Source organism: Vipera berus (assembly GCF_964194415.1).
Source record: "Vipera berus genome assembly, chromosome: 1".
NCBI lineage: Eukaryota > Metazoa > Chordata > Lepidosauria > Squamata > Viperidae > Vipera > Vipera berus.
Window position 1 is genome coordinate 218909866 of NC_138202.1, and position 213308 is coordinate 219123173.

The 213308-nt window shown below is 39.6% G+C and overlaps 3 protein-coding genes across 10 annotated transcripts; 1 reads left to right on the top strand and 2 right to left on the bottom strand.

Annotated features, from left to right (window-relative positions):
• Positions 1-13813: 13813 nt before the first annotated feature.
• On the bottom strand, positions 13814-35058 carry CPSF3 (cleavage and polyadenylation specific factor 3). The gene is made up of 18 exons (XM_081345214.1): positions 34877-35058; positions 32892-32955; positions 28432-28529; positions 27077-27205; positions 26734-26911; positions 26258-26347; positions 25669-25819; positions 23289-23464; positions 22499-22657; positions 21391-21537; positions 20552-20704; positions 19772-19880; positions 19058-19156; positions 17284-17378; positions 16587-16674; positions 15467-15536; positions 15144-15240; positions 13814-14109 (listed from the first exon to the last, which is right to left on the bottom strand). Exons 1-18 carry the CDS (start codon positions 34945-34947, stop codon positions 14005-14007), a joined length of 2079 nt encoding a protein of 692 aa, XP_081201340.1. The 5' UTR covers positions 34948-35058; the 3' UTR covers positions 13814-14004.
• A 49-nt stretch (positions 35059-35107) lies between these two features.
• Positions 35108-44008, top strand: ITGB1BP1 (integrin subunit beta 1 binding protein 1). 6 transcript variants are annotated; one of them, XM_081314831.1, is made up of 8 exons: positions 35109-35291; positions 36124-36195; positions 36371-36472; positions 38043-38121; positions 40906-41042; positions 41422-41514; positions 42725-42874; positions 43761-44008. In XM_081314831.1, exons 3-8 carry the CDS (start codon positions 36401-36403, stop codon positions 43830-43832), a joined length of 603 nt encoding a protein of 200 aa, XP_081170957.1. In that variant the 5' UTR covers positions 35109-35291; positions 36124-36195; positions 36371-36400; the 3' UTR covers positions 43833-44008. The 6 variants fall into 6 exon arrangements, with proteins under 6 accessions (XP_081170955.1, XP_081170957.1, XP_081170954.1 ...); XM_081314828.1 differs by lacking the exon at positions 35109-35291 and adding an exon at positions 35654-35691 and having other exon boundaries at positions 36134-36195; XM_081314832.1 differs by lacking the exon at positions 35109-35291 and adding an exon at positions 35656-35682.
• Positions 44009-46737: 2729 nt separating this feature from the next.
• Positions 46738-140452, bottom strand: ASAP2 (ArfGAP with SH3 domain, ankyrin repeat and PH domain 2). Of its 3 annotated transcripts, none has more exons than XM_081329638.1 (28): positions 140229-140452; positions 111470-111542; positions 109364-109509; positions 104694-104768; positions 102560-102609; positions 96720-96849; positions 94157-94242; positions 90024-90099; positions 87327-87413; positions 83912-84015; positions 83728-83797; positions 78445-78532; positions 70501-70549; positions 69993-70159; positions 68969-69102; positions 68144-68238; positions 66533-66722; positions 63371-63456; positions 63062-63177; positions 62145-62212; positions 61689-61802; positions 59257-59509; positions 54462-54623; positions 53357-53516; positions 52451-52512; positions 51816-51922; positions 49267-49389; positions 46738-47571 (listed from the first exon to the last, which is right to left on the bottom strand). In XM_081329638.1, the coding sequence occupies exons 1-28, from the start codon at positions 140352-140354 to the stop codon at positions 47497-47499; spliced, it is 3072 nt and encodes a 1023-aa protein (XP_081185764.1). In that variant the 5' UTR covers positions 140355-140452; the 3' UTR covers positions 46738-47496. The 3 variants fall into 3 exon arrangements, with proteins under 3 accessions (XP_081185764.1, XP_081185765.1, XP_081185766.1); XM_081329639.1 differs by lacking the exon at positions 140229-140452 and adding an exon at positions 111719-111853; XM_081329640.1 differs by lacking the exon at positions 54462-54623.
• Between the last annotated feature and the right edge of the window lie 72856 nt (positions 140453-213308).

Below are 213308 nucleotides of genomic sequence, written 5' to 3' on the forward strand. Positions count from 1 at the left end.
GGATAGTGGCGGGGGGGATGGAAGGGAAATACTGACAGTTGAGACTGGATAGGGGGGGATGGAAGGGAAATACTGACAGTTGAGACTGGATAGTGGCGGGGGGGATGGAAGGGAAATACTGACAGTTGAGACTGGATGGGGGGGGATGGAAGGGAAATACTGACAGTTGAGACTGGATAGTGGAGGGGATGGAAGGGAAATATTTATTTATTTATTTATTTGATTTATATACCGCCCTTCTCCCTAAGGACTCAGGGCGGTGAACAGTGACATAAATAATAGAATGCACAAATACAGATATTGAAAAAACAAATTAAACCCTAATTTTGCCCAAATGTAAAATACTGACAGTTGAGACTGGATGGTGGGGGGGATGGAAGGGAAATACTGACAGTTGAGACTGGATGGTGGTGGTGGGGATGGAAAGATAAATACTTAATTTTGGGAAGAACATTATGTAGGAAGGGTGCCAGAACTGAGTAGGCACATGTTGTGCGACCCATCAAATATAGATCAGTGGCCATCTTGAAGTTCTTTCAAGAGAAATGGGCAAGCATAATATGGTGGAGCAAGAGCCATACTGTAATTTACTCTGCCAAGCACAGAAATCTCTCCAATTCTACTCACTCCCCTCTTCACCATTTTTTTCAGTATAAATTGTGCCTATTTCTCCAGAGAACTCTTTTTGGTGGGCTGAATGAAAGCTCTTCATTCAGATTTTTTTCACTGTGTGTACGCTGAGTGTACTGCTCCTTACTCATTTAGGACTGGTAGCCTAGATTTGGTTTTGTTTTTATTTAATGGCATTTATATAGCTTAGGTTTAGTTTACAATATTTGTTCGTTTGTTAATTTATCTTATTTAATATCACACTTGTTTACTTAGTTTGATTTATATATACTATTTGTTTCTTTATTGTATTTAATATATTTGTTTAGTTAGGATTAGTTTGGTTTAGGACATTGAATTAATCATGGAAACATTCCTATATTATGCTGGGAATGCCCTCTTTGAGGTAAGAGATCCTCTGTTTTATTTATTTATTTGTCAACTTGCATGTCTGACTCTAGGATTTAGGATTAAAGAGGTAACTTGACCGGTAACATGGCATAAATAATAATAATGAAATAAAGAATCAAAAGAATCTACTGTAGGAACAAGCAAAAATTGTTTTAGAATAATTTTTAGAATAATTTTTGAACCTGAGTATTTTAAAAATATTTCCACATCGTCTTTCAGGCCCTTCCTTGATGAATTGTGTTAATATCTTCAGTTAAAACACATTCGCAGGACAGCCTTCCAGAAAGGCTAGGAAACATGGCTCTGTGGCCTTGCTTGGGGTGCACAGAAAAGCACACATTTGTGGGGCTGGTTAGAGCCCTCAAATCCCTCTTCCTAATTATTTTTTAACATTGCTTGCCTCTTTCAAATGATATATATGGTGCTTATGTTTTTAATGTTTCATTTGTACAACTCCTATAGCCCCTCTGAAAGGGAGATAGGCAGTTCCTAAATATGATAAGTAAACAAATAAATAGGGTGTGTTCTGTTCTCATGATAACGCTAAACTGCATTGGGTATCAGTCATGGTTAAGGGCTATAGGGATGAAGCACCCAGCAGAGAAGAGTTAGTGAACATTGTTGCTTCACTATCCCAGGTTCCTTTATAGCAGGGGTCTTCAAACCTGGCCCTTTTATGACTTGTGGACTTCAGCTCCCAGAATTCCTCAGCCAGGGACACTAGCTGAGGAATTCTGGGAGTTGAAGTCCACAAGTCATAAAAGGACCAAGTTTGAAGACCCCTGCTTTATAGCATTGGAGAAGGTTCAGTGTGTCCTTGACCCCATTTTCAATTCACCAGGATGATAGCCTAAAGTAGTGGGGCAGGGGAGAGAGCCCCCCTCTTCTTACTGTTTTTGGCTGTGACAGGTGGAGACAATATACCTGATCCCATGACAAACAACCCATTTGTTTGCATCATCGTTTGTGCACAAAAAGAAACAATCCCCTCTGTACAAAGAAAAGTGATTATTTCCAAGCAACAATATTTTCAGGAATTTATATGTATTAAGAATTCAAATCAAATTTAATATAGTTCCTTCCATTTTTTAAAAATTTTTTGTTATTTTATTCAAATACAAATAATACAAACGTAATACCGGTACATATAAGTCTAAATAAAAAGCAGTATAAAAATACAAATACTACAGTGCACCCACCCTAATGGAGACCATTTTTATTACCTACATTTCTTCTCATGTAACAACTAACAATATATTTCAATTGTGCCCTTATCCCCTCCAAAACAGCATATATTCTTGAGCAGGTCTATTCTTTTTGCCTTCCACCAAGTCTGTTTTTATAAAATCATCCCATATTTCATTATAATTATTTACTTTAATCATTCCTTTTTTAAATTTAATTTCTGTTGTTAATTTATCATTTATTGCCATATTCCATATTTCATTATACCACTCATTTCTTTGAATAACCCAATTCTGTCTTCAATATTTAACCATCACTAATCTAGCTGCCATTATCAAATTTACAATCAATTCCTTTTTTGCTTCATTTATATCTTGCTTTTCCACCAGTAATAGTAATGCAATCCTCAGTGACATATCTAAATTTACCTTCAAAAGTTCTCTAATTTCCCTAAACACCATGTCCCATACCTTTTGTGCGCTATCACAATCCCACCACATATGTTTATTTGTTCCAACCTCTTTCTTGCACCCCCAGCAAATATTTATATATTTAACATCTATTTGATTTAATTTACATGGTGTTAGGTACCACGTCCATATCACTTTATATACATTTTCCTTAACTCTAACTGACATATTCTTATATACTCTTCTCTTCCAAATATTTTTCCAATCTTTATCGTTTATTTCTCCTAAATCTGTTTCCCAGATTAATTTTAAACCTTTTGCCTGATCTTCTAGTTCAGTTAATATTCTCTATATTTTCCCAATTCTTTTACCTATATATTCATTTTCCTCACTTTCTTTTATAATCATTTCAAATTTTGTTAAATGTATATCTTTCACCTCGATTTTTTCTTCCATTTTTATCCATTTCTGTCTGTATTAAATTCAACCAATTTAATTTAGTATCTGATAAAACATTCTTTAATTGTATCATATTCTTTTATCTTTTTCTTCCAGTCTTTTATATATCTGATTTTTTTTTAATTCTTAATTTTTTAAATTCCATTCTTTCAATTCAATCTTAGGGAATTTCTCCATTTCTAACCACTAGTGTTAAAGGAGAAATTCCTGGCATTAACCAATATCTCCATTTATTCCATAAATCTATCAGTTTTTTTAAAAAGGGATTTTGAATTCTCTTAACAATTTTTTAATATCCTTTTTAAACCAATATTTTTCTATAGGATCTCCTATTTCCCTTAATTCCTTCAACTCTATATCGCTCCATAATAAATCTCTATTTACTGCTATAATATCTGGGACTACCCTTAATTGATTAGCTACCCAATAATTTCTAATATTTGGAAGACCCAGCCCACCCTTTTTTAATGGTTCATACTGTAATGTATTGGGCCTTTTACTTGAGCTGTTTCCACTTGTCTTTGAATGCTGTTTGAGATTGCTTATTCAGGGAGTCTGTGTAACGGTCGCAGGCTGCCCAGACATGCAGTCTTCAGGACCACCATTGGTTGGCTTTGGGGCGAGAATAGGTTCATTCAAACCTATTGGCCGCTGTCTAGTGGCCAGCTGTATAAATAGCTGCGTAGAAGCCTTGGTTAGTAGTTCAGTTCCTGTTATCCAATAAAGTAATGTTCCTGTTTGAACTCTCTCGTCTCGCCTCCTGCTTGCAAGAAACCCAGTACACAACACATACCATAATGCTTTACTTACTCTTGCTCTCTTACCTCCATTATAGACACCTCCAGCAATCTCTGTATTTCCTTTAATTCTTGATCCAAAAACTTAATTGGGATCATCCAAAACAAAAAATTAATTTTTGGTAAAACTTTCATTTTTATTGTTGCAATTCTTCCAAACTATGATAATTTTACTTTTCCATATTTATCCATTTTATCTTTTATATCTTTCCTTTCCCTTATATAACTTTAAAAAAAAACTTCTGAAATATCAACAATTTTTCTCTCATCATGTTACACCTTTCTCCCTTATTGTTCTTTATTACTCCAATCAGGCTTTTTGCCTTTTTAACTTGTGTGGCTCTAGGCAACATTCTAGAATTTTTATTACTATTTTCGTAAAATTCCCTATTTAAATAAATTAGATTTCTTTGAACCTGTTCTAACTCAATATTTTGCATCTCTTTTCTTTTAGCTGATAATTCTAACACAATCCTTTTCTCTCTAGTTCTTTAATTTCCTCCTCCAACCTTTTTATATGTTTCTCTTTTTGTTTTTTTATATTATAAGAATATTTTATCCCTAAACCTCTTACCACTGCTTTCATTGCATCCCATATTACACCTATATTACTATCTCCTTCATCTATAGTCCATATGTCTTTTAATTCTCTTTGTTTTCTCTAAAATCTCTTTATTTTTAAAAACCCTCAAATCCATTCTCCATCTGCTTGCCTGTTTGTAATCACAATCTATTTCCATTGCCATAGTTACCATTGCATGATCTGATATTTTAATTATTTTTATCTCTGCTTTCATTATTTTAGATAATATTTCCTATGTTACAAATATGTAATCTATTCTTGTAAAATTTTTATGTCTACTAGAAAAATATGTATAACTCTTTTGATTGCAAAGGGCTGTGAACAAAAACATCAAAGAGATGTGTTCCAAGTTGGACTCTATACACATCATCAACAACAACAACAAACGGATGATGATGATGATGGTAAGATTTGGCCGTTTCTGGAAGAGAAATAGACATGTTTCAATGGATGACTTTGGAAAGTCATCTGAAGGAAATAAGAGAAAAACAGCTGAAGGAAATAAGAGAAAAACACCAGGAAAAGATGGCTGAGAGAAATGCCACGATAAGAGATGTAAGTAATTCATTTCCCTTACAATCCTGTTTAAAGCTTCTCTTTTTGTCTGCTTATTTGTATTCTATGACTGATAAATGCTTCTTGTAATTTCTGCATCTTAGCTAGAGGAGGAAAACCAATTCTTAGCAAGCAAAGTCGCCAGCCTTGCGAACCAAAACAAGTAGTTGAAGGAGAAACTCCTTCAAAGTCAAGGAGGTGAGTATAATTTTAACTTAACATTTTAATTATTTTCATTTTAAAAATGAATATGATTTATTTCTTCTTAAGTTTAGCTTTACAAGCACTAGTTATTTTGGGGTCTTTTGCCAGGGCCTGCCCAAGTTGAAGAAGACATTCCAGGTGAGAGACAGCCGGCTGGAAAAGTATCTTACATGATAGTAAGAAATTAGAACAGTCTCAGTAAGCAAAATTATATAATGCATTAAAAATTAAATTTTGATGGTGCTTCATCCATTTCGTTTTACAGGAGGTAGCAAAGGTGAGCCAAAAGCAGAAAGAACTGCAAAGGGCTGTGAACAAAAACATCAAAGAGATGTGTTCCAAGTTGGACTCTATACACATCATCAAACAACAACAACAACAACAAACGGATGATGATGATGGTAAGATTTGGCCGTTTCAGGAAGAGAAATAGACATGTTTCAATGGATGACTTTGGAAAGTCACAATTTATTTATTTTTTATTTTAATCCCATTTATATCCCGCCCTTCTCCAAAGACTCAGGGCAGCTTACAATCTAAGCACAAATCAAATGTGCTTAGCAATAGCCTTCATTCTATGTATATGCCTGCTTATTAGGGCTTTCGCCCCCCCCCCCCCATGGCATTTTACAAAGTCAGCTTATTGCCCCCAACAATCTGGGTCCTCATTTTACTTACCTCGGAAGGATGGAAGGCTGAGTCAACCTTGAGCCTGGTGGGATGCGAACCTGCAATAATTGCAGGCAGCTGGTGTTACTTAAGGAGGCATTAGCCCACTGCTCCACCAAGGCTCCATTCCCAAAAATTGGGAATGTTGTCTCTTCATCCTCCCTTGCTAGAATTTTAACCTTTTAGCAGCACACTTTCTTTGAATACATCAAAAATAGTTCTTACACAAATCCAGTTCTTTAGTATGAGTCGATACAATAATGTTTTGCACTGCAAAATAAGCAGTTGTAAGATTATAAGTAAAAACAATGTTAATAAAATGCCATTTTTTTCTTAATGTGACATACATAAATACATATCTGCATTTTTGCTTCCATAGCAAAATCATCATCAAAATGCGACAGAGCGAGAAGATGAGTTTTGAACAAATTCTGGGTTTATTCCCAGAAGTTCCCAGATATACCTGTTGAAAAATGTTTAACCAAATATAACACAGTCAAAGATGAGATGCCATGTTTATATAAAAAGTGAAATTATCACACTTGGAGGCCATTGAAAAAAAATGAAGAAATTTTTTTTCTCTGAATTTTTCAAGGTGTTTTTCTGTGATTTTCAAATTCTGTAGAATTCTATACCAGGGATGCAGAAGAGTCAAGGACATCCCATAATTATGTATGTAAACATCCACTTTTAATAAATTTGTCTATCTTTTCAACGTGTAATTTCCCAGAAATGCCTTTTTCTTTTTCTTTTCAAAATAAGTACAAATAAGACATTGGTCAACCATTGACATGTGCTGCATAATCTTATTGGGCAGAAAAGAGATTGCCTTTTTGTATCTATGTTACTGATTGTCTTAGATCAAGCCAAGTCCAAAAACATTAGAAGCAGGCTGCACCCTGCACTCTGCACTCTGACAAATTGGCCATAAATGGACACATAAACAACATCTACGTACTGTGCTAAAGAGACTTTCTAGGGCAAGTAATGGGAGTTCACCCCGTTGCACAATGCTCACATTTTGAACCCAGGCTGCCGGCTTTCCAGATGACAAGCTCAGTGTCTTAACTCCTGGGCCATCACGCCCCCTCCTAAGCTGTTATGGTTTAATCAATACATCCTGTTTAAGCAAACTGTGGCTTCATAAAGCACAGGAACAAAAAGACCCAAACACCACCTCACCTAGCAATCAAAACTCAGGTGAGCATAGATTAACACTAAGATGAACTTCAGACCAACAATCAAGAAGTAAACAATATTCCAACCAAGGAACTGCCAAACAGGCTAACAGTAAACAGCTCAACCAAAGATCCGCCAAGACCACTCCCTCCAACACTGACAGGGCAAGCCACTAGAATATAAATTGAGAGCAAACCCCACTCCTTACTAGCACTGAGGATGTTAGCTAGTTTGGGCAATGAAACGTCTGCAAGAAAGCAACTAAGCTCAGAGAGCACCAAGGACCCCTTGTTTCAACTCTGAGCTACAAATTTTCTCCTTTATTATTACTGTTCTTTCTGCTCAAGCATGTTTCTAATGTAACTTTCAGCAGCAGTGTAGATATTCATAAACAATGAATATTGGGATTGGGAGAGTACTTAGAATAACTGCAAAGCCAAATTTCTCATGGCCCCTCTTTTGAAAACTGGGCTGCCTGTGCACGTTTTGTATATCCTCAGAGTGTACAGGCCAGAGGCAGAAGGTCTGTGGAGAATCTCAGTCACCTAGGTCATAGTTGTCTCAAAAGTGCTTTTCCAAAAGGCAACCAGACTGTTTTTCCTTGAGGAGGAAGAAGAAAATGTTTCGTTTCTAATAATAATAATAATAATAATAATAATAATAATAATAATAATAATAATAATAATAGTAATAGTAATAGTAATAATAATAATAATTTAATTTCTATACCGCCCTTCTCCCGAAGGACTCAGGGCGGTGTACAGGGCAATAGATACAATAAAAATACAGTGTACAAAAGTTAAGATAGAATTAAATATTAAGCCCAATTACAGTAAAATTAATTAAAATTAATATTAAAATTCCCAAACCCATCAGACCAGGCCAGCTAGTTCAAATAAATAAGTTTTTAGGTCACGGCGGAAGGAGCGAAGGTCAGGAGCCATCCGCAGCTCAACCGGTAAACGGTTCCAAAGGTCTAGTGCGCCCACAGAGAACGCCCTCCCCCTGGGGGTCGCCAGTCGACACTCTCTGACCGACGGCACCCTGAGGAGGCCCTCTCTGTGGGAGTGCACTGGACGAAGGGAAGTTGATGCCAGCAGCAGGTGCTCCCGTAAGTAAACCGGACCCATGCCATTTAGGGCTTTATAGGTCATCACCAGCACCTTGAATCTCACCCGGAGGGCAACCGGAAGCCAATGCAGCTCGCGGAGTAGAGGTGTTACATGGGAGTATCGGGAGACCCCCAACACCACTCACGCGGCTGCATTCTGCACCAGCTGAAGCCTCCGCATGGTCCTCAAGGGCAGCCCCATGTAGAGAGCATTGCAGTAGTCTAAACAAGAGGTCACGAGCGCATGAGTGACCATACGCAAGGCATCCCGGTCCAGATAGGGCCGCAACTGGCGCACCAGGCGAACCTGGGCAAAGGCCCCTCTAGTCACAGCTCCTATATGATCTTCCAAAGAGAGCTGTGAATCTAGGAGGACACCCAAGTTGCGAGCCCTATCTACGGGGGGGGGGGTAATAGTTCACCCCCCCCATAGTTAGAGGTGGAATAATCTGAATTTCCTGAGATGCCGACACGCACAACCACTCAGTCTTGTCGGGATTGAGCCGAAGCCTGTTCCTCCCCATCCAGACCCGAACCGCCTCCAGGCAACAGGACATCACATCGAGGGCATCACCTGGGTGGTTTGGGGTGGAGATGAAAAGCTGGGTATCATCAGCATACTGATGATACCCGACCCCAAAACCACGAATGATCTCACCCAGTGGCTTCATATAGATGTTGAACAGGAGAGGCGAGAGGACCGACCCCTGAGGAACTCCACAAATGAGAGGTTTTGAGGCCGACCTCTGCCCTCCTGCCAACACCGATTGCGAACGTCCCAGGAGGTAGGAGGAGAACCACTGCAAGACATTGCCTCCCACTCCCAATCCCCTGAGACGCCGCAGTAAGATACCATGGTCAATGGTATCGAAAGCCGCTGAGAGGTCTAACAAGACTAGGACAGAGGAGCAACCCCTGTCCCGAGCCCACCAGAGATCATTCACCAGCGCGACTGATGCCGTCTCCGTGCTGTACCCGGGCCTGAAGCCTGATTGGTACAGGTCCAGATAATCAGCTTCCTCCATGAACAAAGGGAGCTGATGCGCCACCATGCTCTCAACAACCTTCGCAAGAAAGCGAAGGTTGGAGACCGGACGATAGTTGTTTAAAACAGCTGGGTCCAGGGCAGGCTTCTTGAGGAGGGGTCTCACCACCGCCTCCTTCAAGGCGGTGGGAAAACTACCCTCACTCAAAGAAGCAGTTATCACTGCCTGGAGCCAGCCTCGTGTCCCCTCCCGGGCCGCATAGACCAGCCAGGAGGGGCACGGGTCCAATAAACACGTGGTGGAACTCAGCTTCCCCATGATCCTGTCCACATCTTCCAGAGTCACAGGATCGAACTCCTCCCAGATAACATTCCTAAGACCGCCCATGTCCTCACCGTCAGACTCTGCCCAGTTGGAGTCCAAACTGGTCCGGATCCAAGAAGTTTCATCAGTTGTGATGTTGGGGGGGGGGGGGAAATGGAAGGATAGGTTCTGACAAGATGGTGGGTGGGGGACGTGCTGTCTTGTAGCGGACGTTTCTTCACTACCATGACAGGTTCAGTTGTTGGAATGCAGATGAAGAGTGAAGTCTCATAAGAAACCATAGTTTCATCCAGATCCAATTTTAGTTTCCAAACCTTGCTGACCAAGTCCTGTGAATTGTTGAGGTGATGGGTGGTGCTGCCAACCAGAAATGCTAATAAGATAGTTAAATATTTCACAATGTTGTAGGTGACAGAGTTGATGCTGCTGACAGTTGGTCTGAGTGGAGTTCCCACTTTATGGATTTTGGGGATTATGCATGGAGCCTCTTCCCTAGGGTAAAATTGTCCTTCAGTAATTGTTGCATAAAATTGATGACCTTTTCCTTCTAATTGCTGGTAGGATCTCTCTTTAGAGTCTCATAGGTAGCAGTGTCCTTCAGTAAAGGGTCCATCTTGGCATTGTAGTCATCTGTGTTCAGGATAACCATGTATCTTCCTTTATCTTCCTTCATCAGCTGCTAAGATGGTGATGTTGGGTCTCTTGCTAAGGATGCCACGGCTCTCCTTTCTTGAATTGTGAGGTAGGAGAGGGGTGTTTTGGCACTGGCAAGCATTGCAGATACCTTGTTCGGTCTCTGGTTCTGCCACTTTATTGTTCCTGAAAACTGACTCTGTGGCTGTGAGGAGATGCACATTTGGTAGCTGTTCTGATGTTACTGCAAAATTTAGTCCTTTGGATAAAACATTCTTTTCTGTTTCAGTAAGTTCTCTGTCGGACAGATTTCTCACCCATCAGTCAGTTCTCTGTTCTCTCTCATCTGGATTGATTCTTCTCTTTTGTGTGCTTTTTTCTTGTCTAAACTGTAAAGTAGAACATTTGCCTTTCTGACTTTTTTTTTTGCCCTTGTTATTTTGTGCTAGTTGTGCCTTCTTCATAATTTTTTTTGTGACCTCTGCCAATATTTCTGTTGGAAGAAGTGATTTCAACTTTTCAAGTTTGTGTTCCACTCTCTTTCAAAACCTCAATTGTAAAGTTAATGTCTTATTTTTTCGTTGAGAAGTTGGAGCTGTGCTTCCTGTAGGTTTCCTGTCCTGTGTCCTTTCACTGTTGAAACACCAGTGCAGGCTGATGAGATTGAGTCTGTGTTGTCTGCATCTCAAACTGAAGCGCAAATGGTCCCTGTAATCTGAACGTTTTCTGGAAATCTGTTCATATCCCAACCCTGTTCCCCCCCCACACCCCATTCAAAGGGCATTCATCGCAAAGTGTATGGCTAAATGTCTGGATTTTCTCAACCATCCTGGTCATAGTTGTCTCAAAGCTGTTTTTTTCTTTTTTCCTTGAGGAAGAAGAGGAAAATGTTTCGCTTCTCGTCCAAGAAGCTTAATCAGTTGTGATGGGTGGTGATGGTGGAAGGACAGGTACTGACAGTTGAGACTGGTTAGTGGGGGGATGGAAGGGTAAATACTGACAGTTGAGACTGGATGGTGAGAATGGAAAGCTAGGTTCTGACAGGATGGTGGGAGATGGGATGGAAGGATTGTTACTTCTTTGCAGTCATTGGCTGTTAACGCTCTATGAGTGCTGTTGAGGCCACTTGGGGGTATACCTGTGCCCTCAGGGTCCCTTGAATCAGGGTGCAATTCTTCCTGGAACTGCTGCAAGGGCTGGTTGTAGACTCAAGATAGGTGTCTTATTCTTCCCCCTCTGTTGAGGGAGAACAACTTGCAGAAGAAAATCAGTATAGGCAGTCCTCGACTTACGACAGCTCCTTCAGTGACTGAAGTTACAACAGCGCTGAAAAGGGTGATTTGTGTGACCCTTTTTCACACTCATGACTGTTGCAGCATCCCCATGATCAGAATTCAGACACTTGGCAACTGATTGATATTTATGACGGTTGCAGCATTCTGGAGTCATGTCATCATCACCTTTTGTGGCTTGACAAGCAAAATCAGTGAAGCCAGATTCACTTATCAATCATGTTACTAACTTAACATCTGCAGTGATTCACTTAACCACTATGGCAAGAAAGGCTGTAAAATGAGGCAAAACTCACTTAAAACTGTCTCACTTAGTAACAAAAATTTGGGCCCAATTGTGATGGTAAGTTGAGGACTATCTGTACGACGGGTCCTGTGGAGGGCCCTTGCTTGTGACTAGCACTGATGTTACCTATTTTGGGTAATGAAATGCCTGCAACAAAACAACCAAGCTCAGAGAGCACCAAGGGGCCCCCTTGCTTCTTGCCTATACTATTCACACAACATCTGGAGTTCACAAGGGCGATGCTGTGTTTTAGAAACCCTTTTCTTGGGGAGCAGGGCTCAGGTGCCAGTGTATGGTTTAATGAAGTTTAATGTATGGTTTAGTTAGTGAATTTTAATGGATGATTTAGTTTTAAGTTTAATAAAAAATATATTACAATGAAATAAAACTACTTTCAAAATTTGTGCCATTCTATGAACCTTACAACCCTCGTCACCAGAAGCAAATTACGGTATATTTCCAGCATTTCCTGGAAAAAGAATTACTCAGTAATCAAGATTGACGTTCTGATCAAAGATAAAACACTTTGTACCAACTCTAATTGTGTTCGAAGTAAATTTAATATTTCTCCATTGAGGTTCCCATTGTCCCACCTCTATAATTTTCCCCCATTGATTTAATTCATACTCTCAATTACATTTCACTAATAAATTATGAATTGTGTCCAACAAATGTTCAGTATTATGACATTTTCAATTCAGCCAGAGTCTCTTTTGCCTTGTTTCCATAATTCTCTCGTTGCAGTATTTTTCACTGGAAAATACTGAAACCAATTAAATCTAGAAAAGCATTGTAGAGACCCGGAGCTTTGCCATTAATAATAAAATTTTGCAACCTGAACAAGTTGTCTCGACTGAGAAGTGTCTCCTTATTCCTCTAAGCACATTGTGCTTTAGATTGTAAGCCGCCCTGAGTCTTCGGAGAAGGGCGGGATATAAATGGGATTTTTTTTTAAAAGGCATTCAATAAGGAATCGGGGGGGAGGGGGGGAAGAGCAGTCTGGACTTACACTTTTCCTATACAATATTTGTCTCAAATATTCAATAAATTACTTAGTAACAGTACAATTTGAAATCTGGTGCCACTTAACCACATTGTTCTTTTGAAGTCCTGGAATGTTAAGTTTTGGCCTTTTATTACATTATATATAATTTATTGCTTGTCTGTGCCAGCTGTTTAATGCCTCATTCTCATTAGAAACTGGAATCGCTTGAAGTAGAAAGTTCAGACCTGATGCAATGTAGCAATTTAATTTCAAAAGTTTACCACGAAGCTTCTTTCCACTGGAGGAGGAGACATAATCAAGGGGCATTTAGAGGCCTGGCACAAGGCATCTATAAGGGCTGGGGGATCCAAGCTCTCCCCCTTGCAGCCATTAAATGATTCTATGTGAGTGCCTCAGGATGGGGGAGGCACTGGGAGGCCCACCAGCACACAAAAAAATGAGCGAATGCATCGGCCAGTTAGGCCCGGTCCACTTTCCTTTCAGTCACCATCCTGTACAGGTAGTCCTTGACTTACAACCATAACGAAGCCCAAAACGTCGGTGGCTAAGTGAGACAGTTAAGTGAATGTTGCCCCGTTTTACGACCTTTCTTGCCACAGTTGTCAAGTGGCCAAGCATCTGAATTTGGAGGATGCTGCTGCAACGGTCGTGTGAAAAATGCGTCACAAGTCACTTTTTTCAATGCTGTTGGTAACTTCAAACGGTCACTAAATGAACCGTTGTAAGTCAAGGACTACCTGTACACAGGCCCAATTCCATAATAGTTCAGAAGGTTCCTTCTCAAAAGCATGCGATTTGGAGAAAGGCCCTTCCAAGCTATCTTGATAACAATGGTGTTTGCTAGTTTTTTCTCCCCGAGAGGAAAATGCTACTGAAGCCAGCATTCTGAAAGACTTGGAGCTTCAGCATTTCAAAATGTGGCTGGTGTGACTGCAAACAGTCATTAAACAGCCACTTGTAAGTCCTGAACTATCTATCTGTACTGCAACTTCTGTGGATTCTAGTATATGCCAAGTCAGGTTAAGATGATGAGTTCAAAACATTCTGATTCTTCTGGTAACATGAATCTAATAACAATACAGTGAAGCATTTTTTTTAAAAAAAAGACACTTAAAATCTCAGTTTATGTACTTTAGGCATTCATAGCCCATTTCAGCCAACAAACCAGGAGAAATGAGCTTTTTCTACAATATATTTTTTAATTGTCAACACAAAGAGCAGTTATTTTGGTCTGCCCATCTGGGGGCAAAATTATTTGAACGAAGAACATTTTTAAAAAGTGTAAACTCCTTAGAGTTTATTAGTTTATTGTATAGGAGTGATAGCATCATAAAGTCGCTGTGCAGCCAGCTCGACCATTTCCCGAAGAGTTTCATCATCATCCTCACATCCTGGTTCATGATCAACAGTCTAAAAGAGAACACAACAGAAGCAACGTTAAGTGGGCCTTCATATGTAAATTCCACAGGCCTGATTAGTACCTCAGGCCCGTAACTGCTTGGGAATGCAGGGCCCACTGGCACCATGGCAGCCCAGGATGCATTCCCTGATCTCTTGCATTGGAAAAATATTCTTTATGATAAGTGGCTGCACAAAAGATGTAATCCGAAAAAGAGAAACTACATGCTGAGGAGGGAAATTTGAGTGTTCTCAACATGGGCGTATAAGTTAGCTGCAGATATGTAGTTTGCCAACGCATCATTCTGGGAAAAATAAGCGCCCATGAACTAGAAGGGGTAGGGTGGTTTAGAATATTATGGCAAATAAAGAATTTAAGACAGTGCTGTCAAGGGTAGCATAAGCATTTGAATCAAGCATATCGGGAACATATTCACTGGTCACAAAGCATATTTTTGCTTAGAGAATTTTTTTTTAATTTCCCCTAGCAAATGCATAAAATTTCTGCAGCAAAAACCTTGTCTGGTGTATGCAGACAAGCTGTGAAAACCCAGGAAGCAGATACTCCACATGCTTACAAATGCTTTCAGAGTCCTTTACTGTAAGCTATCTGAAAAATGTTGCTTATGAGATGGAATAACACTGCATATGCTGAACTGAATAACTGATATCTTGTAATCTGTCAGCTCTTAAGAACTCATATTTTGGCATGGTCATTATGCTGTAATGTTCAGTGACAAAAATATTTCTATTAGACTGAAACACATTCCAAGTGCTGGTGGTGAAGCATCAATTATTATAAACCTTCAATGTATTCAATTTACCAAAGTTTTTTCCTATTTTTGTCCTAACTTTTAGGTTTTCCTTTTTTTTAAAGCTATAGGTGTTTCCTAAAGCTTTAAGTGGAGATTACGGTAGTTGACACTTTTACAATTTACAATATTTTCTACTATTGTAGTTGATATCTTAGTAACTTTGAGCAAGTTCTAAAATGACTACTAAATGTTGAAATGCTCTTTCTAATTAAATTATTTAACTGTATTTACCCGTGTATCCAACGAAAGGTTTGCTGTTTTTCCATCCACAGTAATGCTGAGCACATTATCCTTCTTTGTACTTACACAGTCTTCTCCAAATATGTCCCTACAAACAAAAGGCTAAATGTTAGAAATATATACATTCGCTGGCTGCTGTTTTACATTTAGAATAGAGTCTGTTTAAGGAAACTAACACTCTAGTCTTGTAAATTGTTCTTTAAAAGAAAATCCATTCAGTTCAATAGAACATTTATTGAGGATAATTCTGGATATTACCGTAAACCAAGGAGCGCAGTCTATAATCCTTCCTTAAGTGCATAATCATAACTTACTGAAGCATAATTTCCATTTTTTTGTGATAATCTTCTATTTCTTCTTTTTTTGGAATTTTACGCATCATTGCTGAAAAACATAAATTGAGAGTACTGTAATTTAATTACTAATTATGCATTGTCCCCAAGTGCAATGGTTTGTGTCCAAAGGTAGCCAGAATAACTTCCAACCAAACTCCTGAAAGTTGTGCACAGTTGTCTTTCACATAAGAAGAAGAAAGATGTGGGCATACGGACCCAAATTCCTTGAAGTAGGAATGATTTCCCTTATAAAATTTGGTAAATTAAATTGTGCTTGAATCAGATAATTCTGGGAAAAATTAAGACTGTCAGTTATAGACAAGCATAATGATTTCTCATGCACGATAAGCTGTAGAGATACAATGAACCCTTGATTTAATTGAGTAGTAAGGAGGAAGAGATGATTTTTAAATCCAAGTGCCAGTTAAAGACCGAATCAGATGTTTTTGAACCCCAAAACATACTTGCAAAGAAGCAAACAAATTTTTATTGATAATAGGGGTAATATTTTCAAATGCAAACACTGTCTAGACACCTCCACAGATACTGGATTTTGTGGAATAAAACCTTGGAGAGCAGCCCATTATTGACTGAAATTTGGACCCAGAAGATTTTGTCCATTAAATCCAAAGTCTGCCAAATCAAGAGTCTATTGTTTGTTGAATGAGAGACTTGCAAAGAATCAGGAATGTAGACTAGAGGGGGAGGCAAAAAAACTCCATAAAATCTGAGAAGAAAAGTACTTTCGTAACTGCTGCCAAGAAAATTACATGGACATATGAAAGAAGCAACTGGGAACGGACTTTAACATGAAGGAAACTTTTACCTGTATTAAAGAGATCTATTCTTAAATAATATTAATTGCAGCTGAGGTAATCAAGTCAACTAATATTGAAATAAGCTGTTAACACCATCTCCTTCACTGATTTGGGGAATAATCTACTTTAGCCTCAATTACATTAATTTTAAATTGTGCATAGTAGACCATGCTATTGGAATAACAGAAGCACCTGTCAGATTACAAAATTGCCTTGCATCCTTTCAGAACAATGCATACATTTTTGTTTATACCTCTCAATCAAATTAAAAAAGTGAATACCTTTGTGAACCTTGGGATTTGATTGAATTTCTAGAATCACTGTTGTTACGGTATCCGCATACATATCATTGGCAGGATTTGCTACCCACTGAAAAAAAAAGTAAACAAAGTTTGTTTGAATCAAGCCAGACAGCTCCATCGTCTGGCCTCAGAAAAACAAGGAAGATTTGTCCCTTGGGGTTATTTTAATGATTAAATTATTACAATATTACAATATTATTAATATTTAATAATATCAATTATTTAATTAGCAAGATGGCCTGTCATTGTTGCTCCAGTTAACTAGTTCTAGTATTCATTAATTGTGTATCTTGTATTGTATATGAAAAGTATTGTAATTTGTTTGTGGGATTTGTTTTTAAAAGATGGCAATTGAAAAAAATAGTAAGTCTGCCTGCAGCTGAGCATAGCCAGAACAAAACTAGGAATGAAATGGGAAGTTTAAATCATAGACTGTAAGATAAGATGAACTGCACCAGATTCATTTTGTCAATTCTATGCTAATAATATACTGGCACTGGACTGTTTTGATTTACTGCTTTATAAACTACAAGCATCACAAAATGACTGATGACCAGAAAAAGAAGAGCCAGATACTGAAAATCACTGCCATTCTACTTTATATATGATAAGATTGTTTAATTCTCTGTCAAAGCAACTTGCGAGATACTTAAGAAAACCGCCAAATTGTCCTTACCTCAAGCACCACCATGCCTGGTTCTTGGACCACAGTAATGTTTTTAAACACTTTCAAGGCTGGCTTATCCTGGACTTCTATTTCTTTTATGTCCCCTTAAAAAAATACAATAGCAGCAAAATTACAACATGGTTTGTCATGGAACATATATACATATGCACATGCAAACACACTTTCCACTAAATTATTATTCAATAGATGTTTGGACTGCTGGCTCCTGTTTCCTTCTACTGTACACATCCAACAGTCCTGGGAGCAATCCAGCATGGGCAAATAATGACCAGTTTCATGAAGTCCTGGCTGCTTAACCATAGTTTACTGAATAAATGCTGTTAGGCTTGCACATGTTAAATTGCAATGATAGTGTACAAACCATAATACTTGGATTCTAGCAGGACACTAAAATCAGGCAAACTGTTCTACTTTAGCAGATGTGTACACAGTGAATGTGTCAATCGGATATATCCAAAGACAAATTATAAATCATTTTAATTTATAATTTACCTTCTTAATCTTTTTAAAGTAGATCCAAACAGTCAGAAGCTGATGGAATCATCAGTTTTGCAAAACCATCCTTGCTGCGGTGGCTTTGGAATCACAAATATATGGCACAGAATACTGTGATACATTGCATCATCAATTCCAAGGTAGTAAGATGTTCCAGGTCTGCTCTGGAGAGTAGGACCATTGGGCAAATAGCTCTTTCAATCTCTTGCACCCCCTTCCTGATTAACAAATCTCCAATGAGCTTCTGAAGCACCCCAGTCAGTATCTCTTTCAATGCTTGTGAAAGAGCAGCTTACAAGGTAGTCCTCGACTTACAACCAAAAGTGGCACTGGGAGCTCGGTCGTTGAGCAAAATGGTTGTTCATGGCCATTAAGCGAGAAGCCCGCATGACTACTTCGCTCAATGACTGCAATCTCATCACTCCAGGTTGGGATTGCTAAGTGATCTCCCGGGCGGTTAAGCAGACAAGTCCCAGGGAAGAAGAAAGAAGACCTGGGAGAGTCCACTGGGGGCAACTCCTTTACTGGGCTACAGGAACAGAAGTAAGATCTTCAGTGGATGAAGGGGAAGTTCCAGAGGAAATCTGTCCAGTGGGGGGGGGAATCCTTCATTGGGCTGTAGGAACGGAGCTAAAATCCCAAAGGAATTTAACTTTATTCCTGTAGCCTAATGAAGGATTTCCTCCCAGTGGACAGAAGAGAGGGGACATCATCAGGGGGCCAGACATCTCAGCTCAGGGCCAGAGGGGAATCTCATTTCCATGGGATTCCCTCCTGGAAGGCAGCTCCTTCAGCCAGACCCGAGATGAGAGGGAGTCTTCTTGGCCGGCAGCGGTAGCTTACAACCTTCCCTACTTTCTGGAGACGTCAATGGAGAAGATTGCAAATGGCAATCACATGTTCATGGGGGAGTGGGGGGGCTTGGAAACCAGTCATAAATGTGAACAGGTTGCCAAGCTCCACATTGGGATTATGTGGGGGGGGGGCAGAGAAGGGGCGCTTTACAACAGCTAGAAATGCTTTACAGTCTGCCAAGCACCCTTTCCGAGGCCATCGTAAGTTTGAACGGTCCTTAAAATGACTAGTTGCAAGTCTGCTGCTTGGAAGCCCACTTCGATTTTGCTCTGACCTGTTATCCTACGGAATATTAATCATCCCTCTCCCATTACATCTATCCATTCAAATTTTAACTGCAAACTAAATCGTATAAAATGTTAGCAAGCAGAAGAAAATCAGAGGGAAAAGTTGAAGTATTTCATCTACATACCTGTTAATTTTTGCAGGTGATAATGAAGCAGACTGAATGTGCCTGTGTATGGAATAGCTTGTGTCTGTGTCACAGTGCTCATGGCAAGATCTGTGTAATCTTGAACAATTTTAAAAGAAAAAAAAAGACAATATTAATACCTGCCACAGCCTGGGGTCTACATTATTCTTCAATTGATCTAACTAAGACAGCGATGTGAATGTTACTATCTCCTTTCCAGATGTATTTCATTAGAGAGGGTCCATCCATCACATCACTAAAGCAGCAGCTTTAAGAAAACGTAGATATGGCAGAGCTCAGGTGGGTTTCAGGTAGCAATTTGCAGAGCGGTCTTGAAGGGCACACCTTTACTGAAGTGACGCATCCCTTCTTCAAGGCTTTGCGCGGGTGTAATTTTTGGACTTTCATTCCACAGAACTGTTTTAGTCTTAACTGATTTTAGAGCCCTGCAGAATATTTTAGTTTGGAATTTTTCTTTTTTTAAAACTAATAGCCTAATTGCATAAACTACAGTGATTTACTGTATTACATAAATAATTAAATCTATAAACAGTATAGTTTTTAAATTTATGAATATGAAATCACTGTCATGACTGAATATTCACAGTCCAAACTGAGGAATAGGAATTTAGAATAAGGAACACACATTTGGCTTATTAAAAATATATGAAGTATTGGATATTGGGGTGGCGGGGAAGGATAATCTTTACTTACTGGACAGATCACAAGGAGACAGAATATGATAGTTAAAGTTTCTTTTAACTAGTATTCCTGAAACTCGCTGTCCCTGTTCCGGTTTCTTATCAGCTAGAGAACCCATTACCTGAGGAAAAAGTACAAAATTGTGGCTATTAGGAGAGATTACAGAAAGGTGAATCAAATATATAACCTCTATTTAAACAATTGAAGATAACATTTTAACCTGCATGTTTCCCTATTAGGCTCATGAATAAGCATCTGTAGGTAAATGTATAGAATGACTTTAACACCATTTAAATATTTAACAGTGATACTAATGAAGTATACAACATCCTTTAAGGTCTTCCATTTTTTTGACTGACAAATGGATGCTTTGCTAAGAATCCCAGATGCTAGTTCCCAGTTTTATACTTTTATCACGGATTTGTCCCTGTTTTAGAAAACAGTGTATCTCAAATTGCTCCCCCCTCAATATTATCAGTCCAAATATGCCTGTTTGGCCGTTCGATGTCAATTTCAAACAACAAAAAAAGTTTCTACCAATTGCACCCTATAAGAGTCAACCGAACATTCTGAACACTCTGAATTTTACTACTTTCATCCTCCATCCATTCAATCCGTGTTTCTACCACTGGAGAAAAAGCCCTATTCATTCCACAGTAGTTTATATAGTTTGTTATTCCTATATCGGACAAGAGTGGGCTAAATATGTTTTAAATAAAAAATAATAATGACCTTTAACAAAGATCCAGGAAAAGATTCTTTTAACAGAGCAAAGAAAAGATTAGCAATCACCTTGGCAAGTTTTTCTCCTCTGAAATTTAGAGTCACAGCTTCGGTATTTCTAGGATTGTGGACCTCTATGTGAACTTCATCGTTATCTTCATATTCACGTATTAAGGCAGCTTTCAGCCTGGCCATTTCATTCTGCTCACCGTGCACCAATATCTGCGTGACAAATTTACACTAGGAACATGCTAGTGAAATACGAGCGCGCGCAATTAAGAAGGTCATTCTTCAGGTAAGAGGAGGAAGAAAGAGAAGAGAAAGCAGTACTACTACGTGCAGAGTATGATTTTAACAGCTTAATGTACCATTTTTCTTGTACTGAATTATATCTTCCTGGTCCTCAAATGTTACTATTCTTTTCCACCTTTCTCATTCTGTTCTCAGCACCCTAACCCCAGATAAGAATGGAAAATGAAAAAAAAGGGGGGGAAGGGATATCCCTCAGTTCTGTTTTTCCAAAAAATAGTCCCCAAAAGCCCTTCCATTTTTAGACAGTGAAATGGGCTGTAAGAAAGTGGTGGTGGACAAGTGCTGAAATGAAAACCCTCATTTTTTAAAAACATTCTGATACCTCATTCTATCGTATTCTATTGTATCATTCAGGTGTTCACGTTTTTTCTTCCTTGGAACTTGTTTCCAAAGTATTATCTCAATATGCACCATAACATTTCTTGAAGAATCAGTTTTAAAATAATATTTTTGACAAAACAGTTGAATAGGAATGATAGATGTGGTATTAAATATGGCTGATGGTAAATTAGTACAGGAAAGGAGGAGGTTAATATTAGATTGAGCTAAGCTGATCAATACTTGTTCTATGTCTTGAAAAGAATTTAGAGACCAACCACGTGGGGGGGCTTGAGTGCCCGAATAAACTCGCTGGTTTGCTGGTAATCTGTGTGAGCAGAGAAAGAAATGTAATCCACAGACATCTTCAGTGGTAGCTTCTGTCCTGACATTGTTGTAATTTCTTCAGGCTCAGACATGATATGCTGCAACAGCAGAAAATACACAATTTCCAACTATATTTTATTATTTCATTTACAACACAAAAATATAATAAATTGAACATGCATTTTAAACACCTAGCATAACAGTTTTTGGGCACCAGTCTGGTCAGGTTACCGAGTTTAACATCTCAAGGATTCTGCCTTTCACTACAAAATACACAGGTGCGATAGAAATACACACAAAGAACTTACTATAATAACCGGAGAGGATCCAAACAATTGTTTACCGAACTACAGTGAGTTACTAGACACGATCAAGACAAAGAGACTTGATGTATGTTAATTTAACTAGTGCATGCACAGGAATACCACCAGGGAATGACATAGGCCACTGACTGGCAACAAAGGTGAGATAATCTTTCTTGGATGAGCTCCTAAATTCTCTGTGTGATGCTACAAATAGTGCTTTGGTGTGCATTGTTTATACCTCTTTACAGAGCATATGAGATTATGCAGACCATTTAATCATTTTTCAGACATCTAGTCTCCTAAGAGATATGCCTGTCTCACAGATTAAGGAATTAATGTCTGGAACCCCTTAATCATATCTAATTGTTGGGTCCTTGGTGCTCTCTGAGTGCACTGATGATGTCACCTAGTTTGGTAATAAAATGTCTGTAAGAAAACAACTAAGCTCAGAGAGCAGCAAGGACCCCACAGTTCAACCTTGAGCTACAAATATCCCCGGCTTTCGTGCCTAATTATTATACAGTTAAGTTTTACCATTTGTCACATAAACTGTAAAGCAAAAATGAACATTTAATATAAAATAAATACATAAATAAATAAGTCTGTATCTGTATCAATGTAAGTATACTGTGCATATTGTGCACTGCCATGCTACCAAATTTATTCGATTAAACTAAGTATGGGCTGTCTTTGAAGCACCAGCAGAATACTCAAGCACTAATGTCTTCCGCATAGTACAGAGACAAGACCTCACCTTGGCAAGTGTTCCTTCCACACAATAACCTGCTATGATGACTCCATTTCTCTTATCAGTGCACCAGCTCTCAAATAATTCTCTGGATAAGCCACTCTGCATCATACCAGGGGAAGCCATTACCACACTGGGGCCAATGTCATCAAAATGATCCATGCTCTATGCAAGAAAGAAGGAAAACGTCTGGTGTGGTACCTCCATTTGTAAGAAACGGATTCTATATAAGGACTGGGGGTTCCATATATTTGGGCTGAGTCTGCACGCCATGAGTCCCAGAAAGATGCCTATCATTCAAATGTTCACAGCTAAGAGTAGGTTCCCCGACCTCTGGTCCGCAGCCCGGAGACATGCTGCGCAAGTGGTGGGCAAAGGCAGTTGCACACAAAGCTGCATTTGCAGAAACCATTACCTCTCACCCCTCCCGCCACTGGTCCAGAAAGGTTGGGGACTGCTGCAGTACACTACAAGAATTACAGGAAGAGCTCTTAATATCTGTAACCTCAAGAGGGTACTCTAATCCCGCCTTCAGCAAAGGGCAGCCAAAGTTTTTGGCAATCGGAAGGACTCTCTCATAACCTAAATATATTAGTTACGGTTAATGAGCTGTTTTTCTGATTGCTCAAGATCTCAAAATGTAAATTTATGCTGGAGCAGAGAAGGGGAGAAGGCAACTGTGCACTTGAGATATTTATGAGTGACTAGATTAGGGCAATTAAGGAGCCCAACCATAAGCCAGATTTATTCGGAACCGATTTGCATGTTCTGCAGCAATACACTTGTTCACACCAACCTTCAGATTGCTAATATGCTTGAATACAAATGGGTTGTTGATATTGATTTGCTTGCGGATTTTATCATTCATGGCATTGACGTAGGTCTGATACACCGCCATGCACTTCTTTGCCAGGGAAGAAGCATAGTATATAGGAATCTCATGTAGTTCGGGGTGATTTTGCCAGTATTCATCTAAATAGATATATATAAGAAACGAATATTAGAAACTGTAAAATATCTGAGTTTTGGGGAAAAAAATACCTGCAAAACCAGTATCGTTTCGCAATGTAACATTTAAACTATGGGTAGTCCTCAGTGTATGACCCACACTGAGTCCAAAATTTCTGTTATTGAGTCATTTGTTAAGTAAGCTTTGCCCTATTTTACGATTTTTCTTGCCAGACTTCTTAAGTGAATCACTGCAGTTGATAAGTTAGTAAACTGGTTGCTAAGTGAATGTGGCTTCCCCATTGACTTTGCATGTAAAGTCACAAAAGGGATCACATGACCTTGGGGCACAGCAACGGTGATAAATGTGAACCAGTTGCTAAGTATCTGAATTTTGATCACATAACCATGGGGATGCTGGAAAGGTCATAACTGTGAAAGACGATCATAAGTCACATTTTTCAGTCCGGTTGTAACTTTGAACAGTCATTAAATGAACTGTTATAAGTTGAGGACTACTTGTATACAGATTATACTGTGACCCTAAACTTACTTTCTTAAAAGGCCATCAATTTCGTTCAAAGTAATTCCATTGGATATAATGGCATATACTTCAATCTTAAATCAAATTTCAATTATCACAACAACAAAGCTCTTTAAATTAAGAATGTAACAAAAAAGAACAGTAAAAGCATAACATCAGCAAAGATAGATATTTAGAGAAAGTTTTTATCTAATTTTCTGTGTAGATACATAGGTCACAGAATTTTACAACTAAAAGGAAAAACAAAAACAAAGCCTAAACAGGAGCCAGTTGCTTTATCAGGTACAAATTTTGCTGAAATGTAGTATAAGTGTCAAATCCTAGGGTGACCAAATTACTTTTAATATTACCAAATCATTGTAATGGTGACTTTATTTATTTTGAATATTTCGTCACCAATCATCTAATACTAAGCAGCTTATAGCCATAACATCCAATACATAGCATTATAATTACCCCAATTGTTAAATAATACAGGCAATCTTTAAGTTATTATCAGTCATTTAACAACCAATCAAAGTTATGATGGCCTCAGAAAGAGGGCTTTGTGGTCTATAAAGCACTCCCAGCTGTTATAAAGCCTAGTGCCACTCCTCACTTCTTGGGATTATGGTCATTAAACAGACTGGTCACATAGGTATCTCACTTAATGACTGCTTTGCTCAATGACCAAGATTCCGATTCCAATTGTGGTCATAGGTCCCTGGTATCTGTACAAGCATGCCTTAACATCCACAGCTGTGATTAAGAAGTCCATTGCTAAGTGCTGCGGTTGTTAAATGGGACATCACATAACAATTTGTGATTTTACTACTGGCTTCTCCATTGACTCTGCTTGTCAGAAGCCAACAGTGAAGGTCACAAATGGCAACCACGTGACTATGGGATGCTGCAAGAGTTATAAATGCTTGCTGGCTGGGAAGCCCCTGAATCATGGTTACATGACCCAGAGCATTCTGCGATAATTGTAAGGGCAAGGATGACTTTTGTCAGCGTCATCATCATAAATTTGAATGATCACTAAACAGGGCAGACATTGAGGACTGTCTGTATTCATCAGCATAAACCATCATAAAACCATAAAAAGTATAATGCTTTATAGTTCAACATCAAAATAGCCGGATTTATTCCAAGCTCAGGTGCATCTCCCATTCTTGCCTGAGTTTTTTTCCAAATGTATCCCGGAGGAGGCACGTTTTTAAAAGCTCCTTAAAATGAGGTTGTGGATTGTCTTCTAGGAAGGCGTTCTACAGGAAGGGAGCTCCTGTAAGTCTCTTGTCACAAATCTTGAGAAGCAGGGACTCTCAGCCAGCGTTATCCAGAGATACCTTGGGTAGACAGACTCTATTTGGAGTAGGCAGTCTCTAAAATAGCGACTGTCACAATGGACTTTAAAGGTTATCATCAGCATCTTGAATCGACACTGGAAACAATGTATTGCCAGCCAACATAGCTCCTTCAGTATTAGTGTTGTATGACAACTCTGGACTGTCCAGTGTTAATATGAAAACTGGGTGATCTTCAAAGGCAGCTCCATGTAGAATCGCCTAATATTTTAAAAAAAGGCTATTTGCCCTTCAAGAGTTAAGAATTCCAATTTTCTCTATCGTTACATCCAGAGATACAGATATGCTAAGGAAACAATTTGTAAGTGTTAAGTTACAAGTATTCAGTAAAGGCATACCCAAAATCAAAAGCAATTCTTGAGCTCTTCCCAAAGCAAACACAGGAATGAGGCCCCTTCCTCCTCTGTTTACAATATCATGTACAGTGTTACAGAATCGAGCCTCTCGCTCCTCCCGTTTCTCATGGATATGGGTGCCATATGTCGATTCCTAGATAAATAGTTGCACAATTACAACACCAAATACACACACATAATAGCCATCTTCGATTCTTATGAGTTCACTGTGCAAAAAAAAATCTCTAACCCGGGTTGATCGTGGTAAAATAAAACTGATGCTCCCAAGTGTTAGCCATTGACGAAGTGCTTTACAGTCCAAGCAAACAATGGATGGCCTTCGGAGCAAATGGCTCCTTTGAATGATGATTGTTACTGAATCATAAATAAGGGATAGCTAAGTCCCAGTGTCTGAAAGTGACTTCATCTTTAGCTAACCCAAAAGATAAGACACAAGTCACTGAAGAAGGAGCACTAGACCGAGGCTGTCCACCCCACAGTATGGCAGGGGAATTATCCAGAAAAACAAGAGTATATGTACATCTAAATGAATAGATGTACCTACCAGGATACATTAAAGGAAGAAACTTACAATGATGAGAATATCAGGCTTAATATTGGGAATCTCAGCTGCCATCAAATGCCTGTCTTCTTGTCTTGAGAAGTCACCTGTGTATAAAAGCTTTAAGAAAAAAGTAAAATGACATTGTAATTATATGATCAAATAACAAAAAGATCAACTGTCTGATCCGTGTCTTTTGGTTTATTACCATAGCATCTCCAAAAGTGTACTGCTGTTAACACTATGGATTAAAGTGTATTGTGAATTAACAGTAAATGCTTCACAAGGGACCAATTTGGCAGAGCAAGATATAATTTCAAGCACAGAGTTCTGGTATTGTTTAGATTTCTTTCCTTTCAGTGCTAAAGGGGACAGCTTGTATCATGGGCCTTTCCTCTTCCAAATTGCTGGCGTAAGAGAAAGATGACCTGGAATACCAAATCTAGTTCCTCTGAAATGGCAAACTAGCAGAGGTGCAGAGATTTCTCCACGTTCTAGGGAAATACCTTCACTCCGGCTATCTCAATCATAAACATGGCTGCTCCCAGGACATGTCCAGCGTGGTAACACCAAAATTTGATGCCAGCCACTTCTTTTACTTCATGAAAGTTTATTGTTTCAATTTTCTCCATGCTTTCTTCCAGGTCGGTCTCTGTGTATAGCATATCATCTGCAGAGATATTGCTAAATAAAATAATAAGGCAGATCATCATCTTAGTCAACCGTTTTTCAGATTTATTTTTAAAACAGGGCAGGGCCTGAAAATACTCACATAATCCAAAGTTAAAGTCCAAAATTCATATTATTTTAGGGTCATTTTTTTCTTACACTTTAAAAAGATTAACTTACCTGACTTTGACATAATCTGAGAGCAGCCATCTATAAATTGCTTTTGTAGCGTGGGTCATGAAAGTTCTTCCTTTAAAGCTTGTTTTTTGTAGAAACCATGGCAATGCCCCACAGTGATCCAAATGGAAACTGAAATAGTTAAAATAAAAAAAATTGGGGGGTAGTGGGTGGGAACTGAAGTACATGCTAGGACAACCTACAGATAAGACAAATTTTAAAAAATTATTATGTTATTAAAATACTTAAACACAATGAGAACCCATCTGTTATACTTCTTCAGCATTAAAAATTCATTCTGGCAAATCCAATAAACATTCTACACATCAGCTCTGCAACATTTACAGGACTGGGATTGGCGAGGAAGGGTACAACCCATTACATTTCTAAGAACAAAACAAGGTTTCAAGCCTATGGATAAATTCTGAGGCTCCACTTCTGTCTGATTTTGGTCTGTTTCTAGATTGAAAGAGGAGCGGTCCAGGCAGAAATGTTTCAGAGCGAAAGCCAATGACACGCAGCAGTGATCTAGGGAATGTATTGAAGGGAAGGAACTGGGAAAATTGGGAAGACTGGGAAAATGGGTGGGCTGATTTGGACAGTTGCCATCAATGTCCTTGGTCTGAATGCATTCTGTTCAACTGGTCTGCCCAACCTTGGCCCGCTCCTTTCAAGTCTTTCCATTCCCTACTCTCCTCTTAGCTGTGACTCCAGACAAACTCTTTGGTTTCAACTACATTGTACGAATTAAGAAAAGGCAGGCTCTAGGAAGTTCAAGGCAGTGGATAGGTTGGTTAAATATGCCGTCTTTAAGGCCAAGGACAGTGATGACAGCAGGAGATGGAGCAAATCAAGGGAGGCAGGAAACCAAGTTGCTTGGACAATCAGTGGCAAGTCACACAGAGCAGGATGGGAAAGAACCAAGAGAGAGGCAGCCTTTCCTTATTCTCCCTTTAAGATAGGAGTGTCAAAATGCCGGCCCGCAGGTCGGATGCGTCATCGGTAAACCATGCCCACCCCATTGCCGGCAATGGCGAAAAAGCTTGATACGTTGTGTGACATCACATGACACTGCGAGTTTGACACGTCTGCTTTAAGACCACTCTAGATTTGGTTTTGGCCCAAACCCAGAACATTCCAGGTTTTGATTCTGCCAAATTGCAGCCCTCCCAGAACAGTTTGGCAGAACTTCAAAAACACAATGTATTTGTTTTGGCTTTAAAACACACACACACACACTTCCATGCCTAGCCATACCCAGCAGCTGTGGTTTCTATGCTGGATCCAGAAACAGTTTCTTGAGGCCTACAGCTGCCGAGGTAGCGCTAAAAGGGCAAGGTGAATCATACATCACTTACTGACTTATCAAAAGGAGGTCAGTCTCAGCTGGATCTATAAGATCAATGTAAGGAAGAGCATCCATTCCTTCTAAGCCAGGATGAATTCCACAGTCAAGCTGAAAACGTATAGTGAAATCAAGAAGAATATTACTAATAAATTAGATGTATATACACATGTACATCCTATGCTATCAAAGTCAAACTAATGAAGCTTATACTGCATATTTAATGTTTTATAACATTATTCTGATTTTAGGATTTGGATGTGATTTTCACATGTTAGTAATAAGCAATTGTGCATATCTGGGCCAGGGTGCTACAGAAAAAAAAAAAGAAATGGAATAGAAATTGTCTGTGAAATTAACAGTAATGAAGGTGTGATGAATTTTAATACTATTTGCCCTGAATATAGTATGCAAGTAATACTGAAATAAACTCTAAGCTATACAATGAATAGCTTTAAACTGAAATTTCATTAAAATGAAACATTATTAAAACATTCTTATCTTTGTATGACTAACAAAAAATGGATTAGCCAAGATAAATACTTCAAAATTTATTTCCTTGCTGACAGGCCAACAAGAATGTAGCAGTGCAAGTGTGTTTTTTTTCCAGCACAGTCCCCTCATGCCCAACCCTGCTAGGCATATGATGATTTATTTATTTTTAATTTTTTTTATTTTAATTCCATTTATATCCCGCCCTTCTCCAAAGACTCAGGGCGGCTTACAAGCTTAGCAGTAGCCTTCATTCTATGTATATGCCTGCTTATTAGGGCTTTCACACACACCCCCAAGTGGCACACACCCAAGGATGGAAGGCTGAGTCAACCTTGAGCCTGGTGGGATGCGAACCTGCACTAATTGCAGGCAGCTGGTGTTACTTAAGGAGGCATTAGCCCACTGCTCCACCAAGGCTCTTGGTGATAGCCTACATATTGGGTTTGGCACCCCAGCATGGGTCCACATTCCTGCACAACTCAGGAGTAAAGGCCAACATAGGGCTAGGCAATTATACTTCGCAGGTTACGAAGCTAATCATAGATCCTATCATTTCTGGGAACAAGGCACAACCAATGTATATAATAGTGCAAGTGCCAAATTCCTTGAGCACGTTGGTTGGGATAGGTTAGAGCAAGAAACTGTTAACACTGATCCTCTAGTGTTTGAGGACTCCCATGATAAAATACCTAGAGATGATAAGACATCTTCTGCATCTGCAAAAGATGAAGATGCGATAGGGGAGATAAAAGAGGAAACAGAGGAAATATCAGTACAAAGCCCTGTACTTCCTAGGCCAGGGGTGTCAAACTCAATTTCATTGAGGGCCGCATCAGCATTGCGATTGCCCTCAGGGGGCTGGGTGGGTGTGGCCTGGGTGGGCGTGGCCTACTGGGTGGGTGTGGCTAGAGTGCATACTGGGGTTTTTATTTTTAGGGATAATTTAATCTTTTTTAATTGTTTTTTAACGTTTGTATTTTGTATTGGTTTGATTTTAAAATACCCTGTAAACCGCCCTGAGTCCTTCGGGAAAGGGCGGTATATAAATCTAATAAAATAAATATGGCTTACTGGGTGGGCATGGCCAGCTCTACATCGTTCGCATCAAGGGTGCCTATGGGGGCCTGGGCAGGAGTGGGACAGATCTGAGGATCTCTGGCAGAAGGAGGGTCTCTGGGCCAGGGCCAAGGCAGTGGGGGCTGTTCCCTCACTGTTGCCAGGATGGCTTTGCGGGCCGCATGAAACCACTTCGCGGGCCGGATCTGGCCCCCGGGCCTTGTGTTTGACATGTCTGTCCTAGGCGTTCAATGCGCATCAGATGTCCACCTGATCGCTATGAAGCAAGTGTAATATACCAAGTTGATTTAGAGCCTTCTAACTATGATGAGATCAGGATGTATCCTGAAAAAGAACAAAAAGCATGGAAAGCTGCAATGAATAGGGAGTTGAAGTCTTTGCAGGATCTTAAGGTCTATGAGAAAGCAAAGCTGCCACCTGGTGAGCAAGCTATAGGATGTAAATGGATTTATAAAATAAAGAAGGGAGTAGATGGAACTGTAACCCATAAGGCACGTTTGGTTGCACAAGGTTTTGCCCAAACTACTGAGGATTATGATGAGGTGTTTGCACCCAGTCTGAGGGCAACTACTTTGAGAGCAGTTTTGGTGTGGGCAGCTAAAAACCAATATGTAGTAAACCATGTGGATGTGGAAACTGCATACCTGCATGCTCCATTGCAACATACTATTTATTTAAGAATACCACTAGGATTGACTAATAATAGAGAGCACGATTGTTGGAAATTAAAGAAAAGCCTCTATGGATTAAAACAATCTGGTTATGAGTGGAATAAATGTATAGTCAATGAGTTGAGTGCAATAGGTTTTATAGCCAGTAATGCTGATCCATGTTTGTTTAGGAGAAAGCACAATGGAGTATTATCTTTTCTTCTATTGTTTACTGATGATATTGCAATCATAACAAAAACTGAGCTAGAAGCTAAGGACATCATTTCAAGATTGCAAAACAAATTTACAATTAGGAACCTTGGAGAAATAAGCCACTATTTGGGGTTAGATATTGTGAAAACGAATAGGGGTTTTAAGGTTTCGCAAGCCAGTAAAATATCTCAGTTGTTAAAGAGATACAACATGGAGCTATGTAAATCAGCAAAAACTCCAATGGCTATGGATTTTAAGGACACTAATGTTGAGAGTCCTGTATTTGATAAGACTATGTACCAATCCTTAATAGGTAGTCTTATGTATCTGAGTAATTGGACTAGACCAGATCTCTTATAGTGTGAACCAATTAGCCAGATACAATAATGAACCAACTGTGAGACACTGGCAAGCAGCTAAAAGGGTATTGAGATATCTGAAGCAGTCTATTCACTACTCGTTATACTTAGAGCCAAATCATGAGTTAATCCTTATAGCATATGCAGATGAGAGTTTTGCCTCTGAGACAAGCACTCGTAAATCAACTTCAGGATTGGCTATAATGTTGGGTGATTCTTTGATTGGATGGAAGTCCATCAGGCAAAAGCACATAAGCCTGTCTACAATGGAGGCTGAATTCTCATGTCTATCAGTGTTATGTACAGAACTGCTAGTGTACAAACAATTATTGTTGGATATGGGTTTAACTGTAAATGATCCATTTATTGTGTATGAGGACAATCAGGCTGTGATAAAGATGGCAAACAATGCTGCAGTAAGAACAAGATCCAAACATACAGATCTTTGTTATTTGAATGTAAGACAAATTTGAATGTAAGATAAATTAATACAGCTAGAGTATGGCCCATATGATGTAAATATTGCAGACCATTTTACGAAGGTACAAAGTGCTGTGAAACACAATGCTAATTGTGAAAGAATGTGCATAAGATTGCAAATGTTATATATTATCCTACCCAAAGGGGAGAATGTTAGGCATATGATGATAGCCTACATATTGGGTTGGAAATATATAAGCCATGATGATGTTGTAACTTTAAGAAGGTAATTGATCCATGGGCGTGTGAGGTTGCTCATGGCCATAAGAGGGAACTAGATTCTCTCTCTCACTGGATCTCTCTGAATATCTGAATTTGCTGATCGCTCTATTATTGCTTTTTTGCTCTGTATCTGCATAACTGTGTTTTTGACCTCTGGACTGGTAAGAAGACTTTGTATTAGGATTTGTACTTGGACTGTTATTTTTGTATATGACCTGGACTGTTTATTTTCGACCGTGCATTTTTGTTCTTACACCACCTCAAAGTAAAATACTTTTTGCTTTTACAACTCAGTGTACTCTTGTGGTTACTGTGATCTTTTACTGCTCTCAATACCCTTCCTTGTCTGTGCAACTCCTTGGTAGCACAAGGAGACCTCTGCACAACAATACCTAACAAACCCAACAATGTTAAAGATGATGTAAGTCCAAATGGAGGCTGCCCAGATTAGATTGGGATTCATGGGATAATTTAAGGACTTTCTTTTAAAAAAATATTTTTATTGAAGAAATTTTAACAAAGTAAAAACCATAAAAGAAGCTAAGGATCTACCTTGATAATTCTAAACTTCTTTCTCAAAATACATATATTTGGGGGGTAAGAATTCAGAACATACACTTAAGTGAGAACACTGAATAATATATTCTCAGTAAATTTTATATTGTGAACAGAAAAGCATAAACAGCGAAATATGGTGCCTGAAGTTGTATAAGAAAACCCTTGGGTAGTTGCTCTCTTGAAATCTAGCCACAACTGAATAAGCTGTTACTTTTATTACAGGACATGTGAGTATATTTTACTACAAATTATAATCATATGCAACATATCACTTTATAAAAACCTTTATTCTTAAAAGCTATTTTAATATAAAACTGTTATTAATATTGTCCAGAGGTAATGGATAACAACAGACACACATCTGAGTAACAAGAAAATTAAAATTAAGAATTTTACAAATAATGTGACAGAAAAATTACCATTATCTTCCTTCCTTTAAATTCCAAAACAATACATGATCTTCCTACTTCCTGCCCAGCACCTCTGTAAAAGTTGTTAAAGGAAGTTAAAAAAAGTCATTAGTTTATTAAAAATTAATAAACAAACCATGTATTCAAGCAAACTGAGATCTTTACATTAACTCAATAATCTTATTTGGGCAGAACAGTATAACTTATTTAAAGAACCCTTGGCTCTGTGAATCATAAGGTCTCTAAACTCTGAACTCTTAAGTCAGGTTTATTTAAATGACCTAAATTACATCATGACATTGCCTTTTTCATTCAACTACAATTAGAATCAATCAAAGTTTATCTAATTTTGGCTATGTAGTACCAAAACCAGAAACAGAGGTAACCTAAATTTGCTATGCATTCTATGCTAGACAGGCTTTGGGAAATCAATGCTAAGTTATTGATCAGGTTTGGTTTTTTTGTAGATATTTTGCACCACATCCCAGCAATTGCACAACTTTTGAAACTTCTGAAGCCTCACTTGGGTGCGGAACAAAATTTCTGCAAACCCTCCTCCCCCCCCATCGATACCTGAGGCCCACAGAACCCAAAGATTAACAGTACATAACAAAACCTTCTTGCATAGGTTTCCAGGTTGCAAAAATCCAAACATTACTAGATGGCAGCAAAGAGAAATTTGTGTCTTACTCTGCAGTCATCTAGTAGTCATTCAGGTTTTTGCAGAGCAATTCAAAACCTGCATCAATTTTCAAAGAAAAACAAGGTACTAATAGTTTCACCATCTAGAAACAAAGTGCTTATTTCAGAAGATATGCAGGAGCGTCTGTGAGCATTTAAATGATTGTAAGACAGACTAATATTCCATTTGGAAAACATGTAGAGAATTTGAATTATCTCAACAATAATCTCTCCTACAATCAGGCAGCACACAGCCTTTCAAAGGTATATAATCTGCTTTTCTGACTTTTAGTGATCTGAGGCAATGCAAAAATATGACACAAAACAGAGCTGAAAGTTAATCTGCATTGAGAGCCAAACTAGTTCCTAATAATTATTAATCATATACCCGGACAAACTCAAAAGCAAAACTTTATTCCAGTTTACTATACAGGTAGTCCTTGACTTACGACTGCAATTGAGCTCAAAATTTCTGTTGCTAAGCAAGACAGTTGTTAAGTGCGTCTTGCTCCATTTTATGATTTTTCTTGCCACAGCTGTTAAGTGAATCATGGCAGGTGTTAAATTAGTAACATAGTTGTTAAGTGAATCTAGCTTCCCCAGTGACTTTGCTTGTCAGAAAGTTACAAAAGGGGATTGCTTGACTGAGTGCTAAGGGGTAAGGCTAAGTGCTTGTTGTTGTTGTTAGCTGCGAAGTCGTGTCCGACCCATCGCGACCCTATGGACAACATTCCTCCAGGCCTTCCTGTCCTCTACCATCTTCTGGAGTCCATCTAGGCTCATGCCTACTGCTTCAGTGACTCCATCCAGCCACCTCATTCTCTGTCGTCCCCTTCTTCTATTGCCCTCGATCTTCCCCAGCATTAGGCTCTTCTCCAGGGAGTCCTTCCTTCTCATTAGGTGGCCAAAGTACTAAAAAATCCTTCACTCCCAGTTCAATTTTGTACAGATATCTTGACAATAGGATACCATTAGGCCATTGTTGTTGTTTTTTTCTCAATTTCCCAGCTATGGCCTAAACAGCTATTGGATTTCTTTACTATTTGGATTTCTTCATCCCGGCTTAACTCTCTGCGATCAGCCAAGATGGGCTAGGTGGCGCCCCTTGCTGAACACTAGGCAGCATATCTAGAGATGTCCTTCATTTTCCCTCAAAATGACAGGAAAAATCCCCATAATTATACAGTCCCCATCTCCAAAGGTTATCCAACCCCGAGAAAGCCTCGATCAATCATCCTATTTCTGATAACACCCTCAACGCAGGAGGGGGGCGCGGACGGAACTCCGAGGACCAAAGCTTTGCCGTCACTCACAAGGGCCGAATCAGCAACTGGTCGCTCTCCTCAGCCGGCACGAAGGCTTCGGTTCTCCTCCTCGTCGACATCTTTAGCAGGGACTTTCATCGGCAGTCGTACATCGCTGAACTACCCGTTCCTAACCTTTAATGCTCTCTCACTCGCTCGCTCATACACACGCGTGCGCACGCGCACTGCCCTAAAACAACCGGAAACATGACATTTACCTCGCTTTACCTTTGAGGGCGCATGCGTACTATAACATTGCCGTTCCTACAGAGGGAGAGAGCGATGAGAAGAGCCGGAAGTAGAATGGGTGGTGCCCGGAAGGAGAAGGAGAAGCGGAGCTGCTCTGGCCCTAGATGTTATTGGTGTGCCTCTCTTCGCCCGGGCATGGAGGAATCGGTCCGGGTAATCGTGGAACACTTTGAAGGTGAAGCCTAGCGGGAAATTATCTGACCTCAGACAGAGGCGATTTTTGTTGTGGTGGTGGTTATTTATCTGTGTAGGTCTATGCAGGGGTAGGCAACCTTGGCTCGTTTATGACTCGTGGACTTCAACTCCCAGAATTCCTGAGACAGCTCTGCTGGCTCAGGAATTCTGGGAGTTGAAGTCCACGAAGTCATAAACGAGCCAAGGTTGCCTACCCCTGTGTAGGGTAGCCTTTCCCTCCTTTTCTTTTCCCAGAAAGATTTGAACCAATCGGTTTCTTCCATTGGGATTGTTTCATCCACCCGGTGATGCGGTCAGGCTTCACCGGGTGGATTTCTACCTGGGGTGTGGATTTTCGGAGTTCAGAAGCAAAAGGAGGGGGAAAAAAGAAGGTAATATTGGTAAGGTAATATTATGAATAAAATCATTTGGAAATGAAGTGGGAATGTTTCCTGTCTTTGCAGCCACTAATGGTGCTTCTCAAACATTGCCAGATTAGCTCTAGTAAGGGAGATATTCTTCAAAGCCTAAACTTCGGTGTTAAGCTTTAGCAGCATTCGCACAACCCGCTGAATAACAAACTAGTATTGTAGACGTTTTAGTCCCGTGCCCTCAATAAACTCCTGTGTGATTGGCAGCGTTTAGTCATCACGCCAGTCCTGAAAATTGGATTACTGAATTAACTGGGGTCAAATTAACCGTTGGGGACTACATGGATCCAGCCTCTATGTCAATAGTGTTATGATAGTTCGGTATACAGTCTCTTAGGGGAAATGTAATTTGTTAATAACACTTAAGTAAAAGTTAATATTTGCTCATGTTTTGCTTCCCAGGCTCTCAAAGGCTTCTGGTTAGTCAAAAGAATCTTGATGTAGATTGGTTTTGATATCTCTACTCTGTTGAAGGTAAATATTTAGGCATATTTCCCCCCAGAGAAATATGCTGCTCTCTGTATTCTTTTAGCAATTTGAGTTCTATCCGAAGTGCAGTTGTATATCTGTGCAAAGTCCGGGTACATATGTCTTTAAGATTGCATTTTCAGTTGTATAAGAAACAGGATTTTCTTTTCTTGCTTTACAGCTTTGGTTTTGATTGTGCATCAGTAAAAATATGTTCAGGAAAGGAAAAAAGCGGCATAGCAGCAGCAGCTCACAAAGCAGTGAAATCAGTACTAAAAGCAAAGTAAGATATACTTGATATACATTTTTATTTTAAAAAAGTTATCTTAAAACATCTTCTGTTCCATCCACGGGTTATCCAGATGTGATCTTGCTCACTTTTGCTCTAGGGATGTTGTTTTTCAGCTTCCATCAATTCCAATCAGTCAGTAATAGAAAGAAAATGAGGACCTGATCCTGTTTTCAGAAGATAACTAGAGTTGAACATACTTTTTGTGAAGTTAGGGTAGAATATACTGACAGTTTGTGTAGATGTCTATGCCTCTAGATGAGATGGGCAGCACATAAATCGAATAAAACAAACCTCTGAAGTTTCTGGACAGTCAAATATACAGTATTGTTTCAACAAAGGGCATGATTTGTAAAGAGATTGATTTTGCTTAAGTAAATTGTCTAGACAAAATATTTCTTCTATACAATGCTATTGAATTTTAAGATGAGCTGCCTACTTTTATATGCTAATAGCATGGAGGAATTGCTGAGAATAGATTATTAATGATGAATGAGATATTGCTTAGATTTTGTGTGTATGTGTGAGGATTTTTTCCAGAACAATTTTACCTCAGTACTAAAAAAAGGGAGATTGGGGAATGCTGTGGTGACGGTCATTGTAATGAAATGGGCAAAGTGAATCTCTGGCACCAGCTTCTGCAGGGTGGAATAGGGCAGGGGTGAATAAGAACACAGCTAATGTATTTGCACCAGGCATCAAGATCAAGGATCTAAGGGTAGGATTTGCATCATAATGTCAATCCATATATCATTTAGCATTATCCTGACTTTTTACAGATGCCACAGGCTTGTTGTGGGGGATTATGCATCCCCACCCTTGTCTTCTTCCAACATATTTTGTTTCAGGTTTTAAATTTATACCACTTCATGTGATCTGTAAACCTGGACAAAACTTTCTCAATTTTGCGAGGTTCACTAAATTTAAATAAAATCAACTTTATAAAACTGGGTGTTTTTTTTCCCCAGTAGACCAAAATAAATTCTGGTTTAGGACTCAACCAAAACTCTGTTAACTAAAACTGGGAGGCCATGAGTTCTAGCTCTGCCTTCGATATGTTGTAGTGAACACAGGAGGAGGAAAAGAGCATTAAGTATGTTATTTGAGTTATTTATAGAAATAAAGGTGGGATTAAAAAAAAATAGAAGTGAAAGCTTTTAATTTCCTACTGGTGGTTTTACTGTGGGTTTAAGAGGAGGAAGGTTCTCATTAAGCTCATTTTTCATAACAAATGAAAGTTGACTATGCAAGTGTTAATCATTCTTTCAAAAACTCAGTGCATCTAATATCGATTAGGTGTTTTTTTGTAACAAGTAGTGATTGGACCCCTTGATTAGATACAACTTTCTGATATCAAGATCTGATTGTTTTCTTCTTGGTTTTGGTGAATATAAGAAAAGGATCTCATCTTGCCAGCTGTTTTTTTTAAAGCCCATATTAAAAAGGTATAATCTCTTAAATAATTAAAACATCTATGGTTGCAATGCATTTCATATTTAATACAGCAGTTTTCTTTAAAAAAAATAGGTTTGACCTGAACAACTTCATATTTTTCCTTCTCTAGTCAGTGGACTCTAGCCTTGGTGGTCTTTCAAGATCTAGTACCGTTGCTAGTCTGGATACAGACTCCACGAAGAGTTCAGGTATGAAACGTGTTGAGGTGTTATATCTACACGACTCTGTAGCTGAGTACAATATTTTAAACCGTATGCTATTTTATGTAGGGATGTCTACATCTGGCATTATTTTTTAAGTAGAGAAGATTTTTATCCTTATCATCTCAGCTGGGTTTTGGAGGATTTCAGATATATTGTCCTGAGTAGATGCAGAATTATGCATACAAGGACTGTGAAATTTCTTCTGAGTGACATTAATCATTTTAAGAAGGCAGAATATAATGGCTAAGAGAAATACTGTATATACTTGAGTATAAGCCGACTCGAGTATAAGCCGAGACCCCCAATTTTACCCCAAAAAACTGGAAAAAGCTATTGACTCAAGTATAAGCTGAGGCTGGGAAATGCAGCAGCTCACGGTAAATTTCAAAAATAAAAATACAGGTAGATAACAATAAAATTGCTTTAATTGAGGCATGTGGAAAAGAGGGTCAACAAAAACAATATATTATCAGTATATTCTCCGCTCTGCCATGATGTCCCCGTTTTGGTCTCCTGGTGACGTGGGGCTGAGCCGGAAAAGGGGGAGGGGGAGACCAAGGGAGGGAGGGAGGGAGGAAGGAAGAGAGAGAGAGAGACGGAGCCAGCGTCAGCCAGCGGGCTCACGAGGGGCAGCAACCTCGCGATTAGGACGCGCGCGAGCCCTTGGGGAGGCAGGGCGGGAGCGCAGTCTGGCCGCTGGGCTTCCTTTCCCTCTTGTCCGCATCGCTGCAAGGAATTGCGTTGTTTGGGGACGGCGACGCTCGCCCATTCACACGCTGTCCAAACGCTGGTCATTTGCTGCGGGGCTCCCGCTTGGAAGGGAAGATTTGTGAGGGGAAGATGCCCTATCGGGGTGGACATAAGGATCCTCCTCCTGAAAAATGTTACCCCAAGTATTCAAGCCAGTCTGTCCCAATAACCTGGGAAGCCTTTCCAAATCCCAGGCTGGTTGTAGTCAGGGTGACCTTCGCGCATCTGGAAGGCACCGAGAGAGCGTTTTTTGTTGAATTGGAGCCATGGGCTAGTCGTGGTTAAGGCACTTGTAGGCGAAGCAAATCACAAAAGCCCCCAAATCCTTCTAAATGCAGCCCACGGGCGAGCTTCCCAAGTTGTTTTAATTTAGTTTGCACGTGGCAATAGAAATAAGGTTTTTTCCTCCTCAGCGGATCGGTGCGGTGAAGAGGCTGGGCTTCCTTCGGGGGGCCTTTCATTCCTGTACAAGGGGGAAGGGGAACTCTCTGGTTTTGTGTGTGTGTGTGTGTGGCCCATCTGCAAAGCTGCCGAGGAAGGAGAAGCGGGATACTGGTTGGGTGGAGGAGGCAGTGGCGGCGGCGGAGGCTCCCGCCCTGCCTCCCCAAGGGCTCGCGCGCGTCCTAATCGCGAGGTTGCTGCCCCTCGTGAGCCCGCTGGCTGACGCTGGCTCCGTCTCTCTCTCTCTCTTCCTTCCTCCCTCCCTCCCTCGGTCTCCCCCTCCCCCTTTTCCGGCTCAGCCCCACGTCACCAGGAGACCAAAACGGGGACATCATGGCAGAGCGGAGGAGACACAGGAAGCGGATCCAGGTACCGGGCTGGCTTATCTCCTCCCTCTTTTCGCAACCGCTCTGCGGGATGAGTTTCCCTTTTCCTTCTGGCTCAACCCCCCCTCCCCCGCCCGGTCACCCTTCCCTCCCTCCTCCCCCTCTGCCTCCTCCGAGGCCGCCGCCAGTCAGCATCTCTCCTACCGTTTTTGCGGCTTTTCCGTCGCCCCCGCCGCCGCTCCCCCTTCCCCGCGGAGCCGGCCGCATCCAGCACCTTCTTCCTCTGGAGGGAAGCACCAAAGTTCTTTTTTTTTGTTCGCTGGAGTATAAGCCGAAGTGGATTTTTTCACCCCAAAAAGTGGGCTGAAAAATTCGGCTTATACTCAAGTATATACGGTACATCAAGGATATGCTGGCCTTACTTAAAGGCACTAAAAAACTGGTTTTTCCCTTCGGCATTGGATCAGAATGAGGATAATCTCATAGAAATTAAAGTTACCGAATGGAATATGCAGAGGTTGACCTCAGTTACTTTGTTACTCTTTTTATGTGCTGGGTATATTATTTTTTTAGTTCTGTTTCTGTTTCTAACTGTATCTTAAATCTGTGGAGTTACTTTTATGAATTTGGTGACCATAAAAATCAAATTAATATGGAAGACTAGTCTTACGGGGAGAACTCAAAAAACCTGGGTTTATTCAGCCTTAATCCTTGAAGACACAATGCTTCCAGAATAGGGGTGCATCACTGAAATGGATAAAGAGTCTCCACTGTAGTGGGTAACTGCATTTTTCAGTTGACTATTATGCTAAACCTCTTAAGAAAAATATACGTTGACAATGAAACTAATTTGAGAATGTGGTAAGTGTATTTTTTTCATTGGACATCTTGAAGCAGAGGCTGGAGTGTTAAGGGATGCTTTGGATCTTTTAAGTTCTAGATTTAATAAGATATTGACCTAAGGAGGCCACAAAGTTCTTCTGTTGTGCTTCTAAACTGAGAATGTGAAAATGATGCTTAAAGGTTACTTTCTTGGTGTAGAGATGAAGGGTTAAGTACTCCCCTCTCCTATGGATTTTTCCAATGTTAAAACCAGCAGTTTTGAGAACATTGTGGTACCAATATTATTAGATCTTAGTTCAGGTGTGAGGGACAGGTCACGAATGTGAGTCCAGTTTGATTTTAACGTCCTAAGCAGCTTGTTAACCACTAAAGCTGACTCAGATGTGTGTTTAAATGTGTTTCTTTATAGGCCAAAGTAACAGCAATTCAGAGACTTGTGCTGAATTTCGAGTGAAATATGTTGGTGCCATTGAAAAACTGAATCTTGAGGAAAGCAAGCCTTTAGAGGGACCCGTGGATTTGATTAACTATATAGATGTGGCACAGGTAAAGGTTGTCTATTTTAGCTATGTTAATTGTGGTTTTTTTAAAATGAATCAAATGGATTTGCACAAGATATGCCATAAACTAAAATTTGCACAGGATTCTCATAGTACTTCAAAGCAGTTAAGCTACATTGGGCTTACATGAAGCCCTTGGCTTGCCTGCTATCTCAACAATTTAGATACAGCATTTTTTTTAAAAAAAAAACCCAAACTTTTCAATTACTAACAAAAACAGAAATAGGACAAAGAAAAAAACGTAGTATGAGAAATCATTTTAACAGTAAACAGTTACAATTCTATGTGTATTTTTTCTAATCCAAATAGAACAACTTGCCGTTTATATTTTCATGTCAGAATACCATTTTTCTTTCTTTCCAAAGCAAGATGGAAAACTGCCCTTTGTTCCTGGAGAAGAAGAATTTATTATGGGAGTTTCCAAATACGGTATTAAAGTCACATCATTGGACCAGTATGTAAGTAATGAACGGCTTTAAAAATGCTGTTGCCATGATTATAGGAGCAATATAAATTCTTTTATCCTTCCTCTAGGAGATTCTGCAATACTAACTTTACATACAACTTGATGAAGCAGGGATGGCGTTCTGTGGCCTAACTATTAAGCCACGCACTTCATTTTAGCTTGTGTTGCTGACTTTTTGAATATCCTTTTCAAGAAGTAACTAAAATTTACTCAAGAATTGAAATGAATGCATGAAGCCTCCGAGGGGCAAAAAGCCCCCATTTCTACTTTTAAATTACATCTAGAAATGACCCAATTTTTTTAGACCTGCTGACTTGTAGCTTACCTTTACCTCATGAAGTTCAATGTATTTTCAGTAAAACCTTTCGGCTGAAAAGGATCCATCTACATCTGATGTAATACAGAAAAGGTATTATTGGAATCTTATTCCAAGCTTGATTGCATGTCTGAGTCCCCTGAAGTTCATTAAAACGGGGAGTCTGCCTTGTTGCAAAATGTTGCAGTGACAGTTTCAAAGGAACGAGAATCCGTTCCTCTTTCAGAATACCCTGTTCACGCTACCTGCCAACGTCCAGTTTTCTATTGCTCTGTCCCTGGGTTGAGTTTTGCTTTTGACTTTCTCTTTAGGAGTTCCCCACCACCAAGGGTAATTTGAACATGTTGGAAGTTATTGCTGGTTCTTTGAATAGAGAACCAGCAATAGTAGCTGGTTCAAGCAGAACAGTTACCAGCTGAATTTGTTGCTTAGATATACATGGCTGGAATTTCCTAAGGAAATTTAGTGAATGACTTATCCCTTAAAAAATATATATATATATATATTTCCTTCCAAAAGTAATTATTGCGTTGTCCTTTCATCTGTCTTTGGTTAAAGGGAATTTCTTTTCTCAAGAGATGTGGATGTTAGCTAGTGTTTATTTTCTCTTATTATTTATTGTTAAATAGATGCACCGTACCTTTCAGTGTTGGCTGTCTTCACTACAACACTAATCTAGGCTCCTAAAATTTTGGGCATAACTACCTTACTGATACAGGAAATTAAGATTTTGCTAGCCTATAACTCTTCATAATAATTTCAGTAAATAAGGTGTAGAACAATAGTCTCTTTCCAAAGATTAGCTTCGAGGATTTGGAAGTATTGGTGATACGGTGTCTTTTTTTTCTCTTTCATGATAATTTAAATTAATTAGTAGAACTTTCAGGATGTTTTGCATAGACATGCACTCTACCTAATTGTCCGGATGGTCTGCTATGATGATGGCTTAGGAGCAGGGAAGAGTTTACTGGCTTTGAAGACAACAGATTCAAACTCTGAAGAATATAGCCTTTGGATTTACCAGTGCAATAGTTTGGTAAGATTCGTGTGTATTTTAAAAAGCCACCCACCACACATTCTTGGCAAAATTCTATTTAATCCGCATTGGGTTAATTCCTATGCATTATGTCCCAATATATATGAACTATATATGGGATAGAATTGGCTTAAGATGTTGGGAGGCCATATAAATTTATACAGGAGCAGGGTTGTGACAGGGGTAAGTAGCCTGGTGTACTCTGATGCTTTTAATGCCAACTGTCCTCTGTCCCAGCCAGCAGAGCTAATGGAAAGTATATACACAGGGGTTGTAACACTTGGAGGATATACTATCCCACTCCTAGACTAATAGTAAAAAAACAGTAGCGTCATTATAACCTGTGCTGGTCCTCTACAGATATTCCTCAACCTAACAACAATTGGGACTGGAAGCTATCACTAAGCAATGCAGTTGCACCAGATTTTACCACCTTTTTTGCTATGGTTGTAAATAAAATTGGCTTTCCCATTGGCTTTGCATGTCGGAAGCTTCCGGGGGGGGGCACAAATGGCGATCATACAACCCCCCACAATGCTGTAACTGGTAAATACATGCCGATTGCAAATTTTGATCTCACAACCATAGGGAACATTATGATGGTTTAAGTGCAAGTAGTGGTTTTAACTCACTTTTTTTCCAGTACTATCGTGATTTCAGTCACTAAACATGATCACAAGTGAAGGATTATCTATTAACAAAGAGCAGTTGATCATTAAACCAATTCTGCTCTTTTATATTCACAAGTTACATTATTTCAGTCACTTTAATACGTAGTAAGCATTTGTCAACTGAAAGCTGAAGCAGAAAACCCCGTAATTGGTACAGTAAAATGTTTTGTATGCTGGTGAAAACAAATAGTTTCTTCTTATTTTCTAAAATGCAGGAACAAGCACAAGCTATTTGTAAAGTGCTGTCCGCAGCCTTTGACTCAATTTTAACATCTGAAAAGTCCTGAATACTGTATCATACATCATCCTGAAAAAGAAATTCTTCTTCCTATGACTTCAGCACCTGGAGAAAAAAGTTCATATCTGTTCCAAAATACTTTTTAAATTATTTTGGGTATTAATGTTTAAAATATATATAATTTTGTCATTACTGTTATTAAACAATGGGATCAAAAATCCACCAAATGTTCTCTTATTGGACGTCTGTGCTAAATTAACACTATTTTAAAATCTCATAAACTTGAAAAATAATAATAGAATATTCACTGCACTTTTTAAATTGCCTTAGTTCTGTATATATTTGACTTGAGAAAACAAGCATATCATGTAAGATCAAGAGTTAGGAAGGCTAGATTTGTCATTACTTACAAACTGTCAAGATTTGGAGTATCACTCTTCCAGAACTCTCAATTGTTAAGGATATTTTTCACACAAACACGATGAGTCAATATGAGGCTTAAAGTAGTTTATTTTTTCAGTCTAATGACTGAACAGAAGTAAAATTAATCATGCTCCAATTATAAATCACTGCCTCTAGACACTAAAAATAAATGGTCTCAGGTTATACAATGTATACAGTTGCTCTGCAACTAAACAATCAAAACCATCACATTAAAAATTATACATCTCAAGTAGCATTCTGAACTGCATTTTAAGTGTCTTATGCTCCTTTAAAAATGGTTAACACAGTAATTGTATGTGCTTGGTAACAGTGTTGAATATGGCCAGCTCTATTGTCAGTCATGAAGTCAGAATGACCTCACAGAGTTCAGTGTCTTTTTAAAAAAAAATACAGATTACCTGACCAGTTATGAATTAATGTTACATGTCACAGAAACTATTTTGAAATGTTTCTTACAAGCCTACGCTGTCATACTGATGTAGTATGAGAAAATACTCTTACTTAAGATTGTCTAGTAGCCGTAATCAAGATTTTTCAGGATATCTGAAACTTCCAAATAGAGCTCCAGTCATCTTCTTCAGATTAATCATCTTTAGGCAAATTCATGACTTTTTATTTTTTGTTTGTCTGACAGCTATATGTATTATAGATTCTACAATATTTGATGGTATCCTTAGTTTCAAAAGAAGTTTTAGCATAGGAAAACCATTTTATTCCAAGCATCTTGGAGTACGTATGTAGTACAGTTCATTGGATCCTACCCAGTGTGAAATCTGAGGCTAAAGAAGCTTCAAAAGGTTACTTTGCACATATTTGCTGAAAGATTCTGTGTTAAACACTGTGAGTAATGTGCAAAATAATGTGTGAAATTATTTCCTTGCATTTGCCAGGCATATAAACATAGTCAAAACCCAACTGAATTAATCAGCATCTGAATAAATGTGTAGTGGCCAACTATTCTCCTAATATACATATATATTCAATGGGAACTTTGAATATGCAGACTTAGCTTTAAAACATACAACAAAACTAGCTTGAAAATATTCCAGTTTGCTCCTCCATCGCACTGCAACCACTCATATTGTTCTTAACATCAGCCAACTGATTTGCATCAATACATCTGACAAATTGCCTCAAATGTACCACTTCAGCAAGGCAACAAAGATATTGAGATCCAGCATTTCCCCCATCCAATATAAATATACCAAAGGGTCCTTCCCCCATCTGTTTCCACTTCCACTAGCCAATATATACATAATTTCTGTGTCAGAAATTCAAAGTTCTCTTGATAAATCTAGAGATACAATAGTCACAAAACTTGTGATCAAAGCCAATGTGACCTGGACATTGATATTCTAATTCTATGCTACCAGTGCACATTTTGGGTAGCATATGCAAAATAAAAACTGTTACAATATCACAATATACAAACATTAAAAGGACATAGCTATGTTCTGTAAGAGTCTATTCATTTTGAATTATGAAATCTATTCACAATTATTAACAGTGTTATCTACCATGTTCTAGGATATATTTCAGTACACAATGCCAGTCCACAAACAGATTGAACTGCTTGCCAGACAGCAGTGTGTACCTTAGCACAGGACTGTTTGGATCAGTGACTATGACACTGTTAACCATAGCAATCTCAGTATGAACATACCACTATGTGCTTTACAACTTGTTTTCAAAGAAAAGGACTGTAAGTAATATTTCATAAACTTTCCCATTTAAATTTATCAGCAGTATCTTCCTGGTTTCCCCCCCCTCCCACTTACCTCGAGGGTAATTAGTGTATGGCATAAAATATTAACTGCATATTTAGTATAGAAAACTATGACCTCATACTTATAAAACGAGGTAATCAGATTTCAGGTTTTAAAATATCTACACATCAGATTACTAAAATATTTCTTTAATGCAACTGAGGACATTCCTAAGCAAGCATCTTCATGAATATCTATGCATATTACTTATGTTTGCTGCTCCAAGGAAGCAGTTTTCCACTGAGATACAAGGGCCACGTGCAATTTTACCTCAGACTGCTTTATCTTAAAGCTTTTCTCCTGACTTCATGCACAAGGGGAGATTGACAGGGAGAACAATACCTTCTTTCTTTTCCTCATAAACTGATTAACTGTTCCTAATTTCTTCCTTTGTATTACAAAGGTATAAAATCGTAAAACGCTATTTACCAAATAAAGGTACCCAGACCTCCATTTGTGCCACTACAAGCCATCATAAGGAAACATAAGCTATTCAAACAGTGGGAAAACTGGACTAGGTTATTAGATCCCAAATTTTTAAAGTGTTGCTATAAAACAGGTTTTGACTTTTCATTGGACTCAAATGTTTTAAGCCGGCCAATGCTGCTGCCTAATGCAGTCATTTTCAAGCACATATTCATCACCGATTGGGTGTAGGGATGTTTTGTTCCTATGCATCCATAATCTTTTTTTTCAACAGAAGGGTTCAACTGTTAAAAGAGACATGGATTTTCTTGCAACACCTAAGCCTTAGGTATCTTATTTGGGGTTTCTGGGTTTGTTTTTCTGTAACAAAATGCATGCTTTGTGAATGTACTTATAGAGGTTTCCTCAAATGTGACTAGATTATTACTAGGACATTAAATAGGGTTGGATTTCTATCACTTTCAGTCCTTTCCATCCATGCATTTAAAAAAAATAATGATTTGAGATTGCTATTTAGAAGCCTTTGGCAAAAGACCTCTCCACCCCATCCTACTTCTCCGATCAATGAACGTTGTGGACATGGATAAGAAGAAACTCCGCCATGTCACAACTGAGGGGATGTTCTTATTTTTCTTAAAAAGTGTTTTAATGTACTAAATAAAACCAAAAGAAACTTTCATTCTTTAAAATGAAATTTCAATTTTCAATTTACTTACAGTCCTGAGACTGATCTCAAAAGCCATACTCACCACAAAAGTTAAAATACTTATTGTAGGCCTGACACTGGCACTAAAATGTAACACATTAGTGCAGTCAAGAGATTAATCTTCTAGCTCTCTTAATACGCCTTTCACATTGTCATGGATTTGGGTTCTTGGTTTTTTTGCAGTTTTCAGCAATCATCACAAACATTTTTGAGTGGCTCTGTTATCAAAGTCTCATGGAAAATAATTTTAAGAACTGCAATAACGAAGATTCAACGATGTTGTTTTGAAGTATTCCAGTGAGGCATCTGATGATGAACAGGGAGTCCCAGTGAAATACAGAAAGGGAAACTCTCCACTTGCAAGGAGCTGTTTAATCAACAATAAAGTGCACAAATGATACAGGAAAAGCACCTTTTCGATTAGGATCTCCATCAATATGCCCAATCTGAAAAAGAGAAAAATGTTTATAATTATGAATTCAATATAAGGACAACTAATATAACAAATTTAAAATTTTCTCAGTTCTTTTTAGCCCTATAAAATTATTGAAAGTGCATTGATTTTGTAAAATAAATTTTCACCTAAACATTGGGTTGTTTTTTGGGGTTTTTTTGGCTGTTTTTGGACTCTTGTCTCCAAAACTGTAATTACGTATGATCAGAAGCACTGATGGGGGAATTTTACTACATGGTAGAGTGGGTTAATTATATTGGGTGAATACAGCCAATGAAATTTCCCTTCAATGCTACAAGATATATCTTATTGACCTAAAAGGAAACTTATCATGAATTTAAATTATTTCCCCAAAAGGAGTTTCAGAATAATCTCCGATCTTTACTATATTCTCAGTAAAATCATATAGGTAAATTTGGGGGGGGGGAGGGAGGGGAGGGGAGAGAACTAGCCTTTCTACAATATTTTGGTCATAAATTAGGTGAAAACAAGCTACGCACAGCTTCAACTCTCTTCCCTGCTTTGAGCATGCCGTTATCATTGGCAGATTAACAAAAGATTACCATGTACACATAACCTATGCCCAAATCAACATGTGATGGCTGGTTCACATGACGTGCTACGACAATGGCTGGGTTCACTTCCACATGCTGAACTACAAGTGACGCAACTCCATTTTAGCCTAGCCTTGCATACTGTGTCAACCTCACCATTCAGCTGCTCATTCAGCTGATTCCCCTGGCAAGGATCCAAGGCTGTCCCCTGACACCACTGGATGACCTCGCCAGGGCTCGCTGCCTTGGAAGAGAGAGGAAAATTCTCAGGGACGACTCACACCCTGGTCGGTACCTCTTTACTCTCCTACCATAGAGCAGGAGATACAGAAGCATAGCCAGCCGTACCAACAGGCTTAAGAACAGCTTCTATCCATGGGCTGTCAGGCTCCTGAACGGGAAATAACTCTTTATGTACGATTGACTTGCGAGGCCGGTGTATTGTGCAATTAGCTCACATGGTGTAACAAGATGGTGGGTTTCTCGTCACTGTGAGTTGCGGGGGGCAGGAAGGGAGGCTCAGCCAATCTCACTGTACACATGTTGTACTTCGATAATAAAGGTTCATTCATTCATTCATTCATTCATTCATTTTCTTGCCTGAGCAGGAAGGAGAACGTAAATGGCAGTGTATGGGGGGAGGGGCTCCCTACTCTGCCACCCTCTCCCAACTCTTTAGGAAACTTTAGACCTGCAGCAGCAAAGTGAACCTAATGTAGAACTGGCTAACCAGGAATGTCCTTTCCATGTTCCACCAAGAGAGCAAGAAGAGCCTTTAGGAGCTGCCCCTGGAAGTGTTCTTGGCACCTAGAAATAAATGTTCCCAATTTCACTCAATTCTGGGGACAGCAGGATTGGGCTGGCTGGGGAGGACCAGAGGGCACTCCTCCCTCCTCATTTATCCAGATATGAATTCTGTACAAAAGGAGGGAGGGAATTAAAAAAAAAGTCTCCAGTTCAAATGAGACGGCATTAAAAGTACACATATTTCATTTAGTAGATACTTCTGAAACAGACTGCTTCATCCAGGTAGCCAATTCTGTTGACTGGTTCTTTTACTTTTAATAACCGCAGACAGCAAACGGTGGAGTTTAAGTCACTTATCAACTTCAGCTGAAAACAAAAATACTTACCCACCACTCCTGATCTTCTTCCCCATCAACTATGATGATGTCACCTTCTGAAAATGTTAGCTCATCGGGATTATCTGCTACACAGTTATAGATCGCTTTCACCCTTTTGGGCTTTGTTTTGGACTGTAATAAAAGAGAGAGAGAAAGAGAGATAAAAGGGGACCGGGTGTTGAAAACATAGGGAAGACACCACAGAAATAGGCTACAAACAGTGTCTCTTCTCAAATAGACAGAACTAGCAGACCGCAGGAAAAAGCCTTAAACCAAAACAGGATACTTGTCTGTGTAAAGAGAGGGCCTCCTTAGGGTGCCACCAGTCAGAGAATGTCGTCTGGTGGCCCCCAGGGGGAGGTCCTTCTCTGTGGGCGCCCCGGATTTATGGAATCGGTTGCCGGTCGAGCTCCGGACAGTGCCCGACCTTCGCTCCTTCCGACGCGATCTGAAGACTCACTTGTTCGAACAAGCCGGCCTGGCCTGATGGGGGATGGGTTGGGATTTTATTGTTGTTTTTAATATATCTATTGTTTTACCTTGGGCATTGTGTTTAATTCTTTTTTAACTTTTGTATTTTATATGTTTGCCCTGTTCACCGCCCTGAGTCCTTCGGGAGAAGGGCGGTATACAAATATTATTATTATTATTATTATTATTATTATTATTATTATTATTATTATTATTAAATTGAATGTCATCTATATTGGCTAGCCACAGTTCTCCAGAGTTTCAGGTCGTTTATCTGGGTAGCTGAGTAAACCTGGGACTATCACCGAGGCATGACATTTCATGTATTATTCTTCCCTAATTGTATTCTTAGGTACGTTTGCCTTCTAGTACAATTTTTCCTGCTAGCAAAGGTCACACTTTGGATCACTGCAGTTCTCAGGGAGCATATTCCACCATCACCACGATCATTTCAAAATCAACAGTGGTCAAAAGTCAACAGTCACCACTTCTATTTCTGAGAAGCAAGACATCACTCTTTGTAGGTGAAGCTTATATAGTTCCTTCTGAAACATATAAAAGGATTTTCTTCTGGTAAGCTATTCAAATTCTGGACATTTCACTGAATGTTATTTTTGTTTGCTTTTCCGAACATGCATCAATCGAGAGGACACCCTGTGCTTGACTTACAATCACAATTGAGTCCAAAATTTCTGTTGCTAAGCAAGACAGTGAATCACTGCAGTTGTTAAGTTAGTAACACAGTTGTTAAGTGAAGCTGGCTTCCCTATTGACTTTGTCAGAAGGTTGCAGAAGGGACACTGCAACCGTCATAAATACATGCCAGTGGCTAAGCATCCAAATTTTGATCATGTGACCCCAGTGGGATGCTGCAACAGTCGTAAGTGTGAACAATGGACATAAGCCACTTTTTCAGTGCGGCTGTAATTTCAAATGGTCACTAAATGAATGACTGCAAGTTGAGGACCACGTGTTTTGGCAACTCTAAAATACCTCAAAAATATAAACCAACAAGATAAAAAAACACAAAAGAGAGCGTGACATAACCAAGGGCAGCCCACAATTATTCAATGTTCTAACCCAGACATGTCAAACACAAGGCCTGGGGGCCGGATCCGGCCCGCGAAGTGGTTTCATGTGGCCCGTGAAGCCATCCTGGAGACAGTGAGAAAACACCCCCACTGCCTTGGCCCTGGCCCAGAGACCCTCATTCTGCCAGGGACCCTCAGATCTGTCCCACTCCTGCCCAGGCCCCCATAGGCACCCTTGATGCAAACGATGTAGAGCTGGCCACGCCCACCCAGTAGGCCACACACTCTAGCCACGCCCACCCAGTAGACCGCGCCCACCCTGGCCATACCCACCCGTCCCCCTGAGGGCAACCGCAATGCTGATGCGGCCCTCAGTGAAATTGAGTTTGACACCCCTGTTCTAACCCTTACAAACGGACCTATTTAGCAGGCGGGCCCAGCTGCCCAAGGAGAAAAGCTACATCTTCAAATCCTTAATTGGAGATGAATGGGATTGAATTAGGGATACGCAGGTTGAAAGAGCGGGGGTTATAATAGAGAAGACTCATCTTTTTGGTCCTGGCAACTGATGCAATTTTATAAAAAGGACCCCGAGCAAGCCCATCTTGATGGATCTCATTGGATAGGCAGGGAGATTATTATCCCACACAGTATTTTGTCTGTTGCAGATACAATTGAATAGGTATAAAATACAGCTATGTTATTAAAAGTTATAGCTCTAATTTATTATTTATAGTTAACTCTCAGCTCAAAGATGCTACTTGGAACAGATGTACACAGCTTGTTCAAGGTACAGCTACACAATTGCAACATACAAACATTTTTCTAGCCATGGTCTCAGTCCTCCATGTGATTTTAAGCAAAAGTTCTTCCAAAGTGAGAGATACATAAAAAAGCCGAACATACCTTCTTGTTTGTTCCTTGGTCAAACTGAATATATCTGAATTCAACAAAGAGGGCCAATGGATTCTGAAGAAATTGAGATTCTGTACAATGTCCTTATGTTTCAACTGCCAACTGCAACCTTTTAAAGGAATGACATGCTTTGCTACTTACTATTTGGGACTTTCTTGGCATTGGTGCCGGAGGCTGGATTGGCACTGATACGTTGGTAGAAGGGGAAATTTGCGATCCGGCAGTCTCAGATGCAGAGGAAGTCTCAACTGTTATTAAACAAACAAAAAAATTAACGTCAACTTTAAAATAACAGACATCGCTCTATTCTTAGATAATTTCTCATGTCATTACACTTGTTAACCAAGCCAGATTTGTAGCCCTACAAAAATAGTCATCGTGTCTCACATCAAAAGCTTCTAAACGATATCACTGGGATCAAGGATGCAATTCAGCATGTACCAATGATAATTAAAAAAATATAGATAGGGAATGACACCTATGTCTTGCTCAAATCCCTTGTTAGCAAAATCTTTATATTCATCTTCTCTGCAATTCATTTTTCATAACTACCCAGAAAATGCTGGGGCGATTTAGTCACTGCCTCGAAAAATGTAGTTGGATTGATGGAAAAAAATGTTGTTTGGTTGTTATAGTAAACCCTTCTGTGCATAAAGCACAGCACAAAACCCACATTGTGAAGTCAGTTCATGTACCTTTGGTTACGTATGAAATAAACATGTTGGTTAGTTCTAAAGAAGTGGAAATTAACAAGATAAATTTTTAAAAATAATTACCACAAGACTGCAGAGATCCAGGGCCCTTACTCTTGTTAGTTAAGTTGGATGACTTGTCAGTCCTATTTAGAAGGGAAGCAAAGGTTATTCTCCATCATTGCTTCCCATTTAGCCTGTCACTGTGATCCCATTTATCTTCTGAAACAATATTCAGCATACTATTCTGTCCTGAACTTTTAAACATATTGACCAATGTTCGACCACATCTTAAATAAAATCTCCTCAAAATAAATACCTGACTAATTGTAACGACAATAACAGCCAGACTGTTCATAAATGGTCATTTTACCTATAGAATTCTAGAAATTCAAGTTCCCACGCCTGGAGAAGCCTTAGGCTAAATAAGTCTTCTGTACTAGTTTTCACTGCTTTTTGACTCCTTCCTTCAACTTAATTTCCCCCCTTATGCACAGCAAACTATGGACTGGAAGTTTTGGAAAAAGCATGGCACACGGAGAGAGGCAATTTTGTTTTCCAAACTACACTTCTCTGTTTAACTGAACAAATAATAGAAATCATAGGGAGAAAATTCTGGTCGGCCTGATCCCTTTTTTACAGTATTTCCAACAATGCTTCTGATTGTCTCCAGTGAACCTCACAAGACCTAGATAACAGATATTTACATAAAAATCAATGGTATACCACGAATATTCTCTACCATGGCATCAGTTTAAGCCTGATATTTTGTCTCATCGCAGTAAGAGGTGATATCTAGACTGTTTTTCCACAATTTTCTTATTAAAGCTTACCCACCCCCACACTCCAGTGTCTCTTTTCTGCTTTCTCTTGTTCATCACTTAAGAACGAATTAAATCAACAGAACAAAACCTTCAAGAGCGCCATTCAGCAGAAACTACAAATAATTAGCACAGCTTAACATTCAGCCGTGTGTATCTCACAAATTACCCAGAAAGAGGCTTTTTCTGAGATATTCGACTTGGAGGCTGTGGAGGAAGTGGTGGTGGCGCAGGTTTGGCCTGTGGTATAGTTGGTTGTTTTGACTGCTGGTTCAAAGCTTCAAGCCCACAGGCTGCCTTTGCAACTGGAGGTGCTGAAGAGAGGAGGTCTATAAAAATGCATGGACAATTATTATTCTGACGTTGAAGGCTGGAATGCTTGAAACGAGTCCCCCAAGTCACATAATGCTTTAAAAGCTTTGCTTTGTTTAAAAAACCGAGAGATAATTCATCTTCTTTTTATACCAAAAATTAAGGCTCAAGACTCAGGCTACAATTCTAAATACACTTTTTTGGAATTAAGTCCAGTTAAATAAGAATATTTTTGCATATAAATGGAAGGAACTGACTTGTGAGAAGCGAATTGTACACGGTCTTAAGTTGTTGGACACATTAGAAATGTTAAATTGTCTCATTTGAATAGATTTACTTATGCGTATAGCCACCTGCAATTTGCTATATTAAGGTAGTATGGACAGAGCATCAAATATCATGAGTGCATTCACTCACTCAAAAGTTCTTCAAAATTCTTTGTTTCACTGCAAGGAACTATGATGGCTGTCCCTTTGGAAAATCATACACTGAAAGCTAAACTAGCAAGAAACCTGATTACTTTAAGACACTTAATTTCATGGCCGGTTAATATATTAACCTTCCTGAGAGGTGTTTAACATCTTTTTTAAAAAAAAATATTTCAATTTCTTGCCCACCTTGGCCAAGATCATCGCATTTGCAATAATATTTTGCGTGAAATATACACAGCCCCAGTACAGTTTCAGAAGCAATCAATAGCAGACCATCCCAACGCACAATCAAGATATCGAATAATATTGTATAGAAGTCTTTTAAGGTGTGAGGACAGTCTCAACCCTTTGCAAAGCTACCTGGAAATACCATATCCTCAGCCCTGTTTGAAAGAAATTACAAATATTCAGAAACTAAGATAGCCAACCAGAGAGAAAGAAGAGGAAGAATGGGTTGTGGAATGGACAGTCAAGGCCAACCATGATTAGATGCAGCAAAACCCAAGAAAGCAGCGGAAAGAGCAAACATACTTGTAGATGTTACACGCAATGGTGGAACAGGGGGATGGACAGTTGGTGGATCTGATGAAGACCTTTGCCTGCTTATGCTTTCCATTCCTAAAGAATTTGTCTTCCACAGTGTGTTCGATGAAGGAGTTGTCTGAACAGCACTGCCAAGAAATGAAGACTGAACTAAAAAGAAAGGAGAACACTGTATTATTATTATAATTACAGCTGGCTGTGAAATGAGCAGCTCAACTTCAGTGGACTGGCTGCAATCCAGAAGTACACGTATTTCGGATTTAAAGGACGGGGCCATTCTAAGATCCTGTTTGGACAGGTGGAGGTGTCACGAATCACGTGATATCTAGGTCTGGTTCAGGTATTACAAAGGCAGAATACCTCACATTTGAGGGTTCCACATGCCAGGCCAACATTGTTCCAGTAAGGTGCTTTTTCTAGAGATACTCGTATTTTCAATACGAGCGTCTTCAACACAAATGTCTTCACTGGTACAACTGTACTCATGTTGAACTGTATTCTGAAATCGTGTTCATTTGCAAGAACAAACAGGAAAGTTACTGACGGCATCACAGAGAGGGATGCAGGTCTGCATTATTATTATTTTTTTTAATGTTGGTACAGAGCTTCTGGATAACTGTGTGCCAGTTAGTCAATGCAGCTACTGCTCTATGGCGTCAAAACTTTCATAACACTTTCAAACAGTAATTTTCAGCAGGGCACATCATCAAGATGTAATTATGTTCCTTCATCCAATTTGTTTAACTCATTTTTAAAACACTGAATTATTGATGCGTTCGTGCAGTTTTAGCTGATTCAGCTGGTAATATAAATCACGCTGTTTAAGGAAACGGATAAACCAGGCAATTGAATTAGGATGTGCAGGGAATACAACTTTTTCTCTTATCCCAGTTGACGAGCTGGAACTTTTAAACCTTCCGATATGATATGATGGCAGACAAAGCAATGATAGTTGCTCCCACTTCCCATAATTTTTTTCCCCACCTAGATGACAGATGAGGAAATGAACTGGCGAATCAAACAACTATTATGTTTCTGATTAGTTATCTTAGGGATTTCTGATCATGTCACAGTTGGTGAGGTGGGGCAAGGAGTGTTATATATGTTAATTGATGAATCACTTCTTTCCTGATGATGTAACTATAGCCAAGAAGTATTTCGCTGATAACCCCTGAATTGCAATAATTGGATTTCAAAAAGCAGGAGAAATAGCGAGGAGAGCTGCAGTTTGTTAGCTAATGAGGAGCAAAAGCAGCAGCCACCTTTGCTGATAGGACCTATTTAGCTTGAGAGCATATCCTGGGTAAATCACACAAAAAGGAATGGAACACCCAAGCTGATCTTAGCTGGGCCTCTACATCCTTAAATGCTGCGACTTCACTTTAGTTATCTGTCCTCTCAAAAGATTAATTAATGTAAAGTTTGCTCCTAGAGGTACAGCACTATATTCTCTGACAGGGAGGTGGACTCAGTGCTGTTATATCACAAACTCTAGGATCCCTCTCCTTTGGCTGAATTGGATGGCACTACAGGAAATAGCTTCCTGTGCGTAAATGGGCACAACTTCCTCACCCTGTTGTATCAGCATCCTCCATTCAACAAGTTGGATGTTCTGCCATGCCAACTTTTTTTTGTTGTTGTTTCTGAAGAAGAAACAAGAGCTAAGAAAAAAAAAACCCACTTACATCAATCATCCATTTGTTTCAAAATGCCCACACCTCTGAAAGGTAATTCAATTTTCAAAGTGCTTTACCGTCCCCTGCTTTTAAGTCTTCAATAAGCAGAACAATTGCAAAATCCTCATTTTAGCAGAATAGTTGTCATATGATTTGGCGACAATATTCTCTTGAAGGAAGGGCAGGGAAAAAATGTTAAAAACTGCAAAACAGAGAGGCACGTCGCCAGCAGCCTTGGAAACACTTTCCACGTCAGTCAGCTAAGGGATGTTGCTACTGCTCACAAGCAACCTACATGTAGAACAGGGGCACCCAACCCCCGGGCTGTAGCCCTTTGAAAACTGGGATGCACAAGCAGCGGGCGAAGCTTAATTTGCGCAAGAGGCATGCTCGCACACCCACTGCTTGGGCGTAACCATTCCCTCTCCCCACCACCGCCGCCACTACCAGTCCGCAGAGCCAGAAAGGCTGGGGATTGTTGATATAGAGCAGGGGTCTCAAACTGCCGGCTTGCGGGCCGGTTGCCTCGTGCCGAGGCCCCGCCCACCCCAGCTCTGGCAATGTGAAAAAAGTTGCGATACGTCGTGACGCGTCACGGCGAGTTTGACGCCCGTGATATAGAGGATGGAATATGTTTCCCAAGCTCATCCCTTGCAGTGACACACACAAACACAGAGCACACATAACTTCTACTCCATCAGTGGAAAGAGACAGCCGTGATCTTGATACCCTTAAGACCTCTGACATTCCTCAAGTTAAGGATTAGACACACTTTTTATACACCGAACACTTGATTTACATGTAGGCCTCAACTTACAACCATTTGTTTAGTGATCATTTGAAGTTACGACAGCACTGAAAAAAATGACTTATAATCATTGTTAACACTTACGACTATTACACCATATCCATGGTCATGTAATCAAAATTTGGATGCTTGGCATGTATTTATCACTGCTGCAGTTTCCTGGAGTCATGTGATCACCTTTTGCGATCTTCTGACGATGGGGAAGCCAGATTCAGTTAACAGCTCCGTTGCTAATTTAACAACTGCAGTGATTCCCCTAACTGTGACAAGAAAGATCATAAAACGGGGCAAAACTCACTTAAAAACTGTCTTGCTTAGCAATGGAAATTTTAGGCTCAACTGAGGTTGTAAGTGGAGGACTACCTGTATATGCTCAGCTGTTGTGAAGAAGAGGAAGAAGATATTTTTTTAGTTTTATTTTTTTTAAAATTTTAATTCCATTTATATCCCGCCCTTCTCCGAAGACTCAGGGCGGCTTACAAGCTTAGCAGTAGCCTTCATTCTATATATATGCCTGCTTATTAGGGCTTTCACAACACACCCCAAGCGGCATTATTACAAAGTCAGCTTAATTGCCCCCAACAATCTGGGTCCTCATCTGAGTGCATATCCTTGGCAGAAAAACAGAAAGCACACAAAGCCCTCCAAGGGAAAAATTGAAAGTGACCTTTAGATTTTTTTCAGCTATTAAATTTTTCTTGTACTATTAGATTTTAAACTGAATTCATTTCATCTCATTTCTAGAATAAAACACTGAACCAAAAGGAAGATCTTGACAAAAGGTTGAAATCTGATTGCTCTTATTCATAAATTAGGCAATACTGTAAATCCATGTTGAAAATCAGATGTAATCCATTATGTGGAATAGTTCCAGCTTGTAGGGAGTGAAAATTCTTTTTTTCCTTCTTGCTTCTTTTCTTCTCTGTTCAGTTTCTACTTCTTCCATTGAGCTTTTGACCAAATCTAGAATATTATTTCCAAAGCGGACAAACATTTTTCCGTGATTCTTTGTACAACTGATGCACTTAAACTATCAAAGATAACCACTAAATTAGGGAGGCTCTCTTAAGCACAAGCCACATATTGCAGAAAATAATATCTCCTGTTAATTACTACAAGGTCAGAACTGCAGAATTTGTCACAAGGCCCAATTAGAGAAATTGAAATTTGAGGATAATTAGAACAGTATAGTTTTGCAAGCTGCAAAGCGGACATTTATTTCCAAAAAGAAGTCATTTACACAGCAGATAGCAATTTGGACATTTAAATCAATATGAAATAAATGGTAGATCAAATGTCCTACTTTAGCACAGAGTTGTTGTTCACAGCCAGTGAACCCAAATTCCTACATTGAGAAATGATGTCAATATTTGAATTGTTGATGGAATTTAGTTCTGGCTTTTTACATTCATTTGCATCTTCAAACAGCACAATTAATGGAACCGCTTGTTGAAGATATAAATTAGAAATCCCATGTAATAGATCCTAATAAAAACTTTACTACAGCGTTTCTCCAAAAGTAAGACCTACCTTGAAAATAAGCCCTAGCTTGGTTTTGGGGGGTGGGTGGGTGGGCCTAATATAAACCCTACCCCCAAAATAGTTTTGGGGGGAGGCGCATGCTTAAAAATCAAGCTGCGGTGGTGGTAGTGGTGGGGGAGCTGCCCCAGGCGCCCTGCACCTGCTTACCATTGCAGCCAGGCCTTTCTCGCCGGCCCATTACTTCTGCGGCACCCACCCAGAAGGGCTCTGCAGCCGAGAACTGAGCTATGGATCCAATCCACAGCTTGGTTCTCGGCTGCAGAGGCCTCTCCGGAAGGCCTCTGATGGCGAAATGCAGGCCCGAGCTCCATTCTCAGCTACAGAGGCATTTCCTTTGGCCGCAGAAGAAGTGGGCCAGCTGGGTGGAGCTGTCGGTGCCACTGCTGTGAGGCAAGACCATGGAAAAAAAATACCCTCCAAAAATAAGACCTGGTGCTTCTTTTGGAGGTAAAAAGAAAAAAGACCAGGTCTTATTTTCAGAGAAACATGGTACTGTATGTTTGCTTTTACTGTCTGAAGCTTTTTTCAAAAATTAGGCCCCAATTCTAATATAGCATTTAATTTCGGCATACTTTTCCCCCCTCCTATCTATTCTGATTATTCAGAGTAGTTTAATGCCAAGTTAAAAGGAAGCAATGTATATCTGAACGTTTATTTGGACAAATTAACAAAACCCCACATCTTCAAAGGGGGGGAAAAAAAGAACCGAACGGTTTCCTGCAGTTCCTCATCTTGTAAAATACGAGAGCGTTAGTACCTTTCCCAATATTCCTGGGCGGCAAGGGAGGGGCATTGGTAACAGGTGCTGCCGGCTGAAGGGGAGGTGGGCTGCTACTGAGGACGGCTCCGTAGGTCTCGTTTTGCAATAGGCTTGGCATAAAACCTCTCTGCTTGTCCTTGGCTACGTTGGCAGCATCTCTTGCCAGAGAGGCGACATTAGGCTGAAGCTGGCTTGATCCTAGCTGATAGAAACTTACGGGTCTGTCCTCTCTTCGACTGGGGCTGGCTTGCTGTAAAAAAGAAGAATCCAAAAGAGAGCCCTATTGTCAAATATTTGGACAGGAAGTATTGGAGATTTGGCATCCTTTCACAGTACGGTAACTAAGACGTTAGTTTTAAATACTAGTAGTCCCCAACTTACAACAGTTCGTTTAGTGACCGTTCAAAGTTACGACCGCAATGGGAAAAAAATGTGATTTATGACCGTTTTTCAAGTTACCACCTTTTCAGCATTCCCACGGTCATGTGACCAAAATTCAGCAGCTTGGTAACTGGTTCATATTTACGAGTGTTGCTGTGTCCCAAGGTCACGTGATCCCTTTTTGTGACCTTCTGACAAGCAAAGTCAATGGGCAAACCAAGTTTACTTAAGAACCGGGCTACTAACTTATGAGCTGCAGCGAATCACTTACCAACGGTGGCAAGAAAGGTCATAAAATGGGGCAATGTCTCACTTAACGACAGAAATGTTGGGTTCAATTGTGGTCTTAAGTTGAGGACTACCTGTACAGTTATCCAAGGATTATTTCAAGCTAGACCTGGGCATTTTATGGCCTTAAATCACATTCAGCCCTTGGGCTATCCCTGTCTCTTCTGCATGAGATCAGTCGGAAATTAGAAATCACGTGTAAATATGGGCATTAAGGTTTAATTTATTTTCAATTTCTGTATTTGTGCATTTTGATATTTATGTCACTGTTCACCGCCCTGAGTCCTTGGGGAGAAGGGCGGTATACAAATCAAATAAATAAATAAATGCAATGCAACTGCATTGCTTTTATTTTGAAGCTGACTGCTTTTTAAAATATTCACGTATGTGCACGTGTGTACACCTTCACAGCCAAATTGGTTCAGCCCTCCACCACAGTCCCAGTTTCTCATATGGTCCCTTGAGAAAACTGTCCACCCTCGTTCCAAGTGGATATAATTCAAAATATAATTCACCTCTCTTATTTTTTTCCCCAACTTATCCCAATTACAAATAAAGCAGAAACCTTTATAACGTGTGTGAGTGAAAGAAAACCAGTACACAAGGATGGAAAAAAGGAGCGCATGTCTAAGGCAGTGATGACAAACCTGCAGCCAAACAACTGGAGGGTGACAGGTGACTTATCTCTGCCTTGAAGACTATTGTTTGTTTGTTTTTTTGAATAGACATTTCAGGCAGGCATAGATTTAAATTGTGATAGTTTGAATTACGGTTGGAGTTGAACTGGGGAGTTTGAATGAAAAGGACCCACAATCAAGTCCTCTCTCAACAAGAAATTCATTGGGTGGTTTTAGGACAGTTGCTGTCTCGGCCCAACCTACAAAGGGAAATCTCTTTGCAAGTTATTTTTTTAGTTCAGAAGAATAAGTATGATACAAATGCAACAATAATACAAAGACTAAACAAAAGGTGATACATTTATTAATGTTAATAAATCGAACATCTTATATATTAGAGTAGCTAATTTCAATTTTGTGTCTATGCTATAAGTACAGAACTGTTGTGGCATAAGGCAAATGAAGCTGGTAACATTCAATCATGCATTCAAAGTTGTGTATTAACAGCCCTTAATGTGATAAATGGGAGCCTGGTGAATGATATACCAACCACAGCTGCAATTGGTGATTCTGTGACTGTATCATAATTTTGGACAGCGGCCACTCATGTGTAATGGACAGGAAAAATTGCTTGCGTCTTATTTATTCCTTTTTCGCCTGTCTCATTCATAATACAGGTAATCCTCAATTTACAGCCGTTAATTTAGTGACTGTTTGAAGTTACAACAGCACTAAAAAAAGTGATTTATGACTGTTTCTCACACTTACAACCATTACAGCATCCCCAGGGTTACATGATTAAAATTTAGATGCTTGGTGACTGGCATGTTTTCATCATGGTTGCAGTGTCCCAGGATTATGTGATCATCTTTTGCAACCTTCTGACAAGCAAAGTCCATGGGGAAGACAGATTCACTTAGTAACTGTGTTATTAACTTAACAACTGTAGTGATTCACTTAACAAGTGTGGCAAGAAAGGTCGTAAAATGGGGCAATGTCTCACTTAACAACTCTCTTGCTTAACAATGAATATGTAGGGCTCAATTGTGGCCATAAGTTGAGAACTACCTGTGGCCTATTACCTGGGAAATTAGAGGTATTTACGCATGCTTCAATCAAATCACACGGTATTCGAATGCATACCTGCAGTTTTTCATCCACGTCATCGTCACTTTCATCCAAGTCTTCATGAAGTAACCGCCATTCATATTCTACATGGACATGAGAATTAAGCCTTCCAGCCAGAGCCTGAGTAAGCTAAAGAACCAAAATCAGGATTTAGGCAACTTTCTATCCCTTTCTTTTTTTAAGTGGAAAATTATGTAGAAGATATTTGAAGAATTTTATAAAAGTTTTGAATGTGAAGTTTTATTTATAGAGCAAATAAAAAACATCCCATTGAGGGACCCACAATAATGTTATTTAAATACCATTATGTGACACTAATTACTGTATTGTAATTCAAATGCACTACCTTCAGATATGGTTGTGTATATAGGGAAGGTATTGTCCAAAGATATAATAGTTTACACATCATGTGCCACTTCAGCTAATGTAAGGAAGAACAGGCTATACATTATATATAAATCAAATTCTTACCAGCTCTTCACAGTGTGCATGCTTTAACCGTTTAGCAATATCAAGTGGTGTTTCTCCAGCTTCATTTGCTATAAATCAATGAAAGGAAAAGTTGGTTTATGCAACTTTATGTTACTAAAAATACAGTATAAGTAGCTTACAAAGTGAAAATATCATTAGGAACAATCCAGCCAAAGACAAACATATTAGTTGCTACATATTTTAACTTGCTTTCTTTAATATGGTGGCTCCATATATTTTGGGATGCCCCTCTTACAGTATATCAGAGGTCATATTGGATGAAGATTAAGGGAATCAAACTACAAGACATATGCTGGGACATTGGGGGGTGGGGAGTTAACTTACCCATGGGACTCATTCAGGTTTAGTACAGAGCATCCACATTACAAAATAAGATAGTGAATTGAACATTTTTCTCACTTTATAGTCATATATTGCCATCTGATTCCTGTGACATTGGGTATGAGGCCACGTAAAACCGTTATTTTTATAACCATTGACTTACGAGTTCAAATTTTCTATAAATTTAGAATATGGCTCAAAAATACATATTTATGTGTGTTCCTGTGTGTTTATGTGTGTATGATTTAGAGCAGGGCTTTTCAACCTTTTCACCCACTGTGCCACTTTTAGGATATGGCAGCATCCGAGTACCACCAGTCGCCTAGCTCCAGCCATCTCTCGCTTAGGCTTGTACGGTGCTGCTACCGGTTCAGCTCATTCCCCTCCCCCGCTACCACTTTTCTAGGATGGTCGTGTACCACCTGCCAGGTGCCAATGTACCACAGGCGGTACCTGTACCACTGGTTGAAAAGCCCTGATTTAGAGAATGTATTAGAAAGAGAACATAAACAGCAACAAATTTACCTCAGACCTTTATGTTCCTAACACCAAAGAGTACTCCTTTTTCTCTTTACCTATTTCAATTGAAGCCTTCCCTCTCAGAAGCAGTTTGAGGCACTCCACATTATCTGTTAAGCAGCAGTAATGCAGAGCTGTGCTGCCTTTACACGTCTGCTTGTCAAGATTGCCACTGCACAAGAGAAGAAAGAACAAACTTATTTGGCACAAATAGTATAGAAGGTTCTCCAAAGCTTGCTTGGTTTGAGTTATTTAGACAGTTGTTTCCATCAAACTTAACAACAGTGTTTACTGAAAGGGTCCTTTCTTCATTTTTGAGTAATGAAACCGATATGCAAACAAGTGTTTAGTCATGAATGGCCCACCTGTTCTGTACCAAGAAGTCAACTATGTGAAGTGAAGTCCGATCTACCGATCGCACTGCAAGATGAAGGGCAGTTTCATCTTGTTCCTGAAATAAATAAATAAATAAGTCTTCTAACCAATACCAAGCAAAACATTTTTAAAAATAAGTTTTGAGTCTATGGTTTATTGTTGAACCATACAGTTTTGGCCACTGTACTCAAATTTAGCTTTCAGAATTATTTGAAAGCCAGATTTGAGTACAGGGGCCAAAATCAAGGAGATAATGCAAAATTAGGAGGCATCCTCTACTTAGTTTCCTTTGTGTTACCCTGGGTCTATTTTAGAGGATAAGCCGCTTGATCTCAGGAATTCTTATTTTGCTCTAAAGCAGGGCTGTCAAACTGCCGGCCTGCGGGCCAGATGCATTATACCGAAACCACACCCACCCCATTGCCGGCAATGGAGAAAAAGTCGCGATATGTCATGTGATGTTGCGAGTTTGACACCCCTGCTCTAAAGGATTTTATTAACAGAAGTTGACGGTCAGGTTTTCCACAATCACATTTTTTAAAAATGCCATCTCTGCTACCTAAATGTGATCTAGGCCGAGAACTAGCAAGGCTCAATTTATAAATTAAATGGTGGTGCTAGAAAGTAGTGTTTGATTTGTAAGCTAAACAAAAAAGAGATTTCACCCAATTATCACAACAGTGTATATGAGAACCAGTTTGGTATAGTGGTGACAGTGTCTACCTAGAAACCAGGAGATGGTGAGTTCTAGTCCTCCTTTAGACATGGAAGCCAGCTGCGGGACTTTGGACCAGTTACTCTCTCTCAGCCCCACCCACCTCATAGGGATAAAAATATAATAAGTGGACATAAGTTAACTGGATAGTTTGGATTGAAAAACAAGAAAACTGATTAATCACTATGCATGACATAGTGATATGCAAGATAGTATGCAAGATGCAAGGAAGGACCTTTAAACTGACTGAAAAGGATAGTGGTGCTAGGAAGAGTTGGGATCCTCTGGTTGAGGATAATTAATTAACAAATTTAATGAATCATAATCCTATACTATTAATATTCCAGATCATCTCAACATTTCAAGATCAGGGCAAACATTAGGGTGGCCAAGATTAGTCATGTTCCATCTAGAATACATTCTGCCCTTCAACATCAACTTCCCTCCGCCCTGTGCGCTCCCACAGAGAGGGCCTCCTCAGGGTGCCACCGATCAGAAAATGTCGATTGGTGGCCCCCAGGGGGAGGTCCTTCTCTGTGGGCGCCCCGGAGCTATGGAATCGGTTGCCGGTTGAGCTCCGGATGGCGTCCGACCTTCGCTCCTTCCGTCGCGATCTGAAGACATTCTTATTCGAACAAGCCGGCCTGGCCTGATGGGGGATAGGTTGGGTTTTTATTGTCATTTTTAATATATGTATTTACTGTTTTTAGTTGGGCATATGTTTAATTTTCTTTTAACTTTTGTATTTTTGTATTTTTTATATATCTGCCCTGTTCACCGCCCTGAGTCCTTCGGGAGAAGGGCAGTATATAAATAAAGTTGTTGTTGTTGTTGTTGTTGTTGTTGTTGTTGTTGTTGTTGTTGTTATTATTATTATTATTATTATTATTATTATTATTATTATTATTATTATTATTATTTCTATCCCATTCTATAAACGGTCAGAATATTACTTCAAAGCCCAGGCAAAAATTAGTATGCACTTTCATTCTCATTTCTCCCAAGACAGGATATACACATTTGTGTATTCATTTTTCCTGATATATAAAACAATGTTTGGAAATGTTTTCTATACAGGCTTGTTCACAAAATTGCACTAATGGTTCTTAAAACTTTGGATTAGCTGAAGTTTAAATTCAAATAACAAAATTCATGCCTAACCCAATGGAGTGTACACGATAATTACCCACGTGGAGAAGGATATAATATAATCTGTAACATTATTTACACTGTTTTATATTGTAATATTAAAAGCTGCCCAATTAATTTAGATGAGCTGAATTGTTTAAACTAAAGCATGGGTATAATGGACACATAAGAATAGTGAGGGTTAGTTGGATATTACCATCTGAATAACTTATCTTTATAGGAAAGGACAAAGAAGGTTTTGTGATGGTGTTGCTCAGCTGTAGCCACAGAAAACACAGAATCCAGAATATTATTTAGCCAATTAATCTTCTTTCAGTGCAAGAATAAACAAACAGAAATAAGTATCACTGTGCTATTATTCTCCTATATTAATCTGAGACTTGGTGTAGGGTTAATGGTATTCTTTCACATATATTCAATCAACACAATATACATTTTACACACACACACACCCAAACTGAGTTCCTTAACTGCTTAGCAGTATCTACAGTTTTCCTGTAGGCAGCATTGTATGAGGAATCCCTATCTTTACTTATCAGAGACACGGTTACTGCAGATGGGAAGGGAAGGGAAGCTCAAAACAGTAACTCGGGAAGGTGTCAACGTTGAGAAGGTGCCATAGAATCTACATCCATTCCATAAAGTCGGATCTTAAAAGTTATACTTGTCATGCTCTTGGGGAGGGGGGAGGAATATTTATGATTAGGTTTCAGTATGTGTTCAGTCCTCTCCTAGAGAAAATATTTCTATTATGAGGATCCAAATTGTTGGGGGCAATATGCTGACTTTGTAAACTGGTTAGAGAGGGCTGTAAAGCACTGTGAAGTGGTATGTAAGGCAATGTGCTAATGTTAGTGCTAATTTTCATATTTCTGTTTAAAATCCTTAGTAACAAATGGAAGGACTGTTCTTTTATTCTTTTAAAAATTACCATATAAAGAGTGATAGTGAGTGAAATATATTTGCAAAATTAGAAACCTAACAGAATAAGAGTTGGAAGGGACCTTGGAGGTCATCTAGTCCAACCCCTCACTCAAGCAGGAAACCCTATATCATTTCAGACAAATGGCTGTCCAGTCTCTTCTTAAAACTGTTGGAGCACCCACAACCTCTGGAGGCAAGTCATTCCACTGATTAATTGTTCTAATTGTCAGAATTCTCCTTACTTCTAGGTTGGTCTTCTCCTTGATTAGTTTCCATCCATTATTTCTTTGCTTCTTCTGATCTAATTTCTACAAATAGAGCATTGGTGTTCAAAATGTGTTTAACAAAAGGTTTCTTTACATACATGACCATTTGCTAATGGAATTTTCTCGGTGAGGTCCACCCCGTCAGCATACACTTGAACGAGTCCAAAAATATCTCTTGCTCTGACGGCTTCACAAAGGTTTTGTAGCTTAGTCACATTGTCAGTGTATTTTTTCCTTGCATATTTTCTTTCAATATATTTGGCGTTAATATAATCTTTTCTAGCATTCCTGAAATGAGATATGGCACACACTGTAAAATGGTGCACAATGAACAGCTGAAATACTGGTTCTGCAAAATATATAATGATATTCATAACTCTAATAAAAAATGGCTCATGTAAACATCACTGATTTTATTTGCAGCATTGTAATGACTTTTCCTCCTCTGACACATCTGTGAATGTGTTGTAGTTGTGAGCATTGATTTATCTGCTGTAAAACAATGATACAAATATGTGGCTAAAAATGCCCACAAATGATTTTCATTTCCCCAGCTATTTAAAACAACTGATAATCAATTCAACAGAAATATTCCCTAATTATTCAAGGGAGATTTCTAGACTGAATTTAGAAAAAAAAAACAAACATTGCTCCAATGCTCTTTTTTAGTTGAAGTCTGTTAAGTCTTGAAAGTTTAACAATTTACTGTTAACATGGGATTAACTGAAAATCTGCTACAAATCCAGAATCCCCATGGTTGCACGCTAGCAAGGGAATTCTGGGAGTTGAAATCCACACATCTTGAAACTGCAAAGTTCGAACAACACTGCCCTAAAGCTTCCCATGTGTCCTAAATCTGCTATAGAAAGCTCCTTAACTCTCCTGAACTGATTTTGAATGTGGAAGGGATGCTGAAGTCACTACAAGAATAAGGGAAATTCTCTCAGCATATCATCCAATCCCAGTTGGCATGGGCAAAATCCAAGAAAATTCTGCTTCTAAAATAGACTTTCTGTTCCCCACCTACACATGCAATCTCCTGTGCATGCTCAGACTTTGAAGACACTATACCTGCAAAGTGGAAAAGAAAATTCTGTCGGGGAAAAAATGGACCAAAGTGATTTTAAGATTGCCAGGTGACCATTTATAGATTCCTAGGGGGGGGAATCCCCCTCTCCTTGACACATCAGAATTTTTCAACAATTAACAGAATCTTATTACCAAATTAGTTTTCATAGTAGAGCTTAATTGCTATTTTAATATCTTACATACTGCCTTGGGGAAGAGGTTATTATTGGCTTTGGTTTATACCATTAACCAATAGTTATTACTAGCTGTGACAAGTATCATGTGACAATTAGTAGTAAATAATTATAGAAATTGCACAGGAACTTCACATTTCTTTTAAAAATAGTTTTTTGTGTTCAGACTGCAAATGGGGTTAGGCTTGAAGGCAGCTGGAGTAAGATCAGATGGTCCAATTCTTGGTTCATCTCTGCATGACTTAAAGACATTAACACAACCTCTTAAATCTCTGAAAATGACCAATTTTCTCTTTTGGCTTTTCAGATCCAGAAGAGCCAAAAGAAACATTACTTTTAAGAGATTGCCCTTGAATCACTAAGTCAGAATTCATATTAACTTTCATTCACCCATTAAGCCACAACCAACACATGTATCACTCTGAACTTTCCATCTTTCATACTTACATATCGCTGCTTGGATTGGGTTTGACTAGTTCATCTGCTGGCAGACAAAATTCCATAATCTCATTAAATCCTGCATTCCCGATATTCTTAGCAAGCTATTAAGATAAATGTCAACAAATTGTGTGAATGAACCCAGTGGCTACTTAAACCCAATACCTTCAATTTGAGGCATCAAAAAACCTCAACATTTAAATTCTGCAGCTATAAATTTTACTTTACAAGCAGTATTTTTTTAACATTTCAATCAAACAAGCTAGATTAAACAAAAGCCCAATATTACTTCTCCAAGTTTATTTGAAAATAGCACTGCTATACAGTGGAATTTCAGTTTTCTAAATCTCAATAAAATGACCTTTATACACAAGGGACCAAGTTCATTTGCAATTTACATCATTTGCGTAATAATATCATTACAAAACTGAGTGATATCCACAGATATAACCTGTATTACTGCAAAGAGGGAAGTCGACTTTCCTGCACTATAGACATTCTCTTTCTCCAATTATCTGTTAAAATGACATTTTATGAAAATATGTTTATTTTAATGTAATGCAGATGTTTTAAGGTGACATTTAATTATATGGATTAAATCCAAAAGCTGAGGGGGTTTGCAACATATGCGTAAATAGATTTTCTCTTCTTCCCAGTTCTTCTAGCCTTCTGTAGCTATATAGTAGAAATTCAGTGGATTTATAGTAGGGAAAACCACTTTATTATGTTTTCCTCTCTGATAGAAGGTTGCTATGGGATGAAGCCTACAAAAATAGAAGACACTTATGCTGACCTTCACAGAGGGTTTTTTTAATAGAAATATTTTTAATTTACCAGCAATTCAGATGTACCCAGCACATCTAATGTAAGTGACTGCATTCTGGAATAGTGAACACCAAGTTCTCGGTGTATTCCTGAACATTCAATGCAAGTCAAAATGCCCAAATTTGTTGAGAGCCATGTTGGATCTAGAAGAGAAAAAGGTATTAACAGCAATCACTCCACCGTCGGACTGGGTACTAAAACCATCTGTTCAAGAGACTTCTAACTCAGTTCTCCTGACAGCAATTAGACTGTTTTATTCATTGAAATGAAAATTCTGTAAGGGCTATTTCATCATGAAGTACTTGAATTTATATATACCAACAAAGGGCCTACTTGTAATTAGTTTTCCTGGGTGATGCTACTTTTTTTGACAATATTATAATTAATAAGGTAAAGGTAAAGGTTCCCCCGCACATGCGTGCTAGTCGTTTCCAACTCTAGGGGCCGGTGCTCATCTCCGTTTCAAAGCCGAAGAGCCAGCGCTTGTCCGAGGACGTCTCCGTGGTCATGTGGCCGGCATGACTAGACGCCAAAGGCGCACGGAACGCTGTTACCTTTCCACCGTAGTGGTCCCTATCTTTCTACTTGCATTTTTACGTGCTTTCGAACTGCTAGGTTGGCAGAAGCTGGGACGAGTAACAGGCGCTCACTCTGTTATGCGGCACTTGGGATTCGACCCGCCAAACTGTCGACCATCTGATCGACAAGCTCAGCATCCTAACCCACTGAGCCACCGCGTCCCTTTATAACAGGGATTATCAAACCTGTTCCCCCCACTGCCTGATTCTTAAACTTAATATTAATTAAACTGCCCCAAAGATTATATAGTTTTTCCTAAGTATCCCGTTTCCCTAAAATACCCTTGTTTGCCCTTGTCTCGTGAGTTCTCAGAAAACTATTTCATCCTACAGTATTTGTTTGTTTACTAAGTCCTTGAGCTGCATGCTGGGGATTCAGGCATTGTTTTCACCACTGTTTCCTGCTTAGACAGAAGAAGGGAAAAGACAGTAATTTTATGAGATTTTAAAGTCACCTTGTGCTCCACAGTCACAACACATGTCATTTCCAGGCATTCTCTGCACATCAGATATTATTTCTTTTGTCAGTTCTTGGACAATGTTGTTTTCTCCTGTGTTATCATCACCTTTGAAGGCATTATTTAAAGCTTCTTCTTTACTATTCTGCAGTACAGATATCCAACTTGAAAAATAAAAACATATATTATGGTGTGAAATGGAACTGACAGTTTGCTACTATCCTCACAGAATGAAATTTAAATAAATACAGAAGTTTTCAAAGGTTGAGGGTAGGCTACCAATAAAATAACAGAATAGATAAATTGCTTTCAAGTCACTTTTGTAGGGACGGATTAGAAATCACATAAAAAGAAACTGAGAAATAGGAAATATGTTATAAAACCTGGAAATATCTCTGAAATGAGATCATAAGCACAGTTGCAGTTTCAGTTAGTGACAGCTTCATTTAATGAATGAGATACAGGTCACAAAATGAGGACTATCTATAATATTAATGCAACTTACATTTGACAGTCCTGTTCATCCTCTCCTTGGAAATGATAGGTTCTGTCATCTATAAAACAATAAAATTTATCATTGTTCTATGTATTTATTTTTACAAATAAATATGTATGTTATTTATTCAAATTACATATTTTAATGAACACTTAATCGACCCATTTATTAAAAACTGATCTCATAATTGGTATTTAAATCACTACCCTGTATGTTAAACAGGATTAAAATTAATCAGAACCTTCAAGTATAGGATTAAGCAATCTGGAGGCAATTTGTTCTGCTACCATTTCATATATAAGAGCAAGTATTTTTTCTTTTTAATCTTGCTCAGTCAGCATTAGCTAGAATAAACACAGATTAGTACACATTTTACAAGTCATTCTCAATAACATGTTGATTATTTTTCCATCCTGTTTCCCATATATCTGGAACAGGAGTATTTTGGGTCCAAGAAGAAGCACTCCCATAATATAGGCAATCCTCGACTTACAACAGTTCAAAGTTACAACCACACTGAAAAAGGCGACTTATGACCATTTTTCAGTTTTGCAGCATCCCCATGATCATGTGATCGAAATTCAGATGCTTGGGAACTGGTTCATACTTATGACCATTGCAGTGTCCCAGGGTCACCAGATCCCCTTTTGCGACTTTCTGACAAGCAAAGTCAATGGGGAAGCCAGAATCACTTAACAACCGGGATACTAACTTATAAATTACAGTGATCCACTTAACAACTGTGGCAAAAAGGTCATAAAATGGGGCAGAACTCACTTAACAAATGTCTCACTTAACAACAGAAATCTTGGCCTCAATTGTGGTCATAAGTCGAGGACTAGTTGTAGTTATTTGCAATAACTGTCTTGCCAGGCATTACTGTGGTTTTCTTAACTAAGTGGATATTTGTTTAAATCAGATATACTGTCCTTTCTTTTCATAAAAGTTCCTTCTAACTCACTTAAAACATTTTTTAAAATCCATTTTTACTATCAAGCTTGACTGCCAGTGGATGGTAGTCCCCAGTCTTGCAACTAAAGTAATACCAAACATCCAGCAAACTAAACATCCCATTCCTCTTCAGAAATTCCAACATATGAATTTCTCAGTTCCATATCAAGCATCTGGGTTAAATAAGTGGAGAACACAATAAAAACAACATTGTTTGCAGGATCCAGGGCTTTTTTCGTTATAGAACGCCCAGAACGGAGTTCCAGCACCTTTTTTGGATGGAACCTTGTAGGGTAGGCAAGGTGGGTTGTATGACATGTGTGAGTTCCGGCACTTTTTTTTTTAACAAAAAAAGCACTGGCAGTATCTATCCTCCACTCAAACATCTATCATATGGATAATCCAAAAGGAAACTGCATCTTTTAATCCCTTATTTTTTAAATAAACAATGCAAAGGGGGGGGGGGCGGAAACATACTACTACTACTCCTATTTTCCCCCCAACACATCAGTCACTCAGCTGGCTTTCATGCCTAAGGTAGGATTAGAACTCCTGGCTTCTAGCTTGGTGCCTTAACCACTTAGACCAAGCTGGCTCTCCTAGGCCCCGAAAGAGGATCCTCAAGAAGCTGCCATTGGACCCAATGATCTTGGACAATTTTTGTCTAATCTCCAACCTTCCCATTTTAAGAAGGTTGTTGAGAAAGTGGTTGGGCTTTAGCAAAAGAGGATCCTGGGTGAATAATAATGTCCTACAGTAAGGCTAGAATGTAGATAAGGTGTCTGTCTTTGCGCTCCTTGATTTCCACTTATTATGGTACCAGCTTTGATACTTGGGAGAAAGGAGACATTGTGCTGCAGCGGTCCTCTTTTCTTTGTGACTGATTTCAGTCAATGCTATCAGAGGGGGAGAGAGAGCGAGTCCATGGACTCTCAACATGCAGGATGCTACAAGGTTTTATATTCTCACCCCTTTTGCTCAACACCTCCATGCAACTTCTGAATGAGGTCAGTATGCTGATGATATGCTAATTCCACAGTAGATATAAAAAAAATCTACCTGCCCCTGTTAAAATGCCAGGTTTCTGAGATGCCAAAAAAAATAAATCAGACCAAGCTAAATCCCTTCAGGATTTTTTTTCCACCTTTAGTATAACGTATAAGGTGTACAATTCAATTGAAAAACAAACTGAAATATTTTAGGGAGCAATCGTACATCTTAGACCCACCTAATGCTGTCAAGGTTCTGTGCCAGGAGCTGGAAACTCGATCTGGCTGGGGAAGAAGTGACGCCAGCTCAACCCTACAAAGACTGAGTGGCTGTGGATATTTGACTGCATTGGGCCTAGGGATCTTCTACCTTTGGAACTTGGATGGGGTCACTCTTCCCAATTTGAGACTGGTGTGCACAATGAGGGTAGTGTTGCAGAGTGCATTATAGGAATCTGTGAGATGACTAAGGCATGAATGATGAGAAGACCTTGTGGTCCAGGAAGGGAAATACAGTAGATGCACCTCTGCTTGAAGAGCAGGTGGTAGCTGTGGGCAAAAGGGACTTTGCAGAGGTGCATCTACTGTATTTCCTTTCCTGGACCAGGAGGTCCTCCCATCATTCATGCCTTAAGTCATCTCACAAACAGATTCCTATAATGCACTCTGCTCTTGATAACCACTTGGTAGGGATGAAAAAAAGATTTCTTGCAAAAGCAAAATAAGGTGACTGAACACCAAGGGAGTTTCGCAAGCACTAAATAACAGAAAGATAAGCTCATATAAATCTTCCATCCATCCCCACCCCGAAAAAAGCAAGTGATAGGAGAAGAAGGGATATCAGCAAGTAACAAAGGACCAGAATGTTTGCAGCCAGTGAGGGAAATTTCAGGAATCAACAGAAATAGGTTGGGATGGAAGGGAACAAGGAATAAGATAAATATTTTAGCTCATTGAGGAAACAAAGGGGTAAATTGATACAGGTAGTCAATGACTTATAACCAGTTGCTGGTTATAACTAGTTGCTGGTTAAAAGTACTTATTGAAGTTCTGACATTGCATTTTGGGTGCTTGACAACTGGTCCACATTTACGGTCATTTGCAGTGCCCCATGGTCATGTGACTGTGATTTTCAGGGGTTTTCTGGTAAAAAATGCACAGAGCGAACAATGGGTTCAATTAACAACTGCGGCATTCCTCAACAATCCCATGAAAAAGGTTGAAAAATCAGATCCAGTAATATGGTGAATCATTTTACGACCATCACAATTTACAACTGTAATTGCCAGGCTCAATTACCATCATAACTCGAGGACTACCTTTATTTTATTTTTATTTTTAAAAAAATAAGTTTCAGAACATGTAATGGTAAGTACATAGTACTATAGTGGGCCTTATTTCATGATGACGATGTGGAAGTTTATCGCAAGGAGGTTGAGGGGTTGGTGAACTGGTGTAAAGAAAACAGCCTAGTTTTAAATACCGGTAAAAACAAAGAAATCATTATCGATTTCAGAAAAGGCAGGCACAGCTACACTTTTCTGTGCATCACCTGTGGAGATGGTTACCAGCATCAAATTCCTGGGTGTGCAGCTAACGAGTAGGCTGGCTTGGTCGCTCAACAGTGAGAAACTGGTAAAGCGGGTACAGCAGCGCCTGCATTTTCTGCATTGCATGAGAAAAGCACATCTTCCTTCCCCTGCCCTGACCACTTTCTACAGGGGGATGATTGAGAGCATCCTGTCATACAGCATCACAGTCTGGTTTGGAAGCATCACTGCTTCAGACAGGAAGGCGGTGCAGAGAGTGGTGAGAATGGCCAAAAGGATCACTGGCAGTTCCCTCCCTCCCATCCAGGACATAGCACAGAAGCGTTGTTTGAACAGGGTCCGTAAGATTATCTGGGACACTACACATCGTCTTCACGACCTTGTTACCTTGTTACCTTCTGGGAGGAGGCTTCGTGGTATCCGTAGCAGAACATCCAGATTCAACCATATTTTCATTCCATACAGCATTAACCTTGTGAACTTTCAGGCTTCCATTATATATTCAAGTTGGACAGTATTTAATATTTTATTGTCATGTATATGTAGGGGTGTGGGTCTATACATATGTTATATGCAGTATGTTTTGGGGGGGTGTCATGTATGTGTCTCACTTTGAGAGCAGGCAACTAAATTTCATTTTTGATGTGCGCCATTGTGCCCACAGTAAAAAGTGACAATAAAGATTATGTTATTTATCTTAGCACTCCTAAACAAATTATGTCTTTTTTGAGGAGCGGGCAGTTTCTGGGGAAAAATACAGTTCCTTTGGCTTCCAGATAGGTGCTAGGTTTATACCCCCACATGCCCAGAAGCACTGTATAACTCTCATAATGAACATCTGTAATGAAGTTATAATGAATTTGGAAAAAGATGTTAGGCATAATCAAATAAGGGGGAGGGACATAGTTCCAATTCCAAGAGTAAACTCTTGATTTTCAGTTAATAAGATTCAGATGGGTAAGAAAATAAATTATGGCTAAATCCTTTTTTATGCACATTTATTGGAAGCAGACAGACTGCAAGGACTTTATGTTTAATAATGCAATAAACAAGAACACCCAAGCAATAATCCTAAACAGTTGTAGGACCCACCCTGTTGACTAAATATTTCAGTCCAGAAAAACAATATTAAAGAAAAGACAGTTACAGTCATTCTCTTTACATATCATGAAGCAGAATATAGCGAAAGAATAAAGCAATATATGAAGATCATAGGATTGGAAGGATTATAGTAGTTATCTAATCCAACTCCCAGCAATGCAAAATTCACTATACAATTTTCAGTGGCCATCTACCCTTTTTCTGAAGACCTTTAGCAAAGGCAAAACCATCACATCATGTGGCAACATATTCTACTGGATAACAGATCAAACAATTGGGATGTTACTTCGGATGTCTAACCTGGAACTGCTTCCTTGGAGCTTTAGCCTATTGATTACATCCAATTCTGGACACCAACGTCCTACCGCTAACCAACTAGACATGGATAAATAATGTCAAATCTGGCTTCATCTGGGGAGCAACAGCAACCAGAGTAAAAACATAAAAATACAGAAGCTGATGGAGCTGGTAGAGATGGCTAAATTAACCGTTTTGATTAAAGAAACGAACATAAATACTTTTGTTTCTATATGGAGACCGCTTCTGGATTTTGTGCTTGAGGTGGAAAAAAAAATGAAACTTTGATTTTGGGTTGTACTGATTAGATTGATTTGTTGTTATAGAAATGGCCAGTTCATACTATTATGGAAAAGTAAAAAGTTACAGGATCTATCCTTTTTGTACGGGGGGTCTGGATGTCAACGCTGCAAACATTGGACGTTTTTGCCTTGACAAGATAAGAGGCAGCCTTTCCCTTTAAACTGTTTTGCTTTTGAAAAATGAAGCTGGGGGGTGGAGGCAGGAGAATGCTACCCCGGTTGTTTTTTTTAATAAGATAAGGAATGGCACAAAAAAAGGAAGAGAAGCTTTGCATGTTAAAACTAATTGGAGAATGTGATTTATGACGTTAAATTAAGGGAGGGAATTGTGTTTGATACGATGTGTTCAGGGGAGGAGAATTCAGATTTTGGCATCCTTCCATGAGTGCCGATGCTTCGTTCCTGTTATTATAGACTTTTTAGAATAAACAATGTGGGAATGTTCTTTGAACTGTCTCATTAGTTGGAACCATGACATCAGGTTCGATGTTAATGCTTCATTCTACTGCAATAGAGGAAGGCGAAGTCAATGCCTTTTCTTTTCTTTTTCCCTTATCGCCCTCACTTTTCTTTCCCTTTTTCCTCCCCACTGTGTCCTACTATTTGCTTTTGTATTTTTATATTTTATTCTATAATCTAATAAAATGTACAAACAGCAGACTAAAAACATAAAAAGAAACTAAGGCAAAACCTTTTGTTAAACTTGGCTGTTCTTGTTCTTTTTATTGGGGAGCTATGGAACATTTAAACAGCAGTTATAAAAAAAGAATCTAGAGATAAAGAAAATCAATTCTAACTCATTGAAAGAATCTATATCATAGTTTAAGTAGACAAAAATATGTTCTTCAAAAATGAATAAAATAGGTCTTTCTCAACTATACGTAAACAGATGATTCCATAATGTTTCTGATGTCCAAATTATATCCACAGACTATTTACTGAATACCCACTTTGAGTGACCAAATAACTCTTTCTTTTCTGACAAAAAAATATACAATCTAAAAGCACAGCATCAGCAGAGATAAAGCAGCACTAAATCAATCAAAATACAGATGAAAACTACAAATAAGCACTGTTATGGATACGTGCCAGGATTTCATTGCCCATTTTTCTGTCTCCCTGTTCATCTCTCACAAGCAAATTTTATCTTTTCCTCCAAAGAAAATGTCAATAATAATTTAATTTCATATCTCAGTGTATCCTGGTAACAACCATTGTTTCCAAACTTATAATGGGGTCTTGAATTGGTCTTAGATTTGAACTATCCTTAATTATGGCTGTATTATATTGAGACCATTCCAATTATGAATAAGCAAATAGTGAAGCAAAGATTCATGCACATAAAAGGAGGAATGAAAGGAAATAATTGGCAAATCTGTAACATGTATTCAGTCTTTAAAGTAATCTACATAGGTTCATGAACAAACCAACATCAAACAAAGTATTCAGTAATTCAGAATTTCTTATAAGGGTTTTTAAAGTGTGCAGTCATTATTTTCATTTTTTTTTGAAAAATTTATTTATTTATTTTATTTAATTTAATTTGTATACCGCCCTTCTCCCGAAGGACTCAGGGCAGTGAACAGGGCAAATAAATACTAAAATACAAAAATGTATTTTACATTATTTTACATTTCAATAACTAATAAAATTTTAACCGAAAAAAGCGTGTGGTCTATCAAGCAGCTTTAGAATATAATGAAGGTGATACCTAAAAAGTTTCAACAGAACCAAAAATTCATTAATGCTAACCCCAAACCGTATTTTAATTCTAAAAAACCGAGGATTGTTATAAATACAATTGTGTGTGTGTGTGTGTGTGAATGTATATAGACAAAAAAATGCTGTTTAAATGTCATTAAGTTATAGCAGCTTATTACCACAAATCAGTAAAATCCAATGAACCATCAAAAAGATACCCTGTATGATCTCATCTCATTAATACCTTGCATAATGCATAACAGAGTGTTTGGGATACTGTTATTGTAATATGTGGAACTATACAGTTACTAATAAAATATATTGGCTATTTACTGTGAAATTCAAAATAGACTCTCTTCTTCTTATGACTTCTTACTTTTGACCACATTTTGTCTCTATATTTCTGTGGTTTGCCCGTTTTGGGTCCCTGCTGCTGCTCTTTGCTGCTAGGTAAAACATCTCCTTAAGCTGTAGTGACCTTTCCATTTCCTTTACAAAAATTGCACAGCACGGACAGATTAGTCTTCTTCCACAGTAACCATGCTTACAACTGTTTTGTGATAAACAAGTGGCAAGAAAATAGGCCGCTGCTGATGAGGGCAAATGTTTACCCTCTGAAATCTGTTAATATGCTCTGTCATTTCCTGGTACAAAAGGAGAAATCCTATTCTCCAGGAAAAACTACCATGGCAGTTATATATAATTTTATCATTTGCCTTTCAAATGTTAAAAAACTGCATTATACTGCATGATGATTGAGATTTAATTCTGTAGCAACATCAGGAAAGCACAGTTGAAACCAATTTGAAAAAAAGGGTTAAAGCTGCATCTCACAGTTAGGGTAGCAATGGTAACAGATAAAAGCAACAGACAGCTTCATTGACACACGTATACAATTATGTATGAAAAGACAAATGTTTATACACAGCAAGCTGCAGGAAATATGTTCTAACTATATTTGTACCGAACATCGGAATCTCCCATTAATTCCTTTTCTGAGACAATTATGGAAGTAGAACTAACTAAAATAAGAGTACCTACAAAACTGAACAACAAACCTACGTGATATGAGGTCAAAACATTTTTTCTCTTCTGGATTTGTTTTCACTTGGCAAGTTAACAGATTGAGCTTTGCAGGAGGTCGGTTTGCCTAATTAAAGAAAAACAAAACAAAAAGGAAATCCCTTAGTAAAAGCATATAAAGAATAAAGACATTTTCTGTTACCATTGATTCTGAAAGGAAAAACCCTCCTGCAATTAAGCCCATCAAAGTTGTGCTTGCAGAAATTAATGAAATATACAGATAGCCAGTGTTTCTGAGTAATCTATCGTACGTTGTAATTACTGTTTTTAGGATGAGTTTGGGTCAACTTAAAATTTTACATTTTTGCTGTGATAAAAAAATAATCATCTTTCTACTCGGGTATTTTTCAAATGTGGCAAATTATTCTTCTAAGCAACTCATACTTACGTGATTTATATTTTTATGATTAAAAAATGGGCAACTAACTACTTATGGGAAGTTTTCCTGCTGTAAAACCTGACTAATGGAATTTAACTTACTGTACAGAGGAAACATCTGGTTTGCATCTGGTAATAAAATTAATGGTAGTCTGATAATAAAATTAATAGTGACCAATTAAAATAGAACATACTTCTATAAGAGACCTAATAGGTCTGAAAAGAAATGCAAGACTCCCTTATGTTTAAATACCACACATTACAATTAACATTTAGTTCTTATATTAATAATAGCAGATCAACAGAATTCAAGACGAATTATTTTGGTAACTGACAGAACAAAATTACATATAAAGCTTAACCATTAAAACAAGACAGAGCAATTACATAATATGCACAGCAAGAAAAAAACCCTTTTTTATGGCAACCATAGACCTCAAGCAGACATTAGTGGCATTCACGATCAAAGATAATTCTATTATTTAGAATATAGTTGTTATTGATGGGAAAAATGGAACAAAAATTATCTGGATGTATTATTTTCTCCTCCTGCTATATAAAGATCTTTTTGCATGCTACTGCAAGTAGGTGAATGAATTTAGTTCCAATCTCTGCTCTAAAAAAATGAATAAAAACCAGAAATCAAGTTAAAATGTGGCAACAGGAGACAAAACTCAACCAAGAAATACGATTTATTTATTTTAAAAGCCAATGAAGCAATTTTAGCAATGGTCAGTTTCCAGGGTTTTAAATTATGAGTATGATCTGAAGGGTCGTATTAAAACTGCAATCAATGGACTTAGTGCTTTACAAGCCTATTTCTAAATCAATGCAATGTTATGTCGGCACAGCAAATGGAAAAGTAAGTGGACATAAAAAAAACCCCACTTTTTTTTTTTGCATAGCTTTTGTTCCCTTTTTTTTTTCCTGAGAACACAATAATCCCTTTTGGTCCCTTACTGCATAAACCTATGTTTCCTGGAAATGATATTCTAATCAGAAAACATTCTTGACCTTAATCTTTAAAAAGATGGAATTTTTTTAATTGATAGAAGGAAGAAAAATAACCAGACCTATTTGTTTCCAAATTAAAAATGTTAGGAATTCATGTCACAGCTAGTAAAAACTTTATCCATTCCTTTTTCATTCTGAAAGGGAACGTACCTTACTAGGAAATATATCAAAATACTCCCACTCGTATTTAGCCAGATATCTATCTCTACAAGCAAACACAGCTGTTACTAGCTAACTTGGCATTTATTGAACAAACCAAAAATAGCTTGGGTTTGCACAATATCTGCCATAAAACACACCTACACCTCACTGGTTGCATTTTGTAGTATGCCAAGCCAGGTGAGCAAAGCATGGACTGCATGCAGCCTCAAGGGTCATCACTGATGACACAAACTGCCCCTCACACCTCTCGCAACGTACACTTGCCCTGCATCCACACAGTGCTTTCCCCTGGGATTACAGCTCTCTCTGCTGCCTCTAATCTTTTTTTTCCCCTACATTCCTACCCATCTTTTCTACCTGCTCCTTGCCTCCCCATCAGAGAGGCCCCTTGCCTCTCTGAATTTATCCTTTCCTCTGCTTTCCCACTTGACATTTCTGATGTTTCATTCTTCCAAATACTGTCTTTCTGCTTTTCCTCTCTAATCTCAATTTCCTTATTGTCTTCAGCCTGTTCTATCAGCATCTCTGATAGAAGCCTTGGTGGAGCAGTGGGCTAATGCCTCCTTAAGTAACACCAGCTGCCTGCAATTAGTGCAGGTTCGAGTCCCACCAGGCTCAAGGTTGACTCAGCCTTCCATCCTTCCGAGGTAGGTAAAATGAGGACCCAGATTGTTGGGGGCAATGAAGATGACTTTGTAATAATGCCGCTTGGGGGGGGGGGGCGAAAGCCCTAATAAGCAGGCATATACATAGAATGAAGGCTATTGCTAAGCACATTGGTTTGTGCTTTAAATTGTAAGCCGCCCTGAGTCTTCGGAGAAGGGCGGGATATAAATGGGATTAAAATAAAAAAAAAAAAATCTCTCTCCCCCCCCTCCAGTTTTTCTGCTTTTTCATTATCCTCATCACTCTTTTCTTTCCCTCTGTCTCTCCCTAACCCTAACCCTTCCCTATCCAGTCTCTACTTTCTCCTTCTTCTTTCCTTTCCTTTCCTTTAGTATCTACTGGAATGCTTTTGCTGAGATAAATACAGAGGATCTTTTGGGGCCTAAGAAAAGTCACATTCATCATAAAATAAAGATTTTATATCAGCTCGCTCTGGATTCTGGATCCTTTCGAGTATGGCAGCCCTTAAAACGATAGAAGCTGCCGTCTCTCTTCGAGCTGAAATCTAATAAAATCATATCATGGCTTTGCATGATGTAGGAACTCACGGATAATGAGCATCTATCCTTTCCCCTTTGTAAAAAAAAAAAAAAAGCAATTTGCCTGAATGTCGAAGTGAGTTTTATTCCAAATGTGTCAGGTTAATTAATTCAAAATAGAAGCTGTTCCAGATGAGGAAAGGCCTATCCCCTCTTTACAATCCAGCTCTTCCAAAAAAACAACACCACAAAATCAGAGGAAGCAAAAAAAGAAGCCCTTTCTCGGGAAGAGAACATAACAATGGGAGGTACCAGGATCACTGAAAACCAAATATGAAAAATCAGAAAGAAATAATATTGCACCAGATTGGTCCTTGTGATCTAAACTTGAAGAACCCAAGGTCTAATTTGATCGAAGCCTCAATCTCAGAACATCCGCAGAAATAATAAACAGAGGAGCTCCCCACACAGAATATACTCATTGGAGTAAGATTAGAGTACCTACAGCTGCCCTGATATTAAAGCAAAACATACAAGTTATAACACAGCAGAGTATCTTTGGCACTACTCTATGTTAAATAATTTCTGCAAGTGCTTGGAAAGAGTGTTCGGTTGTAACTTGGTTCCTTAAAAGCACAAACCAGCTTTTAAAACTGCTTCTTTGCTACATCTCACTAAGGCATGGTGTATTGTGAATATAATTTGTTGCATAACACACAATAGCTTTTTACATATTATGTAAGAGTTCAAGTGTTCTACCCAACATTGTTTAAAAGAGATAAAAAGGGTGTTTCAAATCTGTTAGGTTTAGTTTAAGGCATCCATTTTTGCTCTCCTAACCACCTTAATATACCAAAGAAAGCCCATATTCTTGGCCACACCCACTCTGATAGTATGCATTCCTCAGATAACAATTTTGCACATTTGCATACAAATTAAACCCTTGTTTAGAAGCCACAGGGACTAGTTTAGGGCATGGGTAGAATCAGCCAGTATGAAAGAAAAGAATTGTCAACTGTAATTTCTTCTTTCTGTAAATTACCATTGCAAGATACTAGTAAAAAATAAGGCATTTTAAAACTTCTAATACCCAGAGTAAAAGAAGGTGGGGAATTAAATTATGAAGTCAAGTATCAATTGATCACGTTGATTTGACTGATACCTATCCCAAAAGGAAAAGGAGTTATGACTAGTTACTGGAGAAAGAAAGCGGCAGCAGTATTGAAAACTGGAAATTGGATAGATATTTTTAATATTTCAATCGATTTTAAAATGAATTGCAAATATAAAATTGATTGAATCATTCCCCACAAAATACATTATTATTATGAAATTCTCATTTGGACAATAACTATTTAATTATTTTACCGGTAATTACTGTAATTAAAAGGGTACCTAAATGAGATCAGATACTCTCATGCTGACAAAATTAAGAAATATGACTGACATGCTTTTAATAACTAGTCTCCAAAGGATTCAGCCATAATTTTAACTTTCTTGGAGACTCAGTGATATAATCCATGGATAGAAAATAAAGTACAGTAAGGTACTTTTCTTTACAAATTGAATGTTAAATATAATTACATCTAAGAAAGCAATAACATACCCTACATGTTATTATAGAAGAATATTCCAATTGAAACACAAATACTTTGAAACACAGATCTACTACACAGAAGCTGTGTCGGGCTATAATCCATATCATTTTATCTGGAAGCAAGACCCACTGGATTTAAAAGAATTTGCGTTCCAAAGAGATGCATATAAGAATGCTATGAATGATTAAAAACTAGTTTAGTAGCAGCTTGGAAGAAAACAGTGGTTCACTTCAGATAAATTTCCAAATAAGGGCTTACAGGTGTAGAAAGGAAGTACAGTGTTGTGTGCTTTTGCCTGGGACTGTCTTTCTAATTTTCTATTTAGCGCTAATCTGCTGTCCATTTGAGCAATTTATGGCATTTTCCTCCAAAGCAGATTTTTTAACAATTGTTAAATAAGTAAATACAAACTCCCAAATGAAAAAGTCCATCAGCTATAAAATCAGATATTGGGGAATCATATTTTTTTCTAACAATGCTATTCAGTCGATTGCCTTTCTGGAAATAAAGGAACCAGGACCTAAATAAATAGCTCTTGTTCTCATTTCCTCACCCTGACTTTCTGATACCATAATAATAATATTCTATCTTTCCCATGATCATGTTTGAAAGATTGTTCAGCAGATTTCTCTTTAAGCCTTGGTCCTGGATATGTACAATGCACATGAACTAATGATTTAAAAAATGCAAGTCAAAAAAGATCAAAGATATTTTTATTTATCTGTACAGAATTAAGACTTCATTCTGTTGTACCCTCATAAGGCATGAAATATTTTTAGACTTCCTCATCAAGCATCGTAGGAAAACATGACCAAATTCTGTATCAATGGTATTGAATGCTTTAATCATATGTTCTGGAAAGAATCCAGGAAATATTAGGCATATAAAAATAATTGCAGATTAATGTGTATTTTTTTACATAAGCCATCATCTTTATACATATAATACTGTAAACAAATACTTACTGTACCATGGGAAATAGTTAGGAAACCATTTTTAACAATGCACTTTCTCTTCTGCCACACCTTCCTGATTCTGTTTTATTAAAAAATGAGACATAGTGATTGTCATTGTAAATTAATTTGAGTTGCTGAAGAAATCCCAAATTTTATTTTTAAATTCAAAATGCTGCAGCATTATTGTACATACCCATCACTCTTCTTATACAGGCTGCCATCTCTTTCAGTTCCATGCTCCTTATTTCCCTGAGGTTGGTGCAAACTGTACGTTGTACTTTGACGGAGTTGAGAATCCTATAAAAGGAATAGTGGCTAGAGTTTATTGTGGCTTGGGTAATTATTTTTATTTATTAAATATGCTTACCACCCATCTTTTTTCCTAATCTCATTATTCATATTTGAAGAAATATGAATGGCTAAGCTTGCTAAGTATGTATCGTGAACTATTCAAGTACCAGACAATATCAACATCACTTAAATACACCTAGGCCAGGGGTACGCAACCTTGGCTCTTTTATGACTCATGGACTTCAACTCCCAGAATTCCTGAGTCAGCATAGCTGAATCAGGAATTCTGGGAGTTGAAGTCCATGAGTCATAAAAGAGCCAAGGTTGCCTACCACTGACCTAGGCTGTTAATGTGGTAGGGAGACAATCCCACAGATTTGAAAATCCATCATATTTGCAATGCTAAAGCCTCTTTTACCCCAACCAGGCCCTCTCAGCCTCCAAACACTGGGACAGGGCATCCATAGCATCATTCAGGCGACTTGGAGTGGCGACATAAAGCTGAGTATCACCAACATATTTGTGATGCCATACCCCAAACCTTTAGGATGACCTTACCCAGTGGCCTCATAAACAGCAAGGGAGAAAGGACCGAGCTATGCAGCCAAACACAACGTAAGGGGTTCTGACTGGACCTCTCCTGTCCTACCAACACTAACTAGAACCAGCTCCAGAGGAAGGAAGAGAGCCAGCTCCAGAGGAAGGAAGAGAGCCAATACAAGACTGTACTGCCCACCCCCCCCAACTCTCAGACCCTGTACAAAAATGTACAATGGTATTCAACGGTGTCGAAATCTGCTATGATGTCAGAAGAGCAAGGATGCAGATACGACCCCATCCTCTTCCCACCCAAAGGTCATCTAAGAGTGCCACCAATGCCATCTCCATCCCTGTTCCTGCTCTGAACCCCAACTGAAAAGAGTCTAGATAATTCCCAAGCTACCCCAGAAAAAGTAAACTGAAGTCCCCCAAGACTGGGGGACTCCACCAAGACTGGGGAACTCCACCAACAACCGGGCCATGGATTCAGAGAGCTCCATCAGGAAGGTTCCTAGGCATCAGAGGGGCTGGTAGAGTTGCCACATTCCCTGCTGATTCCTACAGCCAAACGTAATAAATAAGGTCTTGCACCCAGTAATCTGTGGGGCAGTATCCCAACAAGAGGCCTCCCAAGAAATTAAAATGACCATCAATACTCCATGCTATTATGCAGGCTCAGTCCTCAGTGTTTGTTTGTCTTTTTGTCTTTGGGTGATATTTCTGAAATTCTGCTAATATAATATGAATATGATTTATGTTATTTTTGGCTACAGAAGTGCTAGTATAAAAAGAACTGAGACCACTAGTAGTAGCACGTCTAAACTTTCGACCTGTGTCCAACTGACCTGTGTTAAACAATTAAATATATAATCTCAAAAAATGCCAAACAGAAGAAATTATTGACATGCTGGTCTCTTTAAGGAAAAAAAAACAGTTTCTTGACAGTACGTTACAATCATGCAGAGTATTTTTTATAAAAAAAAAAATTTTAAAGGACTTACTCTCCTAGACTTCGGTCACAAAAGGCAAATGCATTTTAGGAAGAAAAGTAGATCAGTTGCAATGCAAAAAAACACTTGTAGTAGACAGCATAGCAGAAGACTACAGTAACAGGCTATTGTATACATACAGCTTTAAAAGCATACTTTCCTTTATTTGCTCAAGTTTCAAAGTTGTGTATCCCAAACTACCACTAAACAGATACTGCCGACCAGGTAGTCCTCAACTTACAAACATTTGTTTAGTAATGGTTCAAAGTTACAACTGCACTGAAAAAAGTGACTTACTCGCACTTGCAATTGTTGAAGCATCCCCATAGTCACCTGATCAGAATTTGGACACTTAGCAACCAGCATGTATATTTACAGTGGTTGTAGTGTCCTGGGGACATGTGATCACCATCGGCCTCCTTCCGAACTGTCTTTCAGCAAGCAAAGTCAAGGAGGGAAGCCAGATTCACTAAACAACTGCAGTGATTTGCTTAAGAAGCGTGGTTAAAATAAAAGTTGTAAAATCGGGCACAACTTACTTAATAGCAATTTGGTCCCAAACTGGTTGTAAGTCAAGGACTACCTGTACTAAAATCTTTACATTAAGTTTTAGCATACATGGGTGAGCATATGGTGAACAGCACTCAGAAGGAGCAGATAATAATGTACTAACAGCTAATTATTTTGTTTCCTACTCATAAAGTCTAGGTGATTCATCCCAATCTGAAAAGGCTAGAAGCCTTCGGGGGAGTCTTCCAACTAAAACTATAATCCAAAGAAGTAACCCAAACTTAGAGGGGTATTACTGTAAAATCAGCTAGAGCAGACATGTCAAACTCGCGACGTCACGTGACGTCGCGCAACGTATTAGGATAGTTTTGCCATTGCCAGCAATGGAGTGGGCGTGGCTTCCAGATGACGCATCCGGCCCGTGGGCCGGCAGCTTGACACCCCTGAGCTAGAGTGTCTATGAAGTTTTTGTGCATTTATAATTCTAATAGTCCCACTATTTTCCCCCTCTGATTCAGTAATATTGCCTCAAGCTAGACACAGTAATTATTTTCAACTGAGCAACATGTTGAAAAGTTTGACAGAGAGAGGTGAACTTGTCCAGAGATGGTTGTGGTGAAGGTTGCAAAGGGACTATCCATGGAGACTAATGTAGGGCCTGTATCTAATAGATGAGGTAGAATGTGCAGTCTTTTTCAGGCTGAGGTGACTTAGCTTCTGAGTAGAATGCCAGGATCTAAACTTCACCAAATGACTGGGATGAGTATTAAGTGGGTAAGGCCAGGACAAAAATTACATGTATTAGAATTTCTAATTTAATTAGCCAGTTAATGTGATTACTCACCATATATTTAATAATTTCCCATTGCTTTCACATATATAAAAATTATAGTTCTAAGATAAAATTCTGGGAGGAGTCTGGGAGCTAAAGATTATACACAAAACATGTCTAAGAATCCAGTGGCATCTTTGCAGAAAAAGGCAGAGTGATTTGACACTTTCATTGGAACCCTTTTGTCTTTGTTTGTTTACATGAACTTCGGGAGCAACGAAAGAAACAGTTTTAAAATCTTGCAATTCTGTATGACAGTGTCCCAGTTAAAAACAAGTCAGAAAGCCTTTGGGCACAAAAGGAATAAGCCATACAGAAATTTTCTAAGAAATCTGAGCAAAATCATGCTGAATCTAATGTAAAATATATTAATGTCGTACAATCAATAAATCAGTAAATGCTTCCATTAAACCTGAAAAGCACATTGTATCAATTTAAATGCTCACCTCCTTCTGATCAACCTGAAGTGCAGATTTTAAAATATCCCTAAGTTGAATTAATTGCTTTCTTTCTTCATCCTGCACTTGCTTTATCTGGAGTGGAGGAGACATAACAGTTCAAAATAAAATTGCCAATGCACATTTTGTACGGGTGTAGGGAAAACGCTTCTTGCCTTTAGAGAACAGAACAACTCAGAGACCAGGAACATACTCGCATCAGTAGTTGCTGTGAAGGCTTCACTACAAAATCAGCATAGTTCTCAGCATCAGTTGCTAAGAAACACAATGGGGCCAGGATTCTAATATTCTCATGTCTCGACTGTAGGCTGCCTCAAAGAATCTTATTAGACATCATGAAAAATAATATTGGACTGGGCACTTTTTCAGTCTGAGGAGGCAATTCCATCTCCCTTTTCCTGTCAGCAGTAATTCAGATTAACATTAATTTTACCTATTATATTGTCCTAAAAATGTATTTACCTGACCACTAAGAGTTGATACAACTTGATGGCATGTAATCAGCCAGTTATCACAATTAGGTTCTTCCTTATCAATGTTTGATTAAAAAGCAACAACAACCCAAGGCTAATAAGTACATGCTGAAGGGTTACAACAAGAGGACAAAATTCTGACTCTGTGGTCTGTGCTTTATCCTTATTATTGTTTTCATTATTAGTATTTAATCAATAATCAATATTTTAGTTGGATTAGAAAGATACTGGTATAAAAGACCTAGGTCCTTTCAGCATGATTAGATTTGAACAACTTCTAGAAGTTCAGCTAACACAATACAGACTACTCTTTTGCAGATCAACACCACTAACCTCTGGTAGATCATTACTAATCTCATCTCCAGACATTTATGACTCAGAAATGTATTTGCAAAATCATTTAAAGGTTTGGAGTTTTCTTAACACTTTTGTCTTCCCAGGGCAGTCTTCTTTATCTTTACATCCATATGGAAGAACACTAAACATATTCCTTGGTAATTAATAAAACAACTGAAATAACCAAACCCAAAAGACAATAAAAAAACTAAAGTGTGTACAACAAGGTTAATTTTTTAAAATATCTATAAGGGAATATATTCCTGAGGCAGCTTTTACCTTATAAATGACTGAATAAATAAGCGTATCTTCAGTTTTTTGGATTAGAATAATTCAGTACAGTGTTTCTCCATCTTATCAACTGAAAGATGCGTGGACTTCAACTCCCAGAATTCCCCTGCCAGCATGCATCTAAAAGTTGCTGAGGGTGACAAAACACTGGCTTAGAGGACCAGATGCACCTCTCTCAGGAAAGAGCTCTGCCATCTTCTATGCCAGGGATTTCTAACCAGTGGTACACATACCACCGGTGGTACATTGGAACCTGGCAGGTGGTACGTGACCGTCCTAGAGAAGTTTTTTTAATTTTTTATTTTATTTTAATCCCATTTATATCCCGCCCTTCTCTGAAGACTCAGGGCGGCTTACAATTTAAGCACAAACCAATGTGCTTAGCAATAGCCTTCATTCTATGTATATGCCTGCTTATTAGGCCCCCCCCAAGCGGCATTATTACAAAGTCAGCTTATTGCCCCCAACAATCTGGGTCCTCATTTTACCTACCTCAGAAGGATGGAAGGCTGAGTCAACCTTGAGCCTGGTGGGATGCAAACCTGCACTAATTGCAGGCAGCTGGTGTTACTTAAGGAGGCATTAGCCCACTGCTCCACCAAGTGGTAGCAGGGGAGGGGAATGAGCTGAAGTGGCGGCAGCACCACACAAGCCTGAGTGAGAGACGGCTGGAACTGCAGGGCTGTCAGGGTTCAGCATAAGAGCCAGGATCACCGCCGGGCTCCAGCTGATCCTGAAGCTTCTGCTGAGCCCCGCAGAATCGCTAATCAGCTGGAGCCTGGCACTGATCCTGGCGCTTAGAACAGTCACTAAGCTAACTGTTGTAAGTTGCACCACTTTTGCTGGTACTCTGATATCCTAAAATATCAGAGTACCAGCATTAGCCTAGCAAGGTGTCAAAAACTTGATGACTTCATACTTTATCGCTTTTTTCCTTTTTTGGGGGGTCATCAAGTTTTTGACACCTTGCTAGGCGACTGGTGGTACTCGGATATTGCCATATCCTAAAAATGGTACAATGGGTGAAAAGGTTGAAAAGCCTTGTTCTATGCTGCCACTGAGGTCCTATTCCTGGCCACCACACTGCAAGAGAATCCCATCAACAAGGACTCCCCATGCGATCTCAGTTCACATGTGGGGTACTATTGGGAAAGGTGATCTTTTAAGCACTTGGGTTCAATTCATCTGTCCTTTCCTATATTACCATGGCCATCCAATCACACCAAACTGCATGACTTACAGGAAAGCTAGGCAGGCAGAAAATCACATATCTGTTGATGTTTCACTTAATATGAAGACCAAGAGAAGAGGCAAATTTAAGAAAATTTAGACCTTCTGCTTCTCCCTTTTTTAACCTTTTCAATTCAGAAAATTTAAAAGTTGGTTTTTCTCTCCCCCCCAATATATAGCCCTTGTAAATGATTTACTTTCTTGTTTCCAAACTTTAAATAAACACAGCTATTGTTTTTGTTGGTTTGTTTTCAAATTTACAATGTTGTGTTTTATGAATTGATTGAGTTCATTCAGAAAGTCCAATTCAGAAGTTGAGAAAAGTCCAAAATACGATTAACTTTCAACTACTTACAGTGTGAAGATCTGTGGAGAGCTTTTCTATTGAGGGTTTGAGGCTTTCAACTGCTTTCAGGCCATCCTGAAAGAAGCTGTGGAAGAAAAATAAGTTTTTCAAAAGGAACTATAAAAGTTAATGTAAGGTTTCCAGAGCTCCGTAAAAGACATAAAAGATTGGCTAATTCAGAGCATTAGCTTTGTTTAACACACATTTATGCATTTTATGATGCTTAAGGGGTCCACTGCTGAAATTAGAAAATCTGTGAAAAGCCTTTAGCATATATACATACAATACTTTCTGAAATAAGAAATCTTTTAAAGGCATAAGATAGGCAAGAGTCAGAAAGCCCAGGATAAAAGCAATGGCTGAGTTCACACAAAACAATGAGTTTTAATCCTGGTTTGCTGAAAAGGAAAGTACTTTGGGATTTTTAATGGTATGTAATATACAAATGTTTTAAATAAACATATATATTAGAAATAGTCCACAACGGATCAGTTTATGCATCACACCTAGTCACAGACTAGGAGTTATATCACAGGAAGGCAGCTTTCTTTTCTCCCCATTTCTTTCTTTGGGGTTTGAGTCGGATTTAATCAACCTTATTTATTTCCAGGATACACTCGCTGGAGACAGAGCTATACTCAGTCTTTGTTGAGGTGCAGTTTGCAGTGCTAAGGTACTATCCAAAATTAGAATGCCTTCAAGGTAAATTGTGTTACTTGCATTATCGGCAGGGAAAAAAGGTATCAAACTTTTATCTCACATTCTCTAACTATACAGGTAGTCCTCGACTTACAACAACAGTTCATTTAGTGACCGTTCAAAGTTACAATGGCACTGAAGAAAGTGGCTTATAACCGTTTTTCGCACTTGCAACCACTGCAGCGTCCCTCACGGTCACGTGACCAAAATTCGGACGTTTGGCAACATATTTTTGACGGATGCAGTGTCTCCAGGGTCATGTCATCAACCTTTTGCAAACTGCTGACAAGCAAAGTCAACGGGGAAGCCAGATTCACTTAACATGCCTGTTACTAACTTAACAGCTGCAGTGGTTCACTTAACAGCTGTGGCAAGAAAAGTTGTAAAATGGGGCAAAATTCACTTAACAGTTGTCTCACTTAGCAACAGAAATTTTGGGCTCAGTTCTGGTCCTAAGTCGAGGGCTACCTGTGCTCCCTGCTTCCCGTGGAAGAAATTTCGGATCAGAAAAAACTGTGGAGATCGACTCTTCAAAAGGGATACCAGTAGACACACTGTTGTAGTAGTCATCAAAGTATTCATTCAAATACCCCTAAGACAGGTGTAGGCAACCTTGGCTCTTTTATGACTCGTGGACTTCAACTCCCAGAATTCCTGAGCCAGCATGGCTCAGCATGGAAACCTCTCTCTTTCCCCTCAGCATGGCTGGCTCAGGAATTCTGGGATTTGAAGTCCACGGATCATAAAAGAGCCAAGGTTGCCTACCTCTGCCCTAAGATATAAGAAACAAAGAAGCCTCTTCCAGTATCCGATTAGCACTATCTGTGCGCCACTCAGGAAAGCTTTATATCCATTCACTCACAGATTATGCCTTCAGCATATCTTGAAAGACAAGGACATTCTGCAAACACTTCATGGAGTGACGCTATTGTCCCTGTGTCACCTGCCAAGTGGAGGACATCATTCCCCATATCCTCTACTGCCCTATCTATCGGATCAGAGGAAAAAATATTGATGATAGAGAAACTTAAAAGGATCAAATGCAAAAGGACTGGATTATCTCTTGCAGACACAATTCTATTTATTAGCAGTCGGGTCTTTATTGTTGCTACACTCTTTCAAGCTCAGAAAAGAAATGTGTACGATCAAAATGACAGCACTGGGTAGCTAGTGTTCATTTCCTTCTATGTTGTACATCACTTTATGCAGGCGGTGTCTGTTTTTATTACTATTTGTTTTTTTTATGCCATGCTACATTTTTACGACCTGCAATCACAACAGTAAACTGATGCTTGCTCATTCCAACCCTCAAGGCTTGCTTAATTTTAATGATGTTACCTAAAGTTGGCAGTCAGCAGAATATTCTGGAAAGCAATATTGGTAGCATTTCTGCTGTAACTATGATTTACAAAGCTCAAGTGGCTGGATTCACACACTACATTAAAATAAAATAAACAAAATACAAATGGGTTTATTCAATAAACTATGGTTGGACAAACCATACTTCCACATTTCCCATCCATAATTTTCTATGAGGTGTTACAGGTAGTGCTCACTTAATGATCATTCATTCAGCAACTGTTCAAAGTTATGACCGCACTGATCATGTGATACTTACACCTGGTCCTCAAAAAAACAGCCATTGCAGTGCCCATGCAGCCACATAATCAAAACTGCCCTGCACCCCAGCACTTTGCACTCGGCACCCATCTCCCGTCCTCTATTCCACCATCCTGCCACCTCATGCCCTGTGCTTCCCTATCCCTACGACCCTCGTGTTCTTTCTCCAACTGCTGATCAGGGGCGCCTGGACTGGCCCGGCCCTGCACAAGGCAGCTGCTGGCCGCACAAGGCTGGGCTTCCAGAAGGGACAGCGGAGCACAGGGTAGGAGAAGTGCAGGTGGGGACAAAGGATGGGAAGGGCAGTGGAGCAAAGAACAGGAGGACGGGTGGCAGAGCGCAGGGCAGGCAAACAGGCAGAGATGGGGGGGGTAGAGCTGAAGCAGTGGCAAACATAGCAGGGCAGCAGAAGGATGAGATTCTTGCCTAATAACAGCACAATTCTGGCCTAAGGATCGCAAACAGAACTGCCAAAGCTGATATCGCAAAAGGAGCAGTCATGTGATGTTTCAGTTAACAACACTGCTTAGCAACAGAAACTCCAGTTCAAATTGTGGTCATTAAGTGAGGACTTCCTACTTGAGAAGAGAGTTTCAAAGGAGAAAGAGTACTAGACTCCTGATTGTTTAAGCATCTGATATTTTGAGATTAAAATTATTAAAATCTCCCAGCATGAGTAAGAAACATGATGTCCACACACACACACACACACACACACACACACACACACACCTCCTTTGGTTTTGACCAGTTTCTCTGCCCTTCTTAAAAGTTCACTGTCTTAAAAGTATAAAAGCCTTTAGCACCAATCTCTAGCATCAGAATTATCTACAGCAATATTTATGGATCCCACAATTTCCATGGATTGGCAGAGATAATCTCTGACGGCAAGTTTGCCCTTCTGATAGATGAGCATTTTCTGACTGGCTCTGACAAATATTTTGTAAGAGCATCTAGTACAGGTTGTCAAAATCCCAAATTTTTCCTGCTCTGAAAAAGTATTTCACAATATTATGGAATGCAAATTCCAAAGTATTAATCTGTATAGAAATTGCCAATGCTAAATTCTCAATCATGCAAGCAGATTAAACTATGTGTTTTGAATCACTATGACCCCAGTGAACTAATTTCCTTCTTTGAAACAACACTGGCTTAGCCCTATTTTTAACAAGAAAATTGTTTTTCTGCTATAGTGCCCAAAGATGGGATGATGAACATCAGAATTCTGCAGTTTCTCCTTGCTTATTTTAGCCAAGTGAATGAGGTTCCAATCCCTCTCCCAGTTAGTAATCCGACAAATTCTATAACTTATGGTATAGAAATGCTCTATAAAACATGAAATATTTTGAGCTTAAAATGCACCGTGGACTCTTTGGAGCTTAGAACATTTCCAGAGTGCTCGGAACACTTCTGGCAAAGTTGGAACAACTTATCTTTAAATGCGAAGGATCTGTTTTGAATTAAGGGACATTTCCTGCTTGAACTATTTCAAACTTTGAAAGTTTTGGCACTCTCCTAATAGCAGCCTGCTTCACTTTTTTTAATGTCAAGATTTATGTCTAAGTAGCCAGATGGAAATTAAGGATGAAATATTAGTATATGCCATAATATTATCTCAGTCTATGCCTCATTTAATTGGAAATAATAAATCCTTAAAACAACAGTCAACCCTTTAAATCTCTGTGATTGAGAGAATACCTGTGAAAGGTGGAATAGTTGAGGTGTGCAGATTCTTTTTTAAATATCAGTGATGCAATCTGCCATGCAAACTAATAAGAACAGTGTTTTCAGACAGCACATTGTTATCATGATGAAAAACCTACTTGCACTGCGCGTGGAAATACTTGATTAGATTTTGAAGCAAGTCAACTCCTTTCTTAATCTTGATTTCATTGACTTTCAGCAGATACTGTTGATAAAGCAGAGGAAAAAATATTTACTGTTTTGGAATTAGAGTAGTGAACAAGTGATATTCAAGTCTTTTAAATCGGCTGAAACAGCATAGGCACTGTAGAATATATGCTGCCTGAGAAGGTTCCCTTAGTTATTATAAATAAACTTAAGGGTAAATAGTAATTTAATAATGATTTAATTAATGATGTATTAATTAAATAAAGGAACCCATGGGCGCTCAATTTGTATAAGACTCAAGTAAACTATTTTAATCCATTATTTTCATCCCACAGCCCCACATACATAAACCTATTGCATGTAACTATTTAATAGAAGACGCTGTCTTCTATTAGTCGCTTTCCTTAAATAATAAAAAAATGACTGTGTCCAAATTTCAAATATAGTTTCTATATGTGTCAGGCCTCTGTCGGAGCCTGAATCTGCTGAGGAAAATGAGCTGGAACTGGAGCCTCTGGAGGTCGAGGGTGAGGTGTCTGTGGCTTCAGAGGGATATGGGGAAGAGCAGGCCGAGGCAGGCCAGAGCCTTTCAGGATTGGGACAGGGTGAACAGGAAAGACAGAGTTCAGGCGATGAGCAAGGGCCACCCCCTCCTGATCCTAGAGGACAGAGAGTGTGGAGAGAAAGAAGGAACAACACAGGCAGGCTCAACTACTGAGAGAAGAGTGCCCCGCCCCTCTCCACAAGGCACACCTGGAGACTGAGACTTAAGGAGACTCTGTGGGGAGGGGCATTTGTCAGGAACAAACGCTGATTTCTTGGAGTTTTCTGTGCTATTGCTGATCTTGGAAACAACTCTCCGATCTCTTGTACTGCGCTGTGATTTCTGCTTGGAAACCCTGAAATTCTGACCATTGGACTGGGTGACAAACTTGATTTGGTGTTCAAAGACCTATATTTTGGCTTCTCTTCTGAAACTGCTCAGGCAAGCTTGTATTTCCACAGACTCGTTAGATTTTGAATGTAGGTTTCATTCCTTGTTATTTACCTGGCCTTGAATAAATTACTCTTCTAATCTAACTGTATGTAAAACTACTTGCAGCCAGAGGCTGCTGAAGGTGTGTGTGTCTTACTTTGTTCTGAGGCTTGCCAGAAATGTGGGAGCATTTGGGGAAAATTTGGAGCAATTAAAGGGCAGTTTGAATTGCCAGCTGTCTGCATTGCCTCTGTGCAGTGCCCTGGGTCATCAAGCCACTCTAGAAAGCAGTTCTCACCTAAAAAATATTACTATATTAAACAAATGCATCTTTTACACAAACTACACATAAATTAAAACAAGCAATTTATCCAAAAAACACCTAGAATTGTTCGTGTCTGCTCAGATGAACAACCACCAATTTCTTTTTGCTTAATTGATCTCAGAATCCAACTAAAACAAAAAGCCAAAAGACAAGACACACAGAGATGCAATAAACGTTTTATGATCACAACCCCTTGTGTCCTTTTTGAAAAGATTCTTCCAATGGGTATTTTAAGTATGAAGTTATTTGTTCTTTTATTGTTGTGAAGAATGAGACACAACAGGGGGAAAAACAACAGAAGAATCCCAAAGCACATGCTGGAACAGAGAACTGAACCTTCCCTACACAATTACAGAGACACTTTCAGCTTTACTTATCTAATTCTCAGTTCTAACTTTTTACCATAATTCCTCAGTTTGCTACTCTACAGGCAGTCCTCGACTTACGACCTCTATTTTTCTGTCCTTTTATAAGGCACCAATTTCCTACATCATTTCTGAACTCTTTTACTGCTTCTTTTGGGATCACATTCAGATTGGTAGACTTGCTTAGTGTTTATTTCCAAACCAAGATTTGAAAGGCAGTTTCAAAACAGAGTTTTTAATCACTATGCTAACCAGAGTTGATGTGATTTAGACATGATGCTGCACTGTTAATTTAAGTAGTCGACATGTGTGTGAAGACAACAGGAATGGAAGAAAAGAGGAAGAGAAAGTTACCCACTGGACTCCCAATCTTTTCCCCAAAGATAATTCCAAGCAGCTGGAGAGGAACCATTATACTGTTTAAGGCTAAAGAACAACCAAGTTGAAAACCAAAATTAGCCCACCAGATTATTGCAGAACAATGCAAACGCTGAAGAGCCATTGCTTCTCTTCAAGGCATCCGCAGCATTTTCTCAGCAGCTGTTAAACATCCCTGCTTAACTAAATCAACTGAAATTTTCATTTTCTAACACTACTATGCAGCAGATGGTAACTTAAATGCATAAAACAGACAATCCTCTAAGCCTAGGATGAAATGATTATATAAATATTTTGAGCAAGGGGGCTGGTTTATAATCTGCAAATCTGTTGATTTATCATGGATAAAACGGAAAGTAATTGTGCCAACAGAAGAAATACCCTGAAATAAAAACCAGAAGAATCAAAGTTCTCTTCAGAGTTTTCCCACAGAACGCCTATAACACAATTCATTTGTGTTAGGGAAGAATAAAATTTGTTCCATGTTTTACCTCACACATCTGCAATTGGAAGAATCTTCGCTCTTTTTCCATCTCTTCTGCTATTTCGGCCCCACTAATTTCTGTACGAATCATTCCATGCAACTTAGCATGTTCTTTTTTCTCTTTTTCTATTTTTGTCCTATATGGAAGAAAAACAGTAAAATTATGCTTTGCCCTAAGCTTTAATTGTTAATTGTTTCAGAACGGCACCACCCATTTTAAATGGAAGTTCAAAGCATCATCAAGATTAGTGAGGTAATGCTAATTTATTTGAGAACTACGAAAGGGAACCCAAAATGCTATGATTCAGTTCATGCAATTCCAGTTCAGTGCTTCTGCATTAACAATACGAAGAACCAGGACTTGCACTAGATCTTTCTGAATGAGCTCTTAGACGCTCCATATGGTGTCTAGACCACTCCTTAATAACTGAAAAGTCCAAGAGGAAATTGTATTATGGAGAGCCTTTCCATAATCTACAGGCAAAGTGACATATGTTACTGAAATGTCCCCATAACTTGGCCTACTTTTACTATTTTTCACTGTTATCTGCCATCTTTCCATAATCAGAATTCTATCCAGCTATGTGCTTTATACAGCTTTTCTTTGTCGGAGAGCACTTTGCCTTCACCCCAATCTGCCCAGACCACAGCTGTCACCTCTTCCTGTTCCTGAGCCAAGTGGTGCTGTAAATGCAACCCAGAAGAGAGGACGAAAGGCTTCCAGGTCTTAGCAAACCAGCTGCCCACACTACCCCAAGGTCTCTGCCAGTATTTTAGGTTGAATACAGGCAGCAGTCATATACTGAACAAAATCTGAACATGAAACCTACAAAGCAAAAGTAAATTAAGGGAATGAGAGGAGTTGCTCAGTTTGTGCATTATGCATTCCAAATTATTGTTCCTGAAATGAGCGAGTCTGCTATCAAAAACAAAATGCTGTATCATATATTTATAGCACATTTATCTGATTTGTTAGCCAAAACCACTCTAATACGCTCAACTTTAAAAATAGACTTGCTTAAAATTTGTAATCCATACACTATGATCAAGGGATGGGGAGGGAGGTACAAAACCAATTCTTAAATGAAGAACAAGTTGCAGAATCCAATCTGGATCAGTCACCGGGACCAGAGTTTTAGTCTTCTGAGATTTGTGCAGGAGCCCATCCTCAGAGAAGTTCCCTGAGGATGGCCTGAAAATCATGGAAGATTAAACCTTGTTCCCGGTGACTGACCCTGACTGGATCCTGCAACATTATCCTGAGACACATATATTTCCCTTCATTCGTGAAAGAACAATTTGATATAATTCATTGCTTCCCTTGACATTTTCCTCACCTGTAACCTGATGAACGTCTACCACTTTTTAAAAAATAGTTATGTGCAGAAATATAGCATCCTTTGAAAACATTTGGAAGTAGATTTCCAGGGGGCAGGAAAGACTGTGTAGAAAAGGAGGAACAAATTGTGCTTCTGAGAAGTATGAAGTGACTTACTGATTGGGCTGCCTTGCAAGCGAGACACTACAGACTAGCCATATCCCAACTTGGCATGCCCCCTCCTCCAAGAATTTTCAGCCAGCATAACGTGTGAAGATTTTAGGAGTTGTTCTCATAGCATATCAGGAGGGATTGCTAAGTCTTGTTTTACCAGAGAAACCAACTTCCAATATATGTAAATTCATACAGCACATACTATTAAGAGAATGCTGAGACGTCTTTATTCACAGGATGTAGATTGCAGGCATTGTTTTGTTTGGATTTATGAAGAGCTTCCAGAATAACCAACATTACGATAAATAACACATCCTTTCTATTATCCTGTTCCCAGCATGATCGTATCGTAGCAGTGCCTGGATGTTTCTGTATTTTAATAACACAAGGCACCAAGAAAATTATTCTGTTGTTTTATCATATATTCTCGATTCTGGCAATACAACTTTATGTCTCAATTCTGGCAATAAAACTTTTAATAAAATATAGTAATTATTTCTCTTGTTTTCTCTGTAATGCCCTGTCACTATAATTTTAAGCCTGGAGGTACTTAGACTGGCTACAACCAACACTAAAATCAGTGCCAATAGAAGAGAATATATGTACTCTAGTTCAAGACTGAACTATGGAGTCCTTGGTGCTCTCTGACTTCGTTTTTTGTTTGAACATGTTTCATTATCCCACTAGGTAACACCACTGATGGTGTTACCTAGTGGGGTAATGAAACGTCTGTAAGCAAACAACTAAGCCCAGACAGCATCAGAGGCTTCAGTAACATCAGTGTTGATGCCATACTAATCATAGTTTCAGCTGTGAAACTTAGATGGAAAGGGCAATATTCATCTCTCTGGGATGTGATGGTTGTACAACCTTGGTACAAAAGGTAAAGGTTCCCCCGCACATGCGTGCTAGTCGTTTCCAACTCTAGGGGCCAGTGCTCATCTCCATTTCAAAGCCGAAGAGCCAGCACTTGTCCAAGGACGTCTCCGTGGTCATGTGGCCAGCATGACTAGACGCCAAAGGCGCACGGAACACTGTTACCTTCCCACCGTAGTGGTCCCTATTTTTCTACTTGCATTTTTACGTGCTTTCGAACTGCTAGGTTGGCAGAAGCTGGGACGAGTAACAGGAGCTCAGTCTGTTACGCGGCACTCGGGATTCGACCCGCCAAACTGCCAATCTACCTTGATAGATACTTCCAAATATTAGTATCAAGGGACTTACTTCTGGACCAGCTCTTATAAACAGTATGTTCTTTGAAAGATGCCAAAAGAGACAATGGCACTGAAGATTCAGAGTTGTTCTATCTGATCATAGGGGAAAGAATGATCATCAAATTAATATCTGCTGTTACCTAGAGATGCTAAGCTAAATTAGTAAAGGCAATTAATTGGTTCACTGCTTACTTGGATTAAAGAATTCAGAATATATACAGCTGTAATACAAGCCCACAGGCAAGAAAACAAACACTAAAGGGATGTTGGGAAACAATTTAATTTGTATCACAGAACTAATGCCTTTCTTTGTCTCTGGAAATAACTTGAGGGGAAAAAAGGGATGCACATGAAAGTATGAAAGACTATGAAAGTAGCTTATACCAATTGAAATATTTTGGAATTCAGATCCTGTTAATTACAAACTTTGCAAATACTGTACATATTCTCTACAACTGTGTTTTGATACTGTATATCGCTAGCACGATCTTGAGTCCAGTGGCACTGTAACCTAAACGGCATATTGTATCTTGAAATCTGCACTATCTTTGAGAATGCAATCAAGTTGAAAAAAACAAAATCATAATACCTCGGTAACCTATTACTGGCACTGAAAACTAAAAATTGATCTGATTGGGGTATTAGGCTTAATTTGAAAATATGGGAATCTGCCTTATAACATAATCTTTATTGTCATTTTTTTTACTGTGGGCACAACGGCACACATCAAAAATGAAATTTAGTTGCCCGCTCTCAAAGTGAAACACATACATGACACACAGCTAAAACATACTACATACAACATATGTATAGACGCACACCCCTACATATACATAACAATAAAATATTAAATACTGTCCATCTTGAATATATAACGGAAGGAGGAAGCCTGAGAGTTCACAAGGTTAATGCTGTATGGAATGAAACTATGGTTGAATCTGGATGTGAAACCCAGACCATTGGCCCACATAGCTCAGTGTTCCCCTCACTGATGGTCAGTAACTTCAAAATGAAGCATTCCCAAGCCCCACCTAAAGATGCCAGAGATTGAATCTGGGTACCTCATGGGCAAACCTCACACTCTGTCCCTGAATTTACCGTTTGTACCTAAGTAACTTCACTACTAGACTTGGAAGACTAAAACTGGAAAGGGACATTCAAATATACTCACAAACACCACCTAAGTTATTCCTTCTTTTCATGACTCCACATCACGTGGAGATTATATCTGCAGTAATCAGGTTTAGGCCAAGACAAGTAAAAGTCTCCTTCAAACTGCCTCATTCAACGGGCTATAATGCACTCAGTGTCTGACTCTTCTCTACCATGAGAATCTTTCTCTGTATTTCTTCCAAAAACAGGTAGTCCTCAATTTACGGCAATTGAGCACAAATTTTCTGTTACTAAGTGAGACATGTTAAGTGAGGTTTGCCCCGTTTTATGACATTTCTTGCCACATATGTTAAGTGAATCACTGCAGTTATTAAGTTAGTAACACGGTTGTTAAGTGAATCTGGCTTCCCCATTGACTTTGCTTGTCAGAAGGCTGCAAAAAGTGATCATATGACCCTTGGGACAATGTAACTGTCATAAATATGTGTCAGTTGCCAAGCGTCTTGAATTTTGATCACGTGATGGTCGTAAGTGTGAAAAATTGTCATAAGTCACTTTTTCAGTGCTGTCATAACTTTGAACAGTCACTAAACAAACTGTGATTAGTCAAGGACTGTTTATGCTATTATTATTTATTAATGTTTAACTGTATAAGTAAAGGCCATATTATATCATCATAAACTGCCAATATACATTCAACAAGTGGAGTTTTTACTACAGCTAATGAGTACTTGGTTATCACAATCAGGCCTTACCAGAAATAGTATAAAGCGGTACAGAAAAAGTTATGACGTGCTCAATAGTGCTCATGTAATATAAGTCTACCATAAGCTGCTTAATTACTTTAGAGAACAGCTTCTTGCTAAAAAAAACTGAGTGAAAAGTTTTTTATATATATTTTTTGGCTTGCTCATTTCTTTACTTCATTCATTCAAAACATTTATATAGCCACTTTTAATCAACTCTGTGTGGCTCCCCTTCCAACACAAGTGCCATCCTTATACTGAAAAAGTAGCAGTTTTATTATCTGATATAGATATACAGGGATCCAGTGTATTCATGCATGTTAGATAGATAGATATTCTTATTATTCTAACTGAATAAATGGATGCTGGAAAAGTTTTTAGCTCACGGGTCTAGTTGTTGTAAGTATGACCGATCTTCAAAATATTCAACAGATTAACTGGGTGTTAAACTGTACTAGTCTCAATGGGATAAATATCTGTCTGATTAAAGAACAGCTTGTTTGTATCAAGTTAGTATCAAGTTGTCCCAGCTCCTTCAAAACATACATTTTCAATTTTTAAGTATTTTTCAATTAAGGTATGCATATTGCTTTTTGTAAGCATAATGCTATTGCACATTTAATAGGCTACAGTATAGTGCAGGCAGGTCCAACCAGTGGCCCATGGCCTCAGGCAGCCCCAGTCAGCTAGTCATGTGGCCCCACAAGATCGCGAACTCTTAACCTTATGTGATTTTTATTTGCATTAACTATATTACGCTGCCACATTATTAAAACATGTGTGGCCCACAACAATTCCTCTTCACTCAGTGAGACCCAGGCAAGCCACAAGGTTGGACACCCATGATAATAGTGTAAACATAAATTTTATATGCATTGAAAATGAAAACATTTTTGTGACTCGTTTTTACTGCAGTATTCACTTGATGGACTCAAACACTACATACCATTGAGGTCTACTGTACAGCTAACGATAGCAAATCAACCTCAGGCAGCTAGACTGGAACTAAATTTTAAACTGAGTATGAATCTTGGTGATTATAGAGATACAAACGGTTTGCTGGGCTACTGTACAGAAGTGGTTTGTCACTGTCTTCTTCCAATTTTCCCAGAAATCTTCCATCCAAGTGCTTACTAGATTTTAACCAAATCTAGATTAAATAGGCAACAAATCTGGTAATCCAATGTATCCAACCAACTCAATGACCCTTATTTTTGGATGAACAAGCACAGAAAGAGACAATGTATACAAATTTGCTACGTATCAGAAAGGAAGTACCTACACTTTGGTTTCATAGTCTTTCCACGCTTTATCAAACGGCTTCTTCAAATCCTGTAGAAATGAGAAGAAAGCCACATTAAATAGGCAAGTGATCATTTGTGCTAAATCACTTAAGATTAAATCCTGGTGAAGTAACCTTTGGAATAAATAGCCCACTTTTAATTGGCTTTAGTTTTTCTCAAATTAAATTTTATACATCTGAAAGTCCAAGTACTGTATACTAGAAGGAGACTCAGTCCTGGGCTGTGCAAAGCCTTCAAAGGAAAAACTTTGCAAAGCATTTTTTGTGAGAGTAAAACACCTCTCCTTGAAGTGCGAATTGCAACAGCTACTTCCTTTAAAGATGCTTATTTGGTCCACATTAAAAGATTTTGTAACCCACCAAAACAAATGCAGTGCCTCCATGCAGACAGCAACCGCCTGGAATTAATAAATGAAGCAGTGTTCCTTTTTCTTGTTGTAGCCTTCCAAAGAGTTTTTTTTTAATCCCATTTATATCCCGCCCTTCTCTGAAGACTCAGGGCGGCTTACAATCTAAGAAGCACAAATCAATGTGCTTAGCAATAGCCTTCATTCTATGTATATGCCTGCTTATTAGGGCTTTTGCGCCCCCCCCCAAGCGGCATTTTACAAAGTCAGCTTATTGCCCCCAACCATCTGGGTCCTCATTTTACCTACCTCGGAAGGATGGGAAGCTGAGTCAACCTTGAGCCTGGTGGAACTCGAACCTGCACTAATTGCAGGCAGCTGGTGTTACATAAGGAGGCATTAGCCCACTGCTCCACCAAGGCTCTTACTGTTAACCTTAGCAATCAAAATGTAAGGATGGAGGAATGGTTTTGGTTGGGTTTATATGTCATGTCAAACCAAAAGGTCTACACAATGGTTCAGTGTGAACCGAACCTTTTTGTCATAAAATTTAGTGTGAACCAAATAAAATGATGTGACAAGCTAGTAAGATTATTTTTCTTATTTTTTATCTACATTTCTTATTTAAGTAGCAATACAGAATGCTCTATGTCAGACATGTCAAACACAAGGCCCGGGGGCCAGATCCAGCCCGCGAAGTGGTTTCATGCGGCCTGCGAAAACATCCTGGAAACAGTGAGGGAATGCCCCAACTGCCTTGGCCCTGGCCCAGAGACCCTCCTTCTGCCAGAGACCCTCAGATCTGTCCCACTCCTGCCCAGGCCCCCATAGGTACCCTTGATGCGAACGATGTAGAGCTGGCCATGCCTACCCAGTAGGCCATACGCACTCTAGCCACGCCCACCCAGGCCACACCCACCCGGCCCCCTGAGGGCAACTGCAAAGCTGATGCGGCCCTCAATGAAATTGAGTTTGACACCCCTGCTCTATGTCCTGCCTATCGGTCTGACGTCTCTCTCAGTCACAGCCCTTCTTGCTCTCTAATGCAAAATTAAATTAATCCTAACTTGACAGCGGATGTAACTGCATTATACAATAACTCTCCTAGCACCAGTTAGGCATATGGTATTTATTTATGGGTGCTGCACCATATGATATTGGAAACCAAAGCCAGCCATGGTTTGCTGGTCAACCTCTGCATCAGCCCAGCCAGCTCTGCAGTTCACATTTAGGTAAAAAAAATTTTTTTGCCTTTTAAAATGTTTCTTTAAAGCATAATCCAATTGGAGTCATAAGACACTGCATACAAATTGAGGAAAAACTGAACTCCGGCACTTTCATGGCATTGTTATTTCAATATTTTTGGATTGGAACTAAAGTAAAGAACTATCTCCAATTTCCCATTTCTATGACTAGAGGGCAAATCACTTTCACCATCCTTCAGTGAATAAATGAACAAGTATAACGTTTATGACCCATTTATTTAATTGGGTTCTCTTTGTTTTTAAAAACTTGTGTGGAGAACAGATGTATTAGGTCATATTTATGCAGAAATCTTTAAAATTCGAAAGGGTTCATAAACTTTTAAATACCACTGCACATTAGTCCAAAATAAATCACTGCATCCAAGATGAAAAATTATCCATCTAGAAGGACAGGGCAGCCGGATATGACAGCAGAGAAATATCTTTTTCTCCAGTACAAATTGTAACGTCCACTTATGCTAATAATTACATAATTTTTTAAAATAGAAACATGCAACATACCCCTTTTACGCCTTTTAGGTCGCCCTTTAGCAAACTGTCCAGTGGAAACGTGATTATATTGTTCATATTCTGGATCTATAACAAAAAAAAAATGTTTTCATCTAAAAGCATTTAAATATTTATAAATAAATACTTAGTAGGCATTCCAAGAAAGAGATGCAAGATACTCATTTGTGCAGAAAGGGCAAAGGATAATAAAGAGTGCATTTCCCACATTTTTGTTGGGTTTAGGAATGTTTGATTTTCCCAATTCATTGTAATAGTTGTGTTGACACTACTACTTTCATTCATTAAAACGCAGCCTTTGTTGCATGGAGCCTTACCTACTTCCTCAGGAATTCCAAGGTCATTCTCATCCTAATAACCTAGTCCAGGGGTGTCAAACTGCCAGCCCACGGGCCGGATGCATCATAGCGAAACCACGCTTACCCCATTGCCGGCAATGGCAAAAAAGTCGCGATACATCACATGTCACATGATGTTGCGAGTTTGACACCCCTGACCTAGCCAGACATAATTGTCCTGCGGGCATCTAGCTCCATATGCCTAGAAAATGCCTGCTCTGACTCAGTGTAGACTCAAATGTGAGCTCATACCGAAGTTCAATCTGATTTGCTCTTTCACCAGCTATACTTTAGGCCTCTCCTGATTTGCTTCATCATCCAAAACTCCTCAATAAAGCTAGGAACATTCTTGGAAGAAAAGGCTTACTGGGGTACAATCTTATCCAAGGCTCTTATTGCTTCTATTTACTATCAGGCAACTAAAGTCTTAGCACAACTGTTCACCACAGCCTAAGGAAACTCCTCATATACTTTCTATAAGCAAAGAGCTTCCAAATAAACCTCTTTTTGAGGGGTGACTAAACGAATAGTTTCACCTACCCTGCAAAATTTTGCAGCACTAGTCATATCCATAGCAATGTGAGAGTGACTTGACCATGGCACAGAACAAAAACTATTGTCTCCCACCCTGAGATTCTGTTGCAAACACACACACACACACACACACACACACACACACACACACACACACCAGATATATGGTCCTCTAGGCAAGTTAGGCCTTGAATGATCTGGGACGGTTTCACCATCCTGATGGTGTCTATGAATCCTGAGCTATCTCTAATCCATGAGAGATCTTGGATGAGGAGAGATTTATTACAGGCAAATCTGTTATTTAGCAATAACAATCAGAGATTAAGAGCATCTAGGTAGCCTGGCTCTCAGGTTAAGTAGGAATTGGTGTCAGGAGTCCAGTCTCTGTTTGCCCATCCCTACATCCCATCCTCTATTAGAAAATACCTGTAAAACTTTGGACAGAGATTATGGGAAAGCACTGCACTGCACAAAGCATTTTTCTGGGAAGAGTCAATGCAGTTCAGATGTGAGAGACGTGGGCAGAAGGGCATTTCAAAGAAACTCTACCTTAATTGACTCTTGGCAGTTCTCAAGGATCTGTATTTAAAGCCAGCTTGGTTTTTTAAAGAGACTTTTCTTAAAATCGGTGTCATTCTTGCTTCTTTGGTTTTGCTAACAACAGGTAATAACTTACAACAGTTCATTTAGCGACTGTTCGAAGTTACAGCAGCACTGGGAAAAGGGATTTACGACCGTTTTTCATACTTATGACCACTGCGGCATCCCCGTGGTCATGTGATCAAAATTCAGGCATTTGGCAACCGGCTCATATTTATGATGGTTGCAGTGCCCATGGGGTCATGTGATCCCCATTTGCAACCTTCTGACAGGCCAAGTCAATAGAGAACCCAGATTCACTTAACAACCGTGTTACTAACTTAACAACTGCAGTGAATTCACTTAACAAATGTTTCACTCAGCAACAGAAATGTTGGGCTCAATTATGGTCGTAAGTCAAAGACTACCTGTATGTGGGCTTGACACCCTAATATCTGCATACAAGCTTTCCACTCAGTGTTGGAGGCTCTTCCAGAATAATTCGAAGAAACCGTAGTAAGTATGAACGAAGGAAAACTGACAAATAAATATCGTTAAGTTAATGTGTCTTATACCTTGAAATAATCTGAAGCCATCTTCATACACATCTTAAATATCTGGAGCTGTTAATACTACCGTTACCAAGTGTCAGATAAACTATCAGAGAATTTGGCAAGAAAAAAAACAGCACAAATTACCATGGACCATGCTAACTTGCTATTTTTGAAAGGTACTCCAGGAATCAGTTCCAAATAAAGCAATGTAAAGGTCTTTTTTGTTACAGAGGAAATGGGAAATGAGAGCCCAAGGTATGAAAAGAAAAATCAAATATCACCTAGAAAGTATGAAAAAATAGTGTATCTGTTTGACCTTATACATAAACCCTCCTCTATTTAAAATATATTTTTGTGCACAGACTCTAAAACAGAACAAGAGTTAAGAAACATGGCAAAAAGCATTTAAATAATAAAGACTGTATTACAATTTTTAAAACAATAAAAATAAGTCACATTTGTTTTTCAAGTTGTGTAATTTCAGAATCTGTTTAACAGTTTTGTGACGTTACTAATAATACTATACTCCTCATTGACCAGACTTATTTTAAGGTTACATTCATTTACTGTCAATCCTAATTATTATATAAAATAAAAAGCAACCAAACAGAGAGATAGAAAAGATACCTGCAGGTAGAGGATACTGAAATACACCTTTACGACAATCCATGTAATAATTTAACTTAGGAAGTATAATATGCCTTTAAAAAGTATCATGTATACTCAAACATAAGACCATATGTAGATAAGCAGATCCTCATATTTTTAATCAAAATATCATGAAAAATACATCACTAGCATATAACCCGACCCTTGAAATACACTGTTTATATGCTGTTTAATTTTGGTACCTAAAATTCCTGGTTTATCTGTGAGTATATATGGTAAATATTTAAAGGCAGGCTAAGCTTCCACAGAGAGCAAAGTACAAATTTGTAAATTGTGTCCTTTCTCCTGCGTTTTCTAAATACAGTTTTAATACAGCAAGTGGAATGGTCTAACTGAAAGAAACCATGTTCAGGATGACACTATCTAGGTCAAGTGGTGTTTAATCCATAGTGGTTCTTATATTAATGCATTTTTTTACTTGATACTCCAATCATCTGATTATAAGCAGACCTCTTATATCTATGTTTAGATTCTAGATATTTATGAGTTTTAAGTACGTGAACAGGAGAGGATATATTTGCTAATGCATTAACCCAATGCTTCAATGAGGCAGAGATGTTAGGCTACCACTATAAGCAGTTCACTATAATTTAACCACAATCAGGTATTACAGGGAAAGGTGTTTTTCAGCTGCAATAAACTTTAGAAAGTTACATAGCAATACTGGAAAAATGTTCCTATTCACCAGACAGTAAGTATTATTTGATAAAATATGAAATAGTTATTATTTAACTGCTATAGTAATAGGAAGAGATGACAGCTTCCCAAGAGCACACCCAAGGCCTTTTTGAGGCACCCGCTTCCACCTTCAGTTCAAACACAACCAACATTTTCCCATGATGCTCTGCTGGATGAGATGGATTGTGTTTCTGAAGGGGAAGGTGGTATGATGCACAACAATAAAGCTACAGAAATCCAGGAACACATTCCAAGATGTGGGTGTGGGGGAGACAAGAGGCAACACAGCTGGATCAGAGTCAGGTATTTAGCATGGCTACTCTCCCAGTGTGTATCCATTAGGGCAGGGGTCTTCAAACTTGGCCCTTTTATGATTTGTAGACTTCGACTCCCAGAACTCCTCAGCCAGGCACGCTGGCTGAGGAATTCTGGGAGTCGAAGTCCACAAATCATAAAAGGGCCAAGTTTGAAGTCCCTGCATTAGGGTTAGAGTGGTATAGGTTCAATCTGTCAAGATTCTGTCTATATGGTGTAAGCAAATAAAGAGCTGAACTTTAGTTTGTTCTATGTCATTCTTTGGCTGAGCCTGTCAGATCAAAGTAGGCCATCTCCTCTTCACTGGATTTCCAACTCACATGCCAAAGCTTTTTTTCCCTCCTCTTTTTTTTTTAAAAAAGCAATTACATAATGTTATAACGCTTTAGAAAGAACCAGTCACAAAATGTTTCAAATCCTTCCTTGAGAGAGCTAGTTGTCTTAGGCCAGAGGTAGGCAACCTTGGCTCTTTTATGACTCATGGACTTCAACTCCCAGAATTCCTGAGCCAGCATGGCTCAGCTTGGAACCTCTCCCTTTCCCCTCAGCATGGCTGGCTCAGGAATTCTGGGAGTTGAAGTCCACGAGTCATAAAAGAGCCAAGGTTGCCTACCTCTGCCCTAAGATATAAGAAACAAAGAAGCCTCTTCCAGTATCCGATTAGCACTATCTGTGCGCCACTCAGGAAGGCTGGCCTAGGCAATAATTTACGATATACACAGGGTGCATACACAAAAGATTCCCCCGTGCTACTGATTGCATCTCTAAAGAGTCACAATTTAAATCTGTTAGGTAAGCTTCAGAAGCAGGCATTCAGTCCTTTTTCCTCACCAGGGAACAGCTTAGTGTCTATCAAAGCTGTGGCTTTATAAGCAATCACGTTTTTATATTTAGTAGTTAGTAGTTTTTATATTTAGCAGTTATATATTTTAAATTAAACTTAAAACTACATTGTACGGTTTCAATTCTGCAGTACATACTTTCATTTGTTTCTTACCAGGTTTTTGAAGAGCGCTGTCAATTCTTTTGTAAATACTGCAAATTTTAAAAAGGCTGTTCCTAAATCTGGATCATCCCTACAGACGCAGTTGCCTCCGAATTTCTCCAAAGCTTGCGTATACTGCTCTTCATTTTCCACATGAGCTTCAAAGAGAACAAACAGAATGCTAATTCCAGGAACCATCAACAAGTCGTCCACTGATGTAAAAAGTGCAAGTATTTTACAAGTACATTTGAATACATTCATTTAATCCAAATACCTTTATAATTTTAAATTTCAAAACAATATGATAGTCTACAGGTGTTTGTTTTTAAAAAAAAATAAACTTCTGAATAAAAAAAGCAAGAGTATTAAATTGCTATAACTAATACAAAAACCTGAAATAGATTCCAGTTGAATAACTCAAAATACAGGAGAAAAGATCCACTCCAAAGAACAAGTAACAGTGATGGTAAATCATCATCATCATCAACATTACCACTGTCTCCAAATTTATCCAATCTTTAATAAATGAAGCCTGGTATATCATGATTATAATATCCCATATTTCTGACAGTCTCCTTTGTGGGGACTCTGGCAGTCCCATGGCCTGCCAACCAACTCTTGCCCATTCATTTCAATAGGAACTACATCTGTGCTACAAAAATGAACAAGAAGAGCTACAAGATATTTCAGTATTCCATTCAGTTCCATAAAACAGGGTCACAATATTACACCTTACATGAAAAAGAAAATATTATTAATATAAATAAGAGAAGCAAACTCAAAACCTGCCAGGATATAAGAAAATGGTGTGCAAACAGTTAGGGTCCTTGGCAATATCTTATATTAGCATATAGTAATATAAGAAACAATATAATATGCAACAATGCGTATTAAAGTATACAAACTATAATGCTTTACTATCCCCAGACAGTACTATTACATTGAATAGGGATAGTGGGATTGCTATATAGTATTTGAGAAGCACTGAATGAGTGAGCAGGACCAAATGCCGATATATGCATCATAATACCACTAAACAAATGATGTAACTTATATATTCCTATAGGTATCATGATGTGAATGACATGAATTAATATAAAATTATATAATAGTGGTATCTATATAGTATTATGAGGTACATATCATTTTGATATTATACCTGTTGTTACAGTTGTCTATAAAAATACCTAGTAAGGTTAATCCGTATAAAAACACTTCCAGAGAAGTTGGAATAGCCTGATACTTTAAACAGGACATATTTTGACAGAAGACAGAAGCCAAATTTCAAAAATGTTTAAATTAAATTATTTCTCAGTAACAGTTGCTATTTGCAGTAGCATATCATAATGGTGTTACAGACCAATTGACAAGTATATTGTTGAGAATCATATAAAAAGGCTATTTTCAGATCAGAGCAAAGAAAGATTGGGATCACATGTTATGTCCTGGTTTGCTTGACCATAGTTTGTTACCTAAGCCACAATAGCTGGCATTTCATAAACTCTAATACAAAGTTGGTGGCAAAGAAATTGGAATCTGTTCTTGTGAACACAAGCTAAGAGCTAGAGCAGACATGTCAAACTCGTGACGTCACGTGACGTCACACAACATATCAAGTTTTTTCTCCATTGCCGGCAATGGGGTGGGCGTGGTTTCCTGATGATGCGTCCGGCCCGTGTGCCGGCAGTTTGACATCCCTGGTCTAGAGTACATTAATTAATTTCAAATTCATACATGGGCCCCTCCATTCATTTACCAATGCAACTTAAAAGAGATAAGAAATTTCATTTTCTGTCAACCGTAGTTTATTGATATACTGAAACCATAATACTGTGAAATACCTTAATTATGTTTCACAGAGGGAAAGGGAATTGATGACCCTCCAAATAATGCTAGTAAACTGTACTTCCAATCAAATGTAACTTACATCAATTAACATTTAACAAAAAAAAATCATTAGCACCAGGAAGGTAAAAGCATCACAAAAGAAGGAACAAGCATTCTTTTGTGAACTATCATTGACTTGAATCTGAATCATTCAGTGAGTATTTGACAAGCGTTGAATATTGCAATGTGTATTTTAGAAATACAGAACATCAATAAACAAAGTGTACATACCCAAACCAGAAACATTTATAGCTTTCACAGATTTCTTCATCTTATAAAGAACAGTTCGGTCAACATCCAAGGCCTAAAAATGAAAGCATTTTTATTATTATTAATGATATGAGCTCAACGGCATACCAGGCAATATACTAGTCCATGCTACTTGACAACTGAAAATGCTACATATTGTTTTTAATATAAAATTTTCTACTGTTTTTATCTTCAGGAAAAAAAATGAAATAGCAATCTCCATATCTTTACCCCCAAAGAATTTTCCTTCTTCCAATTGTGTCCAATACGAAGAGACTGCCTGAAGGTTTTCCAGAAGTGGTCTGCCATTGACTTCTTCCTAAGGCTGAGAGTCACTGACCCATGGTCACCCGATTGGCTCTGTACCTTAGGTCAGCGTTTCCCAACCTTAGGAACTTGAAGATGCGTGGACTTCAACTCCCAGAATTCCCCAGCCAGCTATGCTGGCTGGGGAATTCTGGGAGTTGAAGTCCACGCATCTTCAAGTTCCTAAGGTTGGGAAACGCTGCCTTAGGTAAAGGTAAAGGTTCCCCCGCACATGTGTGCTAGTCGTTTCTGACTCTAGGGGCCGGTGCTCATCTCCGTTTCAAAGCCGAAGAGCCAGCGCTTGTCCGAGGACGTCTCCGTGGTCATGTGGCCGGCATGACTAGATGCCAAAGGCGCAGGAAACGCTGTTACCTTCCCACCATAGTGGTCCCTATTTTTCTACTTGCATTTTTACGTGCTTTCGAACTGCTAGGTTGGCAGAAGCTGGGACGAGTAACAGGCGCTCACTCTGTTACGCGGCACTCGGGATTCGACCCGCCAAACTGCCGACCTTCTGATCGACAAGCTCAGCATCCTAACCCACTGAGCCACCACGTCCCTTCTCTGTACCTTAGGTGAGACTAAACTCACAGTCTCCTGATTTTCAGCCTGATACCTTAAATCATTACATCAAACTCTCACAAAGAAAATACCTGATTGTTAACATTAGCTTATTCTCAATTCTTTAATTAGTATTCATATATTAATGACTTAGAATTGAAATTTCTGGGCTCCCATGCTGATGACAAAGTATATTAGCAACACTAATGACTGTGTTTCATTTGGTATATGTATTATGGGGATTTTTTTAAAAAAAATTAGCACGCCTGACCATATTAACTTGTTCTCTGCTGTGATCCAAGTAGCTCGAGGTAGCTTTCAGCAATGCAGGTTTTTTCACTAATAACATGAAAATGATTCTTAGAAGCTTCCAAGAACATCTTAAATGTCCTCTTGAAGAAATGGTATGGGGCTATAATGATCATGCCACCATCTTTATCTTTATCTTTATTAGACTTATATACCACACTTCAATAGGGACGCGGTGGCTCAGTGGGTTAGGACGCTGAGCTTGTCGATCGGAAGGTCGGCAGTTTGGCGGGTCGAATCCCGAGTGCCGCGTAGCAGAGTGAGCGCCTGTTACTCGTCCCAGCTTCTGCCAACCTAGCAGTTCGAAAGCACGTAAAAATGCAAGTAGAAAAATAGGGACCACTACGGTGGGAAGGTAACAGCGTTCCATGCGCCTTTGGCGTCTAGTCATGCCGGCCACATGACCACGGAGATGTCCTCGGACAAGCGCTGGCTCTTCGGCTATGAAACGGAGATGAGCACCGGCCCCTAGAGTCGGAAACGACTAGCACACATGTGCGGGGGAACCTTTACCTTTACCTTTACCACACTTCTCCCGTACGACTCAGGGCGGTTCACAAGGTTTTTAAAATAACAATACAACAATTACAAAAATTAAGAACAGTTAAAATGATTACATTTAAACCTTGAATAAATATAAAACCCCAATTAAAATCCAATTAAAACCCCAATTAATACTCTCAGTCCAGGCCAGAAAGCTCAAAGAGCCAGGTCTTCAGGTCCCGGCGAAATGTGCGGAGGTCGGGGGCAGTCCAAAGCTCCACGGGCAGCTGGTTCCAGAGGGCAGGCGTGCCCACAGAGAAGGCCCTCCCCCTGGGTGTTATCCGCCGGCAATCTTTTACCGGCGGTACCCTGAGAAGACCCTCCCTGTGGGAGCGCACAGGACGAAGGGAGCTTGATGCCGGCAGCAGGTGTTCCCTCAGATATCCCGGACCCAAGCCATTTAGGGCTTTATAGGTTATCACCACCATGTATGAACAGTAAAATAGAACAAGCCCACATTAGGTACAGAGAAGAAAATCTACTGCAAGAAGCTACCATGCACCATTTAAAATAGGTACACAAAACTGACATGTCAAATGCATAATGTGCTACATATTCAAAATGCTACATATACAACAGACTACAAACAATGTCAGTACGGAGTTCACAAAATGTATTGGGAAGGAAGATATAAGAACGTTATCAGTAGTCTAGGTAGCTTAGAATGCCCAGATGGCATTCTTTTTCATCTCATATTTAAAGTAATTTATGTTGCTTGTTAAACTGCAAAAAAGTTGCTTGTTAAACTGCAGAAAATCCAAAATAATATTTTGCAAGACTTCCATTCTTTAGTTATCAGAATCTTATCTCAGAAACTACAATCCTAGCAAAAATAAGTATCACTTACAAACTGAAAAAAAATAATAGTGATACGCTCTAACATTACAAAACTCAAAATATTACAGGAAACAATTCATATCACTGAGCATGGGCACAATAATTTAATATTCAACATAAAGCAATATATCAATGTTATTCTCAACGTTTATTCAAGGGTTTAACAAGATTTGTGTCACAGAGTCACAAATGGCAATAACTGTACATGCTTTTTTTTCTTTTACCCAGAATGTCGTAAGCATTCAAATGATGACCAAACCCTGCTGGCTATGTTATGTTATTTCAGTAACTTGAGTTCATTACAAAACAGGATGAAACAAACAAAAGCAATAAAATAACAAAACCCTGGAGTTTTCAACAAAGCCATCATGGCTGCTTTGTAAAAACATGCCTTATGTTTTTGGGTATCGGTTTTTACTAATTTCTCTTAATATATTTTAAACAATAATAGTTGCAGTGGAATTCTTTGTTTGTGATACTATTAAGATAATTGAGTGGCTAATAAAACCAGCTTTTACATGTTTTAATAGAATTTGCTCTTTGTCTTTTTTCTGCTCTTGTGTGAAAAGCACTCCTTTTTAATGCTTTTTAGGGCCCTTTTCTATTAGTTTCAAAGAAGCACAGACATTTGTCTCAAGCTTAATTCTGCAACCAAATGGATATTTCACCATAGTCATATACAGTCATGGCCGAAATTGTTGGCACCCCAGAAATTTTTCCAGAAAATCAAGTATTTCTCACAGAAAAGTATTGCAGGAACATATGTTTTGCTATACACAGGTTTATTCCCTTTGTGTGTATTGGAACACAACAAAAAAAGGGAGGAAAAAAAGCAGATTGGACATAATGTCAAACAAAACTCCAAAAATGGGCTGGACAAAATTATCGGCACCCTTTCAAAATTGTGGGTAAACAAGATTGTTTCAAGCATGTGATGCTCCTTTAAACTCACCTGGGGTAAGTAAAAGGTGTGGGCAATATAAAAATCACACCTGAAAGCAGATAAAAAGGAGAGAAGTTCACTTAGTCTTTGCATTGTGTGTCTGCATGTGCCACACTAAGCATGGACAACAGAAAGAGGAGAAGAGAACTGTCTGAGGACTTGAGAACCAAAATTGTGGACAAATATCACCAATCTCAAGGTTACAAGTCCATCTCCAGAGATCTAGATTTGCCTTTGTCCACAGTGCGCAACATTATCAAGAGGTTTGCAACCCATGGCACTGTAGCGAATCTCCCTGGTCGTGGACAGAAGAGAAAAATTGATGAAAGGTTGCAACGCAGGATAGTCCGGATGGTGGATAAGCAGCCCCAAACAAGTTCCAAAGGAATGCAAGCTGTCCTGCAGGCTCAGGGAGCATCAGTGTCAGTGCAAACTATCCGTCGACATTTAAATGAAATGAAACGCTATGGCAGGAGACCCAGGACCCCACTGCTGACACAGAGACATAAAAAAACAAGATTACAGTTTGCCAAAATGTACTTAAGTAAGCCAAAATCCTTCTGGGAAAACGTCTTGTGGACAGATGAGACCAAGATAGAGCTTTTTGGGAAAGCACATCATTCTACTGTTTACCGAAAATGAAATGAGGCCTACAAAGAAAAGAACACAGTACCTACAGTGAAATATGGTGGAGGTTCAATGATGTTTTGGGGTTGTTTTGCTGCCTCTGGCACTGGGTGCCTTGAATGTGTGCAAGGCATCATGAAATTTGAGGATTACCAAAGGATTTTGGGTCGCACTGTAGAGCCCAGTGTCAGAAAGATGGGTTTGCGTCCGAGATCTTGGGTCTTCCAGCAGGACAATGACCCCAAACATACGTCAAAAAGCACCCAGAATGTTGTGATTCAGGGTCAGCCTGTGGGTTCGGCAGTTGGGTCGGATGACTCAGATGAGGGGGAGGAGGGGGGTGTTGAAGAACTTGCTGATGATGGCTTTGAGGCTCCGCAGAGCCCCCAGCCAGGCCCCTCCTACCTGGTGGAGACCCAGCTGTGTGAGCCTGACAGTGTGGATGAAGATGACCCACAGCTGGCCCTGTTCAAGGACGCCCGACGCAGGAGGCAGTCAAGTAGGAGCAAGCAGAGGAAGGCTGTGGGACTTCTCGGAAGGAGGCAAAGAGAGGCCACGCCCTGAACTCTTTATAAAGGGAATGTTTGGGGGAGGGCTGGTTTGCTGAAAGCAACCGCTCCGATAGTGTTTCAAAGCTCCGGTATCTTGTTTCATGTTTTGTTTGTTTTTGTAATAAATTTGGCAGACGTATTCCAGCCTTTTGCCGTCTGTAAAGGGGTTGCCTTTTCTGCAAGGCCGGTAGCAGGCTGGTACAGAACACAGAAATGGATGGCAAGAAAGCGCTGGAGAGTTCTGAAGTGGCCAGCAATGAGTCCAGATCTGAATCCCATTGAACACCTGTGGAGAGATCTTAAAATTGCTGTTGGGAAAAGGCGCCCTTCCAATAAGAGAGACCTGGAGCAGTTTGTAAAGGAAGAGTAGTCCAAAATTCTGGGTGAGAGGTGTAAGAAGCTTATTGATGGTTATAGGAAGCGACTGATTTCAGTTATTTTTTCCAAAGGGTGTGCAACCAAATATTAAGTTAAGGGTGCCAATAATTTTGTCCGGCCCATTTTTGGAGTTTTGTTTGACATTATGTCCAATTTGCTTTTTTTCCTCTCTTTTTTGTTGTGTTCAAATACACACAAAGGGAATAAACCTGTGTATAGCAAAACATGTGTTCCTGCAATACTTTTCTGTGAGAAATACTTGATTTTCTTGAAAAAATTTCTGGGGTGCCAAAAATTTCGGCCATGACTGTACATATTCTAGAGTACTTTCAAATCAATGTTCTTCATAATTCACTGTCTTTTGTTTTCCACCAAGTGTCAATGAGACGTAGAATGTCAGAAGTCATTTTGTATTCTGGCACTAATCTCTGCTCACCAATGTGGTTCTGTAAGGTTCATCACAAAATCTTGATCAGAAGAAGACAAAATAGCATTGTTTTGCACATGTTTGTATTTTTTTTAATTCCCAAATGTCATATCAAGCTTTACTACATGATACATCATCTGATCCTCTGTTTTAAACAGATCTATCTGTATTTTGTTTATATAATTATTATTATTATTATTATATGCAGGTATATCACTACATTTTTAAACTAAAAAAGGCAGCATTTCAATTTTGTATCAATAGTACTTTAATATCCTTCCCTTTCTATCACAAAAAGTACTTTTAACTCATTTTTAAGTTTAATTTATTTTTTAAAACTGAGCAGAATTGCTATAGATCTACAGAAACTATAAACTTCAGGTATTGTACAACCTACTGAATTTAGAAAGATTTACTTTCACTGAGACTCAGAGGAGAACATTGTAATTCTCCTCAGCCAAGGCTTCTGGTGTCCAATTGTCTATGATTTTACTTTCTCTATGTTTTTCTTTTGTTGTACTTGTATTTTGGTCTGTGACCACAAACAAATAAATTATTATTATTATTATTATTCACTGAGACTGTTATTAACATGTTTATTATTACCATTCTATACTACAAGTAAAAGGCACACTAATCTTATTTACACAACAAAGTCAAGTCCAGTATAGATCACTATTGCCCTGACATACATACTGGGTTCTAATAGAAAATTTGATTCTACGTAGATTGACAGGTTGTTTTTTTAAAAAAATCCCATTTATATCCCGCCCTTCTCCGAAGACTCAGGGCGGCTTACAATCTAAGCACAAATCAATGTGCTTAGCAAAGGTTAATTGAACCACAGCAGGTCATATAAATGGTGCAATGGACGGCAAACAAATTTAATAATAAATGATAAAAAAATAAATATTTAAAGCTTTTCACTTATCTAACTTTAGAAAAGCTCAAGAGCTTTAGATTGACCATTACTTATCATTGCAAGCAATGCAACCTGGTGCTAATCAATAATCAATATTAGGAAAATCAAGGTTTTTTTTAAACAAAAAAATCTCAAACTGCAGTTTTAATCCATCCCAGTACTCCAATTCAAATCTAGTTATATGCTTACAGTATAATGCAATCCTATTCACTATGAACTCATAGATAAAGAAGAACAATCACCTTACCTTATCACCCAGTTATCATCCCATTTTCCCAGAAATGTGGGAATGAAGAAATCTCATTAGAAGAGCATTAAGAAACATCCATTTACAGTTACATTGGTATCTTGAAAATGCACTGTAACCATAAAAAGTGCATGAACCTTAGAAAATGTAATTTTTCAGAGTATTAAAGTCTTCACTATAAATATGGTAGTCCAGAAACAATAATAGGGTAAGATTGAACATGTTCAAAAATGCACCACAGACATTGGGGCCATAAATAGGATGTAAAATAAAAGCCAGACATCCTAAAAACATGAATATCTCAAAGATGTCTGTCAATCAGAAAGCTCTTCTCCCAGCATTAAGAAACTAGAAGGAAAATTTTTTTTTAATCAAGGAGCAATGGGATGGTGGAATATATTCAACTTACAGGTAGTTCTTGATGAAAGACCATTCATTTAATTACTACTTTGAAATTTCAGTGGTACTGAAAAAATGACTTAGGACTGAGCTTTAATACATCCACATTTTTACATTTCTTAAATGAATACAAATTGATTACACTAGTGAATCACAGGATGGTTCGACTGAAGAAATAGTTTATTTCTTTGTTGCATCTCTCCTGTCACACAAACCATTACAGGAATATCTCGACTTACAACCATTCAAAGTTACAATGGCACTGAAAATAGTGACGTGTGTTTTTCACACTTGCGACCCTTGCAAAATCCCCATGGTCATGTGATCAAAATTCAGGCACTTGGCAACTGGCATGTAATTTACGACAACTGCCCTGTCGTGGGATCATGTGATCTCCATTTGTAATCTCCGTAGCTGGCTTCCGACAGACAAAAGTCAATGGGGGAAGGCAGATTCAGTTAACGACCGCATAATTCACTTAAGTGCAGTGATTCGTATAACTGTGGCAAAAAAGGTCACAGAATGGGGAAAAACTCACTTAACGATGGCCTTGCTTAGGAACAGAAAGTTTGGGCTCAATTGTGGTCATAAGTCGAGGATTACCTGTACAACAGTCCTGTTTGCATGATACAAATGAAACTAATACTGTAATTCTTTCCCAGTCAATTTACCCAACTGAACACCAACTGGGCCGGTCAACAATCATATTTCAACATCTTGTTTTTAGCCTGCTGTCTTAACATTAAAGTGACTCTCTTTGGTTCAAACCACAGTGTTGATTATTCAGTCACTTTCCTCAACATTTCTTGCCTTTTTACTGCTTTGCCCTTAGGAGGATGGGAAAAAAACTGAATTGTGGTCATAAGTCGAGGATTACCTGTACAACAGTCCTGTTTGCATGATACAAATGAAACTAATACTGTAATTCTTTCCTCAGTCAATTTACCCATCTGAACACCAACTGGGCCGGTCAACAATCATATTTCAACATCTCCTCGTTTTTAGCCTGCTGTCTTAACATCAAAGTGACTCTCTTTGGTTCTCTGAACAACCACAGTGTTGATTATTCACTGTCACTTTCCTCAACATTTCTTGCCTTTTTACTGCTTTGCCCTTAGGAGGATGGGAAAAAAAACTAAAAATCAATGGTATGACACAGTCAGAATCAATCTGGACAAACTCAAAGGAGATTCAGCTGTCTGCACCAGTTCTGCCCCTTTCATTGTTTGCATGACATGGGGAGAGACAACCTAAAGAAGCCACAGAGATGGAGTATCTAGATAAGCTTTATTTTTACAGGGACTCTCTTTGACTTCATCTTATGGGTCACTGAAAGACATAGCTGGATATCAGATAATTTACATGCCAGTGGAAGACCAGGTCTGTAGATCCATTTTCTACTAACTGCTATGATGTCAGTTTCTGTGAAATGTTTCAAACAAATCTAGAAAATAATCATTAAAGTATAATAAATCACACAGACTGACATGTGCAGGTGTAGTAGGTTATTTCTTGCTGCCAAATTTAAGTACAACAATACTCCTGTAAGCTGTTCTGGTTAATTAGCCATAATTAGAAGTTACAGTTTCCACAGTAACCTTACCTCTGACAAAGATGTTTCAGTTATAGTCTGAACAGATATTCCAATGTAAAAGCTTTGAATTTCAAACTCAATAGTAATAAGCATAACATATAATCCATACAATGTTCACTCCAGACATGAAATTTAGAGTACAGTGTTATTTGCCGTTAAATTAAATTAAATTAAATTAAATTTGATGTCTGGCTATTCAAGAAACCTTATTGTTATTTTGAGTATGACAAATGCAATCCTAATTTGTATGCTTTCTGCGCTACAGCTTTTTTCAACTCCACATTCACAACTCTTATCTATAAAAAATATAGCAGTTCATGGGGAAAAATACCTTCAGTTTATAGTCAAGTAATAACTTTATGAAGATTAACAAAAATAACAAAAAAACATGCTTTCCCCCCATACAGTCAGTCATCCACACTTTCTATGTGGTTTCCCTCCCTCATATACAGGAAGTATCTTCTCACCTTATATGCATGGGTGAGAAGTAGCAAGTTTTTTTCAAAACAACAACAACAATAAAAGCATTACTTTTTGCAGATTCTCCTGACCCTCTAAGGCTAGTTTATTTGCAATTGCTAGGACAGAGGAAGTATTATAAATACAGTCTGAATTCAAAGGCAGTATAGTCCTTGATTTATGACTGTTCATTTAACAACAGTTCAAAGTTACAGCTGTTTTGTAGTGACTTATGATCTGTCCTCAAAATTACCATGTCATGATCCCTCAGTCACGATTGCAATTTAGGCGCTGGGCAACTGGCTCACATTTGCAATGACTGCGGAAAATGGGGGTCACACGATACAATTGGCATCTTCCCAGCTGTTGTCCAATCAGCAAAGTCAATTGGGGAAGCCGCATTCGCTCATCAACCATGTGATTCACTTAATGACTGTGGTAAAAATGAGTTAAATCAGGTCTGATTATGTGATGAGTCACTTAACAACCACATTGCTTAGGGACCAAAGTTCTTGTAGTGAAAGCTCACCCGTAAAGCAGGGTACGTCTTCCAGTTTCTAAGAAAGGCTTGTGTCAGGGGTTAGATAACATAAAAGGTTGCTGCAACACGGCATACCAGGCTGAGCTACCGTGGAGAATTGTTCCGATTCCAGGCTGTTCTCAGACAGGACCTTAAATACAAACAGCTCTCAGCTTCTTGATGAGGCTGAACACAGCTAGAATTGATGTATTCTGACTGGCAGCACCAGCCTGCTCCCAAATAGCTTTGCCTCTGCACCAGATGATTCTTTGAGCAAGTCCACTTCCTTTCTCCCTGCTGACTTTTCACATGGCAAGAACAGTAAGTATTCTTGTGAACTAAATGAATGAATGTTCTCACTCACAAGGAAGAACAAGTGGGTCATAATGCTGTTTCTTCTTACTAGGAGGAGATAGTTATCTCCTAGGGCAGGGGTCCGTGGACTGACACTGGTCCACAGCATGTCAGCAAGCAGGCCACACATACAAGCACATCCCCTCTAGTTTGTAGAAAAACCTTTCTCCATGGCACCGGTCCCTGACGCCCAAAAGATTGGGGACCTCTGTCCTAGGGCAATGATGGTGAACCTTTTGGGCTTGGCATGACAAATATTTGGAATACCCCTAAACTGAATCTGCTGATGTGCCACTTACCCTACCCACAAAACAAGAGAGAAAAAATTCTTTCCATATTAATTTATCTTTTAAAAAATACAACCCAATCATATGTGGCACTGTGTATTATATTAAAAAAATCAAATAATTACAAAAATGAAATAGAAGCAAAACAAACTCATTTGAAGAGGGTCTGGAGGCCATGTGACAGTGTAAATGTTTGGAGGTTGTGCAAGACCATGCCACATTCTCATGCACCCTCCACAGTCCCCCCAAATTACTCAAAAGCAGGCATGCTTTTGAAAATAGTTTTTGTCATGTATTGAATACTAACATGTTCCCCTATATGTCAGGCATGTCGTCTTTGGCACATGTGTTATAGGTTTCCCAGCACTGTCTTAATTCTATGTCTGATTCCTTTGGTCCTTCTCCTATGAAGAATATTCTTCAGTCACCAACCTGATTCTGCTTCTCAGCAATTAGTGTTGAAATTCCACATACAGACAAGTATAAATCAACTATATAGCCTGCTAGTCAAGACACACTGCTCCCTATGTAAGCAAGGTTTCAGTGGTAACAGCTCTAAGCATCTAGGACACATCTGTCAACAACTGTCCACATATATTCTTTCTGGTCATCAATCTACACCCTTCATTTCTCACCAATTGCCTGCTTTCTTCCACCAAGTAGCAATGACATCTGAAATCTTGTACAGTGTAAGATTAAGGTATCAAAATCCAACCCTTCACTGTTATTCTGAGTTTAAGGGAAAGCAAGATGACTATATTGCTCAACTTGACTATTAAGAGTCTTTTTTGCTTCAAAATGTGCAGATGTTCTCACTCTAAATGAGCAGAAAATGGGAAGTTGTTAGGTAGGGAATGCTGTGTATGTAAATAGTAGGTTTGCACTTCATTTCTAGATACTTTTCAATTCAAGAATATCTTCACCGGTGGCTTTGTAAGTTTTAATAAAAGTTATTTGTACATTATAAAAAAAGCAAGTCAACTGAAATTTACAAAAAAAACATTGTTTACAATCACTTTAATGGAGGAACCTGACAGAAATTTATTTTATTTCCATGGTTTAGCCAAATGGATTTGTAGGGGAAAATATTTTAAGTAGTCAGAGACACCTCTTTAAAAAAGTATAAAAGTTAATTTTACTTGCAGCATGTCTTAAAATGAGAGCAAAGTCTAACAGAAGAAAAGGGGACAAGTTGTATACCTATTTTGTCACATAATAGATTAAGACTGTCTTCTGATTCAGAACCTGTGGTCAGCTGAAAAACAACAGAGATAATCCACTAAGTTAGTTATCGGATGACTTAATTTGTTGCTCCAAAATCTACATCTGACCCAGTAACAGGAAAATATGCTTCATATTTTCTCATTCTATTTTTTCCCCTTGAACAATAAGTGACCAATTAACAAAGCTTTCTCTTACAAGAGTCTGGGGTTTGTTTTAGGTTCCATACATAAAAAGATTTCTGAAGGAAATCTTCTAAAACATTTCTTTTATCATGATTGACAAAACCAGCAAGGGTTGAATGATCTTATCCTAACATTGCCAGTTGAGGTGCTGGTGCTAGATAATTGGGAGACTGTGAGATATAAATCTTCCCTTTGGACTGAAAAATGGCTGGGTGACTTTGGGTCAGTCACTGTCTTAGCCCAGCCTACTCACAACATTGTTGTTTTAGGGAAAATGAGAAGGAGCATTACATATGCCGCCTGGAACTGTGCAAAAAAAAGTAAGATATGAATCTAATAATGACTTAAATAAATACATGTTCCTAAAGAAGGCTGCCATCTCTTGCTTCCACTAAACATAATTTAGAATTATGGTCCAAATTACCATAACATAAGTCATCTTGCAATAATGTGTTTTAACATGATTTACTGATTTATTGTAACTATGACTTATTGAGCAAACCAGACTAGCTTGATTCACATATAAACTGAAATCAGAGGTACACATTGAAGGACTCAATCTCTTCTACAGGACAAGAATTTATGAGTGAAGTGAGTCCAAAATAATTCAGTCATTTGTGTTTGTTTGTGTTGAATGTCATATTTAAGGGAAAAACTGATGCTTTAAGCCTGCAACTGATTAACAACTAACATAGCAAAACTGGGTCTACTTGGGAACCTAGACCTTATCTCTGGAATGTGCGAAGCTGAGTGCAACTCTTAAGACAATAGCAGTTGTGCATTCCATAAACAATAGTTTATAAACTATAGTCAACAGCTTCATATGTCATGCAAAACCCAAATAAATCACATTACAGTAGTGTTAGCCCAATATGTGAACCCCAGATTTGAGTATCTCAGAAAGGACAATACTCAAATTCAGGTTTTGATTTTGAGAATTTAACAAAGCAAGCAAGCCCTTTATTCTTTCTAGAACAGCCATAGTCTGATTTTACAATCTTTATTTTCCTGAAGGAGTCAATCTTTACCTATCTCAAGTTATCTCACTCAAACCATACAATTCTTCTATCTTCCTGGTGCAACTAGCAATTATATTAAGAGAAAAAGAGAACGTTATACAGATGTGCAAACTTTTCTATGCCCAAGCCATTCTATATGGTGCAACAGCTGCATTTGGAAGATCCATGGCTGAACTGAAGCATATGTATTTTGGATTTTGGGGTACGTGCATGGAATGAAATATGGCGCAGGCCAAAATACATTTGTTCTAAGCACAATTAATGGGGGAAGAAAAGGAAATCAGCTCATTGACAGCTGAGAGGAGGGAGAGAAAGGAAGGGATTGGAAAGATTCCAGTAGTAGAATCCCAGTCTGGTCTAATAGCTGATGTCAGACTGGAAGAGCACTGTCACCACCACAGAGAAGAAAAGTTGCAAAGGCTAGTATGATGTGAGGACAGAGAGAAAAGGGAAAGTGCTAGGAAGAACAGGCTGGGAGCAAGAGATAAGCCACACTGGGACATTGGTAGTTAAGAGAAGGAAGGCTTGGGGACAAACATGGGGGAGGTGGGCTGGTGGGAATATTGCATTGAGAGATAATAGGCAATGACTACTAATCTTCCCTATTCACTCTGTAAATCAGGGGTCTTCAAACTTGGCCCTTTTATGACTTGTGGACTTCAACTCCCAGAATTCCTCAGCCAGGCAGGGCCAAGTTTGAAGACCCCTGCTGTAAATCATTCTGTCATCTCCCTTAATTTTGTTTCTGCCAAACTCCAGCTGATCTGAAATGATTTGGCAGAACTTCCAGAGCAAATGTATTAGTTCAAAGTTCAAAACAAAAGTTATTTTCTGTTTCAGGTCCACTCTTGCTATTACAGAATAGCAAGTCAAGCCACCGGCTTATCTACAGTCAGCCCTGAGCAGCAACAGCTTTACAAGGATTCAGGTGAGGAACTTCCCAACCTGACATATCACCTGAACACTGATGCAAGTAAAGCTTGCTTGTTTCTTGGTTGGTTTATTAAACAAATCTATATAGCCATTCAACTCACACATTGGTGACCAACATTTAAAAAAATCTACCACCTAATAAAAACTCATTTTAAAAAACACCTCCACCTCTCATGCAATGTGATCAAATGAGCCATTCGATTAGCTCCTTCTCCATTCGAGGTCCCAAGGCCTGCTGATAAAACCATGGGGTTTTTTGGGTTTCACCACACGTGCTTTACCACTGAGCTAAGATGGTTTCTGGCAGCTGAAAATGATGGCAGCAGATAATGTTAGGTAAGGTAACTTGAAAAAGGACTGAAATTTTAACAGGTGTGATTGAAAATTATTTGACAGACTATCTGACAGGTCTCTTTGATAAATATGAGCATTATCCTCTTTTCTGGCTACACTACCAATAGCTATCAAAATTTCTTGAATTTTGAGAAAATCAGTACTTTTGGAGAATATTTGGAATGGTTACCGTATTACTGCAGGAAGTTTATTGTACTCATTATTATTTTCTAATACTAGAAATACTAATACTAATTATCATCATACATACATATTTACCTAGAAACCCATAATACCATTCTCTTTCAGGTAAGCAACATTATGCAAAATACAGACAGGGATGTAGAACAAATAAATAATAATAATTAATATATAAAGGCAAATAAATTAAAGGCATGAGTTTAAAAAACTGAAGGAAATATTTCATATATCTAGTTTACACTAACATCATTTATCATTTTTTCAGACCATCCTTACTTCTACCACATCCATACATGGATTCATATAGTACCTTTTCTTTTAAACTTTTCACCTTTTTCTCAGGTTCTTATCAATTTGATTTAGTCATGACCTTCCCGTGCTTGCCATTCCTCTCAACTAATTCAATTTGCCTTCATATTTTTGATTTGCAATTCAATTATTTATTCCCTTATATGAAGTACAAGTAAAGATAGTCCACAACTTTTAACTGTTGTTTGTAGTTGTTTGTAGTTTCCATAGGGTTAGAAAGGAGGTTTTCTGGCCCGTACAGCATTTCTGGCCATTGTACAATGTTGTAAACCACCCCCCACCCCCACCCCCGTCAGATTGCCCTTTGGCAATCTGTTTGCACTAACAACCAGTTGCTAGCTACTGGTGATCACCATTTGCAAGCTTCTCTGCTAGCTTCCCCAGTCAGTCAACGGGGCACTTTTACAGTCTTCCAAACAAGAATAGCACTCTTGAATCTGCATTTTTTTTCACCTATAACCTTCTCACTGTTCCAAGCAGTTTTCACTTCCTCATTCCTTATGTCTACTTTCCCTTCACTCTGTTGGAAAATTAATCTACATTTTTTTCATATAGAACTTGTACTTTCTCTTCCTATAGTTGCTACACTGTCACTCTAGTTTCTTCCACTCTGTTTCTTTCTTTATAATTTTTTTCTCAATATTTTCACCAATGACTTCAAACAAACCCAAGTAAGACTGAAATAAGGTGCTTCCACATCAACAACAAGATGGCCCACCATGAACTAAATATACAGTTTGAGAATACTTTTCTTGCTCATAACAAACACCAAAATACCTTGGGGTAACTCTCAAAAAAACATTGTTCTTCAGAGAACATCTCAAGAAGATGGCAGCCTAACTGCAATCAAGAAATAACATCCATCAAAAACTGTGTGGTCTGCCTGAAGTTCCTCTGCTTCCACCTTGCGATCTTCAGCTCTTGGCCTTGTCTTTTCAGCAGCAGAATACTGTTCCTCAATCTAGATAAACAGAAGCCATAACAGACCAATCCACACACAGCTGAATCACACTATGTGCATCATATTGGGCACAAGAAGATCTACCCCAACTTTCTGATTACCAGATTTTACTCATATTCCTCCAGCCCATGTACAAAATGCTCTACTCCGAGCGTGTAAGAAAATAATTAATAATATTCACCTGCCAATATCCCTGATGCTATAAATAGGCTTTGCTCCAGACATCCACCTATTGGGACAGCCAGAAACTTGCTGAACAACAACTGCAATCTGCTTGAGGTGTGGATGCAATAAGAGCCCTCTACTGCTTCTCCAGAGTGTTACATGGCGAGTGCGCTAGACTCCTCCATAAATGGGGAAAGCTATCCTCTTTGGGATGTAGCTGTGGTGCTCCAAAGCAGACAGTGCAACATATTGTGGAACTCTCAAGTGCATATCAAGGATACCTCAGAGTTTTGTTTTTTTAATCCCATTTATATCCCGCCCTTCTCCGAAGACTCAGGGCGGCTTACAATCTAAAGCACAAATCAATGTGCTTAGCAATAGCCTTCATTCTATGTATATGCCTGCTTATTATTAGGGCTTTCGCCCCCCCCCCAAGCGGCATTATTACAAAGTCAGCTTATTGCCCCCAGCAATCTGGGTCCTCATTTTACCTACCTCGGAAGGATGGAAGGCTGAGTCAACCTTGAGCCTGGTGGGACGCGTTTCTGAATGCAACTCCATTATATATTGACTATATAAATGGTCTATGAATTTGTAAATAAAGAGTTTCCTATTTGCTCATTGAGAATGTAATTGTGATGTGCTTTTTTTACATTTTTGCCAGATGTTAAATAAATAAATTTCTCAAACCTACTCAGAACACTATCAAAAAACGTCTACCATATTCAGCATCTTGGATAATCTGTTCTATTTATTTAGATTTACATACTCCCCCCCAAGTCAAATAACTGTGATTCAAGGTAGCATATATCAACTAAAAACCAATAAAAAACAATAATTATAGGTAAGCATAAGACAAAAATAAATAAATAAAAAATATTTCTGAGGCCAGCCAGACATGGAATCCCAGAAATGAGCTCATCTACTGTCCTGGACAAATACCTGGGGGGAAAGCAGAATTTCAACCCTTTCTAGAAGGCCAACAGGTCTTCCTTTTATTCTCTGAATCTTTCATCAGAAACAATCCAATAAATCACGATTTTAGATTTATATCATTCCTTTGTTGGAAATAAACCAAGTATTTGAAACAGACCCCCTTTTTAAGTAGGTGTTCCCCAGTTACTATTCTAATTCATTCTTGGAATGGTTCAATCACTTTTTCTGAATTTTCCCATCATTTCACCTTACAGAGTATTTTCCATGAGATTGCATTCCCCTAACATTCATCACCGATTCTTCCATTATCACTATTCACTGGAGCGTGATATGCTATTATTACTAACCTGTGGATTTGCTTTTAATATAATTTTATTAAAGAAGTTTTCAACAGAATAAAATCGTACAGATTTTGAATTTCAGAGAATAAGGAAAAGAAAAAAACTAATAAAGAAGTTATTTCCGATTATCTTAACAGCAGTTATAAGAGCATTTATATTTTACCCTTTCTTCTTTCCATAATCTACCCTTTCTAATCATGAAATCCATAATTCACCAGTTCACTTCTTTTTTCAGCAAAAAAACTCCATAAGGGTTTTCCAGTCACTAATGAAAGTAATTGTTGATTTTTCTTTAAGCCAACAAGTTAATTTTTGCCATCTCTGCTAGTTCCATCATCTTCACCAATCATTCCTACATTGTGGATATTTCATAATCTTTTCATTTCTGTATATGTGGTAGTCTTGCAGCAATAAACTAATACGTGGGTTTATATTTTCATACAAGTAATTATCTATAGATGGTCCTTGACTTACAACCTCAACTGAGCCCCAAATTTCCATTGCTAAGACAGACAGCTGTTAAGTGAGTTTTGCTCCATTTTATGATCTCTCTAATCATAGCTGGTAAGTGAATCACTGCAGTTAAGTTAATAACATGGTTGCTCAGAGAATCTGGCTTCTCAATTGACTTTGTCTGTCAGAAGGTTGCAAAAGGTAATCACATGACCCTGGGACACTGTAGCCGTCATAAATACATGCCAGTTGCCAAGCATCTGAACTCTGACCATGTGACCATGGAGATGCTGAAATGGTCATAAGTGTAAAAACCAGTCATGAGTCACTTTTTTCAGTCTCGTAACTTTAATGGTTACTAAGTGAATGATTGTAAGTCGAGGACTACGTGTATATGATACTAAAATATTTCTGATATTTAGCCGTTTCATTCTTAATTCAACAATAGCTAAATTTCCGGAAATGCTCCAATCTTGTTCTACTCATTATAAAACCCCAATGAAGTCATCAATTCACCTCAATAAGATCAGACCTCCATCATTCCAATCTATTGTTTCCTTTCCCTTAGTTTGACAGACATTCAACATACTATTATTATTCCATTCATTAAGTTATATTATTTTCCATTCACTCTTCTTACATTCCAAATAGAAATCTCCTATTTGACGCACACAAGTCCTCCACTGGCCATCATAGCACTGATTGACTGAGGTTTTTAATAAGGATACAATTTTATCTTGAGCAAAGGAGAGATGAATGAAACATTTTTCCTGCTGAACAGTTATATTCCATTTATTAAAAAAGTCAATCTCATACAAATTAAAAGAGGTTTGAAAACTCTAATTGGAGTGGTCTTTTGCGTATTGTGAATCTTCTTTTCCACAGAAAAAAAACTGTATCAAATAACAGTTTGGCAATATTCGATATTGTAATTCAGGAAGGAGAACCAAAAGACTGATCTACACATTGTAATGAAATTTTCAGTCTTCTTCTTTTGTTCAAATAATAAGCTTATCTGATTGATAGGAATGAAAATGATTAGTGAATGTATGTTGTTTGTTAAAAGAGTTTTTTCAAAATAGATTTCACTAGTACTATTCAAAGAAAATTAAACAAAAATAATAATAAAAAACCGTCCAACAGTTTTAATGGAAAACGAGTAACAGCAAATATCACATAATAAAGTTACTCTGCTTTCTCACATCCATAGTCTATGTTCTAATTTTGGGGGGAGGAGAGGTGGCTATAATTCAGATATAAATACTAAAGATTCAGCTGTAAGAATTGGGATTAAAGAAATATGACTGCTTAGAAGAATTATAACATTTGCACTAATGCCCTTGGTATTGGTATTTAGGAAATCTTGTTATTTATTAATTATGAATTGTATCCTGACCTTCATAAATTACCAAAAAATACAGTGTCAACTACAAGTACTCCTCAACTTACAACCAGTTGCTTAGCTACCTTTCCAACTTACAACTGACCACCCGCCAAGAGACTTACAACCTGGTTTTGAAGTTCTAACATTGCCCAACCCCCAAGACCACCACTGTCGCTTAATGACAATCACACAAAAAGATCATAAAATTGGGTCTGGTCTGATTACATGGTGATGACCAACACTGTTGTTTAATAATGACTTCGTATCAAATAAGTAGAAGCAAATCCTATCTACCTTGTTTTGCTGTTATTGACAGCATCCTAGTAAATCTCTCCCCTTCATGGATTACTGCCTTGTCGTGGCGAAGGGGCTTGCGTAATTCAATGAAGCTATGAGCTATGCCGTGCAGGGCCACCCAAGACGGACAGGTCATAGCAGAGAGTTCTGACAAAACGTGATCCACTGGAGAAGCAAATGGCAAACCACTCCAGTATCTTTGCCATGAAAATCCTATGGACAGTACCAAAAGGCAATACGATATGACGCTGGAAGATGAGCCCCTCAGGTTGGAAGGCGTCCAATATGCTACTGGGGAAGAGCAGAGGGCTAGTACTAGTAGCGCCAGAAAGAATGAAGCGACTGGGCCAAAGCCGAAAGGACGCTCAGCTGTGGACGTGTCTGGTGGTGAAAGGAAAGTCCGATGGTGTAAAGATTTTTTCTCCATAGGAACCTGGAATGTAAGATCCATGAATCAAGGCAAGCTGGACGTGGTCAAACAAGAGATGATAAGACTGAACATCGACATCTTAGGTATCAGCGAACTAAAATGGGACAGGAATGGGTGAATTTAATTCAATGACCATCAGGTAGACTACTGCGGGCAAGAATCCCTCAGAAGAAATGGAGTAGCCTTCATAGTCAATAAAAGTGTAGGAAAAGCAATACTGGGATACAATCCTCAAAATGACAGAATGATCTCAGTTCGAATCCAAGGCAAACCATTCAATATCACAGTAGTCCAAGTCTATGCCCCAACCACCAGTGCTGAAGAGGATAAAATTGACCGGTTCTATGAAGCCCTACAGCACCTTATAGAACTAACACCAAAAAATGATGTCCTTATCATCATGGGGGATTGGAATGCTAAAGTAGGAAGCCAAAAGATAACCAGAATAACAGGCAAGTTTGGCCTTGGGGTACAAAATGAAGCAGGGCACAGGCTGATAGAATTTTGTCAAGAGAATACGATGGTCATAGCAAACACTCTTTTCCAACAACCCAAGAGACGGCTCTATACATGGACATCACCAGACGGTCAACACAGAAATCAGATTGACTATATGCTCTGCAGCCAAAGATGGAGAAGCTCTATATAGTCAGTAAAAACAAGACCAGGAGCTGACTGCGGCTCAGACCATGAGCTTCTCATTACAAAGTTTAGGTTTAAACTGAAGAAAGTAGGGAAAAGCACTAGGCCACTCAGGTATGAATTAAATCATATCCTGGTTGAATATACAGTAGAGGTGACAAATAGATTTAAGGAATTAGATCTGATAGATAGAGTGCCTGAAGAACTATGGACGGAGGTTCGCAACATTGTACAACAGGTAGCAACCAAAACCATCCCAAAGAAAAAGAAATGCAAGAAAGCAAAATGGCTGTCTGAGGAAGCTTTGCAAATAGCTGAGGAAAGGAGGGAAGCGAAAGGCAAGGGAGAAAAAGAAATATACACCCAATTGAATGCAGAATTCCAGAGAATAGCTAGAACAGATAAGAATGCCTTCTTAAATGAACAGTGCAAAGAAATAGAAGAAAACACTAGACTAGGGAGGACCAGAGATCTTTTCAAGAAAATTGGAGAGATGAAGGGAACATTTAATGCAAAAATGGGCATGATAAAGGACCAAAATGGCAGGGACCTAACAGAGGCAGAAGAGATTAAGAAGAGGTGGCAAAATGACACAGAAGAACTATACAAGAATGAGCTTAACATCCCTGATAATCACAACGAGGTGGTCACTGACCTTGAACCAGACATCCTAGAATGTGAAGTGAAGTGGGCCTTAGAAAAGCTGAGCAACAACAAAGCTAGTGGAGGTGACAGTATTCCAGCTGAGCTATTCAAAATCTTAAAAGATGATGCAGTAAAAGTGCTACACTCAATTTGCCAGCAAATTTGGAAAACTCAACAGTGGCCACAGGATTGGAAAAGATCAGTTTACATTCCCATTCCAAAGAAAGGCAGTGCCAAAGAATGTTCAAACTATCGCACCATTGCACTCATTTCTCATGCTAGTAAAGTTATGCTTAAAATCCTACAAGCTAGACTTCAGCAGTATGTGGATCGAGAACTACCAGAAGTACAGGCAGGATTTCGAAGAGGCAGAGGAACTAGAGATCAAATTGCCAACATACGCTGGATCATGGAGAAAGCTAGGGAGTTCCAGAAAAACATCTATTTCTGCTTCATTGACTATGATAAAGCCTTTGATTGTGTGGATCACAACAAACTGTGGCAAGTTCTTAAAGAGATGGGCGTACCAGACCATCTTATTTGTCTCTTGAGAAACCTATATGCGGGTCAAGAAGCAACAGTGAGAACTGAACATGGAACCACTGATTGGTTCAAAGTTGGGAAAGGAGTCCGGCAAGGCTGTATACTGTCACCCTGCCTATTTAACTTATATGCAGAGCACATTATGAGAAAGGCAGGGCTAGATGAATCAAAAGTTGGAATTAAGATTGCCGGGAGAAATATCAACAACCTAAGATATGCAGATGACACCACACTAATGGCAGAAAGTGAAGAACTAAAGAGCCTCTTGTTGTGGGTGAAGAAGGAGAGTGCAAAACTTGGGTTGAAACTTAACATTAAGAAAACCAAAATCATGGCATCTGGCCCTCTGAATTCCTGGCAAATAGATGGGGAAGAAATGGAGGTAGTGACAGATTTTATTTTCCTGGGCTCCAAGATCACTGCAGATGGGGACTGTAGCCAAGAAATTAAAAGATGCTTGCTCCTCGGGAGGAAAGCCATGGCAAATCTAGACAGCACACTAAAAAGCAGAGACATCACCCTGTCAACAAAAGTGTGTATAGTCAAGGCTATGGTCTTCCCAGTTGCAATGTATGGCAGTGAAAGGTGGACCATCAAAAAGGCTGAGCGCCAAAGAATTGAGGCCTTTGAACTATGGTGCTGGAGAAGACTCCTGCGACTCCCTTGGACTGCAAGGCCATCAAACCGGTCAGACCTAGAAGAGATCAACCCTGACTGCTCTTTAGAAGGCCAGATCCTGAAGCTAAAACTCACTTTGGCCACCTAATGAGAAAGAAGGGCTCACTGGAGAAGAGCCTAATGCTGGGAAAGATTGAGGGCAATAGAAGAATGGGACAACAGAGAATGAGGTGGCTGGATGGAGTCACTGAAGCAGTAGGCGTGAGCTTAAATGGACTCCAAAAGATGGTAGAGGACAGGAAGGCCTGGAGGAACGTTGTCCATAGGGTCGCGATGGGTCAGACATGACTTTGCAGCTAACAACAAAGTAAATCTCTTTACATTAGCCAATGGGTCAGTGATAGAGCACAAGGCTCTGCTCTCAATGAGTTTGTTATGACATTCATTCTGGACAGTTTGCAATGAGGCCTAGCTCACAATCAACTGAAGTGACTTTATTTGTCTGTTTATTTTCAAATTTAGTGCTAGCTAGGATTTTTAAACCAGAATTTGTTGAACAAGATATCAGTCTAGTTTGCCCATGCCACAATGGTTGACTGGTTGGTTTGGAATGTGTGAGCCATTCACAGTAACAGAAGTGGGATGCAAACCTACAGAAATAACTTCATTTTCAAAGTGAATTGGGCTGCGAAGGAGAACCTTTTTTAATGTAAAAACAGCATCTTGATCACCCATCTGTTTTGGAAAACTATCAATATACTAAAAATATTTATGAATATGTCAGTTGTGTTTAAAGTCAGCATGAAATTGACTTTTGAATATAATTTACTGTAGTTTATTGTGAACAGACAACTACGCAAAGCCACAGATGAAACTGCAAGCCTGCCATGCACATATACACACACATACATACACTGCTATTAAAAACTGTAGTCTAAATTGTTCATGTTATACCACTGCTACATACAATTCCTAGCAATTAAATAATTAACATTAAACTTGTCCCAAAATTAAGTAAGTTAATATAACTGATTCAGAAGAACTTGTATCAAAAGAAAATAATCCTGAATTGTAAGCCTTAAAAAAAAGAAAAGCATTAGAAGCAAATTCCTATATACAAATTCTGTCCTATAATACTAGCCTGGTTTCTGTGTCATTCCAAAATAATTCAAGCTAAAGTTTTGCAAGGAATCTAGAAACTATCTAAAGAAATCTGGAGCAGTGAGGAAAGAAAATTGGAATATTTTGTTATATGAGTAAAAAAAAATCTAATCATGATACTAGCAACTATGTCATCCATCAAAAATCAAGAGGCTTCAAGATTTTTTGGGTGAAAAATGATCAGGTTTTGCTATTTTACAAATTGCCTCAAAGCAAGAGAGATTATTGCTTTCCTTTTATACAACTAACACTACTTGGAAACAACACCAGTTTCCCAAATTTTAATAGAACACTGCACTGTTGCACTCTTGCCCTTTTAATATGCTAAATATAAATACTAAAATATATCCCTTCAGTCATCAGCATTAACAGAAAGTCCAATCAACACTAGCTTAAGAATTTTCACATTATGTTCTACCCATTGTTGCCCAGAGAAAACATAACCATATTTAAAATCATTTCTATTTTCTCTATCCTGGTACCCTCTAAATGTGATCACACAGTACAGCCAGCATTGGCATTACGAATTATGGTACACGGTGGATTATGGAAGTGACAGTCCCAGAGAGATTACATAATTGTTTTCACAAATGTTATGAGCAGGATGTATTTCTCCTGAAAGGAAGTAAGAATAAAATACTAACATATTCAATTTTAAAAGTACATTTAAGCAAAAAAACAATGTTGAAATATTTATAGCTTTCAAAGACAGTATGTAATTAATTAATATTTATACTTATTTTATTACACTATTCTGTAACTATTTCTATTTGGTGTAACATCAAATAATTTTCCTCTGAACTGTGTAACTTGTAATGATTCATAAAAATATAGCTTAAATGTTTCACAAACAACAAAAATATCATTACTTTTATGGAACTGATCACTATAAGAGGTTACTTTCTAGTCTTATTTTGAGATGATCCTTCAAAAATAATACTTGTGTTTACCTATTTCTTTATTGTGCTGATGCTAATGTGCTATTCTAATCCAGCAAGACTCAGATTAGATTATTTAAGTTTTCTATTTGTACTTCCAGATATCAAACAATTAGCCATTCACTTAAAAAAAAATAATTCAGATTACCCACTACCTACCACTAGTAAAATTGAGAGAAAATGTTCTGATTAACCAAGTCTACTGCTATACAGTATTACATTTGCAAAATCCCAACACACAAAATTCAAAAATCATATTTGTAAAACAGTGTTGCAAAATTAAACAGAATGGATTAGTTTTATAACAACTTCTCTCTGTCTGGGTAACTTGATCAACAGGTTTTTCGTTTGCATGCAACATAATCTTAACTGAACACCACCTCATCTAGGATCAGAAAGGAATCCCCTCCAGGACAAATGAATTCTTACTACTGCAAATATGCTCTAATGGTTTAGGTTTGATGTACTAACTTTATTATCTGAAAGAGAGAAAACTCCTGTTTCATTTTTTTTCATTATACTTTTTATAATGAAGTGAGACAATGAAAAATGTTTCATAAAGACATTTTACTTTTCAATTCAACAAATTAGGTACCGTAGGATTTCTGCTAAATGTAGTTATTGCATAAATATATTTAAGAAGTTGTTCTTAAATTAGAAATTATTTCTTAGAGCAAGTAAAAAAAATCATTTTCAAGCAATTTTAGAGCCATTCCAAATTTGAAACAGACTAAGCTGAAAATGAGACAATTCTGAACATAAAACACTCCTAGAATCATTGAGCGCTCTAATCTACACACATTAAATAGTTGTTTTTCACTTGAACTGGAATGCTTAATACTCAAATAATTTATAAAACAAAGGATTTTCCATACCTCCTGTGCAACAAGTTCAAAATTTAATAAATTCAATGAAATCTTATGATCATCAATTTATATGAAAGATAATACTATTAAAGCAACAGGTTTTTACTATTTTTATTTACTTTTATTCATCAAATGTATAAGGCCGCTGTTTGCATGTTTTATAATGCTAACATGTAAATACTAATAATATTAAAATGTTAGTCAAATTATTTCTTTGTGCAAGCAGATCATAAGAGTCACTTAATCGTAGAATGGTGGCTGAAGCAATTTTAGAAAGGAAACAAAAACATGTCTCAAATTATTAACACTAAAGCAGTTAAAATAGGAGATAGAGTTCATCAGTGTTCAACAGAGGCAAGAAATCTTTTGGACCATCACAATGAACTCTCCTTTGAATTATCCCACTTGAAAAAATAGATCTTCAGTCATCAGACATATTACCTAAAGTTTCTATTATTTCAGTGACTCATAGTGCAGTTTAATTACTATTTTAAATAAAGTCTGTGGAGATAGTCTGGCAGGCAAGTCCTTGTTCACAACACAATACACAAACAAGCATCATGAAGAATCAGGTTCAGATAATAGACTACCACTTCCTTTTCACAATTGGGAGAATGATAGCCATGTCTGATGACATCTCCACAGACATTATTAAAAGATTAACACTATAAATGCTGCAAATGGTAATATGTATCATATAATGATGGGGGGGGAAGAATCAACTACTTTTAAAATAATAATGTACATACTTGATTTTGAACGTAAACAGTTTTAAAATGAAGCCATTTCAGAACTTATCTACAAGCAATTCAAAACACTGGCCTTCATTTTAAAGAAAGCAATACTAGCAGATACTGCCATACCAATTTATGAAATTTAGCATACTCTGAATAACTCTTAGAGAGCAATTCTTAGCAGTTTACTGGAATATTGATAGTATTATCACCTTCCATTACTGTGTCAAAGATAATCAATGTATAACAATTATTTTTCTCTATCAAGTATCCAAAATCAAAAGATTTTAGGTAAGAAACACTGCCCTGCTTGAAATCTAGTTTGACTGCAAAAAACAGCTGATAAAGTATCAAGTATATTTCAATATTTTTGCTTGTTTTCTTGCTCGTTTAAATGATCTGCTTTCACATTTATAAATACAAAGAGTTATTTGCATTCTTAAGCTATCACAACCACACTAAGCATTCACATTTACCTCACTAGAACTGAGAATGACGCTCATTCACAAATCAGGTTGCCCCAGTGTTTGACTCACAAGATTAAAAAAAGAAATCCCATGATTGAAGTGGTAATTCAAAAGCATTTCTTCTCTACTTCTTAATGTTTTCATCCTTTATTGTTTAAGCCATGAAGAAGCCATTCTTGGTAAGGGTGTGAAATTTAATCCAATCATAAGATTCCCTGTAAGCATCACTCCTGTATTGCCAATTTTAGACAGTATTTTAGAAAATGTGCCGTAAACTTTCATTGCACACATAGGAGCATTTTGCAGAAATATAACTTTGTCATGTGTTAGAATGACAGGCAGATACAGCACTTCTAAAAATTAACCATAAATTCTATAAACTTTTAAAATTAAAGCACTATTGTTCTGTGAAAAATTCAAAATACAGGAAATGCTACTGAATCACATAAGAGTTATTTATGGAAATGATACACGAAAAGATTCTGTCATAAGTATAAAAGTCCATTTCAAAATTATCTTTGGATGTCCTCCAACACTGTGCTTCAATGTTCACCAGAAACTTCCATGGATTCAGAAGAAATAGCATGCTTGTTTACAAAGGCTTAAGCAGGAAATGAACTACACAGTATGTTGGCCACTCCAAATATTTCTTCCATCATATATCTATTCACTTTCAGTCAGCCAACCTGAGAGAGAGAGAGGTAATGGTATCTGCAGGGAAAGGTGGGACTTTCAAATACCATGTTGCTAACTCTCATTTCACAGCACATCTACTTAAATGCCTATATAAACCTATGCATGTCTTCTTAAAAATAACTTTCACTGTATTCCAAGCTGATTTTATGTAAGAGAAATTTCCACTGTGTTTAACTGCAGCCTCAGAAATTGAAAACTCATGCTAATTTTTAAATGGCAGAGGCAAACTTTTCTTAAAGACTGCTTTGTATTTCTTAAGATCTTAACAACATGGGCAAAGAAAAAAGTTGAACTAATTAGGGTAAATGGTAATTCTACAAATATAATATGCAAACTAGTTTGTTTTAAAATGCCAGGCACAAGTATATAAGCACACCATAACAAATTATACATCCATTTACAATATAATGAATACAGATGAAGCAAGTCTGAAGAGACCAGCATTCTGTTTAAAAATGTAAAACAATTTCATACTTTATTTATATCGAAGAGGTACAACTACTGTCAAAAATATTTAGGTAAGTTTCAAAATTCACAGAGGGGTAAGACAGTATTGTGTTAATCCAAGCAGTAAAGGAAAAACTTGCAACCTACATAAAATGTTGAAAACAATAACAAACTTTTTTTTTTAATCCTGACAGAGGCTCATAAAGAATTCCCAACTAAGGTTTAACATTTTCTATCCTGTATCAGAGCAGATGCATTTTTGGTGAGGGCTGCTGTGAACAAAAGCAGAGTCCTAAATCAAAATCCCTTTTGCCTTTAAAAACACCACACATGCAACATCCACTTTTCTTTTGTCTGAAGATAAGACTTAAAACCAAGACCCACCGTCTCCCAATTGCTAAGATGGGAATGGTGTAGATTTTGTGATGTCAGCAAAAGAGACGCCTGAAAGAACAGTTGCTGTTTTGGTTTTTTAAAAAATAAAAAAGCCCCAAAGCTGATGTTAGTGGTCAGGGATTCAGGCCCTTTGTTTAGAAACAGATGCCTTTCCAATTCTTGAAGGATGCCACTCAAAGATAATAAGAGAGGAATAAACACAAGAGTGGAACACAGAGAGAGCCCCTACAATGTGGAAACATTTAACTTTACATTTGCTTTACATGCCTGCTCGAAAATAAGCCCCCTTCGGTTCAGTGAGGTTCCCCCCTAAAAGATTGAGACACAGCATGGTGGCTCCTACAGCGCCCCGTTAAAAAAAAGTATATCCTGCCGCACAACTCCTCAATCTCACAATGGTGGTCCCTCTATCCAGAACACAAGAACTGTATACCGAAGAAAGGAAAGTAACTATGGACTAGTAGTTGTTTCGTCAGCGGCTTTTCCCGCCCTCTCCCGCAGAGAAGCTGCAATCTATCAGGAACAGTTAAGGTGCCTCCGATAGCTTTGCCTCTTCTTTCCCCCCCCCCACCCACCCCATGTATCCCCCGCTGGTTACAGAAGACAGGTTGAAATGGCGGGGGGGGAAAGATGTGCAAATACAGGTGTTTCCACACCGCCCCCTCCCTGAAAGGCCGAGGGAAGCCCAGCCATTGTGGCAAAGAGTCTTATTAGCCAGGATTGGAGCGGCGGGATTAGCAACACCGAGACGAATTTTGCTGAGAGGAAAGAAGCGCCAGAGAGAGAGAGAGGGATTCCGCACCACCAAAAAAAAAAAGGCGGGCAAAAGCGGGAGCATAAGAAAGCCGCGCGAAGCTTCTTCCCAACCGGGCACAATTCCTCCAATGCTGCAAGGGGATTGAGCTGGGCACGGAGCCCCCTTTGTGCCAGAAAGACGCGAGTCTGGAGAGAGGGAAGCGAAGCCGGGCACGGCTCGAGGCTCCGCTCCTCCATCTTCCAGCCAGCTTCCCACCCCCACCGAGACCGAGCCACACAGACGAGCCCGAAGCTGCCACTGGCGGGCAAGCTAAGCCGCCTTTTGCAGGCCAGGCGGAGGGGCAGGGCTGAGCAGGGCTGGGCTCGGCTGCCGCCGCCGCCGCTCGCGACTCCCGCTCACCTCCTCGATGGCCGTCACGGTGTTCCGGCACTGAACCATCCGGGTGGTGAAGTTGGAGGCGGTGGGCGACTTGTAATCCTCATTGGTCTCGGACACGAATTCCGACACGGAGATCTGGTCTGGCATGGCGGGGAGGGAGGGAAGGAAGGAAGGAAGGAAGGAAAGGGAAGAGTAAGGAGAGCGGCGGGGCGGCTCCAGGAGAGGAGGGGACGGGGAAAAGGGATTGGAAAGGCAGCGAGCGAGAGGCAGGCAGGAAGGCAGGCAAGGGGGGGGGGGAGCCTCCCCGCCTTACATCGTTCAACAACCCGCCGCTGCCGCAGGGCTTTCTCCTTGCAAGCTAAGCAGCTCGGAAGCTTTAAGGGGCTATTATTGTGACCTACGCGCAGATACAGACAGGCAGGCACCCGCACGGACACAGACACACACACACACACACACACACACACAAACAAGCACACACGGAAATGCCCTAGTTTTGGGGAGGCAAGGGAGACCGAGCGAGCCACGCCGCCCTGCCTTCTAATCACGCACACGCGGGGTGTGTGTGTGTGTGTGGGGGGGTGTAAGCCAAACCAGCACTCCTCCCACAATCACGCACTGGGGGAGAACTCAACGTAACGCCCGCCCCCTCCGAAGGCCAGAGCGGGTTGTTGTGCCTTGATAGGAACCAGGCGGGGAGGTGGAAAGACCCGGGGGGGGGGGTGTGGTTTGATTGGGGAAGGGTATCTGCACTCCCGGGCCCTGGTACTCTGGCAATGCCAAGGCATGGCTCTGCCCCCTTTCATTTTCAATCCCATCTTGCAAGCTAGGGGAAAGTTGGAAAGGAATGCCCCTAGAGCAGGGGTCAGCAACCTGAAACAGTGAAAGAGCCAATCGGAACCGGTTCCCTCACAAAAGGAAAAACTGGGAGCCGCAAAAAATGTGTGCACATGCGTGCATGCGCAGAACAGGGTTTGAAGAGTGGAGCCAAAGCGAGATATGCACCTACCCTGCATATTTGAATTGATTGGTTGAACTTTTTTAGTCCCACTTTTTTTTTTTTGGACTGCACACGGCAGAGGACTGGGAGGCGCAGGAGACAGCTGAAAGAGCCGCATGTGGCTCCGGAGCCGCGGGTTGCAGACCTTTGCCCTAGAGATAGCTAAACTGGAGAGTATGTGCGCGTGGGGGGTCTCACCTGTTCTTCAAGCAGGTGCTCCTCAATGTTTTGTGCTCCTAAATGTTTTGTACTAACTAGAGGGATGTGATAGTGGTATTGTGGTATTTTGAGAGGTTGCCACAAAGGAAGGGGTCAACTTATTTTCCAAAGCACCAGAGGGCAGGACCAAGAAACCATTGTGTCTAATCAAGGAGAGAAGCAACCTGGAATTAAGGAGAAACTTCCTAACAGTGAGGACAATTAACCAGTGGAACGACTTGCCCTCCAGAAGTTGTGAGTGCTTCAACACTGGAGGTTTTTAAGAATAGGCTGGACAGCCACTTGTCTGAAATAATATAGGGTCGTGGTGGCGAACCTATGGCACGCGTGCCACAGGTGGCACGCAGAGCCCTCTCTGTGGGCACGTGCGGTGTCACCCCAGTCCTAGGCCTTCAGCTGGGTTTTATAAAAACTTTCCGCTTTAGGCCTCCACCGCCGTGTGCAAAAAAAAAGGTTCAATCAATCAATTTCAACTTCTTGCGGGGGGGGAAAAAATCTCGCAAAGTTGGAATTGATTGAACTTTTTAGTCCCACCCAGTCTGCCGTTACCACCGCAGCCATGCCCACTCAATTGGCCAGACCCACCCGGCACCCGACGATACATAAGTGGGTTCTGGGTTGCAGTTTGGGCACTCGGTCTCTAAAAGGTTCACCATCACTGATATAGGGTCATCTGCTTGAGCAGGGGGTTGGACTAGATTCACAGGGCTTTTCGACCTTTTCACCCATTGTACCACTTTTAGGATATGGCAACATCCGAGTACCACCAGTCACCTAGCAAGGTGTCAAAAACTTGATGACCAAAAAAAAAGGAAAAAAGTGATGAAGTACAGGTAGTCCTCGACTTACAACAGTTTGCTTAGTGACTGTTCGAAGTTACAATGGCACTGAAAAAAGTGCCCCCAAACCACAGCCGAGCAAGACATCTGCCTTCTGGGCTCAGAAGTGCCAAGATCAGTGCCAAGCTCCAGCTGAAGTCTGGCGCTGATCCTGGCACTTCCGCTCAGCCCTGACAGCCCTGCAGCTCCAGCCATCTCTCGCTCAGGCTTGTGCGGTACTGCCACCGGTTCAGCTCATTCCCTTCCCCTGCTACCACCTGCCAGGTGCCAATGAACCACAGGTGGTACCCGTACCACTGGTTGAAAAGCCCTGGACTAGAAGACCTCAAAGGCCCTTCCAGCTCTATTCTGATTGTATAGCTAGTAGGATCTACTCCTTTGTAAGTAAGACTGGCTCATGCCTGAAGGTGGGCTTGACTGTGTACTTTCAGTTTCTTGCAAGTGTGAGTTTTCACCTTTACTGAAACCACACTCTGTTTGGATTTTTCTGAGGAGTCTGTTCACACAGCCCTGAATCATCAACTACACTAGTCAGTCACAAGCTTTGGTGTGAATCCAATCTGTATGTGTAATAGCATAGTGTGTCATCAGGTTAATTTCCAAATTGTGGGTGTGTTGTGTGAACATAGCCGGTTACTAGTCAAGTACGAATGAATTATGTACATAAGTGTGTGAATAACTCTGTAAATGTCATCTTATATTTTGCCATGCTTTTGAAAACAGGAGTAAATAATGCCATGAAAATAATTAATGTCTGCACAAGATCTTGATGGAAGAATGAAATTATTAGAAAAAAAGACTTATATGATGTGCTAAATATATTGAAATTATATTTGTAGTAATTTATTCACCCATGCCATTTAATAATCATTTTACAGTGCCATCAATAAGTGATGAATACAGTAAGACATCTAACAGGAAAAATATTTTGTACAGTAATACTGTGTTGGTAGACAGCCAGTTTGGCAGAAGCCATCTAGTAAAGCATTCTCGATCCATGGGAAAAGGTGTATAATCCTTTGGAAGTGAAACCAGTGATGTGATGGGGATACACTCTAAAAAATATGTGGAGCTAAACAAATCCTGTATTGACTTAATTCTAATGAATGCTAACATAGAGGAAAGCAGTTATGGTAATATATGTAAATATATGGCAGCAGAATCTAACACCTTGAGACCATTGATTTAGTAAAAGAAAGTAAGAGAAAGTTGGCAGCATTTTCCAAAGAATTAGCAAGGCAGGAATTATTTTCCTTTGAAAGCAGGAAAGGATCTTATATTGTTTCACTGTGTCATATAAATCCAGAATGTTGACAAAAAAATGGTTACTAGTGGCTTCTTTTTTGTCATAGAACGCCCAGAACGGAGTTCCTGCACCTTTTTTGGATAGGTAGAGTAGGCAAGGCGAGTTGTATGATGTGTGTGAGTTCCGGCACTTTTTTTTCCCCAAAAAAAGTAGTGCATAAATACCTCATGCAAACAGCCAATGGTGAATGGACCTGTACAGATAGTCTGTTTCCAAAGTTATGACAACTGCAACCTCATTCTCCAATCAAGTGATTGCATTTTGGGCAATTGGCAACCAGCTCACCCTTATGACTGTTTGTAGCATCCCTCAGCCACATGATTGTGATTTGTGGTTATTTTGGGTTTCCAACATATTCTATTTCTAACAAATACCATCCATTGGGGGAAATGGGTTCACTTAATTACCACTACAAAAAATGTGGAAAAATCAGTTCCGGTCACATGATGCCTCAACTTACAGCTGCAACAACTTATGAACTTAATTCTGGGCCCAATTACAGTCATACGTCAAGAATTACCTGTATTACAGGCTAAAAACCTGTAAAAACCAATAGTCTCTCTTAAGTATGTAGACAAAATGAATTAAGCCAGGCGTGTCCAACCCATAGCCCAGAGACCGCATGCAGTCCTGGATAGCTAGTTATGCAGCCCCACAAGATAATATTTAAAAAATAAAGGAAGTTTGTTATTTATGTACGTTAATTATATTATACATTTTACATGTGGCCCAAGACAGTTCCTTTTCACTTAATGCCGCCCAGTCAAGCCAAAAAGTTGGACACCAATGAACTAAGCAGTGCCTTTAAAGCTTGTAAGGCACAAAACAACATTTCTCAGTCTAAATAGAACGGTTACGTAAATGGTGAGCAAGTATCTGCCACTCTTAGGATCGGGAACAAAATGGCTATATTTCCATTGACTCAAAAAGACCTGGAATTTAAACTCCAGAGCAGAGAAAGAAAGTATCAGAGAGAAAGACCAAGATTGCTGTGTTCTTCAATAGACAGATTTGTACATAAATGGCCTCTGTCTTGTCTACATACAGTAAATTCTCTAGCCATTTCATGTATGTGAGCTTCTCTGGTAAGCCATTTCTAAATATGCTCATCTGCAGTATCTAGTGTATCGAGTTTTATTGCTACGCTTGGCATGAAGTCTTGAAAGCTTGATTACAAAAAGAAGGTAGCCCAAACATGCAGAATTTCTGAAATTCTTTCCGTCCCCTTAATAGGAGCACCTGTCTGGGTCACATGAGAAGGAGGAAGGGAATTTAAGAATGGAACAATCAGAAACTGTCTAAGGTATTCCCCAATGGACTGTTCCACAGGATACCTTGGGAGGATTTCTTCTAGATTTCTTTCCGGTGCAGCACTCAAGACATCTTTAGCCCACTTTTTAGATTCAGTCTTTATTTTTTGTGGGTTTTCCTCAATAGCAACAAATTCAATCCCATTCTATTTAATTTGATGTTAAGACATTAAATTTAGTAGCTGGAACAGTAAAGTATACAATGGGCCAGAACACACCACTATAGTTGATTGGTTGGAGAGTGTTGGCTCATGCATGAGGCAATGGGTTGGGGGATGGGTTGGGTTTTTATTGTCATTTTTAATATATGTATTTACTGTTTTTAGCTTGGACATATGTTTAATTCTTTTTAACTTTTGTATTTTTGTATTTTTATATGTCTGCCCTTTTCACCGCCCTGAGTCCTTCGGGAGAAGGGCGGTATATAAATAAAATAAAAACAAACAAAAACAAAACAAAACAATCTACACTATGATTGGTTGCTGTGAGTGTAGAGAGGGAGTTTTCTCCTCCCCCCGCCGCCGCCTTTTTTCCTTCTGTGTGTTCTGTATATTGACTGATTTACCTCATGATATTCCTGTGTTCCTGATTATCTTGCGTGCTGTAAATATTAATATTAAATGTATTTATTTACATAGGACTACACGTTGGTGTCATGTCTCTGACTTCGTCGGGACAGTTGCTGCGCAATTCCTCGATATTCTATCAGTTGATTATCTGAGTGAATCAGAACAAAATCTGCAAATTCAGCAATATTCCTTGCATTAAGCTGTGCATAGGGTCGTGACATAAGGCTGCACTCAGTACATATTTCCAGTGAAATCCACAAAATATATGTATTTAAAAGAACAGCATAAGATAGTGTGTGGTTATCAGAAGTGTCATTTTCAGCTGCTTTTCTTGCACGCACCAATAAAGGCCTCATACTGAATGAAACTGAGTTGAATTGAAGAGGACAAATAGGGGTTCAGCTGCTGCCTGCTGAAGTAACTCCCTGCTTAGGGGTGTCATCCTTTCATAGGGAGAGCTCTGCATTCTCATCCAACCTTTCAATGCATCAGTCTGGGAATTTGACTAAAACAGTGTACAATATGGAGGTTGTATTAGTGACTCGTTTTGTTTCAATAACACAACAGTCAATCTGTGAATGAAACAGGCAGTCTCTAAATTTGATAAATAAAATAAAAAACAAATGAAACATGTGCTAATCTCATATTTTCCAAAAATAATTATCCGAATTTCCTTAATATTTGACCCAAAATTTGAAAGGTTTCCATTCTACATAGCAAATACAGGGATATGACAGTGCCAGCAAATCCTGCATGAACATGATGTATTCAGTAGATTTCTATCCTACTTTCCAAGTCAGGAACCAGGATAGAGTTCAAAAGTGCAGGTAGTCCTCAACTTACAACAGTTCATTTAGCGACCATTCAAACTTACAATGACCCTAAAAAAAGTGACTTATGACCATTTTTCACAGTTATGTCCGTTGCAGCATCCCCGTAGTCACATGATCAAAATTCAAGCGCTTGGCAACTGATTCATACTTAATGACAGTTGCAGTGTCCTGGGATCATGTGATCCCATTTTGCAACCTTCTGACCACCAAAGCCAGTGGGGAAACCAGATTCACTTAACAACCATGTTACTAACTTAACAACTGCAATGATTCACTTAACAACCGTGGCATGAAACATCGTAAAACTCACTTAACAAATGTCTTGCTTAGCAACAGAAATTTTGGGCTCAATTGTCATAAGTTGTGGACTACCTGTATTGCAAGTTTATTCCATGCTACTTATACACAAGATTCTGAACTATTAATGGTCGAGGCAAATTGGCACCAGATAAGAGTCAATGGATTTCAAGAGGGGTTGGACTTAAGTCTCTTATAGAGTGTTAGAGACTCCAAACTGATGGTGCATTTGACCCTACCCTCCGGCTCAGGCCTGTCACCACCTACACTACTTTTCATTCAGGAACTCAAGGTAATAAATCTAGTGCTGTCTTCTCCAACTGATCTTCTGTGAAGCAGACTGAGCTGAGAGAGAAAGTGTGAGAGAAAGATGGCCCACAGTCAACAATGAACTGCTATCATTGACGGCAAACTAGAAGCTGTGCCTGGCTCCTAGTCCAGCGTCTTAACCACTACACCAACTGGGTCTTTTATTTGTTGCACTTCCTGAGTCAATTTGCATATAGACACAAGTGGAAAGTCATAATGGGATTGTCTGGTTTTGGCTGTATGTTATAGAAACTGCAATTTGTTTAGTAAAACATGATTTTAATAAACATGATGTAATCATTCAAATGTTACCAATACTCTGTTGTTTGATTTAAACACATTCACATTTTTTGTCATTTTGGTTTTCGTTATACCTCAGTAAAACTTATTATAGTTCAAATCATAATAAAGGTGTCACATATAATACTGTATGTATATTTTGTGAATTGCAAGATCACTAAAGCATTGTAACTAAGTACCCCTAGATATTAAGAAGGGTTAAGAAGTTAAATAGGCAACTAATAGATTAACATGGGGTAAACCTTAAGGGTTGTAGGCTCATACATAGAATTTCATAAAAATTATAAAACATTAAATGCACATTTGAAATTAAGCTGAGCATCATAAGATACTAGGATTAACCACAATCAATCACTGACTACATTTTGTTAATATGGGACAGAAAAGCTAACATAAGCAAGTTACAAAATATGTGAATTTTTGGCTATAAAGAATTAAATGCCTTTTTAAATATCCGAATTATATTACCCACTGTTGAAGTTGTAAAAGTTGTCAGAAATGAAGATATATATTGCATATACTTCCTGCAGGACAGGAAATCCTTAATTTTATTTTTCCCATTAGTTAAATATAGTATATGGCTGATACCATTCTCTTGTTTTGTAAAATTCTGTACAGTAATGGTTACTGTTGTTGACAATTATATCAAATAATAAATTGAAGAGTAATATAACACATACACACACAAATACATTCTGTTCCTTGGTATCACATGTACTAAATGCCTACAACATATTGCCCATTTGCATATAAACAACTGGCAATCTTATGTCCTCCAGATGTTTTTGGATCTCAGTTCTCTAGTCAGTTTGTTCAATGACAAGGGATTTGGAGAACTGCAGCCCCAAACGTTCTTGGATATTTACCTTGTGTATTGTATTTTCTTCTGTTCAATCATTTTCAATTCTTGGAGACTATCTGGACAAGTCTCTGCAGTTTGTTAGCAAGGTTTTTCAGAAGTAATTTTCCATTGCCTCCTTCCTAGGGTTGAGAGAGAGTGACTGGCCCAAGGTCACCTAGTTGGCTTTGTGCCTAAAATGGGACTAGTAATCACCGTCTCCTGTTTTCTAACCTGATCTCTTAATTACTACACCACACTGGATCTCTGCATGCGTGTGCACGTGCACGCGCGCACACACACACTCCATTAGCATGTATTATGCTAATTCTTTCCAATGGCAATAAGACGTAAATTTTGAACATGAAATGACTTTCCTTTTACTATGTTGATGAGTACTGTGACTTTTAAATCCCTCTTTTGGAGCACACAGGCTGCATAGGATAAGATGCCCACGATGGCGGAGGTGCTGGGCTGAGCTCCGTGGAGCGTTTCCAGTTTTGGCGTCCTTACCGGTCCTTTGGGGTTCCTCCGAGCCCGCGGAGATGTTTTTCCTCTTTGTCGTGGCTCGGAGAGTTGATTGAACCGAGAGAGAAGGAGAGTCGGCATGCAGTTGGAGTTGCAGCCCTCCATTTTCCAACTAAGCTTCGGTGACTTCATCTCGGAGGCCCTGGTGGAGCTGGGAGGGGCCGTGGCTTGGAGGGCTCCGAATGGTGGATCCTCGGGGCCGATAGAGCCACGGCCTAGAGTGGCCTCCGATTTTCCTGTTTGCTTAGTAATGGAGGTTGACTTGGCCTCAGAATAGAACGGTGGAGTGATCGACTGCGAGCGGAATGGGGAGCGTTTTGCTGGCTCGTGGCCCCTGCGCGGTCTGTGGAGGTCTGTTTGAAGTCACTCTTGTTTGCTCTCGACCGGGGAGGCCTGCGGCTGGCGTGGGACTGCCTGACTTCTGGTGCTGTGTGTGGCTGGCTGGGCGACGGGCTTTTTGCCTCCGGCTTTCAGCCCCCTGCATCGGGGTCCATCGATCTGCTATCCTGCGTCTCCTGCTCTCCCCGCTTTGCGTTTCCCGCCTTGAGATGAACTCTGCTCTCCAACTTAACTATGGTTAACCTCAGGTTAATCCTGATAACTGCTGCTCTTCTTTTTCTCTCTCTATGGTCCCCACTGAAGCAAGAAGGTCTTGGACGAGCCTCTGTGAGAGGGCGGCTCGTATATGTTATCATCGATACCAACCAATTACCATCTGCTGCCTCCCTAGAGGTGAGAGATCTAGGGAGGTATGCCTTCTTGAGTTGGCAATTGTCCATCCCATCGTAGATCTGGGCCCTTCGTGAGAGGGAGGTGCCTGTTCTATCCTGGAGTCATCTGACTGGTACCCAGCTCAGTGGCAGGGAGCTGGTGAATTGGACACTTTTGACTTTCAGCTTTCCAACTTTTGACTGATGGACTGCCTGACTGGACTCCCCCGGACTAATGGTTTTATCTTACTCCAGCACAGCCTTATTGGCGCTCAGGGGTGCCCCCCTCTCCTGGGTGCGACCCGCCTGCTTTTCCATCGTGCCTCTTGATGACGGACCCAATTATTGGGACCCCGAGAGATGGCTGGGCAGGGACAGGAGCCTCTCTCCCAAATTTAATAAGAGGCCCCTGGTGTGTTTTTTAGCTAAATGTTTTGAGGGGTTAGGGAGGGGGGTGGGCTTATCGGCTCGGTTGGAAACTAGGGGGGTTCTACCAACCGTTTCTCAGACCAGGTCAGGGACTGATCGCGCCGTGGTAGGGGCTGGGCTGGGGGTTTACGGGGCCCCGGGGCGGGGTGTGGGATTATCTATTCCCACGGCGGTTGGGAATGGCCGCAGGTGTAGGAACAGAGGGCCACATCAGTACCCGGGGGTGCGTCCCCGCTGTCTTCAAGCGGTGATGCGCTCCGACCCTCTGATTTCAGCACGTGGTACCGGGAGCGAGGATGAGCAGCCACCTGAGCTCAGGCTCGTGTATTTCAATGCCAGGTCTGTAATGAATAAAGCACCTCTCATTCGCGATCTGATTGAGGAGGAGCATGCGGACCTGGCTTGCATTACGGAGACCTGGTTGGGCCCAGAGGGCGGGGTCCCCCTGGTTGATCTTAGCCCATCAGGTTTCCGGGTGCTGCACCAGCCTAGGGCTCAAGGTAGGGGCGGTGGAGTGGCAGTTGTTGTGAGGGAGACCTTATGTCCGCGGGAGGCCACCATAGTCCAGATAGCCGGGTGTGAGTCCCTCCTCCTGAGATGTGGTCCCAGAGCTCAGTTGGGCTTGCTGTTGGTGTATATTTCACCTAGACACGTGGCAGCAGCCCTGCCTGAGCTTCTCGATATCCTCTCAGGGTTGGTGGTTGAGTTCCCCAAACTTATAGTTTTGGGTGACTTCAACCTACCATCCCTGGGGGGATCATCTGAGTTAGCTCGGGAGTTCATGGCTTCCATGACGGCCATGGACCTGAAGCAGGTTATTCTGGGCCCAACTCACGGAGGGGGTCACACGCTCGATCTGGTTTTTCTATCTGGACGGTGGTTAGATGATCTTGGGGGGGGGTTCCCCAATTAATTCACCCCTGTCATGGACCGATCATCATCTCCTGCGGATGGTCTTCCGTTTTGCCACTCCCTGTCGTGGGGTTGCTGAGCCAACAAGATGGTTCCGCCCTAGGCGCCTTATGGACCCTGAGCGGTTCCAAACGGCGCTTGGGCCCCCACCTGCCTCCTTTGCTCACAGCTTGGTCGATGCCCTGGTGGAAGCCTGGGAAAGGGCAGCCACAGAGGCACTCGACCAAGTTGTACCCATGCGGCCCTTGACCCGACGCAGATCCCAACGGGCCCCATGGTTCTCCATGGAGCTCCGCGAGATGAAGCGTCGGAGACGGGGCCTAGAGAGCTGTTGGAGGTCCAGCCGATCCGAATCCGACCGGTTACGACTAAGGTCGTTTACGAGAACTTATCTCGCAGCATTGAGGGTGGCTAGGTCTAACCACTTTGCCACCCTCATTGCGTCCGCAGAGAATCGCCCGGCCACCCTGTTTAGGGTGACTCGCTCTCTCCTTAATCAGGAGGTGAGGGAGGAACCCTTGCAGGGTCGAGCCGAGGAGTTTAGTCGATTTCTGTCGGACAAAATCGCTCGGATCCGGACCGGTTTGGACTCCGACTGGGCAGAGTCTGACGAAGAGGATACGGGCGGTCTTGTCGATTTAATCTGGGAAGAGTTCGATCCTGTGACCCCTGAAGAAGTGGACAAGATCATGGGGAAGCTGAGCTCCACCACGTGTTTGTTGGACCCATGCCCCTCCTGGCTGACTTATGCAGCCCGGGATGGGACACGAGGCTGGCTCCAGGCAGTGATTACTGCTTCTTTGAGTCAGGGTAGTTTTCCCGCCGCCTTGAAGGAGGCGGTGGTGAGACCCCTCCTCAAGAAGCCTGCCTTGGACCCAGCAATTTTAAACAACTATCGTCCGGTCTCCAACCTTTGCTTTTTGGCGAAGGTTGTTGAGAGCGTGGTGGCGCATCAGCTCCCTTTGTTCTTGGAGGAAGCTGACTACCTAGACCCGTACCAATCGGGTTTCAGGCCCGGGTACAGCACGGAGACGGCATTGGTCGCGCTGGTGAATGATCTCTGGCGGGCTCGGGACAGGGGTTGTTCCTCTGTCCTAGTCCTTTTAGACCTCTCAGCGGCTTTTGATACCATCGACCATGGTATCCTGCTGCGACGTCTCAGGGGGTTAGGAGTGGGAGGCACGGCTCTCCAGTGGTTCTCCTCTTACCTCCTGGGACGTTTGCAGTCGGTGTTAGCAGGGGGGCAGAGATCGACCCTGAGACCTCTCATTTGTGGAGTTCCTCAGGGATCGGTTCTCTCGCCTCTCCTGTTCAACATCTATATGAAGCCGCTGGGTGAGATCATTCGTGGTTTTGGAGTTGGGTATCACCAATATGCTGATGATACCCAACTTTTTATTTCTACCCCAAACCACCCCAGCGATGCCCTCGACGTGATGTCCCGTTGCCTGGAGGCGGTCCGGGTCTGGATGGGGAGGAACAGGCTTCAACTCAACCCTAACAAGACTGAGTGGCTGTTCATGCCGGCATCCCGGGAAATTCCGATTATCCCATCATTGGCCATGGGGGGTGAGCTATTACCCCCCGTAGATAGGGCCCGCAACTTGGGGGTCCTTCTAGATTTACAGCTCTCTTTGGAAGAGCATATTGGAGCTGTGACTAGGGGGGCCTTTGCCCAGGTTCGCCTGGTGCGCCAGTTGCGGCCCTATCTAGACCGGGATGCCTTGCGCACAGTCACTCATGCGCTCGTGACCTCTCGTCTAGACTACTGTAATGCTCTCTACATGGGGCTGCCCTTGAGGTCCACCCAGAGACTCCAGCTGGTGCAGAATGCAGCCGCGCGAGTCGTCTTGGGAGTTTCCCGATACTCCCATGTTACACCTCTGCTCCGCGAGCTGCATTGGCTACCGGTTGCTCTCCGGGTGAGGTTCAAGGTGTTAGTTATGACGTACAAAGCCCTTCATGGCATGGGTCCGGATTACCTACGGCAACACCTGCGACCGGCGTCAACTTCCCTCCGTCCAGTGCGCTCCCACAGAGAGGGCCTCCTCAGGGTGCCGCCGATCAAAGAATGCCGATTGGTGACCCCCAGGGGGAGAGCGTTCTCTGTGGGCGCGCCAGACCTTTGGAACAGCTTACCGGTTGAGCTCCGGACGGCCCCCGACCTTCGCTCCTTCCGGCGCGATCTTAAAACATTCTTTTTCGAACAAGCTGGCCTGGTCTGACGGGATGGGGTTGGGTTTTTAAAATTAGTTTTTAACTTAATATGTATTGATTTTATGGGCATGATGTTTAATGGTTTTTAATGGTTTTTTAATTTTTGTATCTGATTTTTATTGTGTATTGCCCTGTTCACCGCCCTGAGTCCTTCGGGAGAAGGGCGGTATAGAAATCAAATTATTAAATTAAATTAAATTAAATTAAAGATGGGTCCCCAATTCCTGGGCTGTGGACCGACACTGATCCGCAATATTTATTTATTTATTTATTTAATTGGATTTATATACCGCCCTTTCCCGCAGGACTCAGGGCGGTTTACAGGGTATTTAAAACAGGAAATACAAAAGTTAAAAACAATTAAAAATAATTACAACAGTCCCTGAAAAAGTAAAAAAAAACCCCAATTAAAATTAAAATTCTCAGCCTGGGCCAGAGAGCTCGAAGAGCCAGGTCTTCAGGTCCCGGCGGAATGAACGGAGGTCGGGGGCAGTCCTAAGCTCCATATGCAGCTGGTTCCAGAGGGCAGGCGCACCCACTGAGAAGGCCCTCCCCCTGGGTGTTACCCGCCGGCAATCTTTTACCGGCGGCACCCTGAGAAGTCCCTCCCTGTGGGAGCGCACTGGACGAAAGGAGCTTGATGCTGGCAGCAGGTGTTCCCTCAGATATCCCGGACCCAAGCCATTTAGGGCTTTATAGGTCATTACCAGCACCTTGAATCTCACCCGGAGGGCAACCGGAAGCCAATGCAGCTCGCGGAGTAGAGGTATTACATGGGAGTATCGGGAAACCCCCATCACAACTCGCGCGGCCGCATTCTGCACCAGCTGAAGCCTCCAAGTGGTCCTCAAGGGCAGCCCCATGTAGAGAGCGTTGCAGTAGTCTAAACGGGAGGTCACGAGCGCATGAGTGACTGTGCGTACGGCATCTCGGTCCAGGTAGGGTCGCAACTGGCGCACCAGGCGAACCTGAGTAAAAGCCCCCCTGGTCATGGCTCCTATGTGGTCTTCAAAATTGAGCCGGGAGTCAAGGAGGACGCCTAATATGCCAGGAGCCCAGGCCATGCAAGTGAATGAAGCCCCATCCGCACACGCACAGTATCCAGCCAGCATGCAAAATCATGCCCCCCACTCCATGGAACAACCACCCTCCCTGGAACTGGTCCGCGGTGCCCAAAATGTTGAGGGCTGCTAGGATTAACTAAGAAGGAGGGACTGGTAATTCCAAGTAGGACAGCAGAGAATATGACAAACAAAGCATCCTTGTCAACTCCCAGAATATAAGTCATTCATTAAAGCTTGTATGAGATGGAAAATTGCAGTATTATAACTAATGTTTCATTGTGAGGCTCTTATCACCAAATAAGAGTTAGGTGTGCAGGGCCATAGTGATTATTTTTGTCATTGAAAATATCAATCAAAATTTTTATTCATTGTTCATTATAATTGGTGGCACATGCTACTGTAGCTCTACATTCCAAGTAACAAAAAACAATTCGAGTGGAAGGCATAATTGCTAGTTCTTAGGATTTATTTCTTCTCCCTTTTTAAACCATTTTAAGACTTCCAGTGGATTATTCCAATCAAAATCATCATTATTGCAGTTTGAGGATTTAGTTTTTTGTTCTTGGATTCTTAATGAAAAATTGTAGCCATGACATCTGTTACAACAAAAACAAGATTAACATAGTAATTCTGGGGCATCTTTGGATTTAGTCCCACAACAACCTTTATATTCCTTTGCATTCCTTTTTTGCTTTTAGACCAAAAAATATAGTTTTTACAATATACATTATACTATATTTGAAATGCACAAATATTTATTAAGAATTGACTTGTACAACATATACCTACAATCTGTTTATCATAAAAAGAAAAGAAAAACTGGAAAGAAAAAACGGCCCAGTGAAAGAAGACGTACCATATGACACATCCTCCTGCCAAAAATAATAACCATTCGACCATTTTTTAAATAGACCATTAGCCTTGACTATACAAAACAGTACTCAGTAGTGTTTCCATTACATCAATGAAACGCCAATACATACATGAAAATTGAACACATGTTTGTAATCCAAGACCTTATGTCAGAAGTAATCCTGACTTTCCAATACTGAATAATTCTTTTATTTGAAATTTATCCTGAGCAGATATAGTTCTGAATATATGATTCCAAAATGTTGATACCTGTCAAAAACACATTCAAACACTTCAGACATATGATGCTTGATACTTTGTATTACAGTCATGACTTTGTGAGTCTAAAATCAAACTGGCATAGTATTTGAAGAACCCCATAGAGGAGGCGGCGATCTTCTTTAAAGTAAGTAATAGTTGGAGTGTAATAGAATTTGACACATCAGTACAATACGTGTTGGATTTTTCTCCCTCCCAGGCAGTCTTCAACCCCAATAAAGTATTGTTGATGTTCTCTGTGGACTTTCTTGTAGACACGTGGTTGCTGTTGTTGGGGATTTGCTTAGTGAGCCATTCCAAAATGAGAGCAAGGTAAGAAGAGATGGGAGATTCTGCCTATGTACGGCTGTTTGAGGGCTGATCATAGTGGAGTGGTTGTCACTCTGCTGCTTGCAGACCTATCATGATGCAGAGGGAGATGATTTATTCCAAGCTGAAGTTTTTTAGTATCATGAAAGCACAGCAAATTATTAGTCATTTAACAGTTATGAGCGGGAAAGTAACTGTGAGGTTGTCTGCCCGATCTGTGAAAATTAGCTGGGTGATTTGAGATAGGATACATTTTATTTGGAAAGCAGGGAGAAGCCATGCATCGCTTTGCTCTTAACATAAGGCAGAGGTGGGCAATATTTATGGGTGCAAAGGGTCACAGTTGTCCTTTTCATGCAAGGTTAAGAGCCATATAGTGTATATGTATATATCTATGTGTACACACACACACACACACACACACACACACACACACACACACACATATTCTTCCCAACCGGGCACAATCCTCCAATGCTGCAAGGGGATTGAGCTGGGCACGGAGCCCCCTTTGTGCCAGAAAGACGCGAGTCTGAAGAGAGGGAAGCGAAGCCGGGCACGGCTCGAGGCTCTGCTCCTCCATCTTCCAGCCAGCTTCCCACCCCCACCAAGACCGACCCACACAGACGAGCCCGGAGCTGCCACTGGCGGGCAAGCCAGCCCCCTTTTGCAGGCCAGGCGGAGGGGCAGGGCTGAGCAGGGCTGGGCTCGGCTGCCGCCGCCGCCGCTCGCGACTCCCGCTCACCTCCTCGATGCCGAACAAAAGCAGCACAACTCACCAGCTCAGTTCTAATATATATGGATGGGACTAGATTTTGAAGGGAGGCTCTCTTTATTTGTTATTTGTGCCTAGTTTGATGGGCCTTTTCCAAAGCTAACTTTGATACCTTCCCAATGGTTTTCCTGGTGGGAAAACTTCATGAGACTCCTTATTTGCAAAGACTTTGCCCTTCCAGAACAAGGGAGGTAGAACCTCCTGCTCATATTCTCATATGGTGTCCTTTCTATGATGCCCCAAGACATCTTCTGATTGCCCCAAACATCCCCAAATGTGAGAGCCACCTAATAAATGTTATGTTTATTAATTTTTAAAGGATGCTAACCCCAGGCTCACATATCAGGTAGCCAAATATCTTCACCAAGTTGTAGAACTGCACAGAACTGCTAATTAGACATGTTATTTATTGCCTTACTATTTATTTCCCTTTCCCAGTAGCAAATTGTTGTCTTAAATTATTTCTCTTTTCTCTTTTCTGTACTTTTGCTTTTAATTTTAAAGGCTGGTCAAAGACCGTAATAAAGATGCCTGGTTTGATTTGAATATACTTATTTTAGTGTTTACACTATCATTTCCAACACCATAGCCACTGTCAGAGATGGTTCCAAAAACTGCAAAAAGGAGACTTCATATTTGTTTGTGTCTAGAACAATGGCTGAGCTGGAGCACTGTGCTATACTATCAAAGGCTGTGGAGTAGAAAGACTTTGGTGTTACTCTATGTGTAGTGATAACTGCTCCTCCCTCCGCCAAACTGCATTGTGGTTAACTGTTATATCATTAAGGCATAACTTTTCTGTGCTCATTGACACTAACCACGTGTGAGCAGCATATGAATGGCATTGCTATTACAGTCCCTAATTAATGGTGGCAATTGCTCCATGGATATGCAAGGCATTATGCCATTTTTTGCCAAAATTTGAGCTTATCCAAAAGGTAAGATGTTTTTTAACATATTAGATTTGGTGGCCATACCTTTTACATAGCAGTGGTTTTATAGAATTACTCTGCCCATTAAGAAACCTCTATCTGATTATATATTCAAGTATGCTCCTGGGAAGCAATCAAATATCTTTAGGGATAGGTTGCAAATAAACTAATTACAATAATGTCCAAATGGAATTGCTGAGAGTGGTGTTTCACTGTGATGCAAAGCATTTATTTCTATAAGACTGTCTAGCAGCTACTGAAATTTATTGACCTTGAATTCTAGCAGTGTTTTCTTCAAAGAATCATTTTTTTAAATTTTCTGTATCCCAGAGGCAGATTTTTATGCGACACCAAATTAAATGAGCACCCAGACTCAAACCAATCATTTTTTTTGTTTTTCATAAAGAGATAATGGATTTGGGTGCAAGTATTCTTAGGAATTTTCCAAACTCCAGTAGCCTGAGAGATTTAGCAGGAAGGGAAGCAATACTCATAATAGGAATATCTTATCAGACAGAACAACATTATATTTTAACTAGACCCAGAAAAACTGATTCTCATTAAGGCAGACATGAGCAGTCTGGGATTAAATGTCATGGGCTTGACTATTCCGATATTTTGCAAAGGCAGCCAAGCTGTAAGTAAGTAAGTAAGTAAGTAAGTAAGTAAATAAATAAATAAATAAATATCCAGAAGGAGCTTAGTTCAGTGGTAGATCATATGCTTTGCAAGTTAAAAAAAACAACCCTAGTTTTTATTGTCAGTATCTTCAAGTAGAGTTTGAAGAGAATTAACCTAAACGCTGGAGCAGTAATGCAATCATGATGTCTGTAGATCGCCCACTAGCTATGTTCCTTCAACTTTCTTATCCATGATTAACTTCAGCATAGTCTACCAAATCCAGTTGTGTTCACATGGCACACTACTCTGTAAATGAACAATATGGGCTACATTCAAATGACATGCTTGGTTAAAATGTGGATCACTAGTATATAGCTCACTTTGTACAGAACTGCAAACCCAAGCAGTGACTGAGTTCATGGATAGCAGGAAAGCACAATTAGCTTAGCCTTGGTTTATTTTATAACCTCATAATTGACATGGCCCACTCATGCTAAGATAAACCATGCTGTGCAAACCATATGCATCACTTCACACACCTTAAAACAAACCCAAGAAAACCACCTTATAGTCTATTGTGTGTATATGCCCAACTGATGAACAACAGCTTCCTAAACAGGCACCCAGTGATGATTTTGGTGAAAGCATTTCTGCTCTTGCAAAGTGGGACACTTGCTCGGCACCAATCCACCTGCCCCTGGACTCCCTTACTCCCCAAACTTCAGGACCAGTTTTATTGGCAGCAGGAAGAAATAGATAATACACGCCCATGAAAAAGGATGCTCTACCTTGCATGGGCAGATATTCAAACACGGTGCTTGTTCCACACAATTGTTACGCACTTAATTCTGTTGGTGTGTGGTCATACAAGGCCAGCCTACTCTGAGGATGCCTTGAACAAAATATCCTCTCAGAGTCTACTTGATGAAACTGGATTTAACTGACTCAGTAGCAGAAAATGGCAAGAGAAGCCACTTACCTGTGGCCAAGTTTAAGGGCATGGTAGGAAGCTGAAACACTGATTACAAAATGTCCAAGATAAAAAGCTTCAGAGTTCTGTGTTTGCAGGGCAGACAACAGCGCAGCAATGCACCTTGCCAGAGTGCTAGGGATCAATGGCAGCATTCAGCATTATAAGTTAGAAATGATATAAACTACTATAAAGTAGTTTCAGGTGGGAGTTGCCAATAAATCCTAGATATTGCATATTGGTTTAATAGAGTGATCAGAAGAGAAGCAAATTCTATTCCTAGAAGGTCGACACCAATGTTGCATTGAAACAAGATGAGAGCCATTTTCTGTAATATCACCTTCCCGCCTGCTTATATTGAGTGCCAGTTTGAAAGCTTAGGTCGTTTAGCTCCACCATGTCCAACAAGCCAATGAAAACTGAAATGAAAAAATGTCAAGAGAAAATGGAGTTATTTATCGAGTGAGGCAGGAAGCTGAAAACGCATGACAAGCCAAAGCAATGGATCTCGAACTGAAGCACTTCAGAATGGATTCCCATAATTCCTTATGCCACCCTTGCAGCTACTATAAGATTTGATTAACAAAAGAAGCCTATCAGTAAGGCAAGGTCTGCATACATAATGGGATGACAAAATACCTCAAAATAAATTCCCATGTGTGAGAGAAATATTCACAGAATTTCTAGTTGAAAACGAAAAGGAGAAATCTATATTTTTAAATAAGGACAGCAATTACCAGAAAGGCATCCAGTTTCCCAAGGGACGTGAGTTTGTTTATTATTCAGTTCCATCTCTGAATTAAGTCACTTCATGTTTCATGACATTTGGCAATACAAAAAGAATGTTATGAACATTTTCGGTCTTTTTTGCCTCTAGGGACTGAGATTCGCTTGACTCATGCTCTGTTGCAGCTGCATAAACTTTGGCAGAAGGGTCTGAGAACAAGGTTTTGGCTCTTGAAATTGAAAATGACCATTACAGTTTAAACACAGACAAGGTTACAAACAGGATATCTCAGTAGAGCATAAAATGGGCAGCGGGGAAATGCACTTAAAAGAGTTTTCTAAAGTAAGTCATTGCTAAGTGTTCTAGCTGTGTCCCTTCAGATGTAAGCCAAAATGCTTGGAAGAGCCTAAAAAAGGTAAAGGTAAAGGTTCCCCCGCACATGCGTGCTAGTTGTTTCCAACTCCAGGGGCCGGTGCTCATCTCTGCTTCAAAGCCGAAGAGCCAGCGTTTGTCCGACGATGTCTCCGTGGTCATGTGGCCGGCATGACTAGACACCAAAGGCGCACGGAACGCTGTTACCTTCCCACCGTAGTGGTCCCTATTTTTCTACTTGCATTTTTACGTGCTTTTGAACTGCTAGGTTGGCAGAAGCTGGGACGAGTAACAGGCGCTCACTCTGTTACGCAGCACTCGGGATTCGACCCGCCAAACTGCCGACCTTCTGATTAACAAGCTCAGCGTCCTAACCCACTGAGCCACCGCTGGATGATAGAAGAAAGAGGGCTTTTTCCTTAAATATTTGAAAGAATGTGTGTGTGTGTATGTATGTGAAAGATAAAGAAGCAGAAGGGGAGGAGAAGGAGGATAGCAATAGCAAGAGCACTTAGACTTCTATACCGCTCCAGCGGTATAGCCCTCTCTATGAGGTTTATAGAGTCAGCCTATTGCCCCCAACAATCTGGGTCCTCATTTTACCGACCTCAGGAGGATGGAAGGCTGAGTCAACCTTGAGCTGGTCAGGATTGAACTCCTGGCATTGCAAATGCAGAGTTAGCCTGCAATACTGCATTCTAACCACTGTGCCACCACAACTAATAGGTAATCCTTTCTTGCATAATAGTACAGTTATCAACTATTTAAAGTATGATGATGTAAAAACAAAACAAAAAACCCCCAACCATCACAGTTTTCCATGGTCACAAGACCATCATCCGTGTCCTTTGCAACTGACTTGTGACAAGCAAAGATTCTAGAGAATGGCAGAAGTAAAATTGAAAGTTACGATCACGTGGTGTTCTGGTTAGCAACCACACTGCTTTGTGTAATGACCAAATAAGAAGTAAAGTCATAAGCCTGTCGCAATCACCTGATTTTCAATTCAGCGACTACAGCACTTAGTGACTGAATTGCTGGTCTCAATTTGGTTGCTAAATGAGGACTACCTATAATGACTAAAAAAGAAATGTGCAAACATTTTGAAACTGAACCAAGTGAAGATTAGATAAGAACTTTCGGTGTAGCACTACTTTGGTTTTGAATAGCTGTATCTCATATTGTTTTTAAAATTGCAGGTCATTATTAAGCTCAAATTAGTAGCAAGAATCAATAATAGTCATAATGTAAAAGATGAAGCAAAATATTAAGTTACAGTACACTATAATGACCCTCACCCGATAAAAGTTCTATTAGTCATTGAAAACTAAAATATCAAGGCCTTATGTTAAAGGAAGTTCAAATTTCAAATGTGGCACAAGCTCTTGTATGAAATTATAGTCTAAAAATGGTTTCTGTGCTGAATTAAATTCTGAGTCAATTTTGGTTCTCAAACACAAAGTTATATAAAATATTGAGGTATACTCACACAATGAGATTGTCATTCTTCTACGTGGGGAATTGTACTAAGGGAGCAGGATTTCCAGACAGTTTACATAAATGTCTTTGAATTGATTCAAACCAATAGACAATTTACATGAGAGCATTCAGTATATTAAAAGTCTAGGGCAAACGCAGGGAAAGAGCTGGTTCGGATTTATCACCTCTTGCTTCATTTTAAAAACATTCGTTTTCAAAAAGAGGAAGGTGCAAAGAAATTTGTTCGGAAGAGACAGAACAAAATGCGTGGACTGCAGGATCCAATTATTAAGATACAAATAAAATGTATCTTAATTTATCTTAATGTATCTTTTGATAGGAAAAAAGTTGAAGCTCTGGCTTTATTAGGATAATTATGTAGGCATTAGCTGACTACAGCGAGAAAACACAAGCTCACGTGGCACCTGCCATGGCCTCCAGTTTAGGTACATAGAGTTTTATAAATAAGTCGAGAGCCAATTTGCTGTTAAGGCTCCAGGCTAGAAACTGGGAGACTGTGAATTCTAGTCCTGCCTTGGCCACAAAGCCAGCTGGCTGACCTTGGGCTAGTCACACTCTCTCTCATCCCCAGGAAGGATGCAATGGCAAACCACTTCTGAAAAAGCTTTTAAATTTGGGCAGTTGCCAGGAATCAACACTGACTCAAAGGCACCAAAATAATAAAAATATAGCTGCTCTTGGATCCAAATGCACTGCTAAAAGATCTTTAATAAGGTGGACTTTGCTTTTTTTTAAAAAAAGGCCCCTCCATCTTCAGGATCTCCAATATAGATCTGAGACAAAATGCTGGAAGAAGAAAATCTTTTTTTTCCCACTAGATGCCATTTTCCCTCTCTAAGTGGTTCATTCCCGTCCCATGAACCAAAACATACAAGTAATACAAGAAAGTATGTTTGTATTTATACTCACATACCTATTTATTGTGTCTTCCTCTCAAGACATAATAGTTTGTCCTTAAAGCTGTATCATAACTCAATAAACAGATACGCCTTCATCATTTTACAATGGGGGACCCATGAAAAATTAATTCCAATAAATTCAAAGGACTTGCTATCCGCTTAGTGTGTTTAGGACTGTAGCCTTAATTAGTTAAATATTTTATTAACTCCTTCAACCCAAAAAGGGCTCCCTGGCAGAAAACTATAGTATGACAAATAGGAAAACTATTACTAAATGCTGAACCAATAGTCATTTAATTCAGGGAAATCCAAAAATAAGATATAAAACATTAAGGCTCAATGAAGGTTGACATGGAGGTTTAAACATTTGTGAGTAAATGCCCAGAGTAAATAAAAGTTTTTGCATGTTGCCAAAAAGATGATGGTTGACAAACCTTCCTAAGGAGTGAGCAAACATCATTTTTTGTAATGATTGCACTTACTTAATTTGTATGGATGGCAGAACTTAGAAAAAGATCTCTAATTATAAATATGACACGATCAGACTGGAAAAGGTGGCACTTACAGGCTCCATGTCCCAATTTGTTGGCAAGATTTAAAGGTTACATTCAATATCTACTTATGCTGCTAAGCCAGTTAACAGAACTCTTCACATGAAAAAAAAGATAATGATGTTTATTTCATAGTATATTTTTAGATATATTTATACTAATGTATTTAAATACATAACCCAGCATGTGTCTAAGTCTTGGCGAACATAAGAACATACTGGATCAAGCCAAGCTCTATCTTAATCCTGTTTTTTCCCTTGCAATATCTACCTGGGTATTTCTGGAGACTTATCAACTAATCTACGGAATAGATGGAGATAATATCTCACTTCCCGTGTTTGTTCTGATGCAACTGGTATTTGGAGGCATGGCTTCCCCAACCCAGGCGAACCCAGGGTGGGCATTCAGTCTTCAGGAATTGCCGAGCTGGATAGGGAAACAGGGAAGAGATTCAGGGTAGTCACATGCTTGTTGGAAGGTGATAGCTTTAGTTTGGCAAGATGCTGTCCATTACGTGGAAGCCAATAAAGGACCAGACGTGATTGGATCTTACTGTCTCATCTCTGGCCTTGGGCCTGATGTCAAGCCTCTCATTCTTCCTATCGAGAGGGGAGTTGTCATCCACCAGGCTTCCTAACAAAGTCACTAACCTCACCAGCATTTGTCTTTGGAAAAAGAAGGGTCAGTGTGATTCCACCCACTGCCTCTCTGACAAACGTTTTTTGTTTCTGTTTGCCTTCCTGTTCACTCTGGTCACAATCTCCCAACAGTCTCCTCTCTTAATGGATGGTGCTAGCTGGAACTGAGCAGTTGTCTGAGAAATGTGATGGCACCCACTACCTAATCATTTGTTCATGAGTCAATTGCTGCCTCAGACCATGTGCTTAGCAAACAAGCACACATCCTAACATAGCTAGGAAAGAAATCCAACCATCTCATAAACTCTGTGATTGCCTACTCAGTAGTCTGCCCACCAGCCAGCTGCAAAGCCCCATTTGTTGTGCTGAATGCTATGTAACTTTTCCACTGTAGGCAAAAGGGGGGGAAATACCAGCAGAGTTTTACCTTTACCTTTACAGGCCCTAAGATCCCTCCTCTGTGAGGAACTGTGGGTGATGAGGTCCTGAAATTTCCAGAAGCATTGTAAAATATAGAGTACTAGTAGTACTAGCAACTAGTAGAAGCAGGTAGCGCCACTCCTACAACATAAAGCAGGTATCAATCCGCACAAAAAAGCATGTCATACAAAGCATATTCATCCCCACCCTGTGTTACCTGAGTCAAACGTGGATACTAAAACATGAACAAAAGTTAGTCACCATGGAAATGAAATGTTTCAGAAAAGCTGCTGATCAGAAGAGATAAGATGAGAAACGAGACCATAAGAGAAAGAATTGGCATAGAACCAATCCTAAACTACATACAAAAATAGCAAGTACCAAAACATTGGTGAGGCAGGAGCACAAGTGTGCTGTAACAGGTTGGAGGAGATCCCATAAGTGCTAACAGATTATCCAAGCCCTCCCCCACCTTTTTTAAAAAAAACATAAAATTTAAAAGAAATTACCTCGATATTGGTTTTGTAACACATTTTGTTAGCCCCTGTGAACAAAAATATACAAAGCATGTTTTTGTTTCTTGAAGTGAAACCCAATGAAACCGATCAATCTATCATTGCGGAACAGATGGCTGGTCCATCAGTGGTGATAAAGCAGAAGACTTGTGCCTTCCAACAATCAGTTCATGTGAAATTTCAGATTGCTGTCTCCAATCCAGATAAAATATTTCAGGAGAGAATATAAATTATTAGTTGTTAAAAATAAACGCTTAGACTGAAATGTATGTTCAAACATTCATGGTTTCGGTCCAGAAACATGTGCCCAGTGTTTGGGAATTCAAATGGAAAATCTAAAAATATCAGCAGACAACTTTAAGGAAAAAGTGAAAAAAAATTACACTGAAGAATTATGAATATTTTAGAAAAATAAAAAAGATTTGTTCAATCATTGATGGCATTAATAGAAGAAAAGGATATTTCAAATCACCCTCAAACTGCAAAATAAAAATAGTTGCATTCATGAACCTCAGCAGCCCATTGCTGAATGTCTTTTCTTTAAGATAACAAATTAATTCAAAAAAGTGATTAACAAAAATGCAAAACTGTGCATCAAAACTGATGAAGCATCAACCATTAACAAATAGTCCATTAGTATTATATTTATGGTATGAAATTGATTCAACAACTGAACCAATCATTATTTTATCATACTAATAGAACTTTCTTCTGCAAGAGATGAGAGTATAAACACGAGTTTTTATTGCATATCTAAAGCTGCATGGCTCTGATGAGCAGCATTTGTAAAAAAAAAAATCTCAAAGCATTTTGTCATGGTGATAGCATCATTCAGCAATGTGTCAGATATTGTTAACATAAAGCAGTACGGTAGGAGCAAAAAAAGATCACAAAATCAAGATGCGATGAAGAGATGTTACTTAAGGAAACATCAATCATTTATGATAAAACTACTCTATGCAGAAAGTCTAATATAATCCAGCTCTGTAGCTTCCAAAGGTTGGAATAAAATTAATTAGAATGAAATATATATTTGGGTTTATTCTGCTAATTGGTAAAAAGATAAGTATTCAATGTAAAAGTAAGTCACAGAGTTCCAGCTGCTGGTGAAAAAAATGGAACAAGCCCAATAGAACAGTTTCAAGAGGGATTAAATATGAGATGAGCTACTGCATCTGGGCACCACTGCATAATCAGATTAATCTAAATGTGCCCTGGCCATTGAGTAAGGCTTCAAAAGCTGCACAGGCAGAAAGGGAGGGTACTTCTACTCAGTTTTATTACTTTCTCCCTACAGAGGTTGAACCCAGACAAATCGGATTCTGCACTGAAAGTCGGACGCTTTGCATGGGGTTGGCCAGCAAACCTATCTCTGAAATGAGGTGCTAAAATTATGCAGGAAGAGACCATTTTGTCTGTAAGTGCCCTACTTGGTCCTGATTGGGAGCCTTGCCAAAAGACTACCCAGGATTTCCACCAAGGGCTTCAACAATCCAAAGACGTACAGAGCAACTCACTGCTATTTAGATTGAAAACATTGGACAACAATTTTCCCCCCAAAAGTTTTGCTTCCTGGAAAGTTTTTGTCCATTATGATAGACCTCTTCAAACTGATATAACTAATATATTTTAGAATGACTGTATCACATAGGAATCTTGAGAAATTAATGAAGTTAACTTTTCATGAATAGAATAGAATAGAATAGAATAGAATAGAATAGAATAGAATAGAATAGAATAGAATAGAATAGAATAGAATAGAATAGAATAGAATAGAATAGAATAGAATAGAATTCTTTATTGGCCAAGTGTGATTGGACATACAAGGAATTTGTCTCCAGTACATAAGCTCTCAGTGTACTCGCAAACAAGTGATAATCATAATCATAATTATAAAAAACAATCTTCATAAATCATACGCTTAATGAAATTAACTTTTAATGATTGGTTATAGTGTGTTTAATTGCATAAAGTTTCCAACATGCTGGTTACGTTCGAATGAGCTGATTGTTGCTGATTTTTGTTTGTTCTCAGTATCCAATGCATCTCTCTGCAGTGTTCAACAATAGTCAGCCAGCATTGATGGATTCTGGTTGCCCTGATACTATTTTTCCATTGTGGCAACGTCCTGGTGAAAACTTTCATCATGTTCATTACTGACTGGGAGCCTAGATTTTTGGGAAAGCAGTCCAAGTGTGAAAGCAGAAAATTAATCTTTAATGACATGTTGCACTTCATGGTCTTGTATGCTGAAAGAAATTTGTCAACCGGATGAATGTGGTTTAACGCTCTGTAATTGCCAAGAGAATTCTCAACAACATTTTTGAGTACTTTCCAGGTGATTTTCTCTGGCCCCACTAACAGATCTTTGTGTTACAGTATATTGATGATGTATTTGATCTATGGACCAACAAAACTGCCTTCCTTAATCTTGGCATCTGTTATTCTTGGAAACATCTGTCTCAAGTAATAAGATCCTTCATTTCCCTTGTTCATCACTTTCACAAAATTTTTCATCAGCCTGAGTTTTATGTGAAACAGAGGCATACATATCTTTAAGTCAATAAGTGGCTCCTGTGCTACATTTTTCTGTTTTGGAACCAAATTTTTTTGGAGTAGCCATTTCTTTTTAATCTAATGCTACTCTCTTGTATGGTTGTCCTGTCACATATGTAACAACAATACTTGGCATATCTGAGCTGCATTCTAAGCAGCAGAGCCATTACTTTTGGATTTGCACAGATATTATGGTTATACTTGGTGTACTGGATGTGCTTCAACATTTCCATGTTTTTGTATGTTTCTTTCATGTCTGCAGCATAGCCAACAGGTACTAAAGGGTGTACAGTACAGTGCCATTGTGCAAAGCAGAACATTTCTATCAAACACTACATGATAGATTAAATTACAGGTTATTTTTGTGATTATCAGCCCAAAACCTGTAAGATAGGGAAGCGAAATCTTTGTATATACCAGAATCTACTTGCAGGCTTTAATAAGTATACTCTGGTGCAATATGCAATTTCACTGAGTCACTTTTGCATGCAAATACTCCCTACCTATTAATTTTACTCACCTTTCAAATTTGGTCAAAACCATTAAAGGCCAATTCCTAACCAAGTATTATAGCTTACCACCATTTGATTGCCACAAATTCTTCCAATTCTATTTGGCTTTCCCCTTATATTTCAAGTTCCAGGAGTTACACACAATTCCCACATTGTTTAGAACTATTCTTTGGGACAACATAATTCAATTCTCCTTATTATAAGATAGATACTCTGGTTGGCAAGGTCTCAAAACTTGATAACTGCAGTGAGATTATTTTATGCATAAAGATGGAAATTGCATAATGTTGGGATTATCCACAAGGGAGAAATGGTTGATGAAAATGATGGAAGTTACTGAGATGGCCAAACTGACCTCTTTAATGAGAGAAAAATGATATCTACATTTACTGTTGACTGGAAAACCTTTATGGATTTTTGCTTAAAACAGAAAAAAAGTTGAACTTATAATTTATGGTTTTGATGATTATGAAGAATAGGTTATAAAAAGAAGAGAATTGTGTTCTAATCTTAGAATAAAGGAGATAAATTTATAACTGTACTTACAGCTGCTGTAAAGAAGATCAGAAGCCACTTTGTATTTCTTTTTCTATTTCTTTTACTTTTTTGCTCAGTAGGGACGCGTTGGCTCAGTGGTTTAGGATGCTGAGCTTGTCGATCAGAAGGTCGGCAGTTTGGCGGGTCGAATCCTGAGTGCCGCGTAACAGAGTGAGCGCCTGTTACTCATCCCAGCTTCTGCCAACCTAGCAGTTCGAAAGCACATAAAAATGCAAGTAGAAAAATAGGGACCACTACGGTGGGAAGGTAACAGCGTTCCGTGCGCCTTTGGCGTCTAGTCATGCCGGCCACATGACCACGGAGACATCCTCCGACAAGCGCTGGCTCTTCGGCTTTGAAGCAGAGATGAGCACCGGCCCCTAGAGTCGGAAACGACTAGCACGCATGTGCGGGGGAACCTTTACCTTTACCTTGTAATATTTTTTTCTTTTTTCTTCTTCCTTTATGTTTGTATTAGTGTTTATCTCTCTCTTAAAAATCTTGTAAGGAATTTTTTTTAAAAAAAAGATTTTAAAAATTTAATTAATTCATACCTTCCGTTCTAATGTAGCACAGTGATCTGCTAACAGGAGATGGCCAGAGACTGAATCACACAAATTTCCTGCTACAATTCAGTGTTTCAATGCCAGAGAATTCCCTAAACCTGTCCTATTGTCACATCTATGGCCTGAATAAAGAGAAAAAAGCAAGTGTGACAGTAATGCAGATCCAGGGACCTGTTTCCAACAGATGGCCTGAAGACTAACCTTATGCAACCCCTGGTTAAGATGTGGCTTGATTAAGGATGTTGCTGCTCTTTCTCTCAACGAGATGAGCTAACTGCCTTTGCTCAGTCCTTACTAGCCCCCAGCTTCTACCCAGCTGGGACCTGGACCATCATCGTCTGAATTTGGATTTGCTCATTCGGATCTCCTGAAGTTGTAGCTGCATCTGACTGCCTGTTGCCTCATCAGGTTGACAATCTACCTCAATGTTTTCAAGCTTTAGCAACTTTAAGATAGGTGGATTCAACTCCCAGAAGTCCCCAGCCACTGATTCAGATGAAACCATAACATTTTCCCACTGAAGTCGTAACAGGCTGAGAATTCTCCACTTTTAGGTAGGAGGGACAATATTTTTGATAGATGTATATTCTACTAATGAGAATTGGATTGGGTCTCTTTGGTTCCAACGTTGACCAAATCAACCTTCACAAACTTTGGAAAGGCACATTAATTGTTATTGGCCTTAATTTTTATTTTAATTCAAAAAATGATCATTTGAAACTGATCATTGGCATTTGATGAAATCTTATGAGATGGAGGGGCTTTTATTCACGTCCCTGTGTAATATCTTTGTCATTTTGTGCATAGAATAATTTGATTATTTAAGTAGGAAGAATAATAGATTATTTGGCATGCAATGTTCTCTATGTAAGCAATTCATATAAGTAAGAATCAGCAAAAATGTCATATAACTTACAAAGGGAGCTTTATTCTGTGACTCAGATGGCTTTTAGAGAGCAGAGAAATTTAAAACACTTTTGTAGAGCACAAGGTTGGAAAAAGCTTCAATATTGTTTCAGAAAACTGATAATCTGGTTAGTAAACAGAGAAAGAAATATTTGAGAATTTTCTTTCAAAATGAATTCTACCATATTATTATTTACCAACTGTTAAAATAAAGGGAAATAACATCAAGTAGAAGATGGATACAATTAATTTTACAACACAACAATGTGGTTTTAGCTGACTCTCCTGGGATGTTCAAGAGGCTTACTAATGCAGTCTTCAAATCATCAGTTAATTAATATTGAAAACTCTTTAGACCAAACTCTTTTTATTGACAAAGGCATAAATCTTTAAGATACCAAAGTTGAAAATGTGCAGTTTATAATTCTGCCTTTCAGAGAATTTTACTTTGTAAAGGTCATTTTAATAATGGTATGGCTTGAAAAATGTATCCTTGTGTACATTTACTTTATTTGTGTATTGTAACATGTCTGTATAAAATATTGGTTTCTATAGATTTTACATGTTAATCAAGTTAAATTCTATTCTATCTCTTGTGTTGGTATTTGCTTCAGATTAATAGGGTTCTCTAGATTAGCAGACTAGAAGAGATCAACCCTGACTGCTCTTTAGAAGGCCAGATCCTGAAGCTAAAACCCAAATACTTTGGCCACCTAATGAGAAGGAAGGACTTACTGGAGAAGAGCCTAATGCTGGGAAAGATTGAGGGCAATAGAAGAAGGGGACGACAGAGAATGAGGTGGCTGGATGGAGTCACTGAAGCAGTAGGCGTGAGCTTAAATGGACTCCAGAAGATGGTAGAGGACAGGAAGGCCTGGAGGAATGTTGTCCATAGGGTCGCGATGGGTCGGACACGACTTTGCAGCTAACAACAACAGATTAGCAGATTTTTTTTATATAACATTAAACAAATGCACACAGTCATCCCTCAGGAATTATTTATTCTTGAGTGATGACTATGCACATTTGTTTAATATTTTATTTAAAATCTCCTCATATGTTTTAATGTAGAGCTGAGATATATTAAGCTAATGGAATTAACTTGGAATACGGTAACTTTTTTTCTGCTAAATTTCAGCATCTGTTACTAATCTCCACTTCTGGTTCTGTGACAAATTATCTTGTTTAGCATTCCCAATCTAAATACTATTGTTAGAGCTGATACTATGCATTTTTAAGTTTCATTATGGGCCAAGCTTACAAGAACTTCAGTTTTACTTTTCCATCCAACTGAGTCAGCAGCATTCTTTTTTCATAAAAGTGATATAAATGTTTGTGTGTGTGTGTGTATACACAAAAAAAAATTAGTAACCTTAAAAATCTTTTTAAAAATTGAGAAAAGAGACAACTCTGAACAAACTAAAAATGCAAAGCAAGCAAGGAAATAAATTTGATTAACTTTACTAATTCTCTTACTCGTCTCTTCTACTTTTGGCTTTCTGTTTCATCTTCCTCTTTATACAGGTTGGTTTGCCATTCTGTTCTGCAGTGCTTAATTTGCTTTGAGCCATCAACATCTGTGAGCAGGCAACTCTTTGTACTTTCAAATATAGATTGCCATCCTTAATTGTTAACAATCCCTTGCTTATCACAAAAATCACTGCAGATCTAGATAACATGAGCAAGTTACACAAACATCAATACTGTATGCTTAAATGCAAGTGTACAAATAATTTATGATAATGTCAATAGAAATAAATCTCACCATAGCTTGTTATAGCTAGCCTGTGTGTTGATTTTGTCTGCTATCTGAATGTGTAATGGTGTTAGGTTATTGGAAGTGCCAACACAGTTTTCTTAGAATACTTAATCTTTAACCTGGATATGATTGAACAGTCTTTTGGATTGAAGTCACCTTCAAAAAGAGAATTTCCCAGCTGCCATTGATATAGCAGTCAACTCCCTATATAGTACCGTGTTTTCCTGAAAATAAGGCCCACCCCGAAAATAAGCTCTACCCTGATTTTGGGGGGGGGGCTAATATAAGCCTACCCCAAAAATAAGTTCAGGGGGATAGGCATACCCAGCACAAAATACATCAGGCATGCAGGGGGTGAGAGTGTTCGGCAGCAGACGCAGCCCCTTGGTGCAGCACAGGTAAGTCCCAGCATGGAGGCAGAGGTGGGGGGGGGGGAGACAGGCAATCTGGATGTGCTGTGTGGTCGCCTGGCTCACGGGAGGCTCGCTAGAGGCTTGCATGGTGGCACTGGCAGCAGGCAGAGGCATGGGGAGGAAGCAGGTGATCCCGGCATGGCCGTGGGCAAGCCGAGAGACGGTGGGACAGAGCGGACGGCGGGTCAGGATCACCTGCTTCCCCCCCTATGCCTCTGCCTTCGCCTGCTGCCGATGCCACCGTGCAAGCCTCCTGAGAGCCACGCGGCCACGCAGCATGTCTGGATTGGTTGCTTCCCCCCACCATGCCTCTGCCTCTGTCTGGCTCTGCTGTGCCCTTTTTCCCCAGAGAGGGAGACTGTAAGCTTTGTCTGCTTGCAAATGAGGGGCTGGGCTTTGAAATGGAGCAAATCGCTCCATTTCAAAGTGCCCTATTTGCAAGTAGACGAAGCTTCCAGTCTCCGTTATTTCTCCATCTGGGCGAAAAGTCTGTCTGCCCTGGGAAGCTCCTATATATATAAGACCTGGTCTTATTTTGGGGGAAACACGGTAGGAGACATTGCTGCCTTAGCTATTTTCTACATCATCTGTCTCTTTCAACAAGCAGTTGTCTTTTATTTTAAGGTGTGAGTTTAGATTCCCAGTGTGTACCGTGCTTCCCTGAAAGTAAGGCCTATCCAAAAATAAACCCTAGCTTGATTTTTGGGGATGGGCTTAATAAGCCCAACCCCCCAAAATAGTCCTTGTTTTGGGGTGAGGCACAAACCTAAAAATCAAGTTGTGGTGGGAAGGAGCTGCCCCATGCGCCCCACACCCACTTATCTTGCAGCCAGGCCTCTCCTCACTGGCCCACTTTTTCTGCAGGATCTTCTGCAGTCAGGCCTGCATTTCTCAGTCACAGGCCTTTCCAGAAGGCCACTGCAGCCGAGAACCAAGCTATTGATTCCAAAATGCAGGCTGGAATGCAGCTGTAGAACGAAACTGCTCCTTTGGCCACAGAAGAAGTGGAACTGCTGAGCAGGCTGGCAGTGCCGGAGGTGAGTATAAAAGACAACCCCCCAAAATAAGACCTGGTGCCTCTTTTGGAGGCAAAAAAAGGAAAAAAAAGACCTGGTCTTATTTTCAGGGAAACACAGTAGCACTATGACAGCCTTTAAAATCTATTAAATTGGAAATGGACAGCTGCCCTTGCTTTCCTCAACACACGGTAGCAGATGGCCAACTTCCAGTAAAGCAAGAGCTTAACTAGATATAGAGATGGGAGATGATCAGGGAATTCCAAGCTAGACTGGAAAATCAAAAAGCATCCCAGAAGGCAGCTCTCAGTCTTATGAGGTAAACCAGACAGGGAACATGACCGGATGAGTTAATTCTACGTTATTGTAAGGTCATATTGACATTGAAAGATCTGAGAGTACTTTTCTTCCCACATCCCTTTAACAGTTCAAGAAACTAAGGAGGGGTTTTGTGTGTCTCTTGCCCCACCCACATTCCTGCTAAGGGCTAAGCTGCCTTTTATCTGACCATTCCCTCATGCCTCTCATTGCCTGTCTCCCAAGATTACTCCCACATACCATTCCAACAGTAAAAGAACATGTTTGTGCCACGTTACCATTAAAAGTTGAGCTCAACCTGTGGGCATCTTTACATTTTGCATAATGTGGCAATACGCTATAGATCTCTATGGACTCCCATTGGAACCTAGAGTAGAATAGATGCCCCAATTTAATCCCTGGATGCTGCATGCATGAAAGAAAGCTCATCCACAAGTGGTATTTGATCTGATCTTAGCTAAGTGTCATGCCTTGATGTATTATCATGTATTTGACTTCCACAATTCTTCTCTAGCTAAGCCAGTTAACTTCCAGCTCTGTCTTGGTGTTGGAGGAGACTATAAGTCTGTACAAACTACAAGTCTGTAGCTGAAGCTACAAGATGGGCATTTATCTATTGGGGAAAATATCTTTTTTATCCTGGTTCCTGGTTCCTCAATAATCCTGAAGATTCCTACCCACTATTTCACCATGCTTTTTCAACTGAGCGACTGATCTTTCTCTGTCTACTTCTCAGTAAAAATAAATGCAGCAAGGAAACAATAAGAATTTGGGGAGAGAGTAGGATGCTAGGTAGAACCTGATTTTTGCTCATTGATCAGCTGAAAGAGGCTCTGATCATCTTGAAGAGACCTCTGGTCATTGTGAGAATACTTCTATGATGGTAAAAAAAATGCTTCTGGAAGTTTTAGGGGGGAATCATTGTATGTGAGTATCTTATGTGCAGTTTGGCAAGGCAAGGGTTGCGCTATCTCAGTATGATGGATATAAGAATAATAAGCAAACAAGATAGGCAACATACTCTTTAACATGAGCTATGGTTGCACGGTGGTTAGAATGCAGTATTGCAGGCTAACTCACTGTTCACTACCCCGAGTTCGATCCTGACCGGCTCAAGGTTGACTCAGCCTTCCATCCTTTCGAGGTGGGTAAAATGAGGACCCAGATTGTTAGGGGCAGTTTGCTGACTCTATAAACCACTGAGAGAGGGCTGTAAAGCACTAGGAAGCAGTATATAAGTCTAAATGCTATTATTATTAAAAAAGGTAAAAGGTAAAGGTTCCCCTGCACATGCGTGCTAGTCGTTTCCGACTCTAGGGGCCGGTGCTCATCTCCGTTTCAAAGCCGAAGAGCCAGCGCTTGTCCGAGGACGTCTCCGTGGTCATGTGGCTGGCATGACTAGACGCCAAAGGCGCACGGAACGCTGTTACCTTCCCACCGGAGTGGTCCCTATTTTTCTACTTGCATTTTTACGTGCTTTTGAACTGCTAGGTTGGCAGAAGCTGGGACGAGTAACAGGCGCTCACTCTGCTACGCGGCACTCGGGATTCGACCCGCCAAACTGCCGACCAGAACTCATATAAATAAATATCTGTTAGTAAAGTGTTTTAAACAAACTGGCTCAAAAGTACCAGAGATTTCATCACATAATTCTTTTTGCAATAACAATATTTAGTGTTTAATTATGTAAAGGAAGAGGTCTATGTAGAGTGTTTGAAACAGGTGTTTCACAATGAGTAGGAGCATATTTGGAACACTCTTTTCTGAACTGTTATAGCACTCAAGGCTTCTGCAAGTCTTGTGAAGCTACTTCAAAAGTTAATCTTTGTTATCTCTGCATGTGTAGTGAAGTGAGACTTACACAATACATAGCTGCTTTAGTGATTTAAAAAATCTCAATTGCCTTTTGAACATTATGCACAGTCCTAATAAACAGGGATTGATCGACCAGGAATGTCTATGAAATTTCCATTAATTTGTAGTTTCTGAATGAAGCAATGGAAAGGCATGGATGCATTAATTATTTGTCAGTATTCCATTTTATTGTATTTTATTTTATTGTGTTTCAGTTAATTCTACCTTTTGTCCCTTAGTGGTTATTAATATAATAAATATATACGCACACTTGAATTCAATCATAGTGCTAGAAAGAATACTAATCACTTGATGCTAAATAAATTCCTTTTTTATATTGGAATCTTGTTTCACTTTGTGTGATATAAAGTCTTATTTCCTCCCTGTATATCAATGTATAAACTATATAGGCAAAGAGGCTACACAGATGTTGTATAGCAGTGCCACTTGGTGGTTGAAATTAATTCTGCAACTTTAATTTCTACAGCTGGCTTTGCTGTTTTAAATTAGCTATCCGATTTTGTGTTAATTAATTATGATTTTCTTTTTTTTTCTTTTTTGGCTTTTTCTACACTGCCCCAGAATCACACAGGTAGAACTGGGCAGCTATATAAATGAATGCATGCATAAAGAAATGCATCTGTGCATAAAGGTACCAATTTAGGTGTTTCTTCTAAAACTGCTTGCAGGAGATATAAACTTGCGTTCCCTAGCACTTTTGATGACCTGATCCAGAAAGAGGTTCTGAAGCTTGTGAGATGGAAATGGAATACCTGTCTGCAACTTATGAAGCAGCTGTGCTATAACTGTTCATGGTTATAATCTGGGAAAAACCACAGTTGCTTTAAAGAGTGCAGATATGAGGCTATATTCATGCCTTGATCTTTTTTTCAATCAAACCTGGAGACAAAATTTATTCTATTGTAAGTATTACTGTTGTAGGAGTACTGCACACAGGGGAGCAGACTCTATGTTTGATTGGGTTTTTTTAAATGAAATTTTGCATTTTTGTTAAATAATTTAATAATAATAATTAATAAGAAGAAGCCAGTTGGCAAGTAAAGGATTGAATGCAGCAGCAAAGTGAAGTGTTCTGGAACTCACGCTGGTTTCACAAAGAAGCTAATGAAATACAGACAAAAAGGAAATGGTCAGGTGGAAGCTCCAATTAAATTAATTTATTACTACTCAGCCCCATGCACAGGAAACTTGAAGGGATTCTCGACTGATCCTCTTTTAACTCTGCCCCCAGATTGCACCACACCTCGTACACAAACTTAAACCATTTTCTTATATCTCTCTATATTAATGCATAACCCAAAGGTTACAAGCAAGATGAACTGGATGTCATAAAGCACAAAGTGAAATATGATAGAGATCACAAAAATGAAATATTTGGCTTAATTGGTGCACCTTGTTTTAGTGGAACCCACAAAAGAGAATGTGGTATAGTGTTGTATTTCAGGGATGCACTCAAGTCTAAAAAGGTCCCTTGTATCAATGGCAAAAAGAGCATGGAAGGCATCTGGCTTAAATTCAAAAGGAAAGCTAACAGAAGGGACATTGGGCTAGGAGACATTTACAGACCACCAAACCAATCCAAATAGGCAAGTGCAGAATTACTGAAGAAGATAATTATAGATCCAAAAAGTCATGAAGTCAAGGGATACCAATGGGGTTTTTGTTTGTTTGTTTATTTCAAATTAATGTTGTCGCCGGGTAACTGCCTGGACATGTCCCCACAGTTTTCTTGGCAAAGTTTCTCAGAAGTTATTTGCATTTGTCTGCTTCCTAGGGCTGATAGAGAGGGACTTACCCAAGCTGGCTTTGTGCCTCAAACTGGATGAGAACTCCTAGTTTCCCAGTTTCTAGCTCCATATTTTAAACACTACACCAAATTTGGCTTTACCCAACTTTTATTGGAAGATTAATTTTGTCAAATTCTGTATTGAATAACATAGACTGGGAACAATCAGCAGAAGGGGTGCAGATCCAAAATGATGTAGTAAAACACGGGTGTCAAACTCGACGCGTCACGTGACGTGTTGCGACGTATCATGAATTTTTTTGCATTGTCGGAGCTGGGGTGGGCGCGGCCTCCATATGAGGCAACTGGCCCGTGGGCCGGCAGTTTGACACCCCTGTAGTGAAGGATATTCCAGGTAGAAGAATGCATCATAGAATAATGAAGGAAGTGACTGAAAAGCTGCTAAGGCCTCTGTTAATTACTTTTGAGGAATCCTGGAAAACCAGAGTAATGTCAGAAGACTGAAGAATAGCAAATATAGTCTGTATCACACCTCCCTAAGTCAAAGGAGTATAAGGAGGGGGTACATAGCACAATCAGGCTTGCAAGAATTTATTATTTTTGCCAATCTCAATGAACATAGCTTTAACCTTCTCGTGAACTTGATTATCTGACTTGGTTTACCTAATAAGAATGAGACCAAGCCATTTGTAAGCATCTGGAAGACAATGTTGTGATGAGGAACAAATGTCATTTGCTTCTTTAACAAAATCACTATTATGGTGAAGAAGGGAAATGAGTCTAACTTAATATTAGCAAAACAAGGTTTTGCTAATATTTACAAGGTTCCACACCAGTAGTCTCCAACCTTTCTGGCTCGGTGGACTGGTGGAGGTAGCAGAGGTGGTGGCAGCAGGGGAGGGAGGGAGAGACAACTTCCGTGGCCCGGTTCTGAACAGGCTGTGGCCCGTCATTGGGTTGCAGACTGGGGATCGGGGACTCCTGTTCTACATGACAGTCTCCTTTAATAAAACGTGGCAAAGTAGAGCCACAACGACTCAGCTAACTGCACTCAGAATGTCAGCATTAACGACTCTACATTCAGATGGAACCTATTCCCATTAGTCATGGCTTCAAGCCCATGGCTACTAGGATCAGGAATAACAGGTAAAATTGTCCCTACCTAGGTTTTTCTTAAATATTTTTTTTTAATTTTTTTCTTACAACTTGTTGCAACGACAAAGAAGAAGGATTTAAGTGACTAACACACTAAGCATCTTTGCAAGAGTATAAACCCAGAAGAATTTCCATCTGAGATCATCAGAATGAACTTTTCTCTTTAAAAACATATGATTTAATTGGGTTGTGAAATCCAAACACTGACTTGGTTTCTGTGTTTCTTTCCTAGGTGTGGTAGCTTGTTGATAAAGAAGGATGACCCCATCAATCATCTTCCTGGAGTGGGTTGGGGAGAGAGAGAGAGGAGAGAGAGAGAGAGGAGAGAGAGAGAGAGAGAGAGAGAGACAGAGAGAGAGAGAGAGAGAGAGGAGAGAGAGAGAGAGAGAGAGAGAGAGAGAGACAGAGAGAGACAGAGAGACAGAGAGAGAGAGAGAGAGAGAGAGAGACAGAGACAGAGACAGAGACAGAGAGACAGAGAGAGAGAGAGAGAGAGAGAGAGAGAGAGAGAGAGAGAGAGAGAGAGAGAGAGAGAGAGAGAGAGAGAGAGAGAGAGAGAGAGAGAGAGAGAGAGAGAGAGAGAGAGAGAGAGAGAGAGAGAGAGAGAGAGAAATTGGGCCCAAGTCATCCAGTCAGCTTTCTGTGCCTAAGGCGGGACTAGAACTCATTGTCTTCTGATTTCTAGCCTCGTGCCTTAGACCAAACCGGTTAAACGTGCAGTGAAAGAAGGGATGGGGAATGTAAAATTCCTCAGATTCACCTGCAAGCTGGCATGTGGGTTACAAAGGAAAGAAACAGAAGGGGAGGGGTGTCTTCTATGTTTGGCAGGAGATGCTGCTGGAGTGAGAGGTGACTTGTCAAGGCATAGAACAGAGGAAGTAACAGGTGGGGGTGGGAGGGCAAAAGCCAGACAATCCAAGGCCAGGGAGAGAAACCAGGAAGGTACATGAAGCAGCTGAAGTAAAAAAAAACACATGCAGGAAAAAAAATGCATACCTGGACCCCAGATGGTAGCAGAAAGACCTCCACATGGCTCAAGTGCTGAATAAATGTGCAAGAAAATATTACGGAGACGCCCAGTTAGTGGTCCCTAAGAAATAAATGTGGGAGGAGGAAGAAGCTAATAGAAAAACATTTGTGCATTACGGATAGTCCTTGTTTAGTGACTGCCTTGTTTAGCGACCGTTGGCAATTATGTTAGTGATGAAAAAGTAACAATGCAAAACACAAGAGTGAAACACAGGAGCTTAGGATAACATGGCTGTTGTGATTCAGGGTCAGCCTGTGGGTTCGGCAGTTGAGTCGGATGACTCAGACGAGGGGGAGGAGGGGGGTGTTGAAGAAGAACTTGCTGATGATGGCTTGGAGGCTCCGCAGAGCCCCCAGCCAGGCCCCTCTTACTTGGTGGAGACCCAGCTGTGCGAGCCCGACAGTGTGGATGAAGATGACCCACAGCTGGCCCTGTTCAAGGACGCCCGACGCAGGAGGCAGTCAAGTAGGAGCAAGCAGAGAAAGGCTGTGGGACTTCTCGGAAGGAGGCAAAGAGAGGCCACGCCCTGAACTCTTATAAAGGGAGTGTTTGGGGGAGGGCTGGTTTGCTGAAAGCAACCGCTCCGATAGAGGATCAAAGCTCCGGTATCTTGTTTCATGTTTTGTGGTTTGTTTGTGTAATAAATTTGGCAGACGTTTTCCAGCCTCTGCCGTTTGTACAGGGGTTGCCTTTCTGCAAGGCCGGTAGCAGGCTGGTACAGAACAATGGCTGCCAGGGAAGTGTCCAGCTGGTGGGGGTAAAGAGGTAGGTCCCAGGCACTGTAGCTAATCAGAAGGACGTGCAGCAGGCTATCCGCTCAGAAAGGTTTAGTTGTTATTGTTGTTGTTGTTGTTATCAAATGGCATTGTTACAGTAGCCAGGAGACCACAATGCTATTGCAGAGTAGTAGTTTGGCTTGCCAAGATACCAGCCTTGTTATAGAAAATGCTTGTGTATTTCCAAAGGTGCATTGCAGGAGAGCAAGCTGGCTTTGCACCAGAGAGAAAGACGAGCGGCTCTTTCTGCAGCGTCACCCAAAGCCCCCTCCCTTCACGGAGCTTTGCTCACTAAAGGGCACCGCAACCCGGAAAGTTCAGAGCCATCAGGAACCTAACTGCCTGCACAAAGCACCAGCTCTTCTCCCCACCAAAGTGCTACCTTTCTATCTACTTGCATAGAACATGTTTTCAAACTGTTAGATGGACAGAAGCTGAGGTGAGTGACAAGAGCTACCCCTCCCATGCAGGTCTAGGGCTTGAATTGCCAGAGCTGGCACCATCTCCAGCGTCATTAAGCCAGTGAGCCACCACACCTCCTACAATTCAAAGGATCCAAACAACAACAACAACAACAATAATAAGTAGTTGGAAGGGACCTTGGAGGTCATCTAGTCCAACCCCCTGCTCAGGCAGGAAACCCTATCATTTCAGGCAAATGGCTGTCCAGTCTCTTCTTAAAAACTTCCAGTGTTGGAGGATTCACCACTTCTGGAGGCAGGTTGTTCCACTGATTAATTGTTCTAACAGTCAGGAAGTTTCTCCTTAGTTCTGGGTTGCTTTTCTCCTTGACTAGTTTTTATCCATTGCTTCTTGTCCTGCTTTCAGGTGCTTTGGAGAATAGCTTGACTCCCTCTTCTTTGTGGCAGCCCCTGAGATATTGGAACACTGCTATCGTGTCACCCCTCACCCTTCTCTTCGTTAAACTAGACATACCCAATTCCAGCAACCGTTCCCTATATGTTTTAGCCTCCAGTCCCCCAATCATCTTTGTTGCTCTTCTCTGTACCCTTTCTAGAGTCTCAACATCTTTTTTACATCGTGGTGACCAAAACTGGATGCAGTATTCCAGGTGTGGCCTTACCAAAGCATTGTAAAGTGGTATTAGTACTTCACTTGATCTTGATTCTATCCCTCTGTTAATGCAGCCTAGCACTGTGTTGGCTTTTTTGGAAGCTGCAGCACACTGCTGGCTCATATTGAAGTGATTGTCTACTAGGACTCCGAGATCCCTCTCACAGTTACTACTATTGAGCAAGGTACCACCTATACTATATATGTGCATTTGACTTTTCCTGCCTAAATGTAGAACCTTACTTTTTTCACCATTGAATTTCATTTTGTTAGATAGCGCCCAGTGTTCGAGTCTGTCCAGATCCTCCTGTATTTTAAGCCTATCTTCTGGAGTATTGGCTATTCCTGCCAGCTTGGTGTCGTCTGCAAATTTGATGAGTTCCCCATCTATCCCCTCATCCAAATCGTTAATGAAGATGTTGAAGAGCACTGGGCCCAGAACAGAGCCCTGGGGCACCCCACTACACACTTCCTTCCATGTAGATGCAGTTCCATTGAGGACCACACGCTGAGTACGGCCTGTCAGCCAGCTACGAATCCATCTGGTGGTGATGCTATCTAACCCATATTTTTCTATCTTATCAAGTAGTAGGTTGTGATCTACTTTATCAAATGCCTTACTGAAGTCCAAGTAAATTATATCTACAGCATTCCTCAGGTCCAATAATTTTGTCACTTAGTCAAAGAATGCAATAAGATTTGTCTGGCATGATCTGTTTTTGACAAACCCATGTTGACTTTTAGTGATGACTTTGTTTGCATCAAGGTGTTCGCTGATTTGTTGTTTGATTAACTTTTCCAGAATCTTCCCAGGTATTGAGGTCAGGCTGATAGGTCTGTAGTTTCCTGGATCTATTTTTTCCCTTTTTTGAAGATGGGAACTACATCAGCTCTCTTCCAGTCCTCTGGTAGTTCCCCAGTGCTCCAGGATCTTTGAAAAATATAGCTCAGTGGTTCTGAGATCACGTCTGCCAGTTCCTTGAGAACCTTGGGGTGTAATCCATCTGGTCCTGGTGATTTGAACTCATCTAGGCTGGACAGGTGCTCACTTACCATTTTCTTGCCTATCTTAACTTGCGTTTCTATTCTGTTTTTTTATGGCACTGGTTTTGGTAGGTTGGACTGTTTTTTCCCTTTGTGTAAAGACAGATGCAAAAAACGAGTTAAATAGTTCTGCTTTCTTCCTGTTGCTAGGAGTTAATCATATCCAAAGTACAATTAAAATGTGCAAGTAACAATTACTGAAAAAATGGCTGTGGGAGAAATGGAGACTTGCTTCTTGGATGCACTTTTTATTATTTTTTTAAAATTCCCTTTTGTTTGTTTTGATTTTCTAATTTATTAAAGAAATTATTTAAGTATGTACACACTATTCTTTTTTGGTTTGGTTTTGCTTCCATGTCACAGCTGATATTAGATTTAAAAAAAACAGATGTTGGATTACAGCCTTTTCTTTGACTTTGGACAAAGAAAATGGATGTAAAATTAAAAAACTTACTGTTCAGCACTAGAAAGACAAACACATGGCTTCAAACCATTTGTAGAATTGATTATTATAAACCAGCTATGGATGTCTGCTATCAATTATGGAATAATTCTGACTTCCAGTTTGCCGACGTGGCCGCCATGGACGTCTGGAGGGCGAGCTCCGTCCTCCGCGTCCAGTTTTGCTTCGCTGGGGGATCCTGGAAAGGGTCAAAAGTTGCCCTGTAGGGGTGACCAGCAAGGAGGGGATCCCCATTGGATCGCGGGAGGGCAGTAATCCTGCAGCTTGAGCCAGGGAAGCCCTCCAAACCGGCAGATGAAAGACCGGCCATAGCAATATGACCTGTCACTAGGCTGCAGACAGCCAAAGTCACATTTACCACCAGGCAATTTTAAAGCAGTGCAGATGAGACTGGGTGAGATCTATCTCTCTTAAATCCTAACTTTTTTTTTAACCTGCATAAGCTGCTTAAGGTACTTTCCCCCCTGTGGAGAGGAAAGGGAGATTTTATCCCTCCCTCTAGAAACAGCAGCGATTGACTATCCAGGGGAGTTTAAAACATTGAAAGAATATTTTGATCCTAAGTGGAATTCTATTTTTAAAAGTTCGTGGACTAAAAGATTTTCTATAGTTACTGAAGATTGGGGATTTTACTGATAAAAAAGAAGCAAAACTGAAAAGATTATATAAAACTTCAGCTTTAAAAGAAAATTTTAAATGATAGGGGCAACATCTTGTGGCTAAACCTGATACTACAATTTGTTATTGCTTAAAACAGACTTGGCCAGCAGCCCAGACAATAGATAAGACTTATGTAACCTTGAGACTTCAGCTGTGAGAAGCTCAACTGTGCTCCTTATTCAGTGACAAAATCTTTTTTCTGCATTCTCTGATTGTAAAGCTCTCAACCTAATACACTACTAAGAAAATATGGATGAAGATCAGGAACAGATCCTCTCTATGTTGAAAGCAACTCATCAAACTATTCTTACAGCTACTGATGAAATAAGAGGTTACAGAAAAGAACAAGATGTCAGCCCAGATACACAAACTCAAACTTTGATTACAACTAAAAAATTAACCACAGAAAATATAACAGAAAAGGGCTTCCGGTTTGTGCTCGCGGCGCTAGCGGACATTCAGGGAGAGCTCTCCTCTCTGCCACCCAGTTTTCCTCAGTAGGAAGACCCTGAAAAGGGTCGAAAGTCACCCTGGAAGGGCAACGACTGGGAGGAGGCTCTCCGACTGATTGCAGGGGGGTGGCAGCCTCTCTGTTTGATCCAGAGCAGCTACTCTGGACCGACGAAGAAAAAACCAGCCATCAACATGGCCGATCATCAAACCCTACCAGCCAAAAGCTTTGAAAAGAAAAGAAAAATATAATTAAACTAAATAACAAAAAAATGGACTTGCACCTTTTGGAAATTTGGGGTCCCAAAAAATTCCTATTTCTACAGGGACCTATTACCCTATCTACTTGGGAGATGACTATTAGGAAGTAAAAAACCAAACTAAAATCAAGAAGTCTGACTAATGTTATTGTTGACAATATGCTGTAAACTTAATTGCTGTGTTATATTGAAAAATATTGAAATATAGCAGAAAGGAATAAAACTCGGAGTAGCATCCATTCAGCCCATCAGTTTGCTTTGCTTTTCCTTTGTGAGGTCATGCTTCACAATGGTGCTGACAGGTAGATTAACTCACAAAGAATAAGTAAATAAAACTTCTGGTGGGTTGAATGAAAGCTCTTGTGGGTTTTGAGTATTGGTGGCTTAGTCAGGTTTTGGTTTCATTTTACAGCGTTTCAATAGCTTAGTTTTCGTTTACTTTTCGGTATTTATTTTCTTGCTTATTTATCTTATTTAATATCACATTTGTTTATTTATATTTATTTATCTCTTTACCTATTTATCTCTTTACCTATTTACGTATCTATTTATACACCTATTTATTTATTTATCTATCTATTTATTATATTTAATACATTTTTAGTTTAGGATTAGTTTAGTTTAGGGCATTAAGGCATTATTTATCTTATTTAATATCACTTTTTTTTTTAATTCCATTTATATCCCGCCCTTCTCCGAAGACTCAGGGCGGCTTACAAGCTTAGCAGTAGCCTTCATTCTATGTATATGCCTGCTTATTAGGGCTTTCACACACACCCCAAGCGGCATTATTACAAAGTCAGCTTAATTGCCCCCAACAATCTGGGTCCTCATTTTACCTACCTCGGAAGGATGGAAGGCTGAGTCAACCTTGAACATTTGTTTATATTTATTTATCTGTTTATTTATCTATTTGTTTATCTTTTTATTTATCTTTTTACCTATTTATCTATTTATTTACCTATTTATTTATTTATTTATTTATTCATCTATCTATTTATTATATTTAATATATTTATTTAGTTTAGGATTAGTTTAGTTTAGGGCATTAAGGATGGAGACATTCTTATACTATGCAGGGAAACTCCTGTTTGAGGTAAGAGGTCCTCTTATTTGTTTATTTATTTACTTGTCAACTGTATAACTCTAGGATGAGTTCAAGATTCAAAGAGGTAACATGACATGTAGCATAACATAAATAATAATAATAATAATAATAATAATAATAATAATAATAATAAAATCCCTCTTTCTAATTAATTTTTAACATTGCTTGCCTCTTTTAAATTTTATATACGATGCTCATGTTTTTAATATTGCATTTGTATAGTACCCAGAATGAGGGAGATGGGCAGTTCTTAAATATGATAAATAAGCAAATAAATAGTGTGTGTTCTAGTCTCCTGCATGCTAAACTGCAATTGGCCATTAGTCCTGGTTAACCCAACCCTAACTCTATCCCATGTCCCTTTTTAGCACTGGGAAAGGTTCAGAGTGACATTGATCCCTATTTCAATTCACCAGGTATACCGAGGGAGGGGAGAGAGCCCCCCCACCCCTTCCTACTGTTTTTGGCTGTGACAGAGGGAGACAACTGCTGCAATGCATGGGTGTGGTTCCCCTTCCCCAAATACCTGTTCCCATGACAATCAACCCACTTGCTTATATCACTGACCGCTCCCTCACTATACACAACAGTAGAACCAGAACAGTACATGTAACAATGTCTTCTCTGATAATCATCCCAGAACTGTGTCGGAGGAAAGATGGATAGAAGCTGGCACAGGCTGACTGATTTAATAGTATTTTTATACTGTTGACTCCATAGCAACTCTTGACAATTCACAAACAGCTGCCTAAAATCCATACAACTAGTAGTCACGAGGCCCAGAGTCACCCTACTCTAAACTAGAGATGGGAAGATCCTAGCTTCTGACCCTGTTGTCATCAGCACTGTCAGTTGTTTGTACAGCCAGGTTTATATCGGAAGAAGAGGGCCATTAAAACATCACTTTAACGGCAGAGCAACTAAAGGGCAGCTTCAGCTGTTCCTGCAGCTGGCTAGAGGTGAAATTCAGGTGATGCTATAAGGGTTGTTACTCAATAATGGTTAGTGAGGGTCTTCATGCTATGGTTAGAGGGACATGAGGATGATGAACTAGCTGATCTGATTCACTCCAATTGTCTAAATAAGATTAGCATATGGGATCCAATGGAACTTTTGTTCCTGTTAATCTTTTTTCCATAACTGGGAAGTTCTACCATATGTGTATTTTTTAAAAAAACCCAGTTGGCCTTCTGAGTCTAGGATCCCTTCTTTCCAGACTGAGTTGACTTTCTTTGACCGCAATAGCAAAAGACCATCTGAAGAAAAAGCCTTGGAAGTATAAAGGTAAAGGTAAAGGTTCCCCTGCACATGCGTGCTAGTTGTTTCTGACTCTAGGGGCCAGTGCTCATCTCTGTTTCAAAGCCGAAGAGCCAGCGCTTGTCCGAGGATGTCTCCGTGGTCATGTGGCCGGCATGACTAGACGCCAAAGGTGCATGGAACACTGTTAGCTTCCCACCGTAGTGGTCCCTATTTTTGTACTTGTATTTTTATGTGTGTTCGAACTGCTAGGTTGGCAGAAGCTGGGACGAGTAACAGGCTCTCACTCTGTTACACGGCACTCGGGATTCGACCTGCCAAACTGCCGACCTTCTGATCGACAAGCTCAGCGTCCTAACCCACTGAAGCCACCGCGTATAATTTCCCATAAATTTAGTTTTTCGTTTCTATTTTTCTTAAAAAAGAAAAAAATCTGAAGCACGACATTGGCCAAGCATTGATATGTGCTGCCACAAAAATTAATGAAAGCATGCATGTAGTCACTAGGGGGTCTCACTCTCTCCCACACCTCCCCACCCCTGGTCTAAGCTAACTAGGGCAGTGTTTCTCAACTTTGGCCACTTGAAGATGCGTGGATTTCAACTCCAAGAATTCTCTTGCCAGGATGAATTCTGGGCGTGGAAGTCTGCACATCTTCAGGTGGCCACAGTTGAGAAACACTGCCCTAGTTAGTGACACTAAATTGGGCTCTAATTATGAGATAATTTTTTATAAGAAAAAGAAAGGTTATGAGACAATGCTTGAAACATTTTCTTCAGCATAAACGAGGAGTCAAGTTGATTTTTAGTCAGTTCGACTTCTGGAAAGATGGCAAAGCAAGTAAGCAAAGATGATCAGCTTCTTGGAAAAGCTAACCCCAGGACATTGATCCCTTTTCATGTGGACCCCACCATGTTTACCTGATGCAGCATTGCAAATTGAAAACAAATTCCAGGATTACGTCTTGAAATATTTTTTTTAATCCATTGTGTAGAAACAATATACTTTAAAAAATGGGTTCAATCTGCCAAATTGTGTCGCCTATGGCAGGGCTTTTCAACCAGTGGTATGGGTACCACCTGTGGTACATTGGCACCTGGCAGGTGGTACATGACCATCCTAGAAAAGTGGTAGCAGGGGAGGGGAATGATCTGAACCAGTGGTAGCACCGCACAAGCCTGAGTGAGAGACGGCTGGAGCTGCAGGGCTGTCAGGGCTCAGCGGAAGCACCAGGATCAGCACTTCTTCGCGGCTGTCAGGGCTCAGTGGAAGCACCAGGGTCAGCGCCAGGCCCCAGCTGGAGCTCGGCACTGATCCTGGCACTTCTTCTGAGCCCAGAAGAAGTGCCGATCAGCTGGAATGTTGCAGCATCTCCAGGGTCTTGTGATTTACATTCAGATGCTTGGCAACTGATTCATATTTATGATGGTCACAGTGTCCCAGGGTCATGTGAAGTGACCAAAACCTCCTGCAACCACCCAGCAGATGAGGGGAATAAAAACCAACCCTCCCAGCTGCCAATCCTCAACAGAAATGCTCACAACAGTGAAAACCTCAGACAGGAGGAAGAGCGCCACCGGGCAGGCAGGCGTCTTGCTCAGTTGTGGCTTGGGGGGCACTTTTTCCAGTGCCATTGTAACTTCAAACAGTCACTAAGTCTTATAAATAAAGTCTTATAAATATTCTTTGCATAACGTTTGTATAATAATGAACGCCACTGTTTTCACTTGTTAGCTTTATATTTATGCTGGCTTTGTTCCTATCCATTTCCACCCTCTAATCCAAAATTTTGGGAAAATACAGTGAAATGTTAATTCTGACCCACATCATTTGCAATACAGCTTCTGGTAATTACATTTTAAAATAGATTGCAACAGATATTCTACTCTAGATGCTCTCTAGATGCTCTTTGCAACTGGCAATTCTACTCAGCTTGCAAGCCACCTAAAATGCAGCTCCTGGCTGTTCCTGCAACCCATTTAAAAAACTCATTTGAGTCGTTTGGAAAGGGGGCTGGATTGGTGCTCCATTCATGCTACAGCCACCACAGGCTCCAATTCTTCATTCCTCCCTTGCAAGCATCTCTAGCTGGTTCCCTTAATGGGCATGTCTATCAACTGCTGCCCTTTTCTTTAGAGATCTCCTCATTAGTTCCCATTCTTTGTTTTCATACATATGGTGGATTCCTTCCTATCCCCTTCCCACTGTCCTGTTTTGGGTTTCAAATTCACACACACACAATTGCTAGGTGAAAATAGCATTTTACTCAAGGCTGAGTAGATAACAGCAAACAATGAAAGGAATGTAAGTCTCTAAAAAAGAAGCTTGCTTGGGTAGTTTTGCTTTCAATAGGAATGCACAGCAGAGAAGTCAAATCCAGTTCCAAGTTCAGAGGGTCAAGTCAGATCTGTCAGCCAATCCAAAGCTCAGGTTTCAGGAATTACAAACAGAATCACAGGAACACACCAGTCAAGAGATCAGGCAGTTGCTTCAAGTGGAAAAACATGGGTCAGGGCTGCCTCTTAAATTAGGCTGCAGCCGGCTGTCTTTAATCAAAAGATTTACTCCCTTGCTTGGAAAGGACCCACATTGAAGGCTTTTGCTCTGTTCTCTGCTATACTAACAAAGTGCAAGGAGGCCATACATCATCAAAATCTGACTGTTCCAGCTGTTCTGGTGGTGCCTGTGTTTGATCAGCCTCAGGCAATTCCTGGCTTGGTGTCTTCTGATATTTCATTGGTTCAGCAGGAGCAGTTTCTTCAAAATCAGAATCGAAATGCTGAGCCATGATACCCACATTTTTTTTATGTGACACTAAAATAGATCCTCTTTCCCTTCTTATTTGACCATAACTTTTTTGATGCTGAGATGAATAAAGCAAAGGAAACACACTGTTTTTCCATTTCCACTGAAGGTCAGAGACAGTTTGTTACAAGCAATGAAGAACTGATGGTCAAGCTTTGGTAGAAGCAATGTAGTAGCATTTTTGGAAACTTTGTAAGTTCGTTCCAAGATGCCAACACTGCAAGTTAAAATTAAAAGAGGGGGAGGAGGAAAATGAGCAATTACAACACTGGGGCAGAAAATAGAAAAGGAGAGTGAAGTTCACCTATGCTGGTTAGGAACCCAAAGGATTCCCACTGAGAGATAAAAGGGTGGAATGGAGGTGTGCTGGCAGAAGTAGAAGTAGAACTCTGGCAAAGAGGGTTTACTGAATTTTCTGGTCTTTATGGACCATCAATGGAAGGGGGGGGGAGGGAAGGAGCATGGTGGAATCTGCCGCTAGAGCTTGGGGTGGAGTTAAGAGAGTGGCTAGCTTGGAATCCATGCAGGGAAAAAGTGATAGAGACCACTCACTGCTGCTGGAAGTGGTTGACGGAGGAAGAAGATTTTATTCCTGTGCTGTCCATCTCTTGGTTCTGTGTTTTTGTGTAGTTTTTAACACTTTAATTTGCATAGTTTTAAATTTTTGATAGCTTTTCAATTTTACATGATCTGTTAGCCACCCAGAGTTGCCTTATTGAGGAAATGAGCAGCGTATAAATTTAATAAATAAATAAATATTGTTTGTGGCTTCATTTTAGCATTACGTTGTTCTAATGTTCTATAATTCTCTTTTCTTCTTTTGGTTTACAAGTAAAGCTTGCAAATCAAGTTCTGGTTTGGAAGTAAAGCTGCAAACGTATGCACCAACGAAGGGCAAACAAATCTTGTTTGCTGTACCAGGCAAAAAAAAATCTTGTTTGTTATCTTGCCCACACTTGCTAGATTCATGGAAGTTGACATTTGAGAACATCTGCGAGTCAACATGTTGCTCAGCCCAGCTAAATTCCACAGATGAGAATAATGCCTGGCCATTAACTTACTCACCATTCTTCATGTTGGCTGGTCTACTAGACAATACAATGCAGCAACTACTAAACAGTGACAAGTTCCCTGTTTCTGCTATATACGATTACTTGGGGTCAGACTTTATCAAAGGCAAGAGGACTTCTGAACAGGTATATACATATGACTGTACTTCAGCTTCACAAGTCACAAAACCCAAAAGTTAAAGAAAAGTCCTTCAGCAAAAGAAGAGTCCTTCAGCAAAACATTGAAAGAAAATTTCCTTTAAATCTAAATGTTCCATGCTGTTGCACATATTTTCCAAATAAATTTCCCAATAAATAATATCTTCTCAAATCATTTGCTTCTGATGGATTGTTTGTTCTTAAAGAATAATCACATAATCTGCTCCTTATCACCTTTAAACCCTACATGGTGGAGGGCCAGGTTATCTGTGGGATATATATGAATATATTTCGGGTCCTTGCCAACTAGCCTGTGGTCCCAAAGGGTTTGCGGCATTTTAGAGGTGTTTAATGGAATACAGAACACCCCACTTCCTCCCTGGGCACACTTTGCTTCTTCCCTCTCCATCCAGGTCAGTTTTATTTTAATTGAATTTTAAGATCTACCTATTCACTGTTTTAACGTTTTACAGTGTATTTTAATTATATGTCTGTAAGCTGTTTAAAATCGCCTCTGGTAAGATGGGCCAGTATATAAGTTTGATAAATAAATAAAGAAATCATCCGCCATAAGGCCCAAAGGTGCTTTTTCAAAAGGCAACTGTACTTTGGTTTTCCTTGAAGATATTTCACTTTTCATACAAGAAGCTTCTTCAGAAAATTCTTGGATAAGAAGCGAAACGTCTTCAAGGAAAAACAAAATCCAGTTGCCTTTTGAAAAAAGCACGTTTGGGACAACCATGACCAGAATGACTGAGAATCTCCATAGACTTCCTCCATTAGAGATCTGACAGGACCTCATCTTCTCTGCCTTCCCGAAGGCCTTAAAAAACGGACTTTTCCCACAAGGGTTGGATGACGATGGAATCCAACAAGATGGTATGTTGTCTTGCCATGAGTTTGAATTGTGACTGCATATTGTTCTGTCTGAATTGTCTTGTGAGCTAGCCAGAATGATGGGAGCAAGAAAGCGGTCTCTTTGCGTAATATTTGCATCAGCAAGGGGCTTTATTAATGTTTATATTTCTTTGACATAGAGTAGACAAAGCAAGAATGTGGATTTTGATGGCAAGAATCTATATTCTGATAGGAACGGAGAATTGCTCATAAAGTGAACTCGAAAGCTCATTATAATGTAAAAACCACACTTCTTAAATACTCAATTAGTTATTAACAAGGTCAAGCTAAGAATATTATGGGATGCTGTGGATCGTTACATGGAACATATGTAGTTGCCGAGTATGCTCCCTTAGATGCCTTATGAAATGATAGTAACCGATGTGAGAACACATTCCAAACCCACTGTGTTTGAACTAAGTATAAAGTAGAGTTTTCCTTTTTAAAGGTATTTCTACCTTGTACTTGTGGGAGACCTATCCTTTATGCATGCATAAGTAAAGAGATATTAGACTACCTTTCCAGTTTGGATCCTACTTGGCAGAGGGCACACCGGGCTAAGAACCTTGCAGTGATTTATGGCTTACAAGGGTTATTCTTACAATGTAAGCAGCTACTGAACTGTATATGTCAAATAAACAAACTGAAACGTAAGTTCAGAGAACAGACAAAAAGCACCATCATGGTGTGGCAACATTCGTAATTTCGGGACTTTCTCGTAAGCACTAGGGGGTGCTTATCGCATAACTTCAAACATTCGCTAAGGGAATGCTCGCAACTTGATTACCTGTATTTTGCTTTCCATTACTCTTTACACGGTTCCCAGAATCCAAGCCTCCTTTCCCCCGACTCCAAATTAGGCAAAACCAGTATTTTTAGCTTACCGTAATTGTTTTAGTGGACTTCAGAGATTTAAGGAGCAAAATGCCCGCTCTATCCTGGGAGCAAATGCTAAGGAAAATCTGTAGCCTGGTAAATTCAGCGAAGCAAAACTGTCTTGTCAATGCGAATAATTCTTAATGCTTAAATTCTTCTTTAGGTTTTGGGCAAAATACCCCCCCCCCTTTTTTTAAAAGGAGAATAATAATTTTTTTTCTCTTCTCCTTTCACAATTTTTTAATTAAGTACTAATTCAAATTTGGATTGATTGCTTAATTTTAATCTACAGAAGATGTAAAGCTTAGATGATGATGTTTAATTTGGAGAAAATATTAAAGATTTTTAATATCCAAATTATCTGTGTATTTAATATAGTGCCATTGTCTCTAAGATATTTGACCACCAATATCTTAGATTTCTTTTGAATGAATATGAACAATTTTGCTTTTGCAATAGGAAACAAGATGGCATTTTTTAGTGTGAATGACAATTGGTGCCACAGAAAATACTTATTCCCAATAAACCTTTTAAGATTACAAATTATAAGTTCAGTGAGCACTATTTCTGAAAAAATAATTATATAGTAACAGCTTAATTGCTGTATAATTGGAACAGCAACAGTTCAAAGACAACAACACATTCATTATATATTTCATAATTCCCTATTTTCTGACATGACCCAGAACTATTCTGATTTTCTGAACCATTAGCCAGATACATCCCTGCCTCAGGGATGGACTACAAAGCTTGATGGTTTCATCTGAAAACCTTCATGAGCAGAGAGAACTACAGATAATGTGTTCATTAATTCTTGATGTGAAACTTTGTGGGACTCCCTCAGTCCTCTTTGCAGGACTCAGTTGCACAGCCCCTGCAAATGTGTTGCATGGGTGGTTGACAGTTGGGGTTGACAGTTTTATGTGCTCTGCAGAATTGAGCCAAGTGAGTCAAACTCCGTTCACCAGCATGGAAGCGTGCACTCTCCTTAACCTGGACTGGGGAGAAACCCTCTTTCCTGAGCTGTGTGGAGTCATCAATTGAAGGTACAGCCTACTAAGAATTCTTCTTAGTTAGATGAATAAGTTTTCTTAAGAGCTGTACGAATATTGAGTACCTTTAATATGGACATGAAACTCTGAATGAAAGTATGCAATAATGTGACTCTTTTTTTTATGGACTCTAGATATCTTGATAAAACTATTACTTTAGTTTTGTATGAGTTGTTAAGCCTAGGAGAAGAGTATGAGGAATAATGATGTGTTTTTATTTGACTGTTCAGAATCGTTCCTGCCATTTCGTTTCTGCCAGATGAGAAATATTATCCTTGGCAAAAGTAATTAGTTTACTGTATGCCTACTTATTTTCAACATTATGAATGTTCTAGTGTTTATTTTATCTGATGACTCAATTTCCAATCCCACTGAAATTAATGATATTCTTATAAGCCTAGATTTGGGATACAGGTAAAAAAAATACAATATGTTCCAGTTATTTTTCACCAATATTGTCAGGAATAAAATTATCACTACAGACACCAGTATTAGTAAAGTCCAATATTTTTATTTATTTAACATTTTTCAAAATGGAAAAGTGGTGGGGGGTTTTGATTGGCAAGAGAAAAGCAAAAGAAGGATGATCTAGTGATATTATTCTATTAATAAAAATTAGCCTAAGTCAAGAAAGTTTCATGATAGTTATGTATCTTTTAGGAATTATTATAATTAGTTCTTGTTCAATCTATCCTGACTGAAATCATTAGATTTCTAAGAGGGATGCACAAATTTATGTATCAATTGTGGTGTTATAATATCACAAAACATGGCAACTTGCTTTGCTGAAACCTGTTTCAAAGGTAATCCATCAGATTCTTGAGGAAACAGCCCAGGCTGTAGCTGTTGGATTAGCACAAAGCTTGGTATTTCCCAAAGAAAATGGAGTCTCATGATCCATGCAGAACATCTTAGTAGATTCTGAGAAAGAATGCAGTCTATTCCTCACTGTTTTATAGCATACTTAGGATTCCCACTGCACTCTTGCCACAAGTTTGTGGGTAGAGTGAGAGTATAGAATATAGCTGGCAATTCTTGAAAACAATGTGAATTATTCTGATTTATCAATTACATCAGCAATTTAAAACATATAAGGTGCTGACAGAAACTGGAGATGAAATACAAACTAGTAGTGTATTTCATATCATGTTAGTTTAATCATTTGTTTCAATCTTTTTTTTTTAGGAAAAAAAACTTGAACCCATTTTAACTGTCAACATACTTGAATGCAGTGCAAACATAATTGAACCTTTCCCTGGGCTCATAAAAACAATTGGAATGGGAGAGGTCAGGACAAGGGTTCTTCCTTGCCTTCAAACTTCTGATTTTCCTAAACATTCCTTAGTACTACTTAGACTACACCTGGATTTTATTTACTTTTAGCCAGCAGATTCAGCATTTATATTTCTGATACTATTGGCCAGTATTTCTAAATCAACACCTGGAAAATGACACAACAAATGAAACAATATTATACAACCCAAACGTCACTGTGTAAAAGATAGGTTGTTTCTAAGGCACAACCATGGCACATAGTTATTACTGGCAATTGAATTTGGCCTGTTTTCTTAACGAGAATAGTCTTCATTTTGGATCTTTTTGGTTTTGGACACCTTCTGGGGCTTCTGACTTCATTGGTTTGCTTTCTGTATTGTTCAGACTCTAATGTTTGACTACTGGTCATTTCTCCTGGTCTTATTTAGAGTGAATTGCGATTGTTCTGCTTTGTTGCCTTACCACGCCTTACCATCCGTTAGCATACAGATATTAAAAATGAATGAAAAAAACATGGAATCTTTCAGAACTCCATAAGTTACCAGTCACAGAACTAAACAAAAATTCTTCGTGCAACTTTGAGTCAAAGTGGAACTTGTAGAACACAATCAGATTTTAAGACTAGCATGTGCTTGTTATAGCCATTGTGAAATCCTTATAGTAGTTCCTAGTCTGATTCCATCGAGAATACTGAAATCCCACAAGACAGATGTCTTGAGATTCTGCAATGTAAAACCAGAAACCATCTCTTCCCCTTCAAACAGGACAGAAAGGTGTATATCAGCAGAATTCATCAATAATTCTTTTATCCAACATCAACACTCAAGTGAACGGGTCTTCTATTGTAAAAATGACCCAGCAGCTGTTTTACATAAAAGGAATCCATTATTTTCAAATATTTTCCCCTAAAAAAGATGTACGAGTAATAGACAATTTTAAGAGTTTGCAAAATAATAAATGTTTATTTTGTTAAGGATTATAAAAAGACAAGATAGGAGTTGGATTAGAGGAATAATAACAAACTTGGAAAGCTCAACAAAGCCAGAACACAGTGTTCGCAGTTTAAAAAACAGCTTGTGTTCTTCCCTGGGGAAAGAGGAAAAAGACATAATGGAGCATTATTATTTTTATTATCCTTACAAACAAGTAAAGCGTGTTGAGCATTTTTAACAAAATGTTGTGACTATTAGCCCACGGTTCCTTCAGTTAGCACTACCTATTGAAGAATATTTCTGAGAAAAGATAAATCTTATTGAGAGACTGAGTATGTGTACAAGTATGTCTTGTACACCTTTTCTCAGTTGCACACAGATTTGTACAATCTAGAAAAAAGCTAATGTATAGAGTTTGTACATTTAGATATATTAAAGGGGGGGGGCAAAAAGAGGGAGAAAGAGAAATGAACTGGCCAAGTTCCTTGCTTGCAAATCTAATATGAAGAAGCAGTTCTGCTAGTTTGGAAGAAAGCCTGTTTGTCTCCATGAATGGTCCACTTGTGTATCTGTAAATATAACAAATTTACCGTTCGGTTTAGTGCCATTATATGAAACCAACCATCAAAAACATACTTTGTGAAAGTAACAGTTAAGTGAATGAAAACATTCAAGAAATTATTTACTTTCACCTGGTAATTTCTTCCCAGCTTATTATTTTACAAGTAGAAATATACAACTACAAATACTTTTGGCAATGTCCTGATTAAAAGAACTTCAACAAAACTCCTAATCTGCTGTTGTATATCATATTGGATATTTTGTAGATATATTTGCAGATATTTGTAAGGTTCTTCACAGATTAGAGGTTTTATCCCCAAACAGGTGACACTTACCAACACGGAAATGTAAGTGAATGTGTGTCACCAGGACTTTTTTTCCTCATAGAACACTCAGAATGGCGTTCCGGAACCTTTTTTTTTTGCAAAAAAAAAAAAAGCTCCCTCTGAAAGCCTATTGCAGGGCTAGGCAATCTTGGCCCTTTTTTATGACTCGTGGACTTCAACTCCCAGAAATCCTGAGCCAGCCATGCTGAGGGGAAAGGGAGAGGTTTCCAAGCTGAGCCATGCTGGCTCAGGAATTCTGGGAGTTGAAGTCCTTGAGTCATAAAAGAGCCAAGGTTGCCTACCCTGCACTAGAGGAGGACATTAAAATTATTTACAGGGTTACTTCTTTAGGAACTAAACTTTTAGAATCTAAAACAGCTAATTCAAAAAAGCCAACAGGAAAGAACCTCACATTTTTCATCTGCTTCTGTCTTTTGGAAGGTAAAATTAGATAACAAAACAATCTATTTCCTATGTTAACATCTCTGCAATGAAATCAATAAAGATAACAGGCAAGATCATATTGGAGTCGTGGCCAGGGGGGCATTTGCCCAGGTTCGCCTGGTGCGCCAGTTGCGCCCCTATCTGGACTGAGATGCCCTACGTACTCATGCACCTGTTACCTCTCGGATAGATTACTGCAATGCTCTCTACATGGGGCTGCCCTTGAAGACCACCCGGAGGCTTCAGCTGGTGCAGAATGCGGCCGCGCGGGTAGTGATGGGAGCATCCTGATACTCCCATATTACACCCCTCCTGCGTGAGCTGCATTGGCTACCAGAGATTTAAGGTCCTGGTACTTACCTTTAAAGCCCTACATGGCTTAGGCCCGGGATATTTGCTGGACCGTCTGCTACCGGGGATGACTTCCCATCGCCCAGTGCGCTCACACAGAGAGGGCCTCCTTAGGGTGCCGTCGGCCAGGCAATGTCGGCTGGCGACCCCCAGGGGGAGGGCCTTCTCTGTGGAAGCCCCAGCCCTTTGGAACCAACTCCCCCTTGAGCTTCGGATGGCCCCTGACCTCCGGTCCTTTCGCCGCGACCTCAAAACTTTCTTCTTCCATCAGGCTGACCTGGATTGATGATGGGTTTTTAAATATGTTTTAATTTTTAACTGTGTAGTTAATTTATTTTGGGGCTGTTATTTAATTCTTTTTTAATTTTTGTATTGTTGTTTTTTATTGTTGTTAGCCGCCCTGAGTCCTTCGGGAGATAGGGCGGCATATAAGTCCCAAAAATAAATAAATAAATAAGAAATGAGAAACATTTTTCTCAATGTAATATGTCTAATTTAGCTGATGCTAGAAAAAAAAGTATCCTTTGTACATACTCTTGAAAACTATTTTGAATCTAACCATCTATTACAACTAAACCACTTTAAATTAAATAATTCTTAAGAATGAAATATTCCTAATTTGGACTTTACTTTTACTGTTTGGACTGTTGTGTGTTTTGAAAAATAGATTATTTAGAATCTAGTTATGTTGCACTTCAGTCTTTAAATAATTAACTTAGTATATACATAACAATATTTATTTTTATTTATTTTTATTTTAATTCCATTTATATCCCGCCGTTCTCCGAAGACTCAGGGCGGCTTACAAGCTTAGCAGTAGCCTTCATTCTATGTATATGCCTGCTTATTAGGGCTTTCACACACACACCCCAAGCGGCATTATTACAAAGTCAGCTTAATTGCCCCCAACAATCTGGGTCCTCATTTTATATGATGTTTTCCATGTGAGCTTAACATCAATAACAACATTTATTAAAAAGGCTAAAATAATTTATGGTGGTATTATCTGTACATTAAAATTTTGTTTAGTCACAATCTTTCATTTTTCACATTCTGAAAAAGCAGTGGTCATGTATCCTAGCAAAAGATGTTACATATGTGCATAAGCGTAATCAGTAGCATATGCCTTTTTTAAAATATCAAACATGCAAAAAAACAAAAATAAGTCCAAAATATCTGTATTACATCCAGAAATGCCAACTTTGCAACCAATATTTCTCATCCATAACTATGGCACCCTAAGGATACCTGCATACATGCAAATGCTTCTCTGGGATCAGTAATACAGCAGGGATTGCTTTTTCCTTCCAGTAACAGATTGCTGGGAAATACCAAACATGGCCTTGAGAATTCCAATGTTTGTTACAATTTTTTCTGGATGTGGTTGGAAAGAGGCCTAGAAATGCCAGCACAAATACATCACACTTGCTGAACATGCACACGCAAATAATTACAATCTTCAATTATATGTGATGTATCCAGGGCTTTTTTCCCCATAGAACGCTCAGAACAGCGTTCCGGCACCCTTTTTTGCACAAAAAAAAGCTTTTGCACAAGCTATGCTACTCCCTCTATTGGCTTTCAAAAGCCTATTGGCTTTTGAAAGCCAATAGGAATTGCTGCTGAGCGTGCCAAAAGACCTGGCCGGCAAATGTTACACCAGCAAGTTGTCTGAAGCAAAGGAGAGTTGGCAGGAACTTTGCATTCCTGCCTGCTGCCGAACTACATCATCTCAACTGGGTAAATAAGAGAGGACAAGGAGTGAGAGGTGGGTTCTGCGGAGTCCATGTGCACTCCTTCCTTGTGCTCACCTGCGTCAACCAGGCTGGTGGCCTACTTGGTGCTGGACCTGTGCCACCGTCACCTCGCCCTGCATGCCTAAGTGGCTGCCCTGCATCGCCTGGCCCACCCCGCCTCCGCTGCCCACCCTGCGCAGCCCCGCCATATATAGCGGGCCTCGCTGCTCCCACAGCACCAGCCATGCCAGCTCCAGCCCCGGGGGGCAGCCCGCCACCAACACCCCTTGCACCTGTGACCACAGTAGCGCCGCCCCCCACCCCCCGCCTCCTGCGCCTGCCAAGATGAGAGTTCCAGCACCTTTTTTTTTTTTAGAAAAAAAGCACTGTGTGTCACCATGAATATATAACCAAATATTTCCTTTGTCAATAAAACTCTGGGTTAGTTGCTGTCTCTCAACCTTGTTTATAGCATAGGAAAACTATAATATATATCTTGCCCCAGATTCTCCAGATAAAATGTACATGATAAATGTATTAATATGCTATACTTGAAACAAATTCCTGCATCTTGATGAGTAGTGTATGTTGGTCTTATAGGAGTTCAAACCTGTATATTTTAAATAGGATTTTCCTCTGAGTAAAGGCATCCAGTTAGAGAATTAACCATAGATTGCAGAAACTGAATAAATTAGAACTATTATCGGACAAGATCAAAAGTCTAGCTCAGTTTTCATTCTTCTGAATGGATCCAAATATTTTGCTTGCTCTCTCACTGGCTTTTAAGTCTGAGGTTTTCAGTTAAATAAAAAAAATGGTTCATTCTTAGGTTCCTCCTAACTATGATATGAACACGCCGTGGAACTGGTTTGTTTATGCCATGTCCATTATAGCTGCTTTGTTTCATCTCTAGTAAACAATTGAAGCATATTGAACTCTTCTGAAAATGCTCCTGTTTTAAAATGGTATTTTCCCTCTTCTCACAACAGAGTTGGGAGAAAGCCTTTTGGGAGATAGCTGTAAACTGCTAAGAGTGTCTGCCTGCAGGAGAAATAAAGCAATAAATACATACTGTAGCAAATTACAGAGGGTGGGGAATTTATGAAGCCTCACAGGGAAGGAAAGATATATGTCATGCATAGTTTCAGTGCAACACCATGTATATTTAAAGATGCATTGCTTAATCTTTGAAACTAAAGCAGATGACTGCTTGCGTGATGACAAATATTGTCACTGGTTCAGAAACATGATTCAGGAAATAAAAAGCTTTACCTTCTTCCTATGATTTATTTCTATTACTAGAAATAACTTAAGTGCACCAAAAATGTATTTATTAAAATGAATATGGCAATACAGTATATATACATATATATGTGTATATGTATATGTATATGTGTGTGTGTATGGCTCAGTGGGTTAGGACGCTGAACTTGTCGATCGGAAGGTCGGCAGTTTGGCGGGTCGAATCCCGAGTGCCGCGTAGCAGAGTGAGCGCCTGTTACTCGTCCCAGCTTCTGCCCACCTAGCAGTTCGAAAGCACGTAAAAATGCAAGTAGAAAAATAGGGACCACTACGGTGGGAAGGTAACAGCGTTCCGTGCGCCTTTGGCGTCTAGTCATGCCGGCCACATGACCACGGAGACGTCCTCGGACAAGCGCTGGCTCTTCGGCTATGAAACGGAGATGAGCACCGGCCCCTAGAGTTGGAAACGACTAGCACGCATGTGCGGGGGAACCTTTACCTTATATATATATATATATATATATATATATATATATATATATATATATATATATATATATATATATATATATATATATATATATATATATATATATATATATATATATATATATATATATATATATATATATATATATATGTATATATATATATATATATGTATATATATATATATATATATATATATATGTATATATATATATATATATATATATATATATGTGTATATATATATATATATATATATATATATATATATATATATATGGATCCTTGGTTTTTCGGGTTTTTCCCCGCGTAGAACTAAAAGTGTAGGCGCAACGTTTCGACGGAATCCCATCCGTCATCATCAGGCTTTAGCTTCCTTCTTCTGGGAGAAGGAAGAAGGAAGCTAAAGAAGGAAGAAGGAAGCTAAAGCCTGATGATGACGGATGGGATTCCGTCGAAACGTTGCGCCTACACTTTTAGTTCTACGCGGGGAAAAACCCGAAAAACCAAGGATCCACATACAGGCACCCGCGAAAACCTCAGAAAACAAATATATATATATATATATATATATATATATATATATATATATATATATATATATATATATATATATATATCTTTGGTCATTCGGGTTTTTCCCCATGTAGAATTGGAGGTATCAGGGCAACGTTTCGACGAAATCTCATCCGTCATCCTCAGGCTGGTGACTTCAGCTTCGTTCTTCTGGGAGAAGTGTGTGGTGGTGGCTGTTTTTTCTTCTTTTTTAAACTGCCAGCGGGGGGGGTGTTCTGTGGGTGGAGGTGTGCTCTGATTTGGTGGGGGGTTAGCTGTGTTCTGATTGGGTGGGAGTGTGTTTTGAATGGGGGCTGTGTTCTGATTGGGTGGGGATGTGTTTTGAGTGGATGGGCTGGTCTCAGCTGCCAGCCTTAGACCTGAACTGGTGAATTGTGCTGCTTTTGTTCGGCTCCAATTCTACGTGGGAAAAAACCCGAATGACCAAAGATCTACATACAAACACACGCGAAAACCTCAGAATATATATATATATATATATATATATATATATATATATATATATATATATATATATATATATATATATATATATATATATATATATATATATATATATATATATATATATATATATATATATATATATATACATATATATATATATATATATATATATATATATATATATATATATATATATATGTATATATATGTATATATATATATGACAGTGGCTGGATTTTGCACACAACACACCAAACTTGCATGTTAACCATGCTTTAGCTTAGCACATTGAGAACACCAAGTCCACATGCACACCCAGAAAATTATTTAGATTTAGAAAATGTGCCGCTCTAGGAATAATTCACCTTTGGGGACTTTCCAAATGTTGGAAGTAAGAACTGTTGCCTTATGGGGCTCCTCAGAACAATCTTGCTAGCTTCAATCTCCCCCAGGCAATTCAAACCAAAGCTTATGTGGTAAACAAGTGCTTCCCTACCTCAGCAATTTTAAGACACATAAACTTCAATTCCCAGAATTCCTGGAGAATACTAGGAGTTGGAAGTCTATAAATCCTAAAGTTGTGAGGTTGAGAAATACTATGGTAAACCAATGGCCCTTAAGAGCTCAGATGCATACTTTATAAACCAGGCGTCTTCAAACTTGGCCCTTTTATAACTTGTGGACTTCAACTCCCAGAATTCCTCAGCCAGGCATGCTGGCTGAGGAATTCTGGGAGCTGAAGTCCACAAGTCATAAAGGGCCAAGTTTGAAGACCCCTGTTATAAACTCTTAAGAGTTTTCTTCCATCTTGCCGATGCAAATAACAGCACACTTATGGGAAAATGCTTTGATAGTACAGTAGTATCTTTTGCAGTATGGTATCTGGGTTGTGAAATTGGCCACATGACATTGCAATTTATGACCACGTTGCTCAGCAATGGAAATTCTGGTTCCAATTGCTATTATAAGCTGAGGACGACCTGTACTCCAGTTTCTTTTACAACATATACCACAGAGATCATGATATGAGTAAATAGTGTTTATTTATCATACTTATGACATTTATTTATTCATCATTTAAATCCTGTTCTTATACCTCAATGTAATATCAGCAGGAAATGCAGTTATAACATCACAATATAAAATAAGGCGCCTCTAAATTACTGGGCTTATGACATATAATTTGATTCTATTTTCTTCATGTCAGTCTTGACCTTCAGGGACAACGTAAAGACGTCCATGCAGTGTTGGTTCTTGGCAATATTTTGGAAGTGGTTTGCCATTGCCTTTTTCCTAGGGCTGAAATTATGCAGCTGGCTTCAAGAACAAGGCAAGACTAGAGCTAGAACTCAAGTTCTCTTAGTTCCTAGTCCAGCACCTTTACCACTACATCTCATAATATAATTAACACCTAAAATGCAAAGCAATAGGCAAGAATCTTTTAAAAAAAACACCAATTCACAGGGGCCTAAAGAATTAAGGAAAAGGAATATAATATTACATTAGTGGTGACTGGTGCCAGTAAGGCAATAAGGAAGCTGACAAACATTAAGTATTGTATCTCCTTCCTCCTCTCTTGCAAAGCATTGAAAATACCTGAGTTGTACATTTTCTAATTATTGTAAAAATAAGGCTAAGCATGGTTCAGAAGTTGCCTCCCACTGTCATTGCTCACTACTTCAGTCTCAGCAGCTGTTATTCCACTCTGGGGCTGCCCATCTACTACTTGGCTTCTCAGCAGCTGTCATCCCATTCCGCCTCATTCCCATGTGCTTCAGGTGCTTCAGGGATGTTTTCAGGATGACTTCAGAAAAGTCAAAACGGCAGCTGTAATGTATTGGGCTTTATCTTACTTGGGAATATCACATGGGGTTAATTGCTGGAAGGTTGTTTAAGCAGGGAAGCTTTTTTAAAAAATTTTTAATTCCATTTATATCCCGCCCTTCTCCGAAGACTCAGGGCGGCTTACAAGCTTAGCAGTAGCCTCCATTCTATGTATATGCCTGCTTATTAGGGCTTTTGCCCCCCCCTCAGCGGCATTATTACAAAGTCAGCTTAATTGCCCCCAACAATCTGGGTCCTCATTTTACCTACCTCGGAAGGAGGGAAGGCTGAGTCAACCTTGAGCCTGGTGGGATGCGAACCTGCACTAATTGCAGGCAGCTGGTGTTACTTAAGGAGGCATTAGCCCACTGCTCCACCAAGCTGGCTAACCGCTCCCACCTCCTCAGACATCCTGTCTCCAGTGCCGCCATTGGTTGCCTTTAGGGCAATAGGTTGGCAGAGCTGTTACACTGGCTCTTGGACAAAAATATTTCATGGAAGTGGACTAGTGTTCACAAAACGTTTTCAGGAACTGAAGGCTCTTCTGTCGGTCAGTTCCACAATCACTCATTTCAAGGAATCAATGCCGGTATGCCTAGCGTGTGACACGTCCCCATACGGCGTGGGGGCTGTCCTAAGTCATTTGGAGAGCAATGGATCTCAAGTTCCGATTGCCTTTTATTCCAGGACACTTTCCTCTGCAGAGTGTAATTACGACAAATTGACAAGGAGGCATTGGACATAGTAGCTGGAGTAAAAAAATTCCATGACTACTTATACGGCAGGGACTTCACGGTCTTCACAAACCATAAACCACTATTGGGGTTATTCACTGCAGACAGACAGACACCCCGCATCTTATCCCTTAGAATGCTAAGATGGTCCATTTTTTATCGGCTTACAGCTTTAAGCTAATTCACAAACCCGGCAAGGATATGGGCCATGCAGATGACCTGAGTAGGCTTCCACTGCCTCAAATCGAGCCAGATCCGGCCCTAGCAGCACACGTTTTGTCCATTCAGGACTTGCCAGAGTTTCCCCTCCATGCAGGGGACATAGTCGCAGAAACGGCAGCAGACAAGACTCTAAGCAGAGTGCTATTTTGGGTTCACATGAGATGGCTAGAGAAAAGCCCGGATCCTGAGTTCCAGAGCTACCTCACAAGGAGACATGAGCTCTCAGCTCATAAGGGTTGTATTCTTTGGGGGAACAAGGTCATTAGATAAAGCCATTGAGGCCCAAGTTCATGGGTGTTACACATGCCAGCAGTCTAGGCCTGAAATGCTGCATACACCTGTCCACAGGTGGGAGGAGACACACACCCCCTGGTCGAGGATTCATATAGACTTCGCTCCTCAGACATCCTGTCTCCAACACTGCCATTGGTTGTCTCTAGGGTGTCTCTAGGGTGGCAATAGGTTGCTTTAAACCTATTGGCTGCCGCCTAGAGGCCAGGGTATAAATTGCTGCATTTGCAGCTCTGTTTCTCAGTTCAGTTCCTGCAACCAAATAAACAATGATCTTGCTGAACTCACTCACCTCGTCTCGTCAATCAAGCAACGAACCCAGTATCTAACAGCAGCCACAATGGTGAGATGCTTTTGAAGCAAAATAGGGTTGGGCTGTCAAGCTATTCAAGGTAGATTAGAATAGGAAATCAATTGGTACTACTTTTATTGTAAAGTGATAGTAATGGACTCTTGCAAATCTGAATATGTTTATCCCCTCCCTTTCTCTACGGAGAGGCTTATCTGAGATATTTACACAAATTACATTCTTGTCCCAGTTCCCTTTTGAGGTAAAGAGTAAAGGGTCTTCCTCAGCTCTTTAAGACCATTCCCTCTCCCCTTGATAGCTCTGATTTCACTGTTGTGACCACTGTCTTGAATTTTTTGACCATACCAACTGGACATCTCTCATCATGGCCAACTTTAGACTACAGTAGTCCATGGATAATGACATTTGTAACCAGAATTTCTGACCAGAATTTCCAACACTAAACTCTATGGCATAAAGTGCAATGTCGTGTGATTGCATCTCTTAGTGACTGCAATCCCTACAGTCCCCATTGCCATTGCTAAGTGAGATTTACAGGTCTTTAAGCAAAAACCTCCTTGCAATTTCTTGCTGGCTTTCAACAGTCAAGTCAATGGGGAAGCCAGCAGGAAATTGTACATTTTAGGTGGCTTGCAAGCACGCTGGCAGGGAGGTAAATAGCTGCTGCCCGGTGGGGGAGAAAGCACAGGGGTGCACAGGTGGCTGGGGAGGCACAGTAGAGTATAGGGAGGATATGTGGTGGTGTGTGGGTGGCCAGGGAGGCACAGTACAAACATGGAGGGGCTAGGGAATGGTCATGGGTGGGGGAGACTTACTGGAGTGACTTGGTATCTTTCCTGTCGGCTTCCCTATTAACTTTGCTTGGAAAGCTGGCAGGGAAGGTTGCAAATAGTGATCCTGTCACCATAGGACACTGCAGCTGTCATAGTTGCCAAGTGCCCAGATTGCAATCATGTAACTGCGGCGGTGCTAGCACAGTAAGAAATTTGAGGACTGTTCATAACTATCATTCGTTCACAGCCATCCCAACTTCAAACATCACGAGGTTATTAGCTGCTGGCCTAGGGCGCCAAAGCTTAGGTGGTATGCTCTTCCTTCAAAATCATTCTAAAAATGCCAGTCTTCACATCAGATTAATCAATATGGTTTAGGAGCACCATATACCATGAGCCAGAGTTATCCTTCCCTCTTGTGTATGTACCTGGATCTACCTGGGCCTGCTTCTCTTCTCAAAGGCCACCAAGCAAATGTAGAACTTGTTAGTTGAGCAAGTGCCTCTCTCCTACTTCCAAAGACTGCAGCTGTTCCTCACTGATTTGCTTAAAGCAGAGGGAGGGTCTGTCTTGCCAGCCTGTAGGCCTGTCTATGCTTTAGATTTAAATGGAGAAGGGAGGGAAACTGGTTTTCCCGGTTTGATACTCAAGAAGTACCAAGAGACACAAAGAGGAGCAAAGGCTTGGCCTCATGGAGGGCCAGTCAGAATTGGATGAAAGGCAGGAACAGTTGATTTGGAGACTGTTGTTAATTGGGGAATCTTTTTTTCATAGGAATATTTTTAAAAGACATTATCAGTATAAGAAATCGTTAAAAGGCAATTATATATACTGTTGTATTTTAATCCTTTACGGTTCCCCAGAGTCACGAGCTGGTAGCCACAGATATTGAAATGATAAAAATATAATAGAAATGGGATGACACTTACATTTGGAGCCTGTGCTCGTGTGTTAGTGGAAGGAAGAATGTTACTTTAATATATCTGGGACCCGAAGAAAATAAAAAAATCTATTTAGCAATTAGAAATAAGGAACTTGCAGCTGTCAATCTATCATCCCTTCCCTTTCCAAACTGGCATAGGATCTTGTCACAAGGGTGAGGGTGGAAGAGAAAGTTTCATCAATTTATATCAGCTGCATCCTCCTTTTGGTGTGTTATTTTTAGCGCACCACTGGCAAATGGCCCAGGTTCCAGATATTTGATGTTCATGGTTAGATCATCTCTAGATAGATCAACCTATAAAACTAAATCAGGGCAGATTTGTGTTATGAAGATTTTTGTAAAAAAAAAATACAGAATAACCTTTTTGAATCATATGTACTGTCTCTCTTGGTTTGAGTCATCAAAGTTCACTCTTACAAGCTTCTATTCTAGTGTATGAAATGTCACTAGAAATATCCCGTGCTACAACCTATCATCTGAATAATGCCCTGTTGCTCTGTGGTTTATACAGACAGACCTTACTTAATAACTGCTGTTTAGTGAATTTTCAAAGTTACAAAGGTACTGAGAAAATAACTTTACAAGTCCTCACATTTACGTCCATTGCATGATGGTCTCATGGTGAGATGATCAACATTTGGGCATTCTGCAACCGACTTCTGACAAAACAGAGTCACGAAACTAGTAGTAAAATCGAAAGTCACATCACACAATGTTTTGCTTAGTAACTGCGTCACTTAGCAATGGAGTTGCAAGTTCCAATTGTGGTCTTTTTTACTTAAGACTTTTGTGTTATGCCTTTAAGTGAGTATTGACTCTTTTTTAAAAAAATGTTTTATTGATTTTTAACATACACCTTAATATTTGGTAAACATCGTGTTGTTTGGGTTAGTGTCTAAAAAAATCAATAACAATTAATTTCTATAATTCTATAATCCATATAATAGCTTTACTTAATTTCCTCTTCTTCCAATATTCTCTTTTGCCAACCTTAAGTTAATACAGTTCTTATTTAAATAAATGACAATTAAATATAAACATTTTTTCTCATGTTTCTGCAAATAATAACCACATCAATATAAAGCTTCTTTTCATTGATCATCTTGATTGCCTCATCATAAATCCTGTTTACATTCTTATTTAAATTTGTTTTCCCCACAATATTCAAAACATTCTTACTGGTTAAGATTTTCTCAAAATTAGTTACACTTAAGTATTTAAGTCTTTTTTCTCATAAAAGCCATCACATTGTTACATTTTTCATATTTTAAAGAAAAAAAAGGAAAAAAAGACAATACAGAGAAAACATTTCTTTTATATAAACCATCCCAACTTTTTTATATTTCTCATGTCAAAAAACCAAAGACAAAAGACAAAAGAAAGAAGGCATACTATATTACTTGAGGGGTTCATCTCTCTTAAACTAATCTTCATTTATATTCAAAATCTTTTTATTTCTTTAACCATATTCAAACAAATGTTTAATTTTTAAAAACTCCCTCTGGTAGTTCCCATCATCTAATTTTTTAATTCTCCCTTTAGCCTTTTTTTGCCCAATATCTTTCCTGTTCAATATGCTTTGATGAATCAAAGAATCTTCCCATAATCTTATAAATGTTGTTGCAGGTACAAAAGGCAAGGCAGGTAAGATGTTTTTATAAGAAAGTTTTCCCCTTTATATTCATTGAAAATATTTTCCTTTTTTTCTTTCTTGATTTTCTTTCTTATTTTTTGTCTCTCAAGTTCTTGTAATTCTTCTGGCAAAATCCTTTTTGCCAAATCTTTTTTCTTGTCCTCAAACTTACATATTTTGTAATCTTAAAGTGTAGTTTGTCTTTTCCATGTCCAAAGTTTCTTGTAAATTTGTTTCCATCTGGGTTAGGTTATACTTCCTTGTATTGTTAAATTCCATCTTGAAATCTCTCTCCTCTGTCTTGTATTCAGTTGTCTGTTTTTTCTGCTCACTCTCTATTTTTATTTTCTGAGAGTTTTTATGTTGTAAAGTTAAATTGGACATGTGTTCATTTGTTTTCAAGGTTATGTTTAATTTCCTTGTGGTTTGAGATTATTGTTGTTTGGATTAGTTGCAACATGGCATAGATCTCCTTCTGGAAAGTATTTGTTTTTTCTTGGTATATTCTTTCTGCAGATCTCTGGTTTTCCATGATAGTAAAAAATCAGGGTTTTCCTTTCTCTGCAGACAGCTTTAGAGTCACAGTTGAGTTAGTATTTGTAATCCAGAAAGGTCAATTCTTTTTTTTACAGTTTATAATTCTCACTTTGTAGAAAGCCCAAGGTGTTTTTTTTCTTGTCACTGCTGTTCTCTGTTATTAAGACACTGAAGGTCATCAAAATCAAATTTATTTTTTCTTGGCCTTGCCAGTCCCTTGGGGTTTTTCTTTTTCTTTTTTCCCCAGGAAATCAATTTCCAAGTATAAGAGAGAAAATCACTGTTCTTACCCAGTTCCAAACACATTGTTTACAGGCAGCTTGAAGTAGTACTTTTGGACTTCGGTTGCTTGTAACGTGGGCTAGACTTGGAAGTTAAACTAGCCTGTTTTCCTGCTGGCTTCTGGAGGGCTTTTTCCAAACTGATCAGATCAACCACCATTTCTCCACAATCAGCAGGACTTTCCCCCTTCTATGTTGCCTCTATGGGGCAACTTCAGGGCCATTTAGGGTCCCTTGGCAGGTGGAAATTAGCCATAGGGTGTGGAGCCCTGTGATCCCTTGGCTGCTGTGCTACTGTGCAAAACCGGAATCTAAGTCAGTATTTATTTATTTATTTATTTGTTTTTATAAACCGCCCTTCTCCCGAGGGACTCGGGGCGGTGTACAGAGTAAGGTAGGTATACAGATTGAACAATAGTGAAAAACAATAGTAAAAACAAACTGGGACCCCAATTAGAGCTATCAGGCCAGGCCGGACTGCTGGAACAGGTAAGTTTTTAAGTCGCGCCGGAAGGTGCGGAGGTCGGGGGCCATCCGGATTTCGGTTGGCAAGCAGTTCCAGAGTGCTAGCGCACCCACTGAGAATGCCCTCCCCCTGGGGGCCACCAGCCGACATTCCGACTCTTGGTCACTGCTTAGAGAAGTACCTGCATCTTTCTTGGCAAGATTTCCTAAGTGGTTGCCATTGCCTCCTTCCTGGGACTAAGAGAGGAGGACTCGCTCAAAATCACTGAACTGGCTTTATGCCCAAGGCAGGATTAGAATTCAGAGTCTCTCAGTCTCCAGTCTGGAGCTTTAACCATTACACCAAACTTCAGTCATACTTCTCGTTAATCAAGCATAACTTGGCATTCTTGGTTGGATTGTGATCTTGGAATGGAATGGGATTAGATAGGACAGAAGCTTCTTCAGTCTTTACTTTTCTGTTGGCTTTGTACAAGCCCTCTAGGTGGGGAATGTTGTGAAATTTGTTGGGCTGATGCTATGTAGCCTGTTTCAGCTAAGGTCTGCCTGTCACTCTCTTTTTAAAATGGAACATTTTGACATAAAACTGTCTTTTAGATGCCAAGCACTTTGGGAGAAAGCTCTTTTGAAGCAAGCTGGATCATGCTGCTTATATTATGTCCTGAAAATAAATAAGTCACAGGAATACTGTAGGTAATTTTACAAACATCATTTTGAAATCACAAGAGGATGCATTTTATAGTCAAACTACATTCATCTAACAATTGCTTCAGTTTGCGTACAGATAGCTTTGCAAAGAAAAATGTTTTATCTGTTAAAAAGGAATTCCAAAGAAGTCCAGCCAATTCCTTCTGGAGCGGGCATTATACAGTTATTTACAATTATCATCTACTCCTGAGAATTAATATTATTAGGAATTTCTAATGGAGCAGATGAAATCTCAACAGCAATTTTATTCAAAATATGTAATAGAAAATTTTTCAATAGTTTTAAGAGGCAGACCAAGAAGTGTTGGTAATAGTTCTGGTCCATTATGGAAAAATGCAAAATGAAACAGAAAAATAGTCTATGCTTTCATTTTCTGGGGCATAAATTCTAGAGAATATTGAGTATCTTTTAAAAATGCTAACGACTACACGAGAGATGGTCAAGCTCACAAACATCCCTTTTTCCCTCACTTGGCTAATCAACCAACACGGAAAGGTTTATGCTTGGTCATGGCACTGAGGTGATTCATTCGATTGTTGCAATAAACAGACAGCATGTTTTGTGCTCCCGTGCATGCATTTTGGAACATGAGCTGTAACTATTGGTTCTTCATAATAGTACCAATTGCTGGAATTTGAAAGGATGCTTTTGACAAATTCATGTGACTGAGAACATAGGTCTCACTGGGCTGATCATCACTAGCAATGATAATAATTTACATGGATGATCTGAAGCTGCATGGAAAAACACCATCTGAAATAGAGTCACTGCTCAACACTGTCCAAATATACAGCCACGATATTGCAGTGGAGTTTGGAACGGACAAATGTGCCACCCTCATCATCAAACAAGAAAAAATAGTGAAAACTCAAGGAATCAAGGTGCCCTGCAGAAATAATATCAAGGGTCTGGAGATGATCACTACAAATATCTGGGCCTCCTTCAAGATGACAACATCAAGCACACTGAAGTCAAGGAAAAGGTTGGAAGTGAATACATGAAAAGAGCGAAGAAGATCCTAAAATCAAAACTCAGTAGAAGAAATACCATCAAGGCAACGAGTGCCTGGGCAATTCTGGTCATTAGATATAAAGTTGGAACAGCGGGCTGGAGCCAAGCAGAACTAAAGGCTATGGATAATAAAACCTGAAAAATTATGGCAATGAATCATGCCCTTCATCCATGCAGTGATGTGCGAAATAGGTGGGTGTGGAATGTTGCAGGTAGACCACAGTTGAAAAAAAAGGGGGGGCATTGGAAAAATATCTCAAGGACAGTGAAGAACATGCACTGAAGCTATGCCATGAAGGCTTACTGAATTCTGGAGGGTCCAAACTGGCCTACAAAAAAGACCAAATGAAGAATAGAAAAGAAACATGACAAGGTAAAGCATTACATGGCCAGTACATTAAAAAATAGCAGACAAAGCAGACAGTAAGGCAATGGCTAAGAGCAGGAAAATTGGAGAAAGAGACTGAGGGGCTAATTCTGGCTGCACAAGACCAAGCCTTAAGGACAAATGTATACAAAGCCAGAATTGAGAAGACAACAAATGCTGTTTCTGCAAAGAAGCTCAAGAAACAGTGGACTATCTGGTTAGCTACCACAAGAAGAGCATATAAACTGACTACAAGCAACAGCAGTACGAAGTAGCAACAACGGTGCACTGAAAGATCTGCAAGAAATGCCATTTGCCTGCAAGCAAGAACTCGTGGGACTACAAAATAGACATAGTAATAGAAAATGAAGAAGCTAAAAGTGCTCTAGGACTTTAGAATTCAAACAGAAAAGCACCTCTCACCTAACATCCCAGACTTAACAATTGTCAAGAAAGACCAAAAAAGTCTGGATAGTGGCATTGCCATACCTGGAGATAACAGAAGAGAAGAGAAAGAACTGGAGAAAATTACAAAACATGAAGACTTGCAAATAGAAGTACAATGATTAATGCAAAAGGAAGCAAAGATGTTACCAATAGTAATAGGTGTCTTGAGTGCATTGCAGAATCACCATCAGTCAATTGCAAAAGACAGCTTTACTTGCAACAGCTTGTTGTTGTTGTTGAGTCGCTAAGCTGTGTCTGACTCTTCACAGCCCCATGGACCATAGCATGCCAAACACTTGTCTTCCACTGTCTCCTGACTCATTTCATACACAAGGGTGGCTGAACTGTGAGAGTTGAACTATCAGCCAGTTTGCTCAAATTCATTTCATTGAGTTGATGACACCATCTAACCATCTCATCCTCTGTCGTCCCCTTCCTCTTTTATCTTCAGTCTTTCCCAACATCACGGCCTTTTCCAGTGAGTCCGCTCTTCTCATTAGGTGGCCACAGTATTTGGGCTTTAGCTCCAGTTTCTGGCCTTCCAAAGAACAATCAGGGTTGATTTCCTTTAGGATTGACTGATTTGATCTCCTTGCAGTCCAAGGGACTCTCAAGAGTCTTCTCCAACACCACAATTCGAAATTTGGCACTCAGCCTTCCTTGTGGCCCAGCTCTCACAGCCATCCATTACTAATGGGAAAACCATAGCTTTGACTATAGATCAGGGGTGTCAAACTCAATTTCACTGAGGGCCGCATCAGCATTGCAGTTACCCTCGGGGGGCCGGGTGGGTATGGCCAGGGTGGGCGTGGCCTATTGGGTGGGCGTGGCTAAAGTGCGTATGGCCTACTGGGTGGGCATGGCCACCTCTACATCATTCGCATCAAGGGTGCCTATGAGGGCCTGGGCAGGACGGATCTTAGGGTCTCTGGCAGAAGGAGGGTCTCTGGGCCAGGGCCAAGGCAGTGGGGGTCATTCCCTCACTGTTTCCAGGATGGCTTCGCGGGCCACATGAAACCACTTCGCGGGCCGGATCCGGCCCCGGGACCTTGTGTTTGACATGTCTGCTATAGATGATACCTTTAACACTGTCAAATAAGAACATCAGTCTATCTGAGGTCCTCGGGAAGGACTTGATAGGCGGATATAAATGACAATTTCAGGCTTAGCATCTGGCTGACTGTGCGATGAACCATAGTATTACTACTACCAGTAATAATAATATTAATAACAATAACAATACCAGCCATCCTTGTATATGAATTAGCCACTGCCCCACCTCCCATAATTGTTTTTTTTAATTCCATTTATATCCCGCCCTTCTCCGAAGACTCAGGGCAGCTTACAAGCTTAGCAGTAGCCTTCATTCTATGTATATGCCTGCTTATTAGGGCTTTCACACACCCCCCCCAAGCGGCATTATTACAAAGTCAGCTTATTGCCCCCAACAATCTGGGTCCTCATTTTACCTACCTCGGAAGGATGGAAGGCTGAGTCAACCTTCTATATCTACATATTTCCTTCTATATCTACATATTATCAGCGGGGACATTCCTATTTAAATAGTATATCGCCCCCCCTCCCCCCCTTCCTTAAACTGACTCTGCTTCCCTCCCAGCTGGGGAGCCTCCCATTCAATCTGTGCTATTCCAAAGTGGGCGAGGGTGGGACGCCTCAGCCAAGCGTGCCTGACCCGCCTCCGCAAGCAGCGGCCCCGTCTTGCCGAGGAAGGCGGCCGAGCCCAAGGCTGCCTTATATTCTACCTCGGCTAGCCGGCCATTGGGCGCCTTTTCCACACTTCCCCCCATCACGCAAC

Bases quoted from the DNA above. Each gene is read 5' to 3' on its own strand.
- CPSF3 (XM_081345214.1), bottom strand. From the start codon at position 34,947: ATGTCGACGAGGAGGAGAACCGAAGCCTTCGTGCCGGCTGAGGAGAGC. The intron at 26,348-26,733 runs GTATTTCCCTAG...TTTTTCTTAAAG, and splicing joins TTGAGATAGCCGGAGTGAAG to CTTTTATACACAGGTGACTT. The intron at 19,881-20,551 runs GTGATTGCTAAT...CTTTTTCCTCAG, and splicing joins GAGGAGAAAAACTTGCCAAG to GTAATGGGTTCTCTAGCTGA.
- ITGB1BP1 (XM_081314829.1), top strand. From the start codon at position 36,401: ATGTTCAGGAAAGGAAAAAAGCGGCATAGCAGCAGCAGCTCACAAAGC. The intron at 36,473-38,042 runs GTAAGATATACT...TTCCTTCTCTAG, and splicing joins AAATCAGTACTAAAAGCAAA to TCAGTGGACTCTAGCCTTGG. The intron at 38,122-40,905 runs GTATGAAACGTG...GTTTCTTTATAG, and splicing joins AGACTCCACGAAGAGTTCAG to GCCAAAGTAACAGCAATTCA.
- ASAP2 (XM_081329638.1), bottom strand. From the start codon at position 140,354: ATGCCAGACCAGATCTCCGTGTCGGAATTCGTGTCCGAGACCAATGAG. The intron at 78,533-83,727 runs GTAAGTATTTGT...TTCTTTAATTAG, and splicing joins TAACTATTTCCCATGGTACA to GCAAACCGACCTCCTGCAAA. The intron at 59,510-61,688 runs GTATGCATTCGA...TCTTTTTTACAG, and splicing joins ACGTGGATGAAAAACTGCAG to CAAGCCAGCCCCAGTCGAAG.